At 42.4% G+C, this 245,547-nt stretch overlaps 8 protein-coding genes and 1 long non-coding RNA gene across 21 annotated transcripts; 5 read left to right on the top strand and 4 right to left on the bottom strand.

The window, feature by feature from the left end:
* Nucleotides 1-2,598: 2,598 nt before the first annotated feature.
* Nucleotides 2,599-10,793, top strand: pmt (phosphoethanolamine methyltransferase). 3 transcript variants are annotated; one of them, XM_048232352.1, is made up of 12 exons: nucleotides 2,599-2,863; nucleotides 3,802-3,976; nucleotides 4,857-5,012; nucleotides 5,299-5,435; nucleotides 5,855-6,000; nucleotides 6,386-6,574; nucleotides 7,434-7,523; nucleotides 7,647-7,736; nucleotides 8,405-8,527; nucleotides 8,903-9,034; nucleotides 9,283-9,399; nucleotides 10,346-10,793. In XM_048232352.1, exons 1-12 carry the CDS (start codon nucleotides 2,848-2,850, stop codon nucleotides 10,454-10,456), a joined length of 1,482 nt encoding a protein of 493 aa, XP_048088309.1. In that variant the 5' UTR covers nucleotides 2,599-2,847; the 3' UTR covers nucleotides 10,457-10,793. The 3 variants fall into 3 exon arrangements, with proteins under 3 accessions (XP_048088309.1, XP_048088311.1, XP_048088310.1); XM_048232354.1 differs by lacking the exon at nucleotides 2,599-2,863 and adding an exon at nucleotides 2,918-2,976; XM_048232353.1 differs by lacking the exon at nucleotides 2,599-2,863 and adding an exon at nucleotides 3,059-3,258.
* Nucleotides 10,794-18,155: 7,362 nt separating this feature from the next.
* On the top strand, nucleotides 18,156-36,110 carry LOC125286053 (MORC family CW-type zinc finger protein 3-like). Its single transcript, XM_048230739.1, is given in 18 exon segments — nucleotides 18,156-18,507; nucleotides 18,615-18,687; nucleotides 19,673-19,805; nucleotides 20,784-21,004; nucleotides 21,947-22,094; nucleotides 23,352-23,511; nucleotides 24,618-24,746; nucleotides 25,204-25,323; nucleotides 25,617-25,720; nucleotides 27,163-27,318; nucleotides 28,389-28,508; nucleotides 29,629-29,706; nucleotides 31,201-31,240; nucleotides 31,516-31,605; nucleotides 31,607-31,710; nucleotides 31,983-32,700; nucleotides 34,710-34,960; nucleotides 35,492-36,110. Coding segments are annotated over 18 exon segments (2,838 nt in total). The 5' UTR covers nucleotides 18,156-18,468; the 3' UTR covers nucleotides 35,646-36,110.
* Nucleotides 36,111-36,328: 218 nt separating this feature from the next.
* LOC125286052 (TBC1 domain family member 9B) lies at nucleotides 36,329-60,094 on the bottom strand. 3 transcript variants are annotated; one of them, XM_048230736.1, is made up of 22 exons: nucleotides 59,805-60,094; nucleotides 57,969-58,079; nucleotides 57,288-57,406; nucleotides 56,749-56,977; nucleotides 54,158-54,416; nucleotides 52,581-52,788; nucleotides 51,655-51,912; nucleotides 51,185-51,373; nucleotides 50,228-50,378; nucleotides 48,876-49,090; nucleotides 47,694-47,811; nucleotides 47,133-47,418; nucleotides 46,425-46,554; nucleotides 46,111-46,209; nucleotides 45,870-45,938; nucleotides 45,175-45,415; nucleotides 43,757-43,822; nucleotides 41,928-41,999; nucleotides 41,073-41,123; nucleotides 39,998-40,054; nucleotides 39,738-39,835; nucleotides 36,329-39,589 (listed from the first exon to the last, which is right to left on the bottom strand). In XM_048230736.1, the coding sequence occupies exons 1-22, from the start codon at nucleotides 59,920-59,922 to the stop codon at nucleotides 38,927-38,929; spliced, it is 3,807 nt and encodes a 1,268-aa protein (XP_048086693.1). In that variant the 5' UTR covers nucleotides 59,923-60,094; the 3' UTR covers nucleotides 36,329-38,926. The 3 variants fall into 3 exon arrangements, with proteins under 3 accessions (XP_048086693.1, XP_048086695.1, XP_048086694.1); XM_048230738.1 differs by having other exon boundaries at nucleotides 51,715-51,912; XM_048230737.1 differs by lacking the exon at nucleotides 41,073-41,123.
* A 2,192-nt stretch (nucleotides 60,095-62,286) lies between these two features.
* LOC125286667 lies at nucleotides 62,287-64,160 on the top strand. The gene is made up of 4 exons (XR_007192216.1): nucleotides 62,287-63,280; nucleotides 63,377-63,648; nucleotides 63,748-63,807; nucleotides 63,997-64,160. It is a non-coding gene; the product is annotated as an uncharacterized LOC125286667 (long non-coding RNA).
* A 964-nt stretch (nucleotides 64,161-65,124) lies between these two features.
* Nucleotides 65,125-79,018, bottom strand: LOC125286631 (arrestin domain-containing protein 3-like). Of its 4 annotated transcripts, XM_048231843.1 has the most exons (7): nucleotides 78,616-79,013; nucleotides 78,161-78,316; nucleotides 77,384-77,444; nucleotides 76,825-76,972; nucleotides 76,525-76,621; nucleotides 67,072-67,328; nucleotides 65,125-66,747 (listed from the first exon to the last, which is right to left on the bottom strand). In XM_048231843.1, exons 4-7 carry the CDS (start codon nucleotides 76,909-76,911, stop codon nucleotides 66,097-66,099), a joined length of 1,092 nt encoding a protein of 363 aa, XP_048087800.1. In that variant the 5' UTR covers nucleotides 76,912-76,972; nucleotides 77,384-77,444; nucleotides 78,161-78,316; nucleotides 78,616-79,013; the 3' UTR covers nucleotides 65,125-66,096. The 4 variants fall into 4 exon arrangements, with proteins under 4 accessions (XP_048087800.1, XP_048087798.1, XP_048087801.1 ...); XM_048231841.1 differs by lacking the exon at nucleotides 78,161-78,316 and having other exon boundaries at nucleotides 78,387-79,018; XM_048231844.1 differs by lacking the exon at nucleotides 78,616-79,013 and having other exon boundaries at nucleotides 78,161-78,327.
* Nucleotides 79,019-84,066: 5,048 nt separating this feature from the next.
* Nucleotides 84,067-136,165, bottom strand: rnf130 (ring finger protein 130). Of its 4 annotated transcripts, none has more exons than XM_048230941.1 (10): nucleotides 135,993-136,164; nucleotides 134,938-135,462; nucleotides 122,330-122,524; nucleotides 108,273-108,523; nucleotides 102,128-102,199; nucleotides 96,946-97,028; nucleotides 90,186-90,282; nucleotides 88,904-89,108; nucleotides 87,401-87,494; nucleotides 85,533-86,254 (listed from the first exon to the last, which is right to left on the bottom strand). In XM_048230941.1, the coding sequence occupies exons 2-10, from the start codon at nucleotides 135,209-135,211 to the stop codon at nucleotides 86,239-86,241; spliced, it is 1,287 nt and encodes a 428-aa protein (XP_048086898.1). In that variant the 5' UTR covers nucleotides 135,212-135,462; nucleotides 135,993-136,164; the 3' UTR covers nucleotides 85,533-86,238. The 4 variants fall into 4 exon arrangements, with proteins under 4 accessions (XP_048086896.1, XP_048086898.1, XP_048086895.1 ...); XM_048230938.1 differs by having other exon boundaries at nucleotides 135,998-136,164; XM_048230939.1 differs by lacking the exons at nucleotides 85,533-86,254; nucleotides 87,401-87,494 and adding an exon at nucleotides 84,067-85,410 and having other exon boundaries at nucleotides 135,998-136,164.
* Nucleotides 136,166-159,927: 23,762 nt separating this feature from the next.
* si:ch211-132p1.2 (proteinase-activated receptor 4) lies at nucleotides 159,928-199,916 on the top strand. 2 transcript variants are annotated; one of them, XR_007192256.1, is made up of 3 exons: nucleotides 160,477-160,529; nucleotides 197,234-197,403; nucleotides 199,639-199,916. XR_007192256.1 is itself a non-coding variant. In XM_048232307.1 (2 exons), exons 1-2 carry the CDS (start codon nucleotides 160,436-160,438, stop codon nucleotides 187,574-187,576), a joined length of 1,167 nt encoding a protein of 388 aa, XP_048088264.1. In that variant the 5' UTR covers nucleotides 159,928-160,435; the 3' UTR covers nucleotides 187,577-188,466. The 2 variants fall into 2 exon arrangements, 1 of the variants encoding a protein (XP_048088264.1); XM_048232307.1 differs by lacking the exons at nucleotides 197,234-197,403; nucleotides 199,639-199,916 and adding an exon at nucleotides 186,504-188,466 and having other exon boundaries at nucleotides 159,928-160,529.
* A 2,152-nt stretch (nucleotides 199,917-202,068) lies between these two features.
* lect2.1 (leukocyte cell derived chemotaxin 2, tandem duplicate 1) lies at nucleotides 202,069-215,425 on the top strand. Of its 2 annotated transcripts, none has more exons than XM_048231428.1 (5): nucleotides 202,069-202,163; nucleotides 213,810-213,857; nucleotides 214,000-214,102; nucleotides 214,324-214,481; nucleotides 214,816-215,425. In XM_048231428.1, the coding sequence occupies exons 1-5, from the start codon at nucleotides 202,124-202,126 to the stop codon at nucleotides 214,980-214,982; spliced, it is 516 nt and encodes a 171-aa protein (XP_048087385.1). In that variant the 5' UTR covers nucleotides 202,069-202,123; the 3' UTR covers nucleotides 214,983-215,425. The 2 variants fall into 2 exon arrangements, with proteins under 2 accessions (XP_048087385.1, XP_048087384.1); XM_048231427.1 differs by lacking the exon at nucleotides 202,069-202,163 and adding an exon at nucleotides 212,774-212,893.
* An 18,797-nt stretch (nucleotides 215,426-234,222) lies between these two features.
* LOC125286767 lies at nucleotides 234,223-235,295 on the bottom strand. The gene is made up of 2 exons (XM_048232031.1): nucleotides 234,618-235,295; nucleotides 234,223-234,450 (listed from the first exon to the last, which is right to left on the bottom strand). Exons 1-2 carry the CDS (start codon nucleotides 235,206-235,208, stop codon nucleotides 234,295-234,297), a joined length of 747 nt encoding a protein of 248 aa, XP_048087988.1. The 5' UTR covers nucleotides 235,209-235,295; the 3' UTR covers nucleotides 234,223-234,294.
* Between the last annotated feature and the right edge of the window lie 10,252 nt (nucleotides 235,296-245,547).

Below are 245,547 nucleotides of genomic sequence, written 5' to 3'. Positions count from 1 at the left end.
CGCACACAAGAGCAGCAATGAATTGATGAATAAAAAGTAAATCATAATGGTACAAGCATCAAAGACAAGAGCAATAGTGGAATGAGGAATGAGGAATGAGTAATAACAGTACATACATCCAGGACAAGACATGAGCAATAGCAGTCACAATGGGGGTCGAGTTGCGGGGGAGGGTGGCGGGGTAGGGGCAGGGGGTGATGGGGTATGAGGAGGGGAGAGGGCAAGGGTAGGGATGGTTATGGTTGTGGGTAGGGGAGGTCGTAGGCTTGTGAGAAGAGGTATGTTTTTAAACGGGATTTGAATGTGGAAAGTGGGGGGGAGTCACGGACAGATTGGGGGAGTGAGTTCCAGAGTCGGGGTGCTGCTGAGGTGAAGGCTCTGTCACCGAAGGTTATTATTTGGAATTTTTGCAACATCCATTTTCATAGAACCACACAATGTTCATCTGAACTATTGACGGTGTTCCTGTAATGTTCCTAATCTTGTAGCTCAGAAAGGATGTAGACTGAAGGGTCTTGTCTTCTTCAGTACTACTGGAAGAAGATATTAGCAAAAGCAATTTACTGGGTGTAGTGGTCCAAGGAAAATCTCAAGACATAACGAAGCAAAAGAGAGAGTGATGTATCCCTGTGGGTCCATTTCAGCAAGCACTCAGAGACATTATACATCTCTCTCTCTCTCTCTCTCTCTCTCTCTCTCTCTGTGTTTGTAGTCTATATGTCTCATCTTGTTATTGTAAATGAGTCCTCATCCTTAATGTAAACAAGAATGCAGCTCCTGCAGTCTTCTGCAGATTCCTGATGACCTATGACTACATGTTTTACAGTAAGTAACATGGGGCACAGGAGGAATTACAGATTATAGAGCAAATTGAAAATGTTTTCTTTTTTTAAAATCAGCCTCCCTTGTGTTTTTATAAGATTTCTTTCTCATTACTTCTCTTCCCCACACAATATAAACCTCCTTCCCTCTGTTCTGATCCACACACACACACACACACACACACACACACACACACACACACACACACACACACACACATCTTAATTTCCTCGGCTTTTCTGCTGAGGTATGGAGGTTCAGGGGCTTAAATCAGGGCCCCGAAACTGCTGTTATGAACAGCAGTAATAAAAGTCAAGCATTCTTTAACAGTCCCAGCAACCAAGGTCAGAATGGTCTCTCTCTCTATCTATCTCTCTCTCTCTGTATATCTATGTGTTTCTGTCTATGTGTGTGTTTGTATGTGTGCGCACAAGATGAATGAATCCAGGTCAAATGTAGTGTTGGTCCAAAACTACATAACACTGTTACAATGTAAAACATATCTAAGAATACATAACTCTTTTGGTAGATCTGTGACTTATTTTACCCACAATGTTTTACAACAGTGAATTAGTTATTTTGTGAGGCATTACGGTTTCAGCTGCTGCCATCTAGTGGGTATGGGAGGATTGCAAGGCAGTAGAGCACTAAATACAGCACTACAAAACTCACCACAGCTGAAAGCTGTCTTAGTAACACAAGCCTTTGCGATCCTACATTTTACTTAGCAAGAGACCTTTCCAACCTTTAACTTTTTGGCTTGGCACCTGGTTAGCTTTGATATAGTCTCATGTTCCACACATTATACGTTTCACACATTCACATAAACACATGAACAAATATGGTTGATATGACTTAGTCACACATATTAAAAAGGGTCTCCATGTTCATCCAAGTTCATCAATCATTAGCCTTTTGTTTGTTTTTGCAGGTCTCTGTGTTGTGGTTGGCCAAAGGTTTCATACAGTGTCGAAAAAGGGCAAAAGCGAAGAGAGGGGACTCTGGTCAACATCACCTCATGATGAACTCTCAGTCATACTGAACTTTGGTAAATGTTTTGTTGGAACTCGGTTGGTAAGAAAGTGGAATAATCGGTGACACGGTTACACATTGAAACAGTTGGAATCAAGGTCACAGTCGCACCAAGCTCACAGTCTGCCAAAGAGAGCAATACACACATATCAAGTTCACACATTTAGGTTGAGCAATAAAGATGTATGTGAATTATAGTGTTGATATTGGATGCACAATAACAGGTCAAAGAGTTAACTTATATAATAATGAATAAGGGATCGGTGAGTAATATTACCACCACCACAACAACAATAAATACTATTTTACAAATAACATAAATAACAACAACAGCTATTACTACTATTACTACTACTACTACTACTACTACTACTACTACTATACTACTACTACTGCTAATAATAATAATAACAACAACAATAATAACAAGGATAATAATATTGATAATTATAATAATAATAAGATGATTATAGATAGATAGATAGATAGATAGATAGATAGATAGATAGATAGACTTGACTAATGGCTTTGATATGATCGATATATTTTGATACCAGATTTATTTATGACAGATATATTTGGGATCCTTTACCATTCTCTGGTTAACCATCATGAATTTGAAATTGTTGCTCGCTCTATAGCCTGTAACTGCAAACTACAGGCTAGGCTTCCCCTGCCGCATGAGGCAATATTGCGCAATCCACACACACACACACACACACACTACAATAGTGTTTGGATGCGTCAGCATATCCACAGGCTAACGGTAGTGGCCGAATTTAAATGATCTGATCGTTAAATTGAAGACGGGCAATACTGTAATTATGCTCTGGGTTGCATCATTATTTAAATGGACAAATATATTCCAGATGACTCGCGCTCCATCTCTTCTCACGCCTTTGCACTGAATGATGTGGCTGATTTGCTGTCCTGGCGGAACTACACAGAACGGACCTCCCACCCAAGCACCTCACGGTAGCTTTATCAGACTGCATGGTCAACTCGCAAGGTAAGAAAAAAGGGGGAAATCCCTTGCCAACGCTACACCTGTATTTCTGTAATGTAATTATTCATGCGTAACGTAACCATCCTCTCCCCCCTCAAAGTCGGCGCATTGGAATGGTCAGTATAGGTTATCGACACTGCCCTTATGGACTCTCAGCATACAACCATACATTAGGCTATTTAAAGAGCGTACCGGGGCGTACACAGTCAGTGTAGGCTACCTGCTCTAATATCTAATTCGTATTGGCTGCTGTGACTTGTTTGTGAAGATAGGTGTTCAGAAAGAGCTGTGCTATTTTTTTTATATACAACTTTTAATAACCCACTGAGACTGACTGAGACTGATTTTTATTTTGTAAATACTTACAAGCGAGTATTACGTTCTCGATATGGAAGCAGGTAAGAGATGTTCACGGACTAAACTGTCATCCTGACATGTTATTAGAGAAGGTGGAAGGCTCATTTGTGGTTAAAGACGAAGATGTAGGCCTACGCTAGGGGCGCCGGCGCATCAGAAACCTCTCACATTTGCAGTACTGTACCTACAGAATTTCAGATGGAGTTTCTTTCGAGCAATACGATCTCTCCTGATTTGTAATCTTTCATGACAGGTCTAATTATTATCACGTTGACAGCAAAGTCGCTAGCATTCTATTACTTTTAGAAATCACTTCTACAAAATAAAAGTTTGGTGGAAATGTACCTAATGCTTCACATACTGTACCAAACCAAATGTGTTGAGATATCCTTCTGAAGTCAGTGGTTCCACCATAATTGTGTTGTTATTCCTATGAAGAAGTAACAGCTGCCAGCACTGTCTTAATTAACGAGTTAACATAAGCCACATCAAGCTTAGAAGTAAATTATGTTGATCTCTGCATGATTATATAATGACGAGGTGATGTTAAACTATCTAAAAGAGAACTCTCTCTCTCTCTGTAGCTGTGCGTCAGACCATGACTGAATTCTGGAAGGAGCATTCTCAAGAAGCCACGGTCCAGGAAATGATGCTGGACTCTAATGCCCAGCTGCTCACTGAGCATGAGCTCCCCGAGATCCTCTCCCTCCTGCCCAGTATGGCCAACAAAGACGTCCTGGAGCTAGGGGCAGGCATAGGGTCAGTCCTGCTGAACTATTCTCACCACCTGGATAAAGACAGAACTGATGATCATATAGCCATTTAAAATAACACAAGTTGATTTAACAGCGTGCTTACCGTATCCACTAAATTCTCATAGCCTTTATGTTTAATGTTTTATGCTTTAATTTGTTTTATGTTTTAGTCATTTTTCACATTTATTTTGTTAATTGATTAACCTCAACTGTAAAGAGCTGTTGTTATTAAATGTGCTTCATACATTTTCATTTACATTTTAAAGTATCTTGGCCCTGGCATGTACACTTTAACTAAGTTCTAAGAATGAATGAAGCAGTAACACATTAATCACACTACTTGGGCGTCATTGTTATCAATGCAACTGTTATCAGACATGCAGGCATGCTTTTCTTGAATCATGCTTGTGTTGACACTTCCTGTACGATCTCTCCCACTTTATTTGAATCCTCCATCATAAAATGATTGATATGAGGGTCAACAATAGGAAGTCATAGGTTCCGGCTCATAGTGAAGACTAAGGTTACACACAGGGTTAGCTGAACACTAGGGCAAAGGTCAGGTAATCATAAGGGTCAAAATAAAAAAAACTGTATATTGATATTCAAATCAGTACACCTTTTATAAGACCCCTGTATGTATTACATTACAAAATATACACTTTTTAGATATGTAATCAACTAGTCTATCATCATTAATTCAACAAGTGACAGCAGTATGTATTCAATTGTATTGTTTTTTGCTGAGAAATGTGTGCACTTGTAAAATAGGTTGTCTAAAGATGTTTGCTGTTTAAAGCTTGTTTTTTTCCTGAAACAATATCACTGTGACCCCTTTTAGAGGACCTAGTGTTGACCTTTTGTTTGGCCTTTCACCCTTCCAGACGATACACGTGTCACCTCATTGGTAAAGCCCACCATGTGACAGCTGTGGATTTCATGGAGAAGTTTGTGGAAAAGAACAGGGAGGACAACAGTCACCTCGGTAATGCTGACTTCCTCCAGGATGACGTCACTCAACTTAATTTCCCCCAAAACAGGTATGAGGGGAAAAGCCCCTAGGCACTGATATTAAGAGAGGAACATTTCCTTTGGTTAATATACCTTATAATATCTTCTAGGGGAAATAATACAAAAGAGGGGGACATTGTAGAGGAAATAGATAAAGAGATATTAAAGGTGATTCAGTAATAAGGTATTGGTCTACTCTTTCAATTTGTAGTTTTTTTTTCTATTTTCTATATGTTTGATATGTAGTTTTGTCAGAATACCTGCTAGGGATCATAGCTGTGGGATCTACACAGAGCATATTCATTCTTCCTTCAGTTTCGACCTGATCTTCTCTAACTGGCTGATGATGTACCTGAGCGATGAGGAGCTGCGGAAACTGATCGAGAAGATGCTGTCCTGGCTCAGACCTGGAGGACATCTCTTCTTCAGGGAGTCCTGCTTCCACCAATCAGGTGACACATCAGAGAGGCCATTCTCTCCCCCATCCCACCTCGTTCGTACCCACTCTCACTGATGTAGTTGTTTGTGTCACATGATATTAAATTTGCGCTGCCTAAGTACAGGACATTTTCCACCACCCTTACCTACAATAACCCCACCTTCATACCTGATCTCACTGATGTAGAAGATAATTGGCACATAATGAAGTATATTCAGCTGGCTTAAGTACAGGAAAATATATGTGGCCAAGGTCACCTTCGTTCATGGATGTCAAAGAAAAACTCCATTGTATATATATGTAAAACACCATGAAAAGGCATAGACTATATTAATCTCAGAAATATATCATTGAATAATACTGCTGAAGGTCTGTTCTCTTATATGAGATGGCTCTGGAAGTTCCGTGACAATGGTTCTTTGACCTCCTCAGGGAACTGCAAAAGAGATTTCAACCCCACCCACTACCGCACTCCGGCCCTCTACAACCATCTGATGACATCAGCACAGTGGCAGGGAGATAAAGAGGCCTTTGGCTTTGACATTGTCCTGACCAAAACAGTGCAGACCTACGTCAAGGTAATACAGAGAGCTGTGTGTGTGCTATTCAACTCCAGCTGCCCAACTACAGCTCAGAGTGGAGGAGTCAGAGAACACATACAAAGTGGTGCCTAGAAGGCATAGAGATTTTCAGGATTTCATTTTGATATTTCAATAATATTGATTTTTTTTATTAGTGCTTTGTTATACTACCGGTATCTGTAAGTGATATTAAGCATGGGTTATTTGTACTATTCATTTTTCAGGTTTATATTATTGGTATTTTGGGAATGGAATGCATACACCTCCCCTCCAGCATGATTTTGATCAAAACCTATTTCCCCCTGCTTTTCGCTTTATCCCCTACTCTCTCTCTCTCTCTCTCTCTGTCTGTCTGTCTCTCTACCCCTCTCTCCCGTCCTAGATGAAGAACAACAAGAACCAGGTGTGCTGGCTTCTGCAGAAAGCTCAGCGGGAGGGTGCCCAGCAGGGGGGCTTTGGCACCTTCCAGCAGTTCCTGGACAACCAGCAGTACACGCGCCGTGGCATCCTGCGCTACGAGAAGATGTTCGGCGCCGGCTACGTCAGCACGGGAGGGCCCAGCACCACGAAGGTGGAGTGGGTCGAAAGGCTAAATGTAGCACCAATGCTGGGTTCGGGGAGGGGCGTCCGGCCGCACAGGGCGGTCGGGGTGCCTCCCCTGGCGGGTCTCGTACTCCAATCGGTCAGGTGATAGCGTTTGATTGGTGAGAGTAGCTAGTATGGCTGAGTTGAGTGATGGTTGCTGTGGCCTCATCAGGAGTATAGATGTGAGAGTCAAAGCTAAATCAGCCCCTAGCTTCATGATGTAACTCTGTATACACTATAACTACATTTGTAGCCCTTGTTAAAGCAACTCAACAAGATATTCCATATTTGATAGTATTAGATAGTATTAGATAGTCAATATTCATTGCCATTTGACACAAGACGGTACCCAGTTAGTCAAAAAACGACTAAAAAGGGTCATGATCCTACCCGATCAACAACGCTACATAGTACAATATCAAGCATTCTCGGCGTTTATTGGCAATGTCATTCTCTGTATTATAAGTCATTGTAGCATTAGAATGAGTCTGAAAGCCATTATTTTAAGGTAAAAGAATTGCAGTGTTTTGCTTTAAGAACTACAGTGAGTAGGAGTGACCTATTGACCTATTGCAAGATGACAGGTGCAACAATGCCTTCTGCCATGTTGCACTGCCATCTAGCTACAGTAGGCCTTTTACATTTTAATCCAGTAACAGAGAAGGTCCGCACACTTGCTCTCTGTTTTTTTATTTTATTTTATTTGACTTCAATCCCCATGGGGGCAGTCAAATAAAATAAAATAAAAATGTGTACAGCTAAATGTATTGTGCATGATGATATTATATGTAAACTAGAAGCAACTGTCGTTACACATGCTAATACATTGTCTGGAATTCCAACAGGAGTTTGTTGACCTTTTGAACCTCACACCCGGGCAAAAAGTTGTCGACGTTGGTTGTGGCATAGGAGGGGGAGATTTCTACATGGCAAAGGTAGGAGGCAGAAACAATTTAAAGGTGGTTGTATTATCTTTTTACATATATTGTAATTGTTTGATATACCAAATATTGCATTAAGTAGTATGTCTAATGAGTCTTGTGTGTTTGAACTAATAGAACTTTGGCGTGGAAGTGTTGGGAATGGATTTGTCTGCAAACATGGTGGAAATTGCCTGCGAGCGAGCAGTCAAAGAGAAGCTGCCTATGGTATGCAGATAAGCCACTCAAAATAACGTCCCACATACTTAAAGGAGAATTCCGGTGTGATATTGACCTAAAGTGTATTGAAACATGATACCGAGTGTTTCCAAAAATAATTCAGTGGAAATGCATGGATTCCAGTTTCTTCCAGTAGCAGCAATTGGAATCCATGCATTTCCACTGAATTATTTTTGGAATCTGATCCCTTATCATAGCTGTTCATTCTTACTCATTGCTCGACTTATCGTGACTAAATTCAAGATGGCTGCAAGCGTAAACCGGTGGAAGATACTGTCTGTATAAATCGTCTTGTAAAGTAAACTACCAGTGCTTTTTCAAAGTTCTCAATGTCTCGCTTTTTAAATGTCAGGGCCCTCGGAAGTCTACCAATGAAGTGTGGAGATACATTGAGCCTCGTAAATGGGTGTAAAACAGTGATTTATTTGCATGGCTAGCCGATGCGAGAAGCACCACTATTGAAAAAGCTGTTGGTAGCATCGGCTAACTAAGCCAGATTTTGGAGTGCAGGGGACAAGCCGAGATGGACTATGAGACATACGTTCACACTCGGTATCATGTTTCAATACACTTTAGGTCAATATCACACCGGAATTCTCCTTTAAGAATGGGCTTATAAGTCGTTGGCTATTCAGAACGTACTGTTATTTTGACAGGTGCACTTTGAAGTAGCTGATGCCACAAAGAGGGTTTTCCCTGTGGGCACTTTTGATGTGGTGTATAGCAGAGACACCATTTTGCACATCAGTGACAAACTGGAGCTCTTCAAAAATTTCAATGTAAGTATATTTGCATTTGACTGTAGCCATGGCATATGTGTGTGTGGTTTAAAACAAACCCAACATTGTCAGACATACTGTAGTTTACAATGTATACAGCATACAAAACACAGTATTTGGAAAACACTTTGAGATTGTTAGACCAAGCAATAAAATTCATAGCAGAAGCAGCTTTGCTGAAGCATCATAAACATTTCTAACACCTTGGGCCGGATTCCCATACGTGCATTAAGCTTTTCATTGGAAAAGCTATTAGCCTAGTACTAGGCTTAAACCAGCCCACATAGTTTGACATATACCTCTGATATGGACATACCCTTTGAAATGGTATCAAGATCACACTCTGTTTCTGTGCCTTGCTGGTCTGTTGTGCAGTCGTGGCTGAAGCCTGGTGGCAAGGTGCTGATCAGTGACTACTGCAGTGGGGAGAAGCCCTGGAGCCCCCAGTTTGAGGATTACGTTAAACAGAGAGGATACATCCTCTACACGCCAAAGAGATATGGACAGGTGTGTGTATGTGTGTAAGGATAGGCACCAAGTTTCATTACTGGCATGAGTTTGACCATTACAATGGCTTTACACCATTTCTCAAGTATGTTTAAAATATCATAATTTTCTAATTCTTGTAGATTTAGTCAAATAGTTACTTGGAGTGTTCTGATATAGTAATGTCTGTAATTGTGTGTGTATGTGTGTGTGTGTGTGTGTGTGTGTGTGTGTGTGTGTTTATTCCTATGACTGTATTTACATGTCAGTTCCTGGAGGAGGCAGGCTTTACCAACGTGCGCGCTGAGGACCGAACAGAGCAGTTCATTCAGGTGATCAAGAGCGAGCTGGAGAAAGCAGAGGTCATGCGGGAGGAGTTTGTCCAGGTGAGGGGGAGCTTGAACCCTAACACAATATAAACACGCAATTAAGGCTATTTTTAGCTTCCTGACAAACACTGCGATAAGCAGTACAGACACAACATACCACATTACCTCCACATGCAGTAGGCATTCTAGGTAAACAAAGTGACCTACTTTAAAATGAAAGAATGCTGTCATCATCTGTCATAATGTTTTAAGTAAGGGATAATGTATAGAACGCCGGTCCGCCCTGTCGGGACTTATTTCCCAATAATGACCGGCGTTCTATACATTATCCCTTACATATCACAACACATGATAATAACTTCATTGTCAATAACTTTCATGGTCTTCAATGTTACAGTTGGTATGCTCAGTAGAAGTTCACAGTAATCACCACAAACAAGCAAAATGTTCAGTTCAAATTGATTTTACTTTATTGTTCATCTACAATCATTTACTCAACAAGCAACAGATTGTGTAATAGATGCAAATTTATTCGCAGACCCTTCAACAGAAATAACATAGATATTAAATGGTTATTACACATTTACCCCAACAAGATGTAAGATGTATTCTATACATTTTAATATTAATAGACTGATAGAAGTTTAAATTCAGTTTTGAGTTTATTGAATCGCAAACTAAGAAAGACAGAAGAGGAAGATGGTGAAATGGTAGACATTTAAAATGTCAAATATGTAAACAAGCTGGTTTGACCTGAAGGAAAATGCAAAAGAGATGTGACGTGTCCTCCTGTTCTGTAAATTAATTAAGTAGAAAAGACACTGAATATTTCAACATAATCCAAACTTCCACAGAATCAGTATATCCTCTTTACCCAATTTATTGGGTTTCTGTGTGTATCTTCTATTCTGTATTCCTGCAGGTGTCTCTGATCCATAAAACATTGTGACAACGTGTGTGTGTGTGTGTGTGTGTGTGTGTGTGTGTGTTTCATTGTGTACAGGAATTCTCTAAAGAAGACTATGATGCTATTATGAAAGGCTGGACAGAAAAACTGCAACGCTGTGAATTAGGGGACCAACGTTGGGGATTATTCTATGCTACCAAAAAGTGATAGGACAGAGAACGAGAGAGAAAGAGAGAGATGATGATGATGCTGAAAATGGAGAGAAATTATGAAGATGGCAAAAAGTGTGTATATGTGTTTGTGTGTGTGTGTGTGTGTGTGTGTGTGTGTGTCTGTACGCTCACACATGTGTAAGTGAGAGTGCTGGTTGACACTGCTGGAATTATGAATCCTTGTATTTTGTGTGAGGCTTACTTACAGTGAAACTAGTTCTGATGCATTTTTTTGTCTCTGATTGTACCCTAAAAGGCCAATTAGCATTTGTTTTTTCTGACCAAATGACTGTGATGCAATTATTTTATTAAAATATCAACTTTTGAATCCACTCACACTTGTTTTTCTTACATATTTTGATTATATTACATACTTTAATGTTCATGAGATTGTAAACAAAGAAGCTGGATTAGTGGATTTACAAATCATCAGACCACTAACCCTAGTCAATACAACTCAATATTTTTTCAATATTTATATGTCAGTAAGCTTGGACCTTATTAACCAGTTCATTTTATGGTAGCACTTTATTTTATACTGTACATTATGTAGTACCGGTACATTAGCTATCTAGTATTTATGGGAAATGTATACTTATAAATACCATTCATATAGTTATTTGCTATGTACTGTATACACTGGCAGAAGTAACTAAACCCTAATTCATAATACATTTAAAAGAATACACTAACAAAAAACATGATGTACCACTGATGTACTTTCATTGTTTATTTGACAACAGTGGTTGATTTTCATAATGTAAAAAGTATGTAAAAAACCTTGCAGTCAATAGCCTCTGCCGCAATAGCAGCAAGTACTTTTAACAGACAAAAAGGGAAGGTATAGCGAATGCTCAGGTCATGGACGTGGTAGACCCCAGGTACATGTAAGGTGCATTGAAGTTTGAAAGGACTGTTGTAGAAACAAAGCTGCAATGCTGACTTCAGGCACACTTGGAGACAAGGATCAAGTTATTAAAACCCTTTTACCGGTATTTAAGATTGGGGCATAATACAAGTTAAAAACGCAGACACATTTTATCAAGTAAACGGAAGTGCGGTTGAAGTATAATTCCCAAGTTTACTTTAGGTAGAAAGTTGATTAGTATAAATGTACTTGTGGTACACTTCTTTGAACTAAATTGGCCCACTTTCAGTTTATAACAGTAAACTCATACTGAGAACAATACTCTAAGTAAACTAGTGAAGATACTAGTTACAGTATATACTTCTAGCACACCTTTTAGTTCATTATAGTATACGTTAAGTATTTTTGAGCTGTAAAAATAGTAAACATTTAGGTGCACTACAAGTGAACTTATACTGTAGGTGTATTGTTTACTAATAAGCTGCATTACAGTATATTGCTTATTTATTGCATTTATATTACACACACACCAATGGCGTAGGCTGCCATGCAGGGCGCCAATCGGCACATCGGGAGCCCTTTTGGGGTTAAGTAATTTGTCAGGAGGAGCTGGGCTCAAACCTGCAACAATTTTTCATGTTCATGATAGTACTTAAAGTAAATCCTCAGTAAAATACAAGTTTATCGGAAGGGTAATATTATAAGCCAAGTGAATAAGTATACTCTTTTGATCCCGTGAGGGAAATTTGGTCTCTGCATTTATCCCAGTCCGTGAATTAGTGAAACACACTCAACACACAGTGAGGTGAAGCACACACTAATCCCGACGCAGTGAGCTGCCTGCTACAGCGGCGCTCGGGGAGCAGTGAGGGGTTAGGTGCCTTGCTCAAAGGCACTTCAGCCGTGCCTACTGGTCGGGGTTCGAAGCGGCAACCCTCTGGTTACAAGTCCGAAGTGCTAACCAGTAGGCCACGGCTGCCCAGAAAAAAAATGAAATAAAATCTGTATAATTAAGTATAAATACCAAGTATAGGCAGATCTACTTAAACCTTTATGAGTAAAAGCCAAGTATAATTCAATTTAGTGTACCGGTATCTCTGATCAGTACACAAAAAGCAAGCTATACGTGCTTAGTTCAAAATAAGTTGACCAACAGTACACTTCCATAAACTTCTTTTTGCTAAGGACTCTGGAGCTTCAATCAGGGTGTGGTTTGTCGACAAAGCAACCAAATCAGCCTTGTTCCTACCTTTAACAAACATTTTCAACAAGCAACTATTTGGTCTCTCTGTCAGCGTTTTTTTTTTTTTTACATGCTTCTTCTTGCAGAACAGCTCTATTCCTCTCGTAGACCTGACCTAGACCTAATGCTGAGCAAAAATCCAAATTTCAATCACGGTTACTGTGGTAGTTGCTCAGGTCCAAAAGATGAAAAGCAGCCTCAGAACTTCACATTCTACATACTGAAATAAAGGATGGATGGCAGCAAGAATGATGACAGTAGGGGTGGGTGGTGTGATGTATTACCTCCAGGATGGCAGCAGTGCAAAAAATACTTACAGTGACAAAATAATAGTAATACAAACTTTTCAGAACAAGAAAATAAACCTACGTGCAGAGATGGACTAAGATGGGAGGGGAGTCTGGTTATGGACAGATAAGCAACGGTGCCTAGTCTATCACATCACCTGAGCACGCTTCAGTTGATTTTGTTTACAACAAAAAGCCTGTTGCTAGAGATGCTAGAGATTTATCATGGCTGTTGTATAAGATATCGACAGCGCAATAACTTTAAAAACGATCAGAAAACAGCGAGGCATTTGTCGAGAAGAAGGATGTTTGGGCTGTTCTCCCTACAGGATTCATGGTAGGCTATTCCTTTGCTTTGATTGGTTAGGTCTATCCAATTGAGTGCAGAGGAACCCCCACCCCCCCTGTATCGATTGAAACACACCTCATATTCATGTCCCAATCATGCCGTATTATAGAACTCAAACCCTGAATAGAACTGAGTATGGCTACGTCAGGCCAGTCTGTACACCAAAGGACCTCAATCTAGATCGTCGAAGTAAAGTGCCGTAGAGATAGTATCCTCCGTGTTCCTGTTCTGATGGTAGGCAAATTGGATGGGGTCCAGTGCAGTGCAAGGCTCGTTGCAGTGGAGTGACTGGGCTAGTGACAGGTTAAATATGTCAGTCCAAACCTCAATCAGCTGCACAGCACAGGCCCCTTAGGAGGTATCCAGAGATGCCATCAGGACCAGCAGCTTTACGTGCATTAGTCCTGCTAAGTGCCGCTCACACATCGGTGGGGGAGAGTGTGAGGGGCTGGTGTTCTGCAGACACCTTGATGGCAACCTACTGTAAGAGGGGCAACACATAAGCTGACTTCCAAATGTCTGGAATGACGTTGGAAGAGAGAGACAAATTAAAAATATTTGTTAAAGGTTCTGCTATAACATCTGCTGCCAGTTTCAAAAGAGAGGCATTGAGACTGTCAGGGCCAGCTGATTTCCTAGGATCAATTTATTGCATTTAGTCAAACCTATCCCTGTCTAGAGGGGCAGGTAAACCAGAGAAGCAGTCACTAGATGGGGAGACATGAGACTGGGAAGCCCTGTCAGGATGGATTTGGTCAAATAGATTCCCTGCTTTAATGAAATGATTATTAAATAAATGAATTATCATTTTTAGTTGACCATTGTTGAGCATCCTGTACAACATGTTGAGGGAGGGCAGTGTCAGTAACAAGGTGTGTTAGAGATTTACCGGTAATAATTTTCCGGAATTTGGAGAGATTATTCAGATTACTAGAAACTGACTGGAGGAAGAAGTCAGATTTACATTTTCTTATGCGATACAGTAAGTACATTTGTTTCAGAGGTACCTGATATGAGTCCAGTCAGACTGAGAAGTCGGAATTCCTTGCTAAAGCCCATGCAGCATTTCTCTCATGAATCAGAGAAGTCAGTTCAGGAAGTCTGGTGTCCCTGGCACAAGCTATTGTACAATGGTCACCGATGTCATTTGCGAAAACACCTACAGGATATTTCTGTGGTGTATTGGTGAGTATTAGGTCTATTAGGGTTGATTTATCTGGGTGTTTATTATTAGGGTGGGTAGGGGAAAGAACCAGCTGTGTAAGATTTAGTTCAAGACACATACTGTACGCTTCAGGGAGTCAGAATTTGCAGAGAGCCAATCCCACTTTAGATATTCTGGGCTTGGTTAGGTGTCATGGTATAGACTGATTGGACCAAAAGTTGAATGCGGTAAAAGTCAGCCAGTAGACTATCTGACCAATTCATTTTTCAGCGGAAGTCATATACTGTAGGTTTAGTCAGAGTTTGTTTTTCTTCTTTTTTTCTCCAGTAATTTTGTGTCAAGGATTCCCAGGACACTGAAAGACCTGGGTGCACGAAACTTGGTGGGCATGTAGCCTCACAAGGATGACAAGGAACCATTGTTTTTTCGTTTTGAACCGTCACCCACCCGCCGCACCGAGCCCCCCGAAAGGAGGGTAGGCCGGACACTGTTTTCTGTGAATATCTCGACCATAGGGCCTAAGATGACCAACTTTTTTCATATGTTGGTCTCAAGGGGATATGTCAACCCATCCCATATCCACTCATTTCAGGTATACAGTAGCCCAAATGAAAAAGCAAAAACAAGGCATTGTAATCACAGGTTTCTTTGGCTGACAGGTTCACAACTGCACGGAATTTGAGGAGTAGGATCATTATGACACCCTCTGAATGCATGCAAAGTTTCATGGAATTCCACACAGAGACATATACACACAGCCATAAACACACACACGCATGCACAAACATCTTTCCATGCCGCCGATCCATTCCGTCGTGCTCAACACGAAGTAGTTTGAGCTGGTGCTATTTTGCGCAGGATCCGTGCTGCTTCATAGTAATTCCTCCAAGGAACAATCCAGCGGAATTCAATGTAACTAACTATCCAATATGAATACTCTTTTCAAAATGCTCCCGCCACGTCTCACATGTCCTAGTTAACTCTCTCCGATAGAGCTTCCGTGTCTTGCAATTACTGCCCTCTTCATGCAGGTTTGGCCAAGCAGCATTTTATCGTCAGCCGACTGCGGGACGTTAACACCCCAATTACGTTTAAGCAACCCAGTTGGATAAGCCCAGTGAATACTATTGAATACTATAGATACTAACAGATATTTGTATTATTAAGAATCGTTAGCGGTCTGCTACAACACACACAGAAGCACACATATACACAAAAACCAGCACACTATGCACACACTCATTTACATACACAAAAGTAAGGGATGGAGTAGGAGATGAAGACAAATTGACAATCATTACTTAATTTTGCGGAGAGAATGTGTAGGACTGAGCGGCGGTCAAATTTTGTACCATTCTGCGGTACATCTAGTTAAAAGCAGTGTCTAGTCTGGGTCACATTTCAGTCTCTTTACTGCTCACAGCTAGCCTAGAAATCTAGACGCACCCTAGCGGCAGCAAATGCAATTTGCTGTCAGGGTAGTCTAGCAACTCTCTGTTGGCTTGCGAGCTGGAAAAATCCCTCAGAACTTCTACCAGGCCAATCACATCGTCTATAGGCCTAGAGTCGGTAGGCGGGCTTCACATAATGATGGCAGAGTTGCAATGGTTCTGTGTGAATTCCCTTCTACTTGAAAACAAAGAAGATGTATGTTGCTGTTGGTGAACAGCGTGACACGAGTTAAGTTTTTTTTTAAGTTGGCAAAAGTTTGAAAAACTAGCCAACTAGCTCCACTGGTGGGAAAATGCATGGGACTCATGAGTTGTAGAGCTATCCTATTGCGTGCAGAGGGAATTTGAAAGACAACTGTTTATCCTACCCCTAAGACTGAGCACTGGAAATGGTGAGTCCCCAGACCCTACATCTTGATGTGGGTCTGGCTTGCCAGGTTAGCTCACAGCTCCATTAAGAGTAATTTTCCCTCTAAATTTCTCACATGGTTTTATTTTCTATCAATGGGTTGTTGATGTGGCATGGCATTGTCAGAAGATAGCAATGAATGTTATTTAAAATGCTAAAATGGTCAATTTTGCTTCAGATGTTTTTCCTTTGTATTACAAATCTCAAGATTGGCCCATCATGTCTCTACCCTGTTTCAAACATGGTTCAACAAATTATACTTTGCATATCTGTACCTTAAAATGAGAAACAGAAAAGTGATTATATATTTCCACCATATATGAAAGAGTAAAACTTTACATATTATGTCACTGAAAACCATGTCTTCTAGTGTGACACCATATCTTATGTATTTAGTTGAAGGACCCCATTAAAGGCCATGTCACTGAAGCCACTTGTAAAGCCCAAGACATATGCCCGTGATAAGTTTTGTCTCAAAATTGGTATGTTTTGCTGTCCTTTGGTGTGGTACCTCTATGTTGACATTAAGGGTCCGTTTATACGAGAACGATTGCGAAGGAAGACGACAAAATATTTTATCATAAGTGCCTTTCGTTTACACGGCTCCCCCGCCATCAAGGCTTGAAGACGCAAAAATCTGAAGACTCCTTCCAGAGTGTAGAGTTTTGAAGACGACCCGGGTTGCGTCTCCGTCTAAACGGCTAAACCAAAGATCTTTGATTACCTCTCTGGCTAAACTGTCAAATTAGAATGTCTGCGCGTGACGTACCGGGGTTCTATCACACCACCACCCAGCGGTCTGGAATGCATATCCAATCGAATATTACATACTCTTGCGTCTTCATATAAACAAAGATTTCCCCCTGAGAATGCTCGTCTAAACACGAATAAAAAAATGAAGACGAGACGCCACTTCTGCGTCTTCTCTTTTCATCTTCACCGTATAAACGTAGCCTAAGTTAATTATCGAAAATCATGCAAAAGTTTTTGTTGACTGAATAATAAGATGACCCAAAAGGCTGAAACATCCTTTAATGTGACAGGACATGTCCATCGGTGTGATTACTGTACTGCCACACTGCAGGACAAAATATTAGACAAGAATAAGGGGCATTTTTTTGTTAAAAAATACATTCTGATTTAAAATGTCATGAAGACAAAAGACAGAAGTATTAAGAAAGACAATAATATTTTGATATGTCACATATGGGGGAGGTTCTAAGGGAGTTTCAGTAACATGACTGGTTGACTAAATGACTACCTTGAAGCTCATTGTACATTAGCTCATTGTTTTGTTTAACATAAACTGGAACAGTATATCATTGGTGAATACCAGTCTAATCATTTTATGAATTGCTATTGTTTTAAAACACAGGAATAATGTAATGCAACTGCTTATGTATGCCATTAATGTAATAAATTAGTCATTGGCATAGAATGACAAGGGAAATGTGTAGATATTTGACTCTTTACTTGTGGGCTATGCATTGCCTTTGACTTTTTCAATCAGGTCAACGAAGGCTGGGAGAGTGGACACTTTCATATCAACTTGTCAGTGTGGAAGCTGTCACAGTTCATAGTGTATATATTTTTGTTGTTGTTTGTTAAAAAAAACATAGCCTAGTCTATATTGTTTGTATTAAAGTTTAAGTTTACACATATTACAGCATATCACATACCACTTTATCTTTAATGCAACCAATCCTTCAGTGTGACAATGTCCTATTCCGTAACAAACATAGGCTACAATAACCGAATTTGTTTTCTCAGTAGACGATATCTTTTTTTTTTTTTTTTTTTAATGCATTCACCTTTGCATTAGGACAGACATTTTCTCTCATCTTATATTCTAACTGAATCTATGGTTAACTATGACAACAGTTAAGGTGTCTTGTCCGTTTCTGCGGATATCCTGCTTTATGCAGAACACATCTTAGCGCACGAGCGCACGCACACACCTACGAAAATACATTTACATATAGTTTACCAAACAATATCTTCTCACGGGAGTTTGCAAACAGTAACCAAATCCAACGACACACTGAGCTCGCTTTACGGTTGACATGTTCCCGAGAATAATTATGCAAACTCGCTACGCGTCCAAACACGGCAAGCTGGGGCTAAGAAGAGGAAGCAACTCATGGTGTCGCTCAGGTCCTAAATGTGCGCATTGTTAAACTTGCGAGCACAAACAGAAGGTGACGTGTGGAGGACTGCGCAACGACCGAACACAAAATGGCGAGGTTAAGCGAACATGGGATTCGCTTAAGTTCTGTAAGTATTCATTATACTTTATATTGCAATAATAAAATTCAATAACTTATGTTCAAAATGCCGTGTACCATGAAGGCCTATCCATGAATGCTATTTTATGCTTTCAGATGAGTCCGTCTTACCTGAACAGCAACTCAACAAGTCACACATGGCCCTTCAGTGCAGTTGCAGAACTAGTAGGTATGAACGTGAGATAAGTGAGTAGGCATGAGTTGTCCTTTGGCGTTTCATCAAGCCGGTGATTAACCCATGCCTTTGACAATAGGCTGTTGGAAAACGAAAGAAGTTATGTTAGGCTACTTCCGTGTACTTTTTCAATCAGGTTAAATAAGTAGGAGTTGCCGTTGTTTATGTTCTTTTGAATGCCAAATCCACCTGCTGCTTCAGTCCTGCATACAGAACTCTTGCTGTTGCAACAGCCCACCAAGGGCGTGTTTGGAATCTTGTTGGGCTCATATAGAATATAACTGCACTACATTCTACTAACTGCACTACCTTGTACTAACTGCACTAACTTCTATTTTTGGGGAGAAGTTTTGGGATATGTAACTGCCATGCGACATGTACGTTTAGAGGTCACGGTTACAGTAATCGTCTATTCTGCAATTGACGTGAATGGCCTCATGTATTTTAGCTGCGCATGTAATGCTTTTTTATTCTTTACTTAAGTTTTTCCTATTGCATATGTCCACATGTCTGTCTCAGTAGGCTAAACTAGCAATACCTTCTGGCTTTCCAAGGCAGTTCTACTTAACATGAGCTAAAGTAATGCTATACGACTGTTAGGTGAAAAGGATAGGAAAGTTCAGACACAATTCCGAGCCAAATTGGATGCCAAATTGGAAATTAATATGTTAATTCAATGTGTCAACACATTGCTACCTTGTTCTTGTAATTTGTCCAATCAGAGACAAGACTCCAGTCCACTCTGTGTGTTGGTATTGGTGCAGATGTGCAGGGTGGAGCATTCGATGTTTGTGTTTATCCCCTTCCTTGTTAGACATCTGTATCAAAGTCATCATTGTTAGTGCTTGCATGTGCGTGGGCGTGTATGTGTGTGTGTGTGTGTGTGTGTGGGGGGGTTAAGAACAGGGGTGTCCTGTTCTTAAATGTGCTATACAAATACAATTGACTAAAATTGCCACTATTGTCTCTTCTTAAACAGACAATGCTTCAGACCCAGGTGTCACTGCTAAAAAGATTTGGATAGATGTAGTCCAAGTAAAGGACCAGCAGTGTTTGGCATTCACAGATAATGGCAGTGGGATGACCCCCAACAAACTGCACAAAATGCTAAGGTACGTCGCAACAGCTGCATACTGAGATCAGACTGAACACTGTTTAGGTCTGGGATATGGCCTTAGCCCAGAGAAAAAACAAACAAATGGTTATATTAGTTATGTACAGTATACCCATGAAAGCTCTATTTTTATCTTGACAACAAAAAACAACAATGATGTAGAGCACTCACAGCATCTATGTGTTGTTGTTGTTGTTGTTGTTAAATGAAAAGTACAGTCAAATGAAAGATTATGCAAAAGGAGGAGGGTGTTAGAAAGTGAGTTTAGTCTACAATCGGTTGATGTCACTGTGTGCCTGGTGTTTTTGTGTCTCACCAATAGCAATGGACTCTTACCTTAGCGTTGTGTGTTTTCATTAACGATCCCAGTTGGTTTTAATGGGCTGGTATTTTCTCGAAACCATGAATCACCCATCCAGTTACATTCCAAAGCAAGTATGTACTTATGTGTCAAAGCATGTATGAGGAAAGTGAGATGACCACATTAAATATTTGTGTGAATGTCTATCCAGTTTATATGCTATACTTAAGGCATGTTTATATAACAATACAGGCGCTCTATAGTACCTCAAGGGAATATAAAAGCATTTGCAATAACATAACATAACTATATGTTACAGACCATTGTTTTCCAAAAGCATGATTGCGTGTTAAAGCAAATGAAAGGAATATCAAGGACCACGTACACCAATTATGTTGTTAGTTACTACCAGGTTGTCGAAATGTTATGGGCAGGGCTGATGGCATCAGTATCTGCATGGCAGATGTACAGTAATGAAAGGCATGCTGCTGTCTTCCTCTAGCCATCATCTTGTCCTGTTGTAGTATTTTTTTTTTGTTCAGTGTCATTTCCCTTTTTGCCTCATGTTGTTTAAGTACATTCTGTATACAGTATTGTGCACACATTTTGTGAGTTCATACATCAAATGTATAATGTATGAATAATGAGTGATTCCCCCGTTTCATCTTCATACAGTTTTGGCTTTACCGAGAAGGGCTCTGTGAAGGGCAGCCGCCAGCCCATCGGTGTCTATGGTAACGGCTTCAAGTCGGGCTCCATGCGCCTGGGTCTGGATGCCCTCATCTTCACCAAGAATGGGGGCTGCCAGAGCGTGGGCATGCTCTCTCAGAGCTTCCTGCAGGCCATTAAGGCCCAGGCTGTGGTGGTGCCCATTGCACCATTCAACCAGCAGACCAATATCCTCCCATAGTCCAGTGCAGTGGCTGATCTTGTACAGTAGTACTGCATGTGGATGTGATGTGTGCATGTGTTTGTGAGGGATGGGTTTTTTTTTTTGCTTTGTAGTGCTTTCGAGAGTTTTATGAATGGATGTGGATTGTGTGTGTGTGTGTGTGTGTGTTTTGTTAAAAAATTATGAAAGATAATCAATGGCGAGAGACCAATTATTTTCTGGCCCTGAATTTGTGCCTTGAATTATAGCATTGTGAAAGTTCGTAATTTTAGGGACATAACTGAAGCTAACATTAGCCTTACTGGGATGTGCAAACATACAAGCTGTAGCTTGACAGCTCAGCTTTATTGTTTTACAACGTTGTTGACGTATACTGTTTAAGGCTAACGAGATGTGTAGTCCACTGAGCAGATTCACACAAAACCTAATGTATCTTTTGCAGTCTGTCAATGAACAATACTTTCTTGACTTGTAAAATAATCTTGTAGATTGCCAAATGTCATATGTGAAATTCATGTCACAATTCAAACGGGATCAGAAAATAATTACTTTCTATCAACTAATCAACTTACCGAGTACCGCTTATATTAGGCTCATTCGACCTTATGCAGTGCTGCCAGTGCAGCATGCATCACTTTCAGCCAGATCTGTGCAGTGCAGCATGAAGTTGAACGTGCCTCTTTTTTTCCTAGATTAGATCCCATGAGCCAGAAGTGGAAGGACAGGACTTTGTCAGGTTATGTATGGAAGAAAGTGAAGAAACATAGATATAACCCGACAAAAGTCGCTCTTGTGTGTGTCTGTTTGTGTGTGTCTGTGTATGTGTGTGGATCTTGTTCGTGCATGTGTGTATGTTGATGCAACGAGAAGGATGTATAGATAGATTCATGTAATATATATCTGTCTCTATCCACTCTGGACGTTATGGCCTTAACCACCGCTTCACAGGCGTTAGTAGTGACCGACGACTCGGAGGCCAGCCTCAATGCCATCCTTACACACTCCCTCCTCAACAACGAGGAGGAGCTACACCAGCAGCTGGACACCATCCCTGGGAAGAAGGGCACCAAGATTCTCATTTGGAACATCCGAAGGTCACTATCAGTACTCCTTTTTGATTCAGATGGAAAGCCTTTTATAAGCCTTTGGTAGAATATATTTTTGGGGATTTCGCCTTTCGAAGAGAGAGTTGAGAGTGATAGGAATCAAGTGGAAGAGAGAGATGGTCTGGGATGGAACCCGGGCACATAGACCCAAACTATTTTACAGGTGATGCTGTGAAGAAATTGCATTCAAGGGTAACAATTACCTGGCTGACACCAAACTTCTCAATAGAGAATTGGCCTTGAAAATTTTTGAATTTAAAGGGAAACTTCGGTCTAACAACCTAGGGTTTAATAGTCCCTGGGTTGAACATTATGCCAGATTTTGTCTTTAAGTTGGTATGTTTAACTCTTACCAAATCCTTTAGGAAGTACAGTAAGCACATATTTCTTGAAACAAAGGTTTTAAATGTAGTTGTTTACTCATTTTCAAAGAAAATACATGTAGCTGTCAGTACAACCAAAGTCCTTTTAGGCAAGTCCCTCCACTCGGTGGCCATATTGCAACGCTTTTTGGGCGTGAGTCCACGACACATGATTGGTATGATGTCTTCACACCACACCATATGATTGGCTCAATGTATTCACATCACACCACATGATTGGCTCAATGTATTGACATGTCAACGTTTTACCGAGGAAGGGGTGGGATATGTGTAGACATATTGCCGTTCATACTAGCCCTATGTATTTCTATGGAGGATTTTCTGAGTGCTGTGTCTCCTCATTAGAAAGTCTGGTACAACCATTGATAGTGTACAAAATCAATAAGCATCCTCCTCCTACTGTCTGTCATTATATAAAGCCCTTGGGTTCCTGGGCTTTTGGTGACTCGGAAATCAGCTTGAATGGGAGGCCAGACAGATCTGTCAGAGCAAGTTGAATTGCGCTCTCAGATTCGTCTGGGTTCCCAGGCAAAGGTGAAATGACTGAAAAGGGTGAAATCCCATGCAGAAGTGGTAGATTAGAAAATAAGTTGGTTAAATGAAAATAAATTAAGTCATCAGTGAAGGATAACATCTATGACGGATACTGCATTGAAAAGTGAGAAAGCAGATTTGAAAGCTACAATTCAAACATACTTCACTGGACTAGCCTTTACTGTGGCACATCAAATCTCATGAATAGTCAGCATAGTAGACTAAATGTGCTGCTTAGACTTAATGTGGTGCAGTAGCTTACATGTTCATACCAATCTTTCTTACAAGCAAGCCTCAATATAGTCTGGTCTCTGTCTGTCACAAACAGGAACCAAGACGGGAAGCCGGAGTTTGACTTTGATACGGACGAGCACGACATCCGACTGCCAGATATCCAGAGCGTGGAGATGGAGAAGAAGAAGAAGAAGAGCTACTCGGGCCCCCGCCGGACCGACCAGATCATCCCAGAGATGGACTACTCTCTCAGGGTGGGTCACCAGGGCCTTGCAGAGGGAGGTGTGGAGGAAACGTTGCATGATGAGATGCAGAGTTAAAAGTAGACGGAGGAAGCAAAGTGATGGGTTTGTGTGGGTGTATGTGTTTGCATGCGTGCAAGTGTCTTATACCGGGTGTATTTGTGTGTTTTTCACACTCTTTTTTTAAAACATTGTGAGGTAATTGCTATTTTATACATGTAGCAATTATCCATAATTCTGAGTAATGCATTGGTCTTGACGCAGTACTTCTTTGAAGCAACTTGCATGAATCTGTATTTTGTTGGGACATAGCACGTATGTAGTGATTGTACAAGAGTATGCAAAGTCACATAGACTACTCCCATTCAAACTCCATAGACAGACAAATTGCTTCTGTGAAACTCGGCTACGCCTGCCTCTCCATCTGGACGATTTTCTGTCTCCCAGTCAATGACTGCATACCCATACCGTACCAGGACCAAATAATCTTGGTACCCCAACGGAGGGGTACCAAAAAGGAGATCGGCGCGACTCGGTGTATTTGGTACAGTGCGCAGATTTTGACAATGGGGGCAGAAGTAATTGCGTGCCGCGCAGTACCACATAGTGCCGTGCAGTTTGTGGAAATTACCCATATTTATCCAGGTGCCAGGAAAGTGAGCTTGTTTCTGTTTGACCAACTTCTAATGATTAATGTGTTTTATCAGCTGTGTTGGAGACAGCGTCTCCACCCAGGCTACCATACTTTAGGCAAACAGCAGCTCTAGAACCTACTTTTCCTTACAAGGTGTAGTCAGACAAAATAATTCTTTTTTTGTTTTTACCAGCATATTGTCACTGTATGCAATTAGTAATAATAGTAATAACACACTTTGCTTGAAATGATCCATTTGCAGTCCTCTCACTTGGCACACTCATGTACTTTAGGAGGCTGTAGAGGGATGTTTTGAAATCACATTGTAATAACAATACAGTAGGAGTGCTGCATTAGACTATGTGATATGGTATGATAATGATAGCTGTTTTATAGTGTTTTCAGTTGCCTGAGTTTTCTCTCTCTCTCTCTCTCTCTCTCTCTCTCTCTCTCTCTCTCTCTCTCTCTGTATCTCCTCCTCCAGGCATATTTGAGTATTCTTTACCTGAAGCCAAGGATTCAGATCATTCTCAGACAGCGGAAAGTTCATACCAAACTGGTGGCGAAAAACCTGTCCATGATTGAGAATGATGTCTACAAGCCACACTTTATTGTATCCTCTTTCAAGGTCCTGGGAACGATAAGGCTGCCTTGGACCTCTCCAGCTGCCTCTCCATCTGTGTCAAGTATTTGCTCTCAGCCTCTCGTAGCAAATTCATGTTTTCATTTTCGTGTTTTCATGCATTACATTTTTTAAAAAAAAATGTAACTTTGGGTGGTGTACATGTTCAAATACGTGTTAATTTCAGGATTATAAATTATGGATATTTTTTATCTCAGATACATAAAACATTTAATTAAAAAATTAAGAGATCCTCGGTGCCACAAAGGGGTAGTATTCTGCAAATGACACCATACTCCTACATTGTATATCATTTTGATGATCAAACCACAGTATTTGTGAGTCATATTTGTGCGGGTGGCCATGAGTGAAGATATTTACATGTTAGCCAGTTTGGCACCTTGTTGTGCTTGCCATGTTCGTTGTTCTCCTGACATAGCACAAACAGAACGAGCGAGTCAGAATCACCTTCGGTTTTAACCGCAAGAACAAGGACCACTTTGGCATTATGATGTACCACAAGAACCGACTAATCAAGTCCTATGAGAAAGTGGGCTGCCAAATCAAAGTAAGGATTATCTTGACGTATTATAACAGCCCTGCACTCTTAAAATGAATGTGTTGTCCCTATCTGGACACAGATGTGTTAAAAAAACAATGCAAGTTGTGTTGTTTTCCATGCAAGTTGTGTTATTTTCAACATAAATTGCGTAACAAATAAAAAGCAAACAACACAAACTGTGTTGTTCCTATCTGGACACAAATGTGTTTAAAAACAATGCAAATTGTGTTTGTTTGTTTGTTTATTCCTTCATGTCTTTTTATGAAGACAATACCCAATACCCTCTATCGGTCTCTCAGTCCTCAGGCCAACGGTCCGGAGTCGGAGTCATCGGAGTGATCGAGTGTAACTTCTTAAAGCCAGCTCACAACAAGCAGGACTTTGAGTACACCAAAGAATACAGGTTTGGTCATCACTTTTCATTTCCCATCCTGACCACACACTGTGCCGCCAGTGTGGTGTACCACAGTAGACTACTGGTATTCCCCTTCAGAATAGTCCCTTCCACACCACTCACAAAAACACTGTGGCCTTTTTAGTAACACAACTAGAGATACAAGGCTTGTCTAAAACACATTTGAAATCCAGCTGATGGCAGTTCTTAAGCTTGTATGTGCCTATCACCCTCACAAAGCCCACTACAAGGCAGGGGGCGCATGCTCTGTCTCAGTTAGAGTGGTTGAGATCCAGAGAGGCCTTAATTATGCCAACAGATGCATTTGTTCAGCAAGGTGTTTGTTTGTGCATGTGTCACTACATAGGTAAGAGTGGAACAGGATCCATGCATGTAATTCCCAACTGAGAAGGAAAACAAGTGGTGATAGGGGAGAACGTGGGGACATTTTTCTGCTGTTGTGACGAACAGCAAAATTGGGAGACACGAGAGACCTGGTCAATATCTCTTCCCAAGCCTGCATTTAAAACTCCATTTATGAAAAGATCTCTCTAGTGGTTGAACCCTAGAGGTGCACTGTTATTGAAATCCTATACACCAGGCCATCTGCTATGATTGACTTACATATGCACTTCATTAAGCTCAGAGATCATTGCAGCCATGTAGTCTCTCCAGTCATATGTCTTCATAAATTATGTCAAAACCCTTGTGTAAATGTTCTCGATTGACTCTGGTAATGTTTTACAGTAGGAAAAAAAATCATAATCGATGGAAAAAATACTTTATCAATGGTCCACTGTAAGCACAGAAGTGTTAACGGGAATCATAACACAACCAATCTCAATTGGGTAACACTTTATTTTAATGTGTCGCTGTTACAGTGTACCTACCTAATTAGGTACAGTGGTACAACCTGTGTAACAACATGTACTATCAGGTACTATCATTGTACTTGTATTATGTATTTGTGGGTAATTTGCCTAAATTTTCATCAGAGGCAAAGAGCTGACCTGAGACCTGCTGGATGGGGTAAATCTGGTCATGATAGATTTGATATACAAACCATCCTTAGCTCCAGTCAAGGCCTCATTGTCTTCAGTGTACATGTAACAGCTGTGCTGCTACAACCTTGTTACTCTTTGATACAGTGGAATAAACCTATTAAGTGTACCAGTTAATTACTTACATGTACATATGACATGTATGTTAAATACACAAATAAAGTGTTACCAAAAGATTTTAAAGCTTGTTTAAAGTAATGCTGGAGCGCGTTTCCCAAAACCATATTTGCTAACTAAGTTAGCAACTTTGTTGGTTGCAATGCAATTTCCCATTGCCAATCAGCTAAGTTGCTAACAGGTTAGCAACTATGGTTTTGGGAAACGCACCCCTGGATGATTGGGTATTGTTGGTATGAATGTGTTGTGTTGTGCTGGGCTTGCCTCACACAGACTGACGCTAGCAGCTCTGGGACTCAAGCTCAACGACTACTGGCGAGAGAAGAAGGAGAAGAAAGCCAAAGAGAGAGCGTTTAATGTGCTGTGCAAGCACAGCACTGAGGAGGACGAGGAGGAAGAGGAGGAGGAAGAGGAGGAAATTGGAAAAGAGTGAGTGAGACGTGGAGAGCTGTGTGAGCTCTGACGCGGTTAAACCGCCTAGTTCCTCTGAGTTAAATACCCAAGGAAACACCTGAATGGTGTGTGTGTGTGTGTGTGTGTGTGTGTGGTGTGGTGTGTGTGTGTGTGTGTGTGTGTGTGTGTGTGTGTGTGTGTGGTGTGTGTGTGTGTGTGTGTGTGTGTGTGTGTGTGTGTGTGTGTGTGTGTGTGTGTGTGTGTGTGTGTGTGGTATGGTGTGTGTGTGTTTGTGTGTATGTTTCTTAGAACTCTTGAATCTGAGAAACACTTGAATCAAAAAACTACCACAGCAGACATCTCAAGCAAAACGGTTCTCAAAAACCCAAACAGGTCAAATACAAGACATCCTTATAAGGATGTATTTATTAGTAAGTAGATGGATCGGATCTAGAAAGGGAAATCCAACCCACATGCCTTAGATAGTATCTGTTTTCTCACCCCTGTACCCCTTTCACTCCCCTGGTCTCAATATGTTGTGTCCTGATTTAAATGAAATTGCTTTACAAATACAAATTGTGATTTACGTTTTTTATTCATCTATTCAAGCACAGAGTAGTCTTGTGCTTATTGATCAGAGTAATATTAACATTCTACTCTTGCAATGTTCCAATTACTGTCCAGCACAGAAATAAACAAATATTAAATCTTAGTGGTTAAAAACCCACTCAAGCACTTCATCTTTGAATAGATGGTGTGCATGAGATATGGCCTAGCTGACTGTGTAATCTACTGTTGTCTTCCAAGAGGTTACATATGGTTATGTACTTGTAGTCACGCAAAACTCTTCCTTGTCTCTGCCATCAACTTTCTTATTTTGAGAACAAACATACGCAGTGAGACATTGCCAGTCACAGTGATTTTGTGTCCATGGAATCAATCTGTATTAGCAGCTTGCTGAATAAATGGCAAAAATAGGAAATATAATCAGTGCACCCCTTCAGACGTTCCTTGTCTCCTTGTTTCTTCTCAGTAGTTCATTATCTGTGTGTGTGTGTGTGTGTGTGTGTGTGTGTGTGTGTGTGTGTGTGTGTGTGTGTGTTCAGAGAGGTGGCGTGGTTGCAGTGTGAAGATTGTTTGAAGTGGCGGGGAGTGCCGGCCCATCTTCTCTCTGGATCAGTTCCTGACAGATGGACCTGCAGCCAGCATCCAATCACACGTAACAGGTAAGAGCCTACTTCCCATCCACTCCACTGGAAGCCCCATGAACAAAGCCAATCTCTGGGTAAGCTAGTGAGCGTGGCCCCTTGATGGTCCCAGGAACCTCTGCTGGTCTGCAGCCACTACTTGCATGTAAAGGGCCTGGCATTCAATGTAGTACACAATGTAGTATAATAATCTGCACGATTACTGAATAGATGTCAATTTAATTAGCAAGGTGTCTAAGGACTCGTTTAGTAATCGGTTGCCAGTTCAAGCCCGTCTTCTCCTGACCCTATCAAAGTGTCCTCTAGCAGGACATTGAACCCCAAACTGCTCCTGATGTTTGATTGGCTCCTTGCATGGCAGCCTCCTCCACTGATGTACAGTATGAATGTGTGAGTGAATGGGAGAATGTGAGGCGTTACCCTGCAGAGCGCTTTGAGTGCTCTGAGGAGTAGGAAAGTGCAAATGTAAATGTAAATGCAGCCCACTTACCTCTTGTACAGCACTGTTACAGGAAAAGAATATTCAAGTCAAGTCAAGTTTATTTATATAGTGCATTTCATACACAGAGGTCATTCAATGTGCTTTACATAAACAAAACCAAATAAAAGCATAGAAGGGCAATATAGTCAAAGAATAGTTCAAAGGGTAAAGATAATAAAAAGAAAACATAAAACACACAAGGAACACACAAGGTAAAATCATTTAAAAATAAAGAATAATTAGTAAACAAAAAAAAATGTTCTAAAACTTAATATTCAATTTTATGGTCCCTAAAGCAAGACTGACTTGGCTAAAACTAGCAATAACCAGAACCCTTCAAAAAGGAACTGTTAACAGCCTGAACACACTTGTCATATGCAAGATGCTTGTGAAGGACATTGATGATATTGTAGATATTTGCTACTAAATGTGTCAGACTGTTTTCCCACAGTTCAAAAGAGCTAAGCTTGCAGCTAAAGCCCTCACAGACATGTGATAAGATCAAGCTAATTTTGCACAGGAGCCTACCATACAGTACGTGCAAGAATGCCCCCTGTGTAGTGCTGGCTAATTGTGTGTTTCCAGAGAGCAGAATGTGTTGAGGCAAATGTGTGTGTCGATGCTGATGTGTGTTGGTGACTTGGTTGTGGCCGACAGGAGCTGTGATCTGCCGGAGGAAGCGGAGGAAACAGAAGAGGAGCTAGCCCCCAGCTATGAGAAGACAGTCAAAAAACAGTTAAGGCACCGTATCTGCATGGTGCATGGATAATTGTGTGTGTGTGTGTGTGTGTGTGTGTGTCTGCCTTCTGAGTGAGTGAGTGAGTGAGTGAGTGAAGATGTGAAAGAGCAAGTACAGGTTCTGGAACAGACGTGTAGGCGTCTGTTGACTTCTTCACCTGTGGTTTGTGACCACATCCGTCACTCAACTGCATTCTATGTGTGTGCGTGTGTGTGTGCGAAAGAAGCAGTCTCTAACTGTTGGCTATTTAAAGTATACCAACAGTTAAACTACACTACATGATGGCCTTTATATTTCTTCTTTTTCTGCCCCTTGAAGCTGTCTCTGTAGAGGGGGTTTCCATCTGACTTCCAGTACTGCAGCCATTTCTCTAGTAACAAACAGTTGTAATCTAAACGTTTGGAATTAAAATAGCCCCACATCATCACATACCCTTCACTATACCTAGAAATTGGAATGGGGTACTTTCCATAAGATCATCTCTCAATGCAATTTTTTTACAGGGGGGTGTATACTTATGCCCCTTGTATTTCAATGAAGAACATTTATTTATTTACGGTACATTATTCATTCACAAAGAAAATTGGTGTCCTTAAAGGTTGGATTTTTCCTCATTAAGGTCAATTTCCAAAAGATGATTTTTGTATTCCTCTTTTTAGTCAACTTTAGCATGGGGGTGTAAACTTATGCAACTCACTGTAGTACATAAATGTGTAGGGTCAAAAATTATTGTTGTGAGTAGGCTGAGGCTACTTTAGTCAAAAGTGATTAAGCTACAGGTGGGATGTGAACTCCGGTCACGCGAGCAGAGTTCTCCCACGTTACCATTGAGCCACCAGACAGACAATATTGTTGGGCGATAACGTCAAATTTTGATATGCAGGCTATACATTTTTTGACACTTAGCCTAGACTAAACTGTTTTATTTGCTCACAATAGGTTTAGGTTTTTGCTAATGACAATGGCAGCATTAATCACTTGTGGTTTAAATTAGAAAACGTTGACACAGATTCATGGGTTTCATCAGATCCCTTGCCATAGGTGTATAAAATCAAGCACCTAGTTTACCAGTATGAATGCAGACTGCATGGTGCTTGATTTTATACACCTATTGCTAGGGATCTGATGAAACCCATGAATAGGCTGTGGGAGAGAATTTCTAGGGGGTAGTTGTCACCATTTCCACCAATGATGTGCATCACTGCACCATCAACAACGTTGTTGGAACTACGGTGTTTGAACGTAGTGATTTGCACCACAGGTACGATAGAAACAGATGTTACACCATAGTTGTTTGAGCGCAAGTTGCGTCACACCATGGTGGTTAAGCAACATCGTTGCTAACTTTTGTAGAAATGCACCCCTGTCTGATTAAAGGCATAAAGCCATCCAAAATATAAGAAAATAAATAAAACATTCAAAAGTCGTTCATCATTGCAAGAATAATGTGGTGATAACTTACTGTAATTTTCTTCTCACCTTATCTCTAGGGATCAGGTCCGTGTGAGGAAGAGAGGGAAGTCTCAGGAGGTAAATTACTATGCTTTGCAAATACACTGCACGCTTTGCAAATACAGTGCATTGTATGACGGTGTGTGTAAGTGTGTGTGTGTGTGTGGCCGTTTGTGTGTCTGTGTCTGTGTGTGTGAGTGGTTCTTTGAGATCACTGAATGCTGGAGACAGTCACAGCAATGTTTTTCTCAGCTTGTTTCCCTGTGCAGAGTCCCTGATGTGTGTCTGTGAGGGTATGTGTGTGCCGTATGTGCTTCAGGCTCATGCCCATGTGTGTCTACATGGCTTCACAGGAGAGGAAGAGAGGCCGGCGCCCCCTGGCTCGAGGCTTGTCCCGGACTGACTCGGCAAAGCAAGAGACGGAGAATGAGGAGGAGGAGGAGGAGGAGGAGGAGGAGGGAAGAAGAGGAAGAGGAGGAAGCCAAAGAGGAGGAGGATATGGAGGAAAAAATGCAAATCATAGGGACCAAAGAGAGAAGGACATACAGGTTCGGGACACCCATCTGTTTGTGAATTAAACAATGACTTCAGTCTTCAATGTTCTCATGTTACATATAAATTTTTAGGATGGTATAGCAGGCATTCTGACACTGATACCGAAACAACATACTGATACAATTTCATTCACTTCACAAAGCCTACACATTGAAATGTATGGTCTCATAAAGGGTAGCATGAAGAAAAGTTGGTTGTTAATTGGGTATTACATACACACATCACATTATTCTATTCAGATTTTTATTCTGTTTTTATCCTTCAGCAACAAGAGGAAATCTTTGGAGCTTCAAAATGAAATGAGTAAAAAGTTATGTTCAGAAAAGCAGCCTGAACACGCCGCTCCAGACGGAGAAAAGAAGGAGAGGACCGAAGAGGCCACAGAGGCCAGTGAGAGCAAACCTGAGTCCTCACAGACCTCAGACGGCAGGCCGACTGAGTCACAGCCCTCTGCCGACGAGCAGGCCCAGGCCGTCGCTCCGCCACAGTCGCCGCAGGGCCGGTCACTGTCTGGCGGCGGTGTGTGGTCACACGCGCCCATGGTGCCCCCGGGGTCGCACACGCCCGCCTCGGCCCAGACGGTGGTGGTGCCGCCACTGAGCCGTACGGGTCAGCAGAAAGTGGGCTCGCTGGCCCAGGAGGAGCTGGACCGCTCCATCCTCTCGCAGAGGCTGGGCCAGCTGGAGCGCGAGGCCAAGCGCCTGCGCAGGAAGCTGGGCCTGAACACCTCAATGGCAGAAGCAGCGGAGGCTGCCCAGGTGGCAGCCAGCGGCGGTCAGCCGGAGGGTCAGCAGCAGGGTCTGACCGTTCCGAGCGAGGCACTGGTCTCAGGCCAAAATAATGTGGAAAACAAGAGTGTGCCCCCAGCAGAAAGTATGTGTGCCACACCAGATATGCAAAGCACAGTGCCAACTATTGACCTGACAACCACGGGGCAATTGTTGATGGAGCTCACTGCAGGAAAGCAAACAGATGCAGCAAAGGTACAACAATGAAGAAATGAATAATACTAATATAACTAATATAATAATAATAATAATAATAATAATAATAATAATAATAATCTTTATTTGTAAAGAAAAACAACGTTGCAAAATATAAACAATTAGATCTATAAAAAAACAAAGAAAAACGGGCAACTTGAGGAAACTAATTCCAGAGCCTAGGGGCCATGATTGTACAAGCTTCATGATGTGTTCAAAACTTAAGATTACCGGTACTGTCAAACCAGATTCCTGATTCTTTGCGACAGGCTTGATATGATATGTAGATCGCAGAATTTATTTCCCCATGTGTTGGGACCCAATCACAAGGATGTCTATTTTGGCAGAATTTAGCTGAAAAAAAAAGGATTTGACATCCAGTTTTTGACATCATAAAGACATCATACTTGGATCTGAGGAGTTAACAAGAAGGTATATCTGTGTATCGTCTGCATAGACATTAAAAGGTACACTATGTTCTTAATGAATGTGCCCAAGGGGAAGGATGTATAAACAGAATTGGTCCCAATAATGGAGCCCTGTGGTACACCAGAATAAAATGGACATACATCATTGTTCACAGAGACACAGAACATGTGGCCGATATGCTAAAAAACATTTTAAGGCAAATATTCCCACCCAGTGCCTCAGTATATCTAACAGTGTGTTGTGATCAGTTGTCTCAAAAGTGCACTAAAGATTTACAAGGACAGAGCACATGCCATCATCAGCTGATCACTGGTGACTTCCAGTAGTGTTGACTTAGTGCTGTGATATTTTCAGAAACCAGATTGAAACCTTTAAAAGATATTGTCATCTTCCAGTGCAAAGAGACATTGTTGGGGCACTATTTTATTTTCAGAATTTTAGATATAAAAGGTACATATTGGTCTATAGTTTTGAGGAAGAGAGAGATCAAGCCTAGCTTTTTCAAGCAGTGGGTTCACACAAGCAGTTTTAAAATAATCAGGAACACTATCAACAAGGAACTATTATAGACAGAGCGCCAACAGATTCCATTGCCTTTGTAGGTGCTATATCAAGAGGGCTGGAAGACACTTTCAAATGAGACACAGTTTCTAAATGTTCAGAAAATGTAATGGGATACAACTGGTTCAGACTATCAGGATGTGGGTGAGGGACTCAGAGTAAGTTGCATTAGGAGCAATATAGACTCTAATTGACTCCACTTTATCCGTGAAAAATGCTAACTTTTAATAGTGACTCATTACCCAATAAAACCTGCATTTGCAGAGTTAAGATAGTAGGCTACGTCCCTTCCTCAAGCATCCTTACCTTACAGCTAATATGTAACTGTCTTTTGTAGGCACAGGGCTTTGTAGGCACAGGGCTTGAAGTTCTCATGCACTGTGCTGGAATTCAGGTGTTGACAGGGCCATTAGATTTCTGATTACTGATTTGCAGAGACGATAGGCAGATCAAAGAAGAAATTATAGCTCTACAAAGGCAGCTTTTACTGGGTAGTGAGTGACGTTGCTAAATATGCAAAGTTACCACACTAATGCAAATGTAGTTTCTGACATATGCTGTCATACATTCTATCCATGAAATAGGAGCAAAACTACATTCTTTTGCAGAAAACTACATATACAGTAACTATAATTACAATCCTTTCGTTTTGTTTTTATGCAATGTAAAGCTATTAGTGGTTTGATTAATGATGCTCGTATGATGCCATTTACACACTCTGACATGTTTTTAGTGGGGATGGAAAAAGCCTTAAAACCAAAAGTGAACACCTCCCGTTCACCTACATGCCAGACACCACTAGTGCATTTTAATTCTAAGCAGAACAGCAGCTACAGGCCAAAAGGCATGTTCCCTAATTGCAGCGCCCCCAGAGGTCAAAGGACACCAGATTTTTTGAGCTTCCTCCTGATGGGGTCATGACTCCATGTACTAAGTTTGGTTATGATAGATGAAAGGGTTGCTGAGATATGAGCTCACTTCCTGTTTGGCGGCTACCTGAATGTCCCTGTCTCTTGCAGTCACAGGAGAATGACCAGACGACGATGCCTCAGAAGAGCGTCTCTCAGACGGGTCAACAGGGAGAGCAGCAGTCCAGCCCCACGGATGAGCTGTTCAACAAAAAGTACCCCGCCACGCAGCTGCAGCAGCCCCTGCTCACCGAGGTGCAGCGGCTGAAGAAGGAGAAAGAGGCGCTGCTGACCAGACTAAAGCAGACCGAGAGGAGAGAGAGACAGACGCGAGACCAGAGCACCAGCACTCAACTTGACAGGTGAGAGACCACAGGTCACGCAGCCGTCATCTGCAGTAATTGTGCTTGCCCACACACGAGACGTGTCCTGACCTGCATGAATACAGATGCATGTTTACACACACACACACACACACACACACACACAGCACACAGGATAATTTGCAGTAATTGTGAATGAGAGAGGTGTTCTCATACATGTATACAGACACATGCATACACAACCCACTTACTGTACTGGGTGGAACGCACACACACACAAACACACACACACAGTAAGCACACACACATTAAAGCAGGAAGTATCTACTGGAGATGTCCCCATGTGAAAATGAATTACACCTAAAGTGTAAAAAAAGTGTCAAAGAAACACACGTTCTCACTTGACACTTGCCTCTCATCTCACTTGAGGCGTGATGGTTGGTGGTTAGTTTGTTTGAGGAAGTGACTCACACATGCGTGTGTGCGTCTTCTCATTAGAGCTCCATCTTCAGCTTTATTTAGTAGTGTTGAAAAAAAACGTTTCTTTTCTTTTTCCTTCTTTTGTGGCAGCGTCGTCACTATGGAGCGCCTGCGTACCATGAGGAGAAACGTGGTGGCTCTTCTGTCCTCCATACTGCCCCACCTGGACCTGCAGGGAATCAGTTACGACACGGGCGACGTGGACAGCATCCTTCAACAGATCATTGAGGCCAACAGCCTTTGATCTCAAGCACACACACACACACACACACATTGTCTGTTTAGGTCTACACCCTACTGTATAAGCTTACTTGCGTCGCTGGATTTTCTTTTGATCCTTAGTTTGTGTAAATGTGCAGTCTGTGATTCTAACCCTAGTATACTTCAGGAAACTGCTCCTTGGAGCTCTCTGTGTAGTGTTTGCGCTAAAAACAAAACAAAACAGGAGTTTATCTCTGGCTTTGTAAATGAGAAGCAGACAAGTAGTAGTCCACTTCTACATGGGCATCTAACCATAACAAAATCTTCTTGCCTTCAGTCTGTCAGTGAAAGAGCAAAAATCAACGCAGCATTAAATCCACACACACACACACACACACATATGCCAAATATGTGTCTCAGGTAGTTTTAACACACTTCTTTCTTTCAGTGTCATATCCTTCATGTCAGACTTTTTTTTTTAAATAAATAAAACAATTTTTATTATTTAGTCTTTGTTACGCTTTTGTCTTGTTAGCAAAGATCCTTGATTACTAGCTCCGCTTTAACCCTCTCTGTTGTTAGCTAATCATTTTTGTGAGGATTTGTTGTTGTACTATGACCATGGTAACCCCTTTATGTGGTTGCCATAGCACCAAGCTGTGTACAGTCTGCACCCTTGCTACTTCCATAAAGCATGCAGACAAAATAGCACGACAACACGACTCATTTAATGGTACTTTCGTTTATTACACAAGATGATGTGATACAGTACAGTTCAATAATCATCGAAAACCACCTAGTGTAGCATTATGAAATAAATAACTCCATGTAGTCTGTGGAGACGATACTTGGTATTTGAGGCACCAAACACCGACACTGGTGAACATTTTCACATGGAACTGGCAAAGGGGTGTGTGGTAACTACTGTGAGACACCTGTAAGCATGTAAACGTGAAGTAGCCAGTCACAAGCAGTCTGTTTCTGTTAAAGCATTTTCACAGTTAAGATGCACGTGGAAATACAGACACATACCAAGGCGGATTTTTCTAATTCACCATCAGTGTGTTGGGTAAGTAAAGGGAGAGTATGTTAAAGTGAGAAGGAAAATAAAACATACAAATGTAATCTCAATGGGGGAAAACATACACATTACACCTCTTTACCAGGCTTCAGTCTTACAGGCATAAATCCATTGATGAGGATTATGTACGACATCAAAAGTCAGAGATTGAATTATTGAGTTAATTATAACTGCTACAGGCAAACTCACAAAAGACCTGCGGTAACAGGGACACCGGACGCAGTACACTTTTAGTTCTCAGTCTCAACACAGTGGAACATGTCTTATCCATGAAAAGCAGCTAGAGATATAAGCCACTGTATTTGGTGTAGGAACATGAGTAAAATTAAGGTACTTTATTGAATAACAATCTTGCTTACAATGTAATTAATTGTAAGCAAGATTGTTATTCAATAAAGTTATGTTTAAAATCAAGAGAATCGAGGATGCTTTTTAAAATAGGATAAAAGTTACATTGTATTACATAGACTTTTAACAATAAAACACTTTATATAAGAAAATATGATATGCTTCTATATACAGCTTAAGACAAATGAATAGCTTTGCATAAAGATTAGCACATACATTTATGTGTGTTTGAGCAGTGAGTAAAAGTAATCAGTTATCCCAAATAAATTCTGATAGAAACAAAAATGTTACATGGAATTACATGACCTGCTTAGATTTGGTGAAATGTTTTGAACAAATGCACAGACTAGAAACTCTAAAAGCCAGCAATTTATAAGCAAATAATACAGATTGGTCTAACGACTTCCGCCGAACAGATCCTGCCCATCATATGTAATACTAGATAGCTGCACAGTGGACCATTTCCAAATACTGTGTAATCAATGGTATTTCCACTTGATTAGAAATAAACAGTTGTAACTACCAGTAGTAGTGTAAACCAATTTGTGCATTGTGATTATGAGGCCCGTCTGATAGTGTTACGTATTTGAATAACAATAAAGATTTGCCTGGCGTTATTACATTTTTACCAAGCTATGGTCCAATTATAGCAACGGAGTAGAGGTTTACAGGAAAAACTTTCACATAAAGAAGAGAACCTATTAATACTGACCAACTCAACAAATAACCTCTTATTGTTGCTGATGACAGACATTTTGCCAATTAAAGGCAGAGTTAAAATAATACCACGGCATATGCTACTGGCCCAGGAACAACCTTATGGAACTTCCACTTTCTCTATTCTGTACTGGGGTTGTGAGCGTTGCAGGTTGCTAGGCAAAGTCCTCAACAGCGTCAAGGAAGCTTTAAATGTTAACACACACACACACACACAAACAACACACACGCACACACACACACACACACACACACAGAAGATGACACTTTGAAGATGACATGCTGGCATCCAGACACTGCTCAAGAGCTAAACAAAACCCTATTCTGTTGCCCTCTGCAGGGAATGTCTAATGTGAGTCCCTCTCTAAAACAAAGATCTTACAGTCTAGCATCACCAACCAAAGCTTTAGTGTAAGATTAGTTCTGACACAAACCGTACTGAAACACTGCTTCACTGCACAGATCCATCCAGGTAATGGCACATAAATTACAGTGATGAGGGTCTAGATGAACCTGCTGAACTGGGACAGCCCCATCTTACAGACGTGTGTATAGTGTCTCTCAACAAAAAAAAACAGAAGAAAAGACTAAACAAAGCCACAAAAAAAACCCAAATGGTACAAGGCCTCATGTTTAGATGAGGTGACAAGACCCCAAATATCAACAACTGAATCAGAGCTGTTGGGCCCTGAGCCCAACTCATGGATGGTACCCCATGGCTGAAGAACGACAAGCAACTATACAGCCTGTGGAGCCATGATCTAATCGGTGTCTGGTTCCCCGTGGAGGGACAGACCTGGACAGAGCTGACATGTCTGGGCTGATAACGAGAATGGGATGGAATAGAATGGAGGTTCCATAGCAAACCAAGGTCATTGCCTGTGTCTACAAATAAACACTTTTGCCCATCACATTGCATACGTTGACGTAGACACACACCCACGTGTAAAGTACACACAAGTGCGTGGAAAATTGCATGCTATTATCAGACATGCATGTTTGCGTAGCCACATACCTCCCCTTCGCCTGCTGATATGGGCCTGCATTCACACGTACTGTACACATACTATTATACATGTGTGTCTACGCGCACTCTCCCTCACAAATACACACACGTGTGTATGGGTGTATGTGTAAGCGAGAGTGCAACTCGGCCGCGTCTGTTGGTGGGCGTTCTTTCAGGTGGACAGCTGGGCCAGCTCATGGTCACTCGAAGAGCTGATCTGCCTCTCCACAGCCCTCTGGGTCTTGCAGGCAGCCATCTTGCCTTGGATGTCCCGCTTATTCTCAAAGTAGTCCACCAGGGCCGGCTCCGTCAGCATGGAGGCCAGCACTTGCTCGAAGGTGATGGACCAGTCGGCGTCCGGCGCGCTCCCTCGCCTTTTATCCCCCGCCCCGTTTCCGCCGCAGCCTATCAGCACGGTGTCGTCGGCGATGTCCTCGCACTGGAGCTCGCCAGCGCTCACCACCGAGTAGGACGAGACCGAGGTGTCGTCCTTCCCTTCCTCGTCCGAGCCTCCGGCTCCTGACGGACCTCCTCCAGGGGGCCCCACCGTCTCCAACTGGGCCTCCGCCAGAGCCTTGCAGATCAGGGACTGCCCCGAGCTGCCTTCCCCATTGGAGTCCTCCCTCTCTGGGCCGTCGGCTGAAGGCGGAGGCTGGGGCTGGGCTGGGGGTTCTAGAACTTTCTTGCCGGACCCATTGTTGGAGAACTTCTTGCCCACCTCACCGATGCGCAGCAAGAGGCTGGCCACAGTGGCAATGGCGTGGTAGAGCTCCTGCTCCAGGGTGTCCTCGCTGAACATGTTGTAGAGCGTCTTACACAGCTCAATAAACTGCTCCTGTGAAGAGACGGCAAAAACCAGACAAGGCCATCAACACTACACAGAGCATTGACCCAGAACAGGTAGCAGCCTCAATATAGAACTGCATACACCAGTATGAAAGCTCACACAACAGTCAAACAAGGTCAACTACTGTAATGGGTACCTGGTTCATCCTGGGCAGGTCTTTGATCGTCTCTTTTTTGGGTTCCTTCTCTTTGGCCCACATTCTTAGGTAATATTTATAGTCCTTCACTTTCTCCTCTGCAAGAGAAAAACGGTAGAAAGCAGGCTATTTACTCCTGTCTTAAACCCCAATCAATAACTTTGTCAGAGTTATTCATTGCCCACTTAAATGAATATCAAGAGCACACAGATCTCCATCAAATTGTTACAAATATTAACTTGCTCTGCTAAGCAGTGCACCTTTCTTGTCTTCAGAGTCGCCATTTCCAGAGTCTCCTGCCTCCTTCACCTCTTCACCTGCAAACACACAATCAATCATCAGCAAAGGCAGGCCAGCTAGCAGTCAGCTTCCCACCACACACACACTCACCAAAGTAATAGAGACATGTCCGCTAAATTAATACATGTAAATGTTTTTAAAATGACCTTAGTATTGCCATAGTGCAGAATAGGTCTGTATTTCAATGGGACTTTGAGGGTGGGACACTTCCTGAACTAACATTTACACAGTTCTGCATCATGTTTAGACTGAGGCTAAAGGATGTTGCAGGTAGTTTATACACAGCAGTTAAAAGGATCATAGGCCTCAAAATATGCATGGATGCTAGACCAAATATTCTCCAGAACAAATAACTTGGTTGAATACATTATATTTGTAAAATGTGTTTAATGTTTTAATATTGAAATGTTTTAATTATGAAAGTTGACTGAGAGCAATTTACATAACACACAATTTTGATTTGTAGTATACTATGGCAACTACCCTTCACCGCGGTGTGAAATTAGTTTACAACAGGTAAACATATTGCCAGGATTATACTGAGTGGTGTTAGAGGTAACATGTTAGAACACACAGAGGAGGATTACACCAGATTATGAATGTGGAAATTCAACAGGGAAATGAGTTATGGAGAAGAGGGGGAAGAAAAGGTAACCGTCAACAGTGGTGATACAAAGCTTGAGGTTACGATGAGGTCAGGTGAAGTGAGGGAGGATGGACAGATTCAACGGAATTCTAATGAACAGAAAACCATAAAGCCATCCCCAACTGATCCCGGGTGGATAGACATATGTGTTATAAAATGTAAATGTGAACGAGTGAGATGAAATCAAGCTCAATATTCTTTCACCCAAAACACACAACACCATACCAACACCATACCAACACCACTGATGGATGACATACAATAGACTACTAATGTGTGTAAAATGGGTGAGAGCAGATGTGGTGGGTGGCCTGAAGTGGAACTCCCCAGTAAAACTGTGAACCAAGTCGTGAGGCTTTTCACTTGTACTGGGGCACACAGAAACAAACCTTCAGTAACTTCCTGCACCAGGAAATCCAGATGAGACAGGAAGGGAGAATCTGGAGTGGCGAGACAATGAGAAAGAAAGAGACAGAGAGAACGTGAGAGGAAGAGCACAAGTGAAGGAAGAAAAAAGGAAGGAATGAAAGAAGGAAGGAAGGAGAAGAAGATAGTGAGAACAAGAGATAGAGAGCACAAGAGCGAGAGAGAGATCACAGGAAACAGATAAGAAAGAGCAGAAGATGAGGAAAGCAGGTGAAAAGGAAGAGAAAGTAAAGGAAGGAGATATCAATAAGAAAGAAAGAGAGAGAGAGAGAGAGAGAGAGAGAGAGTGTGAGAGTGAGAGTGAGAGAGAGAATAGATGAGAGGAGACAGATGAAACAAGAGTATGAGGAAAATGAGGTTCAACAGAGCTCAACATCCATTCTGTCATGTTACACGTTAGTGGGACTGGCAGTTCCCCATGCAAACATGCGAGGGGAGAGGATACACAGGAAAAAACACACATGCAGAGTTTCAGAGGGACATTCTCTAGGTACCCTTGAAGATGACACAGAACAGATACATGTATTCCTATGAGTAAGGGGAGACAACCTCTTATGGGGACCGTTCACAATGTGGAGACCTACAGTGGTTCAGTTCGTAAGGTTTCTAATTCTGTTTGTTTATTGAGAGAGCTCACTTAGTGCACACTGCACTAAATCTAACGGTTTGAGCCATGGTATGCAAATTTAGGCCCAATGACTGAATGTGTTTACTTATGTACATGAGAGAAACTGATTGGAGGTGTGTGTGTGTGTGTGTGTGTGTGTGTGTGTGTGTGTGTGTGTGTGTGTGTGTGTGTGTAGAGAAAATGTCTATACCCTGGAGTGTGTCATCATCTGTAAAGAACTGTGTTGCCTCCAGTGCTGACTCTGCCTCTTCTGGACACAAAGCTGAGAGAGAGAGAGAGAAAGAAAGAAAGAAAGACAGAAAGAGTCAGAGAAAGAGGAAAAGGATCATCATTGTAAATACACTTAAAAATATTACACATTGCAAACACACACAGAAAAAAAAGAAAATAAATTCACATCAACAAAAACAGCTCCAGCTCTGAGGGCCAGATGTATGTACATTTGCGAACGTAGCATTATCAGCGTCATGGACACACCGCAGATTGCGAACGCTGTCAGACCCAAGTTTCCGTCGTATTTATCAATCGTTCAATCCTTAGTGTAAACTGCACCTTTCTCTGCCTTTCTCCGCCCAGAACGCACTACCTAACGCCCACAACTGAATGGCAGCTTACAAGCGCAGTTGAATGAAGTTAACTGATGACAACATTAAAAGAATCAAACGCTTAGCTTATCATGAAATAATACCATACATGATAAGATGTAAACAAGTAGGGAGATAATGAAGATCAGTAGTTCTACTCAAACTACTTGTGCACATAGGCTATGGAAGATTGGTCAAATCTAGCAAGTAGGAAAGTTTAAGTGAATGACGTGAAAGTGAAAGTAAGACATTCGAAAGGCCAACGAAAATTAAGGTTGCTTTTGGTAGTACAAATACTTTCACCACAAAAACTGGTGCTCTAAATAGCGATTCTGTTGTCTTTGAAAGGTTCTCTTATTGACACATTGAACTGCAATTTGGATTAACACCTGCTTTTACAAGACGAAAGTATTTAGGCGCAGAATAGACGTGCGCTTTCAGGAGCAGTCTTTGTACATACCCCGGAATACATAATTAAGCACTCTTTACTCTTCCCCTCCCATCTTTTTACGCTAAACTCCCACTTTCCCCTGGATCCTCCCATGAATGCATATGCATGACATGACAAACGCAATCTGCCACTTTCAGCACCGGCGACAGGCAGTTTGCGCTTTTACATCATTGCGGCCTGTTTGTACATACCTCGCAATGATTTTACACACATTGCGAAACAAATACGCCTGAAGTGGGCCCAAAAGCGTTAGTACATCTGGCCCTGAGTGTCTAGTGTAAATGCATTTGCAGTGTCCTCTGGACACACACACTGCAGCCCTCGCGGCTTTGTTCTGTCACGCAGTCACAGAAGCGCCTGCTGACTCCAAATAATGGACTTCCTCCACTTGTGCTGACTATCAGGCGAGGAAACCGGCATCTGTTGTGTCAGTTGACTTCTGGCTCCAAAATGTGTGAGTTCACCCAGTATCGACACACAGCTTGGCTTCTGTTAACTTTCACTCAGTCAGACAGTCTTGGTTAAGAACATAGACTATTCTAAAGTGAGTGAAAGCAAAACAAGTTGGATTTAACAGAGTTTTCTCCAAAGCAACAGGGACTCGCAGCATTGAGTTCAGGAATCAACCCTGGGTCAACTGTTTCTAAGGCGGTGCTATTTCTACTGCTGCTCGACCACACCCCAGTTATATTACTAATTGCTACAATCATACTGTTAGGTCTAGTCTTGGGTCTCATACTTTCTTATCCTCTTCTTCTAGATCTACTACTTTAACAACTTACTTTACTGCTTCTCCTTCTGCTCAGAAATACAGAAACAAGTCTACCACAAACATCCTTGCTGCCATTCAATAATGATTGCATTCCATTTACCATTAGGACGAACACACACACACACACACACACACACACACACACACACACACACACACACACACACACACACACACACAATGTCAGTACAAACAGATAAGTGTTTGCTTACCTGGAGGCAGATGGAGTTTGTAGAGGAGCTTGAGTTTCTCGGTCATGTCTCCATGATACATTCCACCTGAGACCAATGAGACCAATGAGAGAGAGAGAGAGAGAGAGAGAGAGAGAAAAAAAGAAAGAAAGAGAAAGAGAGAGAGAGAAAGAAGAAAAAGACAGACTCTTGATCAGTCTTCCATAGGATGTACAGAAAGTCTTGACCTCTCAAATGACTAGGCCTCTCAAAGAAGTGCAGGACAACCTTTTTAGGAGTACATACAGTAGGTGGGTCATTCCGTGTCAAATCAGACAAAATCCAGGAATTGTCCTTGATTGTTTCCACTCTCTAAAAAGCCTCATCTTATGTTTGGACATTCATATCTTAAAAAGTATTATTCCTAGCCTGACCAAACTTTGTAGAATGGAAGACAAACATGTTCTCAGTACGATTCAATCATTAAAAGTTTGTACCACAGTCTCATTGGTTTTATAGAAGTCCCTAGTTTCAGAAAAAAACATGCAAAACAAGTCTTAAAACTCCTTTGTTGTGACACAACAGCCATCAATCAGTATTTTCTCTAGAAATATAATCTTTTGTTAATGTTGTCCCAACATGTGAAGTCTCCAAAACAAAAGGCCGTGACAATAATAAGGATAAAACAAGGCATGTTAGTATTTTTGTGTCCTTTTCATGCAACTGAAATGGTATGTGGGGTAGCTAGTAGGACCATACAAATCTATGTGGAAATAGTTAAGTATGTGGACATTTAGTGTGTAAAGTACCAATATTGTCCCAAGTCCTATTCACAGAATAAATGCATGTAGTTACAGGTGTTTTGGGAACACCAAAATAAACATTTACAATAAAAAATAGATTTTGGCGTCCCCTCAGGTTAAACACAACATAGCATTTGATGACATGATATGTGACCCATTGATGATATAGACAAGGTTTGAACACAATCTGAGACGGTGCAGCAACAACCTTATCTGATTTGACACGGAATGATCCAGGTATGTTTGTTACTGCAGCATGACTCAGCACCAACAATGACACCAGCGGAGGTTACCACAGTCGGCGAGCACTCCCATTATCCATCTGACAGCTTTATTTACCAGTACTCCAGGCAGCATGAGGTCACGCAATACATTCACCAACCCCATGCTCCCTGAAAATGGAACTGCCATCAGTAGCAGGGAGAGAACCTCAATGCAACAGTGCATTCTAGATATGAACCAAACTCAACTCAATCTTATATCTTTAGCTATATTTTTAAGTCCATCCCCAGTGTTTGTTTCAAACACTCAGTTACTTATTAGAATCGCTGATCTGGATGACATGGAAAATGTGTTAGTTCAGACCCTACATTACATCTCCAATATGGCTAGGACGCTAATATTCCCCCAAGACTGATTCACCCCTAACCCGCTTACTGAGGCCCGTGACGAACTCCTTGAAGTTGATGAGGCCGTCCTTGTTCTGGTCGAGCAGGCGGAAGAGGCGCGAGGCCAGCGTGGGCGTGTGGATGCCGCAGCCCCAGGGACCCAGTGCGGAGAAGAGCTGGCAGAACTGACCCAGGTCAATGCGGTACTGCTCCAGGTAGGGCAGGCTCGGGTCGTGGCGCTCTGCCGCTGTGCTGCTCGCACCCCAGTAGCAGCTCATGATGTGCTTGGCCTAAATACACACAAGGATGTACACACACATGTACACACACACACACACACACACACACACACACACACACACACACACACAAAACAAATAAATCATGGGATGACATGCAGACATAGGAACATTGACCTAAACAGAACCACATTTTAGACACACTTCAAGCAATTTTAGAGCAAGTCATTTTTGTTGCACATTGTTGTGTGAAATATGACCGGCAGTATGCTTTCATCAAAAGTAGGTCACAGGGTAGTTCTATAAAATTCAACAAATATTTAATGAGCTTTTTTAATGAGCCTCAACTCTCTAAGATGCCTGGACATGATCTTATTGTTCTGGACACCTGAGGACATACAGCTTGGACAACTGCTCTGAGTACAGCTACCAGGGAGCTAAAACACGCCAGCTTGGACAACTGCTCTGAGTGCAGCTACCAGGGAGCTCAAACACGCCAGCTCACCTTGAACAGGACATACAGCTCCTCCAACTCCTCAATGGTGAAGGCTGAATCAGTCATGATGGCCCTCACCTGCAAGTATGAACACACACACACACACGCACACACACGCACGCACACGCACGCACACGCACGCACGCACACACACACGCACGCACACACACACACCAATCAGTTCCAGCTTGGCCAAGCAAAAACATCATTAATTAGTGATGTGTCGTGCATGCTCAGTTCAGACACTCACCACACTCCTCTTGGCCGTGTCCTCCAGGGACTGGATGACCTTTAGCCTCTGCTTGAACCTCATCTGCTCAATGACGTCTGCACGGAGGCTGCCAAACTTCTGCTCGAGGCCAAAGAGAAGAGGATGGTGTGTGTGTGTGTGTGTGTGTGTGTGTGTGTAGGCGTATGACAGTTTGTATTTGTGCATGACAGAGAAAGAGAAATGATGAACACAGATGATTAATGAGGACCTTGTAAATGAGTAGTGATGGCAAACCGTACTAATGCCAAGTGTGTTAGATGTAAAGTAAACAGATCAAAGGAACAGAGTCTCACCTCATAGGAGGCCTTGATGAGCTCAAAGACGTCAATCTCTGGCGGTGGCTCGTCCCCACTGGTCAGCAGGGCGTGGAGGTGGGGAATGGGCGGAGACACGGTCTGCTTGTTCACAACATTATCCAAATACCTAATTGGAAAACAGGAAGTGGTTATTATTACTTTTCCAACACAATGGCTGGGCCTCTCATTATTATTCCCCAGCTAACGATACCTACATCAACATCCATCTATTGTGAAAAATGGCCATCGAACCATACCAAAATGGCTTTGGTAAGAGTTGTCATGTGATATCAGAAATGCTTCTACACATTACTGAAATAAAAAAAAAAAAAAAAAACAGGCCATTCACTGTTCCTAACTCTTCAATGGTAATTAACTCAACTACAGTGGAAACCAATGAAAACATGTTGGCTCTTTTAAATGAAGAGTTTGATTCCAAAACGCCATATCCTCCATTAAACTGAATTTTCATAAATAATTTTTTTACATTTTGTTTTCCAGGTAGTTTCAGTGCAACTGTAATTGGGTTACGGTTATCTGATTTATCTTTCATCAATCAAAACTGCAAAAGTAATGATATTACCTGAAATACACAATTAAAAAACATGAACTTATATGTCAAGGAGTTTCAAATAGCACAAATGACTAGCATGAATCACACGGTGCAAGCATTTCCCCCCCATTCTCTCTCCTTCTCTCTATCACCTTCCCAGGATGGTCATGGCCTCGCCCTCGTCGTTGCAGGCCATCAGCAGCTCCATGTTGGCGTGCAGCACGGCCAGGGAGACCTGGAAGACGAGCTTGATGCCCTCGTAGAAGAAGCAGTCGACGAGCAGCACGGCGCTGTGGAAGGGCATGACGCTGAGGAAGAGCGTGAGGAACCAGGAGAGCGAGATGGTGGAGATGACGCCCAGCTCCTGCATGTGCTCGTAGAGCAGTGGCAGACACTCGCGCGTCAGCTCCTCAAACACACCCTGGTCCACCAGGGCCCCTGAGGGACGGGGGGAGGGAGGGAGGGAGGGAGGGAGGAGAGAGAGAGAGACAGACAGACACACAGACAGACAGACACACAGACAGACACACACAGGATTTAGGTGTAGCTGTTCATAGTTTTAGTAACTTATATATATATACTGGTATGTGGTATTCCCAGAAGTCCAGGCGTTCAGTATCACCCCAGAAAATTCAACAGAAAAAATACAGATGCCAGATGCTTCTCTTCTACAAATTCATGTGACACACACAGACACACAGACACAAACACACCTACGACCCTGGTGTTGTAGTAGTCCGGCAGCATTCTTTCACACAGAGCCACCAGCAGCCAAAAGGCTTCCTCTTCAGTGCAATACAGCAACAACACAGACGTCACTATGTTCATCGCCTGGGAGAGAGAGAGAGAGAGAGAGAGAGAGAGAGAGAGAGAGAGAGAGAGAGAGAGAGAGAGAGAGAGAGAGAGAGAGAGAGATAATTAACATCAACACAATGCATCAACATTTTCAGAAGCAAATCCATCTGATGATGTAAAGCTGTAACTAGATACTACAAAGCAGTCCTTGTGCCCATAAGACACCCAGATGAAAACACATGCATATTTCATGAGCGATAAGATGGAAGTTACTCTCTGGAGTCTAATTTTAAAAGCTGTTTCTATGGTCTGGAAAGTACCCTTGACCTACTACTGCTTAAAAGAGGGTCGAAATAGACTGTGGTCAGCCTAGATGGTGAGTATGACTATGTATTTGCGTGTGTGTGTTGGTGGGTATGTACAGTACATGCTGTGAATCCCTTAGTAGGTAAATGACATACATTTTCTGTAGTACTGGTAGCTGAGGGTTGGGAATGTGGGAGTGTTTGTATACACACCCAGAAGCATGTCATGTTATGTTTGCTTTCAACGGTTCAAGTGTTTGACTGTTGTTTGTTGTTGCTGAATATGTGTGTGTGTGTGTGTGTGTGTGTGTGTGTGTGTGTGTGTGTGTGTGTGTGTGTGTGTGTGTGTGTGTGTGGTGTGTGGCAGGGGGTGGGGTGCGGTGGTGTGTATGCGTGTCTGTAAACCTCACAGGAAAGGTAAACTATATGGTTTTAGTAGGTAGTTTCCCTCTGGACAATGCACATATTGAGGTCACTAGGCTGTGGCGGTAGCATCTGCGTGTCCAAGTGTGCATGCTCATTTAGTACTAGTCTATAGTCTATAAGGTTTTAGTCAGTAATTTCCCTCTATATTCATACACTTGGACAAAGCAAATATTAGTACTGAGGTCACTATGTAGAGACCGTAGCATCTGCATGTTTAAGTGTGCATGCTCACTTAGTAGAGACTGTAGCACCTGCATGTTTAAGTGTGCATGCTCACTTAGTAGTAGCCTATGCTAGTGTTTTTATCTGTGTGTGTGTGTGTGTGTGTGTGTGTGTGTGTATGCCATAGATAAGTTTGCGAGTGGCCACCTGGCAGTAGCCGATGTTGGGGTTGCGGTAGGCGTAGGCGGTCAGCACGCGGCGGAGAGCAGCGATGCCCATCTCGTTCTGGAAGGCGTGGTGCTCGGGCATGGAGCGGTGCAAGTCCCGCTCGATCTCCTCGGTGGCCAGCGTGCAGCGGCCCATGGCCTGCTCCACCAGCTCAGCGTAGTAGCCCGGGTGGGTGGCCATCTCATTCTGGGCACCTGAGAGAGGAAGATGGAGGGAGAGGGTCAGGGAAAGAGAGAAAGAAAGACAGACAGAAACAAAGAAAGAAGGAAGGAAAGGGGAAAACAAAGAAAATAAGGAATTGTAAAACACAATGGCAAGATTTTCTGACATCATGGCCAACTTGCTTTACAATATGTCTTCCAGCACAGGCTGATACCCAAGTAGTTTGAATTATTGTTATGTGCCCTGGAACACTCCCTTAACGCCAAAACCTCTTAGTAATGATGTTGTTGTTGCTATGAACAGGGCAAGTATCAGGTGATCATGTGAAACGATGAGTCATAACAAGGTCACAAGTTCATGTTGGAACAACGGTCACAGCTGCCATGGCAACTAGCCAAGTAAGGGCAAGTTCCATTTAGTATCTCTCCACAGAGTCAGATGATTAGTGGGAAACGTGTTTGAAAAACTCAAACACATAGAAAAATAATGTGTGTTAATAGAGATGGTTCCTCAGCTGTTCAAGACTATCTTTGGTGTTAATGTGAGGGTTAAGATCAATTCTACGCCTTTGAAATGTTTTCAAACTAAATGAATTAAAATGTGCATGTTTTAAGAGTGCATCCCAATCAGACACTTCTCTTGAAAGATACATTTTCTGCAACGTCATCATCACTACTTGGTATTGACACACAACCCAACCCCTGCCTCTGCCTTCTCAATGATGATTGACAGCTACCCCTCACTCTAAAAATCAGCGCAGACTGCTCCTGGCATTGTTTAAGCTCACTACACTTCTCACTGGTTCCACCCTTATTTGCCCCTAAACCAATACTGGCTAACCGCCAATCAGTAGAGCGCACAACTGCACTCTTCAACAAGGCCAACACCTGGGTTCCCACTCTAAATTCCTCTAAGTTCTACACTTCACCCACATCTTTCCGGTAAATATACACGCAAATAAGATGTTCATCTCACTCAGTCACACACACACACACTCACAGTCATTTGACATTCGAGCACACACACAAAGCAGATCATCTATCAAAAAAACCCCCCATTCAAACTGCCTCACCTTACGGTCTTGTAGACTCAGCTGCAACTGACCTTAACTGAACCAACCCCCCCACCACCCACCCACACGCCCCCCTGGTTGAAGGTAGGGCTCCTACCAGAGAAGAGTAGCCACAGCTCCCCCCTCAAACTCTCCGGGATGCCATTGAGCACCAGCTCCCGGGTCTTAGAGGTGCGATACATGCACACCCCTCGGCCAAACTCAAAGAAGTGGATGTTCCAGGCCTCCTCCTTCATCTTCTCTTTTGTCTGGGATGGAGAGAGATGGAGAAAAGGTTTTTTTGTAAGACAACACGGAACGACCGGGCAAGTGGATGTGTTAAAGAGAGATAGAGATAGACAAAAAGACAGATGAAAAGATGTGTGTAGACTGAAGAGGAAATTACATTACATTGCATTACTTGCTGACGTGTTTTAACCAAAGCGACTTCCAACAAGGGAAATGAAGAGGTGGCAGGAGAAGATGGAAATACAGACAGAGATACAGAAAGAAAGAAAGAAAGAAAGAAAGAAAGAAAGAAAGTAGGAAAGAAACTTTTTCCTTTCATGCTATGCATACTACTGTCCACAAGGGGGCACAAAGGCAAAAAGAGCAACATGAGAGCATTCTTTTTTATTAGGTCAGCGTTCACTTTGGAGTTCCAAAGTCATCAAGTGACAATGAATGCATCAAGTACATATCAAGGTCTAAACAAATGTTGTGAAATTGAAGGCACATTAGCATGCTGACTTGAATGTTTGTGTGGTCAGCATTACATCCAGAATCTATACGGATCAATGGATTTGATTCACACCTTCATCACATAAAAGCCAACTAGGACAGGTATTTCATTCTGGGATGTTCTGATGAAGGAAATTTGAGCATCAGAGAAAGCACCAGGAAATAATGCATTCTACTGATGTTGGGTTGCATGAACCTTCCTCAAGCTGACGGTGACAAGTGCAAAAAAGGAAACACGGCGTCCCTGACCCTGACACAGCCATGGACAGTCCATGTCACACGGCCTGACCCCTGAGAAGCTAGATGGTGGACAGAGCAGCAGTATGGAACTCACAGCCTTGGGGCCCATGATCTCCTCAGGCACGTCCGTCTGGTAGATGCGGAGGAGGCCCTGCTTGGCAGTGGGCAGGTCGGGGCAGTAGTAACGCTGCTGCGGCTGCGGCTGGTGCTGTTGTAGGGGCTCCCCTGCCCCCAAGGAGAGCGGGCTGGACGGAAAGGTGGGGGTGGTGGGGCTGGGCGTCCCCTACGGGTCGAGCGGTCAGGGGGAGAGAAGACACTCGGTTTGAATCAGACGCTTAGCGGCTCAGTTGTAAACGCACGTATGTGAATTATGTGATAAGACACAGCCAAGCAAGCAATGTAGCAGTAATTAGGTTGGAGGGGGGAAAACTGGGTAAATAGGTAAACAAAAACAACCACAACAACAACCACAACAAACCACTACCAGAGGGACTGGAGGGGTCTTCAGGTGGGGGAGGGATGGGTCACACCACAACAGGGTACACAGGCAGTGATAGTCAGTACCTGCTGATTGACAGCTAATTCGGCCAATTGTCGGCTCCAGCGACTGAATGACTGACTCACTGATTGGCCGCTTAGCGGGAGCTGATCGCCTTCGCTCCACAGCCGTTCAGGCGTGCGCTGCAAGAAGTCAGAGATGCGCTGCACCAGGAAGTCGCGGTCTTTCAGGTTGGCGAACAGGAAGGTCATCTTGTTCTTGGTGCTGATGGACAAGGGGCTGGGCAGGACGCTGCTGCTGTCCGCCTTCTCCACGATGGACACCTGGGACAGAGCAGGACACGGCGTGCGGGAATTACGGTTCGTGTTTACACTGGGATTACACTGCTAATGTAGTTACACTTAAGTGTGTTACTGAAACACAACAAGCTTATCAAGACTTCAACCACATATTAACCCATTTACTCCTAAAATGCCTGCCAAAAACGCCTATAGAATCCTATGACATTCTAGACTAAATAACCTTATTTCCTGAAAAAATACTAAGAATTGTCAACGTCTACCAAAACCTTAATATCTAAGCCTCTGTACACCTAGAAACATGAAATAAAAAGCATGCTGCGCTACGCAGCAACCAGCGGGAGATTCAATGTTGCGCTATGCAGCAACCGGCGGGAGATTCAATGTTGCGTCATGCAGCATCCAGCACGAATGGGCAAAGTATTTAACAATCAAGCCTATTTGACTGCAAGTACATTATAATAATGCTTAAGTAGTTGTATATAATTTATTCCTAAACTAATCATTAATTTGTGCACATTATCCACAGAATTTGCTCTGCTCTGTGTGGTAAGGTATAGTGTTAGTGTCTACACATACACACGTGTCTACAGGAGTGAGTGTGTATATGCTGTGTGTGTGTGTGTGTGTGTGTGTGTGTGTGTGTGTGAGTGTGTGTGTGTGTGTGTGTGTGTGCAGTAGGCTTCCCTCACCTCCCTCAGAGGGATAATGAGTTGGCACATGTCTTCCTCACGGCTGGCAAAGCAGATGTAGTTGTTGGACACAAACATCTGGCCCACCACATGCATCTTGGCGAAGGGCGTCCAGAGAGTGCAGTCGGTGTGCCCGTCTAGGCGCTCGTCGTGGGTCAGGCGGAACAGGGCCCGATAGCGCTCGTTCTTCGCCCTGGCGTCCAGGTCCCTAGAACGGGTCATCAACGTCATAACATGCACCAGTATTCTGTGTTTCTGTAGGTGGATTTCTCTGTGACAGCTTCTCATTCAAGACTACAAAAAGGCCAAAACAGAGGGTTTCATTGAGGATTTCAAAACAGACGAGGGAGCACTTCACCACAAAAGAAACAAACAGGAAAAGAACAGAAAATACTAAAAGGTATATTTGTTTTTTGTTTTTGTTGAATTTGGCAGTCAAGTGTTCAGTGTTGCTGCTAAAAAGAACTGTGGTGTTTGTACACAGTCCAGGTTCTGTAATACAAACAAGCAGTAGTGTCTCAGACTTGGAACCATAACATAAACAATCAACACAGAGCTTCAGGAGCACAGAAGGGAGGGTGTAATTTGATAGGCCGTTGAGCTCAAATATCAACAACTTTTTGCAAAACCAAAACCAAATTGCAAACTGTTCCTTTAAGGAAACAGCTTAATTATTAAGGGAACAGCTTAATTATTAAAGGGAACAGCTTAATTATTACCATGGATAATTTGGCCTTATCAAAGTAATTGACATGAGTGTGATTCCCTACACCGTTATGTGCTTCTGGATGAATACAGAATACAGGCTTTACCAGGCTTCAGCACCCCAGCCTAGAAGATACAGTATATCCTGTGTGGAGCATCTAGCTGTACAATTAAAATAGATTTCAAGCACTTATTGTTTTTTTGCTTAGTGTTTTGTTTGGGAGGGGTCAGAGTTCAACTGGAATATGGAAGTGGATGACAGGATGGGTCAGCTGGCTGGCTCGACCACTTTCTGCACTCCCATGCAGAAGTGAGCAAACAGCGGAACACACTGAGGACACTTCTCCCGACCCACACTGCTGTTTGAAAAACCGATAAGGAAGTGCAACCATGTGACAGAACACACCCTACGACACAAACACACAGTGCCATGCCACAGCCGGGTCATGCATGGGCAGCCATATTCCAAAAGCATTGATTTCTACGAAGGGGAATGGAGGGATGTGGACATTTGTGTGACTAAGCAAGTTGGTAAAGAGCACATGTATACAGGGAATGGCTAGGATGTCTTTTCATTCAGGGCCACTAAAGCCTCATAAATAGTATTGGCAGTACTCTCAAGATAATCAAATTCATTAAAGGAGGTCCATTTAGAGTAGAGCTCTCACACACAGCTTACACACACACACACACACAGGCAAACAAATCAAAAACACAGACACACATACAAACACACACCCTCAGTCTCTCTCCCGCTCTGTCTTTTCGACATTTTAATTATGCTAGCAGCGATAACAGCCAGCCCTTGGGACGGACCAGTCAGCCTGCGATCCTCCTTCCCTCCTCCCTCCCCCTGACATCCATAGTTGTACCTCTTGAGCGCGGAGACGTTCTTGAGAGTCTTGCAGGGCTTGGGCAGCGAGCGGTCAGCGGCGAAGCCCTCGTTGTCCAGCAGCTGGCGCATGGCGATGTTGGCCAGCTGCTCCATGAGCTTGAAGGTGTCGTTGATGTTGAGGAACATGGAGAAAAAGTGCTGCGTGTCGCGCGTGCTCACGCGCACGCTCTCCGGGAATACCAGTGTGGCGTTCTTCTCCAGCTGAGTCACGTCCGTCCACTGCACTATCAGGGTCACTGCAGGGGGAGAAAGAGAGTGTGAGTATCTGAGTATCTCAATTGCAGCCTTTCACGGGTCACAGAGATTGATTGGCTCATTGTAAAATTGCAAGAGTGTGAGTGAGTCTGTGAATGAGGGTGTGTGAGGAGAAGAGGAAAGGACAGCTCATAGAAAGAGTGTGTGTGTGTGTGTGTGTGGCACTGCAAGACATACAGAGTAATTGCACAAATCTACAGGATGTAGAAGATGTTAAGATAAAATATGAGGCTAAGGGCCCATCTACACGATGCTGGTTTTTTGAAACCGGTGAATTTATCTTATCGGTTAGGCCTTGCGTCTACACGACCCCGGCATTTTAGGAGGCTGTAACCGATCGCTTTTGGAAACCGGGTTCCGAAGTAGGATTTTTTCAAAACCGCCTGTTAACTTTTGCCGTGTAGACGGCAAAGCCTGCAATTTTATGATGACATACAGTAGCCCCACCCCTCAGCTCAGCCAATGCACTCAACCTGACACGCTGCTTGTCAGAACAAACCAAAATCACTTGTTTGTCATGTTAAAATGTTTTTTCTTTCCCCGGTCATGATTTATGTACACAAGCTATCAGCCTTTTGTGGCTAAGTAAGAAGCACACCGTTAGCTTCACTTAGTTAAACATTAGCTTACTACAACCTATGACTAATGCATGTTAATGTTTTCTCCAGTGGAACATGCTCTATACCAGACCTAATGCAAAACGTAAAACCAGTTCAAATTCCACATAGCTGTCACATACCTCGAAAATTAACTTTATTATTTTAACAGTTGAATTGAAAACCATTGTCTGTAGTCTCCTTATTTCATGCGACTGCTTTAATAAACTGCTTTAACAACAGCGCCATCGACTGGTCTGGCAGATGCACTACAGCACTTTTAGCCGCTTTCACCTCTGTGTGCACACAAGTTTTTTCTTTACCGGTATCGTTAAAGGCACACTATGCAAGATTTACACCTTTATGAAGCCAATTTGATGGTAAACAAACTTGTAATAGGTGAATCGTTCACCTAGCATACAGTAGCTATAGAGCATAGAAGTAGCAAGTCCCTACCGAGAAAACCAGCCATGCAACTTCCAAGAGCAGCGCCCCGCCAAAACTCGTGAGAATCGTAAAACATTACCTTGTCAGTAGATATAGCTCTTTGGAGATAGTTTTTGCCTTTTGTTAATCATTCACCTCCACAACAAAAGCATTTGCATTGTGTACTGGGGGCATAAGTCGCGAGAAGTTTGCTATTTACAACAGCAGAGTAACATATAAACACATCGGGACTCTAGAGGGAGCTCTAAACTCACCAAAAATACCTAAGGTGTGAAAGTGGTGAGAAAAAAATACACCTGTTGGTTTCGTGTAGACGTGGCATTAGAGACGAGAGAGAGAGAGGAGCAAAGAATAAGTGCACAGTGAGGGGGCCATATGCATTGCTCAAAGGTAGAGAGGGGGAGGCTGTGATAGTCATACCAGCAAGAGGGACAAAGAGACAGTGTTTAGGTTAAAGAGGAAACACTCAAGCAACGTAGCAGCAAACAAAGCCGGTCTGACCCGAGTCCATTAAGCTAAATTAGATTTCCCTGAGGAATTTGAGGGAGAAGTAACGCGTACCGCATTTAGGTGAGGTGTTCATCTCCTACTTACTCAGACTCCCATTTTGTCAGTCTCTCTCATTCACTCTTGTAAAAGCCTCATTCTTATTCATTCTCTGACTCACTGCCACGGCAGCACGCTGATTCACGCTCATCACAACTCGTGCAAAAAAAAAATGCGTTTCCCATAATGAACTGCATCACATTCTCGGCATCATGCTCGTGAATTAGGCAGGTAACTGCTGGAGGATTGAACTGGTCATAAATGACTGCTGCCTATTGGTCTCTCCACTAATGTCTCCTGCTCCCCCCACCTCACCCCACCCTCCCCTTAACCTGGTTTACAGCGAGAGGCTTTGTCTTCCTCACAGCCAGCTTCATTTTGTTTTGCAAGATGCAGCAATTTAAAATTCAGCTTCTTTCACTTCTCCTCAGGATGTGTCTCTCCCTCTCTCTCCCCTTCTCTCTCTCCCTCCCTCTCTCCTCTTTAGAATACTGGTAATTTCTTATACAGTATTTTGCAGAAAGCCTTCTTAAGGCCTTTGTACGTTTTAAGGATGACTAACAATAGGGAATTTTTGACATTCCATTCACAAATTCTCTCTCTCTCTGAGAGACACACACACACACACACACACACACACACACACACACACACACACACACACACACACACACACACACACACACACACACACACACACACACACTCTCTCTCTCTCTCTCACCCTCTTTTCCTAGCAGGAAGGAGTAGAAGCAGATGTGGTTGACGCTGAGGTAGAGCCAGCCCTGCCGCGGCACACGGCCCTTCCAGTAGCTGCAGGAGTAGTAGTTGACCAGCTTCTCCTCCTCAGGCATGCCAAACAGCTTCCGCATCTTCAGCTCCGCCTCGCGGAACTTTCCCGAGTCCTCGTCCTCCTGCGCAAGCCGGCTCTTATTCTCCTCCGCCATGATGCCCTGGAGGAGGGAAAGAAGAAGGAAGACAGAGAAGAGAGAGGGAGAGAGAGAGAGAGAGAGAGAGAGAGAGAGAGAGAGGAGAGGGTAGAGAAAACGTGAACTGCTTGTTGAGTGTATTGTGAACTTGTTTTGACATTTCTAAATTAGGTCCCCTGGGACCCTTACAGAGTATTAGATAAATAAGTAGAAACAGCAGGCTAACAGCAACTCAAGGCAGGACATAAAACCCTGTCAGAAAAGCAGAGGCAGAAACGATGAGATATAACACTGACGTACAACATCACATGCCACTGGCATTGTCTGGGCTCACCTGGATCTTCCCTTTGACAAAGGTGGTGATGTCATCTTCATTGTCGAAGATTGACAGCGTTTGGAGCAGGTTGGCCTCGAGCCACTCCCAGTGCTCTGTGATCTCTTTTCTGGAGGAGCCTGCAAAACACAGAGGCAGACACCTCTCAGAGTGACTCACTCAAACACCTGATGACATCAGGGGGATCACAGATCAGTGCTTTACTATGACATACTCCATCAATTCGGTTGTTAAGTCTGACGTCACGGGCCCAACAGCTTTTTCATCAAAAAAACGTTTCGCAAATTGTAAACCTTGTCACCATCACCTCCGATTTAGTGAGAGTAAAACAACATCGCTTAACTTTAATAGAGTTATTACTGTAGCTGCGCAGCCAGATGATACAACCAAGTCCATGTTTCCGCAAAAAATAGAATTTTATTAGGTTGAGGCAACGAGTAGTAGGATGACAATTTTCTTAAAGGCTACTTAGTAGTTTATTTATGCTGTCTATAGAGAAAAACGAGCGGCTCTGAAAGCCGTTGGACCCGGAAAGAGATTTATTAGCCCATTATTGAATCATCACTAAATAACCGAATACAATAAACAAACACACAAAAGAAAAAAAACATTGCCGAGTGATGTGTGATGTGTGTGACGGTGGATGTGAGAGTGTGTGTGTCTCATGCTTTGTTGACTCACCACAGGCAATGCTCCAGAAGATTTGAGAATCCCCAGTCTGATGCAAGATCCTGTAGGGAGCCACACGAGCGCTTGAGTCCAATACAACATCCAGCGTCCCCACTAGCAACCCTGATACACAGAGGGGGGGGTAATATAGAGGGAAGAAAAAACTCTTACTACAGAAATTTCTTTCTGAAAAATCTATAATTCATATTTACATCTATAAATCATGAGTCACGTACATTTAACAGTTCATCATAATCAGTTATGATGAATTATTAAGAAACAAGTAGACAAGAGAACTGCTTCAGGGCCATCTTCTTACAGTGCATCATTTCATCACACACAGGAGTCTACAGATCAAATGAGCCTGGCTTTCAACTTTTCAACAAAACCATTTCATTCACTGATTTATAGTGTTATTTCAGGACTGTGTTTGAAACAAACATTTAATTCAACACATTCTTTGCCCCTCTTATGACACACAACAGTACTTGGCCTAGATTAAAGACCCACCACTAACAGCTGGCTCAGGTGGGCCTTGTTGAATAGCCAAATCCCTGAGTTGGACACTACAGACAATAATGTTACCATTAAGCTATTAGGCCAGACCACAGTTTTTTTTCTTTGCTAAATTGAAATAGACTCTACTTGTAACTTAGGCGTACTTCCTCTGTGACTAGCAACAGAACTGATTGTCCTTTTTTTGTGTTTTGCACAAATCCCAAGCCCCCTAAATTCTCTTCCCTCTTTGACCCTGACATTCTTAGTGACTATTGGAGCCACTGCAAGTTTTTAAGAAACATCTCAAATTAGCATTATTCCCATGCCAGTTGCACTTTTTAGTGGACTCACATGACTAGTTAATGTGCAGCTCAAGCGTGTAAAATCAAGAGCTAACACAGGTATGCCATGTTAACAAAAAAACAGCAAGACAGCCTTTCACTATACTACAGTACCTCAGTCTCAACATTGTTCAAATAACTGTATTAATAGTGAACAGCAATCATCAACACGGCCACAACTGACATTTCAGAATACCACAGGGCATATTCTTGGTTAATTGAAAAAAGGTGCCTGTTGCTATAATTCACTTCATTAAGACAGCCTCGATTTTAAAGTCACCAAAGCCACCAATAATATAATAGGCTATATAAAGATAAGTCTGTGAGTTTGTGTTTCTTTTTTAAATAGGAGCCATAACACACTGAATTTGTAGGCTTAAATATAGGTTAGTATAAAATAGGGACTTAACCAAAGTGTGAGGCTTTTCATTGTTTACTTTTCCTTTCTGAAATAGTTGGCCTATGAATAACAACTCTGGGCGCCACGGTTATATGTGCACTACAGAAGAACGTTAGCTCGGACGAGCAGCATGAATAACTCAGGAGCTAAGCTAACTGGCAAACATATTTGATGTTCTGGGGTAAACAACAAGACGTCTGATCTGAATCCTAGCTAAAAACAATCTCTATTGTTCAAGTCCCATGACACACATCAAATGCCTATAATTAATGACAATGGAAGAGCTTACTCTAGGCATTTATTTAGATACGAGTGCGTTTTAGATTGACGAACAGTAAGTGATTGCAGACAGAAAGATGCAAATAATGACAATGTAAACACAAAGTCAGGTAGTAGGTAGGCTGTCTGGCTAGCCAGTCAGCTGTTAGCAGGGATACTTTATATTAGCCTGTCCGACCACGTCAACACAGGCTACCAGAAGCTAGCTACGTTACCAATCTTAGCCATCTAACCACAGGATCACACGAATCGCATTGAAATGTTATGTCTTTCACGTTTTTAGGTGGTAGCATTTGTGTCATGCGCCATTATATCCACGAACAAACATACCAGTGATGCCTCCTCCTTTACCATGTCCCTTTCTTCGCTGTAGAATGAAGAAGGGGTTCGCCCTTTCGCTAACCCATAGAGCATTGGCAAGCAACACCTCTTCGGGTGTTATCCACATACTGGTGACCAGTTTAGTATGACTTTGAACCAAAAAAGTTGTTTAACGGTTTTCTTGCCAAGTATATACTTGAGAAGCTCGGTTTGACAGACTTGCTGTCTGTCGCGCAGAGTTGGAGCCCATGGGCCGTCAGCTTGGTCTTGTTACTGCATCAGTCCCTTCCTACCGTAGACAGTAGCTTCCTACCAGCGTGCAGATCCGCCCCTACGCACTGTACGCCCTGACGTAGCTGATTTACGGGAAAAAAATGTAAAATCACACAGAACGACTATGTCTAATTTCTTTTGTAATAAATAATGTAGGCCTACGGCATGCCTTGACAATATATCTGAGGTTCTGTATAATTGCTTGACTCACTATATTTTTATTTTTTATATTCCATAACCTGCCCATAAACCTTGTTTTTCTTCAATTCTTCAACGTCCTGCCCTAATATTGGCTGTGATGATTTTTCTTAAATAATATATAGGCCTAGGCCTATTTTTGCCATTTTATTCCAAAAGTCTAACTGTCATTTCCATCACACAACAACATTTGTGTTTTCAAGCAAAAATACCTTAACATCTGTTCCAAATGCATTTTATTAAATAGTAGCCTACACATAGCCTATATACAAGGATACAAGGATACAAGGAAGTTTATTGTCACATGCATATAGTTACTGGATGTAAGAAATGCAGTGAAATTATGTCTGGTGTCAGCCTATTTGTGCTTTTATGGGGGGTAAAAGTGCAGTAGAAGAGGGGTTTAGTAGATTAAGTGGCAAGGGCTGCATAAGAAAGGTGGGGAGGATGGGATTGGGGGCACCAACAAGGAGCACCCAAGAGCAACAGGGGCAAGGAAAAACTCCCTTACTGAGGAAGAAACCTTGGGCAGATCCACGGCTCAAGGGGCTAACAATAAAAACACAAAAAAGTCCGCACACTAGAGCTCCATTCATTTTTTTTTTTTTTATTCACCACATGTGACGTTTCGGGACACCACTGTCACATGTGGTGAATAAAAAGAAAAAAATTAATGGAGCTCTATAGTGTGCGGACTTTTTGTCATTTTATCGTCGCTTTTTGAGTCCAGCACCTACTTTTCAACATTCAGATGTGCGCACCCTCTTCTATATTTCAAGGGGCTAACCCAACTGCCAGGGTCTGAATACTTATGTAAATGGAATATTTCAGACTTTTTTTTTTTTATAAATTTAAAAAACACTACAAACACCTGATTTTTTTGTGAAGTGTTGGAGTATTGTGTGTAGATTGATGAGAAAAAAAAAAACTAATTTAATCCATTTCAAGATGAGTCTGAAATATAACAAAATGTGGAAAACTTGAAAGGGTCAGAATACTTTCCGGAGCCGTTTGGAATGACGCCCAATAAACATAGGCCTACTCTCATTTCATCTTTACCTGGAACTTTCTTCCTTGTATTACCCCCTAGTATGGAATATGGAAGTAACCATCCATGTAACCCCCTGTGGAGTGGCTGTTACTTATTCCAGGGTAATGGTTACTATACAGACCTACAACAATGATCCCAGGATTCTGTTTAGTTGGCTACAGGCGGAAATGACAGTGAACCCAAGGGACAAAGCTTCATCTTATGAAAAATATAAGAAAATGTGAATAAATATGGCAATATACAATATATATGATTGAAATTGAAACTTTTTACACTGGGGTCATAGAGAGCATACTGACGCAGTGTATCACTGTGTGGTATGCCAACAGCACTGAAAAAGACCACAACGCCTTGCAGAGAGTGTGTGCTCAGCCGAGCGCATCTCTAGGACTTATCTTCCCTCCCAGCATGATATATACATCAGCCGTTGCTAGAACAGAGCCACTAAAATCATAAAGGACTCCCAGTAACTGTCTGTTCAGTTTGTTGAAGTCAGGCAGTCTGCAGTCACAACTGATACACTAAGGAAAAGCCATTTCCCTCAGGCCATTAGACTCCTCAACATGGACATGCCAACTCTTATGAACACCATGGACTCCATCCCATTTTAATAACATTATTATTATTATTATTATTATTATTCATGTCACTTTATTATTCTATTATTTGAATTATTTATTATTAACTTCTGCTTTTAATCTTATCTGTTTACTTAGATTATTTCTACTTTACACAGTCATGAAGCTAACCAGACTTACATTTTTACTGCTTGTTATATACTAATATAACTATGTATGTGATGAATAAATCTCTCTGAATCTGAATATCTGAAATAGACAGTTAGATTGTTCAGAACAGTGACGTTCATTTTCATACAAGCGCAGACCATATGGCGCAGACAGTTTATGATGAGCTATGTCATAATGGCCATAATGCATTTCTTTGACGTCATCGTTAGACTTTGTTTTAGTCAGATGAGGCTATTGTCCCATACGAGAGATAATCAGTCAAGAGAAAATCTAGTTTTCGTGATGAGACTATACTTCATTTTGAATAGACTAATACACATCTAGGCTAATTTCAGTTGATGTAAATTTCAGACAATTCTCGAAAAACGTAATAATCTGAAGATCAAATTTGTTAAACGTCTAATAGATAGTCTACAGTAGCCTACATTTATCTTGATTTTGCATTTAGAATAGATTGTTTCACAACATCTAACGTTAAATTGAAACAAAGCCTATAGGCTACTTTTTCAAACTAAGTGGGAGTTCTTAACTGAGGCAGCATCAGTTCATTTCTTTATTTTACCAGACAGTTAGGCCTACACTGGGCTTCTATCTTTCAAAGGTATCACCATGAAAGACAGAGGAAAGCAAGGTAAGGACGCACCGGAGACCATTTATCCAGGCGCGCGCAAGGATTGGTGGCCTCGTGAGTGGGAGCCGAGGTCCCGTTTCCCGCAGGTGGTGCAGCAGGACAGCTTCCCTGCAGCACATAGTCGTGTGAGGCCCAAACAAAACGAGCCCACATCCTTCCCGAGGCTTCACACAAACGACCCGGCACCTGACTCCCTGACCTTCACCGCGCCCAGGCTCCTCCCGAGGCTGCACACCACAAACTACCTGACATCCGCTGTGCCTCCCAGAGATCTCCCACTCGAACCATTGCCTCCTGCAGACATGAGGCCCAAAGAGCCTAGCAGACCCAAGCGCCCGAAAAGGGGGAGGCGCCGCAAACGTGAGGCAGTCCCTGCTGAAGAGCCGTCCCGAATCGTTCCCCTGGTACCGGTTCCACCACCACAGCCCCCAGCAGTACCTACCGACGTAGGAAGACGCCTACGACGTCTAGCAAGGGACAATCGTGACACCTATGCTATCGGGCATCAATCTGGGCACACAAAGAGCACAAAACCCTTCTAGAATGATAGAATGTGTGTCAGTGGGGACTTTGGTTTAGACAGGTAGGCCTACATAGTTAACCGAGTCAGTGTCCATTAACAGGCTTGGCTGCCACAGACACGTTTCACGTTTTAGTGTTCTGTGCTCCTCTCTTACAGCAGAGGGGTCAATTTGTCTACTTCCGGCCCCGTTTTCTCAGCATCAACTGGACACATACAAACATGTCACTACTTACAGTGCACCAGCACAATGATATGAAGAAGGACCCACGAAAATAACAGGAAAAGAGGTGGCACATTTTGGTTTTCACATAAGACGCCACATCACCTACAGTATGCCAGCTACAGTATGTGCCCATACTGCTCAGACAACACTACACCTCCAGGATAACAACAGAAATGTGTGTCAGTGGGGACTTGGGTTTGGACAGGTAGGTAGTTAACTGAGTAAGTGTCCATTTAACATGCATTGCTGCCACAACACACAGCATAATGTGTAATAATTTATATTCTCTGCTTCTATTTTACAGTTGAGGAATCCATCTATCTACTTCCAGTCCCCATGTACTCACCACCAACTGGACACACAGGTATGCCCAACATCACAAAATATCAGGGCATAAGGATTCCAGCGGGGCATTATAAGCGCTGGAACTTTTTGCCTAAATAACTATTATCAGCTTTTTGCCTAAATAACCACATCAGGACCAAGTGTGTACTGGACCACTAATAAATGCACTGGCACATTGTAATGTCTGTTCTGTATTTGTCTTTTACAGCCTAGGTTCCATGTCTGCTTCCACTCCCAATTCATCAACTGGACGCACATGAGAATAGTCTCAGTACAAAAATAAGGATCTAAATAATGAAGAGGACATCTCTTTCAGACAGGATTTCAAATGTTCCTTTTGTATAGAACAGTAAAATTAAGTTTTTCACTAATTCTGCAATAAAATAAAAATGTTTACAGTATATTTGTTCGGGTCTATTGTGATGTAGGCTATAACAAAAACTAAAATAATCAAGAAAAGGGTGAGATTAATGCCCTAGTAAGCTTTCCTATTATCTTCTGTGTAGCCTACAGAAAAAAGAACAGCACTCCTGACAGTTACCTAAATACCAAGGTCTCATTTATGTTTACCGGTACCTAAATTACATCTTAATGCTGTTTAGATTCCATTCAAAGCCTTTGTGTACTTTGCTGGTACAGGCAAACCGATTAACAGAGACGCTCAGGCAGAAGTGAGGACCCAGAGGCAGGGGCTGTCTGTGGCCCACATACTGTAGATGGGAAGTAACCTTGGTGTCACACTGTTCCATTGCTTATTTTGACCAAACCCGCCTGAGATTAAAGCTGCAGTTCAAAGTCTCCCCTTGTACTGTAAAGTACATACAAAAAATATTCATATAACAGTACACATGATGTTATACAATAGCATGACATTAATGTTATTGATATGTCAATGAAATGATGATGTAGGCCTAATGGTGCTAACCTATCAACTTATTTTTGGCGAACAATGAGCCAAATTATATAAGACAAAGAAAGCAAATAAAGTTATAACAAATTCATATGATACAGCCTTAGGAAAACACAAGTATGTGGTTCAATGTGGTGTCCGACAGCAAACCATATACTGTGTCTAACAAGATAGTTATGGAGATCAACCTCATTTGTCACAATAACTTAAATCAATGAGCTAAGAGTATATTGCCTACTGTACCACTACCACATTCACAGGGATCATTAGATACTGGGCTACAAGTTTGACAATATAACAGGGTATATAACAGCATGAAGATCAATAGTGTCGATGGTTGTGTCTGAGGTTGTCAAAGCAGCAGAGGAATGTCAGTGGCTAAAATGCCGAACTACAAAGTGTAGAATGGCCAATAAAGATAACGACTTCACTCTTTATACACCTTTATTTTTGTTTAGCACACAAAATCTCGCAATGAACGTAATGAACAGCAAGTTTGCATGAGTGCATGTAGTCCACTACATTCATGAAACTGCTTTCTTAGTACACTGGCCAGGTACAAAAGTGTAATGACTATAAATTCAGATGTCTACTATTTAAAATAATGCATGTTATGCATAATCTATGTTCAAACAATATACATTTTGCTGCCTTTAAGTCCAGTTGGAGATAAAATCATATTACTGGTTTGCTACAAAACTATAAATGTCTTTCTTAGATAATGTTCCCTTACAATAATGAATGCGTAGCCGGATAAACATTGCAGTGCATTCTGTGTTCCTCCAGAGTGTATTTCTTCGAGGTTTACTTTGTAAAACCGGGCAGCAGTGATTGCACCTTTGTGAAATGAATTTTTGCTTTTACATAAATACATTGATTTGTACTGAGATGTTTGTTAATGCAAGACAGACAATGAAATGAACTCTACATAACATGCAGCCTATGACTGATACAAGACACAACCCTCCATGTTCAGAGGCAATGGAAGAAGTGGTCTCATATGCATTGAACTAGGAATTATCATTGATTACAGGGTGATAGAGCTAAGAGAGAACATGAGAATATGACTAAAGGACTCTAGAGCTTCAGTATACAATTAAAGCCAGTGTTTCTTTTATTATTATTATTATTATTATTATTATTTATATCTATCGGGGACAACTAGCAACCCGTTTTCATCGTTATTTTTCCTTTTCTTGGATTCATTTACATTGTGAACATGTTGTGTAACTCCACTGAGATGACATATGACATATTTGCTTGGAGCTGTACATACAATTTGCTGTGGTATGAAAAGCACTTATTTGTGATGGAGTGAAATGAATGGATACCTTACTGATGTCATCACACTAACCACCTCGGTGGGACTTAGGCACTTAGGAAATAGGCATTGCTTGGTTAGGATGGAGGTTTAGTTGGTGTGGGATCTGAGGCAGTTGAGTTTGGAGAGCTTCCAGATGCCGGTGGATTGGGGAACACCATTTCATAGGTAGGGGGATCATACCCAGGGTCAGCAGACGGCAAACTGGGGGATGATAAGAACGAAGGTGCAGCAGGCCCTGGATACTGCTGCGGGGCACTTGGGTTGGACAGAAAATCATGGCCAGCTGCCCCAGGAAAGTACTGCGGTGCACTTGGAGATGAAAGAAAATCGGATGTAGGTAGCGTAGGGTACAAAGGTGGTGCACTTGGCGCTGGATGTGTCACCTGGTCATACTGTGGTGGGGGCAGTTGGTCGGTTACGTTTGGTTGCATTGGTAGAGAAACAGCTGGGACTGGATATGCTGCTGCTCCTGCTTGGTTGAAGAATGGAGGCGGTTGCATGCCTGGATTGGCTGCTATCGGGTTTGCTGGTGGAGGACCTGGATGGGGATAGCGCACTGGTTCTGGTGGGTACAAATAATGTGGAGGTCCAGCAGCTCCTGGTTGAGGAGGCTGGCCAAAGGGTACTGGCCCTCCTGACATCCAAGGACCATGTCTGTGCACCGGCAGAATAACCACAGGGAATTTGATCTCTGGGTCTGAACCATATGGAACATCAATGTAGACCTGTAAAAAGGTGGCAGTGGTTCAACTACAACATTCTCGGAGCAGCTTCAGACTGTATTCTCTCTGACAGACAACAACTTCACTCAATTTGAAACGCTACCTGTAAACACGTTTGGGCTAGTATCCCATACATGGATTAAGCCTAGTCCTAGACTAAAAGCTTGTTGCCAATGTTGCTCTTTATAAAAGCTCACTTTTAGTCTAGGATTAAGCAACATCTTTACCCAGGAAACCAGCCCTTTATGTACAAAAAGGATAAACACTGTCTCTCACAGTTATCAAGGGACCCCATCTCTATTCAAAGTAATGGGGAAGTTAGGGTACCTTTAATTTGTATTCTAGTCGGAGGACCTTGCAGAACAAAATGGTTGGGGGAAGGGACGTGGGAATCATCAACTCCTGGGTGACGGTTTGATGATCTTTAGATGGGATTGGAGACCCCTCCTCTTTGAATATAGTGCCTCGTTCTATTTTGGTTGATGAATGTGCAATGTATGTGATTTTCTTGTCAAGTTTGTACTTAGGTTTGAGATTACGGGATGAAGAGTTATCAATCTCTGCTTGAACGACAAGCATTTCTCCTAAAAGAGGGAAAAAATAAAATTACACAATTTACATTGAAATATGTTATCTTCAGTTTAGGGACTGTTCGTTATTTATTTAAGGGGCTACCGGAGGAGTTTTGGGAGCGTTAGTCAAAAAAGACGTGACACTCCCTTGCCAGCAAGAAATTTTTCTATGACCCTCCAAAGTGATTGAGAAAAAACGCACGACCCTCCCCAACAATTTATTGATGCCTTCTGTACTGGGTCAATTTGGGAGCTTGCATGCTACCACTCCTTCCTTGAAATGCCTTAAAAAGGCTGTCGTTTGCACAATTTCACAAATATTCACCGGGACGAAACATACCTGTCAACTTTTTTTCCGGGTTTATCACATATTTTAACTTTTTTCCCGCTGTCTTAGGAGGAGCTGCAGGGCCGTCGCAAGGGGGTGCGAGGCCCTGTGCGAACTTAACAGGTGCGAGGCCCTTTTCACTTATACGTGCATGAAATCATGCGATAGCCTACTTTACACGAAGCCTACTGTCTGTGCATTTTAATAGTAGGCTAATAGCCTACACCAGCTTGGGAAATTGTATAGCCTATAACATTAGCTGAGTCACATATTTGGCCATAAGCCATTTATTACATGACAAAACCAAACTAGTGTAGCCTAACAAAGGCGAACTGTGCTGCACGCTATTTGTCAATGAGCAGAAACACACACGACATTCAAACTATTGATAAGATGTGCACTATGGTCTGTAACATTGGGCTAACATTGGACAAATAAATGACATTGACTCGCCATATCCTGACTCAGAAACATTTTCTTGCGTACTGTTGCATCGTGAATGTTACCACTAGGGGGTCCAGTGAGTCAGGTCAGAGAGTGATCTACAGCAGTGTTTCCCAAACTTTTTTTCTGGGGACCCACTTTTTAAAAATGACAGACCATCGCGACCCATTTCACTTCAGATCTAACATGCAACCTGCATGCAACCATATTGTTGTTTAGGCCACAGATTCTCAAACTTTTCTTAGGGGTATTCTTGCATGCTACGCAGTCGTCACTCTTCAGCATAGTGGCTGTTCCTGTATTTCTAAAGAGTGATGTTGTAGGCTACGTTGCGTTGCAGTGACTGTGGTAAACAAACTATATTTTAATGGAAAACTGATAGCTTTCCTGGCTAAATGGTAAAAGTTAGGCCTATTAGACCAGGGGTCCCCAACCTTTTATGTTCCATGGACCGGTTTGTTTCCAATTGTTTTTTCACGGACCAGCGGGGGTGGGGGGTCGGGGTTCCATGTTCCATATGCGTTGTGCATGCGCATTACTTGAAAAGAACTAGCTCCAGTTATGTATGAACAGTGAAGGTAACGATCTCTTAAACATGTGAAAAACATGAACTTGAAGAAGTGAAAATTGAACAATATGAACTATGAATATTGAACAACTTGAAGCTACATCTATAAGTGTGAACATGCTTAACAAAATATGGGAACAAAACATGGGAACTAAACGTGCATTACTTAATATAATCAGTGGGAGCCCTGTGCTTGTTTCCTGCAACAAGAAGGTTCCATCTGGGGGTGATGGAAGACAGTGACACCCTTAGTGTGTTTGAAATGTCCAGTCGATTGCGCAATTTGGTCTTAGTTGCAGTCATTGCCGAAAACCCGGCCTCGCATAGATCCGTGGTGGGAAATGGTAGCAACATTTTCAGCGCTTTTAAGGCTATCTCGGGATATTCTGCTTTGGTTTTGATCCAAAAACCCGCCAGAGAGGTTTCCTTATACACACACTCTTAAGACCACCGTCATTTGCAATTTCGATCAACTGCTCTTCCTCCTGCGCTGACAAGTTAGGACTATTCAATATTGACAAATGGGTTGCGGACCCACTCATTGGTTTGCCGTGGATCTCTGGAGGATGGGAAGTAACGCTCAAACTTATTTGAAAGCGCAACAAGGTGATCGCGCACCAGCTGCGAGAGAAAGGGCTCTGCCTCAGTCTCTCCCAAAACCCCCACTACTGTTTGGAACAAATACTCCCTGGTCCACTCGTCGTCCCCACAAATCAAGCTTGGCTTTAAATTCAGCGACTTTATCTGCCAGTTTAAAGACAGTCGTCATTCTCCCCTGGAGTGACAGGTTGAGGTCATGAAGCAACCCGAATATGTCACACAGGTAAGCGAGTTTTGACACCCAGTCCTCATCACTAAAATGTGCAGCTAACGGTTACTTTTTTTCTGTAAGAAATCTCTGCAGCGGCTCTCGCAACTCAAACACTCTGGCCAGTGACCTGCTAAAGATGCTTGTTTTTTGTTGCTCATTCTAGCAGTTTAGCTAACTTCGTGTGACACTACCGTTCGCTAAGAAGGTGAAGTGAGCTGACCTGAGGCTGCGCAGCGCTGAAGGCAATATGTAAAAGTGTTGAAGGCGGGACAGACAGATGTAAGAAAATAGACCTTGCAAAATGCAAACATGCGTGCAATCAAAAAACTGCATATAGGCCTATGTCATGTAAAAACGTGACATTATTGCGAATTAAATTTAATTTAGTTTGCATGCATTTTTTTTTAAACTCATGTCGTAGGCTACGGCCCGGTTAGCCCGGTGGTTGGGGACCGCTGTATTAGACAACATAAATTGTGCTGACCACCCAAATAAAATCTCCTGCGACCCACCCGTGGGTCGCGACCCAGTCATTGGGAAACACTGATCTATAGGATGCTAGAAAGTGATGTAGAGTATGCCTGAAGTTGGAAGGAATAAACACATTTAAGTTAACCGTGAAGCCTAGTCACTTTATTACATTGGCGACGAGGATAAACTCAGTAGAGGATTACGATGGCCACCTATGGAAAACTTGGTGAGTTTGACTCAGGAGGCGGATGACTAGCAGCAGTATGTTGAACGGCTGGATTTCTACTTCGCGGCTAATGAAATCACGGATGCAGGACAAAAGTGGGCCATATTCCTGAGTGCATGTGGAGGAAAGATATGCCATTCTGCGGAATTTGTGTCAGCCGGGTAAGCCGGGAGATAGCTCCCTGACAAACTTATTGATGCTTTTGAGCTCGCACAAAGCGCAGCATCATTGTAGAACGTTTTAAGTTTCATTCAAAAGTCAGACAACAAGGCCAGTCAGTCGCAGCCTTTGTAGCTGAACTGAGGAGACTCACAGAACACTGTGCATTTGGAACATCACTCAATGACATGCTTAGGGATAGACTGGTGTGTGGCATAAACAACGACCACATTCAACGCCGTCTGTTAGCAGAACCGGATGATAAACTGACTTTAGCGACAGCTATGGAAACAGCGATGAAACAGCGATGAAAGATGTAGCTAAGTTGCAGCAGCCTGGAACGGAGGGGCCTGTTCACAAACTACAGCCTGTGGCCTCAACTCAAGTCAGAAACCGTTTGCTGCAGGGTGTTTTAGATGTGGCGGAACTCACGGGCCTGCAGACTGCCGTTTTGTAGACGCAGTTTGTCACAACTGCCAGAAAAAAGGACATTTGGCGAGAAAATGCAGGCAGCCCAGACAGAACAGAGGGAACACACGGGGTGCAGCCAACATGCTGGAGAAGGTGCAGGCGTGACAATCTTGAATGAGGAAACATATAGGCAGATGGGGGAGGAAAACTTCATCCTGCTAAAATAAACCTCTACACTTACACCAGAGACAGAGTAGATATGTTAAGCAAGATGTATGTACAGGTCAACTACAAAGGAGGGGCAGATAAAGCCATTACTGGTGGTTAGAGGGCAGGGTCCAAACCTGATGGGCAGAGATTGGCTCAAGGCGATTAGACTAGATTGGACAGCCATTTTCCAACTGCAAGTAAGTCAGCAGCAGGAGTTAAATGCTCTACTCTCACAACATGGGGAAGTGTTTAAAAGTGAGCTGGGCACGTTAGTGGGTGCTACTGCTAAGATCTACGTAGACCCAGAGGCCAAGCCTCGGCACTTTAAAGCTAGGCCCTTGCCATATGCACTAAAGGAGAAGGTTGAAACAGAGTTAACCAGATTACAGAGAGAAGGCATCATAGAGCCCGTGAGTGTTTCGGAGTGGGCAGCCCCAATAGTTCCCATAGTAAAACTAGACAAAACCATAAGAATATGCGGGGACTACAAAGTTACAGTGAATCCAGCGTCCAGGTTAGACAACTACCCGATTCCGAAGACAGAGGACTTGTTGGCGGTGCTGGGAGGGAGCCAGAGGATCACAAAACTAGACATGTCTCAGGCTTACCAGCAACTTCTATTGGATGAAAATTCCAAAAGATTCACAACAATAAACACACATCGTGGACTCTACCAGTACACCAGGCCTCAGGCATTTTTCAGCGCACTATGGATAACTTAATACAAGGACTTTCTCAAGTAGTGGTAAGAGTAGACGAAATCCTGGTGACTGGGGACGATGATGCCAGTCACCTGCAGAACTTAGGGACAGTACTGGAAAGACTGACAGCAGCAGGACTCCGTCTCAGGAGAGACAAATGTCTGTTCATGGCACCAGAAGTTGTGTATCTGGGGTAAAGAATTAACCACAAAGGGATTCAACCAGTGGCTGACAAAGTTCAAGCAATTGCAAACGCTCTTCCACCAACAAACCCAACACAGCTGAAGTCCTTCTTGGGAATGCTTAATTATTATCACCGATTCTTGCCAAATGTGTCCACCGTGCTTGAGCCTCTACATGAACTCCTGAGAAAAGAAACACCATGGAAATGGAAAAAATGTCAAAGTCAGGCATTCACAGCAGCAAAAGCGTGTCTCCAGTCAGAGAAACTGCTGGTGCATTTTGATGACACTAAACCCCTCTACCTGTCCTGTGACGCATCACCATATGGTGTGGGAGCAGTTTTATCCCACAGGTTTCCAAACGGCACAGACAGACCCATAGGATACATGTCACGGTCACTGTCATCAGCAGAACGGGGGTATTCTCAGTTGGAGAAGGAGGCTCTAGCGATAATTTTCGGCCTAAAGAAATTCCACCAGTACCTGTTTGGAAAGCACTGTACCATTGTCACAGACCACAAGCCGTTGCTTGGCCTATTGGGTGAAAACAAGGGCATCCCGCAACTGGCGGCTATAGGAATGCAGATGCTCTGAGCAGGCTTCCGCTGCCAAGCACACCCATGGTCACACACAGAGAAGGGGAGGTGGTGATGCTCCTGAAACACATAAATGGCACACCGCTGCAAGTCAAGCAGATTCGGGACTAGACTCGGAGAGACCATGTACTGTCCAGAATACAGCACTGGCTCATGCAAAGCTCTTGGCCTAATGTGTGCACAGACCCTAAAATGCAGCACTATGTGAGACGACAACATGAACTCAGCGTGGAGGATGGGTGCATACTGTGGGGGAGCAGAGTGGTAATACCACCTCAAGGGAGACAGACCATGATTGAAGAGTTGCATGAAGCCCATCCAGGAGTTTCTAGGATGAAAGCATTGGCCCACAGCTATGTGTGGTGGCCGAACATGGACACAGATCTGGAGACAGCAGTGCGCAGATGTCATGCGTGTCAGTCCAACCAAGCCACCCCAGCATCAGCACCGTTACATCCGTGGGAGTGGCCTAGCCAAACATGGATGAGGCTGCATCTGGATTTTTGTGGGCCAGTGTTAAATAGTAGTGAAAAATGTTTCTGATTGTCATTGATGCCTACTCTAAGTGGATTGAGGCCCACTCAATGCAGACCATAACGTCAGCCTCGACCATAGAAAAGTTGAGGACCATCTTCGTCACCCATGGAATTCCAGCTGTTGTGGTCAGCGATAATGGGCCAAGCCTGGTCAGTGCTGAGTTCAAACAATTCCTACAGAAAAACGGCATAAAACACGTAACTACAGCACCTTACCACCCGTCCTCAAATGGCTGTGCAGAGGGTGCTGTGCGCGTGTTCAAGGGCGGAATTAAGAAGATGGGGGAGGGAAGTGTGGAGACCAAGCTATCTAGATTCTTGTTTAAGTGTCGATCAAGCCCTCAGACCAGTGGCTGACAAAGTTCAAGCAATTGCAAACGCTCCTCCACCAACGAACCCAACACAGCTGAAGTCCTTCTTGGGTTAGTGAGTCACACCTGCTGAGCTCCTCATGAACCGGAGAATCAGGACCAGGAAAGTGGATTCTGGCAATGCTCATAGAGAGGACGGGACCAGTATCACGAAAGGTGAAAACACAGGATGGTAAGCTGGTAAGACGAAATCAGGATCAAATTTGTCCACGGTATGATCAGAAACTGACTGAGGCCACCAGTCTCCAAGAAGAAAGTTTACCGGTGGATCCGACAGGCCCACCTCTGGCAGAGCATCGGGCACCAGAGACTGTTGAGCAAGCACCTCCTGAACAGTGTCTGGAGGAGGGTGTGCGTCATCAAATGAGAGTTAGGAAGGCACCTACTTATCTCAAGGATTATGTCCTTTCAGGGGCAGAATAAACCCTGTAGGTGCCTCGAGGAGGGTAGTCAGCCCCTACCTCGTAGTTAGAGTTTGTTGTTCATTGTTTGAAAAAAAAGAAAAAAAATGTGTGTCTTTGTGGACTATGGGGGGAGGGAATGTTCAATGTTGCATCGTGAATGTTAGGCAGTCAGAACCACTAGGGGGTCCAGTGAGTCAGGTCAGAGAGTGATCTACAGGATGCTAGAGTGATGTAGAGTATGCCTTAAGTTGGAAGGAATAAACACATTTAAAGCCCCCCTGTGTAACGTTTTCAGTTGTTTGTTAACTAAATCAACATTTACCATTCATAAATGTGGCCTCATTCATATTTAATTATGACCACCACCAATTCAAGCATACCTATTGGCTTAGAAATCCTCATTTAAATCTACATAGCACAGGGCTTACTAGCCGTGTACATGCGCCATGTTAAAATACCGTGGCCAGCAAGGGACATACCATGCTTAATACAGCTCAGTCTTTGGCGCCTGGATTCATAGAAAAACATTAGCTTGGATTCATCTGCAGAATTTCCCTACATTTAGCAAATGTAAGTTACGAGCCCATTTTCTACAAGTCATATCTTCCTAACAGTCCGACATTGACATTGTATTTTCCAACGAAATAAATAAAGAGAACTAACTTTGTTCATGATCTGTCACCAACTCACTTGATCTCTAATTTCTAGACCCAGAGACAGTTGACAACCTAACCTAACATAGTTATGCTAGGACTAATAGACCACAAAGTTGCTGAACGTGTTATTTCAGTTTAGTTTGCAACAATATAGTTTAACCAAAGTCCTTAGCTGCAGTAGCCTACTACCTAGCCGTTCCCATTCACTTTCCGTTCACTGTGCTAACGATAGCTAGCTAGCTCGGTCCGAAAGAGTTGCATTGGCATTGCACACAAGCAATGGCAATAAAATAGTACACAAAATGTTATGAATATGTTGTTATTGCTTATTCAAGCGTAACTCTCGCCAAAATGCATCCTAGGGTGTTTATGTCAATATACCGAAGTCAAACTTTCGCGGAATGGGAGTCGATAGCCTACTATTTTGATGTGTCAAAATCGCTATTTTAAAACACTAAGAAGGCTCAACACAACGGGAAACTTTAATCGAAGTATCATCAGTGTCTCTACACATGAACTTGAGCATTGAGAACATTGTTAGTGTACACATAGTTTACTAAAAAAAAGGTTTTGGACAACTCACCCTTGACTGATGGCAGCGAGCACAAAACCCAAGTGAGTTGTTCAAAACCTTTCTTTTAGTGAACACTGTGTACACGAACAATGTTCTCAATGCTCGAGTTCATGTGTAGAGACACTGATGATACTTCGATCGAAGTTTCATGCTGTGTCGAGCCTTTTCAGTGTTTTAAAAATAGCGATTTTGACGCAATCATGAATCAAAAAAATAGTTCCCATTCAAAACTCCACAACACGGACAAGCTTGAAAGTGGTAACCTGACCCTAGCCAGATGAATGTCGTTCCGCTTAGCTCCGCCTAGCTTCACTCACATCCATCTGGGACCTCTTCCATTGAGAGTGATTTCTCCAACCAACTTTATGGTTTAGCCAATCAGGACGCAGGGCGGGAGTTTCATAGATGTGACATAGCGTAGAAGCGACTGTGAGTCTGTTATTAGCGTCACGGGTTGGCTTCGATGTGAGTGGTTGAAGTAGCACGTCAATAGATGACGGACAAGTGGCTTATTCAATCATATGCAAGCATTTTTTGATTAGGCCCAACCTTCTGAAGCAACACTTCAATGGATCGGTTTCAGATGGATGAGTGGAGCTAGGCGGAGCGAAATTCATCTGGCTATTGCCAGGTTATGAAAGGGCTTCAGACATAATTATGCTTTTAAACGAAAGTTTGACTCGTGTACATTCACAAAACACCCTAGGGTGCATTTTGGCGAGAGTTACGCTTTCAGAGAGAAGTTTATGCTTCAACGTGCTAGGACTCCAGAACTAGTGTCAGTTTTGATGTGTGACGGCTCCCGTAGTTCTAAACGAGGCAGCACTTGAGAGGTTGGTTGCTGTGTAAGAATTTCTTACACAGGGGGGCTTTAAGTTAACCGTGAAGCCTAGTCACTTTATTACACGTACCTTGCCGCAAACTCCGCAAAACTCAGTCTTTTTCAATTCATAGAAGGGCGAGCTCACTAGTCTCTCCTGTGACATGGAGGTGCGCAAATAGTTTTTAATAGCCTATTCAACTTCGAAAAGCTTCGTTCACCTGATGCCAGTCACTGATCGCAATTTCAAAGATCGGGAAGGTTTGTTCAATCTTTTTACGTTTTAAATGCAGTAGCCTATCTGTCTCCTTTGGAATTATATCTTGAGCCTATTATGAGGTCCCGTGCGTTACGTCCTGGGATTCAGACGTGGTGGGTGGTTATGAGGAGCAATATGAGAGAGAAATTTGATGGTCATTGATAGTTGTTTTGGGACGTTATACCCCGTTAAGCTTTAGGCTATAATAGACGTGAATGAAGAATACATGCCATCTTTGGCCAGGTGCGAGGGCCATCAGACGCGAGGCCCTGGGCAATGGCCCAAATTTTGCTGTTTTCATGAATACAAAAGTTGGGTGACCCTCCCTCCTAGACTAAAAAAAGTTGGGTGACCCTACCCTCAACAAAGAATAAAAAGATATGACCCTCCCCTATTTTCATCCGGTGGTCCATTCCATAAATACCGAACAGTCCCTTAGCAACTGCACATCATTGTATAGACAAAACAAATGTTTCTTTACCTGGCACGTATCCTGTCTTTTCAAGCTGAGCTTTAAAAGAAAGGCTACCAGAGGAGAATATATTCATCTTTTTGTCTTTTTCTCCGAACTGGGGTGACTGCACATAAAGACAAGAGCATAGAAGTGAGAGTACAAAGTTTACCCACAAGAGAGCACTGTAGAGCAGACAACAATTTTTACATCCACATTCAATTATTTAGCCAATTGTGCTGTGCAAAGCAATGGCTTAAATTCATGATGTATTATTATTATTATGCAATTAGCTTTACTATTATGTTCTCATCTGTTTGGGACACTCACCATTAGCTGAGCAGTGTCTCCATCTAACTTGGTTGCAAAGTTTATTTTGGCTGATGCTTTCTTTTTCACTTTCCAGGATCGCTTCATCTTTGCCTCGAGTTTGTATCTAATGTTGCCATGGTGTCCCTCAAAGGATGATGGAAAGTGCCTAGAAACCAAATTTATTTTAAAGAAAAGACAAATTAGACCATACCAGCAATTGGAAGGACTTGCACTGAATTGGACTTAATATATGTGAGTGGGGGTGAGGGATTAATAGACTGCTGCATTTTCAAAATCTGAAATATGAGTTGTTAGGGCTGCAACAATTAATTGATTACTGAATTAGTCAACTAATGGACAAAATGCATTTGAGAACATATTATTGACCTTTGGGAAACACTGATTAACATTGTTTCAGCATTTTCTGACATTCTATCAATTAACATCAGGAAAATAATTGACGGATTAATTAACTATGGAAATAATCATTAGTTGCAGCCCTGGTTGTTGTATATTGATATATATATATATATATATATATATATATATATATATATATATATGCTTATAATCTTACCCTTCAGGAATCTGTAGGCAAAATGGATACACATGCGTCCCAGGGATCACTTTAGTATTCTCTGTTTAGCATGAAAACAAATATAACCTTTAGGCATGTTTTTAAGACAAAGGGGAGCCAATATACCTGCGTGAAATAAACTACATGAAACGTACGTTTTCCTTCATCTACCAAAACGTTTAAAACAGCCTTGGTTCCTCTAATTCTCTTGTTACTTGTCATTCATCTGTACAATTTTCCAACATTCATAAGACCTATGGATTCGTTATATTAAAACACATGGTTGTGTTTTAATATAATTAATCCAGAACTCGTTTCAGAATAACTTCAGGGCAATGGATAAATACTGGTTACTAACTAGCCTACATCACAGACTGTTTTCAGATTTGCTGTTTACAGATGCATGGCATCTGTAGTCCTTTTGAATTTCCGAGCGTAATGTTAGAACACTGCATCCCAATACCCAAATAGTTAAGCCTACCAGATAAACATCTTCCCATTATTTGAAGTCAAGACAAGGGCAGAGAGTATGTTAACTGACATAGAAAAAGTTCATCTGAAATGGTGCAGCATACCTTCAGCGCGAGCTGGGTCGTGCAAACTTGTCGCTCTAGTCATGTAAAATTGGCCAATATTTACATTTGTCTTCGGGCTGTGGGCGTAACTTAACTATAACAGTCTACACGAGTCAATAAATAACTATCGAACGGATAGGCATGGGGTTACTCAACGTCTGTTTAGGCTACATTAAGAAAAAATCGTTAAGGAGTAGCCTACCGGATATTTACGACAATATTCCGTCCACGACAAAAAGGTAAGACATGACTGCAGTGGGCTTTGCTGGCCTTATTTCAGGCCCTCCCTCTCTTGGGTTACCAGAGTGCAGCACGATAGCCCACAACTCTTAAAGAGGTCTCAGGCACTGCTGCAATGCTACATCCGCAAGAAACACAAACACGACTTTAGCAGTTTGCTACAACTAGACAACCTTCAGTTACCTTACCAGCTTCCTCTGATATTAACATTTGTTTCAATTTGAAGTATCTCTCGTGAGCTGAATATGTTCGGTCGTCATCGCCGTGTCGTTCGGTCCAGCGGACGTCTGCGTCTCCTTTGACTTTAATGAACAAATATTCTATCTTGGCTTCCTTTCCTAACTGCAGAACCACACGTCCTTTAATACAATCACCACAAGTGAACGTGTTCTCCTCGTTTATGGCATCATAGCTCACTGAAAAATCTTTCACAGTTCCCGGCATTGTCAATCAGTGAAGAGAGGGACGTCCCAAAACGAACATAGCGTCCTCCGACTGTTTTCGTCGGTCTGTCAGTAGCCTACTTCAATGAGCTCCTAGCAAAGAAGCAATGCTTGTAGTAGCCAATAAGCACCCCGTCATCTCCGCCCCCAAAGGCTGCACCTAAAAACTGCACACTGTAATGTAGCCCACAACCCCAGTAAAATAAGCTGTGCAATCATGGCAATCACCCACCCCGAATGCTTTCAATAGTTGAGGAACATTAACCTAGATGTTTCATAGGAGTCAGAACGGCAGCCTAGGCTATTTAAGAGCAAAACAATCAGCAATGTCACGTCAGTTACAAAATAAACATGCAAATTATTCTCAATCCCAAAAATGTTGAAGCAATTATTTTCACTTCATAGTTCAACTAACATTATCTTCACACACAAGCAGGAAGTTAGTTGATAAGCAGACAACCTTTGGCTTCAAATAGGCCTGGCCTATACTGATATGTCCATGTAGCTTGCTTGCTCCAGCACATGATCATTTTTTTATTGGGGGCCAAGCAGGGAAGCTGCGAGGACCTCATTGTGTTTCTACGTTTTCCTATTATTATGACCGCCGCGCAGCGAAGCGGCGGTCATATAGGTTTAGTCAGATTATTTTTTTCTTTTCTTTTTTTTCCCGCATTTTTCCGTCAAGGATTCCCGGGACACTGTAAGACCGGGGTACACGAAACTTGGTGGGCATGTAACCCCACATGGATAGCATGGAACCATCGGTCATGTAAACCCATTCCATATGCACACATGTGCATAAACAGATACACACGCACACACATACATTCACAGTAATCCTACAGTATGTATGACACATACTCACACAGTAGACATATATACGCATGCACACACACAGGCACATAAACAGGCAAACACACACATGCACGCACACACACCCACATAAACATAAACATGTACACGCACACATGCACACAATTCAAGAATTTCTCAGAATTATGACCAGGCAAGATGGGGGTGGGGTTGTATAAAATGTATATTACATGTGAAATCTATGAACTAATCATGTTTTGGTACTTGTTGTCTAGCAGATACCAGTGAGAATTGAGTGTGCATAATGCAATTCAGTGAGACAGTTAGAATCATATATGCCTTTCAGCGTGACTTATTTTTGTGGAAAACATGTGCTGGACTGGGCGGCGGTCATATTTTGTACCGCTCTGCGGTACATCTAGTTATTATTATATGCAATGGGAGTCTATGGCAGCCCATAGAACCGTATGGTAAAAAGTTGGGAAATTTGGCACACTGATTGGGGACGGTCCCATGATTCATGTCACCAAGTTTCATGTCGGCAACTCAAACCCTCTAGCCACCAACAGGCCAAAGTTGGACGCGGCGCTCATGCACGTAACTTTTGACCTGTTGGTCCGATTTTCAAAATTCAGGTATTGTTGGAATCCTTGGACCAAGCAGAGTTCAGCGCACCCTATGACGTCATTTTCCGCCATGATGGATTTTTCGCCATTTTGGATTTCATCAAAAACACTTAAAATGTATCAGGGGTCACATACTTTCTCTGATTCCCACCAAATTTGACACAGATCATCTTCAGACCAAGCCTCACAAAAATCATCACTTCGGAAGTATTACCGTTCGCCCGTAAAAGCCAATCAAAATTTGCGGCGAAGCCGCCAAACAGGAAGTGAGCTCATATCTCAGCAACCCTTGCATGTATCAAAACCAAACTTGGTACATTGACTCATGACCCCATCAGGAAGACCCTCAAGAAATTGACCTTTGACCTCTAGGGGGCGCTGTAATTCACAAACATGCCTTTTGGCCTGTAGCTGCTGCTGTGCTTAGAATTAAATTGTACTAGTGGTGTCTGGTAATACTGTGAAAGGTCCTTAGGTCAACTGAGGGCAACTTGTCACATCAATATAATTTATTCGGCCGCCATATTTGATTTGATCAAAAACACCAACAATTTCAAGACAGGTCACAAATTTCATCTGATCTTCACCAAAATTGGCACAGACCATCTTCAGACCATGCCTTGTCACTTCATGTATTTCTGTAACAATTGATAGAAGCGTTCGCCCGTCACATCCAATCGAAATTTGTGGCGAAGCCGCCAAACAGGAAGTGAGCTCATATCTCAGCAATCGTTGCATGTATCAAATCAAACTTGGTAAATGCACTCATGACCCCATTAGGTGAATGCCGGAAAAAAATTGTGACCTTTGACCTCTAGGGTTACTGCAATTAGCAAAAATGCATTTTGCCTTGTAACTTTTGACGTGCTAGACGTGAAACTTGCTTTGACAGCTTATGGCCATACGTCTGATTGCAGCATTGAGCTAACAGCATTTCGTTGCCATGGTTACTCCGGCCTAACTGCTTGGCCCCCTCATTGCTGCTTGCAGCTATATTTTTCTTATTTATCCTTTATTTTAACAGGTGAGTCCCATTGAAATCTCTTTTTCGAGTTTGAGAATGCGAAGATGACCTCTCCAATATCAAGACATATGTAAATTGTTATGCTACAAGTACTCACTGTTGTCCAAAACAATCACTTTTAATCACAAACTGGAAAATGGTATGCCAAATGGTTAAATAACTGAATGAGAAAGAGATTGAGTTGAGATGATCATCAAAAGTGAAGAAACCTGATTACAGGAAATTACAAGTATTGCATGCCTGGAAAATATTGGTTTGCCTTGCACAGTCATCCTCTCTTGCACATGTACATGGAACAACTTAGAATAAGCATGAAATAGGCCTACCAGTTGAAAAAAAGCAGAAGTAGCTTACGAAATACAATTGAGGGGGTGAGGGCATGATGAGAATGACAAACAAAAACCCGAGGAAAAACAATCCTATTAAACATTATTGGTAAAAAGAGAACATAAATAAACATCATCCCATTTGTTTATGAATTGGTAGGCCTACGACAGAATGGCAGGGACTGATCTCACCTGCCATGCACGGTTGTACTGCTGGACTTTGTCTGTCACAACTCATAAAGCATTACTTTAAAGGTGCCATGTGTAAGAATTGAGGTAAAAATATCCAAAAAATGAGCTACACGCATCAAAAGAATAAGAAGGGCGGTGATGTCATTAAAAAAATGACAAGGTATAGTGCTGCAGAGATATCAACCTGAATTAGCATGCTAAATTACTAGCCACAGCCTGACAGGTGTCATATGTTGTGAAGGTAGGGGCGGAGCATAGACAGTAGGCTTGGATCGGAGGAGGGACTATGCCATTTCTCGGTTGTTACGCTAGGGTAAACCAACTCACTTTCTGTAGGTATACTGCCCCCATCTTTTTAATGGAATGTGGAGTATGAATTGATTTTTTGGCTGACATTACACATGGCACCTTTAATGATTCTTCAAGCACTCACAGATGTCTTTGCTTATGTCTTTATGTCCACTATGTGTTTGTTTCAATATGAAATCTGTCACCAAGAAGTACCAAGTTCCCCATTTGAATCAAACAGCCATCAAAGACTTTGGCAATCAAATCAACAGTACTTGGACGCATTGGTACTTCTGCAATACCTGAGCGTTCCCTAAAGGGTATGTGTTTGCTGGGTTTCTTCTTTAAACTTAGTGATACCTGTCCACAGGAAAGTTGAGCAGCTAAATGCCATTTCATTACATGTTTTACAAAGTATCTCAATCTGTACAGTATGTGACAAATAAAATCCTTGTATTAGAAATGTATCATTAGTGTGCTTGCTAAAGCAGGGACGCTAGTTATTCTTAAGTTTTCTTCTTCTTATTATTATTTTTATTCCCAGAAGCCCATTTTTTTGGCCACCTCCCGCTCCTAGACCTTTTGAGATCCATAGGGGGGAGACTTTGATCCATAGAGGTCGCTGCAATTAGTCAAGGCATTTTGGACATTGCGTTAATGCACATAACTTTTGACCCGTATGCTCGGTTTTCAAGAATCTTTGGCTCAAGCCGATTACAATGCACCCTCTGACGTCAATTTCCGCCATATTGGATTTTCCAACATATTGGATTTTAGGGAAAGGGAAACTAAATTTTCACAGGACACAAGTTTTGTCCGATCTTCAGATTTACATTTTACATTAATTAATTTAGCAGACACTGTTATCCAAAGTGACTCACACATGTCAATATTACAAGGGGTTTTATTGTCCCCCGGAGCAACTTGGGGTTAAGTGCCTTGCTCAAGGGCACAGTGGAAGCTGGGAATTGAACCCACAACTTTTTCAGGCTAATACACGCTAACCCAGCTCCTTAACCACTACACTCCCACTGCCCCCAGACCATGCGTCACAAAAGTTACCCGAAGGATTTTTGCTGCCAAACAGAGAGTAAGGTCATATCTCAGCAACACTTTAACGTATCAAAACTCGGGACTCCATCATGAGGACACAAATACAATTTGGTGTCCTTTCACCTCTAAGGGGCGCTGCAACTAGCAAAAATGTTGTTTTGGATGTGCGTTAAAGCACGTAACTTTTGAGCTGTATGCACGGTGCTGAAAAATGACCTACTATTGGGAATCCTTGAATAAAGCCGAGCATATTGCACTGTCTGCTACCGTTGAACTGCTCCAGAACAAGCACACTTTGAAATGTATTCTACTTGGGATTGATAGACCCTGATGACTATTATAGACCAATCTACAGGTAGAATTCTTTTTGTTTACCAAGTGCAATTATGAGGAAAGGTGGCTACTGTGCAAATGTTCAAATTATATGTGTATTTATTGCACATATTTTTTAAGATGTTTTAAAAGTGACCTACATTACATTGCATAATGCAGATATAATTTTTCATCAGTCTACCTTTATTGTTAGTAGGCTACCACAACCCACAAACAGACAAGCTACCGAAACACCATATAGGTTTTTCATTTTGTATTTTTAGACATGTGGGCGGTGGTAGCATGAAAAGGCACTTAAGCCCAAATTGTGTAATCCCTTGTAATATAATTGACAAGTCACTTTGAATAAAAAGTGTCCGCTAAATAAATAAATGTAAATGTTAAGTCTCTTTCCCTGGAATAGTGTCTGCATTAGGCCTAGTTCTATTTATTTTTGTATAAATGCATCATGATATTTATTGATACATTGCTTCTTAAATCTCCAAAACATGTTTGCCATGGATTTTTTTATAAATTGACTTTTTCAAACGAACACAACAAATGATGCCTACTGAAAACAGCCTTGAATAGCTTGAAGTATGCCACCATATTATTTACGATATGTTACGTTACATGTTATTTATGGTAGGTCTCCAAAGTAGGCTAATGCTTTCACAAAGTGTCTCAATAATCTGTGTCCACTTGTTTCTTAACAACATCCGTTTGCATTACCACATTGCAGCTTTCAGTTGAGCCCTGCAAAACAGATCAGGCTGTGGCTGAGACACTGGTAGGCAATTATAAGAAGTTTAATGCTGAGGCAGTATGTAACATGTTTAGCCCACAACCATGACCAATGTTGAGCAGGTCACAAGTTCATCCCAAAATCAGATACAAAGACAGGAACACAAAGAGACAGCATGGAACAGAGGACTCCCTTCCACCCCATTCTCCGGGAACGACGAGAAGGACAAACAGTGCGTAGAGGCCACTTGAGATATATAGTCATACATATATATATATGTATATATGCAAATACCGTATATATATATATACACTAAGTCCCCATATAGGAGACACACTGGAGATTCATACTCACTGAGGGTATTTCATTAGCATCTCTTTAAATACACATTTAAAATGCTTTTCTTTTATATATATATATATATATAGAGAAACTCTGATGTTGCTAAGGGGGAGGGGGTAATGCTGTTTGTTCAGAGTCCCAAATGCTGATTTCTAGTTATTAGTGATGTCCCTGTTCCCCTCCATTCATCTCGAAAAATGAGTAGAATAGAGAGAGTGGAGAGAGGTTGGCCAAGTACACACGAGTCAACTTGGCAAGGCCCCCCGTCATCACCATCACACAAAATACAATACAGCCAGCTGGCCCATAGACACAGTCTCAGTCTGCTTTTTTGCATCCTTTTTCTTAACACTGCCATCAGTAAAAACAAAGAGCTTCTTTTTGGATAGAGAAGGAAGGGAAGGGAGGGAGAGAGAGAGTGAGGACAATCAATTACTAAGGTACACAGAGGCAAGAAGCTTTTAAAACACACAAACAAAAATCCAAGAGCTGATTTTGTTTTGTTTTGTTTTTGGAACTGATGTATGGAGCAAGAGGAACTCAAAGGTCACTTTCAACAGTACCCTCACCTAGGAACAGAATACAGAAAACGAGTCTTTTGCGAACAAAGAAAAAGTATTCTAGAGAAGAAGAGAGGTCGAAAAATCTTCAGCTATGTGTTTGTAGAGGAGTTTTGAGTGTGTTTGATAAGGCTGAATCCCGTTCGGGTGAACAAAACCAGCCCCAAACCACCTCATGGTCTTAGCAGTTACATTCTGCACTCTTAGAAAGTCCGAGTTTGCTGTTGTCGGTGTCGGGTTTTTCTTTGTCATCCTGTTGAGGCCTTATCACCAGACGGGGGAATGCAGGGACGAATTGAAGAGGTACGATGGCGGAGTTGGGTTGGGAATCGAGGTGGTCTAGGGGTGTTGTGAAGGGCTGGGGTACCAGTCTGAATCTCACGACTTGTTCTCGTCGTACAGGTCCAGGGAGGCCTGAATATCAGGAAGCTCCATCTCACAAACGACATTTCGTGGTGACAGAGAATTTCGGTTGAAAAAATGTCCACCTGCATAAAGACAAAGAAAGCATTAAGGGACAACGTTATATGTATGCAACACAGATTGTATTAACAATGAAAATGTAGAGTAGGTGTTCAAATAAATAATTAAGTAAATTAATTCAACAGAATACATAAGAAATCATTTATTTTCACAGAAAAAAGTACACAAACTGATGCACAGAAGGATGATGCATTAATAACCTGCAACATTAAGAATATACTTCAAATGGAAATGTATTTGTGGTCACAATTATCAAAGAGACTGTTTCAAAACCTGATTTTTAAGGTTTCCTTATTACTACACAGTATTATTTTCACCACTAGGAACGAGTAGACTGTATTTGGATGAAGCTGTTATTGGGTAGAATACAACTTAACTTCCCATTTCCTCTGTAGTAAGAACATGGCCCCTCACAAATGTACTTCCTGTCTGACAAGTGCCAAAAGTGACATCCAGTGGCAACATTGTGCATTGCAAGGACACGTGAAGCAGTCAACCTTGTGACTGGTATCTGTTCAATGGCCTCCCGCCTTCATATCCAATTGTTCCAACATATCATAACAGTCACTGTCACAAAGGTATGGATATCAATTCCAATTACACATTTTTTAAAAATGTACATGCTAATTGGCAAAATTAATAACAGTGAGACAATGTACAGAGGGTATCGACATGTTTAATTGATCCAAAAAGCTTTCATTTCAAACATCTAAAAATAGGCACAGTGATATAAGTTCAGAAAAGCAGCACAAAAGATGGCACAGTAAAATGGCGACAGTGGGAGCCTGTGCCGAAAGGAAGGCTTCATTTTTCAAAATATTGACAGGCTTCTTTCACTCCACCTCCATGCTGGAAAGCAAGAGAGAGAAAACACAAGAGCATGAGCATCTGGAATAGTAACCACATTTGAAGAGTTTGGTTCCAAAACGCTATATCTCCTTTTTTAGAAATGTTAAATGTCATGTCACTTAATTATGTATTTCAGGTAATATCAATAAAATTGCAGTTGTGTTGTTTTGATTGAGTATAGATAATTCACACAACAATACCCAATTACAGTTCTACTGAAATTACTTGGAAAACAATATGCAAAAAAAAAAATATATATTTATGAAAATTCATTAAAATGGAGGATATAGTGTTTTGGAACCCAACATTTACAGAACGTCTACAAACATTTCATTTGAATTATGAATTAAGTGTCTGAGTAAACAACATGCATTCCTTAACCCTTCAGCAAGAGAGTTTTCAACATTCTAACAAAAGATTCTGTAAAGTTTAAGTGTAAAAATATCACAATTTTCAACAGTGGTTGGAGTGTTTTTTTAAAACCTTTTTATGTTAAGAGAACTGTCTGAAGCAACAAGGCACACAAATCAGTTAACACATTATAGTGCATGCTTAATGTTAGAATTAGAAGTTACACCAAGTCACTACAAATTGATGCCTTAGGTTCACAGAGCTGCTAAATTTATCATTAAGGCCAGTGGAAGCACACAAGGGATTAGTCAGCTATCTGGTCAGCTACTGAACCGGGAGCAGGTGAAGGGAGGTAATGGGTAACTGTGTTTAGACAGCATCATAAGTTGAGTTTCAACTCCCTGGGACCTAAGGCACAGCCTGTGTGACCAATGAGCTCAACCATGGATTTCTCAGGATAATTGGAACTAGCTGTGTGTGTAGCAAGTTTAGAGTATGGCGGCTCGTCTATAGCAAAAAACATAATCACGATTATTTTGAAATTCGTGCTTTGAAATCGAATACATTGAAATCGAGATTATTTAACACTATTACGCAATGACTCTGGAAACATACTGCAGCACTATTTCTGTAACTTGAAAATAGAAACTCTTACTTTAAAAGTAAATTTCTAAATCGTCAAAAGACGGAATGTAGCCACATAATCAGTGTTTTCCATTGGAAGCCAAAATTGTACTTGAAAACTAATTGTACATCTCTACTCTGTGTCGTGTCGTGTCGTGTCGTGTCACTCACTCGAGGCTGGAGTAGCTGGCCGTGGCCTTGATGATCATGTAGCAGAGTGTGAGGGCGCTGAGCAGGCCAAAGCTGGCGATTATAAACCACTCTTCTGTCAACAGAGGAAAGGAGGAGGAGGGGGTCACTTCTGGGTGGGGGGGGGAACGGGGGGTCACCACCCCCCCCCATCTGCCTGGCGGTTGGCAGCGAAGACGGGTGGCAGAGGGAGCGGGTGGGGGATCGGAGGGCGAGTTGACGTGGCGACAGGAGGATGGCAGAGGGAGGAACAAGTTGAGGAGGCAGAGAGACAAGCGAAAGAAGAGCGTCCACTGCCTGCGAGTGAGGAGAAGAAAGTGCCAGCGAGCGGCAGTGTACAGCAGTGAGAGAAGGAGCCTCTAGGGAAAAAAAAAAATCCCACGACTGCGAGATTCGCCCACAGAAAGAGGAGAGAAAGGCAATACATTCCCGCCCACTGCCCCCCCCCCCACACACACACACACACACACACCTCTTCTAAAGGGTAGGCAGTAGAGACGGCTTGACAGAACACAGCTTCTAAGTGGTTGCAACAGACAGTGTGTGGAAACCCTGGACATAAATGGTGTCACATTTGTGTGTTTGCTGAATGAACATTCAAACCATCTGAATAGAGCTGCTTAAAATGAATAGAGAGAGGGAGAGAGAGAGAGAAGAAGAAAAAGAAGAAAGGTAGAGAGGAGCATAAACCAAGGGAGACAAAACAAGAGGCAAGAGAATGCTGAGGAGGGTGGGCTGGCTGGGTGGGCGGGAGGGGAACATCCTCCAACAGCAGCCCTTGGGGCTGCCAACGGGTTAGAGTGCTTACTGTGCAGGCTGTGTGCGTCTGGGGAATAGGCCACACACAAGCCCAAGGAGTAGCAGAGGGGGGTGTGATGGTGGAGGACACAGACTGCCTGTGATCCATCGAGCACCAAGGCCAAGTGAATGGCAGTGTCTGCACCATAGTCCCCCATCCACCAGAGTGCAGTGGGTCTGTCTGCCACTCTCAAGTTTTACACAGACACAGAGTTTTTATTTTTATTTTTTGCTGACAAACTAGGATTAATGACAAGCCTTCTGTGAGGTGAAATGACTGAGGTAGCATGGAGAAAGCATAGTTTGAAAGCATAAGTGTGTGTGTGTGTGTAGCTCTGCCTTCAAAGTATACAGTGACTCATTAAACACTATACCAGTGGATCAGATGACAACAAACAATTCCTTTTCCAGCCTTTTTAGTTAAGCTTTTTTACTCGCTACTCTGATCTCTCTGTGCTGACTTTCTCACAGCACTTAGCACACACACAGGACAACCTTTTGGCAACAAGTCAAACAGGAAGCAAGGAATCAACACAGACTTAATCTTATCAGAAGACAGAGAAAACACTGGTGAAGTTTGAACTCGCGAATTGCTGAGAAAGTGAGAAGGGAGCCAGTTCAGAGGAAAAGGAGAGCAAGTGTAGCATTTGGCAATAGTGTGTGTGTGTGTGAGTGTGCGTGTCTTACTGGTAACAGCGATGTTGATTTCTCCAGTGCGCGGGGTGACCTCTCCCTCGGAGGAGATCTGTGAGGTGCCAGAGTGGCGCAGCGGCTCCAGGCTGATGGTGGTCTCGCTGGACAGGTCCACTAGCGCCGTCCGCTGGCTGGAGGTCTGACTGCGTGGTATCCGATCCATGTCAAACGCCACGTTGTCCACGCAAGGCAGGTTGGGCTGAATGGATACAGTATGTGTGCAAAGAGGGGGCCATTATGTCTTAAAACAATCAACTATACATACACTCCAGAATAGATCTAAACAACACTGACAAGATGATCAGCAACCCAACTTACTGAAAAGCGGTCTTATTTTGTCCTGAAGAGGTTTAATTTTCAACACTGACAGGCAGTCTATCCCACACTACACATTATCCCATACAGTTAATTGCCAAAACAATAAAATACATTTCTTCAAATGAATGTCTTTGTTGAATTATTTTGTTGTATTATTTTGTGTTCATGGCTTGATGTCACCAGCCCACAGTTCTACTAACTTCTCAGAGTTTAATGCCTCAAAATAAAAAAATAAAAAACATAGAAAGCCGACCTAAACAAAATGACCATGTTCATTCAGACAGAACAGAATAATATTACACCAAAAGTCCCATTTGACTGTATGTGGAAGTGGAGAGTAAAGGGCTTTCCACATGACAAGCGACACCTGCTAGTATTGAATTCATTTTCAAATGAGAAGCTGCCCGGTAAAGTGGTAGAGCAGGCGATTTGAGTGGCGGCATGGCAGGCGCATTTCCAACATTCTTGCCGCTTGTGTGCACGAATCGAGAACGCCTGCCTGCCCGCCTCCAAGATAAAAAATGTTCAGTTCTGGAGGTGGCGGTACGGCCACTTCAGTTTTGAGTTGTCTTGTGACAGATGACAGACGAGGCGGGAGGGTGCGGGACAGAGAAGTCGGATCGCTTTCCATCTGAAAAGCCCTTAATACTGTGCAGTCATGGCTTTTCATGTGAAGTTACACTTTATCTCCAGCAGGGGGCATTATAAGGCAGCTCATGAACAGAGGCACACTCCATCTCTTGCCTTGATGGCTCTCAGAATTACATTATGGGTCCTTTTATGGCAACTAAAGGCTATCCTTACAGCTATACATTGACGTTATTGACTTGTGGGGGTGATGATGCGATGCTGACAGCAAACAGCTGTTTCTTGACAGTCCTCCAAGGTGATTATTTTAGTCCAGCAGAATCGGACTGTCTTTGATGAGGAGTGACGGGGGATGGGGGGTCTAACTCACCATGATGCCCAGGGCTTTGAGGATGTTGAGTTTGCACATGGGGCAAGTGCAGTGCTCGTTCAGCCAAGGGTCCACACACATCTTATGGAAGACGTGCCTGCGGGAGAGAGACACAAAAAAAGACCAAACGCTCATTCAGCAATATGTCTAACAATGTTGCCGCTTTTTGCAGACGCATGATTTGCACGCCATTCAGACCGTGAGCCATTCAGTATTGGGAACACAACAGAGGCTGCTCTGGGTGCATTGCTACATGGGAAATGAAAGGAGCACAGTTCCTTTTCAGCGTGGCTTGACATTTCACCCCAAGCACCAAACAACACAACCTGACAAGACTTCTCTCTTACAGGAAGAGAAGCGTATAATCACTCTGAGGAAGCCGTACGAGAGAGAGAGAGAGAGAGACTCTCAGGGCCGAGTGTCAGTTGGCTTGTAGACGCAGCGGGGAGGACTCCATGAAGAGCGCCAACGCGGGCAGACACAGAGCAAAAGAGAGAGACAGACAGGCAGGAAAGAGGAACTCAAAGGATCTGCGTGGGCCATCAAAGTGCGCTATTCAAACTTCCTTCCTCATCCCTGCGGGCCTCCGTGGCGGCACAAAGACAGCCCTGTTGGGCACAGTGGAGCTGGCCTGGCCTGGGCTGGCGTGGCGGAGGGAGGGGCTTGTAATCCACACAGGGCAGGAAGACGGTGTTTACATGCCCCTTCAACAACGTCACCATTTGACCAGAGGGGTGGGAGAGGTGACAAAGCTGCTTATGTGGCCAAACTGACCTCTGTCAGGTTGCACAGTGGAGGGAGAGAGAGAGAGAGAGAGAGAGAGAGAGAGAAAGAAAGAGAGAGAATCCTCCACTGTCTGCTGTGCAGTGGGATCCCTGTACACCCCAAGCCCAAGACTATCCATCAAACAGATTTGGCTGATGCTACTTGAACAAAGCATTCCTCATCCTCCCCCTGCAATCACTTAATACAACACAAAACAACACAGCGAACGCGCTGGCCAACTCCCGACTCCTTTAAGTGCAAGTGCTGCAAAAGCATTAAAGGAATGCATCACGGTAGGATACCTGAGGATGTCATTAAAAAGGAATGTCTCTTTCTGCTAAGTGCCTTCGGCAAGCCTCGTCTCGGCCTGGACAGTGACCAAGAGAGCCGACTCATCGCTCTCGTTATACAAAGCAGGCAGCCAGGTGGGACGATGCATTCTGCGGATGGATTTTTTGACATTTAACTGAACTTTTTTTCTTTTTTTTCCAACTTTTTTTGTTGGTTGAGCGAGAAAAGCAAAAGAATGTTTAGTTATTTTAGACTTGCTTGAGGGCTCGTCAGACATCACTGAGTCATTTATAAAGATCCGACAGCACTTTATTGCTGGAGTGTGCACGGGCAGACTGGGAAGTTAAAGCATTTTCCCCTATAAAGATGTACAATGCCGGCTACTGTTGGTCAGCGGAGGGAAAGACAGGGGGCTACTGTAAGTTGTTTGGTTGAGTGAGCGAGGATGAAGGATGAGCTTCACTGACGTGGGTCTGCAAGTCTTCTTTTTTCCCTTTACTTGGCTGCCCTGGTTGAGAGAGGGAGAGCATGAGGGAGTGTGAGAGAGTGCGAGAGAGAGAGAGAGCGTGAGAGAGAGAGAGAGCGTGAGAGAGAGAGAGAGAGAGAGAGAGAGAGAGAGAGCAATAGAGGTCCATGAGAGGCGTTCCTGTCTGGGCCCTGAAGAAGGAGAGCATGCGCCCTGTCACATTGAGCCAGAGGCCAGCGGCTTTATTGGCTTTCATAGTCGGCACACAAACAAGGGCTCTATGAATTAATGATGAGATTGTTTACAATGCAATGGCTCTTAAAGAGGGCATGAAATATACCATAGACGAGACAGGCTGACAGGGGAGGAAGAACTCAAAGTGTTTGACTGTAAAACAGAGATAAAATTGTCTCCACAAGTAAGAGGAGAAAGCTGAAATATTAATCTAAGTCTAAATCTTACAGTATGCTAGCTCCAGGTTGGAGGCTAATTTATGTCCATTGCAGCATGTCCTGCAACACTCTGAAATGTGTAGACCGATATTGTGAACTGATATTTCTCATATTCTCATTTCTCATTACAACACATTGCACGCCATGAAAAACTACTGATCAGTTCAGCCAGCCAGCATTGCTTTGGACCAGTCCACTACAGCTGGCCTACCAAAACCCTTCCACTGGGCTGCACTGGACTAACCTAGGCAGATGTCGTTAATGACCATGGAACTGCTCCTGAGGGCAGGAAGCAGATGAGCAGTTGCAGCCTGTCTACTCGAGCCCGACCCGAGGGAGGCCGCGGTGGGGGGGTTAGTGGAGGTAGGTAGGCAGGGGTAATGCAGGAAGACGTAAATTGAATGGCCCCAGCCGGGTCAAGTGTGCTGCCATTACTTACGCTCTTGGCTATTGATTGTGGGAGGGTGGTGTGCCCATGGGAGGGACGCCGGCGGTGTGTGTGGGCGGCGGGACGTGCCGTGACAGGCCGAGATACGGCTGGTTGTTGTTGTTGTTGACGCGTGGACGCTGGGTGTGTCCATGTGATAAGAGGCCAACATGTCCCATGACAGAGTGTGACTACTTTTTTTCCCCTCAAAACTCTCTCTCTGTCTCTCTCTCACTCTCACTCGCTCTAATTCCACCCCTCTTTTCTCTCCCTCGCTCTCGACTATATTAAGTCGTCGTCTTCGTTAAAGCTAAAACCCTCCGCTGAGAGCCAAATGCACTTCAACGTTTTTTTCCTCCCCCTACACTCCTCTAATCTTCGGACATTAATTCTCTTTTCCACTCCTCTGCTCTCCCCTTGCCAGATAAGTATCTCGAATACCCATTTAATCACACTCTCTTGATACGCATCTAGAGCAGCCATTTAGAGACTCCTCCCAAGTTTATTTCGCACCATCACATGTGTGCGTCTTCACACAGACACACACATACACTGATGTTGACAAAAAGGGAAGAAAGCCCTCAACTGTTCATTTTCTCCCCAGTGCGTGTTTTATCCGCGGCCATTAGAGCGTAACTGGATTAGGCTCCTAAGCCTGAGTCACATTAGCAGCAGCGGCGGCCATCAGCCTCACCTCCCCCCCCACCCCCACCCCCACCCTCTATCTGCTCTGAGAACAGGTCCCAGCCCCTCGCGTGGCTTCTGCGGCTTCCTCTATCTGATCTGACAACAGACAGCAGCTTTAGCTGCCAGCGCATCACTGCTGACCCTGCCCAGCAACAGCAGCAGCAGCAGCAGCAGCAGAAACAACAACAACTGAGGCAGCGAGTGGCAGGCCTCATAGCAATTCAATGCAATTAGGGGAGATCCACAGATTAGACTGATACTGCTCCTGCTCTATGGCCAGCGAGGGGTCAACATGCATTGGAGGGAAGGAGGGAGAGAGAGAGAGAGAGAGAGAGAGAGAGAGAGAGAAACAGAGAGAGAGAGAGAGAGAGAGAGAGAAAGGGAGTGAGGGAGATAAAGAAAACTGTCATATTGGGATGCAGTCATACAGACAGAGAGATTGAATTACACGATGCAGCAAAATACAGACAGAAGATGAAAAGACAGGCATAAATCTACAGGTCAGAGAGAGAAGAAAAATGTGCACGGCAATATCAAAAAAAACAAAAAAAAACAGAGCTAGCCATGACCTCATTCTTTTTCATATGTTTGATATGTACATTCAAAAGTAGAAGTACTGAGGCAGTAATCATAAATTCATATACAGTATATTTCACTGACACAGCCCTGTTGAACCTAATCAGCAAGAGGAAGAAGGAGAGTGAAAGAGAAAGAAACTGAAGAGGAAAAAAGAGAGACGAGAGTGAGGGTGAAGTAGTGGGTGTGCAGGCCGATACAAGGATACAAGGATACAAGGAAGTTTATAGTCACATGCATATAGTTACTGAATGTAAGAAATGCAGTGAAATTATGTCTGGTGTCAGCCTATTTGTACGTTTATGGGGGGTGCAGTAAAAAGTGCAGTAGAAGAGGGGTTTAGTAGATTAAGTGGCAAGTAGTGTTGTCACGATATCAAAATTATGACTTCGATACGATACCTGCCATAAATATCACGATACTCGATACTGAAACAATACTACGGCGAAATCCTAAGATATCTGGAAAAGAAAGGACTCATACCTCCTCCAAGTGTATTGAGTCATTTGTGTTGAATTCAGTGCACTTTTGTAGTGTGCAGGTCAATTCTGGGTTCTAAACTTCTAAACTTCCTAGATAATTATTATTTTTTATAGTCAGTAAAATAGTAGGCCTACTTTGTATGACTAAGTCCTTTATTGTTTGTTATAGTTCATTTACATTGTGTTTTGGCAATAAAGTAGCTTTAAATAGCCAAACTAGGCTAGATCAAGGTCAGTGTTGAAATGACTGTATGCAAATCACTGAATGCTATGCAGAGGGGGCTAATCTTTACTAATCTGCCATCTGATGTACAGTATAGTCTACCCTTCCTGATTTCCTTGACAGTTGCAATTTTAGGGAAAAAATGTGAGGATAGTCTTCTTTGCGCCCAGTGTACAAGTACGACATTCCAACCACTCAGGTCTTCGTTAGATAGGTCTACACCATTACCTGTTGCAATATATCTGTGTGCATTCCTACATTACGTCTATTTCTTTGATAACATGATTTGCTCACGTAACAATAACCCGCTATTATTATTAGGACTCAACATGCTTTGGTGGTATTATATGCTGTGGGCTTTAATTAGCGCATTTCGGGTAGCCTATCCTACATCTGGGCAATAATTATTGTATAATAATAATAATAATAATATATATTAATACATTGACACGCCCACTTGCCTAGATGCGTGCAAGGAGCAGTGAGAGCAGCAGTTCACAGACACAGAACGTTATTATTTTCTATTGATAGAAGTATCGATTCTAAAAACGTCGGAAATCGTATTGTTTTTTGCGTGAAGGCATTGTGATACCTTTTTAGTATCGATACACCGTGCAACACTAGTGGCAAGGGCTGCATAAGAAAGGTGGGGGAGGAATGGGATTGGGGGGGCACCAACAAGGAGCACTCAAGAGCTATGTAATGCCCTCTGACTTTACGCACACACACACGCACACACACACACACAGACACACACAGACACACACAGACACACACAGACACACACGACTCCTGGGGCACAGCAGGGCAGCAGTGGCGGCTGCCATCTCTCTCTCTTTCTCCTTCTCACTGAGCCGCCACTCGGGGTGACATGTCAGGGCTGTCACATCACACTCTGCCCCTGACTGACAGCCATCTCCCACACACATGTCTCACTGACATGAGTCAGAAGGAGCCCTGGGGGCACATTGTGTGTGTGTGTGTGTGTGTGTGTGTGTGTGTGTGTGTGTGTGTGTCTGTGTCTGAATGTCTGCATGACCTCAGCAGTCATCATTCCCTGGCACAAGACAACTTCCAGTTGTGCGGCCAAGGCGGGACCTGGCAGATGGTGACCAGGGCTTTCAGAGGAGTGTGTATGCATGTGTATGTGTATAAAAGAGGAATTGTGTGTGTGTGTGTGTTTGTGTGTGTTTGTGTGTGTGTGTGTGTGTGTGTGTGTGTGTGTGTGTGTGTGTGTCAGAAAGAGACACCAAGCAACACAATAGTGTGGAAAATGAAGAAAGACTGCTGTGTGGTGTATGCAGCATGTATCTATGAGAGAAAGAGAAAGAAAAGACAGTGAAGAGAAGGAAAAACGGAGAGAGAGAAAGAGAGAGGCAGTCTGTGTGTAGTAAGTATGTGTCTTGAGTGAAGGGCTCCTGAAGCAGTCTGTGTGTAGTAAGTATGTGTCTTGAGTGAAGGGCTCCTGAAGCAGTCTGTGTGTAGTAAGTATGTGTCTTGAGTGAAGGGCTCCTGAAGCAGTCTGGTAGGTCACTGGCAAAAGCACGGCTAAAAATAACACCGAGCCGGCTGTGCCTGTGATTCATGGCCATGGCCGGGACCCTATTTCCTAAACAAGCCCTCAGGTTTCAAAGCAACAGTTCTCCTATTTTCTCTCTCTCTCTCTCTCACTCTCTCACTCTCTCACTCTCTCACTCTCTCACTCTCTCACTCTCTCACTCTCTCACTCTCTCACTCACTCACTCACTCACTCACTCACTCTCTCACTCTCTCACTCTCTCACTCTCTCACTCTCTCTCTCACTCTCTCACTCTCTCACTCTCTCACTCTCTCACTCTCTCACTCTCTCACTCACTCTCTCTCTCACATTTTTCCTAGTAAGCTGCTAAATGTTTTCTAGCATTGATTCAGCGCTGGTGCAAACTCCTGGCTGCGTTGTGAGTTGCGAGCATGAGGTGCTAATGACTGGAACTGAATGGGAGAATGGGAGCTGAGCTGAGGCCGTGTATGTAGCACCCACAGCGTGTTGGCACTGGAGAGATGGGGGGGGGCTTGTTGGGTGAGACTTAGTGTCATAGAATCAAAGTGACAGTGTCTTCTCCAGCTGGCTGTGTCAGTGACTGACAGACAGGTCAAGTAGCCAAGCTGGCTGTGTGTGTCTGAGGAGGAGACAACGAGAGAGAGAAAGAGAGAAAGAGTCCTTGAGATGTGCTTGAGGTCGACTTCAGGGACAAGGTCTCTGTGCTGAGTACAGCAAGCAGGTAAACAACAAGAGCCCCTTGGGTATCCAAGCACACACACAAACTCATTATCTCACAGCGATGGAGACACATACTTGATATCAGGACACACACATACACACTCCCAAACATAAGACACACACACACTCACTTGCAGGGCAGGATGCGGACCACGTCATTAAGCTGGTAGCCCTCAATGCACACTGCGCAGTGGTTGAAGTCCGGGTCCGTCTCCTAAACAGAAAGAGCAAAACACAACATAACGCTTTTAAAACCCCCAAGCAGCAAAAAAACAGGAAACTATGTAGGTCAGTGCTAAAGACTTAAATGCAGACATGGACAAGCATGGTGGAAATAATCTGCCGTTATGAAATGTGAGAGCACACAGACAGCCGAGCCCCAGGTGAGATGTGTTAGCCTGCCGCGACACCATCCACGGAAAAAACCACCGTCGCCATGACGACGGCAGGCGACATCTCTGCCTGCACGTCACAGTTCATGCGAGTCGCTGAGAGATGGGGTGTGCCAGGGGAAAAAAAAGACAGTAAACTGGGAGAGGGAGAGGGCGAGAGAGAGAGAAAAAAATAGTAGATGTCAGAGGACGAAGCAAAAGAAAGAGTGGAATTAAAATAAGGGAGATAAACTAAAGCGAGGAGAGATGGACAGAGTGAATAGGAAATAAAGGGAGAAAAGAAAGAACAGCAGAAAGGAGAGAAAGAGAGAGAGAAGAGACACAGAGAGGAGGAAGGATGGATCAATGCTGGTGTTATTTATGGTCTGGGGTGGATATCCATCTCTGCTGACAGAGGGCTTGTGGCCACAGAGGGGAAGGACATCCTGGTGCCGTGCTGCTCACACAGATCCATAGCCTGGTCAGGAAACCTGGACAAGACACACCACCACCACCACCAACCAACCACCCACCCACCCACCCACCACCCACCCCCCCCCCCCCCCTCCTCCTCCTCCTCCTCCTCCTCCTCCTGTGGCCTACTGGTTAGCACTAACCGGAGTAACCGGAGGGTTGCCGGTTCGAGCCCCGACCAGTGGGCCTCGGGTGAAGTGCCCTTGAGCAAGGCACCTAACCCCTCACTGCTCCCCCGTGCGCCCGTTGATGCAGGCAGCTCACTGCGCCCGGGATTAGTGTGTGCTTCACCTCACTATGTGTTCACTGTGTGCTGTTTGTGTTTCACTAATTCACCGATTGGGTTAAATGCAGAGACCAAATTTCCCCTCACAGGATCAAAAAAGTATATATACTTATACTTAGACTAATACGTCACTGGACAACGCTCTACGGCCTTGCTCTCTATGGCAAACCAGGCCGAGCTGTCTTTACACAGCCAGTCTGTGAATGAGAGGTGCCACTTTCTCGATAAATCAAGGCAAGCCTGATGCTTTTTCTCTACGAAACTCCCCCTCGCTCTGTCTGAAGCTCTTTTCCTTTTCTTTGCGTCTTCCGTCAAGGGTTTTCACTGCTTCTTTGCCGGCTCTGCCATTATACACACACGTTTGCAACAATCTCTAGCGTTTCGTTAGCCTGCCTCTGTGCTGTAAACTAATCCTCCTTCGGTCGGTGGGTAGGATACACCGAACTTGCAAGTGGGATATTCTTCCTACAGGCAGTAGGGGCGGGCGAGAGAGCCTTCATTCGCCCCGTAATGAGTCATTTAACCATATATCGACTTACGAAGATGATTAATTAACACGAAAACGTTGCCTGGTGTCCCTTTAACAGCTTTAGGGGGTGGTTGTGGTGGGGTCAACGTGGGATGTCACTCTACTGTCTCTAGGACCTGGGGGAGGATGTCGGTTACACCCCCACATCTGTGACATCTTGTGCCATTAAATATGCAAGCCTATATGTAGCCTCAGTTATGTTGCATGAACAAGAAGGGTCGAGAGAGAATTAGAGAGAGAGAGAGAGAGAGAGAGAGAGAGAGATGTAGTGAAATGAGGTCATGTAATTTACCACAGTTGAGATTAGAGGGAACATTAAATAGAAGGGAAAAGGGGGGAGGTGGACTTTTCAGAGGTAGCATTCACATCCATTACACTTGAGCCAGAACACTTATAGCATTTACGGTGCGATCTGAGAGCTCCCTCCTTCAGGCCTAATGGAGAATTGAGCAGTTCTCACACACCGTCTTCACTGTTAAAAAAGGGCATCAGCATGAGTTCTCATCTGATGTGCTGAAGGCAATTTATTACACAGGCAGGTAGATAGGTCTCTCTCACAGAGAGAGAGAGAGAGAGAGAGAGTGGTGTCTTGTCATCAGAATGACAAAGGTACATCATTAGGTTGTGATACATTTTTAAAGTGCCCCGTCTGGGCCTGGGGAGAGGGAAATTGTCCAAGTATGGCTGTGTGGAAAGAGAGGAGAAGAATTGGGAGGAGTGCAATCTGTAAGGCAAGTCTATGTTTAAAAGTTCTGTCTTCTTGACTCGACATCTCCAGGCTTCTTTTCAGAAGTCGTTTAAAATCCTCAAAGTCCAAAGAATTAGTTCCTTTATTGGTTATAAAAGAGGAACATTTTTGACAGAGTTGTGATGATCGGGGGGTGTCCGTTTTTGCACCTTGTCAACTTCAATGACAGATAGCGAGCTCTTACCACTCACATTGCACGCACTTCCTGTGAGGCCTCAAGGGACTTCCTTTGAGACATCCCTCTGCAGATGGTGTGACATGCAATAAAAGAAGAAGATAAAAGTGCATCTGTGTGTGCAAGACCATGTATCAGCATGTATGTATGTGTTTGTGTGCATGTATGCAAGAGAATGTGTGTGAATGTATGTATACCAGTGTCCAGGTTTGACCAAGTGAAATCACTGGTGTTATCCTTAAGGTCTCTGTGCAGAGAGTCACACACTGGTGTGTGTCGGTCACTGAATTGACCCACAGCGTTTTTTTGGAAGTGCCATTCTAAGAATCAATTCTGGGGAAAATGAGCGCTGAGATTTGTGAGCCTTTAGAGGCGTGCCGCTGGCGTGTGCCATGCTGTTCTGTAACGGACCTGACCTTCATTAGGGATACTTGAGTAAACAATGTTAATTACCTTGACGAGGAATAATTAAAGGCTGAGAATGTTTTTTTTGTCTTCTTATACACTGTTAATTTCTAATTTCTACATTTTTTTTCAGCTTTTTTGAAAAGCTGAAAGGTCAACACTCCCAAGGCGAGAGGCTTTATATTGATCAATTGCATGTTATCTCTGTGAAGGCCATTCACTTCAATGTGTTCCTACAATAAGGTCCCTATGGCCACTTAACTTGTTTTTCACAGAGTGTTGAAGAGGGTTGTGTGGGTATACACTGCTTTTCCGGTAGCATCCTCAGTTCTCACAGCTATTTCCGTCACCTCCACACACACACACACACACACACACACACACACACACACACACACGCACCCCTTTCCCAGCCTTGGTCAAGGTCACAGTATGCCTGGTGGGTGTCCTGTTTCTAATGGGCTTTGTCTCATCGGTCGATGCATTCCATTGGGGCGGCCTCCAAGAAGCGCCAGAAAAGAGACTAGCCTGGGGTTAGGGTGAGGGGGAACAGGGTTGGGCAAAGGGGCTGGAGATTCAGCCATCATTTTGGGCACAGGCAGACCGACTTATGGAGACAATTACTACCAACATCTTATGTGCTCTTTGCAGCAGGCAGACAGAGTGCAGTGAAACAGAGAAAACCTGTGAAAAAGATGTGGACTGAGGCTCTGCAAAAACCTATTTACTCAGGGAGAGAGGAGAGCAAAAGGAGGGTGGGTGGGTAGGTGGTGGTGGGGGCAGTGTGTGTGTGTGTGTGAGTGGTAGAGGAGAGGAGGGGAGAAATAGATTATTGCTTGGATAAGCATGGCTGTTTTCGTTGTAAAATGGTAAAACATTTTGACAGCAGTGCAGAGGAGGCAGGGAGAGAGAGAGAGAGAGAGAGAGAGAGAGAAAAAGAGAAAGGGAGAGAGAGAGGAAAGGAAGGAGGGAGGAGAATGTGATTGGAGTGAAAATATGCTGGGTGGATATGTTATGGACAAATCTTTCCTCCCTAGCATGACCAGGCTGGATGACTGTCAATCTCTGGTGATCTCCGAAGCACTGCTCACTGTAGCTGACTAAAATCCTCTTCCTCCCTCCCCTTATTCTCTCTCTCTCTCATCCTGCAATGCTCAATCATTCTCCGCCTCCGACTTCCTCTAGATGGAGAGTTTCAATTTCTTGCGGCGGCCAGTGCCAAGGCCAATGTTTTATTCATGTCCGCAACCGACTGGCCGACCTTGACTGGGGGCCCGGGAGAGAGACAAGCCGCCTGCCCGCCCGCCCGTCAAGACCTCAGACGCAGCTGTGAGGTTGCCACCTCCAGACCACCCTGCTGCGGGGGGCCCCACCGGCTGTCACTCCGCACCCCAGAGCGAGAGCCGCTGCAGCTGCTCCTGACCTCGGCCTCCGCCCTCCACTTGACCTCCCGCCTCTAATAAGGAGCGGCCCCTTCCATGGTCTGTGATGCAAGAGCATGGACGAAGGCAGCGTCCACTCTGCCAATGATTACGATGACGATAACAGGAAAAACTACAGTCTTAAGTAATGCTCCATCTATTAAGACGAGCAATGTCCAGACTACAACAACAACAGCATGAAGAATGAGATCATCATATCTGGGGAGTACTGACAGCCAATCTGAATTCATTGAATTTCAGACACATTAACAACAGCACATTAATGAACATGAGGAACATTACTGAGAAATGATTTTGTTTATCGGATACCTGTGTGGATGTTCATATTGTTATAGCTACAGTACAGTTCTCTTTGGCTTTGAGTGGACGGGCCTTTAAAAGAGCAACTCTGTGTATTCAGCCTTTCTGTATTAGGCTCTTTAATGAAACATATTGAGAGAACACAATGCTATGGTGCTTGGTGAATGGTGAATCGGAGTTAATATGCATTTCAAACCAAGAACAAAGAATACTTGCTGCTATTAAATCTCCACGTCCCTGAAAGTCTGAAAGCCCCATCCGGCAATTATGGCTCAATGTCAACAACGCTGCTGATCTGCTGGTCAACACTGTCCACTGAACATTACATTGTACATACATCCTGAGCCTGGGTTATAGTCTCAGGCCAAGGTCTGGGGCCCAGCCATGTAAACCATTATGGATCAGCGTGCTTTATAGCCTCTGATGGGACTGAGATATGGATGGAGGCAGCTCTGGGGCGCTTGATGACATACTCAATCAATCACATGGGTTGAAAACACACACTACGCACCTGGGGCTATAAAGCAAACAGGTCAACGGTCGCCTAATGGATGTGACGGCTGAGATGGGACGCAGGTCTTACCTTGTCTCCTCTCTTCACAGTCCTGGTGGTCAGCTTTCCGATGGCCTTCTTGGCTGCATCTCCCAGCCGCCTCTGCAGTGGACGATAGAAATAAAAAAGGAGTAAAACAAACTGCCACTGATAAAAAAAAAAAACCTTTCCAGGATCCACTGAATAGGAATGAGGGCGGAGAAGCAAAATAGTTATGCTCATTTATCTGCCGTGAAAGCTCCCTACAAAACTAAAAACTGGAGCACTTCGGGGCAGCCAAGGCCCAGCCCGTGTGATTAATATGCCTGGTTCTGTGGGGCTAAGGCTTAGCTCTCCTCCCCCTACACTACATCACCACTGTCGTATTTCCATGCAAATGCCGATGCTTGGCAGTGCTTCGCTCGGCTTAGTCCATTGACCAAGCAGAGCTCGGAGATGCATTTACGTACGCCAGGATCGCTTGAGGGTGTGACTTTAAGCAAGGGATGAAAGCCACAGAGGTGAACGGACAACTAGGCAGGGGCCCATCCAATCATTGTGACTTGCCCACCCAAACAAAGTCAGGTTTTTTTTTCAGTTGTTGTGCATCTGTGCAGTGTGCAGCCTCAAACCCAGCTTGGATGAGTTGGTGTTGAGTGTAATGGTAGCTAGCTGGTACATAGGTGAGCAGTAGGTATGTGTGTTAGGTAAACCCCCTTCCTGACAAAGGAAAACGCCATTTTTCACATAGCTCTCTGTTTCTCAAAGTCACTGAGCAGCCCACTGTTGGTAAGAGAAAAAAAACAATCGATGCTATCTAGCTTGAGTTGCTGCAGCCAACAGTTAGAGCAGCCAGGCAGCTACAGCGCTACACTCTGGGCGGCATGATTTTAAAGATGTCCCCAAAGTGAAGCACTGTAGCTGCCTGGATGTTAGCTGTTTGGTAGGGATGGGCAAAAATACATCAAAATGTATTTTAAAATAAAATATCAAATACCCTAATTTTAAGTGTATCAAAATAAACTACAAAATTCATTAGCCACACCATATATCAGTACACTGACACTGTTGATTAAGTGGAAAGTGTTTGAGAGCAACATGTCTCTTTTCTCTGCCTACGAGACATGGCATAACCTGCAAACAGTCAACAGGACAACTATGCTGAAGTAGGCTATTGGTTTTACCAAAAATATTTGGCAGTGTTTTTAAACTTCAAACATACATCTATAAAGCATGTTGATATAAAATGCGAAGCCATTTTTTTTCAACAAAATAAAATGAGTTTTGTGTTTATGTCAATTTTGTTCCATTTTTTGACCGCTTTGCTATGTTGCCCAACCAAAATTTCTACCCACCCACCCAAATGTAGTAAGCTAGAACAGGCCCTGTTGAACATACAAAACTACTTTGCAAAGTGTATACATGTATTTAGGTATGAATAACATTAGCCCAAAAAGGAAACGTTTGGTTCAGTCTAAAAAGAAACCATTTTAATTAGTTATCATAGTTTTAAGTCAAAAATAACAGAGGTTGTTTGGTTAAAATCGAATCCACTATTTCTAGGCCTGAATCATTGCCAAAATTAATGTTTGTGATTTCTAACTCTATGTAGGCTAACTTGCCAGCTTGCTAGTTCTCCAGAAAATGTTATTTAGCAATGTTGTCTATCAAGTTTTTAACACATGTTATTTTCCTGTCTGCCTAACCACACTAACTTCAGTAAAAATGTCCATTGGCCAGTTCACCATTTACTTTGTATTGTCATTTGCGTCATTGTATTGTTACTTTTTAACCAGTTCTGCTTCATAAACTTATTGATAGGCAAACATACAGACATAATGGCAAACAAGAAATGAGTAGTGTGCTAATCACAAAAGAGGTGGTATCTTCGATATCATTTGGTGCGTTCGGAGGCTGACCTCAATGTGGTTTGGCCATAACCTGGAAAGACTCCAAAACGAGAGTGGCGTGGTGCAGTTATGCATCGTTAAATAGCGCAAATGCAAATGCAAATGAGGTGGCCACAGCCTGGCTCGGCCGTGTAACCATGTCCTGAGAGGACAAACAGGATGGCCAGACATGATGACCCAAACAAGGTCAGGTGAGATGGCCCTTCCTGCAGTGGTGGGATTTAGCACTGGCATGTCGGAAAGGGTAGACAGTAAATTGTTCAACTATTCCATGTGTGGAAGCTGAATTTAATGTTTATCAGTGCAAATCATTTCACTGGTTCACTGTGTTCTGTATATAAGGGTAGACATATACTTGACTGTACTTTGGTGTGCAAGTGTACTGTATGTTAGTGTGTGTGTGTGTGCCTGTGTGTGTGTGTTTGTGCTAGTGTGCCTTTAACATATACCTGCCAACAATCATTTTTCCCGGGTTTTTCAGGATCATCTCCCAGCGCACTCCCATTTTGCTATTTCTCCCGGAAAACTCACATAATTTGCATGACCATCAAACTTCATTATAAACTCAAGGATCCTTTAGTTTTGTCTGTTTGTGCGATATTTCCCATGTTGCCAGATTGTGTGTGAAATACATCATACACATATCAATTTCAACCCTTTTGTCATAAAACCTGGCAACCCAAAAACCGAATCAGGGAGTGTGTGCGCACTAGGTAGCCACTCTTGCAAGCAGGCTAGTCTTGAATGCTTGAGAAATATCTATTGTCAAATTGTTAGGGAACAATTGCCGTGACTGATGATTACACATCACATAAACTATTGAGTGCTGTTGATACACAATTGGCTACTTGTGTCCTCGGAACTTAATCTGACAGCAGCTGAAGTGTTGGAGGTATAGGGGGCGCTGTGGCGCAACAGGCTACACCACACTTTGGTCCATGCGCCCACGGGGACTCGGGTTCGAGTCCGACACGGGTCATTTCCCCATCCCACCCCTTCTCTCTCCCCCACCTGCTTCCTGACACTCTCCTGACTGTCCTCTTAAAATAAAGGCATAAAAAGCCAAAAAAGCAAGGTGTAGCGTACCGCTTTCGGTAAGGTAAAAGCAACAAATGAAATGCAGTGTTGCAATTGGAGTGTAGGCGAGGCTACAGTATGAAACTGCTAAATATGCAAATACAGATCATGATGCAGGGTATGGCTACATTTCATACATTTCACATAGCATCAATAATCTCCCATATTTTAAAAGCTATAGGTTGGCAGGTATGCTTTAACACATGCTTCCTCACGCATATGCCTGTCATTGCAACTGCCAAGCATTGCTGCAGTTCCTATGCAACTTCAGCTACGATCACAGGACAGATGGAACTACAGCTGAGCAACATAAAGGAGCCTGGGTCTGACTGGGGCTGGCTAATCACTACCCAGACAGACAGCTCAGGGCCAGTTAAGGCCTCTTGCACTCTGTCTGGAGAGTGGAGATGGCTCTGTGTGTGTGTGTGTGTGTGTGTTGCTGCTGGATCCTGTTTCCTGCGCCCAGTCATTTAGCCCTGATTAAACACCCCTGTGATTTAGCACCGCACTCCAAGGAGATGCATCCCTCTGCCAACCGATTAGACCTAAGCAAGTCTCACTGCCTTTAAATGTAAGCATCTATATGTATACACATGTGTGTATGTGTGTGTGTGTGTGTGTGTGTATGTGTGTGTGTATGTGTGTGTGTGTGTGTGTGGGGGGTTTAATATGTGTAGATGAACTCTGACCCGTGTGTTTCCCATTTCTAATTTCATTAGAGGAGTAATATGTGATCTGGCAAGTCCATTCTCTGACATCTGAAAATCAAGTGCGTAGGCGTTCTGTTTCTGTAGACAGGCTGGGAGAACAAGATGCAAACAGTGCAAATGCCATGGATACCATTACCATAGACTACAAAAACAGATCAAATGTACTGTCTGCCTTTCCTCTACAGCCCTACAAATCCCTTTGATATAAAGCATCTACTTTGAAAATGACTCCAACAGAGACAGATAATTATGAGGATGTAAGACATAGGAGTTTACTTTGATCATGCCGATTTCTGTACCTTTGTGTGTGTGTGTGTGTGTGTGTCTGTCTGGTTGTGTAGAGGCTACACAGATCAGTATTCTCCACCTGAACTGGCTATAAGCGCGCCCAATATTGGACCCCCCTCTCTGGACTAGTACTTGCCTCCTACATTGTGTGGAGGGTGGAGGAAGGGGCTGGGGCTGGAGCCAGTGCCCTCGTGGGTCAGGGTGGTGTAGCCTTACAGGCGTGTGGCAGGCGGAGCACTGAGCAGGCGGGGGTGAGGGGAGGTGGCGGAGGAGGTGGGGGGGCCGGGGGGCAGGAGCGCTGAGGAGGGGAGTCAGACGCTGAGGAGGCAAGGTTTTACCACCGCCCTCCATCATTAAGCTTTCATAAGCTGGACGGCCGCAGAGATTTAGCGCATCAAATATTCATAAGGCTACCCCCCAACCCCCACTCGTAACCCCTCCCCTTCACCCCCCCGCCACACTCCAACACATTACCCCACCCATCCACACACACACACACACACACATACGTAAAGGTCAAGCAGCGATGATCAGGGGAGGCTAAAGGCTAATAATATCAGCTGCCACTCCCCATGCTGTTTTTCCTCATTTCGGGAAGCGGGGGCGAGCGCAAGTGTTAAGTGCTGATGCACACAGAGCCGAGGAGCTCGGCGTGGCTTTATGCACTGGCCCTTAGCGATGTCCTGAAAATGTGCAATAAATGTCAGACGGGCTCTCCACTAGATTTTTCTTGTGTACTTTTACCCCCGTCTGAGAGAAAATAAATAAATAAATAAAAATACACAAAATCATTAGAGCCGGGGCCTGGCAACTTTTCTTAGTTTGGAGTGTTTTTAAAAGCTTTGTGCCCTTGCCGGAGACACTTAGGCTACCCAAATAATCCCATAGTGAAAAGCAAAACACATTTGTGTTTTTGCCCGCAGTGATGGGAAGTAATTTTGTGGGTCAACCAGCGGATTAGAAACAGTGAAAAAGAGTGACTCACTTTATTCGGTTTTACTGCCTGCTGCAGAGGTGCATCTATTCTATAGTCTCCCCTTGGTCATCAGCCATACATTTTCCCACAACCATTATAAACTCCAAACCAAAAAACAGTAAGTGGTAGTAGGTTCGCTAATTCGCTTGATGCTTAATATTGAACACTAAAAAAGCCTGTTTGGCTTGGTAGCTGGCCATAATCCTGTGGTTGCCAGCTTGGCAACCAGGCATGAGGTTTTGGTTTCCATCATTATGACCTGTTATTTGTTTGCATACTAACATAATGACGACACTAATTAGTCTTTAGACACACATTTGAATTTATTTCACCTTATTTCACATAGCCTATTTCATGACAGAAAGAGGGAAAAGAGATAATACATATAATAATATGTCCTGGCTTATAAAAAATAACTATAGTAATTTGCAACTAGTATAGTGAGATTTCTATAGTAGTTCTTGTGAATAATACTTCTGTTAGGTTCTGTAACATCATATCCTTACCCTCTATAGTGATCCTATAGTAGGCTTAGGCTGGTGTCCCGACATGCTTCTACAGTAGCCTATGTCTCAAAAAGCTGCAAAGAATTTCATTCATCTTTCATTCTGCGTCTTTTCATTTCATTTCATTCATTCATTCATTCATTTTCCGCATGGCACTGTTTATAGAGATGTAGCGGTTGACGTCATAAACCAGTACTGGCAGGAACCCTGCGCATGTGGGAAATATAACAATTATATCTGAGAGCGGGAAAGTAGTAGCCTAAACAAATCCGAATGTAAATTTAAACATCAGCAACGCATGCTCAAATACCATCGATTTATTTATAATAATGAAAATCATCTTAATAAGTAATAAGAAAAAAAGTGGGCTACAATATGTTGTTGCCACAAGGGCAAACAGTGGTGATGAGCAGGTTGCCACTTGTCACAATTTGGTTGCCAAGGACAACCGGGCAACTGTTAATGTCGAGCCCTGATGCCTAGCTATGTCCACTGACACCCTTATGGATATGGGGCGATGTGGGCTACTACTAGTGAAATGGGGGAGTATTGCAACTCCAGAGCATATGGCAGTATGGAGGGTTTAAATCTCCTAAAGGCGGAAGTAGGTCAATCATGGGCTCCTCACAAACTTCATCTCATAAACATGGAAGGAAGCCTGTGGAGCCATATCAGACAATCAGACGTGGGAACAGGAAGTGGAAGTGTTGTGTAGGTTACGGGTCACACCTGGCTGCGGTCGCGCGCGTTGGTGTCGCGGATCTTCTGTATGAAGTAGAAGATAAGCCAGGCAGACGAGATGATCATGAGCACAATGAAGGAGATGGAGACGAAGACTAGCGAGCCGCGGTTGATGTTCTTGGGCGGCCCGCGCGAGCCCACCGTCACAGACACCAGCACAGTCAGGTTTCGCTCCAGCAGCGACAGCAGCTCCTTTCCATACGACTCGGTGATCATCACCGCCACCGTGTCACCCGTGCCTGAGGGGAGGGGGAGGGAGAGAGAGAGAGAGAGAGAGAGAGAGAGAGAGAGAGAGAGAGAGAGAGAGAGAGAGAGAGAGAGACAGAGAGAGAGAGAGAAGGTGGCAAAGAGAGTGAACAGATGGGAAACAGAAAAATTAACCCACTGACTAACACAAAACTGCCACACAGCATACAAAATCACACACACACACACACACACACACACACACACACAAAGCCACACACATTTCCACATGCACAATACACACCCTCACACATACGCACATGCACACAAACCCACACATATACGCAGACGCACATACATGTGTACCCACTGACACAGAAACACACCTGCACACAGCCACACGTGTGCCAGGAAAAAGAAGGCAGTTAATTTACCACAATGTTCATTTGATTAGGCACACACATATCTAGCCTACCACACAAATACAAACACTAATTCCTAGAGGGTAGATTACTATTGGCTAACCCTTTTTCCCCTTGCGCACACACGCACACACACACACACACACACACACACACACACACACACACAGCTTATCTGTTCACCTCCGATCAAACTTCAGGCAGAGTTCATCTTGCCCTCACGGGGAAACTAACCTATTTAATATTGGGCCGTTGGCACACAGGGCCGTGGCATGGTGGCAGGCATTAGAGAACAAGCCCAGATAAATATTGGATGGCGCATGCTGATCTGAGCTCAGGCTCCCATTGAGCGCCAAACACTCCCCCTCTCTCTCTCTCTCCCTCCCTCCCTCCCTCCTGCTGATGCCCACCAGCCCCCGCTGCCTCCCCCTTTGCCAAGCAAACACTGATTGCCCTCATCTCAGGCTGACAGGCTCCTTCGGCTGGGTCCAGAGGGAAGACTGGTTATAAAATCACCAGCAACAAAACAAAAGTGCTGAACGGGGCACTTACATGAGCGAATGACTAACAGGGGCTGGGTAATAGAACAGCTGTTATTTTTAGGGAGATGGAATGGGGAGAAAATGTGTTGTGAAAGAGGGAGTAGGGTGTGAGAGTGTGTTTGTGTGTGTGTGTGTGTGTGTGTGTGTGTTCTTGGGGGGGCTGACTGCAGGGCTACTGCTGGCGGATGCAGATGTGGTGACGTTGGCGACGATGCTGTTGCTGCTGCTGCCGTCGGTGGTGCTATTTTCCGACGGGTGCCAAAGCGCACGCACACCGATGAAAAACGCCAAGGTCGGCCAAGACTGATAAGCGCAGGACAGGCGCAATCTAATTTCCCCTGGCGGCACCTTAAGTCATACACGCCCATTGATCTGGAGGCACGACGTCACCGGGACAAATACGAGGAAAGCTGTGTAGGTACCGGTACGCAGGATGTGTGTCGTTTCACATCCAATAAACATTTATCAACAAAACCACCATAATATTAACTGACTGGACAACAGAGCAATGGAAGCTTTCTTAGATAAGTGCTTTGGAATAGAGACAGTGTTGGGATAGACAGATTATAATGATCAAACCAACATTACTCTCCAGTGTACTTCAATCATTATTTTTCTTTAATGCAAGTTATGCAAGTCAACCATTCTATAATCATTAATCATTCTCGACTTCACACACACACCCTCTGATCTTATGACTTTCACACACAGTTAAGCTTTAGACATCCATTATTGCTGGCTGTGTATAACATTAGGTACAGTACACAAAGGTTTCTGTTGTTCCATGTTCCACTGCCACGGGCCATGGTGGCATTGTCCCAAAGTCTCCAAGGGTTATATGATACCTTAATTAAAGCAGAGACTGCCAAGCCAATTAGAGCCTAAACAAGTAGGCCTAGTAAGCCAGAGTCATCTGAGACCTGTGCATGTAGTGCATGTGGTCTCGTGTTGTAGACTGAAGAATGTAACAAGTTAGGACACCAAGGCTGATTCTCGTGCTAATTCACGTCTTTGAGACGACCAAGGCAGCCCTGTTTTGGCGGCAGTGTGCTTTTGATGCGTCACATGAAATGGGTCTTAAAATTTAATTGGCCACCGCCTGTGATCTGTCCTTAATGTCTGCAAGCGCATGGAGGGGGTAAAGGAGTTCGGAGATAACGGATTCTGCCAGCGCAACGGCACCTTGGTGCCATCACAGTAGTTAATCGGAAATAACAGAGAGAGTGTATTTGCAGAACAGTATCCTTAAGAAGAGGCCATTTAGAGATGGGAGAACAGACGAGTCATCAAGGAATCCATGCCGTCAAGGAATTCCAGTACAAGCTCTCCATGTGCTTGTTGGGGGAAAAAGCTTCAGGATGGACTATTTTTTTTTCAAAGGCTTACAAATCATGCATTGAATTCCAACCAACAACTGCTTCCCGGACTCTCCAGCTGTCTTGCAATGTCGGCGAGATTAGTGGAGACATTAAGACTGTCATTAAAGCTGCTGTTATATAATGCAAAAGACATTTACCAGTATGAGCCATTGAATCTCAAACTTGTGAAGAGTTGGGCACAGCTCAAGGTCTGCTACAACACAGGGCACAACTTAAAAAAAAAAAAAAAAAACTACTAACAGATAACCGGCTAAGGCGTCAAAATTAACAAACAAATGGCAGCAGTAAGCCCCAATGCTTGCAAGCAACAGGATGATGAGTGTTTCACAACAGATCACAAAATGGGAGGGAGCTAGGGAGGGAAAGAGGAGAAATAGTCTCATCTCAGCTAGCTTCAACTACTACAACGCTGCTCATTAGTATTGTTGGTGTGAAGTTAGGAATAACAGTTAGACATGCAGCTCAGTCGTAACATCGAGTAAATGCAAAGGTTACGGAGTGCAAGGACGAAGCGTGTGGAAAGAGTGAGAAGAGAGGTGTCGGGTGCGAAGGTGTTCAGGTTACTGCAGCCATTGGCAGACCAGAGAGAGACAGATTCAGAGCCAGAAGAGAACCAGAGAAGGAGAGAGAACAGAGGTGCAGAAGGCAACTGCCACATTATTATCCTTATTGCAGTTTCATTGTAATATAATGTTTGTCGAGTAACATTTGTAAAGTCACACGGACTAATCCGCTTGGGAAGGGACACGCGCCTACGACCCAAGGGATGACAGCAGGAGGAGGACGCTCCGGGAGCTGTGAGGATCTCACCTGGCTGACCCAGGGCGAGGGAGAGAAAGCGCCGCGTCAGCAGGGAACAGCAGGGCGTAGCGGGGACAGTCCGCCTCGCTCCGCTGGTGACGGATGAGGCCGGCAGGGGACGCATACCACGCCGTTTGTCTCCATCCACGTCGCGGCCCGGAACAACAGCTCTACATCACCGCAGGGAAGCGGCCGGTGAGACCCAGCGGAGCGTGGCTAACTGACATCCACGCTTTTGGTACTGGACTCAGACAGGGAGGGGTGTGGAGGTGGAGGTGCAGGAATGTCTATGGACTGTAGGTCTGCATGCTCCGAGGAGTTGCCATAGAACAGATACCGTTTGTATACAACCTGCTACAAGAACAAATATTTGTACTCATAGACTTGCACATTTCAAACACACTTGGAAAAATATTAAGTGCTGTTTGGTAAATTGTAAACAAAGATAGTCACTTAGAATAGGAGCCACAGAAAGCCACAGAAAGCTTATGAGCTTCTTGAAACAAATCTGTCCAGATCTCTCTTGCTCCTTCTCTCACTCATGTTGGATGTAAGTCATCTGTCTGAATGAAGCATATAAGCACAGGAACCCTCCCTCCCTAAGGAGAGGCCTGCCAGATTAAATGCTGGCAAAGGCTGCATGTTGCTTGACTCCAAGGGCATCGCTAAGAGATTGCTTCCTCCGATGGCACCCGGCGAGCCCGATGCCATCGGAAGAGCGCCATGGAGATCAGAGCCTGAGGGGCAGGCCTTCTCCCTCATGCCCCGCCCCACATGTGCTTTGATTCATGAACTGCACCACATCCATCTTCCAGAATCTTCCCATCCTCGCCCCCTCGGTCTTTTAGCATTTACATATTTTACTTGTTTCTGTCAATCCCGCGTGTCATTATGATAACCTGGGGCATTTCGCACATTTTCCTCGCCAGCACCTTGGTGTGCTTTTAAAATACAGGGAGGTGAAGTCATTAAAGATTAAAGATTGATCTTTTCTTTTTTTCAGAGGAAAGCCCCTTTAAGGTGCCCTTTAGACCACAGACACATGACTCAGCAGTTTGGGCTAATCTCCCAGTGGGCGCTATGGGAGATGAGTGGGTGTGTGTGTGTGTGTGTGTGTGTGTGTGTGTGTGTGTGTGTGTGTGTGTGTGTGGAGGGGGGTGATGTGATGCGGGGCACCTTTGTGTTGTACTGACTGACAAACAGAAGAGGGTGGGCAGATGGAGGATGGAGTGTGTGTGTGTGTGTGTGTGTGTGTGTGTGTTGGTAGGGGGGGTGTAGATGGTACAACGGAGCCTGAGGTTGAAGGGGAGAGAGGAGAGAGTGTGCTTGGCAGCAAAGCTTTGACATTGGTGAGGTTGGATCTACAGGTCTGCTTCCATTGGGAATTAGGGGTTGGTGGGGGTGGCTTTGCAAATTGCATTTTCATCGACGAGCACAGTACCCTCTGCAGCACTGCACACAGAGGCTGCCACATCCATAGCTGCAGCACAACAGCACTCCTGGACGGTGGTCCATAACAATGACAGCAGCGTCTCATAAAATGATGACTATGAGGGGGCAGTGATGAAATAATTTGTTCCAGGCCTTTTGAATCGTGAGGCTATTCTAACATCAACACTAGCACTCGAGGGCATGTCGTCGCTTCAAAAATAGCTCCACAGACCAAATGTGGAAATGGTGCATTCGGATTATTGTCAGTAGTACCCAGCTCTATCACATTACATTACTTTGTCCATATTAGTCATTCTGTCTTGGGTCTTGCCTTAATGACTGCAAAGACTGTTTCCTCCAAGAGGAGCGAAACCAACCCACACTGACACTCAGCTGTCTATATGGAGTCAGTTATGACACTATGCTCTTCATTAAACATCCATACATGGTACCATAGAAGTGACAGGAGTTAACAAGATCAAGTTTGATCTAAATGTCATAAAAGCTAATTTACTGCAGAGCAAATAGAGGAATGCTCTGACGAATGCTGTATATTGATAAGAAAATTGATAAAGGTATTGATTCTAAGATAAATATCTTGATACCTTGGTGGCAAATTTGCTTACTCATATACTTTGTACCCACATAAACTTACATGTGCCTTCATGACTCACTTAAACACTCTCTCTCTCAAACCTACATCCACAAAGATTTACCTGGAACCACATGCATTTATGGCCTGTATGGCCATGGGGATCGATTGTGAATCACAGCTAGTCAAAACAACTGGCCGGCAGATTGTTGACATCCCCATAAATCATTACCTTTATGACCGGCCCGCGCTGCCCTGGCGCACACTGCTGCTAACACACCCAGCTGGACAGCTGCTGTCCCCATGTCCCTGTGCCCACTGAACAGACACAGCCATGCGCACACTGCATGTGTGCGGAGACGCACATAATAAAAAAAACACCAATACACATACTTGTATGGTGGCAGAGCGCACACACACACGCACGCACACACAGAGAAAACTACAGTACAAATCCACACACACAGAAAACCACAAATCCACACCCACACACACACACGCAACATTAAAGCTAACCAATCCCCCACCCATGACTCATATATTCTTAAATAATGTTCTCGTTCTTTGGCAATGGGAGATGCAGAGCCACCAGCTTGCCCCCGTCATCTTTTTTCTTATTTTTTTCTTTTTTTTTTAATTATTGCAAACACCATTGACATTACAGAAAATGCAACACTACAACGACATGCACAAGAATGCTACATCGGACAAACAGATGTACATTACACAAACACATACTGTAACTTAACAAGACATCACATTGACATGGCTTATTAACACACATAACATTAATAACAGAAAGGCTAAGGATGATTTGCGTCCAGGATGATTACAGATATGATTATCAGGGATGAAATTGATGACCGGAATGACAAGAAGGGGGTCTGGGGGTGCGGATGGTAGGTTATTTATTTGGGTCTCAATGAGTTGTGGTAATTTGATGCTGTTTAGGAAAGAGTCTATGAATTCCTGGTTGGGGTTTATTTCTGAAGAATATAGTTTATTGTAAAACTGGTAAAAAACATGTTTTTTTTTTAGGTGAACTGGTTAGCTTCCCTGCCGAGTTCTTTATGACTGGGATTGCTGATTTTTCTTTGTTACGTTGAATTTGATTTGCTAAGTATTTACCTGATTATTGCTATGGTGGAAGTTTTCCTGCCATAAATTGAGTGTGTTTATTGAGTGTTTCATTGAGTTTGAATTTATGTTTCCTAAGTTTTGCCTGTGTTTCTTCAGTTGGGTTGCTTGCATTGGTTTCTTCTAACGGTTTAATTTTATTGTTGAGTTCTACTTCCTGTTCTTTTTCCTTCTTTTTTGTATACTGAATATGAGATGATTCTTCCTCTGAGTACTGCTTTTCCTGTTTCCCACAGAAGGGAAGGAGATGATTCAGGGGAGTCGTTCACTTCTAGAAAGAATGCCCACTCTCTCCCAACAAAGTTGATGAAATTTGGGTCTTGTAAGAGGGATATATTAAAATGCCATTTGCTAGATGGTTGCTGCTGGTTAGTTATGTTCCATTTAATTGTAACTGGGGCATGATCGCTAATGACTATGGGATGAATTGTTGAATCAGAGATATTTTTCATTATAGAGTTGCTGGTTAGAAAACTAGATGTACCGCATAGCGGTACAAAATATGACCGCCGCTCAGTCCTGTACATCCGTTCCGCGAAAATAAATCACACTTCAATTTGTCTCCATATTTTACTCCATCCCCCACTCTTGAAACTTTTGTGTATGCTTGTTTGGCATGCCTGAGTGTGTGTGTGCGGCTGCACAGAAAGTACCCTACTGGTGCTAAAAAAAGGTGAATAGATTGTTGAATAGCCAAAGAAGATGTAGAATTGTTATAAAACCTTTAAAATCTCTAAACAATCACAAGTAGGGCAGTTCATCACAGTTCATCCATTGCAACTGGATTGATGAAAGGTCACTTACACCTGTAGGCCACATTGTATTTAGGAAAAGCAAAAGGTATCAGCATAATGTTATTTATTTATTTTTTATGTATTTTTAAACAAAAACATCTCTGTCAGTTCCATGCCGTTTTCAACAGCTATCAAAAACAAAGGTCATTTTTGGATGGATGGATTTTTTGTGAATGTTTCTTCTTCTACATAAGATTTTAGTCATCTTTAGTTCATGTAATACTTTATTGTCAATGCACAAATTAAGTAACAGTAGTCTGAAACGTTATTGTTAATGCACAAATTAAGTAACAGTAGCCTAGTCTGAAACGAAATGCTGTTTTACATCTAACCAGTGGTGCAAATAACTGACATGTCCAAATGGGCCTTGATGAAATGCGTCGCTAGACTGTTCATACACATTTTAACGGGCCAAAGTTGAAAAGCTTTTGTCCGTTATTGTTAGTGCAAATATAGGCTGATTCATGTTCCCTTGCATTGTTTAACTGAGGTCCATGGCTAGTCTGGCTTTCATCAGACCAAGCTCAATCTTTTAAGAAATCAAAAAATAAATAGCGGGCAGATCAGGCTGGGTTCACCCAGCCTAGTCCATAGGCACCGATATTGTTTAATTTTTCCGATTGAGATATACACGCTCTGGCTATTCTAAATGCAAAAATGCATCAGGGAGTTATGACAAAAGCGGTAACTAACAAACTAGATCCTAATAGAAAGTTGTTAGCTTCCCTAAGCTACAGGTAGGATTATAAGGTAGGCCTATTGACAACATAAATTGTCAATAGGCTATGCTGGCGACACAAATAAAATCTCCTTTTGAAACCAATGGCTTCGCCTTACAGTATCAAGCCGGACTTAAACTGTCATATGGTGGCGAAAAGTTGTAATAACATTCACGCAGCTCCATGAGTCAAAGGAAAGCGAATGAAGTAGCCACTTCTAAATGGGACCCACTACACAGTAGCTTAAGGTGTTTTGCTAAAGCAGCCATAATGAAATGAAGGTGTCATTGTTTGGATACTTCACACACACGTGCTTTTTTAATTTCACAGACTACAACTACCAAGCTGTAATCAAAGCACATCGATTCCCCCTCTCACACCCTGCACGCACTTAAAACAAAATAAACAGGCGTCTCAGTCTCTCGCATGTATAGGCAAAACTGTATCAGACCCGGTGTAGCGTTGGTAAATCTTCCATTGCACAGAATGATTTTGTAGCACGTGCAATAAATGACAGTCGAAAGATACAAACAGTGCTGCTATCAATTTGCTTGGTATAACCGCATTTATAGTTTTCTACAAATGCAATAAATCAAATGCCTCCATCACTCAACCAACGCTTAACGGTAACATTACCTAGGTCCTTATTGATATTACAAGATTAACGCATTACCTGCAGTAAAAACCAAGCATGTCCGATAAACATCCTCAGATTTATTTCGGCTTCAAGAAGAAATGGGAATTACACTTCATGTGAACATCGTCCTATCCTTATTAGATGTTAAGCTGCGGTAAATTACAGTCCTTGTATGAAGCGTCCATTGTTTTTCAAACCCACTTTTAACTTCCAACAAAATTACGTCTCACTGCAACGATCGCCATCTAGTGGACAACCGACTACTTCTCGCCAATACTGAAAATGCAGCCATGATGATGATGATGAATATTTATTTTGGCTTTCTTTTAATCCTACTGATTTTCATTTTTACCGGGGCAAATCACAAATGAGTGATTATGAGCCAGGTTGATGTGGGCCCTTGAGACCAACATACCATAAAAGATTCACAGAGAACTGTGTCTGCCCTACCCTCCTTTCGGGGGTCCAGTCCAGCGGGGGCTGCAGATGAAAACGAAAAATAACGGTTCCATGCTATCCATGTGGGGGTACATGCCCACCAAGTTTTGTGTACCCGGTCTTTCAGTGTCCGGGAATCCTTGTTGGTATGCGTCACTAAATGTACACATAAATTATTTTATTGTAAGGCCCCCATGAACGAAAGTACACAAAACTTGGCATGCATTCAGAGGGTGTCATAATGATCCTACACTTTTAATTTCGTGCAGTTTTGACCTTGTCAGCCAGAGATATTGAGATGAAAACACCTAATTTTTGCTTTTTAATTTTTAACTAGGTGGGGCTATACATGAAATAAGTGGTAATGGGATGGGTTGACATGCCCCTTAAGACCAACATACAAAAAAAGGTGGACCTCCTAGGCCCTACGGTTCTCGAGATATTCACAGAAAACTGTCTCCGGCCACCTACAGGCCAGTTGGTGTATAGTAACATAAATTAATTTATTGTGTGGCCCCCATGAACGGAATTCCACAAAACTTGGCGTGCATACAGAGGGTGTCATAATGATCCTACACTTCCAATTTTGTGCAGTTTTGACTATGTTAGGTCACAGATACCTTCAATTACACCACCTCATTTTTACTTTTTGTGTTTAACTAGGTGGCTATACATGAAATGAGTGGTTATGGAATGGGTTGACATGGCCCCTTGAGATCAACATACAAAAAAAAAAATGGTCCTCCTAAACCCTACGGTTTTCGAGATATTCACAGAAAACTGTGTCTGCCCTACCCTCCTTTCAGGGGGTCCAATTCAGCGGGGGCTACAGATCAAAACGAAAAACGATGGTTCCATGCTATCCATGTGGGGTTAAATGTCCACCAAGTTTCGTGTACCCGGTCTTTCAGTGTCCCGGGAATCATTGACGGAAATTTGGGGCTAAAAAGAAAAAAAAAAATAAATAAATTAAAAAATCTGACTAAACCTATATGACCGCAGCTTCGCTGCACGGCGGTCATAATAATCAATACGGGAATAGGAGTGGTGGACCGGAGAGAAAAAAGAGTAGCATTTGGAGTCTGGGTGCCAGAATCGCTCATGAACTGTTTTATTGTTTTTGTGGATTGCCAGATTCGTTTGCTTTTAGAGTGATCAGATCTGTCAATTGTGGGGTCTAACACTGTATTAAAGTAAGCCTGCAATTATGATGGGACAGCCAGATAGAGTTGAGATGGAGGTGAAGAGGTTCTGAAAGAAAACTGGGTTGTCTGTATTAGGGCCATAAACATTAGCAATTGTTACAGGGGTATTGTAAATTGAGATGTTTATGATGACAAAACGTCCTTCTGGGTCTGTGATGGTGGTGTTATGGGTGAATGAGATTCTTTTGTTAATCAGAATGCAAACTCCCCTTTGTTTTGTATTGTAATGAGCTGAGAAAATGTGATTAAATTGTCCTGATTTGATACGAGTGTAGTCTGATTCTGAGAGATGAGTTTCTTGTAGGAGACATGTGTCAGCTTTTAAACTATCCAAATGATTTAAGATTTTGAGCCTCTTCGTCTGAGATCCAATCCCACGGATGTTCCAGTCAGGAATGTAAGTGGTACCATGTTGTGAAGGTCTGAGGTTTTCTGCATCTCACTGCTCGCTTGCCTACACAAAGCGCTCTGGCAGAACGTGCATGGCCTAATGAGGACGGGGCAGCTGTGGCCGCCCACGCTCCCCATCATTTTAAATGATGTCTGTCTTTCCATTAGGATACGTCCCACCGCGCCAGGGGATAAATATAACCCACGGAATGACGGCACAATACGCAACACTGGAGCTTCTCTCCTCCACCCCGCCGAATTTCAGAATGAAAACATGACAAATTAGGGGTCCACTTCTAAAAAAAAAATAAGGATGGGGTGGACAAAGGTTGGTTTACGTTTACGTAGCCTTTAATGGCTGTTCGTTTAAAGGGGAGAGTGTCGTCGTAGTAGAAGAGGAGAGGTGTGGAGGCTGTGCGCTGGGAGCAGATTGGCTGACCTTACCTTGATGACTCAACCAAACACTCTGTGTACCTGACCAATGGGAAGGGAGCGCGGGGCCGACCTTCACCTGTCTGTGACTCTGACAGAGAGATAGCACTTCAGCAGCAGCTGTCACTGCCGCGTGAGCTAGGGACAGAGATGCTGACGAGCTGATATCGCTCTCTCTCTCTCTCTCTCTCTCCCTCCCTCACACACACACACACACACACACACAGTCTCAATTTTACACACACAAAGTCGCGATCGTGATCACGATCACTCACACACACATGCACACGCAGTCTCATTCAAACAGACACACACACACAAGCACACATGAATGTAAACAAAATCGCTCAACATTCATCCAAAACAGACACCTTTTAAAATGTACAAATCCACAAACAACTATTCACATTCACACACAGACACAGACAAACACGAGGATGTAGACACTTTCCCTTTCTTTTGCCCTCCCCGCTGCTGATAGTTTACAGCATCAAATCTGACCAGTTCATTGTAAAGTGAAGTTATAAGTGTCAACAGGGCCAAGTGGACTGAGCTGAGGGTTAATACTGGAAGGTTATGCGGGTCCGTCTGTGTGTATGTGGGTGTGCTAGTCAGTAGCTAACAGTCCTTCATCTTGTGTGCTTGGGTTGCTGCATGCCAGAGACTGAGGGCAGTGTGGTTTAGAAATGGTCAAAGATAACCACACACACAAAATCTGGGTCTCATTCTTATCTTGGTAGGAATGCATCAACATTTTTCTGCACGGTCACATCTACAACAGACTTACAGTGCCCTGCTAGATCAAAATAAACACAGAGGAAACAAATACAAACAAAGTCTCTCTCTCTCTCTCTCTCTCTCTCTCTCTCTCTCTCTCTCTCTCTCTCTCTCTCTCTCTCTCTCTCTCTCTCTCTCTCTCTCTCTCTCTCTCTCTCTCTCTCTCTCTCTCTCTCTCTCTCTCTCTCTCTCTCTCTCTCTCTCTCTCTCTCTCTCTCTCTCTCTGAATGCCGCCGTTCACGAGAGGAAAATTACCTTCTAAATTAGTCATAGGGTCTTTCTATATTTATAAATCCCCATCGATCCCGTGGATATGGAGCTGTCGCACCTCATGACTCACTCCTTCTCTCCACATCCTACCCTCTTTCTTCTCCTCCCTCCTTCCCTGCCTCCTTTACTCCCTCGCTCCCTTTCTCGCTCTCCTCCTGGGGAAAGCTAGCTTGACCGCCTACCGACTCCTCAGCTCTGCATCACATAAGGCTAGCCTTGGCTAAGTTAGGCTTGCCGCCACGCGTTCATTCTTAATGCATTATTAGCCACATGATAGGCTTTTACACAACACTCTTGGCTACCTTGGGGAGATCCCTACTTTGTGTGTGTGTGTGTGTGTGTGTGGGGTGCTTTTCTTGAGGTTACTTTGACATTTAGATATTATGTCGATAATTTTATGTGTGTGTGTATGTGAAGACACACACATGTGATGGTCCAGGGTGCTAAGAGTGGAAAGCTTCACTGATTTCTTGTCTAAGCAGACCAATGGCCATGTGGAATGCATCACACGAGAGCATGTATGGACATGTACAGTAGAGCCATTGGGGTTCGCTAGAACTACGAGCTACGTGCATAACTGGCATATTTATGTATGAGACATGTGCGTGGGAAAGGGCCACTTAAATGCAGATGGGGGGATTCCTGCCATTCAAAAAACTGTGTAAAGCAGAGGGCTGCTTCTGCGTCACAGTTTCCAGTGTGAGTGTTTGTGTGCGTAGGTGTGTATCTAGTGGCTACGTTTCAACATGTACACAGGTGGTAACCTTCAGCGTGTCCCTACAGAATGAGCGTCCTCTCACTGCCCTCTCTCTCTCTCACACAAACACAAACACAAACACACACACACACACACACACACACACACACACACAACCTCAAATGGCTACTCGGGATTTATATTACGTTATCTTTCATAATTTCACCACAGTAAACAGTTCCGTTCCTGAACACAAGCCTTGACCTGTCCCAGGCCGCCTGCCTGACCAGCAGCAGCACTTTCACACCCTTGCCCGACCTCTGCCAGTCAGCAGCCCCACTTCACCCAGCCTGGACCGAGAGCAACCCCCTGGCAGCTGCTGTTGTTCTGCTTTTAATTACTTTAGTGGCTGGCGGGACAGGCGGGACAGGTCCTGAATCAGTCCTTATCTCTGGGGTGTGGGAGCCACAGAGGCCTATGGGCAGTGTCATGTCCATATGGCTATTGCCTGTGAATGACCTTTACTTTCTCCGAATCGTGCTGGGTGGTTTTCCAAATGTAGCCATAGCATTTACAAAAAGCAAGCTATATTTTAGAAGAACAATGCATAAATCTGTTTTTTATATATATATATATATATATATATATATTTGTTGAGCTTTTATGCCTTTAATGCGACTGGATAGTGGAGAATGACAGTAGTGAGTGGGAGAGAGAGTCGGGGGTGGGATCCGGAAAGGACCACGGGGCGGGAATTGAACGTGGGTCGCCGGCGTACGGTGCAGGTGCCCCAGCCAGTTGCGCCACGGCCGGGGCCTAAATCTGTGTTTTTAATGCTTGAAGGACAACATGTTTTTCCATCATCACACAGGAATGGGTATGGACCGCATGCCACAGGACATGGGTCATATTATGAGCCCACAGACTAATAACTGGGGCGGAGAGTGAGAGACCAGTGCAGGCTGCTTACGGGTAAACAGACTTTGTGTGACCACGAATGTCTGTTATAAGAGAATGTGCAAGCATCTGTGAGAGAGGTGCAAGACAGGAAGGCAAAGAGAGTGTATTGTGTGTGTTTATACATGTGTATGGGAATAGTGTACCTAAGTGTGTGTGTGTGTGTGTGTGTTTGTTTCTCTGGTGCATGGTGACATTATGCCCACATCAGAGCAGTATGTGTGTACACACAGCCTTACCTTCGTGGGCCATAGTGACGGTGTCCTCTTTGGAGCTGTTGTTGTAGATGAGGACGGCAGAGGCATTGAAGGCAGCTGCCTTGAGGATCTTCTCCTTGAAGGTGCACTTGCCCCGCTGGAGCAGCGCCACCCACTGGCTGGTGCGAGGAGGCACCACGAAGCGCGTGTTCTGACAGCATCCCTGTAGGTCCACCACTGCGCATCAAACAGACACACAAACAGACACACACACAGACACACACACAGACACACACACAGACACACACACAGACACACACACAGACACACAGACAGACACACAGACACACACACAGACACACACACAGACAGGGAAAAAAGAAAGAGAAAATGTGAGTGATCCCAATGTGATGTTTGTTTTATAACAGCACTTTCGCAGAACAAGTAAAACACATTTCATACATGCCATGGTTGATTATAAATGTGACTTCTAAAAAAAAAAAAAAAAAAAAAAAAAAAAGTCCCCAGAGAGAGAGGCAGCACTGGTGCCTTCAGTGCCTGTGGGTTGCACACGCACGCAGCTGATTGACAAACGCTGCTCGTCGGGAAGGAAGCCAGAGCACAAGCAAATGAATAAGAGAATGACAAGAGAGCAGCAAAGAGGAGAAAAGGAGGGGGGCATTCCTGTTGCTTTCTTTTCCTGGTGTCACTGTGTGCTTGAGTGTTCTAGACAAGACAAGCTCTCTGCACACATACTCAAACCCCCCCCCCCGGCCACCAGCCTTGTTCCATCCATTACCAGGGAAATGATCAAGTCACTCCAGGTAAGAGCGGGCTATGCAAACTGATGGTCTACTACTTAACGAGATGGATGGGGAGGCTGGGCAGCTGTGTGGTGGAGAGCGGAGAGCAATGAGAGCCCTGGCCCCTGTGCTGCTCAGGGGAACCATCAGCATCCGGGGCAAGGTCACGCAATTGATTGTCTTTAAAAGGGGAGAAGGGCCGAGCAGACAGAGGGAAAGTGAGAAGAGAGGAGAGGGGAAGAGACGAGAGGAGAGGAGAAGACAGGAGAGGAGAGAGGAATTTTTGCTTGTTTCAGCAGCTTCCCTCAAGACATTAAAAGACAACACCCCGACTCACAAAGCCATTTGGCCACATGCACGTAGCACATGCCAGTTAGCACACACATACATGCACACGCACAGACTCTCACACTTGTTCACACACGCATATGCATACTTTCTGGAGCTGATCAAAACCAGAAACAGAACATTCATGTGTTTTGGCAGCTTGATGTAGCAAAGAAGTGGTTGTTGTGGAGTAAATTGGAGAAGCTTAGTGTGTGTGTGTGTGTGTGTGTGTTTCCCTGGTGCATGGTGGCATCGTGCCCATGTCAGAGCTAACCTTCAAGGGACACCTTCTAAAATCAACACAGACATATTCTGCAGCAAAAGTCTAGAGAATTCACACTGGGACCAGATGCTATCCATTCCTACAGCTTAGTGCGTGTTTGTGTATTTTGTGTGTGTGTGTCTACATATGGTCACTGAGAGACCAAAGATACATACAAACCCAAGCATGTTTATGTGGTCAACATTGGCCGCCGCCACCACACACACACTCACACACACACTCACACACACACACACACACACACTCTAAATCATTAGGTGCTTGATGTATGGCTCCAGAGGTTGGGTCTCCTTAACTGCTGACCGCTAAGAGCTACAGCTCTGTCGGGGAGGACCAGGCCAACACATGTTCCCCCCACCACCCCCCTGATAATGGACCAGAGATAGCTTCCTGTCCAGCGAGGGCGGCCGGCCTCTTTAACATGACACAATGAAGTGCCGCTCGGCAGCCTCTCCACCTCTTGGACTGGGGGGCTCTTGAGGGGGCCTTTGATTGGGTGTGTGTGGTCTTTGAGAGATGCATGTTACTGGGGACCAGTCAATGTGTCACTATATAATGGCAATGATTAGTGCATAGTCACTGAGATGTACTGTCTGTATGTCTGAATAGTTTATCCATTGTTTTCTCCAACTTGAACTGCAGACTGCAAACTGCTGTGTAAGGATAGTAAGCATGCACATCTGTGTCTTTTTGCATGTGTTACTTCACTTATTCAGCGAAACGTTATGATTCCTTGACCTTTTAAAGGTGTAACTAAAGCGTATCTAAAGAAGCCACCATAACTATGTGTGTCTGTTTTGGATGAACGTTGTGTGACTTTGATAACATGTGTGCTTGCTTATGTACCCCCCAGTGTGTCTGTTTGAATGAGACTGCGTGCGTGTGTGTGCGTGTGTGTAAGTGTAAGAGAGAGAGAGAGAGAGAGAGAGAGAGAGAGAGAGAGAGAGAGAGAGAGAGAGAGAGAGAGAGAGAGAGAGAGAGAGAGAGAGAGAGAGAGAGAGAGAGAGAGAGAGAGAGAGAGAGAGACTTTGTTTGTATTTGTTTCCTCTGTGTTTATTTTGATCTAGCAGGGCACTGTAAGTCTGTTGTAGATGTGACCGTGCAGAAAAATGTTGATGCATTCCTACCAAGATAAGAATGAGACCCAGATTTTGTGTGTGTGGTTATCTTTGACCATTTCTAAACCACACTGCCCTCAGTCTCTGGCATGCAGCAACCCAAGCACACAAGATGAAGGACTGTTAGCTACTGACTAGCACACCCTAGAGAGAGAGAGAGAGAGTGTGTGTGTGCGTGTATCTTCAACCTCAAAGGCTTTACTTCAGAATCCATGAATACATGATTTAGTGCATAATGATGACTCCTCTATGAAACACACCTTTGCTTTGACTTTAATGACCATCTGTGTGGGGGCCAAAAACCACAACCTGGTCTGACACACTCTCTCTTATACATGCATACACACACACTCATGCACACACACGCAAATGCACACACAAACAAGCACACACAAACAGACACAGGCAGGCAATGTGTCTTTTTATACCTGGAGGTCAGAACCAGCCTCAAAGGCAAAGTACTGTAGCTGAGCTCTCCTGGATTCTGGCCCAGATTAAATTCAATATCATAATTATATTCTCTTTTTTCACCCCTCTGTTCTTTGATGAGAGGGGAGAGTACAGCAAAAAAAACACCTGCATTGCACAGAAGTAGACAAATGAGATATGGTTTACAACGTTTTTTTTTCTCCACGATTTAATTCTGCACGTCGATTCCAAATCTGTCAGCAGGAGCTAGACAGAAGGTGTGTATGCGAGAAGGAGAAAGTAAGAGAGGCAAAGAGAGAAACAGTCCGGATGGATTCCACATAAATATTGAATGGTAATAAGCTCTCTTCTAAGGAAATTGACGTGGATTACATTCCTCCTGTCTCACTGGTGTCAGCAGGATCAATTTACTGTTACTTCAAGGAGCTTCTTGTCACATCAAAGTGACTGCAGCCTGTCTCTGGACAATGTCTTTGCAGAGTCACGGACATAAGCTGACATAACCTCAAATTGCTTTTTTTATGTTGATAACATAGTAAAAGCTTAGCAAAACCTGTCCCACAAATTCAAAACGGGGGGACTTCTGAGAAATTTTGGACCTTATCTATTATACTATATTTGACCATGTGTCAAATAGAGCATTAAGATCAACTAGAAAGGCTGTCAATACCGGGAACTTTGTTTATATTCAGCAGACAACCTTCACTCAAAACGTAAACATAACACAGACTCTAATGTAGAACCAAGGCAGGTCAGTTCTGAGTGGGCCTCTAATTTGGGAAAACAGAAAGTGCTGGAGGGCCGTGCTGTTCTCTTACGAGCTCTTGCTGGTGCCACGTCAATACTCATCTACTCATCTGATGGGCTGGAACAGCATGGCACAGGGAGTGGTGTCACAAAGGGTGGTGTCACAAGGGTGGTGTCACAAAGGGTGGTGTTTTAATTTCCATCGAACAGGGAACCAATTTAGGGCAAGCTTGGATGCGGTCATTTGTTCAACTCGCCAGCCAAACACCCAGTAGGTGCAGCTGGGCATTAAGACCAACGTAGCCCAGTGTGATTTTGAAGATGCGCAGGCAAACACCATGAGATGTTGAAACCCCACCCACCTCTGTTCTTCTTGTGGCCCTCGTGTGTAGTCACCCACACTAAAATAAAACACTCGCACGGTGAGACTGCAATTCTTACTGTGATACCTACACCCACATAGACGGGAAACAGCTCAGCAGTAACTCGCCTGTGTGTACATGCCTGTGTGTGTGTGTGTGTGTGTGTGTGTGTATGTGTATGTGTATGTGTGTGTGTGTGTGTGTGTGTGTGTGTGTGTGTGTGTGTGTATGTGTGTGTGTGTTTATGTGTGTGTGGGTGGGTGTACAAGAGAAACCGAGGTGGCAGAATCCACAGAAAACTTGATGCAAGGTGATGTGCGCTCCAACAGGCAGCACATACAGACACCAACACGCCTCCTGTGAGGTGGTGATCAAAGCCACCACACTACAGCTGTGAGGAAAAAACAAAACAAGTACAGCAGGAAGACGACGGGAAAAGAAGATAAAGACGAAGAAATAGCAGAAGAATTAAAACAAAAAAGAAGATTCACAAAGGGTGCTAATGTTACGGAGTGGGAAACCGGTAAACCACAGCCTGTAGGAGGGCCCCCACCTGCACCCACCCCCCACCCCCATCACATCTCACATCTCACATCTCACACAAAGGCATCGACTTTGGTGAGGGAGCCTGACAGGCACCTGTGGAAGAGATAGCATCACTATGATGCCAGACGTGGGCGGATTCAACTGTTTCAGCTGTGCTATCTTTTGTTCAGCGATGGGGGTGGTGGAGTTTGAACATCTATCGTCTTTGACACACATGAAAGAGCTGCTTGAAAGTTCACAGGCACAACAAATATGTTGTTTGTGAATTCTTAATGAATACCACAGGCAGTGTTCGAATTATACCGTGAGCTTCGGGGGGTACAGCTATTTCGATTGGTGACGTCACTCTCCATTTTACATAGGCTTACACGCATGATTTCACAGTCAATTTTCCTTCGAAATATACCGGTAGGTCATATGACCGTGGCTGGCTGGCCGACAAATTAAAAGAAACTAATCATGCTAGCAAGCACAATATACCTTACACGTTATGGGAAGGGTTGAATTTGGGTAAACACTGTTTCAAGGTGCGCACCGTGCGTAAAATTGTGCGCCACAGTCAAAAAATAGTGCAATGCAAACATGGAAATGCATACAGACCAATAGGATGGAAAATGGCAAACATACAGCTTAAATTTAAGACCCAGAGTTGTTTACACATGGGCCACAGAAAGTCTCCCGTTTAATAGCCAAGTTCACCTAGCCTAATACAAGGCCAGCCTTTGGTTCATTTGATTTGTTTTTCTTGGATAGCCTAAGCCTACCAAACATAAAGCAAATAAAAATAAATGACTTCACGGCTGGAAAACAAATATCTTCACGTTATTTAGCGTAAGGCATTTCATATAATGTAGCCTAGTGCATTGTGCGCCTGGTGTTACATCACAAAACGTTTGTGCAGCAATACGCTTTTAAGAAAGGCTGATCTCTAATAATGGCAACGAGGAAAGACATTTCAGGTCCAATTGATTATTATATGTTCACGTAGCGTTTCAAACTAACTGCAGGTAACATTGCAATTATGGATGTATGGGCATTTGCTTAAAAAAGGTTGAGAACCAACTAATCTACATGCGAAATTCCCTGAATATTAGTGCAAATTCCCTCATTTATTTAGACATTAAGAATGAAATTGCACAAAATGATAAATAAATCGCCTCATTAAACCTCTCCCGTGTCAGTATATCTATGGAACTCCTTCTATGGCGTGTGATTGTAGGCCTGATTTTTAAGCTAAGCAGCAGCGATGGTCGTGGCTGCTGAGTGGAAGGGAGACCTACGGTTAAACCATAGGGATCTTGCTACTCAATATTTTTCTAAGGTTGGCTATCACTACTGTATGTTACAAAGGCAGTGAAATATTAGACAAATGTATGGCCAGTTGGCCACTGCTTGTTAACCCATACGCATATCAGGCTTTTGCAGCCTACACTGTGCATTTGTTTTAATTCGTCAGTAATAGCAAACAACACAGTCTGAAGGTACCAGAGAAATGGTACAGTCCAATGGGGGTGAGGGTTTGAAAATCACATTTCATTAGATTATATCCTGAATTGTTGGTATGTTATGGCAATGCTGCATTTAATTACATGCAATATTGGATAACATTACATTTTATTATTTTTTCAGTACCCCCCCAAACTATTATTTTCATCCCTTTTGGGAGGGTCCAAGTCTCATCTAGGGGGGTCGGTCCCCGCCAATACCCCCGTAATTCGAACCATGACCACAGGGTCTGATAACATTTAAATAAGGGATAATGTCTTGTCCGTCGGTCATTATCAGAAAAGTTTTGATTCTTTGCTCAGCTGCTGACCTTGTAGAACTGTACTTATATTTTCATGTATTTTCAAGGATAAGTATATATACTCTTTTGATCCCGTGAGGGAAATTTGGTCTCTGCTTTTATCCCAATCCGTGAATTAGTGAAACACACACAGCACACGGTGTACACACAGTGAGGTGAAGCACACACTAATCCCGGCGCAGTGAGCTGCCTGCATCAACAGCGGCGCTCGGGGAGCAGTGAGGGGTTAGGTGCCTTGCTCAAGGGCACTTCAGCCGAGCCTACTGGTTGGGGTTCGAACCGGCAACCCTCCGGTTACAGGTCCGAAGTGCTGTAGGCCACGGCTGCCCCCATAATGGTTGGAATTCCTGGATGTTGGATGCCCCCATCATGCTTGGAATTCATGTTTCAGAGTGCAGGCTGATAGGGAAGCCATCTTAAAATGACAATGTGACTCAAAAGAGTGGGACTCTGATGCATAACTGACCAATGAATCTGTGACACAAATCAATTATCTATCAATGACCATATACTCTATATATCATTAGTCTGCATGACATAGTCTACTTCACATATTCTGAAGCAGAAACCTTTTCCACCGAAAATAAATAAATAAATAAAAAATTCTAAATTGGTGCAACAGCTGATGACTTCCTCTCCTTCCTTCTCCGCTTCACACAATCATCATCCCTTTCTCTATCTATCTATCACTTTCTTGCCCACCCTCCCTCTCTCTTGCAGACTCCAGTAGCAGTGTTTGTTCAGAGCAGGTTTAGCGAGGCGAGGAGATGAGGGGGAGAGCACTGTGTGATTAAGAGTTGCATAAGCAGCAGGGAGTGAGTCATGCATGTCTGGCCAGGTACAGGACCCCCGGTTACCCCTGCTGAGGTGGAGTCTGTGTGCACCGCTCCGCTACCACCTACCCTTCAAAATGCGGCAAGGTCAACGGAAGGCCAGGCTCTAATATGACTCAACCATCCCTTGTGATTTTCTTTTGAGTATGAGGTTGTGGCATTCACAGATCTATGCAAAACCCACTGCTGTGAGATTGTGTTAATTCAGTGTGTGTGTGTCTGTCTGTCTCTCTCTCTCTCTCTGTGTGTGTGTGTGTGTGTGCGTGTCAGTAATGTTCTCCTTGCCCTCTCTACACAGGCATCAGCCATGATGGCAGAGCTACTTAAATCAATATTCCTACATTACTACTACAGAGCTCACATTTCCGCTCCACATCACTTGCAGACACATGACATTATTACCGACATGGGCAGCCGCCTGTCAGTTTTTCTTCCCTCTCTCCTTTCGTCTCTCTCCCTTTGTCTCTCTTCATCCTTCTTTCTTTCTCTCCCACTTCTACACTTCTTCCACAGCCCTGTGTAGGGTCCTGGGTTGATTTAACGGTGCATTGCACCCTTAATGTAGCAGAGGGAGGTAAAAATCCTCTCCTCCCCCACGCAAGGTGCTATCGACAGCCTGGTTACATCCATCATTCTGGGGGAGAGTTGGCAGGGAGTCCCGAGATAGAGATAGAGACAGAGAGAGATCAAGAGACACAGAGTACTGCATCTAACACCTTTTATCGGGAACACAGACCTTTATTCACAAATATGCATTCCTTGACAGAGTTACGTAGCCTCTACAGTGCCCAGAGAGGAAACAGTCCGTGATCTCACACGTCTCCAAGCCTGGGATGCGAGTTGCTGTAACCTCCCATCAGCAAAGCACCACGCAAGACAGTGTGAACTCTGTTTTTTCTTTTCTTTTTTGCATTTTCCTCCTTATGCCTCCACTGAGCCTGGGGGTGTGCTGGCTCAGCAGTGCATTAGGGCAATTACACCATCGCCGGCATACACAAGAGACGGCACTAAGCAAGTGAAGTTCTCCTCGCTCACTTGGTGGAGTTATTATTAGAGTTATTATTACCATCTTGAATCTGCCTCTTGGCAGTGCTCTGGTGGTTGACCCTGGAGATCACAGCACAGGCTACTTGGGATGAGTCAGACCAGTCATCGGTCCGGCCCAGTACGTGGCGAGAGGCTAATTATCTCGTCCCCATGCCGCGCCAGGTCCATTTACTGCCGTTTGAGCCCAGTCCAGAGCCCGCTGCTACACCTGCGAAAGAACGCGGTGGGAAACCCGCACAGGCAACGTCACTCGGGCAACGTCACTCGGGCACGTCACCGCCACTGCTAGTTAGAGTCTTACTTCCTGCTTTCATTTTTGTCACCTTTGATCTCTGCTGATATCCAATTGGGTGGTGGTCTCCAGCATGCTGGCTTCCCATTGGTCATTGGTGGGGGCGAGGGGCTGGTGCCAAGGCCCTGGTGGGAATGGCAGCTGGCGAGGAGACATTGGAAAGGTGAATGGAGATTGAGGAGAGGGAATGGGGGGTGCAGCGGAGCAGCTTGAGCAACGATCATTTGATCTCCCTGCCATATGTCCCCTTCACTGTCTGACAGCCCAAGACAAACAGCATCCAGGAAGGAGAGAGAAGGAGAGAGAGCGAGAGAGAGAGAGAGAGAGAGAGAAAATAAAGAGAGAGAGACGGGTGGAAAATTCCATGCACACAGCTTCATAAGTTAAGAAACATATACCCAAAAAGAGTCATTATAAACAAAGATATAGATTATAGTCAAAGAAACAGTGGAAAGAGGAAGCACCATGCAACACAATAGCAAGTGAGCAAAGCAGGCATGTGCAGAGAGAAAGGAGAATTGAGGGCCTTCAGAGTGTGCATGCACCACAAGAGGAAGTGGTACGTCATAAGGCTCATCATAAGCACAGTCTTCACTGTATACAGTAACTGAGTCAATTTTCTGTCAGCAAAAGATAATACGGCTGTGCTTATGCGACATTCAGAAGTATGCACTGTATTCAGCCATCTGCACTGAGGTTTGATTAAACTTTCTTCCGCAAACTGCAACTGCAATTACAAATTGTTCTCCTGTTCCTCATTTTCAAAGCACAGAACTTCTAGAACTTCACTAACATTACTTCCCTAATGTGTTGGTCAAGGTGTGCTTTTTGATGGGGAAATTATTTCTAAAGCAATGGAGACCCACACACTCACACGTGTGCAAAAGTGTGCCAGATGTAGACCAACTGTAGCAGTCTCATGATGCTTCCTGTCAACTTAGTGCCTGCTCTGCTGCAGTTTTGTAGACTGCATCTGAGCAAACCAAGCCAAATATGTCCCATATGGCCATCTTTGCGCTCCCAAAGAATCTCCCTCCAACTCTGTTTGAGAGAGACAACAGGAAAAGCTCCCCCTACAATTGTTCCTATATCCACTTCAGACAGACAGCAACACAACCCTGGATGACCTTCGGGCGAGAGGAGGAGATAGTGGCGCCCATCGGGCAGCTATATCTCTGCCAGGCTTTGCTTGCGCTGAGTGGCGATACCGTGTACCCTCAGGCTGAGAGGCTGCAAAAACATTCTGCCTGCCCAAACAGCTACAGGCACCTCTGGCAGGGTCAAAAAAGACAGGGCTATCAGCATTTTCACTCTGTATGGTTTTAGCACATTATAATGGGCTTTAAATATCTGTGGTTAGCATTTGTGACTTCCTGTGGTTGATTTAAAAAGATGAAGGAAATATACAATTGTACAATACACAAATATGCAACTGTACAATAATGGAGAAAGAATAGCAGCACAATTTCCTCTCTAGCCAATTTAATGTTAAGAATTAGTCACGGCTGAAGTGCTGGTTTCCATTGCATGAGCCAATCAGGTCAGTCGTGTGTGACCCTTGTGGTGCAAAAATCCGACAGGTCTTTCAGTCCCCCTTCTGTGGTACTAGCCACATGTGGAGGGGCAGAGAGAGGCAGAGAGAGAGAAAGAGAGAGGCAGAGAGAGAGAGAGAGAGAGAGAGAGAGAGAGAGAGAGAGAGAGAGAGAGAGAGAGAGAGAGACCAATGGAGTCAGTGGCCTTCTTGCTCATGATGGCTCTGGTTGGGCGAGGTGACCTCTTCTGGATGAGCGTTTGTGCCGCATCCTCAGGTCAGCCTCCCCCCTCAGGCCACAGCTGACCAGCCAACAGATGGGTTAGAGAGAGGGGAAACCGCAGACAGCATGAACTAGGCCGGCACCAGACTGACCGACAGACAGGGGGAGAGAGAAAGAGAGAGAGAGAGTGGAAAAACTCTCCGGCCCTATCAGAGAGGGCTTAACTGGTTTGGCTGGTCAACTCAATCTAACTGGGGCACTGCCACATCCACACGACTGGCTGCTCCAGAAAGAGCAATTGATATTATAGAGGTGAATTCCCCTTTGATCATTTGTGTGCCCTGGATTTCTCATGATCTATAGCTCATCAACAATGTTGTTTTTGGGGGAAGAGGGGGGCACTTGTGTAGTCCATACAGCAGTTGATGCAACTGGGAGAAATACAGGGCAAAAGTAGCTTACTGTAATGTTTCATTTCTATTAATGGAGATAAAACCGATACATTTGTCTCCAGGAAGCTAATATTGAGATTCCTATTCTCTATTCCAGAATTATATGACCCCCTCTGAGTCATTCAATACAGAGCTTGACATGCATTCTTAAAAAAAGATCATTCAGTAAAATTATCCATAAGGCATAATGCAGATAGCAGTGTGTAATAGTGAAGAAATCATAACTGTAATCAGATACAACGACATATAACACTGCACTGATGCAGTGTACTGTAATGTATAATGTACGTGTATGTGATTATGTGTGTGCATATTTCATCTATTAAAAACAGGCCAGCACATGACAGACACATTCTGCCACACACATTTCTGCCACACACACACACACACACTCATACACAAACACACAGAAAAGTCAGGGAGGGACCATCTCAAATTTGAAACTACACCCTTCCCATGTGCCCAATAATACATGTGTTTGTGTGTGTGTGTATATATATATATATACACACACACATACATACATACATACATACATCACACACACACACACACACATCATATCTGAAATCACACTCACACAGCCACCCACACACACACACAAGTCTCCCTCTAAAAGAGCCCAGGCAGCCGGAGCTTTCTTTAGGAGGATGCTTACGTAAGAGATGAGGAAGAAGGAAGGGGTTGGGGGACGCAGCAATCTCCACACACACACAGATACACACATGTACGCACACACAGTGTTGGTGAGGCAGGTTTACACATATCTAAACAGAGAAGTTGCCCCAATGCAAACTGAGCGGTTGGGGACAGTGACATGGTTCAGTCAAGCTGTGTTTCGCAAAACTGCTTGCTCTTGCAGTAAAAAGAACAAAAAAAAAACAAAAACAGATCCTCTGAAAAAAGGCCAAAGAGGAGGGGCCTAACAGCAACAGAGCATGCAGCAGGTTTCCTGAGACACATGAGCTCACGACATCACCAAGAAAACCTAAGTATGTCCTTAAACATGAATTACACAATAATTTGGTTAAAGAGCCACCTGAAGTGTGCAATTTGGATTGCAAAGTCAGCCATGGTGTCATCAACCACAAGAACTCGTGCAAGCTCTCACACACACACACACACACACACGCACAAACACACATACACATAATTAGACTGACAAATACACTGGCAATCTCAAATGGTTTCCATTCTTTGATCACACCCATAGTTTTTTTTTTATGATTTGGGAAAATAGCTTCAACACCTGAGCAGAGGATTGACCGTATATTTTAAAGACAGGTTTCCCTACAACAGACAGAGACTTAACATGTTAATTTTTGCAGCAGATTGTGGTTGTCCTGATAAGTCCCAAACCATTAAGTTTGGCCTGACATTCTAAAAGACTCTTTAATACTGCAGCAGATGGAAGACCACCAAGTGTTCAATTATTGTGACATGGTAATGTATGTGACAGTTAAAAATGTGTTCTTATGGAGAAGTTAACAAAATCTCTGGACATGACTGACCTCTCTATGTTCTCAACAACTGAAGGACCAAACTCTACTAGTATTGGCAAGGACAGAGGTGAGTGCGCACACACACACACACACACAACGAATAGATAAGAGTGACAAGTGAATAATAACCAAAACACTGTAAGTACGGTGGAATAGCAGGCTAGTTCTTCATTCTTAAGAGGTCTGATGTCTGCATCAGACTGTAGGGTGATGACACCATTCTACAGAGGGCTTGGCATCATCCCTAGCCGTTAAGGAAACTATAGCTGATGGATGTAGATCTCATGTAGGCCTACAGGACATGGGCTGAAATAGGGAGCATATTACACAAAAGCATTTAACGCTTACCTCCATTCACCGGCGCAGGTGCGATCACGATTCCCTTGGCTTCCGTTTTGGGGGAATTCTGCCCGTACCTCCCGTCGTCCTTCGTGAGCATTTGTTTAGGGTTGCCTTTGAGGTCCAAGACTGTGGCGTTCACCGTGGCACTGTAGTAGTCCTCTTTGCTCACCAGGTTTTTGTCGGCACAGACTGAGAGCATGCACCTTGGCAAGACGAGGATGAGCATGACGGCGGAGAGAGAGCTGCTGCATGGCGTTGCTGCGGACCACCTCTTCAGCATCTTCGGAATGTCTTATTGCTAGTCCGCTTTAGCAACCCAATCCGTCACTGAAGAAATAATATCGCACACGCATACGCACATAGACACACACGCACACTCACATACGCTCTTCTTTATCCGAGGGGCAGGGGTCTGGCGTGGTAGCCTTCCTTATCGCATGCCCACCTCGCCTCCGGTCATAACATTTTTTACACCATGTTCGTATTCCCATATATATGTGCTGCCTACAGTCTTGATTCGCCGGATATGAACTGCAAAGACGTAAAGACAGAGCAATATCAACCATTAGCCTACACGTTACGCCAGTGGTTATATGCCAATTGCTATTGCAAAATCGTTTGCTATTATGTCATTACTCAATGGGTGTTTGAGCAAGTAGTTAAATATTAAAGCATTTTTTGCCAAGGGCAGCCAGAATTAATTCATTAATACTGTTAATCTGGTCGTGATACATTCATGCGGAATTCTACAGATGCCAGACTGTTGTCTAAAGTCAGATTACCTGGACCGAAAAAACAGCGCTGCCATGGATAGCTCAAGCGCTTTATCCAAACACACGAAACCTGTATTCTACTGCGCAAGGCACATACATGCCAAAACTGTCAATATGATGGATAAGCAAATGTAACGACCATAGGTTGCATCTGAAACAAATGTATCGCTAAAGCTGTCAATAATGCTTTGTGCTCCCAATTAGCTTGATAATGATAGCCAGATGCCATGCAGCTATCTACCGAGATAGCATTGATTTCCTGGTGCGAAATCAACCAGCTTTACCTACCGTACCTTCAAATGGCCTCGCTAAAGATGTATTTGTTTCAACTTTGCTTTTTTCCCCGTGGATATTTTGTACACTGTCTCCGCACGGTCAAAAACAAGGCGAGCTCGCGAATCTGCTCGCGTCGTATTCCTTCTGCGACGCGGTGGCGTGCGCAAGCGCGAGGACTATGCGAAGCTCGCGCACAGAGGGGGGAGACAAAAGTGCACGCTGAAAAGGAGTAGTGTCTATTAAAAACTAAATATACTGAGGTTGAGCGTCAGACCTGATGAGTCGATTGTAATGTCTATAAAGACTATTCTGGCCCTATCTAAATCGTTATACAATTTAAAGCAAATGTTGACACTATCTCTGTGGCCTTCTGGTAGGCTTGTCAGTAAATTACAGGTATTCAGAAGAAACCACGTCACTGAATTTCATAGGCATCATACAGTGTGCAAAAATCATGTATTCCTACTTAGAAGTTGGTTTCAGACATATTTTCCTGGTGAAGATTTGCTCTGATGCTCAGTGCAAACACAGATAAATGTACAGGCAGTGAAAAGAAGGACTTCAGACTCTTGACAAGCACAATAAAAGAGAGAGCTGGATTTATCTCTGGATTAGATTTCTCTCTTTCTCTGAACCACACACACACACACACACACTTTCACACATAAACTAAGAGACACATGGTATGTTACATCTCCAAAGTTATCAGTTATCTCTGACGTTAAGGGATCATCTGATAGTCTGTGGGGGGTGAGAGGAGGATTGCATCGCCCTGAGGGCCTTCTAGGCCAGAGGAAGACTTTGAGAGGGTGGGTGAACTGGACTCACGATGACACCACACTAGCCCTCTAAATGGAGGGATCAGTTTACTGTTAGCATGTTGACTCACTGACTGCAGCCACAGGCTGAAAGAAATTAATATCTGTGTGCGCTGTCGGTCAGTCTGCTTCCGTTCCACTGCTGACAGCTGGAGGGGGGTGAAATTACACTGAAATGTGTTATGCTAAAAGCATGTTATACAATGTCATCTCAATAGTTTATTATAGAGAAATGAAAGTGGAAACACAGGAACTATTTGTGTGTTTGAATCCACTACTAGTATTTCAGTTTGTGGACACTAAATTAATCAGTGCACATGGTATTAGTGATCATTTCCGTATGCATCTTTAAAGAGGCAACTGAAGTGCACTAATAGGCCATCCTTCTGGAAGACATGGAACTCTTGGATAACATGTTTATATCATGGGAGTGAATGTTTGGAATGGGTCTGTGCATGAATTAATTATTTAAATAGAAAAGACTGGAGAGAAAGCAATCCAGGAATCCTTTAACAAAATAGCATAACAGCTTACTTACACACTGATATGCAATGATGTACTTTGAAGTCTGCGGCTGATTACTAAATAGTTAAAGTAGACCTAACCAGCAGAAAACTGAGGTGGATAATACCAATTGTTCACCTTTATACCTACCTTGTATGCAATAAAAAATCTTGACAGCTTGAAAATAATGATGACATTTTATTTAACAAAACTTTATGTGGATTCAATGTTAAGCACCACCAACCACACAGTTCACTGATAAACAATCAGCCAAAGAAGTGTACTGTGACTCTCTTTCGTGCACATCTTTCATAAATCTATGACAACCTCCACAGTCATTTTAATTTACATCAAGAAAAAGTATTCACAGAGCAAAAACTGTATGCTAAAATGCAAAAACAATGCTATTGTTCACAGTACTGACATGGCCCTTGGGAAACAACAAAATAGGCAAAAGACAGAAATAAATGGATTCTGACCCCAATAGCTGTTTGCTGTTGTTACATTATGAGTTTATAATTACCGCATAAGTTTCAAGACAATGTGTGAATGCTTTTATTGTTTGATCTTATCAACAAGATAAATCAATTAAACTGACCTCTATTGCCTCAGTGGCCATACAAATAGACACAGCTTACTCACAGATGGTCATGGACACTGGCAACCCCAGAAATGACAATGCATGCTCAGTATGATTTGAAGAGGTTAAGTAAAGTTTGCATGTTTAAAGATGTTACCAATCGGCAACAAGGGCTGAAATCAATTGAAATCAGCCTTGCATAAGGGAGTTGGCATATATGGTCTTTTGGGTCCCCACCGTGGGCTTCAAGGCAGCGCTGCCTAAGGCACTAGGGTTAGGCAAGGGATAGGGTTAGGTTTAGGGTTAGGTATGGCAGCGCTGCCTTGAAGTCGAGGGGCCCAAAAGACCATTAAGCAGGGAGTTGGCCCTTTTCAATGACGTGTTTGAAATTGTGTTTACCCTCACTATAATGGGCATCAAGTAAAGGAAGATATTTTACTCCAAATCTGTCCCCTATTTGTCAATTCAAAACAACTTCATCACCGTGCTCTTATCTGTACTCGGAGTGAAACCATGCTATCTGTTAGTGATTCGACTCTTTTGTCAGAATTTTTGTAGTTTTCTGTTAGTTCTCTTTTTTTGACACCTTGTGAATAAAAAAGAGTGGCAGTTAAGTGCTGATTAATATCCAGGAGTAACAATAGGCCGACACACCTCATTCCTACAGACACATAGGCTACCCAACTCGTGCAAAAAAAGCTGTTTGTTTTCTATGGACATCATCCAGATGAACTGGTGATATTAGTGGACATTGTGCAGCTCTGACTTTGGAGCAGCAGGTCATGGAATTAATGGTCATGGAATTGGCCCCATTTTCACTTAAAGGAATTATCTGGAGTAAAATGCACTTTAGATCAATTTACGGATGATTGGGAGTACATACGTTGAGTTAACATCCAAATCATGTCATTCGGATGTGTTTTGAGAAAGTTCAGTGTTACCGTTTTTAGTCAAAAGTCGTTAGCGTGGAAGTGAGAAGGGCATATTATTTCGCCGCTACAAAATACTACTATTTTTATACCTCTTCTACAGTTCCAAACAACATTACACTTACGTGGTAGTAAGTAGAGGGTCCCTAAAGCCAAACCGAAGTATCCCGAGGTCTTTATGTGGTCGGATAGAGAGTCCAGAATGAATTTCATCAAGCCAGTACCTTTCCGGAAATGTTGCCATCTTTGCTGCCCTCTTTAGGGGAAAGTCCGTAGGAGTTTTTTTTAAAAAAAAAAAAAAAACATAGTCTAGTTCATACAACTTCATTTCAATTTCAAAAGAAATACTGGACTATGTTTTTTTTTTTTTTTTAAATATGAAAGGGGGGAAATACTTGAGGTAGAGTATCACATAATGTGATATTCCTCTTCTACCACTAGAGGTCAGGCTTCACTGAGTGATTTTCTGAACACGCCATGGCTAAATTACTATGATTGTTCATCTACAGTTATTACAAGTTATCCCTTTAAACAATAAAATAAGAGTAGAACTCCTCTGTACCATTGTCCTCAGTAGGACATACTCATTGCTTTTATGTTAGTTTCTATTCTCATTAAACCAGATTCTAAATTCCAGCAGATTGAGAAATCGCTTACAGTAAACCAAATTCTAAATTCCAGCAGATTGATAAATCGCTTACAGTAAACCAGAATCTAAATTCCAGCAGATTGATAAATCGCTTACAGTAAACCAGATTCTAAATTCCAGCAGATTGAGAAATCGCTTAATTGAGATAAAGTGATGGCAGGGTGGCGATCCTGTTAAAGAGTGACCTCAGAGACAGCCGCACAATTCTCTCTCTTTGTCACACAGCCTCTAAGGCTAAGCTGAGACAACAATTCTGAATGCACCTTGCCATGAAAGTCACCTTTGAGAGAGAAAGGAGTTTGTACGTGTGTGTATGTGTATGTGTGTTTGTGTATGTGTATGTGTGAGTGAGTACCTGTAACATCGGTAACATCGAACTTTCTCAAAACACATCCGAATGACATGATTTGGATGTCAACTCAACGTATGTACTCCCAATCATCCGTAAATTGATCTAAAGTGCATTTTACTCCGGATAATTCCTTTAAAGTGGTGAGAGAGGAATTTGGCCTGGTTGTCTGTGAGAGAAAGTTGAGTGCCTTTGCCGCCAGGCTGACGTTTGTCTCATCCCTCAACGTTTGTCTCATCCCTCAAATCTGGCCAATGGGATCAAGGAGTTTACCTCTCATTGACAATGTACTGTTTGTTTTCTACTGATTGTAAATGCATCACACTCTGGCATTTTGACAATTAGTAGCACATCTTTAATATGCCACACACACACACACACACACACACACACACAAACAGGTACTCACTCACACATACACATACACAAACACACATACACACACGTACAAACTCCTTTCTCTCTCAAAGGTGACTTTCATGGCAAGGTGCATTCAGAATTGTTGTCTCAGTTTAGAGGCTGTGTGACAAAGAGAGAGAATTGTGCGGCTGTCTCTGAGGTCACTCTTTAACAGGATCGCCACCCTGCCATCACTTTATCTCAATTAAGCGATTTCTCAATCTGCCGGAATTTAGAATCTGGTTTACTGTAAGCGATTTCTCAATCTGCTGGAATTTAGATTCTGGTTTACTGTAAGCGATTTCTCAATCTGCCGGAATTTAGAATTTGGTTTACTGTAAGCGATTTCTCAATCTGCTGGAATTTAGAATCTGGTTTAATGAGAATAGAAACTAACATAAAAGCACTGAGTATGTCCTACTGAGGACAATGGTACAGATAAGTTCTACTCTTATTTTATTGTTTAAAGGGATAACTTGTAATAACTGTAGATGAACAATCATAGTAATTTAGCCATGGCGTGTTCAGAAAATCACTCAGTGAAGCCTGACCTCTAGTGGTAGAAGAGGAATATCACATTATGTGATACTCTACCTCAAGTATTTCCCCCCTTTCATATTTTAAAGCTGGAAAACTCTCACTGTGACCTCACAACAAATAAGATTAATGAACATTTGTTGATAGAGATAGCAAATAATTCAGTAGAATACACAATATAAACAGTGTTTCTCAAAGTGTTGTTCGGGGACCACTGGTGGTCTGCAAGCTATGCCAAGTGGTCCACGAGCAGACGTGGTAAAATATAATGAGTTGTTTGCAATATTGAACCAATTGTATGTAAATCCAAACAGTTCTGCAAAACTACCTACGTAAGCTATGCCAGTTTAAATCATACCATAAGCAAGGTGCAAAGGCAATACGTAAGGTGGTTCAATGAGTAGGCCTGTTGTGTAATATACAATAAGCAAGGTGGTTCAGTGAGTAGGCCTATTGTGTAATATAACAAAGTGGTTCAGTTAGTAGGCCTATTGTGTAATGTACTAGGTCTACTCTTTTTTTAGCTAGGTGGTCTGTGAGTTTTTGTTTTATTGGTTAAGTGGTCCTTGGTCTGAGAAAGTTTGAGAAAAACTGCAATATAATATGCAGCAAGTTTCCAATAGTACTATAAATAATAATATTTATTTTCTGTTCTGTAAACACTTATTTATTCACAGCTGGGCATTTGTACCTTTTCATAATAGTTTTTCAACCTCTAATGAAACTCACATGGGTGATAAAGCTTGTTAAAATGAGTACCCTGAAGGACTGTTTAAATATGAAAGGACTTGTGTAATGTGAATATTGTGTAGGCCTACTGTATATACTTGATAATTGTTAAGAACAAAACAATCGAGATAATGTGTGATTGGGGGATGATGAGGGCATATAGTATGTCTGTTCTCTATTTTATTGTGTTCAATTGACTTACTGTAAGATTTTTTCTGTAATCTGTTATATTGTTACGATTCCATCTGTTCAGAAGTATTTTTGAAAAAGCTAATGTGTGTAACATTTGTATTACTATTGAACATTATTTCATTGAATTGGAATTTATTATATAATTAATATTGAATATAATATTCTAATATAATTAATATTGAACTATTTTACTGGAAAGTTGAGGTAAGGGAATTATTTACCGTACAAAAACAAACTGTACACTAAAATTGCGGTAAGAGCATCAAACTGTATAAGTTGCAGAAAGAGGATCATACAGGAAAACACATCTGAAGCAAGGCTACTGTAGAAGTGTATTTCCAGTAAGTCTCTGGTGACACCGTTTGTTCCACCCATCCTCTTCATTTATCAAGGACAGAAGTATTTTAGGTTAATAAATGTCCATCTCCTTTCCATGTTCTTTTGTTGTGTCTGTGACAGCCTTGGACGTGGCACGCATCCACACCCTTACGTCCACGCCACTTTATTTCCTTCCTTAAAGAGAGTGTGATTTCCTACAAAATAACTGTACGAGGCAGAGGGTGGCTGGTTTGAACATGTTTTATTATGGTAGGTGTCATTCAGCCATTTCCCAGAAATTAGGCTGGACAGCAGAGTCAAATGCATTGACCTTGGTATTAGAGAATATGTCTCTCTTGTCTGTGAAAACAGAAAGAAGATTTTTGTTTTCTTGTTTTACAAGAAAAACAATATTTTACACTGAAATCCATTGACAATAATGACATTAATACAGATTATCTGTACCTTTTTCACATTTACTATGGGTCAAATTGGTACTTCACACCATCTGTTTGCCATCCTAGTATGGATAGACCTGGCCAGGTAGTCTTTTGTTAAAGTGGTGTGCACCTTGGTGCTGATATGAGTGCGACCACCCCGTTTCAGATTCCTTTGTTTTCAAAACTCCGCAGACCATACTCTGCCATGTAGATTTATTTATCAGTTATATTTTGTTGGCATGGCACCACTCAATAAAATTCAATGTTTATCTATTGTTAATAAGCGTTCCGCAATTAGGCGCCAACATGATTACACTGTGTCCCTCTGACTAGCCTAGCACCATCCACCTTTCGCTAGTGTGAGGCTCCCCGCACTGGTCCGCAAATAATGTTAAAGAACATTAGGCAGACATTTTCTTACATCATAGTTTGCCTAACGTTAGTGCTAGCCAGAGCTTGTCAATTTATACAATTTGTTAGAAAACAAAGTAATTTATAGAAAACAAAGTAGGCTAATGTAGTTTTCTTTTCTTCTTGATAGGGATCTGGTAGCCTGGGTGTTCCCATGCTGCCTTGCGCGCGATTTGATTCACGCTGCTAAGGCAGCCTGGAGACCATGGAGCAAATTTTCGCCTGAGATAGGGGACCAATCACAGAACAAGGGGGAAAGCAAGACGATGATGAGCTATGCACAGACGCATTTGATAGACATCCGTGGCACCCAATAAACAGATCTGGGCATTTTTTTCAAATACGAGAAAATTAACGTTTGGTTCCCAGACCACGTCTCATTGAGAAGTGGTGGCGCTAGCCAGGCTAGGGATCTGGGTCATACCTGTCAACCCTCCCGTTTTTCCCGGGTTTCTCCCGTATTTCAAGGTCATCTCCCAGCACCCTCCCGTTTTGTTATTTCTCCCGGAAAACTCCCGTAATTTGCATGGCCATCAAACTTCATTTTAAAATCATTGATCCATTTAGGTTGCCAGATTGTGTATGAAATACACCCTACACATACACGATCACTTAAGTTTCAATTTCAACCATTTTGTCATAGGCTAAAACCTGGCAACCCAAAACCCAAATAAGGAAGCGGGTGTCAACTGCGCAGCCTGAGTCTCGTCGTAAGCAAGCGGAACTAGCTGTTGTGAAATTGTTTGGAATTTAATTGAACACATCACATAAACTGTTATTGAGTGTTGTTGATACACTGAACTTGTTCCCTCGGAACCAAATCTGACAGCAAGCAGCTTTGGAGTTTTGGAAGTAGGCTGACTGAAACGTATTAAATATGCAAACACAGATCCGGTATAAACACTGACACCCGAAAAAAAAAATCTCCCGTTTTTGGAAAGCTAAATGTTGACAGGTATGATCTGGGTTGACATTAGCTAATGTGATCTGACATTGCTAGCTTGTACTAGCAAGGATGAAAACAAACTCTTGAAAGATTGCCAAGTCATAAACTTCACATTTTCAAAGATGTCATAAAGAGTAAGCTACATCAGAATCATTTAACAATATACTTTGGGACTCACCTGATCACAAATAACTTGGCTCCTGGCTCTGTAGGACCAACGTCTCTGCCATGCCTAGCTAATATCTGTAATTTTGACAAACCTGTGACCTTACAGACCTCACACAACATTTTGGTGAACAGACCCGCCCACTAGTGTTGCGCAGCCGGATTATGTAGGCTATTACAAATTACAAAACCCTGTTAAATTACCACTATAAATGTTTGCATTTCAGCATATTTTATTTTATCTTTTTTATTTTAGGTCTTCTGATATGCCATCTAATTAAAACACTTGTTTTATAGTACACTTTCTTTAAAGTGTAATATTATACTAATGATGAAGTGAATTACACTTCCCGAAATTATACTAACAATGTATTATAAATAGGTGTACTTCCTATAAGTACACTAAAGTACCACTTAGTGGGGGGGGGTCTTAAGCACATAAATAGGTAATTTTGCGCAAATTCATCTAAAAGCGCCAAATTTGGCACAGATAGCTCAGGTCATACTGAAATGATTTAGCTAGGGTGCCAGAGCTAGCGACCCTTGGGGCCAAGATGGCAGCCAAATCCAATATGGCCGCTGCCCGGAAAGGCTTCTGACTATAACTTTTGAACCACATGAGCTACAAATACAAACTTGATGTCTTTTTCAGCTTAATTTATCATGGAATTTATTTTATCATGGAATTTATATTTATGACCCAGTATATCTGGACCCTTAATCCTCCAATTCCAATATGGCCGCTGTCCAAAAAAGCAGTTTTGACTATAGTATGGGGCCTTACACCCCATTGTTCGTGCAAATTCATCTACAAGCACCAAATTTGGCACAGATGCAGCTGAGGGCATACTGAAATGATTTAGCCAGGGTGCTCAACCAGTGATCCTTGAGACCAAGAAGGCTGCCAAATGCAATATGGCCGCCACCTGAAAAGGGATTATACTGCATATTTTGAAGAGATGAGATACAAATGTAAAGTTGATCAATATTTCACCTAAATATTGCCTATGTTTAGAACCCCAGTTAGAAAGCAACTACCTGATAACTGATACTTTCCAAATATTCCCACCAATTTTCTAATTGACAATGTAGGGAAGGGATATATGAGGGAGTGTCGGAATTCCAGCATAGATTTGGGCAATATTGAGAATACTAGTTGACTGTATGAAGTGTGGTGGTGGAGCTGTGTAGTACTACTCCATGCTTGTGAGCAAGATGGACAGCAATGGTGAAAGATGAAGATAGATAGATAGATATACTTTATTCATCCCCAAAGGGAAATTACAGTGTGACAGCAGCACAGACAAACACAGCATTCACACACATAAGCCTACATACATACATACATAAATTATAAAAAAAATATTATTTCTCTCACTCTCTCTGCTCAGGGGGGAGTCATAATAAAGTGCTATTGCAGTGGGTAAAACAGTCTTTCTGTATCTGTCTTTCTTACAGCTTAGTTGGAATAGCCTCCAACTGAAAACACTTTTTTGTTTGACCAGTAAGTTGTGTAGTGGATGTGAGGTATTGTTCAATATATTTGACAGTTTGTGCAGCATTCTTCTCTCCACCACCAACTCCAGGGGCTCTAGAGCTGTCCCCAACACAAAGCCAGCCTTCCTTATTTTATTCAGTTTCTTAGTGTCCCTGGCTGTAATGCTACTGCCCCAACAGATGGCAGAAAAGAAAATTGCACTTGCAACACTCTGATAGAACACATGTTGCTGCACACATTAAATGACCTAAGCTTTCTCAAGAAATAGAGTCTGCTCTGACCCTTCTTGTATACTGCCTCAGTGTTGTACCGCCAATCCAGTTTATTGTCTATAAGAACCCCCAAATATTTGTAGTTCTCAACAACTTCTACTTCCTCACCCAGTATTGAAATGGTATTTAGCTCAGGCCTGGCCCTCCTAAAGTCCACCACGATTTCCCTTGTCTTAGCCACATTCAAGACAAGGTGGTTGTTTCTGCACCATGTCACAAAGTGGTCCACCAGTTGCCTGTACTCCGTCTCCTTACCATCACTTAAATACCCCACAACTGCAGAATCGTGCGAGAACTTGCAGGTGGCATGACTCAGAGTTGTACTGGAAGTCTGAGGTGTAGGCTACAGTGTGAAAAGAAAAGGAGACAGCACAGTCCTTTGTGGTGCTCCTATGTTGCTGACTACCTGCTGACACACACCCTTTCATTCTCACAACCTGTGGTCTGTCAGTCAGGTAATCAGTAATCCATGAAGTTGTCAAGGTGTCTATCTGCATCCTTCATAGCTTGTCCCGTAGCAGCATAGGCTGTATGGTGTTAAAGCACTTGAGAAATTAAAGAACATGATCCTCACAATGCTGCCAGCCATGTCCAGGTGAGAGTGTGTTTTATGAAGCAGGTAGACTAACCTGTTGAGGAGTACGGTCCCAAATATGTGATCAGATGCAGCTGGGCCCCTGGGAGTACGATCACAAATATGTGATTAGAACGTTTTCGAAAAAGGTGCTATACCATGACACAACATTACCCTCAGGGACTTTTCTGCCATAAGAACACTGAAACTATAGAGAAGCCAGGAAAATAATCCACTCTTTGGGGAATGGCATTGTCTTAAAGACAGGTTAAGCTATTCTCCACACCCACCTCTGGACGGTATGCAAATTGTAATGAGTCCATGTAGGTCCATCTGTAGACTCAGAAGATGACCAACAACAGTGTTTAGCCAACTACTTCCTTTCCTAACCAGGTGTACTTTTTTCTACAAGTGTTTTGTTCTTATGACTACAATTTTGGGAGAGACCATGAGAATGAGGATTCGTGAGAGAGACCATTAGAATTCACGATACCAACCTTGCTTCAGCGGTGAGATCATAACACCTGATTATTTTTTCACATTAACTTTTAGCCATGGAAGGTGCGGGATGTGTGTAGACAACTACCATATTGTCTTTACGAAGTAACCCCATGTGTTTCTATGGAGGATTTTTTGAGTGCTCTATCTCCTCATTAGAAAGTCTATGGCTGTACTAGTATTTAAAGGAGGGGAGACATTTGGGGAGATTGTAATATGATATTTTTTTGTTTCTGTGTGTGTGTGTGTGTGATGTCTATAAAAGAGATAAAGAGAGAGAGAGACCAACCAATACCAATATTTGCGAAGATCAAAGAGCAAAGCAATGTAAACTTTTTGACTACATTCTATTTCCTTCCATCATGATTTCAGTCATCAGGTTCTTTTTTCCACAGTAAGTTGAACCCTCTACACCAAAGGAATGCTGCCAGCGCCAGCAAAAGGAGTTGTGATATGATAGACAGAGGCAGATGGGAAAGGGACCCACACTTAACTCATGCAGACCCAGTTTACATTTTTTTAAATGTGCTTGCCACTTACCGAGGTGGTCTGATTTGACGGCGGCATTTGACCATATGCCTTTTGTAGTATAAACGCTACTAATCAATTCTCGGATGCTCAGCGTTCCAAATGAATGTGTCCTGAGCAGAATGATATGTATTGTAAACATGTGGTAACAAGTAGTAAGATTAGATCATCCAAGATGCATTTTAAAAACAAAAGCACAACTAAAAAGAGGAATAAAAAATATTTTTGAAATTGATCTTAATGCCTTAAAGGAATTATCCAGAGTAAAATGCACTTTAGATCAATTTACGGATGATTGGGAGTACATACGTTGAGTTGACATCAAAATCATGTCATTGGATGTGTTTTGAGAAAGTTCGATTTTACCGTTTTTAGTCAAAACTCGTTAGCGTGGAAGTGACCAGGGCAAGTCAATTTGCCGCTACAAAACGCTATTTTTATACCTCTTCTACAGTTCCAAACAACATTACACTTACGTGGTAGTGAGTAGAGGGTCCCTAAAGCCAAACCGAAGTATCCCGAGGTCTTTATGTGGTCGGATAGAGAGTCCAGAATGAATTTCATTAAGCCAGTACCTTTCCGGAAATGTTGCTGCTGCTGCAGCTGGCGTCTTTAGGGGAAAGTCCAGAGGGAGTCGATTGCCGAGTGTGGAGTAACACGCTCTGGAAATTCACAATTTCGTCGGCGTTTTTTTTTTTTTTAAAAAAAAGAAAAAACATTTTTTTTCAATTTCGAAAGAAATACTGGACTATGTCGAAATGAAATTGTGAATTTCCAGGTGGTGATTGATGTCCACAAGCACGAATTTAACGAGACAAATTAGACCAAACTGTTCCGGTAAAAATATTCTTGCCATGTTTAAAATGCTGCACTTTTCCCCTTCATAGCCTATCTCTGGCAATTCATTTTTGGAGGACTGTAGATAGTTTTATTTTAGCCTACGTCTTAGTAGACAGTAGCCTAGGCTACATCATTAGGCCATCTTGAGAACGATCATCCTCCACAACCATGAGGATAGGTAGGCTAAACGGTCGTTCGTCGCCTTTTTGCTTCTTAATGTAAAACCAACTGTTAGGGCCTACACAAGTGGTCGGCATCCCGGTCAATATTTGATAATCAAAATTTCAATTTTGAAGCTATTTGTAACTATGTGTAGCCTATGCATCCCGACTGTTGTAGGCTTGCCTACCACTCTGCAGTGCCTCAACTCTAGTTGTAAACAAACGGTGACGTAACATTAGAACGGAGGTGCAAAACCTTAATACACTACTTGTACAGCCATTTGAAAACTACAGTAAAGTTACACATTGCTGTAGTTACAGTAGGGGAGTAAGTGAGTACAAGACACTGAATACGTACGTTTCACATTTTTACTGTATATGCTCTTTGCAATTCTACAGCATTGTGACATAATTTGATAACTAGTTCAACAATTTTGTATGTAATGACATAAGCAATGAAATGAAGACTTTTAGTTTCATTGGTAACGACTATTCACCATCCAAATAAAATTCTGCTTAGGGGACCCATCAGGGCTTGGCCCGGCTCTGGGTAAGCTCTGGGTACACCTCAATGGCAATGCTAGAACGCACTACCAGACTCACCAACAGCTTCATACACCAAGCTGTAAGGATGCTGAACTCTCTCCCTCCTCTCCCCCCTCCACCCTCAGCTACATAACATCCTGGACATTGGACCCACAATGGCCGCCTGCACTACTCCACTTGCACACTTGCACACTTGTACACTTTACAACTTGGTGTTGTTGTCCTGAAAACACAACACTTCTGCTGCTCTTACATAACTTGCACCACTATGCCACTTTCTTCATTACTCAGGTCAAACAGAACTACCCAAGCCTCTTATTGGCCTGACTTTGCACTAGTTTTTTATTGACTGTCTATGCACAATTTCAACAAAATTTTGCTGCTCTTATTTTTTCATTATTATATGTGCCCTCTTATTTACTTATTTACTTACTTTTTTGTTTACTTGAATGTTATGTTTGTCTGTGGACTTAAAATTGGTAAAATATGTCTTGTCTTCACCGTGGGATAGTGAGAAACGTAATTTCGATCTCTTTGTATGTCTGGAACATGTGAAGAAATTGACAATAAAGCTGACTTTGACTTTTTTGACTTTAGAAGCTTGCTAAAATGCCAAAATGACCTCTTCCAGCTGACAAAAGAATTATGTAATCTAATGGGATACTGTATTCCACAGTGCCTTGCTGGACACCACAGTGAACAAATTAGTCCTACATAATGGCAAACTAATGCAATAATCGCCTGATGCAATACAAATGAGAACTGGGGTTGGGCCTTTAATTGTTGATCACATAACTTCAAGTTTTCAATGATGGAAATTTCCAACTGACGGAAATTTCAAGCTGATCTCTTCCAGCTCTCATTACGGGCCACAGGGCGTGATCTCAAATGGCATTGTCTGTGGAGATCGCCCTTGCTCAAAATGCTATGATCAAGATCAACATGGTGGCAAACACTTACAGCTACAAAGAGCAGAGAGACTGAGTCGACGGCGCTTGCTGAAATAGATAGACCATCACTCAATTAATGCTCCATTTCAGGTGCCAGGCTGTCAGCTTTCACTGCTTGGGAGTCAGATGCTATTATGTATTGTCCACTCTGTCTGTGTCAGCAGGTAACACTGTGTAACACTAGCTATCTAGCTATTCACCACTGAAAAGCACTATTATTGATATTACAGTTTTTCTCAGTCACTTATGTGCTTTTCTCACATCACTATTAACATTTGCACAGCAGTTAGTGCATTTCTCAAAACAATTAGTGCAAACTGCAAAACCTAGTGGATAACCTGCAAAAGCACGTCACTTGCTCAAAATGGATAGTCCATTCCTCAAAAGCAAGTATTTATGTCAATGAAATGTCATCAAAATGAGAAGTCTTGACACCATCGTTTATGAACAAGGTAGTCAAATGGCTTTGTCATGTTTTAATTACGACAGTTTATGCTCTCAGTGCAAAAAAAAGTCCTAAAACAACCCTTAACGTTCGTTTTCAAAACTGTGCAACTCACCGAGTGGTTAGTGGTGTTCGTTGATGTTCCAAAACAAGTAGCGTAGCGAAATACAGTTTCTGTCATCTTTTATTTGCCATTTTGTAAAATCCCATTGATTTCTGTTGGAAGACTCATTGCACGTTGATATTACTGCGCCACCGTCTATGCTTCAGGCTCACAATTAAGCAGAAGTTTATACGCGGTTGTGAGGTGTCTGAAAAAATAGTTCCACAATAGCAAATAAGACGGCTGGAAATCATACATTGCGCCGATATATTTGATTTTAATAATCAACGAACACCACTAACCACTCGGTGAGTTGCACAGTTTTAAAAACGTTAAGGGTTGTTTTAGGACATGTTTAAGTAGCCTACTACAGTATGCCCATTGTCAGCCACCCTGAAAAGTCAAAGGCGATTCAAAACGAGTCAGAAAAGTCGAGAAATGGACCAATCGTCAAAATTTTGGTGTCCTAAACAAACCAGAAAAGGGCCTTAAAGTGCTAAAAAACGGAATTTTCCTTTAACAGAAATAGCCTGGCTTGAACTAGCGTAGACTTTCACTTGGGGCTAAAGCCGTTCCATTAACTCAAGTTAGCGGCATCTTGGCCTAGGTTTAGGCATAGGGTTTAGGTCAGCTACATCTCTGCTCGTGTACGAGGTAGAACAGTAGACCAAAACAGTAGATTGACAAAAAGAGGATATATGTCGTAAAATTAAGACAATACTAGACGATTTCTGTTCAATTTGGTAAGCGCCATCTACAGGATTTTCATCGAAAGTCATCAAATTTAACATCGAGAGAAAAAAATAGATTGCCTACAGAATTACCACAATAGGCTACTAGTATTAATAACAAATAAAATATGTCTAAAGCATGTTAATATGCAAAAGCAATACAAAAATAATATAGGCTTAGACCAAATTAGTCGAGAAAAAGGTGAATCTCCTGTGAAGACCTCTCTCCAGTCTCCCTCTGGTGCCCCCCTCCCCCACCTCCCAGTGGTCTGTTCGATTATTCCTCAATCCCAAATTTGGCAGACAGTAGACATCGCCTTGAAAAGGCACTAAGAGTCGGGGGCGGAAAAAAGGAAAAAGAAGAGACAGCGGGATGATGCTCGCGCTTCACTTGCAGTTAAGACAATGTTTTAAATAAATAAAAAGTTTTGTAGCCCTTGCGTGTATGCATGCTTATGCCAGGTAATACTACTACCGTCAATACACTTTGTAACGTAAGCTCCTACTAGCCATGTTCATGTTCAAGTGTTAGGCCTACATTGCAAATGATTTGATGCTGGCTAGCTAGTTATTTTACGTTGTGGATATGGATTATGGGTTATTGAATGCAATTCAACACTTTACTTTAACGTTAGCAATCGGTTCATAAGACTACCAATCCTTCCTCAGGTTGCTAGCTAGCAATGCTATTTCTGATTATGCTTAATCTGGGTTTGCTATTTCTTTGAGCCATCAGAGATATAGTCAGGTAACGTTAGCCTATTAGCCTAGTTTGCTTTGCATTTCAGGACGCTTTTTTGGCGTTTGTTATGATCAAACGATCTAATTGTGTAGTGAAAAAGTAACGCTACAAGTGACACTTTCACAACGTAATGAAATGATGATTGGGAACAACTCTTGGTAAGGTGAACTTTGGAAAAACCCTGCAACTGAACATGATATGATTTTTAGACAGCTTTAGATAAATTTACTAGTTGTTGTTCTATGCGGTCATTTCCAAGAGGTTCATACTAGGCCAAGGGCGACATCTGTTGGTTAGAAAAAAAGAATTCTGAATGGTTTTTATTCCTTTGGTGGTGGTGGTGGTTGGTTGGTTGGGGTGTTTGTGTGGGGGGGGGACCATAATAGCCTAATTTAGGCTACATTTATACGGTGACGATGAAAAGAGAAGAAGTGGCGTCTCGTCTTCATTTTTTTATTCGTGTTTAGACGAGCATTCTCAGGGGGGAATCTTTGTTTATATGAAGACGCAAGAGTATGTGATATTCGATTGGATATGCATTCCAGACCGCTGGGTGGTGGTGTGATAGAACCCGGCACGTCCACGGCGCAGACATTCTAATTTGACAGTTTAGCCAGAGAGGTAATCAAGGATCTTTGGTTTAGCCGTTTAGACGGAGACGCAACCCGGGTCATCTTCAAAACTCTACACTCTGGAAGGAGTCTTCAGATTTTTGCGTCTTCAAGCCCCGATGGCGGGGTCGCCGTGTAAACGAAAGGCATTTATGATCAAATATTTTGTCGTCTTCCTTCGCAATCGTCCTCGTATAAACGGCCCCTTAGATTTTCACGTAAGATTTCAAAGCTGTGGTAAATCGTTTCGTTGGTTAGGATAACATTTACTTCAGGAGCTTCAGGAACTATCATTTCGCTTTCTGCTACTCAGCCAGTGAAATCTGTGAATTCTGATAAAGTCGAGTCAGTGAGTAAAGTAGCCTACTATGAGGAAGAGACTGATAGCCTGAAACGAGCAAGGAGAGGAGACAGGACGAGAAACAATCAGATGGATATAAGTTAACGATAAGTAAGTTATTTTCATCGATTGCTCAAAGAGGAGAAAGCTAGACAGCGAGAACAGAGCTTTATATAAGATACGGGGGCAATACAACGCAAAACTGTCACGTCCGTAACGCCAACTAAATATAAATGTGACAGTTTTGCGCGGAATTGCCCTGGATCCAGGCCCGGATCTAGGCTGCTCAGATTGGGGGGGCAAATAGAAATTGAGAGCAAAATGAATACCCCCCCACCACCACCACCACCGCTCAGTTTCACCTACAAATGCCTTACTTTTCACCTTAAAACCCGTATCTAATAGCAAACATGACATATTACATAGAACTGTTAATCATAGCCCTGATTTTAATATTTACAGATATCTAGGCTATATTTAACATTTATTTTCTATGTGGCCTGTTATGAAATCATGTATTAAACAATTAAAGCACAGTTCAGCTTTAAGAAACTTAAATATCCTACATGCATGCTTAGCATTTTGTGATCATTAAGGCTACTTTGACAAACTCTTAGTCAGCTGATTTTAATATTTACAGATATCTAGGCGATATTTGTAACATTTATTTTGTATTTGGCCTGTTATGAAATCATGTATTGGACAATTTAAACACACTGTGAAACCTGAAGCCCAAAGTTGGAGACAAACATTTGGACATTGCTGCAAATGTAAAACCGGATTACTCTGGAATGGTTATAACTGTACAGGGAAATGCTTTACACCTTTGTATTCGGTAAGGTCTGCTGTTTCTTCTAATATATGGTTTGTCATGTGTTCGGGAACAATTCGTGAAGTATTCCACCGAGATGAATGGGTATGTAACATGATAAATTAAAGTTACTTTTCTCGCGAACCGTTTACCACAACAAATTGCGGCCAACATTGTTTAAAAGCTGAGAAAAAGCTCTTTCGTGTGATGTGATACATGTAATATCTGTGTGAAGAGTAGGCTATCGGAGTATAGGCTAGTTCAGCAAAGAATGGGTGAATTTGGATGCACTTTCTTTCTTGCCGTGCGCTGTCACATTCTCCACTGCATAAAAGACATAGGCTAAATGAATTTGCGTTGTGAATGCTAAGCTTAATCAGGCCATAGGTTAAATAAAAATCGCTAGTCGGATGCAAAGCAAAATATAAAAAAGAAATGGGCACCAAGGCCACAGTGGCCTGTGAACCTCCGATTTTCAAAAGGACATCACGGGCAAGCAGGGCAACGACGCGGGGCGCCCGTAAAATTCCCAGCCTACTCATAACACAGTTAAGGAATGACCAATGTTAACAAACTAACTGGCTAGATCACCTTAGAAAGCTAACATGCACATTAGCTATAAACAAAGTGAATGTGTAAATCCATGCTTGGTGACACTGTCGGAAAAGGCCTACTTCTATTTTTTGTTGATATTAAGTTGTAGGCCTATGCTACAGGTGACGAAAGCACAGGTTGACAGAACCATCTTTTTGGACTCGTTTTCAGACTGATTGTTTTTTTTTTTTGCAACACAGCTTAATTTAGCTTGAAAGTTAACCTGCTACGGAGCAGGTTAGTTCTGTGGCATAAATTCCCATAGTTACCAAGCTGGGATTCACGTTAACCTCATTAATGGAACAGAATTCTCACTAAAATTAGCGAGACTTATTGAAATAAGCCAGGTTTGGCCTTTAGCGAGGTTGATGGAATACCCCTCAGGAGTTGAAGCCAGTTGTGGCTCAGGAGTGCTTGAGATGTTGTCAAAGAGACAGATTAGGTAACAGGCAGTCATTGCTGTCTCTTGGCTTCAGTGTGCCCTGCCTTTTACAAAGGTCGGTTCTATAGGGTGACCCAGAGAATGTGTCAATAAACTTCTATAGACTAGGTCAGTGGTTCTCAACCTTTTTTCAGTGATGTACCCCCTGTGAAATATTTTTTCAGCCAAGTACCCCCTAACCAGCGCAAAGCATTTTTAGTTGAGTTTTAGTTTTGAGCACTGTGACATCAGTGTCTAATTTATTAAACTTTGGAACCACGACTCCATCCATAAACTTCAACCACGACTCCATCGTTTGAGTTTTGACAGTGATTGACAGGTGATGGCGGGTGGCATGTGACCGGTTGGGTCGAACCATCCAGGGGAGACTCTGGGTTTTTAGGATAATGAAATTGAATAGCCTACTGAAATATACAATTAATTTTATGAACTTATATTTTCCTGAAATATTTATTAAATAATTGTTTTAAAGTATTTTTGCATGGATTCTACTTTTTAAGGCTAGCTTTACACAACAACGATCTGAACACAATATGCAAAAGTGGTGTTCAGTGCTGTCTCAGTTCAATTCGACCGTTTAAAAAACTGTGGAAAGTAAGCCTAGATGGGACATAGCTATATAGCATTCACAGCTATGTTTAGCATTTTTTAAAATCCAACTGTAAGCAATCCCTCATGTTTTTTTTTTTCTAAACCCATGTCTTCACAAGTCATAAATCTCTTACATAATCTCTATGGTAACACATCTACAAAATAAGAGCTTATGCGTTGAGATATTTATGTCCAGCAATGTTGTTTTAGAGCTATTTAGGCACCTCTATCTACCTTCAAATAAAATCAGTGGGTGATCAGCGGTCTCAGACAGGTCCCAAATAATCCCCTCACCACCTCAGTGCTTGCTGGACACTGAAAATAGCCAGTTACTCAAGCGCAGGCCCTGAGCTAATGCAGCCCACAAAGGCCTGGATGTGGGCGAATGTTTTGGAGAGCCATTACGAGCGAGACCTCGCTGACCCCTCTGAACAAAACGAGGGCCCTTAGGGCCATCATTAGGGTTTCACAACCCGTTTTCCGGTTCCTTCGTGATGTAACACTAAGCTTTGTGAATCTCACATCTGTAGACTAACTTACACATTGAAGATTGTGACGGAAAAACACAGCATCTCATGTGAGTGTGAACTTCTCAACATATGTCTTCTCTTTAAGAATCAAGAATGACTGCAACGCAGAACTAAAGTGAAGGCTTTGCTGTCTTATAAATAGATGTATTATACTCCCTTAACGGAACACAAATGGTTATTTAGACAGACATGTGGCTTTCAGAGAGAGCATGGCTCTGAGGGGAACAATGTTTACTTAACATTAAATGGGTGAGTTAGACCAGAAATGAGAGCGAATTGGCCTGGGTGTAAACCTTTCCTTAGGATGGGAGTGCACGACACCAAGCGAGAACCCTTGTGCACTGGGTGTGTCCTTGTTTCAATACAAATGTGTCAATCACTCCATAAACTATGGTATACAGTAATTTACAGCCTTGGAGACAAGATTTATCATTACAATCTCCTAAACACCCCGTCTAAAGCCAGTGCTACATTGTATCAAGTGGACAGCAGCATTAAGAATGCATATGGACAACGTGCATATGGGTGGTCCGAGAGCGTACGCTCTGAGTAGGAATGCTGCAGAAATAATTTACACTGTCCACTAACACCACACCCATCAGCCAATCGGTGGCCATCGTCCTCCAGTCTTTGATGAATAAAGGCAAGGCTTTGTAACATCCATTCGTCACAGCCGAGGAGGCCTGAAGTCAAGCTGTCTTGTGTATTTTGACATGCGAGTCGGCCGTAGACAGAAAGATAAATCATGTGCCTGCTCAGGTAGGGGGGCTCTACCATTCTCTCTCTCTCTCTCTCTCTCTCTCTCTCTGAGACACACAAATGCTGTTTTGCTTTTCCATGTGTGGTCAGAGGAACCAGAGGGGCCCGTCGCAAAGTGAAAGGATGAGTCCATGTGGCTGGCTACACACGAAAGGAAACGTGAAGGCTTTGATAGAAGCGGATACTCTCTCCCATCCCCCCCCCCCCTGCCACACACACACACACACACACACACACCTCTTATCCCACCGCAGCAACCCTCCTTACAGCCCCCGGGATACATTTCCTGTTTTCCTGTTTGCATTTTCACCTCATCCCTTCCCACTCAGGAAAAGCAGTGAAAATTTGCAAGCCACATTTCCTTTCTCCATAGATGTTTAGTCTCTTTCAGGCTGATTATGCGCTGCTCTAAGCAACAATGCCATCAAAAAACCAGTAGGTCACCACTGACCAATACCCAAGGAGGAAGCGCTGTTGTACTGTATTTCTCAGTAAATCTTGCCCATTATCATTTCTTAAACAGGGACTTCCAGTGCACTTTTACATTTGGCTGCAAAGGTGACCAGAAGTAGCCTCTTTATAGCTTGTGTCTCGTTGCCAGCACTCACAGCCACACCCGCCTAGTGCGAGCGCGACTGAGCAGGGTGGAATCTCCATACTGAATGCATCAATAAAGCTCCAGGGCTCGTTTTTAGCCTTTTTTGCAGGAATCTAACCTCCACGCCTCCGTTCCCCTCAAGGAGCTACAGCTCACATAAATACTGCATTGGGTGTGTATGGGGCCCGTGCACAGCGGTCGCATCTGATCGAATGATGGAACCAAGCTGCGGCATCGTCGTTGTTTATTAGCCCGTTCAAGCGCTGAGGTCAGGGCTGCTGAAGGGCAAGAGGAGAAAGGAGTGGACACGTTCAGCGCGATATCGCCACCGGGCCTTGTATTGCAGGAAGAGCCGCACCACTCCGCCATGACCTAAATAGTGGCCGAGTGAACTTTGCAGCTTTATCCTGTCGTCAGCCATTGACATCTGACCTTCTCTTGTCCGTCTCACCCAGGACTTGTTCTTGCCGCCGGATACTCTCTCTCTAGCGGAGATTGTTTTTAAAGTATTTTTGCATGGATTCTACTTTTTAAGGCTAGCTTTACACAACAACGATCTGAACACAATATGCAAAAGTGGTGTTGCGTTTCCACTTTTTATTTTGCGTTTAGACGAGCGTCTTTGGGCGGAAATCTGCATGCACACGGTGACGCAAAAGTGTGTGAAATTTGATGTAGTATGCATGCCAGGTGGCTAGGTGGTACTGTGAAACACTGCCATACAACAACACCAAGAGCGCGTGCATGCGTTGAAACTCCGTAGTAGCGCGAAATAGCCCACAGTCGAAAACCAAAACATGGCGAAGAAGCGAAGTAAAGACAGACTCCTGAATAGCTATCAAAGCAGCTAAGGCAACTTGAATGTCCGACTGATGGAAATAATCCGACATGTTTGTTGTTGTTTGCCTGTACTGCACATGGATATGACGTCAACGCGTATGCGAGGATAGCCAGCGTGAGCAGCTCAGAGCACACTTTTGCGTTTTCAACCCTTTAGACGGGAACGCGACGGTGGAGCGTCTTTAAGATTTCCACTCTGGAGGGTGGGTTCATTTTTTTGCGTTTTTAAGCTCCAAAAACGCTGTCACTGTCTAAACGAAAGGCACATCTGATAAAATATTTTGTCGGTTTCACCAGGGAGCGTTGTCGTGTAAAGCCGGCCTAAATCTATGTATATTTTAACCCTAAGATGTTTTTTTTACTACCTTTATTCATAAGGATTTATTCTGGTCATTGTAAGTGGCACACACACATATTATATATTGTTTTTTTCAGCAGAGTATCCAGAACATTTCATGTATTAGTACTAGCATTGATTTTATTTATATTTTTAAAGAATTAAAATATAAAAATCATATTATAAAAATGTTTATATTTTGACATGCATCTCACCACAGCAAGCTCATAGCTCTACATGCATTTCATGTGTGTGTGTGTAGGGCAGACTGTCCTGAATCTCACAATATCATTGCCATGGTGGAGGAATTCTCTGGGGCTGAGCAATTTACAGACATATGTGGTGTGTGCCTTACAGAAATAAATGACATTGATCTCAAAACTGGATTATGAACATTCTTTGCCATGGAGAAACACACAATAGCGTTGGATTATAAACATGCTTTGTCACAAAAACAGACATCGTGAGGTAAGTCAAGCTATATGAAGTTATTATTTTGCTGTCACTTCGTATGTTTTATAACCCAGAAGGATGTACTTGGTATCAAATGATAGCTCCGTGTCTCCTCTTTCATCTGACATGCGTGGCATATCTATCCGATCACAGGTCCGCGAGTATGAATGGGTGCGCAGGTGAACGCAGAGAAGTAAAGACTGTAAATATGGTGCAATTTGATTTAATTTCATAACTTTTTTATTTTCATACTTTAGCGTACAGACAAGTGCGTTGTCTCGTTGGAAAGCCCAACTTCTGCTCTGTCACGCAAGAAAGGTTTCATCTCGCTGCGATGAACAGTTGCGGAGCAATGTAACAGAGAAGAAAGGGTGTGTTTTTTTACGCACTTTGCGTCAATCGGGTTCTAAGGGTTAAAATCTCACGTACCCCCATTTGAGAACCACTGGACTAGGTAATTGTATATGTCGATGCAGAGTAGTTTAGAGCAGTGGTTCTTGCCTGGTCTGGCTTTGGGACCCACAATTTCCTATGTTCATCAAGTCGCTACGCTACATGCTAAGACACGCAAAGTGCCTGTAGGCCTTTCCATGCTGATCTTTGGCATTACATTTGTGTTGTCTTCAACTCCTGATGTCACCTTCCAAAATAGGCCACTCAGGCTTGTCTTTGAAAGGGGTGCTTGGTTTCCATGTGACATTTTAGTTTTGATGGTTTCATGCTCTCATGTGCCAACAATTCACTGCACACCACACACTGGGCTTTCTACCGCTAAAATGATGTCTAACATGACCTGTCAAATAAACATAGTCTATCTATGTCCTTGGCAATGACTGACATATGAATAACGTCTATCAAAATAAAGGTCCAATATTAGATCTGATAAGGTAGCATTTTAAATGAGCGATTTCTTCTTTTTTTAAAACAAACTCCGTGACCCACCCAGAACGGTTCCGAGACCCACTTTTGGGTCCCGACCCACCAGTTAAGAAACACTGGTTTAGAGGAACCACTGGACCACACCTCTCTGCACTGCTCCTTGGGCTGCACCCTCTACTCAATACCTTCCAGCTGTGACATCACAGTCTGAGAGGAAATGTGAGAAGTATCCTCCCACACGGACTGACAGACGCACCCACCCCCACACAGCCTCACTCATACACACACCACCCACCACATTACAGAGCCACAGCTAGGTTATAAAAAGGGAGAGAATAAGTGACAGAGAAAGAGAGTTTGAGTGTGTATGAGAGTGAGGGAGATCATAGTCCACAATTGTTAAGTTTAATTGGTTAAGCAAAGCAAGCAGCAGACTGGAAAACTACAGAGGAAAAGAAGCACGCCTTTGGATAAGGGAGAGAGCCAGGAAGAGGGAAAATAACTCTTTAGAGTGTAGGGTGTGACAGACGTGTGCATACTCTGAGGGAAGCAGAAAGTCAGGAGCCACTTATACCAGACTGCTGATTCTGGACACCCAGGAAATACTTGTGCGGGCTTCAACACCAAACTCTGAAGAGCAGAGTGCCCACTTGTGTGAGCAGGAGTTACAAGGGGGAGATCAAGAAAAGGTCAAGAAGGAGAAGGAGCGAGCTCTCAGAGCAGGAATTAAAACCAGTGGCTCTAGGAGAAGTGGACGTACTCGCGCGTCTTTCCCTCCTGCGTCTACGGTGTGTGTGTGAGAGAGAGGGAACAGCGATGGCTCAGTGCCACTCTGCTCTGGTCCTTCTGCTCTACTTCTTCATGGTCCAGTTTGTTGATCCGTCTGTGCCAGACCCGTGTCCAACACCATGTAAGTTTGTTTTTTTCCATGCTTTTACGGTCATTGCAAACATCATGCAGAAGCCGTTTCGCTGTGCTCAAGATTCTGTCAGGCGTTGTCTCTGTGGCTATTTATGAGTATTTAAAAATAATTAGAATTGGAATCCTCACCACACCACACTTATGTAAAAACTCTGCACTCTCTCTCTTTTTAAATAGATCTGTTGAGATGAGAGCTATTCATTCCATAAAAGCATCTTCGAAATCACATAACCATTACCATAACCATATGGGTGTAAGACACACAGATACAGTACAGTACTGTACTTATTCAGTGGGGAAGAACTGTTTGGATTTCAGCTGAACAGTGGGTAGGGGTAACACTTGCCAGCCTGAAGGACTGGAATGTGCTCCTCATGGAAATGGAAGTTCCTGTTTTGGCTATACTGTCTGTCCTCTGTCCTCGCGCAAGGTTCAAGTTTAAACAACACCACAAAACAACACCACATAAATTAACACTGATTGTGTGTGACTGTGGCATCGGAGAACATGGCAGTCTCTGTCTGAATGCATGCCTTGTCTGGGCTCTGTTATGATGCTGGCGCAGGGGACACATCTGTGTCCGATCATATTGTGTGATGAACTGAGGGCGCATGTCTTTCATCTCATCTCCTGAGCTCAAAAAGCGTCAATTGTAAAGGATGACCCTTGCCTAGTGTTTGTAGAGCCCAACTGGCCATAAGTATTTGAGCACCAATAACCCCAATGAAAAAAAAAAACAGATGTTAAATGTTACTGCTTAAGTACTTTACCACTTCTTTTTGTACTGTGGCCGTGTTTGAACTGCTGGAAAAATGGCAGCACCAATTATCTTTGAATTGTGTGCAGTAGAAAACATTCGTTGTAAAATGTTACCCAATTGAGGTGACACTTTACTCATGGGTCTCAAAGTCAAATAACCTATACAGACCACTTTTCAGGTGGTTATCTTATCGGGGCTAAAATAAACTGTCTTACTCCCAGATTTGGCTCCTGGGGCCCATTGCACAAAATTAGGATAAGGGATTAAGCCGGGATATCTTGGTTATCTGGGCTCAATTTATCCGTGATCCGGTTGCACGGTCCGGATAGGGGGCAGCAGGATATGTTATGGTATAAATCACCATGGCGATTTATTCTGTGGAGTCAGCCTGCTCCAGACCAGGCTAAGTTCCAGGATCTATTTAATCTCATCCCTTATCTCAGTCAGCAGTCACCACAAACGGAAACCAATAGTTATTCCACTGCCACTACACATTGTTATCACATATAACTAGACCCACTGTCATTATTTAAACGTTTGTGATCATTAATTAACTTTTACATACTCGCCATTCCCGACCTGTCATGCGACAATGTGATGTCACGGGAGCGCCGTAACCATTTTACGCGTGGTGGTCGCGACACTAGTTGCAATATTCTCCTAAACAGAGGTGTTGCTGTTTGTTGCTGTTTTGAAAAGGCTATCGCTACCTAGTTTACACTGCAGAAGAAGCAATGAACTAAATGAAGCCGCTCTAGTTGCCATGGTGAATCTGTGATCGGTGGGGTCTATTTCAGGGAGCCGTGAGCGCGCACTTATCCAGGATAGGTTTCACCTGGCTTGATGAATCCGTGTCTGCTCATCCTGGATTGGTCTTTGTGCAACCAATTAAGCCTGTACGCTCTTGTTTTGGATTCATTGAGCGCAGCTCAGTAACTTATCCCGGATGTCTTAATTCTGCTTTTGTGCAACCCCAGCTAACAATTTATGGTTCCCAAAACGTTCTGGGAACCATAGTTTTTGGTTTCGGGAACGTTCGTTTTTGGTTCCTAAACGTTCCCCGAAGGTTAGTTTTTGAGTAAGTTTTTGTTCCTATGGAAAGTTTGCTGAATGTTCCGGGAACGTTAGTTCTTGGTTATATAAAACGTCCCCTGAACGTTCCCCTAACGTTATCTAAAGGTTGCAACCTTTAGAGAACCTTCCCCTAACGTTCCCTAACCGTTGCAACCTTTAGGGAACATTCCCATAACGTTCCCTAAACGTTGCAACATTTAGGGACCGTTCCCTTCCCTAAAACGTTGTAACCTTTAGGGAACCTTCCCCTAACATTGCAATTTGCATACCAATTTTATTATTACTTTAAACTGCATGAGCAGGAATGCATTATTATATATTTGCAGGAATTAATGAACAGGCAAAATTGATGGGATTTATAACTTTAATATAAAATAATCAAAATACAAAAAGGTCTAAAAATATATATATAAAGGTCTAAAAATATATAACATCAGACTCCATGTTACCCAAATATACTAACACAAGGAATTTGACTTTGTTAGGTGCTCTATACATTCAACAAATGGACAGACATACTGTACAATAGAGACAACAATATACATTGTGGCAGATACCAACACAATAATATACAAAACAACTATAGAAATAAGACATAATACCAATATAAGTACACATGGAGTGTGATGTAGAGTGCAAAGTAATAGTGCAAATGTAGTGTGCAAGACACATATTGGAATGATAAAGTATGTAATGTGCAGGTGAACGGTCAAAGTGGGGATGACCCCACTTATCTGCAGTTCCGGAGAGTGACGGCAGTGGGAAAAGAGTTGTTCTTGTGTCTGGTTGTTTTTGTGTGCAGGGATCTGTAGCGCCTGCCAGAGGGGAGGAAGTTAAAGAGTGTGTGTGCAGGATATGTGGAGTCTTTGGTGATGGTCTCTGCCCGCTTAGGTCCCAGAGTACAAGTCCTGGAGGGAGGGCATTTTGTTCCTCCTCTCCTGCAGCTCAGTGACTGTTGAGCAGGACGACAGCAATACGTCATCGACTGGAGCAAAGGGAGGTGACTGGGAGCTCCTTAAGAGCATGAGCAGCTCATCCATCTTCTCCTCAAATGCATCCATTCGCTGTGCCATGCGGTAATGGTTGTCCTTATTGCTATAGAAAAATGGATGGTGTTAGTTGTAGTTGTTAAATGCATTATACACCTGCATATGTGAACAAATTAAGTGAGTCTTCTTACCTCTTATTTCCGTCTCCATGGCCACCTCCCTCTGTGTGATGAGTCACTTGTGCTGTTTACAACAACAAAAAAAGTTAGTTACTCTCAAGTTCCTTGTCATGAAATTGTATTTACTTGGAAATGGAAAATTCAAAGACACTGTACCTTCAACTGGGTCCCAAGATGAAGTGGCAGGCGTTATAATAGACCCATCCAGCTCTGGGCAATGAGCTGGTTGCCTGTGTGGTGTTGACTCATCTAAAAAGAAAGTAAATATGAATATTGGTCAGTTCATTTATGGTAGGTTTCTTGCACATGGCATTTGCAAAAGATAAACCTATGCTGTTACATTAAACAATCGCTAAAAAGAAAAACTCACATGCAGGTGGTGGAGGCAGTGACATCTGCTGACCTAAAAAAAGGCAGGAAGAGACAAATACATCAGAACAGCCACATGATATGCACCAGGTCAATAAACATGAATGTCAGTAGTTCCATGGTAGGAAATATGACTCAACTGGTTTCTTAAATACATGTATAAATGTTAACTTACAGACAGGGCTTCCAGGCACACGCACCATCCTGGAATGCTTTCTTGCTTGCGGAACGGATTCATCTGAAATAAAAGACCATACAATCTGCACTGATTGCAAAAAGAATATTTGAATTGTGTAAATAATGTAGTCTGTATTTAAGAGGTCTTACCATCCGTGACCCTGCACTGCCTTTTGTGGGCCGCCGCATCTTCTTCGCCTCAATGCAAGAAGTGTCCATCAGCCAGTGACATTTTTCCATAGCTTTGGTGTATGAATCTACGTTAAAGAGAACAAAGTTTTTGTGAGCCAGTAGTAGAACAAAGCAGTATTTCCATACAGAGAAAACTATTATTGATAGTATTGCAGCAATCAGTCACCTGTACACAACCAGATTTTCTTGACTGGATATTTGGCTTAGCTTTTGACTTGGTTTTTGTATTGTAGCCCAGAGAATTTCTAATGGGGAGACACAGCATCCATAGAAATGCATGGGCTTAGTTTGTAAAGCCAGTATGGCAGCTGTGTATAGCCAACTACACACATTCCGCCCCTTCCTGTATGCTTCCCAACAGACCTCTGAAGTTCGACTACAAAAAGGAACCAAAAACTGCCATCTTTGCCTATAAGGAGATCAGGGTGTTAATTTAACCTAACTACCTATGACAAGTTACATTGCAAGTTAGGTCTGGGGTAGCAAAAAATCTAAGTTGCTGTCTTAACGTAGGCCTACCCGAAGATCACAGTTAGCCTACCACTTTCAAGGCAGAGGGACAAAAGTGTTGAGCAAAATGTCTGCATTTCAGACTTCTTCGTCCCCAGGAGAGTGCAATAATTCTCTCCCCATGTTATTTTCCCATAGCAAAAATTGCAAGATAGGCTACCGGATCTCAGCTTTTTGAAGGCAAAATTCAGAGGTCTATTCACTTGAGTCGTCTATCCGAAAGACTGTGTTACAAGATGGCCGCCAACAGTGTACATTATCTCTACAGCAATCTCTATGGCTCTAGTGTAGCCTACATTTGCAGGACTGTTCAGTAGGTTATACCCACTTAAAAAGCATCACCATCTCAGTATATCCACTTAAAATAGACTAGGATACATTTGGGGTTGATCACAGTATAGCCTACCCATTACAGCTACTGTAACTACTAGCCTACAACACAGTAGCCTAGATCCAGCTACATACGTATATCCACTAGCCTACTAGACTACACCACTGCTGCCGAGTGACTTGCCTAAAAGGACTGACTGTACACTAAAACTAATTAAAAGAAACGGTAGCCTAGTGCTATTATTTGTAACATCAACGCGAGCAGGTTAACACGATGACACAAAACATACAATGCTGCAAAACATAACACGTTGAGAACAGCAGCAAACAAAGACGAACGAGCAATGTGCTCTGGTAAATTACAAACTTGGCAGAATCGGAATATAACAAAGCCCTACAAGTGAAAGGACTTAAGGTTAAACCTCAAACCCTTGCATTACAACCACTAGGCCTACATCATGAAACTGTAACATTCAAGACGAGTGTAATCCATTCCAAGACTTCTTCCAGCGGTGTTACTAACGGAATCACAGAATTCAAACAGAGCCCGTTTACGGAAGTCAGGACAAGACTTCAATCGATCACCTGAAAGCAGAGGCGCTGTCTTCCCCTACTGGCGTGGGGGTAGGCCTACGTGTAAGGGAGAGCCTGTCTGATTGAACTGAAGTGAAATGTGAAATGAAAGAAGTGAATTTTCTTAGTTGTGAAAAGTGTTCTGTTGATAGATTCTTGTTTAAAGTTCATTCACCTAATACGGTAAAAAAAAGCACAAAAGTATATATTTTTTATTTAGTAAAATTGATATTAGCCTAAAATAAATATTATCTTGATATGATGTTTACCTTACTTAGATTTCATAAGACCAATCATTTGAGTGGATCTAAATCAAGTGACTGCAAACATTTTGTATGTTAGGCTACTTCAAAAACTGAAATGGAGCTTGTTTAAATAACCATTTCAAAACCGCACTCAGAACAACCAAAAAACAACCAAAGACAACCAAACGGGAATGTTGTGTGAAGGTACTGTGCAACCACAGGGGAACGTTTTAGTTGGTTGGTTCCCTTAACGTTTAGGGAACGTTAGAACCCTTAGGGTTTGGTTTGGTTTGAACTAACCTTTAGGGAACCATACACTAACGTTCCCGAACGTTCCCTTAACGTTTTGTGTTAGTGGGGACGGGTTATTACAACAATAGGCTATTATGTTGATAATAATTTATTTTATGACCACCTACACCTAGACAAAAATTTGGAGTGAACTCTTTTAATATAAGAACGTAGGCTATAGATAGTTTTGAATATATGCCAAAGTTGTTTTTGACTTTATACTATGTATTCATTCACTCGTTTTGTTCAAGCATAGACTGTAGTCTATGTGTTCAAGAGTGAAGCCAATCAAACTCGCAACTGATTTCAAACCATTAGCAATGCTGTTTTAAATGTATGCTTTCATTATTCTCCAATTTCTGTAGGTAGGCAATCTATTTTTTTCTCTCGATGTTAAATTTGATGATTTTCGATGAAAATCCTGTAGATGGCGCTTGCCTATTGAACATAAATCGTCTAGTATTGTCTTAATTTTACGACATATATATCGTATTTTCGTCAATCTACTGTTTTGGTCTACTTTTCTACCTCGTGCACGAGCAGAGATGAAGCTGAACTAAACCTCGCTTGAATAAACAAGGCCAAGATGCCGCTAACTTGAGTTAATGGAACGGCTTCAGCCCCAAGTGGCGCTGCCTTCATTAGCGAGGTTGATGGAATACCCCCCAGGGCCCCCAAATATCCCATATCCAGTCGAGGTGTAGCGCCATCTAGCTAAACATTAAAAGGCAAAAACGATGCATTGTAATTGCAGGTATTTTTGACTGACAGGTTCAAAACTCTAATTTGAAGTGTAGGATGATTATTATGACACCATCTGAATGCATGCCAAAATTCGTGGAATTCCGTTCATTGGGGGGCCATATCAGCTACACACATACACATACACACACACATTTGCTCTTATAGCTTGTGACCATGAGCTCAAATATGCGAATTGCCCCATGTGTGTAAGGGTGCGTCTGGGACAGCTTTGAGGAGTTGAGAGGACTCCTAACTAGGGTTGCAGAATCCCGGGAATTTTCTGTTGGAAACTTTCCATGGGAATATACAGGAATTAAGTTCAAGTTCTAGTTTATTATCGTGTTATAAACAAGCATTCATCGGCATTGACATTCCTTGTGCTCAAGTGTCCATTCAACTTCAAGAATAAACTAGACTGCATTTCCGGCGGGAACTGCGAAAGTGTGCTTGCCCTGGTCCGGTCACCAACGTGAGCAGACAGTGACATACGCTATGCTGAACCTGGCTTGATCAAAGCATTCTAACAGTGCCTTTCAGTGTTGGAGCAGTGGCAATACCTCAAAAGCTCTATTCAACTATTGCCTTATGGGTGAATGCAGTTAGTTGGATTTTACCTGTGGCCTGCCTTTGAATTTAGCTTCTATGACTAAAATCAAATCAATAAAATAAAACAACAGCAGTGATTGGCTGCAAAAATAAATAATGTCACGCGTCTTGCGCCTCTCAAACTGGGCTATCAGGTAACCTAGAGAAAAAATGTGAAATTCTGAAATATGACTAAGGCATTAAAATGCTGCTTGTTTGTCAGGATACTTTTTCACTGATTTATTTTAAAAATATGAGCTATGAGTGTGAATGTTTTATATTCCATCCCCTAATTCTGTTTTACTGGTTTATTTGACAAATAATCTATATGGATTTGCTCTATAAAGACCTTATTTTTGTTTGGGATTGTTTTGAGAGCCTATTGATGTATCTCATAAAGGAATGTCCACAACATTAGTGATGTTTTTTTTGTGTGTGTGAATGTATTTTACTTAACTCATTGAATGTAGCTGGATACTCATGAACGCATGTCTCTAATAGCCACAATAGGAGTAATTTTAGCAACACCGTATTTTGTGTGGCCCATAACGACCCAGTGGATCATGAAAATTTGCCAAAATTCACATTCCTTGCTTGTTGTTGGTACATTAATCCCATTCAGATTGCCACTTATCTGAGATGTAAGAGTTCAGTATAGGTTTAAGGTCTGGGGCAGGGATTTGACATTCTGTGACTCCTTCATTGAGGGCTTGCTTAGCAGCACTGTCCGCTTTCTCATTTCCCCTCAGACCAACATGGCCTGGGACCCAGCAAAAAACTACACTCAAGTTCCAGTTGATCAAGCTCAGCTTTGGTTGTACTTTTTGCGTGACATTAAAGCCTACTGGAAAGATTTTTAATTGCAATTTAATTGAATGCAATTTACTTTTACGATTAAATAAAATTAATTTATCCCTCTCACCCATAGTTTTCTATTTATTTACAAATGTACATAGGCCTACTGTAATTACATTTATACATAGTTGTTCTACTGATCTTTATACTATTCATCCTGCACATAGACTTATTCTTACTACTCTTATAATGTTGTTCCTGCACTACAATGACACTGTTTCCACACTGCACATAGCTGTATGTTATGTACATATCTGTTATATATTGAATATCCATATTTATCTATATTATTATTTCTACTATTATAATGTTACTGCTACATCTGCATACATTATTCTACTTATTGTATGAGATAACTGCTAATACACTTGTAGTAAGAAATTTTGGCCTTAAAGGTGTTTCCATATAGTGCAGGCTATATTCAACCGTTTGCTCTTTTTGGTGTGGTCTGTGCAAAGCTGAAGAAAGAGACGCTGCTGTAAGCAGAAAGTGAAGGAGAGATTTATGAGTTAAACAACTGTGGAATTCCATGTTCAAGGTGTTTGTCTGGATGTCTGCGTGTGTGTCAATGCTGTCTATGTGTGTACCATGGCTGAGTGTGTGTGTGTCCTCGAAGGAGGCTGGGTAGGCCTCTTCTCGACGGCTGGCGCCCTAAGACCTTATTTACTGTCTTGGGGTCAATCTTGACTGAATTCCATAGGCCTTGGTCGTTATGGGATACAGCCTTATAGATATGGTTGACTCTTGGGTAACTATGTCGTAAACAAGTTTGCGTACCATTAATGGAGATGTCATGTCTTGTCTGACCTGTCAGTGAGGTATAAAAAGTGTTTCCCTGTTTGTAACATCAGACTGTGTCTGTTAGCAACACGACGTAGGTCTCCGGATTCGTGAATAAAGCTCTCTGAGATTTCTGACTTGACTCCTGGCTGACTGAGACTTAATTTCTGAAACAATCCCTAGAAAAATTTCAGTTCCTACACACTGCACATATTTATATTTAATTCATATTACTCTAAACCACCTTCTGTAAATCAACTGTATACTACTGTCTACATTGCACTATATTTTTTTGACCTGTCTCATGTATATTTCATCACCTTTCTATACTTTGCATCACATTGCATGCATCCTGTAGCTACATGAATCACAGCTAAGATCCTTGGTTGCTATGAAGGCTAGTCGTTCTAAATGGATGGTTGCTATGGCCAAAGGCCAGTTATCTCTGCCGTTGTCAAGCGGGCATATCCTAACTTTATCTTATTTTAAACATCTCTATTTTACTTAGCCTACTTCCATACAGTGACTCCCATTAAGAAGTGGCCACTTCATTCGCACTTACCGTGATTCACGCAGCAACATTATTAAATTAATCTGTCACCATATGCCTATGCCAACGTTTGCAAAGAGGAGAATCTTTTAATTTGATTCACAATGAAACGTTACATTTAATGTACATGTAAACAATGAGTAGGCTAGTTTTGGTTGTTGTTGGTGGTGTTACTGCATCCCTTAGTTATGCCTACAATGCAAAATTGTTCCCTCGTGATTGTTAGACGCATTTCAAAACATCGCGACTTTGAAATGCCACCACAAAACATTGTTTGTGAATCGGTCTTATTAGGAGTCTTTGCTTAAGCTGTCACAGACTCAGGCGCTACTTTTAGGGCTAAAATGCTTCCTGAATTACTCTTAGTAAAAAAAAATAGGAGTCCTAAATTTACGAGTGACGAAGTTACGAGTACAAGCAGCTCATATCAAATGACCATGCATTACGCTAAGCAACATAAATCCCATAACGTTACAGCAACATCTCCTCCCTATGACATAGCTAGCCAGCTTCTAGCCACACAAGAAATTAATGATGTTAAATCTCCGCTTAGCATTCTAATAACAGAAGGGGCACATTTATGTGGACCACTACAACATGACTCATTATGTCTGTAACTCTATAAAACACTTACTTTCATAAAGGAAGCACACCATCCAGCACATATAGCCTAGAAATCTAGACGGTCTGGCTCGCCAGGCTACAGCACATACACATGGAAACTGATATTTCAGGTACTTGGCCACGAACTCAAAACGTGTCTCTCTGAAGCTCTGTTCTAGAATCTTTGCTCTGAACGCTGTGTTGCTAGGCAACATCAAATAAACAAAATGAGAGTCTTTTCAAGGTATTAAAAGTGTTTTAGAATAAACAAGAAATAACATTTCCAATAATTTCCCATGATAAATTACATAATATTTGCACCTTACTTACTTGTGAAGCTCACAATCATTATTTCAAGTACACTAGTGAAATGTAATACAACGCGTTGCCACCTAGCTGTTCAGATGTAGGCTATTTAACATTAACGTGACATTGCTTGCTTATTCTTTCGTCAACTCCATGCTTTTAGGAAAACAATCTTTTTATCATAGTTCCCCCTTCAATGAGCGATTACCAGCTCGTTTTTGTAACAGAGATAGCTGTTTATTGTCCCTAGGTTTACAGAAACACCTATTCATATTAATACGTAGCCTATGGAGTGCTGTCGACCACTGTTCATTATGGCCCAGAATGCCTTGCATGTCTTTACAACAAAACAACACAGTAAAACCTAAATGCCCGTAAACATATGCATTTGCATACTTGTAACATTTTTAATAATACTCTCCCATCATGATATTTAACAATAATGAAAAATTTAATTTGAATACCGTCAATGTGAAAACAACTCTTTTATGTAAGCTATATATAGCTACTGTTCTCCTTACTATTTCAGTTCGTAAGTCCATAATATCCCATGGCAGAGCAAGGATTACATGATTGGCCTAGGTTGTCCGGAGACATTGAGCATACTTGGAAGGCATTGTGATAGAAGGTGAATGGTGAGAGTTACCAAATACCTGTGGGTGGTTTGCCAAATGATGGAAACTTTTGGAATGTTTCCTTTTTTTTTTTAGCGTATGCACCCTCACATTGGAGTCCCGAGTTCAAATACAAAATTTGGTATCGATATGTGACAGTGTTCCTGAGATATGGGCGACTTCCTGTTTCGAACCGCCGCCCGATTTCGTTTGGCTGTGACGGGCAAACGCTTTCGAAAATCAAAAATCCTTCTGGTAACTTTTGTGAGGCTTGGTCCAAGGATAATGTACGTCAAGTTTCGTGGCGTTCGGACCAAATTTGTGACCTGTGAAAATTTAGTTTCGCTTTCTGTTCAATCCGATATGGCGGACGAACAACACGCCCACCTGACGTCATCTTCGCGACCAACTTACACCGGTACTGACCGGACGTTTTAACGTTGGAACGGTGTCTCTGTCTCAAAGGGCCTAGGCACTAGAGCTGACAAAAAATTAGGGAGACGGGAAAAATAAAACTTAAGAAGAACAATAAGTGTGCTGCTTTGCAAGCACACTTAATTAAAAAAAATACTATAAAAAATAGGATGGAGAGAGAAGGAGGAAGAGGGTAAAACAAAAAAAAAAAAAAAACGTGCCATTTTTTTCGGGATTTCTAAGAACGGTTCAGTATCCTGATGACTTGCGGGTAGAAACTATCCCTGTATCTGTTGGTATGGGTCCTTATGCTCTTGTATTGTCTGCCAGAAGGCAGGAGGGTGAAAAGACAGTGGCTGGGATGACTGGGGTCAGAAACTATACGCTTGGCCTTTCTTCTGCAGCGCTGGCTGTAGAGGTCCTAGATGGATGGTACGTAACTCAGTCTTTGTAATGAACTGTGCTGATCTGACAACTCTTTGTAGTGATTTTCGATCCTGGGCAGTGGTGTTACCCAGAGATGGCAAAAGTACTCAATTCCCGATACTCAAGTAGAAGTACAAATACTTGTGTTAAAAATACTCTGGTAAAAGTAGAAGTACTGATTTAATTTCTTTACTCAAGTAAAAGTAACAAAGTACAGGCTTGGAAATTTACTTAAAGTATAAAAGTAAAAGTAGTCGTGTGAATGACAACCATTTTTTATGCAAAAGTACCTGGACCACACAAATGTTACTAGAGTGCAACAGTCTCTCTTTTTAAATCTTCCCATAACCTGTTGGGCCATTTCCCCCCCAACATTGCACTGCCTACTTCAGAGGGCAGAGTGTTCTTTTGGACTACCATCAAATGTTGGGCATCTTTAGAAAGCTAAGATCCTGTAGTTTCTTAGGAAGCACTGGCACAGAGTTACAGAGCCTAGAATATTTTTTTTTGTCTTTCTGCCGGATAAAAAGCATCTCAGAACAGACCACATTTCAGCCCTCTAGGTCACTTCATATGATTTTAGAAACACAACTGAGCCTTAGGACCAGGTCTTGCAAAGCTGTGTGCAAAAGTAGATCAATATAGAATGAAAAATGAGTACTTTAGACTATTATTGGCCAAGGAATGCTCATGCGTTTTGTAATGCCCTATGGAAACTCCCCATAGGACTTTTGGTTACCCAAAATGCATACTGACAATAAAAGTCTGCATTTCTGAGGTTTCTTGTAGAATATTTGGATTGTAACCTATGTCAGGTTCTGATATAGAATGACTACACAAAATGGAACTAGATGTACCACAGAGCGGTACATAATATGACCGCCGCCCAGCCCAGCACATTTTTTCCACAAAAATAAGTCACGCTGAAAGGCTGATTCTAACTGTCTCAGAAAGAAGAGCCGCTGTCTACCTGTCTTTGTGACAGCAGCAGGTAGGTCTAATATCGGCCTACAATGTTCTCAACGCAGTTTTCTGTTGATTCGCTGACTATTTTAATCCGGACTACAGTTGAACTACTCACAAAGTAGGCTAGCCTAGTCATCACACAGATATCAAATTAAATAACTTTTGCTCGTCTTTTATACGGTGCTATAGTTGCTATTTGCTGTGATAAACGGTTCGCGGGAAAATGAACTTTCAAGAAATAATCATATTACTCTACAGCTCTGCGCTCATCTCAATTCATATAGGTGGAATATCTCACAAACTTTTCGTTCAACTACATGACAAACCGTAAACCAGAATAAACAGCAGAGCTTACCGAACACAAAGGTGTACAGTAATGCAATCCCCTGCAGGGGCGGAGCCAGAGGGGTGGCTTCGGGTGGCACAGGCCCAGGAGATTCGATTGGCCATTCCAGGTGCCACCCCCAAATCTTAATCTACGATTGGCCATTTACATGGTCTAAGGCAGGACCTTTCTTGATGCACTTGCAGCAGTTTGAAGTATCAGACGTCAGAAATGTAAGTGGCAAACACGCTTGCCTTTATTGGCCTACAGGCTACAGTGGGCATTGCTTTCAAATGACCACTTCAGTCGTGCATTACGAGGCGTGAAGCTGCGTGAAGCTTTAGTACCACTTTAAGCCACTGTGCGTCGCTCTGCCACTGTACATCGCCTGCCGCCCCTTCTGAAAAAGCAGGAGGCTACCAGTAAACATAATGGTAGGAGGCTACCATTAAACATAATGCAGAGAGTAATCCCAGCCAACTAATTCAATAACAAAATAAATCATGCATAATTAAACATTACCTCGATTTAGGCCACTTGGGTAAGGCTTAAGGCTTGACTACACGGTGGTAATGAAAATCGAAATCGAAATTTGCTGTCTACATTATTGTCAGTGTTGGGGGTAGTAGCATCCCTTCATAAAATCAAAACAGTGTCTTGTGTGATAATTGAGCCAGTAGAGAAATAACTGTTCAGAATTAATCTGTAGCCTTGGGTAGGCTTCTGCAGAAAACAATTTTGTTGCCGATTTAATACTATCTGGCAGCGTTTTTTAACAGGCTACATAATAGAGGCTTAGACAACTATGACCCACGCTTTGGTTTAGTAAATTAATTTGCCCTACTTCTTGACTGCAATGTAGTCAATTGACTGTTTGACATGTCATTTTTATTTTTCTGTACAATAAACAAATACATCTGCTTTATGCCGCAGAATTACATTCATATTTGGCTGACTTCTGCAGGCGCAAAAAAAAACACTGCCACTTCCCTTCCCATATTCCACTGATCACACATCAGACATCAGGGGTGCATTTCCCAAAAGCTAACTACGCTTAACCCAGATTCGAACTCTTGGACAGGGGACTGATAACTGCTGCGTAACGGCAGCTGTCATCAGCCGTCCTTAACGCACTGCACCACAGAATTGACGGCGTGGGTGAATAGGGGATAAATAACAATAGAGTACACAACTGTTTCACCAGCACATTTAAATGATTTGACTAAAACCGTGCATAACTGGAGGTACACCTGTTATCTGAGCAGTCTGTATGTCCTCATTTTGCGAATGCGAGGACGATATGAGTCTGTTGCATTTCGTTAGATGTCCGAGTCACGCATAATGTTGCATAAACCACTGGCTCGTAATCACAATAATTTAACACACGACAGTTGGATACTTTATCATGTTCCCATGCCGACATTTTGGTGAGTAGCATAGAGATTGTTAAAACAATAAAGTATGGCTCTCCGTTTGGGACATCGAAAACTTATATTTTTAATAGGGTAGACTACCGTTGGAGATGCTGACTTGCAAAGGCCTCGGGATAACACGTTATCTCCACTATCATCAGTCAATGCCCCCTTGATCAAAGTTGGGAATGAAAGAAAAAGTTTGTGAACCACTGGCTTAACAAGTTACCTGCAGTCCAGAACTGCAACAGAAAGTTGCCTTTATAATCAACAACTATTTGTTCCAACAAGTTTGTTTACAACTAACATTGCATTTAATTAAACTGCTTATAGGCTATGGCGAAATAGTTTTCAACATTTTGGATATTAGTGTCGGGTGAATTAGGAAATGTTCTCAAAGTAGCCTTGTGGCTGAAAGCTGCTTGGATCCCCCCCCTCGTCAAGCAATATAACCATACAAACGCGCGGCCGGCCTGCACTCATTGTTTCAAAATGAGTAATTTTGGCTTTGTTGGAACTGAAGAGCTGTGGACAGCACGGCAGGGCATGCCCAATGAAAATAAATTAACGCAACGCAACACAACACAGACCCCGATTCTCTTGCGTCAGTCACTGGAATGAACGCAACACGAAACCGCTTCTCTTGCGGCAGTCACTGACAGTAGCCTAGAATAAATGCATGGGGAATACAGTCTATGGGAAAAACACTTCCCCATGACAAAGACATCGTAAAACACTGAAAGTTAATATTTTGTCACTAGCAACATACATCTGTCCTTTGTCGAAAGCAGTTGCATGTAGCTCTGAACAAAACCTTTTAAGAGTAAACTTCCCACGACTTCAATATTTGACAACATATCATGAATGGTACTTCAAGTATGTGTTATTTTATATAGATTGCTGCTGGGCTATATGTCTTGGTTCATGTCTGTTAACAACTCATTGCCGTCCTCGCGGTTGCATCCATCCGCCCTTCTAAATGAAAAAGACGTAGGCCTAGGCTACCTGCAAGCTGGCCTATGATTTCATTGCTGAGTTTGCGGCAAAAAGCAAGAAGAGTCAGGATATGGCGAGTCAATGTAATTTATTTGTCCAATGGTAGCCTTTGTAGTTTGGTTTCGTGATAGACTATGATAAACGGTTTATGGCCAAATATGTGACTCAGATAATGTTATAGGCTATAAAATTTCCCCTCTTAAAGACAAGCTGGTGTAGCCTTTAGCCTATTAAAGTGCACCATCAATAGGCTATCGCATGATTTCATGCAAGAACAGGGTGAAAAGGGCCTCGCTCCTGTCAAGTTCGCACAGGGCCTCGCACCCCCTTGCGACGGCCATGCAGCTCCTCCTCAGACGGGGAAAAAAGTTAAAATACAGTACATGATAAACCCGGAAAAAGTTGACAGGTAGGCTATGTTTCGGTCCCGGTGATTATTTATGAAATTGTGCAAACGACAGCCTTTTCAAGGCATTTTAAGAAAGGAGTGGTAGCATGCAAGCTCCCAAATTGACCCAGTAGCCTACAGAAGGCATCAATAAATTGAAGGGAGGGTCATCGCGTTTTTCATAATCACTTTGGAGGTCATAGAAAAATTTCTTGCTGGCGAGGAAGGGGCACGTCTTTTTTGACTAATGCTTCCAAAACTCCTCCGGTAGCCCCTTAAATAAATAACGAACAGTCCCTAATTAAGTAAACTTATGACCATCAAAAATCGCTTATCGCCTGTAACTCCGTGATAACAGGATGTAACAGGAAGGCATTTGGCTGAGCAACGGAAGTTAATATGCTCTATATTTTGTCCAAATGATGTCTGTCTATCATCGTTGCACTCGGAAAAAACGGGAATGTTTAATTTGTCAAATTAGCCTGTCGTTAGCCTGCCTCTGTGCTGTAAACTGATCCTGCTTCGGTCGGCAGGTAGGATACACCGAACTTGCAAGTGGGATATTCTTCCTACAGGCAGTAGGGGCGGGCGAGAGAGCCTTCATTCACCCCATAATGAGTCATTTAACTATACTGTATACCGACTTACGAAGATGATTAATTAACACGAAAACGTTGCCTGGTGTCCCTTTAATTCGCAACGTTTTGTAGGCCTCACAGAGGTAGCCTAAATATCGTGCCTATGGCGATGTCCGCTTAACAAAAACTCAATTCACTTGTCTCGCTGGATTGAATGCAGAATGTGGGCTGTTGCGCAAAACAATGAATGCAGCACTGGTGCTGACTTGAAATTTGCCCAGAGTTGTTGTGATCAGAATATTGAGATTCAGGCAGATAAGTAACATGTAGGTTGCTCACACACACAATACACTCCCTCATACTAACCTCAAGTTTCCTGAGAACTTTAGTCATCCAATTCGAACACATGGAACCGGTTATGTGGTTGCCCTGCAACAAGTTACCCCATGTGAAAATTGTATTAATAATTTGCGCACACTTGTGATCATTATATTGAGATTTAGGAAGATGAAATTGCTCACATACACAATACACTCCATACCACCCTCAAGTTTCTTGAGAACTTTAAAGAAAATAAACAAACAGACAAAAAAGCAGGTCAAATTATTTTAACAGCAACAAAAATAGATAGATAGATTACTGCATAGATATAAGTTATTGTGGGGGGAAAATTCTTGGATAAGTATATTTGTATATCTTCATTTAATATAATAAAATAAAATGGATATTTTAATTTCCCCATGATGGAATTTGTTTTAGCACAGCAAAGCCCAGGGACAGACAACTTAGATAATTAACTTTAATATGTTTGTATTATTATTTTTTGAATACAAAGAAATTTTATGTGAGAGTAAGGTATGTGTTTTTTTTTTTCTTTCAATTTATGAGTATGGTGTTTGTGTCTGGTTTCCCTAATGTATTTGTGCTAATTTCACATCTTGAGCCTTCTGTTTATCTGGATGTTTTGCCTCATGCCACCCTTGAATTGATCAGTGCCTCACCAGTGCCACCCTTGTTAAAGGGACACCAGGCAAGCCTGATGCTTTTTCTCTACGAAACTCCCCCTCGCTCGGTCTGAAGGTTTTTTCCTTTTCTTTGCATCTTCCGTCAAGGGTTTTCGCTGCTTCTTCGCCGGCTCTGCCATTATACACACGTTTGCAACAATCTCTAGCGTTTCGTTAGCCTCCCTCTGTGCTGTGGATGCAGGATGGAAACTGAAACTGCTTCGATCGGCGGGTAGGATACACTGAACTTGCAAAGCGGGATATTCTTCCCTACAGGCAGTAGGGAAGGAGAGAGTCTTCATTCGCCCTGTAATGAGTCATTTGACCATATATCGACTTACGAAGATGAGTAATTAACACGAAAACGTTGCCTGGTGTCCCTTTAAAAATGTCTAGAATTGCCACTGATCCCCTGTACAATAAGCCGTTCTAGAGTAAAATGGTAGCACATTTCTAGGCCTATATGTGTCTTGTATTTTATAATACTAAATTATAACAAATGGACCAGAGACCAAGATGTGCTGTCGACTCTTTACTGAGGCATTATATCAATCTGAACACCCGCGCATGCACGCTCATTACATATCAAAACCTGCTCACTACATCTCCCCCTTTTAACTAATACTTTCAGGATCTTTATAGAAAACTCAAATTATATGTTAATAAATCCTAATACTGTTTTTACCATCAAGGCAGGGGAACAGATGACCTGTTGAACATCTCTGTAAACATGAGCATATGTAAACTGGTTAAATCAACTTCCATTTCACATGGCATATCTTATCACAACTCATATTTTTTTTTTTTTTTTTCTGAACTCATAAAAACAAGGACATAACCTAACTGAGAGGTAGGGTAGACTGCCTGATCCTCTCTGTTGTGGTATGGAGGTTATTATGCTCCGTATATACTCACAACACTAAACTAAAAGTTCAGTCTTTTAACAGGCTTGACTTCCCTGCCAACCCTGGTGTGTTGTCCCGAGTCTGGCTGGCCTCTAGACGGTGTAGGCACCACTCTCAGATGAGAACGGTTTCTTCTGAGACTGCCTGTGGAGGTTTGAATCACATATGGCGTGCGCGTCCCCTGCTGAGCCAGAGGCGACTCCTGTGTGTGGCGTGTTCATTATCCAAACTTTCTGACCTGGCTTGAGAGATGGTGTTTCCCGTGCTCTGTGTCGTCTATTGTATCCTTCAGCCTGTTGTCTTTTAAGCTCCTGGTCTTTCAACTCAAAAGCGGCCAGGCTGGTTTGAGGGTGTTTGGACTCACCGGAAGGGGTGTTTGAATGTTGCACCCCATCAGGAGTTGCGCTGGTGATACTCCATGGGCTAGAGGAGTTGCTCTGTATGCCATAAGCGCTTTGTGAGGGTCCTCACTCTTCTGCAACAAGGCTTTGACAGTTTTACTGCCCGTTCAGCTTCCCCATTGCTGCGCGGGTAGCGGGGCTACTGGTTATGTGCTGAAAGTTGTAATCCTTAGCAAAATCTGTGAACTCTGTGGCAGCAAACTGTGGTCCGTTGTCTGTGATGAGTGTATCCGGCACACCGTGGCGGCTAAAGATGGCTTTTATTTTCTCAATCACAGCTGTTGCTGAAGTGCGTGTAAGATTGGAAACGTCGATGTAACGTGAATAGTAATCAATGACTACTAAATACTGACCCTTCTTCCATTCAAATAAGTCAGCTGCTAGCCGCGCCCAAGGGCGTGAAGGCAAGGGTGTGGTCATCAGCGGTTCTGTGGCATTTTGACTCTCTTTAGCACAAATTTCACACTGATGTACCTTCTCTTTAATCTGTGTAGTCAGCCCTGGCCACCAGACTGCTTTGTGGGCCCTGGCCATGCATTTCACCATGCCTTGGTGGCCCTGGTGAAGTTTGTCCAAGATGTCCTTTTGCATGCTTAATGGAATCAGTATTCTATTTCCCTTCATCAACAGGCCATCCACCATCAGCAGGTCATTTCTGTATTGCCAGAAAGGCTTCAGCTGTGGTGCAGAACTGTTTCTTTCCCACCCTGTGTGGATCAGGAAGGACAGCTGCTTACACACTGGATCTTCTTCCTGTGCTCTCCTTATTTGTAGCAATTTCTCAGGTGAGGCCGATAGCTGCTGAATGACCTCCTGGATATGAGCACTCACGTCGTTTTGAAGCACAAGGTCTTCCTCTGTTGCCGTAGACTGGAGTGGAGCTCTTGATAAAGCATCGGCTGCTACAAGATTTTTTCCTGGTACATGTATGATTGTGTAGGAAAAACGCATAAGTCGTAACCTGAATCGCATGATACGAGGTGGGACGTCATCAAGCGGCCTTGAGCTGAGGAGACTGATTAATGGTTTGTGGTCTGTTCGCATCACGAAGTGCAGACCCAGGAGGTAAGTCTGAAATCTTTCGCAGGCCCAAGTGACTGCAAGGGCCTCCTTTTCAATTTGTGCATATCTGCGCTCTGTCTCAGTCAAGCTGTGAGATATGAAAGCCACTGACCTCCAATCTCCAGAGTCTTGAAGCTGAGACAAGACCCCTCCTAACCCGTAAGACGATGCGTCTGCTGACACTCTCGTCGGTTTTTCTGGGCTGTACTGGGCAAGGACAGCAGATGAGCTGAGCTGGTCTTTCACTTTATCAAACGCACTCTGCTGCGCTGCTCCCCACATCCACATGTTTTCCGCTTTCAGGAGTTCTCGGATAGGCCCTGTGAGTTCTGCAATGTTGGGTGAGAATTTTCCCACATAGTTGACCATTCCCATGAAGCGTTTTACGTCAGACACGTCTTTCGGTGGTGGCATCTCTCTAATCTCTCTAATCTTCTCGGGATCTGCCTGTATGCCTTCTCCACTGACAACATGTCCGAGAAATTTAACCTCCTTCACAGCGAACTGACATTTGTCATTTAGAGTAAGGCCATGCTGCTGCAGTCTCTGCAACACCTTATGCACCCTCTCATCATGTTCTTTGGGTGTGGCACCGAATATCAGAATGTCATCTGCATGACACAAAGTTCCCTCTAGGCCGTCCAGCATCTCGCTAATGGCTTCTATGAAAGTGCTCAGGGGCGATGATATTCCAAAAGGGAGACGATTAAAGCAATAACAACCAAAGGGAGTGATGAAGGTGGTGAGTGGGGCTGAAGCTCTGTGCAAAGGCACCTGCCAAAACCAGCAGAAGGCCCAGTTTGGAAAAATTCTAGCTCCAGCTAGTTTAGCCAGTGTCTCATCAACTGCTGGAAGAATATGTAAGCCCCTGCCCACATTTTCATTCAGGGGGTTAGATCAACACATATTCTAATTTTCCATTAGGTTTTGGTACTACCACCATTCCTGAGCACCACTCTGTAGCTTCCTCTATGGGAGAAATAACGCCCATTTCCTCCATCCTTTTTAACTGTTCTTGGACTTTTCCCCTTAAGGGCAATGGCATCACAATATCTCTGGCTGACAAGGTCAAAACTGCACGAAATTAAAAGTGTAGGATCATTATGACACCCTCCGAATGCATGCCAAGTTTTGTGTACTTTCGTTCATGGGGGGCCTTACAATAAAATAATTTATGTGTACATTTAGTGACGTACACCAACAAGGATTCCCGGGACACTGAAAGACCGGGGTACACAAAACTTGGTGGGCATGTACCCCACATGGATAGCATGGAACCGTCATTTTTCGTTTTGATCTGTAGCCCCCCCCCCCCCCGCTGGACTGGATTCACAGTTCTCTGTGAATATCTTGAGAACTGTAGGGCCTAGGATGGCCATTTTTTCTGTATGTTTGCCTCCAGGGGTCATGTTAACCCATTTCATGTGCACACATGTGCACAAACAGATACACACACACACACACACACACACACATACATTCACAGTAATCATACGTATGACACATACTCACACAGTAGACATATGTACGCTTGCATGCACAGGCACATGCACAGGCACATACGCAGGCGCACGCACACACACACACACACACACACACACACTCACACCCACACACACCTACACACATAACATAAACATAACACAAACAATCAAGAATTTCTCAGAATTATGAACAGGCAAGATGGAGGTGGGCTTGTATAAAATGAATTTTACATGTGAAATCTATGAACTAATCATGTTTTGGTACTTGTTGTCTAGCAGATACCAGTGAGTGTGGATAATGCAATTTAGTGAGACCGTTAGAATCATATAGGCCTTTCAGCGTGATTTCTTTTGTGGAAAAATGTGCTGGACTGGCGGCGGTCATATTTTTGGCAGCTCTTCATGTACATCTAGTTATTATTATATGCAATGGGAGTCTATGGCAGCCCATAGAACCGTATGGTAAAAAGTTGGGAAATTTGGCACACTGATTGGGGACGGTCCCATGATTCATGTCACCAAGTTTCATGTCGGCAACTCGAAACCTCTAGCGCCACCAACAGGCCAAAGTTGGACGTGCGTTCATGCACTTAACTTTTGACTTGTTGGTCCGATTTTCAAACGGCAGGTATTGTTGGAATCCTTTGACCAAGCCGAGTTCAACGCACCCTATGACATCATTTTCCGCCATGATGGATTTTCCGCCATTTTGGATTTCATCAAAAACACTTAAAATGTATCAGGGGTCACATACTTTCTCTGATTCCCACCAAATTTGACACAGATCATCTTCAGACCAAGCCACACTTTTTGTCTTCGGAAGCATTACCGTTCGCCCGTAAAAGCCAATCAAAATTTGCGGCGAAGCCGCCAAACAGGAAGTGAGTTCGGCCACCATATTTGATTTGGTCAAAAACACCAACAATTTCGCACAGGTCACAAATTTCATCTGATCTTCACCAAAATTGGCACAGACCATCTTCAGACCATGCCTTGTCACTTCATTTATTGATAGAAGCGTTCGCCCATCACATCCAATCAAAATTTGTGGCGAAGCCGCCAAACAGGAAGTGAGCTCATATCTCAGCAATCGTTGCATGTATCAAAACCAAACTTGGTACATGGACTCATGACCCCATCAGGTGAATGCCGAAGAAATGTTGTGACCTTTGACCTCTAGGGTCACTGCAATTAGCAAAAATGCATTTTGCCTTGTAACTTTTGACGTGCTAGACGTGAAACTTGCTTTGACAGCTTATGGCCATACGTCTGATTGCAGCATTGAGCTAACAGCATTTCGTTGCCATGGTTACTCCGGCCTATCTGCTTGGCCCACTCATTGCTGCTTGCAGCTATATTTTTATTTGTTTTACCATTTTCTGGGATTTTGACTGGACAAAGTGATTGTCAGTCAATGTTCCAACCAATTGGATTTTGTTGTTGAGTGGCGTATCTTGGGCAGTTCAGTGGTTTCAGTGTTGCCAGCTTAGTATGCTAGTAAACCATAGCATAGAATGGGATTCCAGCTAGCATGCTAGCTAGCTTTGTATGCTAAGCTAAGCAAAAATACGAACGAACAAATCCTATTGCTCATTACGAAACAAAATGTTTGTTTGTATATGAAACAGTTTGTATGAATTACCCAAAATTCCCAGTTAATTCCCGTAAATTCCCATTATATCCCACAATTTCCTTTAATGCTATGAAAGTTTCCAAATTGGAGTTATCTTATTTTAGTTGTCATTATTCCTTAGCCCACTAAGAGTAGCCTAGGTCTGAGAGGCTTTCTGAATAGGTTTTAAGAGCAAACTCCTAGCTAAAACCTTTTAGTGCGATTTAGGAGTACTACATAAAATGCTTTGTGAATACCGCCCCTGATTGAATCCCCTGTGCCATGCATCTCAGCCTGTGGCCTGTCTGTGTTTTGTGAAAATTGCATGTCCTGTGCGCTGGTAATGTTCTATGTTGTACAACCCCCATCACAGAAAGAAGTTGGGACCTTGTGTAATGCAAATCTGCAAATCACATAAACACATATAGCTGCAAAAAGGACACAGATGACATATAAAATGTTTCACGTTTCAAAAAAAGGGACAGGAGCAACAAAATGCTCGAAAAGTTGTGCAATGATAAAGAAAACAAGAATAGGAATTTTTCACAACTGGTACCTTGATTGACTATAAAAAAGAGCATGGCATAGAGGCAGAGTCTCCTAGAAGTAAAGCTGTGGAGGTATTCATCACTATGTGTTGACCTGTGTGGGCAAATGATGAAACAATACAAGTATAATGCTTCCTAACATGAAATTGCGAGGTATTTTGGGATGTCATCATCTTCCAGATGAATCCAGAGAAATGTTTGCGAACAAAGGACTAACCAGAACAATAACACTGGATGTCTTTTGGACCTCAAATGGCACTGCATTTAAATCAGACCTGTTTCTGTAAAGAAAATCATTGTATGGGCTCAGGAAAACTGTAGTCTACAGTTTGATACTCATTTCACAAATGCTAGTGTAAACTTTACCTTGCAAAAGAAGACATTGTATTTACAGAAATGCCACCATCTTATCTAGGCCTGAGCCCATTTAAAATGAACTAAGGTAAATCTGAAAAACGTCCTGTGGTTAGCCCAATCAAAATTTGCAATTCTTTTTAGAAATCATGGACTCCTGGGCTTAAAGGAAAATTCCGGTTTTTAGCACTTTAAGGCCCTTTTCTGGTTTGTTTTGGATGAACTAGAGTGGTGGACACCGAAATTTTGACGATTGGTCCTGTCTCGACTTTTCTGACTCATTTTGAATCGCCTTTTCACTTCTCAGGGTGGCTGGCAATGGGCATACTGTAGTAGGCTACTCAAACATGTCCTAAAACAACCCTTAACGTTCGTTTTCAAAACTGTGCAACTCACCGAGTGGTTAGTGGTGTTCGTTGATGTTCCAAAACAAGTAGCGTAGCGAAATACAGTTTCTGTCGTCTTTTATTTGGCATTTTGTAAAATCCCATTGATTTCTGTCATTGCACGTTGATATTACTGCGCCACCGTCTATGCTTCAGGTTCAAATACGAATCATGCATTGCGCCGATATATTTGCTTTTAATAGTCAACGAACTCCACTAACCACTCGGTGAGTTGCACAGTTTTAAAAACTGGAACAGGGAACACCTTGAATATTTAAGGAAATTATTATTATTATTAATATTTGCCAAATTAATTCTGCATATATTTAAACAGTATTTAGAGAAAGAGTCCAGGTGCTAAAATGGCTTGTCTGCAGTCCAGACCTGTCAAATTGGGTGCATCATGGAATAAAAAAACATGATTTAGGAACCATTCAGTGTTTATGGAATGGACCCCCGGGGAAAATAGGGTCTTATTATTCTTTGTTGAGGGGAGGGTCACCCAACTTTTTTTAGTCTATGGGGGGTCACCCAACTTTTGTATTCATGAAAAACGGAACATTTCAAAGTGGCTTGTTTGGTGCATATTTTTTCATGTAGCTCTCAGTCAAATATTAGCATTTTAGTGACATGTCAATCAGTGCAAAAGTCAACAACAACTCATTAATCAAAATCCTTTTGGTGATGGGTCATAGAAAAATCTATTGATGACCAGAGACGGTCAAGTATTTTTGTGACTAAAATACCCAAAACCCCTCCAGTAGTACCCTCTATTAAATAGAGACATTCCCAAAAAAGACCCCTACTATTGAGCAGCTGAAATCCTATAGAGCAGGAATGAAACAACATTTGAACTCTAGCAACTGGTCTCCTCAGTTCCTAAACATTTACAGAATGAAGGGGTGAAGCAGCACAGTGGTAAACATGCCCCTGTTCCAACTTTTATTAAAATGTTGGTGAATTTCCAACATAAAGTAAAAAGGCCTAAGTACCACTCTGCAGTAAAAAGAACAGAATGTCCTGTTCCCTTGAAGGTTCATGCACCCCCCCGCACGTGGGTTTTGCTCGCCAAGTTACCCCTCTGCTCGCACACACCTCAAAACATTGGTAGCACGCGATACAGGTATCTTTCACTTTTGTATGACATCGAGAGTGACACCCGGTCATAGAAAAACAGTGTCAAGTTAAGAGCCATACTGTACATCATACCTGCATACCTGAAGGATACATCATGTCAGAAAAACCGTGCATTAAGATGACACATGAGAACACCATACTTAGCTGTGCATTAGCTTGAAACACAAGAACACCTTATTTTTTATTGAAAAGTGTCAAAACGAAATCCACCATTATGATTGATCGGAATGGCACTGATTGGCTAAGTAAGGTGTCAATCACCAGTAATGAGGAAAAACCTTGATTTCGGATTGGGCGAGTGACGTATGGAAACTAGGAGGGTTTGAGATCTCGCACATTGCATAAAAGGCGAAGCACAGCCGCTCAGACTTCAGATTGTGCGCACCTTCTCATGGGAACAGGTTATCTGCAGATACCTTGATTCACTTTACTGCTTGGTGGTACTTGGTCAGACTTTGTCCATTGTCAGTACTTGTGAATTAAACTTGGTCAACGGCAGCTCTCTTCAGTCTTCAGTGTCTTCTTGGATCGGGTTCACCAGAGTGCTATTGATAGTGATTCAGAGTGCTAATTGGAGGTTGATTGGATTGCTTGTGGATTTTATTTCCCACAAGAATGTTACTGGCATCAAATTCAAAATGAACATATATTTTCCATGAAATAGTCAAATTTGCCATTTTCAATAACATATAAGAGATACAGATCCAAGAGACACAATTTGTTATAATGTTCTATGTTGCACTTTGGTCCAAGAGACGTAATTTTCATACATTTCATTTCTGTGAAAATGTCAATAAGCACTGACTTGACTTTGTTTATGTTTCTCTTCTTATCACCAGTTGCGCGCGCCCTTTTGCCTACCACAAACCAGAATAACTGTGAAACGAGCATAGGGCAAAAAGAGCAGTTCCAATCCAAAGTCACAACAGTGCTGATTCCCCTCCTCTACCTCGTGGCCTTCCTGGTGGGCCTCCCCGCCAACCTGGTGGCCCTGTGGGTTTTGCTCTTCCGCACCAAGAAGCAGCCATCCACCACCCTGCTCATCAACCTGACCATCTGCGACCTGCTGCTGCTGGTCGTGCTGCCCTTCCGCATCGCCTACCACTTCCAGAGCAACGACTGGACGCTGGGCGAGCCCCTGTGCCGCCTGGTGATGGCGCTCTTCTACGGCAACATGTACGGCTCGGTGCTGTTCCTGGCGCTGATCGCTTTCGACCGCTACCTGGCGCTGGTGCACCCGATCGGCGGGCGGGCACTGCGCACCTACCGCTACTCCGTGTACATGAGTATGGCGGCGTGGATGGTGGTGTTGGTGGCCATGGTGCCCCTGCTGACCACGCCCCAGACCTTCGTTCTAGACGACCCCAACATCACCACGTGCCATGACGTTCTGCCCGGTGAAATACAGTCCAGCTTCCTTGTGCCGTACTTCGCCGGCCTGTTTGCCATCTGCTTCCTGCTGCCGCTGCTGGTGGTGCTCTTCTGCTACGGGTCCATCCTGTGCGCGCTGGTCACGGCCGGACGGCGCTACGGCCACGCCGTGCGCGTCACTGCGCTGGTGTTGATCGTGTTCCTCGTCTGCCTGTTGCCCAGCAACGTGCTGCTGCTCTCGCACAACTCCTACCTGTGGGAGAAGGAGAGTGACAAGCTCTACATACCCTACATGGTGACGCTGGCACTCAGCACCTTTAACAGCTGCCTCGACCCCTTCATCTTCTACTACGTGTCCGAGGACTTCCGGGAGAAGGCGCGGCAGGTGCTTTTCTGCACGGACCTCATGAAGGTGCCAACGTCCAGCCAGCTGAATACGCGCTCGTCCTCCTCCTCCCGGTCCAAGGTGACCCTGCTGTCCACTTCGGGCCGGGTGTCAGTGACTCCCGAGGCCCCCTGCCTGCACGGAGCTGCAGCCTGATGGCATGGGGTTGTGGGAAGGGCAGTGTGATGCTGCTGGGATACTGCGGTAAGAGCAAGTGCCTCCCCAGTGCACCCCAGAGACTGTACTCTCCAGATGGCGTGTACTGGAGACACTGGCTGCCTAGAAACAATTCGTGGCTGATTTTCCATCTGTTTGTGTTAAATGCATTTCTGTCATTTCCGATGCTAACGGCTTTCATACAGGGAACCAGGAGTGATTCTATCTATTGTCATCAAAGGCCCATATTGGTATTGTAAAGACCATATAAAACAGTCAATAAGGTGGCTTATATTTGCATGTTTACAGAACATACAGTACACAGAAAAAAATTCTGTAAAATGTTAACATTATTGCTGTCGAAAAACGTTGCAATCTGCTTTGTTTTGTTCTGACAGTCCTGGATGCTTTGTGAAGAAGTCTAGAGTGCTAGCCATTCCTTTTTTGTGCTGGAAAACAGTGTTAAATTCCATAAACACAACACTTGTTTTAGTCAGAGTTGGAGTGTGCTTGAGGATCACAGTGGAAGTATTATTTTACTCTTTGAAAAAAGGACATAGTACATGATATATTTAATATTCATTTGCCTTGGTTTTATAATGTGTAATGCCGCCATTTCATTTAAAGTAATGAAAACACTGTCATGTTTCTCAGCACATATTAATATCTATTTGTGGAAATACCCCACAGTTTGACAAACTTGGATGGCTTGTTAGTAGTACAGGTTTGCTGAACCCTCTTCTTTCTGTCAAAACCATTCCAGAGGATTACAATTCTTCTTCAACCTAAAGTGTGTATTATCTGGAATGGCTTTAAATAACAGTAGCATTTAACGAGGTTGTCATGTCACTGTTTGCATTAACATAATTAAAAGACCAGAATGAACCAAATATTTTGTTGTTGTTGTTTTTCATCTTAATTTATTCAGGGAGGGTCAGTTGAAAGCAAGCTCTCTTTTCCAATGACTCCCTGATTACATACACGATATAAAACAACAATATAAACCAACAATCATAGTTTACACATAAAAACAGTCTGCACAACACCGGGAAGAAGAAATCCAAAGAAATCATTCCATTTTTTGGCGACATAAAATTCAAAAGCTGTTTTTCCTAATTCCGTTCAACATGAAACAGTCAAGGTCAGGACATTTTCTGAACGAGTGTACAAATTGCAAGATCTAACGGAAACCAAACTAGTCTGTCTGCCTCTCCACCTTCTCCATGTTTGTGTACTAACATATGCATAACCCCTCTTTCCTCCCACAGCCTGGATTGTGGCCGTACTTATACTTAATACTTTATACTTAATACTTGACCAATGGCTGTAACCCTTTTACTTCAACCTATTCTTGCACTGATATAGTTTTTTTATATATATTACTTTGTCTACAGTATTCTCTTATATGTCCATATTTATTATGACCGCCGCTAGCAAAGCTAGCGAAGCGGTCATATAGGGATTGTCTACGTTTTTTTTTTTTTTTTTTTCCCCGTCATCTATTTCCTGAATTTTTGGTCAACGATACCCGGGACACCGAACCACCGGGGCACATAAAATTTGGTGGGTATGTAGCCCCGCTAGACTTTTACGGAAAAATTTCCCTAGTTTTCCCTAAATAACTACCTGAACCGTGGCACCGAGGATGAAGAAATTTGTATGGTATGTTGGTCTCAAGGGCCCACATCAACCTAGCCCATAATCACTAATTTGTGATTTGCACCCCGGTAAAAAATGAAAATGCAATATCATTCTGCTTTAATCGCCCCTCTATTCAGTTAAGATGTTCAGAACTGCAACAAATTTTATGTGTATGATTAACCTGACATTCTCTGGGGGTATGCCAAGTTTCCTAGAATTTCAGAATTAAAGAAATTAAGTTATGTGTATATTTAGTGACTGTACACATATTGGCCTGTAGATGGTGGTGCACACATATACACAGCACACACACACACAGGCAGGCACATACCATCATTATCGGCAATTAGAACGGCCGATACATAATTACAAATTCAGTAGGATTAAAGGAAAACCAAATATTCATCATAATAAATTGGCTGCATTTCCAGTATTGGCGTCACATAGTCGTTTGTCCACCAGATGGCACATCATTGCAGTGAGAGTAATTTTGTTGGAAGTTAATCTAAAGTGGGTTGGAAAGACTATGCTTCCTACAAGGACAAGACTGTAGTTTACCGCAGAGAACATCTAATAAGGGTAGGATGATTTCTGCATGACATGTAATTCCCATTTCTTCTTGAAGCTGAAATAAATCTGAGAATGTTTGTCGGACATGCTTGGTTTTTACTGCAGGTAGGCTACGTTAATCTTAAATTATATCAATAGCCTGGGTCGTGGGTAAAATAATGTTACCGTTAGCATTGGTTGAGTGAGAGAGGCCAATTTGATTATTGATGTATTTGTAGAAAACCATAAATGGGGTTATAGGCTACCAAGCAAATTGATAACAGCACTAACTGTATCTTTCGACTATCATCTCATTTGCTTGACCATAACCTAGGCTACTAACAGGAGCTAAGTGAGTTAGCCACAACACGTTCGCTACGTGATGGTTTTCTAATGGAACATATATATTATATATAGGCTACCTGAAAGATAACCTGTCTATGATGCATCCTAAACACCGGGCTGGGACATTTCTGCTCAAAGTCTCAAAAAGCATCTGAGTCAATGTTCATTCCCAAACACCCATATAGGCTACTTCAATCCTCTATTTTCAATGGTGATTCAAGTAAGGAAGAGCATGGCTCAAAGTAAAGTAACTAGGACTGAAATAAATTCGTCAAAGAGAATAATTTGTGTCAACTCGCCGCAATGTAGATTTATTAACGCACCCGTGATGATCTACATATCCATTTAAACCAAATGTTTTAGACCGCAAGTTGAGAGATGTATCCAGGGCAGGGCTGTACCTACACATATTTGTTGCACGTGCTACAAAAATCATTCTTTGCGATGGATGATTTAGTATTAACGTTACACCTGTCCGATACCGTTTTACCTATGGCTATACCATGAGACTGAGGCACTTTTTGTTTGTTAGAAGTGCGTTTTTAGGGTGTGAGAGGGGAGTCGATGTGCGTTGATTCCAGCTTGGTAGTTGTAGTCTATGCGATTAAAAAACACGTGTGTGTGAAGTATTCAAACAATGATAACGCTTTCATTATGGCTGCTTTAGCTACAGACCTGGAGGTACTGTACAGTGGGTTGGGTTCCATTTAGATGTGTCCACTTCATTCGCGCTTTCCGTGATTCACACAGCTGCGTGAAATGTATTACTACTGATATTCAAAACCTTTAACTTTTCGCCAAGAGGTGGCAGCTTAAGTCCGCTTGATACTGTAAGCCATTGGTTCCCAAAGGAGTTTATATTTGGGTCGCCAACATAGCCTAGTGACAATTTATGTTGTGTAATAGGCCTAGCATAGGGCTTACCTTATATAGCTTATAGTTTGTTAACAGTCACGGTTTTGTCATAACTCCCTCTATGCATTTTTGCATTTAGAATAGCTCTGAAACCGGGGGCGAACACGTCGCAGGGGGGGCGCCAGTGCATGGATATCTCAATCGCAAAATTAAACAATAGCCTATTTCTATCGGGCGCCCATGGACTAGGCTGGGTGAACTCAGCCTGATCTGCGATTCCTTTTCGATTTCTTAAAAGATTGAGCTTGGTCTGGCGAAAGCCAGACTAACCATGGACCTCATAGTTGCAAAATGCAAGGGAACATGAATCAGCATATTATTTGCACAAACAATAATGGACAGTAGCTCTTCAACTTGGCCCGTTAAAATGTGTATGAACAGTCTAGCAACGCATTTCATGAAGGCCCTTTTGGACATGTCAGTTATTTGCACCACAAACTGCATGTAAAGTGTACCTTTCATCAGTCCAGTTGCAATGGATGGACTGTGATGAACTGCCCTACTTGTGATTGTTTAGAGATTTTAAAGGTTTTATAACAATGCTATACATTTTTTGGCAAGTGGTACAAATCTATTCACCTTTGCAGCGCCAGTAGGCTACTTTGTGTGCGTGTGCCCCCCTATGGAACAGAAGTTCAGCTAATGTTCACTATTGTCAAGAGCCGAAAACAAACAAGAACGGAAAAAGAAGGCAGATACAGTTAGTCAACAAAGGGTATCCTAACAGGCTAATTTCCACACTACACCATATGAGAGATAGATAGGTAAGGCCAGCGGCACATACACACACACACACACACACCTCTGTCACACACCAGGTTATGCCATACATAATTCTGATTTGAGTCAAAATACTGCATTTCGTTGAATCTAATCTAAAAAATTACCCTGGAAAAATGAAAGCCTTCATGAATGATCAGACAAGTGCTCTCTTTGAGCAAGCACTTTCACTAAAGTCAAGTCAACTGTCAGACTTTGAAGACTTATTTGATCACTTTAATGCAAAAATGGCAAACATTATGGACGACATTGCTCCATTACAATTCAAGAAAGTTAAGGACAAACAGAAAGCACCATGGAGGCAAAATCCAGCAGTTAAACTTCTAAAAAGAGAGTGTAGGAAGACTGAAAGAAAATGGCGTAAATACAAACTTCAGATCCACTATGAATTCCATAAAGAGATGCTCCGCACATATAACTCAATATGCAAAAGCAAGACAGTCTTTCTTTTCTAACATTATCAATAGAAGTTCAAATAACACTTTCATTATTCTATTTTCAACTGTTGATAAGTTAACAAATCCCCCCTCACAATTAAGCCTGAACTTCTCTCAACTAATAAATGCAATGAGTTTTCATCTTTTTTTAAAGGTAAAATTGACAAAATCAGACTCAACATATCTGCTCAATTACAAATTCAACAACCTGAACTTCCAGCAACAAACAGAGGGAAACTAAACTTGATGTCAGAGTTCAGCTTGATGAACCTCTGAAACACTTGAAAAAGCGGTACAGAATCTCAGCTCTTCCACATGTGTCTTAGACACTGCCTACAAATTTCTTCAAAACTGTTTTTCACCTCATAGCGGCGGATGTCCTTCAAATTGTAAATGTATCACTGCTGTCTGGCACTTTTCCTAAGTCACTGAAAACAGCTATTGTAAAGCCACTTCTCAAGAAGAATAACCTGGATGCCTCCATGCTAAACAATTACAGGCCCATATCAATCTACCTTTTATTGGCAAAATTATTGAAAAAAGTAGTCTTTAATCAATTAACCACCTTCCTAACATCAAATGGGTATTTTGACTACTTTCAGTCTGGTTTTCGGGCAAATCACAGCACTGAAACAGCTCTCATTAAAGTTTCCAATGACATACACCTCAACACAGATTCAGGTAAAACATCAGTCCTAGTGCTACTGGACCTTAGTGCAGCATTTGACACTGTTGATCACAATATTTTACTACACAGACTAGAACACTGGGTTGGATTTACAGGCATAGTTATCAGCTGGCTAAAATCATATCTACAAAGAAAGGAGCTTCTTTGTTGCCATCGGAAACTGTACCTCAACACCAGCGTCCTTGACCTGTGGTGTTCCCCAGGGGTCGATCTTGGGGCCACTATTATTCAACCTCTATATGCCCACTTGGACAAATCATTCAAAATAATTTGATTTCATATCATAGCTATGCAGATGACACACAAATTTACTTAGCTCTATCACAAAAGCGACTATGGTCCTCTTGAATCTATGTGTCAGTGTATAGAACAAATCAACACCTGGATGTCTCAAGATTTTCTTCAGCTGAAAAAACTGAAGTAATTATATTTGGTAAAAATGAGGAAAGACTTAGGGTTGCCACTCTCCTTGACACAAAAGGGTTGAAGGCAAAGGATACTGTTAAAAATCTTGGTGTATTAATTGACAGTGATCTAAATTTCAACAGCCACATGAAAGCGATAACTAAATCAGCTTTTACCACCTCAAAAAATATATTGCCAAACTCAGAGGGCTGATGTCAAAACATGACTTAGAAAAACTCATTCATGCAATTATCTCCAGCAGGGTTGATTACTGCAATGGACTGTTCACAGGCCTTCCTAAAAAGACTATTAAACAGCTTCAGGTGATACAAAATGCAGCAGCTAGGACTCTAACAAAAACTAAAAGAACTGACCACATTACTCCAATTCTTAAGTCCTTGCACTGGCTTCCAGTAAGTCACAGAATTGACTTTAAAGCACTATTGCTTGTTTATAAATCAGTAAATGGAGCAGGACCTAAATACTTGTCAGACATGCTTCAGCAGTACACACCTTCTCGTCCTCTCAGGTCCCAGGTGAAAAACCTGCTAGTAAAACCTACAGTTAGAACTAAACATGGTGAAGCAGCTTTTAGCTGCTATGCGGCTCAGCTGTGGAACCAACTTTCGGATGACATTAAAAAGGCCCCAACTGTAGCCAGTTTTAAATCTAGACTTAAGACCAAACTGTTCTCAGATGCTTTCTGCTAACTGTGCCGAGTTACAAATTCTGAATCTGCCTTGATAATTATTCTACTTTGTCTTGTATTGCTTTTTTTTTACTACTTTTGCCTTTGTTTTTGCTTACTAATTATTCTTTATTTTTAAATGATTTTACCTTGTGACTTGACTTCACAGTATCACACTGCCAAAAATATCCTCAAAACAAACCAGTTAGCATGTTATTATGCTTTCACTAGTGCCAACTGCTGTTGATGGTGTTTGCAAGGTTTTTATTAAGCTTGCTACTTTTATACTAACCGTAAACTTTAGACTAAAACTTTAACAATACAACAAGAAACAAGCCAGTTCAAAATACAAATCAAAATACAAGTGGGCAGTAATAAACCAAGAACAAAGCTGAATCACAGGATCAGTGAATACATAAAAGCTGATGAAACAAATGAGAAGAAATGAACTAAAGTTTAGTCACTAAACACTGCTGGCTGTCCAGAGCAGAAAAAAAGCACCCTCAGAGAGAAAGTTTAATCAAGTGTCAGCATGCAACTAATACAACGCCTTTTCAACTCCATGTGTTGAGAGATAAGGAACACAATGACACAGCGGTCTCAAGTGGGGTTGGAGGGAACAAGGTTGAGTGACACCCCTGGCATGACTAGATGTCAGTTGAGTAAGCCTAAGCCAGGAATATCTCCCGCCTTCGCTTCTTGGTAAGTGATTCATTTCAAATGTATTTGAGTATTTTGACATCACAGAAAATTCAGCACAAGTGGAAAAATAGAAATGGATATATGTTCTGGTAATGGGGTGAGTTTGTTTTCCCACAATTAGTTTATTGCTAATAGAAATTATCAGGGACAGTTCTAGTGTCTGGGTGGGCTGGTAGAAATTTTGGGTGGGCAACATAGCAAAGCTGTCAACATGCATCGCATGCATTGACGATGTCAGAGACTTGTCACCACCTTGTTCCGCTTGAGTTCAGTTGTGACTTTTTGAGTGCATCTGTAAAACAGTATCAACATAGTTGATCTGTTTACTGTTTGCAGGTTATGTCATGTCTCGTAGGCAGATGCACAACTGTTTGGCTTAGCCCACCCTGGCCCCTGCCTAGAGCCGGCCCTTGAAATTAAATATCTTTTTTGCGGAGAGCAGCTGATCCACAATGGAGGAAACAAACGGTTTCAACCCCACCACATAGTATTTGAACAATCAAATATTCTAGCCAAAGACTGTGTCATTTCAACTAATGGCCTGCCATTTTATTATTAATCATATATCTAGTCCTCTGTTCCTACTCCAGTTCCATTTTCTGCTGAATTCCTGTTAGTGTTTGGGGCTGAGTGTATTTGTGGTGGGATTGGTGGAAATGTTTCATTAGTGCAACAGTGGTGGGCAAAGCATGTCATGTTGGGGCATGTCATTAATATCATTGTTACTAATTGGCACTTTATGCTATTAGCTGAGGCCAAATCGCTCTTGCGCAATATTTCCTTCCTTCCATTAAAACATTCGCTGATTCACTAGGGTTCAGCTCCACATAAATGTATTTATTGATCAGTAAAACAATATGCACTCCAGCAAAGCTTTTCTAGATTCAGCTTCCGGACTAGATTCTTGACTTGGCACTGGACGTAAGAAGCAAACCACACTATTCACAACTGTTGGTCGGAGTGGGCCGGAGTGATGTCCAATCAAAGCTTATGTTGTTACCTTATTGAATTGATTTGGCCAATCACGTTATTTGTTGAACTCTCTGGAGTGTTCAAAAAGATTTAGGTTGATCGCATGTCTGATTATTTAAGTTGAGCTACGTGTCTTATTTAAAATTTGAAACTTTATCTTTACATTTGCTTAGTCTAATATTAGGGTAACCTGACATCTGGTGGATATTAGCATGCATTACAAAAGTGAACTGCTAAGCAGTGTGCTCACAAGAAAGATAGATAGATAGATAGATAGATATACTTTATTGATCCCTAGGGGAAATTCAAAGAAAATTAAACTGCTCTCATAATTTGGCACATCAATGCTGTAAGATGGTACTTCCTGTTAGTTCAGCATTGTAAACATGTACTATTCACAGCATGAGAGCAGTTAAAGTTGCAGACCACAGCTATAAGACAATAATGTGAAAAATCACACTCCCAAGCTTTTTGTCATGCTTATTTTACTTTATTGGGCAAAATGAGCATGAGTAAAAGCTTGGCAGTGCGGTTTCCTTTGAATTCGCACCCGAAGTCATTATGTTTTTGGGAGCTGAGCGCATCTGCTTCACCAGATGCTTATAAAATGCCTCTTTCACATACCCTGGTAACACCCACATGAAGTTTTGGCATATTTGGGATTTGCTCTGCAGGTCCGTCTGGCCAAGAGGCCATTGAAGCCCATTTCCAATGTCCCTAAACACGGGTACGCAAATACAATCGCGACGTGTAATTCTTTGGAATTGCATTTAAAGCCTTTGTTTACAAGACTGCTATACTTCTGAAACAATTTGGAGTTTAATGCACCAATTTCACTGCTAGTTATGTCCCTACTGGAAGTCGTAAGTTAATTAACCTTTTCCAGACCCACTCTCAATTGAGAAGAGTCTGGTGTCAATGATGCTATCTTTCTCATGCTGTGAATAGTACATGTTTACAATGCTGAACTAACAGGAAGTACCATCTTGCAGCATTGATGTGACAAATTATTTACTCTAGTTATTTTTACTGTGTTAATTATGAAAAGCTTATCTGAATACCTCACCAGTCACCACACACGGGTCTGAGAATGATGCCTTTCTTATTCATGATTTCTGAAAAACATTCCAAACTTATGCCATAGGTGCGTAACAGTACGGTGCTCTTCCGCGGCTTCTTCTCTATCTGCTGATTACCATGGACCCTCCTGATTCAACAAAAGTTGAGAATGATGGTAGGAAAGCCCTTTTCATGGCACCCTGTGACCCTCTGGGCTGTGAGTACAGTACAGTGTCCCTGAGTCATACAGCTACACACATCATTTAGAAGACTAACCAGATTGCAATCTGATAATTGGGGAACAGAACCTAACAGGAGCATATAGGACCTAATAGCTTAATCCATGCTCATTTCAAGAGTTCCTTGTAGTGAGGATAGTTGTTTATGCTCTGCTCCCTCATCTAATTGTATGTCACTGGGAGTCTTAAATGCTCCAGTAATTCAAATCTGCACATGTTTTCCATTTTCATCCACAGAGATCCCCACCGTGGTGATTGTCAGCAGCATAGTTACTCTGCTGGCGCTGGTAACCACAACTATTTGGTTGTGCAGGCAGCTGTTGGCAGCCTATGGAAGGGCCTGGCGAACTGAGAAGAATGAGAATGAGACTATCCAGCCTGTGTCAGAAAGGCCTTCTAAAAGCATGGTAAACACACAAGAATTAAAATACTACAGTGTAAGCCACTACACAGATATACATCTTCTTGTTCAACACATCAAGTAAAGCAGGAGGGAGGTCGCATTTTGGCACGTGCTTTCTTCAGTGTGCTCGTTCAAACAGATACACACACACACACACACACACACACACACACACACACACACACGCACGCACATACGCAAGCACACATCTACAGTACAGGTTGCATAGCAACCAGAGGAGGAAGTTCCAGTTTCAGCCAAACTGTCTTGTCCTAACATGCCCGAGAGACGATACTAGTTCTGAAAACAGTCCAGAGGGGGACAAAGGATCCATCCCGTCTACCCTCAATATTTTCCACTGTCATTCAATCTTTAAAATATCAGAACATTGTAGCCACATTTGGTCTGGAAATTAATGATAATGGGAACCAGCTGCATTACTCATAACCTGAGTAACCTGTGTGACAGCTTAATGGAAAGTACAAACACTTACGTGCAGACACACACACACACACACACACACACACACACACACACACACTTAAATGCTTTTGTCAGATGTGTTATGATGGAACACAGACACACACACATGCACACACACACACACACACACACACACACACACACACACACACACACACACACACACACCACACACATTTCATTTGTCAGATGTGTTATGATGAACATACAACCCCAAAATCAGACAAATCTATTAAACTCTATATTTATTTGCAAAAAGGACACAGACATATCAAATATTGAAAATGTCATTGAAAATATATATCAATTTTGAATTTGATACCAGCAACATGTTTCAAAAAAAGTTGGGACGGGGTCAACAAAATGCTGGAAAAGTTGTGCAATGATAAAGAAAATGAAAGGAGGAATGTTTCACAACTAAATAAGGGATCTGGCAACACAATTAGGTATGGAAAAGAGCATCCCAGAGAGGCAGGGTCTCTTAGAAGTAAAAATGTAGGGGTGTTCATCACTCAGTGTAAACCTGTGTGCACAAATGATGAAACAATTCCAATTTTAATGCTTCTTAATATGAAATTGTGAAGTATTTGGGGAGTTCATCATCTACATGACATAATTAAAACATTTAGAGAATCCAGAGGAAACAAGGGATAGAGCTGAAAAACAATATTGGATGTCTGTGTGCTTTTGGACCTCAGATGGCACTGCATCAAAACCAGACCTGTTTCTGGAAAGAAAATCATTAAATGGGCTCAGGAAAACCTCTAATAACTATTGTCTATGTGCACAGTTTGATACTCAATTCAAAAACTTTAAACCATGCAACAGCCAAAATTGTATTGAGACATGATACAGAAAATAGCAATGTTTGCCTGAGCTTGTTTAAAATGGACTGAGATAATGTGGAAAAAGGTTGTGTGGTTAGATCAATGAGAATTTGCCATTGCCATTTGCCTAAAGAGGAGAGGGCCTATCCAAGTATCCAACCAATCCAACTTGTTTTAGTGCTCAGTTCGAAACCCAACATGTATGACGGTGTGGAGGAGCATTAGTGCCTGCAGCATGGGCATCTTACACATCTGGCAAAGCACAATCAATTCTGAATGATGTACACAGATTTTGAGCAACATATACTACCACCCAGGAAATGTCTTTTCCAGGGAAGACCTTGAATATTTCAGGAAAACAATGGCAAAATTAATTCTGCACACATTTAACCAGTATTTCACCATAGAGGAAGAGTCCAGGTGCTAAAATGACCTGTCTGCAGTCCAGAGCTGTCAAATTAGGTGCATCATGGAATGGGAAGCATGACTAAGAATACCCCATGTTGAGCAACTGAAATTCTATCTTATCGGGCTGTTGGGACAACATTTCATTCTCTAAACTCTAGCAACTGGTCTCCTCAGTTCCTAAACATTTACAGAATTTTGATAAATGAAGTGGTGAAGCAGCACAGTGGTAAACATTCCCTGTCCCAACTTTTTTTGAAACATGTTGCTGGCATCAAATTTAAAATGAACATATTTTCCATGAAATAGTCCAAATTTTCATTTTCAACATTTGATATGTTGACTATGTCCTTTTTGCTGCTAAATATGGGTTTATGAGACTAATTATAACTGTTTTTATTTGTATTTTACACAACATCCCACATTTTTCTGATTTGGGGTTGTAGACAAACACAAACACACACAGAGACACACAAACTGCAGTATTGAAACTGGAAGTAAATTGATGCATGTTTGTCTAACAGCCAGTAAAGGAGGAAGAACCCCAACCAGAGGACGACGTGACAGAGGATGTCCTAGATGGAGAAACTGACGGTTGAAAAGGTTGTGTAGTTGTCAGTTAAGATCACCATCTGTTCTAGTCATTTACAGACTTTTAGATTTCCATGCCCCCAGAACTAGAATGTCATGTTTGTTTTTCAGTTCCCTTGTATGAAATATGGCACTGGTTATGTTTTTTTTTTCACTGAAATGTTCAGAAATAATTCTGCTGTAACAAAATGAAATAAAATATTTAATTTTATCATAGCTTCTTGATTTCACATTACACACTTACTTGAGTTTGGAGCAGTCCTTGATGGTGACACCTTTATCCGCGTACAGTGTTCTGTCTTTGGGTTGGGGGATTGCACCCTGTGCATAGAAAAGAAAGGGGGGTTATTCTCTGAATCCGCTGTCTAAAATGGTTTATTTCTTTTGTGCTTCAAATAAAGTGTATTCTCTTTATGGGTTAAACAAGGGGTTCTGACGGCTCTGACAAGACCATAGTATGTCCTTCAACTGTAAATTCAATTAAGGCATTTCAATTTTTGCCTTTACAAAACATGCTTTTGCTATTTCTGCTGGGAGCAACCCTAGTTATTAGAGAGGGCCAGCTCCTCGGAAAACTGTGAAATAATGGTCTTCCACCCCTCATTTTTGTCCCTGTTTGAATCAGGTAATGTTTATTGTTTGCATATAAATTTTGCATTGCATATCAAAAAATTATAAATGCACAGCAACATACCACTTTGAATTATGTTTTTATTCTTCATAATGATTTTAAGTCCTTTTAACACTACTTGTCCCATAGCTATTACTACTATTTTCCTCTTCCAAAAATGAAAAACTATACTACATAAGACTACATAGACTACATAAACAGAACACAGAAAAGATGCCTTCTATTTGTTTATAAAATAACACACAGGCTACCCATAAATCTTCATGCAATAATGTGATCACTGTGGGAACATGTGCACCATTTAGTTATCCTGTGCCAAAACACGTTACCTGCGATAACTATAAAATGTGAAATAATTGGGGATTCGACTTGATGTAGCCGCCTGCAGCCATCTTAAGCTGACTGCATAACGTGATTATTTCCGAGATTCAGATACGTTTTCAACCCAGAATTGTGCATATGTCATGCAGTCAGCTACAGGCCGCTGCAGGCAGCTACATCAAGTTAAATCCCCCTAATGGATCGTTTGGTAATTTCTCAGAACAAAAGCTCCATGTCATTCCCCTGATGGCGGTTTAGGTGATCCACCTTCAGAGGATGCCAACCAGGGGGGCAGGATTTGAAGGGTTAGCTTCAGCCACTTAGCATGGCATTTGGCCGCCGAGATTTTTGAAAACATGGCGTTACATGGTTGGAATATCCGGCACCAGTTTGCACATGCTGATTGGTAGATGACAGCTCATGCACGAGCCTATTGCATACAACCTGTCCAAATAACATTTAGGGATCATTATTTGTGTAGCCTAAAGTGACTCAATATTGATTCACATTGTTTATTATCATATATGAACATCACATTAAATAACCTAGGACTTCAGAGACAGGGCAAACTTCTACCACCATTCCCAAAATTTTATCCCAACCAATTAAATCAATTTGCGCTTATAACGAGGTGAGGCGCGTTCACAAACAACTTATTTTCCTTTGAGGGAATGTCCAATCTTCATCAACGACATACCGTTGTACCTTACGTTGTCTCTGTCTGTAACGTGGACTCTAATAGGCTAATTCTACCTGGTGCCGGAAACGAACACCCATGAAACGCCATTTTTGTAAAGATGGCTGCGACCAATTTCAAACTTTTTTGGCTGAAGTAGCTAGCCTAGCATGGGCCATTGAAATGAATGGGGGCGGGACTTAGTCACTCTCTCCAGTTATATACTGTATAATACCTCCATGATGCCAACACCCCTTCCATGAATAGCCATAAGCACAAACGAGAGAAAAAACACGTAAATATTCAAAGGGGGATCAGTTTAAGAAATGTGTTCAGACAACTGAGAATTAATAGAGTTTAGTTTTTTTAGCAATTGTGAAAAACTGTAATCAGTCCCTCATCCATTTCCACATTGTTGTCTGAATTTCTGGATAGTTTATGCATTGTAGGTTGTTGGCTTAGGCCTGTTCTACTTGTAGCCTATTAAAGGAGAACTATGCAGGTTTTTAAGCTTAATTTACCCTAACACAACAGTACAAAAGTCACAACTTTCAAAACTAAAACTGTAACAATAAATTGAGCAAACACTGCATTGTGAAACAGGAGAAAGTCAACATTTGTGTGTGTGTGTGTGTGTTTAAGGTGAAGAAATTATGAGAAAACATTTCGTAAGAGCCCTCTATCTCTACAGCCCATAGTATGAAAACCCTCAGATAAACAATCAGATCAAAACACACATGTTAGTCGCACAGCAAAATCTTGGCAGATCACTAGGAACACTGTAAGAATAATGAAGGTGGCCATTGTTTTGGCTGTCCTGGTGTCCACTGGTAAGTCCTCACCTCTTTGCAGATACCAGTGCTTTCAGTTCCTACCAAGAATATGCTTCTTTTTTAAATGTGCAAGATCGTAACACACTAACACACACAAAACACCATGTATAGAACCAAGATGCAGCCTTTATTAGTCTTAATTACTGCTGTCAGCCTTTTACTGGGCTGGAGGCTGTTTTTTTTTAAATAACTGTGATGGATGTAAGGGATTTATTGTAGACGCATGACAAAGTAGCCACTGTGATCAGTAAACATGTGTTTACTACGATCTTCCAGAAGATACAGTAATATCGTCATAGTAAAAAAAAAAGGTCCACACCCTGGCAACACCAGTGGTTAGGGAGTAAACAGAGATTTCAGCAAAATGGGGAACGATCTCAGACAAAGGATCAGAGGAAACTAATTATCATACAGAACAAAATGTGGCTAGGCCTGTTCGCATTACAGCAGCCATGCTCAGTTACATTAAGGCGGTGATCACATAAGCCAGCGGCAAGCGGCAGGTTTTCTATTGTTCTCTATGGTTCGGCAGCGGAACGGTGGCAACGCTGGCGTAACGCTAGCATTGAGCAAGCTGAGCGCTGAACTTGGTTCAATTGACAAACCGTTCGTGTTGCTTAGGAATGAGACAAAACTTATTATGGTCTGACCGTTGCTTTACATTTGCCGCTTGCCGCTTGCCACTGGCTAATGTGATTTCCGCCTAAGAGTATACAGTATAAATATAGTACATATAGTCTGGAGTAGGCTACATTTCACTGTTCCATGTGCTTTGTCATTGCACTTGACTGGAATAAAGACTAATTGCTGTATCAAGCACAAGAAACATCCTGTTTTGTTTTTCTTACATGAAAGGCAGTCTAATTTAATTCACTGTCATTTACTCCCTTTAGTGTTCAGCACTGACCAGCTCTTTGGACATCAGGAGGAGCCCAGTCATGGTATAATACTTACTCTCTCTCACTCACACACACACACATAAAATACATACACTGCTCTTCTTTTTGCACATGTTTGAGTGGTTTTGTTTGACCAACAGAGCGTTTGCTGGTGAAATTTGGCCCCCTTTGCAGTGGAAACCCAACAAACCAAAAGAGAGGCTGTGATGTAAAATGGGGGTGTGGAGATTATGGTGCAAAACGGTAAAAGTAAAGAGAGACAAAAAGACAGATAGAGAGAAAGAAGACTGCTTCATTTTTGCCAGCATAGGCATCTTTACTATTAAATATAGTATGAGATGTCCTTATAAATGTAACAACCATTCATTTTGCAAAGTGTGAAGCGATATCTAGCAGACAGAAATAATTGTGAAAGCATACAAAAAATATCACTGTTATGCGTGATCATTTCTTTTTTTGTATAGAACACATGGGCCACACAAGGGCCTTGATATTCAGTGCAATGATGGGGCTACAGTGTATGCACCGTTCGATGTGAAGCTGAATGGCAAAGCTGCACCCAATGCAGAGGGTGTACCCCGGGATGACCTCCCACACCCACCCATTTCTGTGACAGATATTACTTATATTGTATGGATGATGAAGTGTAGCGTGACTTTACAATATGAAGATTTGATAATAATTAATAATAAGAATCATAATTTACTATTAAAAGATTTTTAGTCATATAACTGCTTAAATCCAGCTTGCTCTAAAACAAATAAAAATGTGGAAATGCTGCAAGGTAATGATAGACAACCAGTGTGAAACAAGTTAGACTTATAATGTTTAAAAACTTAGAAGCTTAGAATTGAAGTGTGTTTTCTTAATTAAAAGCATAAATTGGTGTGCAGTGGTTAAGGAGCTGGGCTAGCGTGCAGTGGCCTGAAAGTTGTCGGTTCAATTCCCGGCTTCCATCGTTGTGCCCTTGAGCAAGGCACTTAACCCCAAGTTGCTCCGGGGACAATGTGATCCCTTGTAATATAGCTGAATTATGTAAGTCACTTTGGTCAAGAAGTGTCTGCTAAATGTAATGTAATGTAATGTAATAAATTGTTTTTGCTAGAATAACCTGTTATAATTTTGCTTACATTTAGAGAGTGTTTTTCTTAACCTTAAAAGAAAGTTTAAGGTTATGAAACTTTAAGTTATGAAACTTAAAGTGTTTTGCTCAGACTTAAAGGAACCGTATGTAAGAAAAATATTTCAACTAATCATAAAATGGCCCTGATATGTCACTAGACATTAAGAAATCATGTTAATTTCAAATACTTATATCACTGACAACAGTAGTCCAGCCAGGATATTGTCATTTAAAAAGTGAAGCCCTCAGCCCTCAACTGTTGTTGATGTTGTGTTTTGTCATGTCATGTTGTGTTTTGGCCTGATGCGCCACCCTCCACCTATCTACTAATCATGAAGTCAGTAGTGTTTCGCCATCCGCGTGTGCAACCTCGAGTCAGGGGGGAGGGGGAGGGGATACACCGCTCTTCAGTATTTTGAAAGTGATTGCAGTACCAGTTTTGGCCACAATCTTACATGTGGTTCCTTTAAGGAATAATTTCATGGCAAGACAGAATACCAAACTTGGACATGTTCTGCCTGACCGAGAGGGGTATAAAAAGAGAACGGCCTCTTGTTCAGGGTTCTTGGTTCTTCTTTTTCCTTTTCATTTTTCTTTGGATCGAGCCTTTAGCCATTAGACTTAGATACAGATTTCTTTCTTTGTATTTTTTATTTGTATTTGTACTGTGTTGCTGAGAACCCCGGATGCCTTGCAACAGGGCCTCTGCTCCAAAGACTTGACTTCGCTCCGGGTGAGTAGGGAGTCCGTTTGAGGGCTACTTTCTAAGACACTGTATATGGGCAAAAAACATACTGCGCACGCACTGACATACACAGGAGTAGTGAACTCAGCCAGTCATTTGGGAAGGAAAGTCCTATGCTCCAGGGCAGACAAAAAAACAAATAGTCTTTGTTAGCAAATTCATTTGTTGTTGTATTTGTTGATTGTTTGTGAAGCTAAGGTCTAGGACCCGTTGTGGTCTAAATGCACATCACACACCCAAGCGAAGATACGGAAATCTGTCTGATAAATACAAGCTCAATTTTTTTCAATGGTACAACATTACTTTGTACACTAAATGCCCATACACTGAGCTACTTTCACATAGAGAAGGAGAGACGCCGGTGCAGCTCAGATGTCTTCTTAATTTTCAATTTATTTAGTAAAAGGCGCAGAACATACGACTAACGTTTCGATGTAGTCACATCTTCATCAGAGTCCTTGGAAGGAATGGGGGGTAAAGCCCTGATAAGGATTACCAACAGGTGTGATTAAGCTGAGTAATTTCTGCGATCGATTGGTCCACTCGGACATGACCACCCCACTTCCTACCACTTGGCTATCCTGCCCACCACAAGGTTTCTATAAATGTGGAAATTGTGCACAATGCTCAAATTTGTCCAACACAAAGTACTTCTCTCACCCTCGCACTGGCAAGAAATTTCTTATTTCTTTATTTATAAACTGCAACACCACACACGTAATCTATTTTCTAAAATGTCCCTGTGGACTGGCTTATATAGGGCAAACAAAACGCCAACTTAAAATACGGGTATCTGAACACAAGACTGCCATTCGCACCCAAAACCTAACATATGCCATGGCGCAACATTACAAGGAGGCCAATCATGGTTCTCCGGCATCTTTGATATTCTGGGGAATAGAGAAAATCACAGCCCCACCCAGAGGTGGTGATATTATCAAAAAGCTCCTGTGTAGGGAAGCTTATTGGATACATACTATTATGCTTTCTGTAAATGTTAAACTGTTAATGTTAAATGTTTTTCCCTATTGTATTGTGAACTATGTATGCTTGTTTATACATGTACAGTATGTATGCCTGATCAATCATTTTAATTACTTCTCTGGTTTGTGGGCAATTTGCCTTTAATGACTTAATGTTGTGAGTGTAGCTCCTTGGAAGCTGTGGGTGTATCTTCAGGTAGCCAACGCCCCCTTTATGCTCAATCACACCTGTAGGTAATCCTTATCAGGGCTTTACCCCCCATTCCTTCCAAGGACTCTGATGAAGATGTGACTACTGTACATCAAAACGTTAGTCGTATGTTCTGCACCTTTTACTAAATAAATTGAAAATTAAGACATCTGAGCTGCACTGGTGTCTCTCCTTCTCTCTGAAATATCTGTCCTGGCCTGGTTGCACTGGACTGTTTGACAGAAGCGCGGAGAACCCTCCTTTGTCTACTTTCACATAGATTTTCAAGTGCCTTACCCCACGTACCATTTTAATCAAATGACCAAAAAACACAACTTCCCCTTGTTTAATTCTTACAGTTTTTTTACAATTGTTTACACACGTTTTCAAAACTCTGTGTCTATTGTTCAAAACTCCACACACAAAACCCACAACTGCTCACACAAAATGCAAAATGCCCCAAATCTCCAGCAAAATGACACACAACATTCAAAATGTCAAAAACACATGTTTAAAGCAAACATTAAGCCTCACATTACAAACACTTTTGTCATAATATGACATTTTGGATACATCATGTACACACTGTTGCTCAAAACCTAAAGCTCTTCTGTCTTAGGCTTTCTATATGTATTTCCATACAAGAGTGAAAGTTACGGTATCAACAAAGAGAAGTTGAAATACACAGTAAAATGCAAGCAATATTGAAACAAAAATAGTGATTTTTCCCAAATGATTTGCTGTTGTGAATACAGTATTTTACAGCAAACAAGAAAAAAAGCAAAGAAGAATACAGTGACCATCAGATGTACATGGAGTTTTGAAAACACTGATTTTTTTTTTTCTAAAGACAAGTGTGTGTGTGTGTGTGTGTGTGTGTGTGTGGGAGGTGGGGGGGGTCGTGTACAGTATGTATTCATAGGCCTATAGACCCTTTCAACTGCAGAAACAAACAATTCTACAGTAAGCATTCCTAAGGCATTTCTGGAGGCACAGAAAAATGTATTGAGCTAATGGTACTGTAACATGGGGACAAACAAAAATAGAGTAAAAAGACACATTTACAGTTTTTTACAATTGTTTACACACGTTTTCAAAACTCTGTGTCTATTTCTCAAAACTCCACACACAAAATCAACAATTGCTCACACAAAATGCCAAATGCCTCAAATCTCCAGCAAAATGACACACAACATTCAAAATGTCAAAAACACATGTTTAAAGCAAACATTCGCCTCACATTACAAACACTTTTGTCATAATATGACATTTTGGATACATCATGTACACACTGTTGTTCAAAACCTAAAGCACTTCTGTCTTTCATGGAATTCTATGTTTATTTCTATATAAAACTGCAGAGAAAAGGTGAAATATACTCACAACACACATAAGCAGAATTGAAACCAAAAATATTTTTTTTTCCAAATCATTTGCTGCATTGAATACAATATTTGTACAGCACATAAAACAAATCCAACTACCACATGTAGTTGGACAGAAACCAAACACATCCAGGAAAAAGCTGATTTCAAACAAATACTTATACTGTAAACAAAATTATTACTGTATTTGTGTGTGTGTGTGTGTGTGTGTGTGTTGCTTGGGCAGAGGGTAGGAGTTGGGGGGTTGGGTGTGTGTCTAGGCTTCATCTCTCCTCCGGGCTGGGTCTGGCCACAATACTTCGTCCACGTCGCATGCTATGTTCTCTCTCGCTAAACACCGAGGAAAGAACCTTCTTGCATGGCGCATCCATCCTTGAATAGAGACAGCGTCAATGTCGCCACATGCTTCCTCCATTGCCTGGAGAAGTGGAATGCGGGCATAGGGACGACGATCATATACTCGCCAGCGCCATGTGGAGAAAAATTCCTCAATTGGATTGAGAAATGGAGAATAAGGAGGCAGGTACAGAATAGAGAAATGAGGATGGGTGACAAACCAGTTCTGGACCAGATGGGCCCGATGAAAGCTGACATTGTCCCATATGACCACAAATCTTTGCTGATCTTGATTCTGCTGACCTGGAACAAGTATGCGATGAATTGCATCCAGAAAAGTTATGATGTGAGCAGTGTTGTAGGGGCCAAGTGTTGCATGGTGATGCAGGACACCATTATTTGTGATGGCAGCACACATTGTAATGTTTCCCCCACGTTGCCCAGGGACATTCAAAATGGCCCTTTGTCCAATGATATTTTCTCCCCTTCTTCTAGTTTTTGTCAAGTTGAAGCCCACCTCATCTATATATATATATTCATGGAGGACATCTCCATCTCGCCCATCTCCAAAATTCTCTGTAAGAGACAAAAGTATATATACAGATATATAGACACACACATGTGCAAAAACCAAGACACTACATGTAATCTGGCTCGGTAGGTGCAATTCTAAATGTACTGGAAGTGGTTTTGCATACATACATCCACAAAGTCATGACGTAGGTTCTTTCTTTCGGTCGCAGTTCCTTTCAAATGGGACCCTGTATAGCTGTTTCATGCGTAACTGATTCTTCTGGAGGACACGATGAATTGTGGACAAGCTTACTGTAACAATGTTATTGAAAACAGTTGCATCATTTATAATATGGTGTTGGATCTGATGGATTCTAATCACATTATTTGCCAGAACCATATTTATGATTTCGGTCTCTTGCTCGTCGTGGGTGAATTTAGCCCTCGCCCTCCACGATTCCTTTGCCTTTCCACTCTGTAGAAGATTCATAAACATAGTGAATGTGTGCTATGTCATATAGTCAAAAATGTCTTCCTGCAGTAAGCTGTACCATAGTATATGATACTGTAACACACCACACTGGCCATTCATGATTCATGAAATGCAGTACAGTAACATGATACAGTACAGTAAGAACTACTATTGTATGCATTTTTCAGTTGTGCTGAAATAACTATTATGTGTACAGTATATTACTGTAGATACAGTCGTTGCATACCTGTTCTCATTTCGATATGTTCGGATAATGCCTGCCACCGTAAATCGATTTACATTTGGCTGGACCCTCAGTCCAGCCTCCCTCATGGTCAACCCATGGTTGATCACATGATCAATCAATGTAGCCCTAATTTCATCTGAGACGGCTCTCCTTATTTCCCTTCTTTGCCCTCGTCCTCTTCCATGTCCAACTCGTCCAGCTCGTCCTCTTCCTCCTCTTCCTCCCCTTCCTCCTCTTCCAACTCCTCCTCCTCGAACCCCAACACCTCGTGCTCGTCCTCTGCCTCTACCTCCACCTCTCCTGGCTCTTTCTGCGTTGTCATCCATTGTTCAAAACAGACATCTTGACATTTGACCTATTTATAGGCCTATACTAAGCCAATGATTCGTTGGTGTTCAATAAAGTGATGAGTGTTTGCACATGTGACGAGTGGGAGTGAAGCACTGGTGATTTAGTGTGGCATTTTGATAGGTTGTGTTTGAAAAACTAAATCAAGTTACTTCCTGTTAGATTTTTGTGTGTTAAGTAGAAAATTGAGTGTGGTGTTTTGCAAAATGTGTTTTAGTACATTGAAAACTGAGTCAAACATTGAGAATTAGTGTATGGTTTTGCAGATTTGGTGTGAGGTTATGATGTTTGGATGACATGTTTAGAAAATTGTGTGACGAGAAAAGATTTTGTGTGTAAGCAGTTGAAAAAAACTGTATTTTGTAGAACATTACTGTAAGCTAAAGTCCGATTACTGTATTTTCTCTATTTTTAAAGTATCTGCATTGGTTCTGAATATTTCAACCGGAAATCCTCTAGGAGCAGATTGAAAGGGTCTATACCTATATAGAGAGTATATCTATTCATAGACCTATACTAAGGCAATGATTGGATGGTGTTCAGTAAAGTAAAGAGTGTTTACACATGTGAAGAGAAAGAGTGAAGCACTGGTGATTTAGTGTGGCATTTTGATGGGTTGTGTTTGAAGAACGAAATCAAGTTACTTCCTGTTAGATTTTTGTGTGTTAGGTAGAAAATTGTGTGTGGTGTTTTGCAAAATGTGTTTTAGTCAATTGAAAACTGAGTCAAACACTGAGAATTAGTGTATGGTTTTGCAGATTTGGTGTCGGGTTATGATGTTTAAAGGACATGTTTAGAAAATTGTGTGACAAGCAAAGATTTAGTGTGTAAGCAGTTGAAAAAAACTGTAAAATGTTCAAGCCCATTATTTGTGGAGAGTTCAAATATTGGTACAACATTAATAAAATAAGTATGTAAAGAAAAAAATAATGATTTATACCAAATACGTACAAAAACTAGATGTACCGCAGAGCGGTACAAAATATGACCGCTGCCCAGTCCAGCACATTTTTTTTCCACAAAAATAAGTCACGCTTGTCAAATTGTGTTCATTTCCTACTTTGTTCCTTTTTTGTGTGTTTGTAATTGAGCGTGTGGAGAGTGTGGTTGTTTTTGTGTTTGTGTACATTTTGTGTATGTGTTTTGTGTTTGTGTGTGCGTGTGTTTGTGTTTGTAGGTGTGCTTGTATGTGTGGGTGCATGTGTGTGAGGGTGTGTGTGTGTATGTGTGTTTATGTGTTTGTGTGCATGTTTGTGCGTGTCGTGTGTGTGCATGTATGTGCGTGTGCATGTGTAGTGTGTATGTGTTTTACGTGTCTTTGTGTGTGTGTGTTTTTATGTGTGTGTATATGTGTGTGTGTGTGTGTGTGTGTGTGTGTGTGTGTGTGTGTTTGTGTCCTTATGTATGTGTGCATAAATAAAGCAAATCAGGGAACCACCTACTCTTTGCAATAAGTGCCATGGGATCTTTAACAACCATGGTGAGTCAGGACCTCAATTTAATATTCATGCAAAGGAAAACATCTCCTGCAGTACAGTGTTCCTGTCACTGCAATAGGACATTGGTATTGATATTTGTTTGGTGGCTTTTGGCTACAGGGAAGAGTGCCACCTACTGGCCAGCCACCAAGACCACTTCGAGCAGGAACCTACTCTTCCAAGGAGGTTTCTTATTCAAGTACTACAGTTTTTTCTGAATGCTTAAACACAACTGTGATTCTTATAGCACAATTTCTAAAACTATTAATACTTATAGCAAAACCACTCACTGAGTTCGCAAAACTAAAAGCACAAACACTGCTTTGCACTCAGTTTGCAATTTTGTAACACAAACTTTGCACAACTGTAGGCACAATTCACTGCACTTACACTATTTTGCCAACTCTCTGGCACACTTTCTCATGTGAAAACTGTTTTAGATAATTAGTTCACTTTGCAATCAGCCTAAACACTATAAATAAGCCACAGGTCATGTACAATGGGTACAATGGAGGGGGCCGGAAGAGTGAGAAGAGAAAGAAATAGCCCTTTTACAGCCAAAAAAAAAACAGTCTACATGTGGGGATATTGTCATGTCAGGTCTGGATACGTCATTCCAGAATATATTTTTCCCGGTGCCTTGGACTAGGACATTGCATGTGATGAAGACGAAATTTTGAGAGAGACGACCCGAGACTTTGTTTTGTCTCAGTGAAATTGCTATTTTGTGTTTTGACTTGGAAAAACAGACATGTAAAATATTTCACATGTAAAATACATTTTATACAACCCCACCCCCATCTTGCCTGTTCATAATTCTGAGAAATTCTTGAATTGTGTGCATGTGTGCGTGTACTCAATTTTGAGTGGTTGTGTTTAATCAATGACATGTCTGCTCTATTTGTATTTAATTGTTGACACTTGTGTTTACCAGTATGGATGACATGTGCATTAGAGTGCAGAATGTGTTTTGAGAATGAGAATGTGTTTAGAGTTTTGCTGAAAAGTGTAAGTGAGATCTGCAAATTGTGTTTTACCATGTCAAATGATTTAAGGTATTGACAACAGACTGAACAATTAGCTACATGAGTTCAGGGAATGAGAACTTTGTTCAGCCAATAGGGTTTAGTGTTTTAGCAATTGAGAAAAACTGTAAGATCTGTTTTTTGAACTCTGAACTATAACTTAAATAATATTGGTTGTGTCACATCATTTGAAACAAGTGTGATCAATTTTGTTGTGTTTAACGTAAGACATCTGTGCTCTATTTGTGTTTACCTTTTGCCACTTGTAGTTACCATTATGCATCACAAGTGCATCATAATGCAAAATGTGCTTAATTGCATGAAAAGGTGTTTTGAGTTTTGCAAAAAGAGTCTATGAGATCTGCAAAATGTGTTTTATATGTGAAAACAGTTTAAGATTTTGTCAAAAGGAGGATCAGTTCAAGAAATGTCTGAGAACTGAGAATTTGGTTCAGAGAATAGAGTTTAGTTTTTTTAGCAATTGTGAAAAATGTCCTTGAATTTCCCCTTGGGGATCAATAAAGTATCTATCTATCTATCTATCTAAAAACTGTAATCAGTCCCTCATCCATTTCCACATTGTTGTCTGAATTGCTGGATAGTTTATGCATTGTAGGTTGTTGGCTTAGGCCTGGTCTACTTGTAGCCTATTAAAGGGGAACTATGCAGGTTTTTAAGCTTAATTTACCTTAACACAACAGTACAAAAGTCACAACTTTCAAAACTAAAACGGTAACAATAAATTGAGTAAACACTGCATTGTGAAACGGGAGAAAGTCAACATTTGTGTGTGTGTGTGTTTAAGGTGAGGAAATTATGAGGAAACATTTCGTAAGAGCCCTCTTTCTCTCTACAGCCCATGGTATAAAAACACTCAGATCAAAACACACACGTTAGTCACACAGCAAAATCTTGGCAGATCACTAGGAACACTGTAAGAAGAATGAAGGTGGCCATTGTTTTGGCTGTCCTGGTGACAACTGGTAAGTCCTCACCTCTTTGTAAATACCACTGCTTTCAGTTAAGAATATGCTTCGTTTTTAAATGTGCAAGATCGTGACACACTAACACACACAAAACAGCAGGTATAGAACCAAGATGCAGCCTTTATTAGTCTTAATTACTGCTGTCAGCCTTTTACTGGGCTGAAGGCTGTTTTTTTTTTTTAATAACTGTGATGGATGTAAGGAATTTATTTTTTGTAGAAGCATGACAAAGTAGCCACTGTGATCAGTAAACATATGTTTACTACGATCTTCCAGAAGCTAATATCATCATAGTAAAAAAGAAGGTCCACACCCTGGCAACACCAGTGGTTAGGGAGTAGGCTAAACAGAGATTTCATCAAAATGGGGAACCATCAGACAAAGGATCAGAGGAACCTAATTATCATACAGAACAAAATGTGGTCAGGCCTGTTCGCATTACAGCAGCCATGCTCAGTTACATTAAGGCAGTGATCACATTATCCAGCGGCAAGCGGCAGGTTTCCTATTGTTCTGGTTCGGCAGCGGAACGGTGGCAAGTTCTGGCAACGCTGGCGTAATGCTAGCTTTGAGCAAGCTGAGCGTTGAACTTGGTTCAACTTTCAAAGTGCAACGCGAGCATATTCAATTGACAAACCGTTCGTGTTGCTTAGGAACAAGACAAAATGTATTATGGTCTGAGCGTTGCTTTACATTTGCCGCTTGCCGCTGGCTAATGTGATCCCTGCCTAAGAGTATACAGTATAAATAGTCTGTAGTAGGCTACATTTCACTGTTCCATGTGCTTTGCCATTGCACATGACTGGAATAAAGACTGATTGCTGTATCAAGCACAAGAAACATCCTGTTTTGTTTTTCTTACATGAAAGGCAGTCTAATTTAATTACTCTTCACTGTCATTTCCTCCCTTTAGTGCTCAGCACTGACCAGCTCTTTGGACATCAGGAGGGGCCCAGTCATGGTACAATAATCACTCTCTCTCACTCACACACACAGAGACACACAGAGACACACACAGACAGACACACACACACACACATAAAATACATACATACACAGCTCTTGTTTTTGCACATGTTTGAGTGGTTTTGTTTGACCAACAGAGCGTTCGCTGGTGAAATTTGGCCCCCTTTGCAGTGGAAACCCAACAAACCAAAAGAGAGGCTGTGATAAAAACTGGGGGTGTGGAGATTATGGTGCAAAACGGTAAAAGTAAAGAGACATAAAAGGACAGATAGAGAGAAAGAAGACTGCTTCATTTTTGCCAGCATAGGCATCTTTACTATTAAATATAGTATGAGATGTCCTTATAAATGTAACAACCATTCATTTTGCAAAGTGTGAAGCGATATCTAGCAGACAGAAATAATTGTGAAAGCATACAAAAAATATCACTGTTATGCGTGATCATTTCTTTTTTTGTATAGAACACATGGGCCACACAAGGGCCTTGATATTCAGTGCAATGATGGGGCTACAGTGTATGCACCGTTCGATGTGAAGCTGAATGGCAAAGCTGCTCCATATCGCAGCCCAACCGCTCTCCAGAAGCTCATCAATGACGGCGTAAATCTAAGTGGCGGAGGTCAGGAGCAATCATTTCCTCTAAAATATTTATTTAGCGAATAATTTGTAATTATTACATAACAACAATTTATTTTATATTTTATATTCCATTACATAATCATATCATGAACTGAGGTTAAATAGTGTTTGTTGATCTTAGTCCCTTATTACTTGAAATATCAAATAAATACACTGACCTGAAAACCGGCCAGTAAAATGATTGTTTAGGCCTACATATTTACAGACGGTCCATCTGATTACATGTATACCTACAACTGATCTGATAGTAAGGTGTAGTTTAGTATGTTTGTCTCATAGTCGGATTAACTTGCATTTTTGTCTGTCTGTCAAAGGTCTGTGCTTCAAGCTATTCTACGTGAAGCCTGACAAGTACAGGGGTTCGCTAAGGAAGGGCGACCGTATCGGGACACTGCACCCAATGCAGAGGGTGTACCCCGGGATGACCTCCCACACCCACGTCCAGATGTGTGACCGCTCTGACCCCACCAAGTATTTCTAATGCCGATAGAGACAGCATTCTGTAATGTCCACCCTGTCTTGCATTTTGCCTATTATGGCAGTCTCACGCATCATCATAAAACCCCTTTTCTGTGACAGATATTACTTATATTGTATGGATGATGAAGCAATCAAGAATAAAAGCTCTAAACTCATTAGGCTCTTGATAATGGTCGATCACAGTGATATTAATACAGTACAGCTTCAGCCAAAACGTCCAGTTATCTGACAATAGCATTACTGAAGATTGACACATTAATTTAATAAAAATACATTTATACCCACTGCCTTCTTCCATCTCCGCAACTTCCCCTGTATTGTTATTGTTAGTCTTGAATTGCCCCTGGGCATCAATAAAGTATCTATCTATCTCTAGTTTTACAATATCTGATCTTGCTGGTTTCACATTCTGTTGTCTCATGCTAATAAAAATGTATCTGCACACTTGGGCTCTCACGTGGTCTTTGCATGGGTTTATTCTCAACAGCAAGGTTCACAGCACACATATACAGTGTGTGTTGACAGACAGATGTAAAAAAGCTTGAACATAATTGAAGCAATGCTTTTCTTGTGCTATAAACCTAGGGGCTTAGTTGATTGGTTGTCACCGGGATGCAGAGTTAGAGTTCAGTAAGGTGACAGCCTCGGGATAGAAGCTTCCTCTGAACCTTCTGGTTCAGGTGCGTAGACCTGACCTCCCGGCGCTACAACAGGATCATAATTAAATACGCAGATGAATCAGTAATTGTTAGCAGTGCTCCAAAACGGTGAAACAGGCCATGGTCCAGTCATCAATAACTTTGTTGAATGGTGTGAGGCATCCTACCTTCAACTAAATGTAGGCAAAACAAAGGACATGCACATTGATTTTAGAATTTAAATCCAGACACAAGAAATCACATCAATCAAAGGTCAAACTGTTCAATGTGTGCAATCTTATAAATGGGGACGATAATGAGTCTCAAAACTCACATTTGAAACTAACAGTGAAGCTGTGTGTAAAAAAAGGGCATCAGCACCAGAAACAGAACACTCACATATAAGAAACAAAATCCGGGGAAATTATTGCTGCAACATCTCAGATTTTGCTCAAAGTTTGTCCACCTAATATTTAGGTCACAAAACTAAGACCTGTAAAGTATGTAAATTAAATTCCAATGTTTTCATATATTTTCACCCTTGATTTTTTGTATCATTTTGCACTCTCAGAAATGCCTTATCTTGGTGGCCGTGTTTGGGCATTGATATCTTGAAAAGTATGATTCCTAGCTCTTTGTAGGGTGGAAGACAGACATGTTCTCAGTGAACCGTTAAAGGTTTGTACTGCACGCCTAGTTTATATGGAACAAAGTGCAAAACTAGTGATGCTGGATGGTCTTGTAAAGTATTTTTTAATATCCAAATGGCACCAATCATTTCGTCTGCAAATACTGTACAATACTTTATTAATGTTGAGCCAATATTTGAGGTCTCTACAACAAATGTGCATGGAGATATTAAGGATAAAACAAGGTGTGATTCCATTTTTGGTAAATGTTCATAGGACTAAAATGGCATGTGGGGTAGCTAACACGACAATAATTGTGGGAATAGCTCTGTTCAGTCAAGTTGTGAAGTGCCAATGATGTATGTTTCCTTCATACATAAATACACTTGGTTAATTTTTTTTGGCACTGAGGCAAAACAATGAATTTGGCTCAATTTTTTTCATTGGTACAACATTACTTTGTACACTAAATGCCCATACACTGAGCTACTTTCACATAGATTTTCAAGTGCCTTACTCCATGTACCATTTTAATCAAATGACAAAAAAAAAACACAACTTCCCCTTGTTTAATTCTTAAAATGTTCAAGCCCATTATTTGTGGAGAGCTCAAATATTGGTACAACATTAATAAAATAAGTATGTAAAGAAATAATAATGATTGATACCAAATGTGTACAAAAAATAGATGTACCGCAGAGCGGTACAAAATATGACCGCTGCCCAGTCCAGCACATTTTTTTTCCACATTGTGTTCATTTCCTACTTTGTTCCTTTTTTGTGTGTTCGTAATTGAGTGTGTGTTTTTTTGTGTGTGTGTGTGTGTGTGTGTTTGTAGGCCAAACGACAAGTGTAAATAATATTGTTGTGCATCAACTGTGGCTGCTTTCACAATGACATTGTGCAAAAACTTGTGAAATAACAGTCTTTCTGAACGGTCTCTCTCAAGTTAGGTTAAATGGTCACTGGAATGGAGAATTTCTGCTTTAAATGGTGCTTGATACATTTTAATGGCATTCTCCTCTCTGATACCATTACAGTAGGCACAACTACACCTGGCTCATTTTGCTTAAAATGCCATTTCCTGAAGTTGTTTCAACTGAAGTCTGACTTTATTAGACATTCCACCTCTCCTGCAGAGGGCTAGCTTCTTAGACAAGAAGGATGCATAGATTGCCAGGGTCTCAACAAGATTACTGAGAAGAATCAACATTCTATCAGAAAGACACAGGGAGGTACAATGAAAGTGAACACGTTTTAATCCATCAAAGGATATACAAAAGGCATGAGCAACAATAAGTCTTTGGCATAGGCCCCGTCCTCGGTCCAGGTCACCGAGTGTGCAGACCCTTTCAGATCCTGCCGGTATGAGACTACCCCCAAAGAATAAGAAATAAAGATACCCACCAGAATGCTTAGATGGTCATCCTCTCTGAAATAGAGCATAACAATATTAAACAGTGCATGTTGTATTATCCGGTTGAGCTCGGGAGATGAATCAGAGAAAGCAAGACAGACACATGAAGAATATACTATTAATAAAATAAACTGATTTGATGAGGATGATGGATTCAACCACCTGTGACTCAAATTCTATGATTGATTTAAAGTTATGGAAGGGAATTGAGCTTGCAGATGTTCAACCCTTTAAACAAGACTGCTTGAGTGACTAGTGCTTGCAGAAGCTTAGCTTAAGGGTTAACTAACAAGGTGCAGGACGATGAGCTTGCAATTACAAACGCTCAGGGTCAGTGCAGGGGATAGAGCCTGCAGTTGCAGATGCTCAGGGTCAGTGCAGCAGAATAGAGCTCGCAGTTGCAGATGCTCAGGGTTAGTGCAGCGGGATGGAGCTTGCAGTTGCAAATGCTCGGGGGACAATGAGCTTGCAGTTGCAAAAGCTCAGGTTAGTGCAGAAATAGAAATAGCGCTTGCAGTTAAATTATGACCTGCACAAATGCGACCAAGCCAGTACGGGCACCAGAAACGAAGAAATGAGTAATATGATTAAATTTAGATAACCACCACCAGACATTTGCAAGAGTAAGTACATTGATTACGAAATGCTCATTACTGCTGAGTGAGTCTTTAGTAATCAAGAACTCAGTAACCATACAGTCAATAGATTCTTGTGAGCCTTGTGACAAGCAAATGGAGTAGCTAGTTCTTAATTGATAAGCAAGTTGATGCAAAATATTAGTTTGTGAACTCCATTTGTTACGGTTCAATGGTGAACAGAAGCTGCGAGGACAAGATGTACAGCAGATGAAATTAACAGACTACTGTCCATCCGGCAGAGGTAAAGCCATGTTAAAGAAAGCTAAATAGCACAACGTATAGGCCTACTATTAGGATAGAAATGTAAACGGCAAGGTTAGATTAATGAATTAATTATGTTGACTTAACCAAAATAACAGCACGGTGTAGTATCCATGACCGATTATATCCGATTTAAGTACGACCCCTAAACGTGATTACTTGTTTCCGTGAGCAAGCCGCATCCTGCAACGGAATGGAGCTAAAGCAGATCCAAGGGCAAGATGAAAAGTGTGAGTCATTTGCACCTTGCTCTTGGAAAGGCCCCCCCAAAATAAGATGAGCAGCATAGGTAACGTTAGCTAAACGAGACAGGAAAACATGATAGACATTGTCCATGGGTAATAAGTTCAGAGAGAAAAGGTATAGAGAAACGATAGAAAGCTTGAGCACTCTCTGGTGAAAAGAAAATGACCAGCATGGTCTGCAGCAATTGCAGCGAAGTCGAGGAGCTTGCCAAGCTCAGCTTTCGTAAGCTCGGTTCTTGCACGGCAAGAATGTAATGCAATGTGGTGCAAATCCCCGTGGAAAGTGCTTAATGATCGTTCGGTTCGATAACGATTGATTGCGATTTGATGATTGCGATTCGAGTTGACTGCCGAGTCGAGTTGCGTATGTATATGATGAGTGAAGTGGGGTGATGGTAGGATAAAAGAAATTAACTGTTGTGACGTGAGATTCCCCGAGGTTTTGCTTGCAGAAGCTAGACCAAGGGCGGCGGTGCGTAGTGACTAGAATGTATTAACACTTTATTCTGTGCCTAAAGTGCGGCTATGCGTGAGTGACTGGAGAAGAGTGGCTCGGGTCCATCGTAATTAATATAATGCTTTAGCTGAGCCGAATAACCACCACCAGACCTTTGAAAGGTAGCTTACCTTAATTGACGCTTGCGAGAGCTATTTGCGCATCTAGAAGGGCTTGATCCTGAGGTCTTATATAGGACTCGATTGAGAATTATGTGATTGAGATTCGAGGACATATGGATATACGATAGTGAATTACAAAATCTAATGATTAAACAATGTAAGTTCACTAATGCTGCTGCTCCTACTGTGGTGGGATAAAGACATGAAGAGTAGGCTACAGGGTTAGCGTATAGCTTAGATGAGGTAAATAAGTTGACATCACATGACCTGGATGAAGTAAGACTAAATATGAACCAAAGCACTGTCCCTCGATGAACGTTTTGGCTATAGCCCTACATGAACCAGCCCCGCATCCCTGCATGAAGTAGATAGTTACGGTGAGGGTCAGTACTCCACTGCCGACAGATGCATACCCTTAAATTAAAAGAGAGGCATTTACATTAAACGAAGAGGAGCTGCACCTGAAATTGAAAGATTATTAAGATGTTAAGTAATGAAGAAATGGGAAGGAATGCCATCCCTGTGCTTGCGGCTGCCGTGACGTAATGGGAGATTACAAATGACGACAAGCAAAGTGCATTGTGCTTGGAAAAAGTATAAGGGTGAGTGCAGTATTGGCCTGAAGGAGAGTTTGTGCCTGCTAGAGGTGTTGCTTTTTTGGCAAAGAAGAGTTAGAGAAAAGATCTTGTTCTAGTCCCTACAGCCTGAAGACCTGCAAGGAGGAATGGAATGGTTAGAGAGGAGACATAGCATTTTCAAAAGGACCTAGCACGCAGGCAAATAAACAGCCATGATACATTACCTTGCCATTAGTTAAATCAACGAACACAATGTATGGGCCTACATATTATGTAGACACATAACCAATGACAGTAACAGACGATGACACAATAATGATCAGCCAGACATGAGATAATGAAAATAAGATATGGCCTTCAGGTGCATTGAAAAATATTACGGGTTAATGACATTAGTAGCCTACCGCCCTGCAGACAATACCAAAGGCATCTCTGCGACTAACGCTGCAGCCAAGGAGGAAGAGTACTTTTGTCCCTGTTGGCCTTCCATACACAACAGCCTGACCAGCAACTCACCTCCTCCACCTCGAGGTGACCAGCGAGACAATTTGCCTAGGATGTGGACCTAGCAAAGCTGTGTCATGGCAACTTTGGCAAGGAAACCATCGCGAGTGTCGATAACTGGAGTAGCTTAACCGAGTTTTTTTTTTAAAGGTTCTGTACATGTATGTTAACAGCGTAGCCTGATAAGTCTGACGGTTTCCGTCAGAAAGTTTAGCAAGCATATTTGCGTTGTTAGCGATACGACGTTAACCTCATTAAGCACTAGGATCTAACACGAGACTAGGGTGAACCCGAACAGTGGCACAATTTGGCCTACCTTACTCTCCGACGTTTACTATGCTACATTGATGGAAACCTCCGAGACTTTGGTGAGATGCGTCCAACTCAGTTGAAGCGAACGTAAGGTAGGCTAAGCTACTGGTCTGTGACTGCATCAAATGTTAAAGTTGTGGCGAAGTGAATGACTAGCTACCTGTGCATGGATACGGAACATCGAAAATCTGCACCTGAAAGCAACAGGCAGGTGCAAAGTAAAGTGATTATAAAGGCTGATGCAGACTGGTGATTGGTCGGAAGTAATGAATGAATGAGTGACGCATGCATTGAGTCTTCCTGACAGAATTTAACGCTGAAGCTTCCATTTCTCTCCCCTTGATGTCATCTGATTTTGAACAGCTGCATAAGACTACCATTTTCACTAAAATGTATCTTCATAGTGCCTATAATTTGGTGTGTATACAGAAAGGGAATGAGTGGAAGACTGTCCATTACTCCTAGTGGGCTATTTAGGCCAGCAGTGTTCCAGACGTTCATAAATAATGTATTGACAGATGTTGAAATGGCCTTTTTTTAAAATGGTAAGTGTGACTTGTCTTGTTCTTAGGCTTCGCCATGTCCCCAGGAGGAGTTCATATGGACCCAAATGAACTTTAGGATTTTCTTTCTTATTGTCTTAACTGTAGGAATGTAGAACTCATTTTTGGTATTGCCATAGCTTACTCAAAATGTGTATTCTCTTGTCTTTCCCAGAGCCATATATGGCTCTGGTCTTTCCCATGTTGAAGAATGATTAGGACGTTTGGAATTCATCATCCATCAGAACTAAGTAAACCTATAGTTTCGCTTGCGCAGTGGTCATACAAATACCTCATGTAAACACCTCAACCGATCGGATTCAGCCTAATCCGTCTGATTCCAATTGGATCGAGAGAGGTGGTGTACTCCGTTCTGATAATCCGATCGATTGAAAAATCCTCCCACGTAAACAGGTACTCCGATTGTTGGAGTACATTTCCTCTTTCGGTGCAGGTGTTCCCTATGTGGTAATAATGTAAATAAATGAGTTTCCATGGTGGCAGTAAACAATTAGGAGCTTCTAAATGATTAAATTAATGTTACATGGGAGTCCACTGACATGCCCCCAGAGTTTAGCGCTCTAACTGCCTGGCTGTAGCAACTTCTTTCTTATTGTCTTAACTGTAGGAATGTAGAACTCATTTTTGGTATTGCCATAGCTTACTCAAAATGTGTATTCTCTTGTCTTTCCCAGAGCCATATATGGCTCTGGTCTTTCCCATGTTGAAGAATGATTAGGACGTTTGGAATTCATCATCCATTTGTGCACACTTCTCATGTCATTACATTTGAAAAATAAAGAGCTCTCAGACACTTCAAATGTTTGCCCAGTTGCCACAGAAAAACTGCTGCAGATCAAGGCCTTGCAGTAAGACAGAACTGTGACTTCCCATGTCATGTAAGGTCATGACAGAAATAGTGATGCTTTGATGGAATGGAGAAACAGCAGTTGGGAATATGGTGCCTTGCTCATCGGGGTTCATCCATCACTAAATGTGAATGTGGGACTGCTCTGTTCAATCATTCCCACCATCATATTTTTGTTTATGGTTATGGGATTTGGCAGAGTCAGACACTTTTGTCCAAAGCGACACACAAATACAAAAACAACATAATATTTCAAATTTAACAGGGAACAGATTAGAATGTTGGTCAAACTATAATAAAGAGATTAGCAATAATAAACAATAATGTCCATTCAATCAATAATATAAAAACAATGACATGGTAACACCAGATTAAGGAGAATATCAATAATAAACAATAATGTAAAATTAATCAACAGCCTAATGCAAATAAAACAATATTATACAAACCATAATGCATAAGAAGCGCTTAAAGAACTAAGTGCATGTTAAACAGGAATGTCTTTAGACCCCTCTTCAACGACCCAAAACTACCACAGGAACGGATTTTTCCAACCAGGCAAGGAATTGAACCGGCCACCCTTCGGTCACCAAGGCCAACGATTCACAAACTAAACATTCACTACTCTCTGTATTTTATTCTGACATTCATTGGTATGTATCAAGTTAGAGGTTCAAAATTTACCATTTAAAGTGGCACTTGCATTATATAAACAGTTGGTGTGGCAAACGGGATGTTGATAGGTTGAAATAAGGGAATTAAGAAAGCATTTTGGCAAACAGGACAAGATGTCAGAATCTCCCCGTTTGAAAACATCTTTTGAAACAAAGTGTTCAACAAAAGCTAGACAAAAACAGTTTACAGCCTTGTACAACCACTAGCCCTATTTACAGGGACACTTTTAACCTGATTACAAATGGAGATGTGGCTCAATCGAATAACTAGATGCACTGCAGAGCGGTACAAAATATGACCGCCCGCCCAGTCCTGCACATTCTCTCCAGAAAAATATCAGCTTGTCAATTTGTCTCCATCTCCTACTCCATCCACTACTCTTGCAACTTTTGTGTATGTAAATGAGTGTGTGCATGTGTGTGTGTTTGCTTCTGTGTATATGTGTGCTTCTCTATGTGTGTGTGTGTGTTTGCTTGTGAGAGTGTGTGTGTGTGGGGGCGGTAATGCTCTGTGGGTGGGTGTTTATGTGTGCCTGTGTGTGTGCATGCACGTGTGTGTTTTTGTGTGCTTGTGTGTCTGTGTGCATGCCTGTGTGTGTGTGTGTGTGTGTGTGTGTGTGTGTGGCATATGTGTGTCTTTATGTGGGTGTGGGTGTATGTGGGTGTTTGTGTGTGTGGGCAGTGGCGCAAAAAGTAGGCATGCGCTATATGCGGCGCATAGGGGCGCAGCTCCATGGGGGCGCCAGAGTGATGGTAAAAAAAAAATATATATTTGGTATTTTCTATATGTAGCTACTGCTGTCCGTTTCTAAATCATTTCAACATTTTCTCAATGTTCTATAACATTTTAGAGGACTAACAGGCTAGAGTAGGCGCCCTATCTCATAAGATTCCATCAGAAATGTCATGCTAGCAGCAACTCATTACATGTTTCCATACCCTTACAATGAAGGCTCCTTGTAATAACTTAATATTGTGTTGTCAATGTGGTGCAAACAAACAAGGCTAGAGTGCCTATCAGCCTTATCCATTGTGAGCAATAGCTGGCAAAAGGACGTTATGAGAACCGTTTAGACTCTCTTAAAGTGGCAATGCACCATTTATCTATAGGCTACTTATCTAGTATAACATCAAGTTAAACATCAAATTGGCAGCATTTCTTTATTAATATTTATATTATTGGCCTTTTGTTTTGATTTAGTTGTTTGTTTTTTTTTTTTGGGGGTGGGCGGGCAATATTGTTGTTGCATACCCCTCAAAAATGGGTAGCTGCGCCCCTGTGTGCGCATGTGTGTATGTGAGTGTGTGTGATTTCAACTTCATCCGGAAACCCTTCGCTCAACATTATCATCTGCAGGCCAATTTTGTGTAGTCACTAAATGTTAAATAAATAAATGTATTGTATTAAACTCAGCACGGATTCAGACGGTGTCATAGGGATTCTACAGGTCAAATTTCACAAAGCTTCAGTTTTGCTTTTTCGTTTTTAACTATGTGATGCATGCTACCATAAATGAGTGGTTATGGGATGGGTTGACATGGCCCCTTGAGACCAACATACTTAGAAAATGTCCTCCTAGGTCCCTACGGTTCTCGAGATATTCACAGAAAACTGTGTCCGCCCTACCCTCCTTTAGGGGTCCAGTCTGGCAGGGGGGCGATGGATCAAAACAAAAACAATGGTTCTGTCATCCTTGTGGGGCTACATGCCCACCAAGTCTCGTGCAGCCTGGTTTTTCAGTGTCCCGGGAATTGACACAAAATTACTGAAGAAAAACAAATAATAAAGAATTAAGTAAACCTATAGCTTCGCTTGCGCAGTGGTCATACAAATACCTCATGTAAACACCTCAACCGATCGGATTCAGCCTAATCCGCCTGATTCCAATTGATCGAGAGAGGTGGTGTACTCCGTTCTGATAATCCGATCGATTGAAAAATCCTCCCCGTAAACAGGTACTCCGATTGTTGGAGTACATTTCCTCTTTCGGTGCAGGTGTTCCTATGTGGTAATAATGTAAATAAATGAGTTTCCATGGTGGCAGTAAACAATTAGGAGCTTCTAAATGATTAAATTAATGTTACATGGGAGTCCACTGACATGCCCCCAGAGTTTAGCGCTCTAACTGCCTGGCTGTAGCAACTTCTTTCTTATTGTCTTAACTGTAGGAATGTAGAACTCATTTTTGGTATTGCCATAGCTTACTCAAAATGTGTATTCTCTTGTCTTTCCCAGAGCCATATATGGCTCTGGTCTTTCCCATGTTGAAGAATGATTAGGACGTTTGGAATTCATCATCCATTTGTGCACACTTCTCATGTCATTACATTTGAAAAATAAAGAGCTCTCAGACACTTCAAATGTTTGCCCAGTTGCCACAGAAAAACTGCTGCAGATCAAGGCCTTGCAGTAAGACAGAACTGTGACTTCCCATGTCATGTAAGGTCATGACAGAAATAGTGATGCTTTGATGGAATGGAGAAACAGCAGTTGGGAATATGGTGCCTTGCTCATCGGGGTTCATCCATCACTAAATGTGAATGTGGGACTGCTCTGTTCAATCATTCCCACCATCATATTTTTGTTTATGGTTATGGGATTTGGCAGAGTCAGACACTTTTGTCCAAAGCGACACACAAATACAAAAACAACATAATATTTCAAATTTAACAGGGAACAGATTAGAATGTTGGTCAAACTATAATAAAGAGATTAGCAATAATAAACAATAATGTCCATTCAATCAATAATATAAAAACAATGACATGGTAACACCAGATTAAGGAGAATATCAATAATAAACAATAATGTAAAATTAATCAACAGCCTAATGCAAATAAAACAATATTATACAAACCATAATGCATAAGAAGCGTTTAAAGAACTAAGTGCATGTTAAACAGGAATGTCTTTAGACCCCTCTTCAACGACCCAAAACTACCACAGGAGCGGATTTTTCCAACCAGGCAAGGGAATTGAACCGGCCACCTTAGGTCACCAAGGCCAACGATTCACAAACTAAACATTCACTACTCTCTGTATTTTATTCTGACATTCATTGGTATGTATCAAGTTAGAGGTTCAAAATTTACCATTTAAAGTGGCACTTGCATTATATAAACAGTTGGTGTGGCAAACGGGATGTTGATAGGTTGAAATAAGGGAATTAAGAAAGCATTTTGGCAAACAGGACAAGATGTCAGAATCTCCCCGTTTGAAAACATCTTTTGAAACAAAGTGTTCAACAAAAGCTAGACAAAAACAGTTTACAGCCTTGTACAACCACTAGCCCTATTTACAGGGACACTTTTAACCTGATTACAAATGGAGATGTGGCTCAATCGAATAACTAGATGCACCGAAGCGGTCCTAAAAATATGACCGCCCCCAGTCCTGCACATTCTCTCCAAAAAATATCCGGCTTGTCAATTTGTCTCCATCTCCTACTCCATCCACTACTCTTGCAACTTTTGTGTATGTAAATGAGTGTGTGCATGTGTGTGTGTTTGCTTCTGTGTATATGTGTGCTTCTCTATGTGTGTGTGTGTGTTTGCTTGTGAGAGTGTGTGTGTGTGGGGGGTAATGCTCTGTGGGTGGGTGTTTATGTGTGCCTGTGTGTGTGCATGCACGTGTGTGTTTTTGTGTGCTTGTGTGTCTGTGTGCATGCCTGTGTGTGTGTGTGTGTGTGTGTGTGTGTGTGGCATATGTGTGTCTTTATGTGTGTGTGTGGGTGTATGTGGGTGTTTGTGTGTGTGGGCAGTGCAAAGAAAAGTAGGCATCGCTATATATGCGGTATAGGGCAACTCAACTCCATGGGGCGCCAGAGTGATGGTAAAAAAAAAATATATATTTGGTATTTTCTATATGTAGCTACTGCTGTCCGTTTCTAAATCATTTCAACATTTTCTCAATGTTCTATAACATTTTAGAGGACTAACAGGCTAGAGTAGGCGCCCTATCTCATAAGATTCCATCAGAAATGTCATGCTAGCAGCAACTCATTACATGTTTCCATACCCTTACAATGAAGGCTCCTTGTAATAACTTAATATTGTGTTGTCAATGTGGTGCAAACAAACAAGGCTAGAGTGCCTATCAGCCTTATCCATTGTGAGCAATAGCTGGCAAAAGGACGTTATGAGAACCGTTTAGACTCTCTTAAAGTGGCAATGCACCATTTATCTATAGGCTACTTATCTAGTATAACATCAAGTTAAACATCAAATTGGCAGCATTTCTTTATTAATATTTATATTATTGGCCTTTTGTTTTGATTTAGTTGTTTGTGTTTTTTTTGGGGGTGGGCGGGCAATATTGTTGTTGCATACCCCTCAAAATGGGTAGCTGCCCCCTGTGTGCATGTGTGTATGTGAGTGTGTGTGATTTCAACTTCATCCGGAAACCCTTAAGCTCAACATTATCATCTGCAGGCCAATTTTGTGTAGTCACTAAATGTTAAATAAATAAATGTATTGTATTAAACTCAGCACGGATTCAGACGGTGTCATAGGGATTCTACAGGTCAAATTTCACAAAGCTTCAGTTTTGCTTTTTCGTTTTTAACTATGTGATGCATGCTACCATAAATGAGTGGTTATGGGATGGGTTGACATGGCCCCTTGAGACCAACATACTTAGAAAATGTCCTCCTAGGTCCTACGGTTCTCGAGATATTCACAGAAAACTGTGTCCGCCCTACCCTCCTTTCGGGGGTCCAGTCTGGCAGGGGGGGCGATGGATCAAAACAAAAACAATGGTTCTGTCATCCTTGTGGGGCTACATGCCCACCAAGTCTCGTGCAGCCTGGTTTTTCAGTGTCCCGGGAATTGACACAAAATTACTGAAGAAAAACAAATAATAAAGAATTAAGTAAACCTATAGCTTCGCTTGCGCAGTGGTCATACAAATACCTCATGTAAACACCTCAACCGATCGGATTCAGCCTAATCCGTCTGATTCCAATTGGATCGAGAGAGGTGGTGTACTCCGTTCTGATAATCCGATCGATTGAAAAATCCTCCCACGTAAACAGGTACTCCGATTGTTGGAGTACATTTCCTCTTTCGGTGCAGGTGTTCCCTATGTGGTAATAATGTAAATAAATGAGTTTCCATGGTGGCAGTAAACAATTAGGAGCTTCTAAATGATTAAATTAATGTTACATGGGAGTCCACTGACATGCCCCCAGAGTTTAGCTCTAACTGCCTGGCTGTAGCAACTTCTTTCTTATTGTCTTAACTGTAGGAATGTAGAACTCATTTTGGTATTGCCATAGCTTACTCAAAATGTGTATTCTCTTGTCTTTCCCAGAGCCATATATGGCTCTGGTCTTTCCCATGTTGAAGAATGATTAGGACGTTTGGAATTCATCATCCATTTGTGCACACTTCTCATGTCATTACATTTGAAAAATAAAGAGCTCTCAGACACTTCAAATGTTTGCCCAGTTGCCACAGAAAAACTGCTGCAGATCAAGGCCTTGCAGTAAGACAGAACTGTGACTTCCCATGTCATGTAAGGTCATGACAGAAATAGTGATGCTTTGATGGAATGGAGAAACAGCAGTTGGGAATATGGTGCCTTGCTCATCGGGGTTCATCCATCACTAAATGTGAATGTGGGACTGCTCTGTTCAATCATTCCCACCATCATATTTTTGTTTATGGTTATGGGATTTGGCAGAGTCAGACACTTTTGTCCAAAGCTTACACACAAATACAAAAACAACATAATATTTCAAATTTAACAGGGAACAGATTAGAATGTTGGTCAAACTATAATAAAGAGATTAGCAATAATAAACAATAATGTCCATTCAATCAATAATATAAAAACAATGACATGGTAACACCAGATTAAGGAGAATATCAATAATAAACAATAATGTAAAATTAATCAACAGCCTAATGCAAATAAAACAATATTATACAAACCATAATGCATAAGAAGCGTTTAAAGAACTAAGTGCATGTTAAACAGGAATGTCTTTAGACCCCTCTTCAGCGACCCAAAACTACCACAGGAACGGAGTTTTTTCCAACCAGGCAAGGAATTGAACCGGCCACCCTTCGGTCACCAAGGCCAACGATTCACAAACTAAACATTCACTACTCTCTGTATTTTATTCTGACATTCATTGGTATGTATCAAGTTAGAGGTTCAAAATTTACCATTTAAAGTGGCACTTGCATTATATAAACAGTTGGTGTGGCAAACGGGATGTTGATAGGTTGAAATAAGGGAATTAAGAAAGCATTTTGGCAAACAGGACAAGATGTCAGAATCTCCCCGTTTGAAAACATCTTTTGAAACAAAGTGTTCAACAAAAGCTAGACAAAAACAGTTTACAGCCTTGTACAACCACTAGCCCTATTTACAGGGACACTTTTAACCTGATTACAAATGGAGATGTGGCTCAATCGGAATAACTAGATGCACCGCAGAGCGGTACAAAATATGACCGCCGCCCAGTCCTGCACATTCTCTCCGCAAAAATATCACGCTTGTCAATTTGTCTCCATCTCCTACTCCATCCACTACTCTTGCAACTTTTGTGTATGTAAATGAGTGTGTGCATGTGTGTGTGTTTGCTTCTGTGTATATGTGTGCTTCTCTATGTGTGTGTGTGTGTTTGCTTGTGAGAGTGTGTGTGTGTGGGTAGGGTAATGCTCTGTGGGTGGGTGTTTATGTGTGCCTGTGTGTGTGCATGCACGTGTGTGTTTTTGTGTGCTTGTGTGTCTGTGTGCATGCCTGTGTGTGTGTGTGTGTGTGTGTGTGTGTGGCATATGTGTGTCTTTATGTGGGTGTGGGTGTATGTGGGTGTTTTGTGTGTGTGGGCAGTGGCATAAAAAAAGTAGGCATCGCTATATGCGGGCCATATAGAGGCTTAGCTCCATGGGAAGCGCCAGAGTGATGGTAAAAAAAAATATATATTTGGTATTTTCTATATGTAGCTACTGCTGTCCGTTTCTAAATCATTTCAACATTTTCTCAATGTTCTATAACATTTTAGAGGACTAACAGGCTAGAGTAGGCGCCCTATCTCATAAGATTCCATCAGAAATGTCATGCTAGCAGCAACTCATTACATGTTTCCATACCCTTACAATGAAGGCTCCTTGTAATAACTTAATATTGTGTTGTCAATGTGGTGCAAACAAACAAGGCTAGAGTGCCTATCAGCCTTATCCATTGTGAGCAATAGCTGGCAAAAGGACGTTATGAGAACCGTTTAGACTCTCTTAAAGTGGCAATGCACCATTTATCTATAGGCTACTTATCTAGTATAACATCAAGTTAAACATCAAATTGGCAGCATTTCTTTATTAATATTTATATTATTGGCCTTTTGTTTTGATTTAGTTGTTTGTGTTTTTTTTTTGGGGGTGGGCGGGCAATATTGTTGTTGCATACCCCTCAAAAATGGGTAGCTGCGCCCCTGTGTGCGCATGTGTGTATGTGAGTGTGTGTGATTTCAACTTCATCCGGAAACCCTTCGCTCAACATTATCATCTGCAGGCCAATTTTGTGTAGTCACTAAATGTTAAATAAATAAATGTATTGTATTAAACTCAGCACGGATTCAGACGGTGTCATAGGGATTCTACAGGTCAAATTTCACAAAGCTTCAGTTTTGCTTTTTCGTTTTTAACTATGTGATGCATGCTACCATAAATGAGTGGTTATGGGATGGGTTGACATGGCCCCTTGAGACCAACATACTTAGAAAATGTCCTCCTAGGTCCTACGGTTCTCGAGATATTCACAGAAAACTGTGTCCGCCCTACCCTCCTTTCGGGGGTCCAGTCTGGCAGGGGGGGCGATGGATCAAAACAAAAACAATGGTTCTGTCATCCTTGTGGGGCTACATGCCCACCAAGTCTCGTGCAGCCTGGTTTTTCAGTGTCCCGGGAATTGACACAAAATTACTGAAGAAAAACAAATAATAAAGAATTAAGTAAACCTATAGCTTCGCTTGCGCAGTGGTCATACAAATACCTCATGTAAACACCTCAACCGATCGGATTCAGCCTAATCCGTCTGATTCCAATCGGATCGAGAGAGGTGGTGTACTCCGTTCTGATAATCCGATCGATTGAAAAATCCTCCCACGTAAACAGTACAGGATTGTTGGAGTACATTTCCTCTTTCGGTGCAGGTGTTCCCTATGTGGTAATAATGTAAATAAATGAGTTTCCATGGTGGCAGTAAACAATTAGGAGCTTCTAAATGATTAAATTATTGTTACATGGGAGTCCACTGACATGCCCCCAGAGTTTAGCGCTCTAACTGCCTGGCTGTAGCAACTCGAACTAGGTAAAACCGATTGTTTTCATTTTTTTGGTACCGACAGTTCTCAGTGACCTTTGAAAAAAAAAAAAACTACAGGTGTGATTTCCATAAGTGAGGGACTATGTGGTTCATTATACCTCTAGTAACCATTTTTTGTTAATCATTTTGTTTGTGCTATTTTTCTATAGCTTAAGACTTAAACAGAGGGAGAATGCATTCAAGTGTGGTAGGGTGATCCCAGAGCCATAGAATGAGAGAGTTGCGACACTCTTTGCTGTCACTGCCACGCGATCAAAAGTTCCAAAAAATCTTTGCTGAGTGGCTGTATCGCAGGAGTGTGGGATGTATTTCTGAACGCTGGAGGGTGTAATCGATTAACTCATTAACTACTGACCAAGTGATTGCCCGTTTTCAATTCCAAAGCTCTAATAATCCGGAATCTGGCATGGAAAAGCGCTGGCATCTTTTTCCATGGTCTCTTACAGAAGAGTTGCCGCTCTGTCTTCTCTACCACCCTGGGTGATCCCTAGCTGCTTCGCGTTGTGCCCATTTAGGCCGCTTTGCTCGGTTGCTTCGCCATCGGCTTGCTTGTGCTGCATGGCTTCTAGCTTTCCTTGATGTCTGGCTAACAGCTATGTTTTCCATGGTGCATAGCCCTGGTCCTCCTCATCCCGGGGTCATTACACTTCGGGGCTGTATGTTAGCAGTGCAATACTATTACTGTTGTGGGTGCGTGTGTGAATGGGCTTATGCTTTTTGTTTGCATGTGTTGAATGGTGACTGATGTGTGAATGAATGGCATGCCACTAACTATTTCATGTTTTTTAAATATTGATTTCATTAATAGAGAATTGTCTGTATTATTTGGGCACTGTAACCTCAGTACTGCCCAAAAAACTCACTGAAGAAGAAGAACAGGCCAGTGAACCCTTCTTTTTCGGTGAGCTTTTTTTTGCCAGTTTTGCAAACGGAGTGCATTTTACCACCATCATCTGCTGAACATAGGTGTAATGCCAAGTGTATTTAGCCTTGTTCTGGCCGCCGGGTGAATAAGGCGAACAGGCAGCCAATTTCACAAATGCTTTTAAACTTTGGAATAGGCTACATCAACTCTACTGGGCTTATATACCGACCCAAATAAAGGTTTACCCATTATAATTTAACATTGTTAGGCCATGTTACATGCAGGTGTCTGAATTGATTCTGCTATGGTTATTGTATTTAGCAGACATTTCGGCTAAACTCCAATAACTTGACTATTAGGCTACTTTGCTAAGTAAATTGAAACAGAACCGACAATGACTTTTGTCACTCATTCTTTATTACTCCTGTAAAACAAATTGAATTTTATTAGAGGCTTTTTGGTGGAGAATCCTCCATCGCCGTGTCACCAACTCGTATTCAGGTCAAGGTCCTACAGTATGTTCCCAAGGTCCTATGCTTCCAGGGTCCAATGTTCCCCAGTTCAATTTTTTGCTAACACAGAGTGGTTAAATCACAGACGTTGATGCACATTCCCATCAAAGTCTGTGAGGGCGTAGGGCTGTCCCACTGTGAAATTGTGAAGTGCTTGAGGGCTCACTCTCCTTAAGTTGGCATTTATGCACTTTACCCAAAATAATTAATAACAAATCATAATGTTGTGACATGACACATTGTTATCCAAAGGGAGGCTACAAGGGAGGCTGTTGTCAATTTAACAATATAGTATATCACAGGTGATGTCCCATTGTTGTTATTAGCATGTTGAACCCTTACAGCCTCTCAAACCCAATCACTTATCAATGGATATCAGTTAAGTCTCTGAGGGTTCAGGGCTTAGACCTGAGGGGGGACATAGAGATTCAGCTATTAACCCTTCTGTTATTCTATTATGTTTGGGTCAGGATACATTTGAAGTTTAACTATATATCACTATACACCATAATTAAATGAATATATTTGACCTGTAGAACATTGGGAAATCCCATTCAATGGAGCGTTCTACTAGCAAGAGCCGGATAATAAAGCAGCTTAACATGCTCAGTCTCAGGTGCAACACACAAACAGGTCCATGTGAACAACAATTCCCATTGTTACATCCTTTCTCTTTACCTTTTTTTTTAACTTGTCTTCCTCTGTTGCTCTCTCTTAATAAACTGTTAACATTCAAAATATAAATTCTGCATTTTGAACTAAAAAATAAATCACAGTTCTGCATTCCAAATTTAAAATATAAAATCTGGAGGGTTGGTCAAATACATAAACATTTGAGCATGAGTATCCTTGTATCCACGCTGTTACACTATTAGGGGGGAGTTTAACAGTGTTTGTGCTGCTGTGCTATTTTTTTCCCATTTCACTATTCTGCTGTTCTGTCTCTGTTCTCCTACAGGCCATGTTGCATCCTGCACCCAGTCAGAGGACCTAGGAGACTCCGTTGTACTTCATTTTTTGGCAAAACACCAGCAGCAGCCGATTGAAACCGATTTAAACTATCCTATAGGCTGTTTCCACTGCGTAAAATTGGTGCGAATGTTCTTTTTAGCTTTCTGAACTCCTACTGCACTTTCGGAATTCTTTATTGTCTTTTTCTGCTTGTTTGTGAGTTTTGTAACATCTATATTTTTTATTTGTCTAATTCGGTTAAAATAAATAGTGTATTTGGTTAAAATTGATTCCCTATTTTAGTTTCGAAACTTGTGTTGGTTGGTCCAATTGATTTTTGAACGTAACAGTGACAGCCTTAGTAAATGGTAATGTTGAGCGAAGGGTTGCTGGTAGATGATGATGAGGAGAGGAGCTACAAACACTTTCACACACACTCTCTGTCACACACACACACACACACACACACACACACTCATACGCACACAGTCACACACACACGGTGCAAGCACACACACACACACACACACTCAAGCACGCACATACAAGCATACACATACCGCTATGCAGCACATCTATTTTTCATAGGCAATCCCTATTCTATACAATTTAACAAAACTTTTTTCATAATTCCATTAAAAAATAACACTTGAAATATTTTACAGAAAAAGAATTAGTTTAATAAGGTTTTAAATTTAAAACTAGATCTTGATGTGCAGAAGTAAAAGCTTAGCAGCCTTTGCAGCTCCGCACCCCTCTCCTTTTTCTCCTGGTGGTGACTTTGTGAGGACCAGCTCTGTTCTGGAGCACAGTGATGGGGCAGGGGCCAGGCAGATTCGACCCTTTCTGTCCCTCAGACTTGCACTCCTCTGGCGCATTTGTGTTCTGTGAGAGAAGGGAGGAACACATCATGAAAACATCAGCAACAATTTCTCTCACACATTTGGGTTTCCAAACTATAACAAAGGTAAAAAAAAAAACCAAGGCTCCATCTTAAACCTAATCACCCTTGTTTTCCCATTCCTCCTTCTCCTCTGCCTTGAGTTTTTTACCTGCAGAAGTATCCGGATGGTGATCCTGGCCAAGAGGCCCATGGTGACCAGCAGACAGACGCGGTGAAAGGAGATCACCCATACAATGGCACCAGGTCTCCTTGTCTCTGTCTCCACTCTTTGGACAGCTTCTCTCACCGCTGTCGCTCGGAGAGCCACTGCCCCTGCTCTCTTCACCTCAGGACTCTGGCTGTTAGCTCTGGTCTGGCTGACTCTGCTTCTCTTAAACACTTCATCCATTTTCCCTGTGAAATGCAGGAGGTTTTCTCTGTGTTCTCTCTCTAACAGCAGGTCCTCCACCACCATGCATGGTCCTTTCTTGAGGAGTGTGTGCTCCTTGGAGCAGGGCTCAGCATCTGTGGGTCTAACTGGGGTTAACTTGACTCTCTTATGAGCATCCTGTTCCTGTTTGACCATCAGCTGCAGGGCGAACTGAGTCAGAGCACTGAAGGGATTCGGTGAAATGCCGGGAGTACTGGCCCACTGCTTGGGCGGTGCTAGGGGTGTTGAAACAATCCAACCAGTGAAATCTGGTTCAAGGTAGCACAGGGCACACGCCAACACAATGATGGTGAGGCGTTTCGAAGCCATTTGGAGCAATAAAACACAACAAATGAATGAGCAAACTCAAAAAGCAACCACACTCTACAAAGCAAAGTGAAATATGGAACTTCACTGTGTTTTCTCTTCTAATTAGAACTTGTTTCCATGGTGCTGCTGCAACATAGAATTTGATGACAGGCAGATTCTCTGTGACATCATAATATGAAGCAGCGGTCATAAATGTTGAGCATGTAGCCCCACAAGGATGACACGAAACCATTGATTTTCGTTTGATCTGTCACCCCTCCACCGCACCAGGCCCCTGAAAAAAATATCTCAATAACCGTAGGGCCTAGGATGACCAACTTTTTTGGCTAAAGGCTGCACATTTCCACAGCACCAGAATCCGACCGAATGCCTCCCTCAACCCCCTCCATAATCGGCCTTCCACTATTATTTGCGATGGCCAACTCCTCTCCTACTGTAAAACACTCTGGTGCCTTTCCTCCTACAATAGTGTTCAAAGACACCTTTTTCTTGTTAGCTGTAAAACAGAGGCCAAGTGAAGGCTATATATTATATAATATATAATAAGCATACAACATGTTTTCATAAAAAAATAAAATAATGCAAGCTATAACTATATAATGAATAATGTTGTGTTTTGTGTTTCATTTTCACCTGCTGCCATGTGCGTTTGGCAATGGTGTTGCATCTGAAATGTACAGGATTAGGCATACACTAAATCAGTCAATGGGGGCTACTTAAACATTCAATTATCCTTATTAACCCTTAAAGGTGTGGGTTTTTGAACGTTCTAAGTTCTAAGCAACAATTGAAGGTTCTAAAATTCTATGTTGAATTCAATGAACCCAGATATTCTTTAGAACGTTCATTTCTCAACATACTCCTTTAAGGCTTAATCTATATGCCACTTCTGAATTGTGTTGCATCTGTAGGCCTTTTTATGAACTCCAAATAGGCAATTTAATTATTTCAACTAATTTCAGACATTTCGCAAGCAATCCTCTGTAACACATATTTGAAGAACATGTGGAAATAAAACTTTACTTTTAGGCATTTAGGCTACCCGATCTGCAATACGTTGCCAACAGCCTTGCCTTGCTTTGTTTGCTGCCGACGTATTTGATTTTTGTCGTAGAGTGAGTTTTAATTCCTCGTACAGTAACTTGTCATAATAATTGTGCGTTCCTCATCCGTAAAATAAGGTGATCGTGTCATCATTGAAAGTGGTGACTTGCGCTGCAACCCGCCCCTTTTATGTGAACGCACACAAACTCCAATTAGGTTAACCCCGGTTCAACAAATCAACTTCTTAATCAGCGTCGTAGTACCGATTAACACCACTTATGATAACCAGGTTTTGTCAACCCCGGTTTAACAAAGTAACCCTGGGTTACATCTGTAAGTTCCCTTCGTAGTACACAGGGGCGCCTGCAGGAATTAATGCTATGGTACGCACACACCCCCCCGAAAAAAAAAAAAATCACTCGTGAACAATATTTGTCCGTTTTATACGACGGAGTACTAGGGCCACACATGAAGAAAAAAAATATTTTTGCCATGGCGAGATTAAACTCGACATGTTGACTTTAAAGTCGACATGTGGACATTAAACTTCGACATTTCGAGAATAAAGTTGAAATGTAATGTAGGCTTTAATCTCGGCGATGTCGACTTTTAAAGTCGACATGCTGACATTAAACTTCATAATAGGCCCTACTGTTTAAACATAGCCTACACAGTTTAAGCTATGTAGCCTACACTAATACACAATATGTTACATAAAAGAAAAATGGGCTTCAAATAGGTGTTATTTTAGATAGATTGCTAGATTGCAGATATTCAGATAGATTGCGTCTTGTTAACTACTCATTGCTGTCATCGTGAAGTGTCTCGTGGTTATGGAAATACCATGCACTATGCCGTTTAGGCTAAATAGCTAGAAAAATATATGTATCCAATGATATAATGTTTCCATACAAAATGTTATTTCACTCTGTTTTACGTGGTTAAGGCCACTACACATCTAAATAACTGCCCTTCATGACCCACAGGCCGTCACTCTCCAGGATAACATGGCAAAACTCATTTTTCTAAAACTGCTTTTCCATGTCTCACCTGCAATACGTATAGGAGGCTAGAAACACATAGCCTAAGCATATATACTATTTTGATCCCGTGAGAGAATATGTGTGCATGCACTTTATTTATGCACTTTGTATGCATAGGTTATGTGTGCATGTAGGCGGGTGGTCGGGAGGACAGCTTCATTCGTCCCTCCATAGACATTCAGCAATAGGCTGTTTTGCATCCATTACAAACAAGCAACGTGAAAGTCTAGGATTAGGGAGAGCGCCTAGTATGCCTCTAGTGCATAAGCATGAAGTTGAACCTTTAGATGAAAATCAACACTTTAATAATAGGCCTACAATAAATAAATAAACCGCTATGACGTTTAGGCTACTTTTGACCATCGCATTTATCGCCTGTAACTCCGTGATAAGGACCTAACAGCAAAGTATTTGGCTGAGCAACGTTGGTTAATATGTTCTATGTTTTGTCCACATGATATAGGCCTATCTAATCATTGTTGCACTCGAACACTCTGAATCATTGTTGCACTTGTTGCATTGTTTCATTCGTCCTCCCTTTCAATCGCCCCGAGTGGTCGTTCTCTCTCCAAACTAACTTTATTCTCGAAATGTTGAGTTTAATGTCGACACGTCGAGATTAAAGTCGACATGATATTTCAACTTTATTCTCAAAATGTTGAGTTTAATGTCGTGATGGCGACATTAAAGTCGATCGTCGAGATTAAAGTCGATATTACATTTCAACTTTATTCTCGAAATGTCGAGTTTAATGTTGACATGGTGACTTTAAAGTCGACATGTCGAGTTTAATCTCGTCATGGCAAAAATATTTTTTCCTTCATGTGTGGCCCTAATACTCCGTCGTAATTTTAGGTCCTTGCATTGGTCAGTCAGCAAAAAAGTAGCCTACATAGCATAACAACATCCACATGCAATAATACAACGACAACGTCTACAATGACCTATTCATTTGGACAACTTGATACAGCCCTATATAGGCTAAAGTTACCTTTAGTTTTGTTCTAACGTAACGTGAAGTCTGGCTTTAGTGCAGTCTAACGTTCTGACAAGCACAAGAAGTCTAACGTTCTTGTCCATCTGGAATAACTCCTAGCTTTGCTGCCTCCATCCTTTCTGTTTTCGTTGTTTAAACTTGTGATATCCATGATGAGTATTGAATTAGTGAATTAGCTCAACATTGTGTGCTGATAACCATATATAGATAGCCAAGTAAAAGAAAACAACAAGTAGCCTATTGCGTGCCTGCGTGCGTATTCTCTCTCCTGCTCAAACAAAATGTGTGCACGTTAATTTGGATTATGTGTTCACTAACTTTACGTAATAGAAAATGGTAAATAGCCTGATGGCATGCAGCTAATGGGATACTGTGCATAGTTGGGAAGGTATGGTAGGCCAATTTGGTGTGAATACACACACACACAAGGGAAATTTTCTCTTGCTGTTGAGTAGCCTGATGGTACGCACAGTGCGTACGGACGTACACCTGCAAGCGCGCCTGGTAGTACAGGCCCCCGGGGCTATACTACGAAGGAAGCTTAACCTACCCAGATGTAACCCAGGGTTACTTTGTTAAACCAGGGTTGACAAAACCTGGTTATCTTAAGTGGTGTTAATCGGTACTACGACGCTGATTATGAAGTTGATTTGTTGAGGGGTTAACCTAATTGGAGTTTGTGCGCGTTCACATAAAAGGGGCGGGTTGCAGCGCAAGTCACCACTTTCAATGATGGCGCGATCACCTTATTTTACGGATGAGGAATGCACAATTATTATGACAAGTTATGAGGAATTAAAACCCACTCTACGACAAAAATCAAATACGTCGGCAGTGAGCAAAGCAAGGCTGTTGGCAACGTATTACAGATCGGGTAGCCTGAATGCCTAAAAGTAAAGTTTTATTCCCACGTTCTTCAAATATGTGTTACGGAGGATTAGCTTGCGGAATGTCTGAAATGAGTTGAAATAATTAAATAGCCTATTTTGAGTTCATAGAAAGGCCTACAGATGCAACCCAATTCAGAAGTGGGCATATAGATTACAGTAATAAGGATAATTGAATGTTTAAGTAGCCCCCATTGACTGATTTAGTGTATGCCTAATCCTGTGAACATTTCAGATGCAACACCATTGCCAAACGCACATGGCAGCAGGTGAAAATGAAACACAAAAACATTATTCAGAATAGTAGGTTTATATAGTTATAGCTTGCATTAATATTTCTTAATTATGAAAACCTGTAGGCCTAGCTTATAGCCTTCTCTTGGCCTCTGTTTTACAGCTAACAAGAAACAGGTGTCTTCGAACACTACTGTAGGAGGAAAGGCACCAGAGTGTTTTACAGTAGCAGAGGAGTTGGCCATCGCAAATAATAGTGGAAGGCCGATTATGGAGGGGGTTGAGGGAGGCATTCGGTCGGATTCTGGTGCTGTGGAAATGTGTAGCCTTTATGTGCAGGGTACAGTAATATGACATTCAATTCAACAATTCTTCAAGTTTGTTAAAATGGTGATTTTTATTTATTAGGCCTACTGTAGGCTATGTCCGATTTATTTTAGGCTATTCTTGCTCAGATGTTCAGCATACTGTAGGCCTATGTCCGATTTATTTTCGGACATACAGTATTCTTGCATCACCGATTGAATACATGAATGTCCACGTACGGGCATTGCTATGAGACGTCTTCCTAGATCATTTGACAAAGATAACGAATTCCCTCGGCTGACAATCTATATCTTCATAGAGAATATCGCCTGGGTAGGGTATATATATTTTCTGGCGGTCTCTAAAACCCCTCGCCCTGCGAAGAGAGTCCCTCACGATTTGCGCTCCAATGTCGTATGGATCATCCAGGTACGCCGACATGTCTCGGGAGAAATTGTTAGTGGAGGGGTGGTACTTATAAAGGGTATGGTTAACAGAAACATCGGGTTAACCAAGAACATAACCTGGTCGGAACAGGTTTGAGATGCAGCGTAAATTGCCATGGCAGCATACCTCGGTTCTGAATCCACCTTTCGTAGTACGGGTTAATCGGGAAGTTACGCCACACGTGATCAAGTTACTCTCGAAGTTATCCAGATAAGCCAGTAACCCCGCTTCGTAGTACAGGCCCCAGGTGAGGGGCAGAGACACAGGCACAGGGAACTGAGACATGGCAAGACAAACAAAGGAGCACATGGCTGACAGGAACTAAAACACAGGGACAGGAAAGTAAACACAGGAGCACAAAGGAATACAAAACACTTGACAGGGAAAACAGGATCGTTACAGTAGGATTATTATGACACCCTTTAAATGCATGCCAAGTTTCATGAAATACCGTTCATGGGGGGGCCATATCAGCTACTCACACACGTACACACACACACACACAAATAAACACATGCACACACATAAAGACACACAGACACACAGTACACATGCATGCACACGTACGCACATGTACACACACGCACAGGCACACACACAAACACACCTACATGCACAGATGCGCGCACACACACATACAGTAATAAAAAATACACAAAGTTTAGTTTACCTTAGTTTACTTTCGTGTTTAGTTTCGTGTTTGGATCAAGCAGATCAATCAGGATGATATCAGACATCCCAGACAACCTGCAAAAAGTCATTTCAGGGAGGTATCACGAAGCCCATTCCCAAAAAAAAAAAAAAAAAAATAATAATAATAATAAATAAATAAATAATGTAATGTCTAGTCAGTACACCTATGTAGATTTTGGTAGTTTCGTCTTTTAATGTAGCCTTGGCAACTAGCCATCTAGTATAGTCCTGAATAATATGCACATGAATTGACACTAGTTAAACTCACTTCAACATGTTTTTTGCCATCATTTAACCCACCATGGGCAAAGGCTAAAGGCACTGTTACAAACAGTGCAGCGTGCAAGACTAGGCCTGTCATTATTTGTTACTCTTATGGTTATGAGACAAGGGTACACTTTGAAATGGGTCTTACATTTTCCTTTTTTGGGGGCACTGACTCTGCCATGACGCTCCTGTTCCTACATACACTGAACTGATTAAGTTCGGGAGAAAAGAGATAAAAAGCCTGCCTATACACTGAAAACTGTCCCCCCTGTCGTGTGCGCGCTACACTCAGACTCAGGCATTTATCAAAGTCCACTGCGCTCACAGTCACATCCTCTCTATCTGCTGCAGTAACACAGAAAACATCATGTCCGTTGCTCTCACACTCTGCTACATTGTACACACCTTTGTTTTTTTCTTTTCTTCTGCTTAGTTGTTTTACATTTTGCTGCAAAATGGTTTTCTTTGCCAAATTTTTTGCACTTCTTACCATAAGTTATGAAGACATTAACATAACCAATGTGTTTTCAAATTAGGAAACTAGTATTTAGACATTATTTTTTCTCTGTTAACTCATTGAATGCCAAGCTGTTTTCGGGAGCTTTGTCCTAGAGTGCCAGCAATCTAGACCATTGTTGATGATTTTTGTACAGCCACAGCATATTCTGTGTTATAGCTATGAACACATACAATAGCTCGATTAAAAGGTGAGACTTTAAGCTCTCGGTGGGTGCAAACCGTGTATTTCTACACGCATCTGTTCCTGAGAAATCCCAAGCTAAACAGTGGCTAGTTTTCATCAAAATCGCTGTTTTTTTCTAGAAATGGAGATATAACGTCTTTCATGAAATATGAAGTGTTGCCTGTTACTTACTTGTGTAAACTTTCCGGGAAGTGATCAGCGAGACCTGGCGAGACTGCCACCTAGTGATAGACCCACGAAAATGGCCTGGTTTTGACCTGACGTGCATGTGTCACTGATTCGACCCAAAGCGGCAACCGAGTTATGATAAAATGTCCAGATAAAATGTTCAGATTGTGCGTTTTCATGAGTTTCACGATCGTCATATATTTCATTTCCATTCATCACAGAGTTCCCAAAATCACATATAAGGTGTGTTAGAGTGTCTAGTTTCGCAATTAAAAAAAAAAAAAAGCTAAAGGCACTCAACGCATGGGAAGGAAAAACGTAATATGGCACTCAATGAGTTAATATTGACAAGCTGGAGTGCTAGCCAGCTACAGTACCTTGCAGTTAACCTACCGTTCATCATTGACCAGCAGATGGACGGCTACCATACCACCTTGCACATAGTCTAACTCAGAGCCTTGTTTCTTTTAGTTGTATGTGATGACCTGTTTAAAATTACTTCACCTTCGACTTTAACTCCACTCCAACATCCACTTGCTCTGGCTAAAGCAGCGACTTTATCTGCATGTGTTAACTGGCATAGAGGCACTCAAAGTAGACAGGGGAAATGTGAGAACATAACGTGGGGAAGGGATGGGGGGGGTACGCGTGTTTGTGAAGAGGGCATGGAGCCAAGCTTAGCTTCCCCTACTTTTTCGGGAAAGCCCCGCAATCTGGTCATTCACTAATTCAATCAGCGCTAGCCTATAGGAATTCAGTGGACATTTTAAATCTGTTCCATCTAACACTTCTTCTGCTTCTCAATACGTCTACTTTGACACAGTTGTCTTAGTTACTACTCTCGACGAATTCTAACTTAAAGCCTTAACCTTACCTTACTTTACCTTAAAAGTCTAGGAGCTAGAATTCTCAAACCATGTCCGTCGGTGCTTCTCCTCCACTCACCATCCAGTCGTCCGATTCGGATAAGGGCTTTGTTCCTCCGACCCAGCCCAGGAGAAGCGCTAGATCAATCCAGGCCAAATCCAACTGGGTCCACTTCTGCACTGTCGACATTGCAGGCAGGGATTCCCTTCAACGCTGAGCTGCGTAAGGGAGACCTCGTGCTCCTCGCACACAATGCCTTTGGCAGTCTCACCCTCCTCGAGGCAGGTCCTTCAGAACCTGCTCGTGCTTCTGCCGCTGATCCCGCAGCCGCTCCGGAAGAGCACGGGCAGCCTCCGAGAAAACGCAGAGCCAAGGCCAAGCACGTCACCCCGGCACCGCATAGGAGGACATCTGCTACTCGGCCCCCCGCCCCAGTCGCTCCTGCCTCGGCCGCTCCCGCCACGCCTCAACCCATCCTGGATGCTGTTCTCTCCCTCGCCACATCGGTGAAGGCAATCGATTCCAGGATACAATCGCTGGAGAGCCAGCGCCCGGCTCCACCATCCTCCTCGCCTCCAGCTCTCGCCTCTCCAGTGGCCCGCCTCCCTCCTGGCCCCGAGCAGCAGCGCGGTTATTCCACCTGCCGCCTCTTCTGCCGTTCCCCCGGCACTCCGGTTGTGCCGCCATTCACCCTAGCATCGGCTCTCCCTGCTCCCCCCGCTGGGCAGGAGCTTCGTTGCTCCCTCTGCGGTTTCCATCTCTCAGCAACTCAGTCAAAACATAATCCAAGGTAAAGACATTAATCTTGCTTCACTGCTGTTGCCGTCTCCCGCAGTCGACCGTCAGATTCCAGCACAAAATTCCAGCCCGAGGCTTTCGAAGAGCCTGCCATTCTGTGACTGTTATTGCCTACCCTGATCGCAGATTGGAACTGGACACGTACCTTGCTATGATGGCTGATTTTAATCTGCGTTCCACCTTGTTCTACCAATACCACAACTAATTTTCCGCTAAATCAGCTTCCTACATTTCCCTATACAATTCTCATCTAGATTGGTCAGTCGTCAACACGGAGCTTCTAGACAGGCTTTTCAGAGGTCAGCGATCGCTCAGCTGCAATGATTGTAGCTCCCACGGCAACTCTGTGTCCTCAGACAGTTTTCAGCGCGCCGTCTGTTCCAGACACTACCCAGGGTGACGGCGTAAGGTCTACTCTTGATACGCAAGGGCGGCGCAACAGGCACGCTATTTGCAACAATTTTAATGAGGGTGTGTGCCCCCATACTAACTGTATTTTTTCCCCCATGTCTGTAGCCAGTGCAAGGACCCTCATCCCAAGTCTGTCTGCCCCCGTCGTTTCCGGGGTGGATAGGTGGCTTCTACCAAGAAATTCTAGCGTCTAATCCGTCCACACCTATCAACGTCTCCGCTCTCCGTCATCTTATCTCTCTGCCTATCCTGACTCTGTGTTTGTTGATTATTTGCTCACTGGTCTCTCTCAGGGGTTTAGGGTTGGTGTCCCCACTCTCTGACTCGTACGTGGCTAGGAACCTGCAGTCTGCCCTGGCCGAACCTTCTGTAGTTTCTGAACTCCTGCCCAAGGAACTTAATAAAGGCTATGTTCTCGGCCCTTTCTCTGTCCCTCCTTTTCACCCCTTCCATGTTAATTCCCTCGGTGTAGCCACTCGGAAATACTCCAGCAAGAAAAGACTGATATTCTATTCCTCTCGAACCATTTTCGCTCCACTATGCTTCGGTTGACAATGCTATTCGTCTCATTAAAATCGCCAGCAGGGGCGCTCTCCTGGCTAAGGCAGACATCACCGATGTGTTCAAGGTTATGCTGATTTATCTCGCTGATTGGCTGTTGCGTAAATTGGCAGTCTAAATTTTATTTCGCTGTGAGGCTCACTTTTGGGTGCAGGAGTAGTCCTCACATTTTTAATTGTCTCTTGGAGGCACTGTACTGGATTTTGCTCAATGTCTGCCATCTACCATTTGTCCTGCATCTCCTGGATGTTTTCTGTTAATCGATTTCCCGGAGGGGTCTAGTTCAGGTCTGGACGTCCTTCACGCTGCATTCCTGGAGCTAGGCGTACCTCTGTCAGTGGAGAAGACCCTGCGCCCCATTACCTCCCTCGAATTCCTGGGTATTATCGTCGACTTGGTTAAAATGCAGGCCTCTCTCCCGGGGGAAAAATTAGCCAGGATCCGCGAAGTATCCGCTTCCTTTCTCTCCGTCGGCACAGTGACCAAGCGAGACCTCCTCTCTCTTTTGAGTCATCTAAATTTTGCGATAAGCATCAGTCCGCAGGGCCGTTCTTTCATTTCTCGCCTGTTAGTTCTGGCCCACTTTGTCGTTAATTTATCCGATCCTGTGCTCGATCTAGGTTGTCGATCGGATTTTAGATTCTGGTCCAAATTGCTTACTCACTGGAATAGCATCTCGTTTTTCTATAACGATCACACTGATTCGGCTGCCTCTCTTGAGCTGTTCACAGATGCTCCATCTCTCGGTTTTGGGGGGCTGTATAAAGACGCGTGGTTCGCAGAAAAATGGTCCGATGAATTTTTGGCATTCGCCTCCGAGGCCACTTCGTCTGCCTTCTTCGAACTGTATCCCATCGTGGTAGTCTGTGTACTCTGGGGTAAAAAATGCTCAAGAAAGCGCATCGTATTCTTC

Source organism: Alosa alosa, chromosome 21 (genome assembly GCF_017589495.1).
Source record: "Alosa alosa isolate M-15738 ecotype Scorff River chromosome 21, AALO_Geno_1.1, whole genome shotgun sequence".
Classification (NCBI taxonomy): domain Eukaryota; kingdom Metazoa; phylum Chordata; class Actinopteri; order Clupeiformes; family Clupeidae; genus Alosa; species Alosa alosa.
The sequence above is the reverse complement of the archived record's forward strand: the minus strand, read 5'-3'. Positions and strand labels throughout refer to the sequence as shown.

What these genes read in the sequence shown, in the direction of transcription:
- pmt (XM_048232352.1), top strand. An exon ending in CTTAATTTCCCCCAAAACAG is followed by an intron (nt 5,013 to 5,298) that starts GTATGAGGGGAA and finishes TTCTTCCTTCAG; the next exon opens with TTTCGACCTGATCTTCTCTA. An exon ending in GTCCTGCTTCCACCAATCAG is followed by an intron (nt 5,436 to 5,854) that starts GTGACACATCAG and finishes TGACCTCCTCAG; the next exon opens with GGAACTGCAAAAGAGATTTC.
- LOC125286052 (XM_048230736.1), bottom strand. Translation starts at nt 59,922, where the DNA reads ATGTGGATAACACCCGAAGAGGTGTTGCTTGCCAATGCTCTATGGGTT. An exon ending in CTACAACACCAGGGTCGTAG is followed by an intron (nt 47,419 to 47,693) that starts GTGTGTTTGTGT and finishes CCCGTCCCTCAG; the next exon opens with GGGCCCTGGTGGACCAGGGT. An exon ending in TCATCAAGGCCTCCTATGAG is followed by an intron (nt 46,210 to 46,424) that starts GTGAGACTCTGT and finishes GGCCTCGAGCAG; the next exon opens with AAGTTTGGCAGCCTCCGTGC.
- LOC125286631 (XM_048231841.1), bottom strand. Translation starts at nt 78,642, where the DNA reads ATGCCGGGAACTGTGAAAGATTTTTCAGTGAGCTATGATGCCATAAAC. An exon ending in GTTAATATCAGAGGAAGCTG is followed by an intron (nt 77,445 to 78,386) that starts GTAAGGTAACTG and finishes CATGCTAAACAG; the next exon opens with AGAATACTAAAGTGATCCCT. An exon ending in AAAGACAGGATACGTGCCAG is followed by an intron (nt 67,329 to 76,524) that starts GTAAAGAAACAT and finishes TCCCTCTTTTAG; the next exon opens with GAGAAATGCTTGTCGTTCAA.
- rnf130 (XM_048230939.1), bottom strand. Translation starts at nt 135,211, where the DNA reads ATGCTGAAGAGGTGGTCCGCAGCAACGCCATGCAGCAGCTCTCTCTCC. An exon ending in ACCTGCGCCGGTGAATGGAG is followed by an intron (nt 122,525 to 134,937) that starts GTAAGCGTTAAA and finishes TTTGATGCGCAG; the next exon opens with TGGTGGACCTACAGGGATGC. An exon ending in GTCCGCATCCTGCCCTGCAA is followed by an intron (nt 90,283 to 96,945) that starts GTGAGTGTGTGT and finishes TCTCTCCCGCAG; the next exon opens with GCACGTCTTCCATAAGATGT.
- si:ch211-132p1.2 (XM_048232307.1), top strand. Translation starts at nt 160,436, where the DNA reads ATGGCTCAGTGCCACTCTGCTCTGGTCCTTCTGCTCTACTTCTTCATG. An exon ending in AGACCCGTGTCCAACACCAT is followed by an intron (nt 160,530 to 186,503) that starts GTAAGTTTGTTT and finishes TCTTATCACCAG; the next exon opens with TTGCGCGCGCCCTTTTGCCT.
- lect2.1 (XM_048231428.1), top strand. Translation starts at nt 202,124, where the DNA reads ATGAAGGTGGCCATTGTTTTGGCTGTCCTGGTGTCCACTG. An exon ending in TCAGGAGGGGCCCAGTCATG is followed by an intron (nt 213,858 to 213,999) that starts GTACAATAATCA and finishes TTTGACCAACAG; the next exon opens with AGCGTTCGCTGGTGAAATTT. An exon ending in CGTAAATCTAAGTGGCGGAG is followed by an intron (nt 214,482 to 214,815) that starts GTCAGGAGCAAT and finishes TGTCTGTCAAAG; the next exon opens with GTCTGTGCTTCAAGCTATTC.
- LOC125286767 (XM_048232031.1), bottom strand. Translation starts at nt 235,208, where the DNA reads ATGGCTTCGAAACGCCTCACCATCATTGTGTTGGCGTGTGCCCTGTGC. An exon ending in CCATCCGGATACTTCTGCAG is followed by an intron (nt 234,451 to 234,617) that starts GTAAAAAACTCA and finishes CTTCTCTCACAG; the next exon opens with AACACAAATGCGCCAGAGGA.